We start from the raw sequence: 230,055 nt of genomic DNA on the forward strand, positions 1-230,055 counted from the left end.
CTAAACATGAGAGACATATTTTTTGTGCATTTGGCAAAAATCAGAGACTATACACAGATATGCAGCCAGGTAATGTCAGATACTCTCATCAAACAGTCTCATTTGAAGGCAAAATTTTACACAACTTTGGCAATAGCTATTGCTATTCAATAGCTATTGCTACACACAGTTATAGAATCATTCCTATTCTGCATACCAGTTAGGGATACAAAATGCCATAGGTGAATTTGCATTCACTGGACTGATTGTGTTTAGGCTATGAAGAGCCCAAAGGAAAAAGAGACTTGTTTAGCTGAATCCTCAAAGACACACGCAAGCATCCGCCAGTCAGAAACTCCGATCTCAGGCTGATGTTGGCTACGTAAACACTTTAAAGTTTTAAAGACTACTGCAAAGCTGAGCCAGGTGAAATCCACAAATGGCTAGAAAGCAAATCCAAACTCTGATTCTACAACCTTGTCCAAGCAGAACCCCATAGAAAACCTCGTACCAAGTCCTGTTGCCATGTCCATAATTTCCTAAGAGGTATGGAGCAGTCACTTTTATCAAGCAATGCTCCAGATGGGGTTTTCCACACAGAAGCAGTGCAAGGGAAGCAGGAGTAGATTAAGATGATGCCAAAGCCAAGCAGCATAGATGGCAAACATTACAGCAAGGACCTTCCAGGAGAAGCCCTACTAAGCAACGGTCTTGTCTCTCCTTGCAGGCACACCACCACTCCTAGACAAGAGGCAAGAAAAATGACACATTTTGGCAAAATTTGCTGGCAATTTTGGGTATTATGCACTTAACTGTAACTCTTCAGTTTCCTGTACAGGGTAATTCATGTCTGTGTAGAGAGTCCCACGACAGATGGCATTTCACACTCTATAGCACACACCCTGCACCAAAAAACCTATGCATTTCCAGTGTCTCCCTTCACTTAAGTGAGCTATCAACAACCACCACTAGTTTAACATGGTGCCAGCTGAAGCTGTCCCTCCTTTTCACTTCTGAAATTGGTACGTGTGATTCCTCAAGGTTTGTAGAGTCCTGTTTTTCTTTGGACAAATGTTGCTGTGAAAGGACAACATGAACTTTGGTGACATACTAGCAAAGTCAATATCCTTACAGCATTTCTGCTGCTTTACTTTCCCTTTGATAGACTTGGCTCTTAAATCTTGCAGTGGAAATGACCTGGGTTACACCGATTTTTTTTTTTGCAGTTGCTTTTCTCCCAGTTGACCCAGTTTATCTTTTACTGCATGTGCTGATGCCTGCTGTATGCTAAAAGACCACAGTGAGGCAGGTATGCTCAGCGAGTTCTTGCCAAGCCTTTGGGATTAACAGTTTATTTAGTATTCCTCCTACACCCTGTCATGCTGGCCTATGTGAGTTTTCAAGCAGAAAGCAGTGATTACCCAGAATGCTGCTCCTGTTACTTTTGAATTTGCTTGGCTGACTTGAGAGGGACTGAACTAAGTCTGCACATGCTCAAGGACTTCCAATCCTCTCAAGAAAATTATTTTAAGGTACTAAATATTGTTTCTGTTCAGAACTAATCACACAGGATACACAGCTGAGTTTTCTGAAGGACATAATTAAAACACGCAAGACTTAATGTAAGCACTTGATTGCAAAACCAAACCAAACAACTCAGTATTTTGACAGCTGTAATATCAGCAACTCAAGAAACTAAAGGAGTGATTTTGTGGACTTACAGTACATCTCACGCTTCTCTGAGATTCCCCAGCATACAAACACAAATCATCCCAGGACATAAACTTGGGTAAAGGGAAAAATCAGGTCCGTCATCCTCCATCCTCCATCCCTGCTTCAATTCAGATGGAGAAAATGGGCAGAAAGCTGTGAAATGAAAGAAGTAAAATGATGAGGCTCTGAATTTTCTTCCATTTATTTAAGAAACATCAAGCTATGATTGATTTGAAGCACACATGAAAAAGACAGAGGGGACAAAAAGAGCCAATTTGTGGCTTTGGATATGTTACCAAAGTGCTTGTTCCAACAAGCTGTGTCCCTTCCCTGGCGAAGTGCCCTCTTCGTCCCTTCTCTTTTGTGTATCCACATAATTTCCTGATTATGCAAATGCACAGCAAAACCAGTTCATCTGAAAATGAAAATCAAAATAAAACACAGGACTAAACTGGTGCATAAGGTTTTTGTGTCATCTGTCTGTCATTCCACAAGGAAGAGTTTGCTAGTCTTGAGTTGAGGAGGTCAATGTTTGAGCATGAGGGTGAGCAAAAGCTTGGACAGTGGAAGCAGGTGAAGTTCCAGCTTTCTCCTGCACCCTTTTCCAGCCCAACACACTCTTGCTGTACAGCTAACATTTCTGTGGGATTCCCCATGGCTTTCCCACGTTATACCAGGTTTTGTTATTGTAAAATTCTGGATTAAGCTATAAACCATATCAGATTTTTTATAAAGAGTTAGGCTACCCATGAATTATTGGGAAAGATGGCAACTAACTGGCTAAGGGCAAGCTTCCAGATGGCAGCACCACTTTCAGAGAGACGCTCCTCCTTCCCAATATGTTTTTGAATGACTTCCTTGTCTCTTCCTTCACACAGAGCTGCACTGAGCCAAGGTGCTCAATCAGAGACTTTGTGATTCATTTGGAATGAACAAAATAAGTCTTCCTACTCTTGTGCCAATCCATGAGGCACGTCTGTCTTGCACATGTATAGTTTTTGTCCTCCCATCCCAAAATAGACATACCAGAACTAGAGGGAAAATGAAAGCCAAGAGGGAGAAAGTAATTTCCATGCAATGGGAAACTACATAAACTAATACTTGGATGAATCCCCAGCTAAGAGATGTGATATGACAGAGGCCCATAAAATCAGAAATGGCACAGAGAAGATAGACAGGCAACAATTATTCACAGTTTTTCATCACACAAGAGTAGGGACATAGAGTAAAACTATCAGGTTTGAAAACAAATTTCCAGAAATATTTATTGATCTAACTAAATTGCAATTTTAAAATGAGAATGCGTTCCTATAACGAAACACTGCCGCAGTTGAAAATATAGATGGCGTCCAAAAGAAATGAAATATATTATCATCAAAACCACCGACGTCAGAGGCTTATTTAGCCATTTTTTTGATGTCAAGAGCAAACCAGTCATTTCAATTCTTTTCAATTTCTTCAGAGGACTCCTCTGCTCTTTACCTTGAACAAGGAAAATAACAGCAATAACAAATGGTGCTAGCCCTGGTCACTCTCTCCCAGGCAGGAGAACTGCCCGAACCTACGGGCACCACACCATACCCACCCATGACAAGGTTAGAGAAGCCCTTCAAGGTACAGGTCTAGCCCCCCCTGGCACAACTGTCCCCCCTGGCCAGAGGACGTGGGGCATTTGGAAGTTAGGAAGCTGACAACTGGGGGTAGATGCTGGTAGTGCCCTGAGCTTGAAGCCTGCGTGCTCCCTGGCGGGGATGCTGTAAGAAGAAGGCATGGCCGGGGACACCCGCAGCTCCGCACCCTGGTGTGGCAGGGGGAATTTCCAGGCTTGGGTAGGACAGTCTCCACAAGTCTGCCCAAAGGCTTCTATTTCAGCAGCTAGCAGCACACGAGAAAGAGAGCAGCTTATGCAAGAAGGAAACAGACACACGAGCTGCTAACTGGGAAACAGGCTCTATTTTGGACTCTCAGCATTCAACACTGCTTCTAAAATGCACAGATCTGATTTTTTTATACTTATGAAAAACCAGAAATTCCAAAATAATTACATGCCTAGTGGCTGCCTGCTCACTTTTGGACTCAAGGGCTGTAAGCACAAATCTCCGCTTTGCCCTGTTTTCAAGAAAGTATCCAAGAGTCTAACAAGCCCCACTATAGATAAATATTTGACTAAAAATCAGTGAGTGATTTTGGCACAGTGGTGAGGGCACAGATAGCAGATCTGCACCCCAGTCTCCGGTCTGAGAAATACCCATACTGCATGCAACACCTCCAAGAGGAGAAAGACCAACCTGAGAACAACCAGGTGCTGATGACAGCCACAGGAACGTGGAAGACCAAGGCCTTGGTCCCAGCACCACACCAAGAATGTGTCCACAAAGATGTGCTCCAGGCTGGCAGAACCAGGCCAGCCGCTGCAGCACTGCCAAGCAGGACACTTGAGGATGGCCGTAGTGCCTAAAGAGTAAAGCAGCCGTTAGCCTCTGCAGGCACCAAAGCACCCAAAGGGTTTGAGTCTCAGGGAGATGGTACCTCTCTTTGTGCATGACAGCACTCTTTCCCAGTTCGATATCTGTTTCTCTGAGCAGTCACTGCACTGTTTCTGCAATTATCCTCCGAAAGACTCAGATTCTTAAACTACAGCATACATGAATGGTGTCATTCAATTGATGCACTCAAGGAAGGTGTCCAAAGGTTTAAAACAGGATGAGAAGCAAAAGGCTACTTCACTTCAGATGTCATTAAAGGAACTCAGAAGTGCCCTGTCAATATTAAAGCAAACTGTTCAAGCACAGGAGGAGACAGACACTGAGAGCCTCTGCAGAGCTTGACTTCTCTGACCAGACCAGGAGACTTGTCTAGAAAGGCACTTTTCTCCTTCACTTTCGTAGCATCTAAATGAAGTGGTAGAAAATGAGCTGGCCAGAAAAAAATATCTCCTTGGAAAGAAAGTAGAGTAAATTTTAATCACTACCAGGATTATTAATTGCATGTTATTTATAGTGTTTATAGAGTTTTACAGACCACTAAGAAACAGCATTCCCATACATTGCTTGAAATAAAATCCTCTTCAGAATTTGTTTACACATTTGAAGGATCTGTCAAAATAACAGACACAGTATTTGCATTTGATGACAAGATTTACCTCTTCTGAAGAAAGGGTTAATGTGTCTATACACAATTCTTAGCCATCTTTTCAAATGCAGTCTCTTCATAGGAAACGCTGGGGACATCTGTGCTGGTTTTGGCTAGGATAGAGTTAATTTTTTCCATAGTAGCTGGTATGGGGCTGTGTTTTGTATTTGTGCTGAAAACAGTGTTGACAACACAGGGATGTTTTTGTTACTGCTGAGCAGTGCTTACCCAGAGCCAAGGGCTTTTCTGCTCCTCACCCCACCCCAGCAGCGAGCAGGCTGGGGGGGCACAAGGGGTTGGGAGGGGACACAGCCGGGACAGCTGACCCAAACTGACCCAAGGGATATCCCAGACCATGGGACGTCATGCTCTGTAATATAGAGCTGGGGGAAGAAGAAGGAAGGGGGGAGATGTTCGGAGTGATGGCGTTTGTCTTCCCAAGTCACCGTTACGTGTGATGGAGCCCTGCTGTCCTGGAGATGGCTGAACACCTGCCTGCCCGTGGGGAGCGGTGAACGAATTCCTTCTTTTGCTTTGCTTGCATGCACAGCTTTTGCTTTACCTATTAAACTGTCTTTATCTCAGCCCACGAGTTTTCTCACTTTTACCCTTCTGATTCTCTCCCCCATCCCACCGCAGGGAGTGAGTGAGTGGCTGTGTGGGGCTGAGTCGCCAGCTGGGGTTAAACCACAACAACATCTGATAGGAAACACATCTGGTGGCCGAGCTAACCAGTTTTCCCAGCTCCAGTGAAGATAATAACAAGTAACTGTAGAGGCAGTGAGTGTCAAAACAATTCAGTAATGCATTTTCTTGCTAAAACTGGGTAACACCATTCTTCCTTTCTGTAAGAAAGATAGTGACTCTAACTGTCTCCAAGTTCTTGAGCAAATCCCTGTAAATAACGTAAAGGGAAGTCTGTTTCTACCAAGTATCTAAAAAATCTGCAAGGAAACACTATGTAGGATAACTCAGATCTTCTTACTCTTCTTAATTACACTGTATGGAACTAGATCCCACTTCAGAAATCAAGCACATAATTACAACCTAAACTGTAGAAGGCCCATTTTTACTCCTAGCTACTTGATATAATGATATCAGTGCTACTTATATGGATGTTACTAGTACAGTAATAGGGCATAATTCCTCTGCTAGTAGAGAAATAGTTTGGATTTATAACAGTGTGACTGAGAATAAATCAGAAGCTCATATTTATTGAAGTTTTTCATATCTAGTGCAGTCATTGACACCAGGCTAGCCATAAACCCTGGTGCTGTTGTTAACTGAATGAGCAAGCTTTCACATGTATTTCTGTTGGTAGTATTACAGCTGTTTCAGCTTTCCTGTTTCAAGTAGATAAATATTTATTTAAGGATTATTGTAGCAGGATTATAGCATGTCTGAAGACTTTCTTGCAGATGTATGTTTAAATATCAGATGAAATCCTGAGATAATTCTGCCAGAATGTGATTTGTAGTTTGAATCTGGATTTAACCACTGACTCAGCAGAACCCTACTCTAGGGCTGCACTTCCAAAAGCACTTCAGTGTTTGGAGAAACAATGTTGCATCAACATTTAATGAAACCTGTATGTCCTCCAAAGCCTACACAGTTTTTTAGCCAGGGCTCGGGATCCTACATCACTGAGGAGCTGCCAAAAAGAGGCTTTTCCTGGATTCCCTCCCATGCATTGAGTGGGGTGGCTCCATGTCTCCAAAACACTCCAAATGTTCTTGGGGCTTGAAAGTTTTCACAGATTTTGGAAATATCCTTGTGTTGGGGACATTTCTTCACAGTGAAAATAGTACTTTGGTAAAACATAACAAGTCACAGTAACACCAACCATAGCTGGATGGACAAACCCATTGCCAGAAGGACGCTCATGGAGTTGACAAGCTCAGTGTCAGGATCTCAGGTGAGACATGCTCTTGTACCCTGAGAAATATGTCCCAACAGTGCTCTCCAGAGTATTCTTCCTCCCTGTGTTTTGAAATTTAAAAAAAAATAATATTAAAAATCAGATCAAATTAGGAATAAAGAGTCCTGCAAGGCAGATGATACTGTTTTAAGGCTGTTTAAACTGTTAAACTATGAGAAGCTTTGGCCAAAAGCTAGGGACCATAGTTTCAAAGTAAATCTTAACCAAGTGGTCATGTGCAGTGTGGAAGCATCGTTCAACTCACTCCTCTGGAAAGAGAGCAGAGGCAGCAGGGCACTGCTGGCACTTCCCTCAAGTAGGTACTCAGTTGTTAAAAACTTTGTGTCGGAATAATTTCTAGACTGCAACTCTCCTTAGCTGGCTTCCTGAAAGACAACATTTTCAGAAACGTGGTAGAATTCCAGTTGGTAATTTCCAAGTTATCCAGCTGTGACAAAATGATCCTATTTCTGTATTACATTTTTAGTTTCTTCTTCACTGCAAAAATTCAAACGCTATTATATAATTTTGTTTCCATACTTCCCCATCCCCAAATTCCTTTTGAATTTATGTATTCAGTAAAGATGCAACAGAAACGAAGTCCTGCCCTCCATGACAGACCTGCTGGGTCTTGAGTTTCTTGGATCAGCTTATTCCAAGGCCCCAGGGAAGTTCAGGGCCCCTGCTCAGGGGTGGATGTAAAGCACCGAGCGCCTTACTGCTACCGGGCAGCTCTAGAGCTAAGCAAGCATACGACTTTTACACAGCTCATACAAAAGCCACAGAGTTTACACAGTAAAACCAACGCTTTCTCTTGGATTAGCTTCAAAATATATTGGAATCTAGACCAAGAGCTTGATCCTGCAACCTGTCCCCTTCTGAGTGATCCCATTCAATGCCATGGTACTGTTTACCTGGCAACAGGCAGTAAAACAATGCCGCTGTGTATTGACACAAATGTCACTGAGCAAAGTGTCTCTAAGTTGCTGTAGAATGAGGGATGTACTTTAAAAACATGTTGTAAAAAAATCACCCCATGTCCAATCCTTACTGAAGGGAGAAGAAATAGAGAAGGGACAACTCTGGCACAAAACCACAAAGAAACCCAGTCTCTCTTACGTAAGTAGTTCCAACAGATTTTTGCAGAGGCTAAAAAAAGGCTGTGAGGAATATGCATCCTGCTTAGGAAGTCATAATAAAAGAGCACCTCGACTTGCATCAGTAAATGCAGCATTAATTGCCAATGAGAGCCCAAGCTTTCTCCCCAGTGACAGAGAGGACTCGGTTCCAACGGGTGCCAGAAACAAAAATACGAAAACAAAAATGTCAGGGGAGACCCAGGGCTGCCGGCACCCTGATTTCAGCAAGCAACTCTTTGAAAACAGTACAAAAAAAAGCAGAATTGTCTGTGTGGAAGTGACAATGAACTAACCAAACAAATGGGTTTGTAGTGCACGTGGTTCAGGGGCATGGAATATTTTTTTAAGAGTCTCTCTCCATAAATAGGTCTTGTGTTTTGCTTTTGCAAACAAGCAGAAGAAAGTTTTATTAATAAGGTGTTTTGAATGTTGATCTGCTTGGCACAATCAAATGGGCCATTGAATCCAAAATAGTCACAGCAAAATATATTTTGGAACATATTTTCCCTCTGATCCAACATCGGTGGTTGCCAACAAAACAGTGAAAAATGGCTGAGGCACAAATTTTGATATGAAAAACACATTTTTTTTCAGTTGTGGGGTATTTTCATAATGCCCTTCTTAGAAGTTTATTTATTTTGTAGATAATTCTCTTCAGAGAAGCATAGGATAACCACAGTGCACAAAATAATGCCTGATTTGCTGATACACTTGGAAGATTTTTTCTTTAAAAAGATAGCCAAAATAAGCTGCAAAAAACACTAGTATTGGAAAAAATAACAAAGCAAATGATCCGTCATATATCTCAAAAGCCAGACAAGTATTCCCTGTGCAGTCACTGGCATATTGAAGGACATTTTCAATACGTAAGGACTGCAAAGCTGAACCTAATTCTCCCTTCTATCTCCTGGTGGTACAGGAAAAAACTAGTAAAGACATTTAGCTTAAGCCTTGAGATCAGACATTACTCATTTGCAATTCTCAATGTCTTCATTTGGCTCCAATGAAAATAAGTCAAAGCAAAATAATCTGAGAACAACAAAAATCTTAATGGTTATAGCAGCAGTGACCTAGGAAAATGAACCTCTGTCCTCTGCTTTCTGGGAGAGGCAGGCAGCTGCTGCAGCTGCATTTGCCATGGGGTAGGAAATGTTTTGCTGCGCTTTCCAGCCTGGAGGACAGCCCCGTTGCCTGACATTTCCTCCTCTGCTGTCCCAGAAAGACGATTGCTTCTTATGCCGGACTGCTGTCCTCTTGCACTGGCTCCAAGCCACACTGCTTTTGTGTTATTACATATACTGGCATCTAAAACCATTAAATGAAAAAGGGACACTCTCTTTTTTTTGCAAAACTAAGAGTCAGAAAATTATAAGAAACTAGACTTACAGCAGCCTGTGCAACCTTAATCCTACTCCTTTATATGTTTGCCCTGGGAAATAATTGTACAGCAGAGTCACATAGTTAAATGCTGTATCATAATGCACGGTGTGTGCTTGCAAGGCTCGCCTTTTTAAAATTAAAAATAGATTTTTATTTGAATTTTAACACCCTCTTCCCTTTGTGTCATGTGTTACCCACAAGAGAAGGGTAGAGAAAAATTAGCTGAAATATTTCTTTCATTAGAATTTGCCAATTCAGTGATGTTGAAACATTTTGTGGAAAGTTGTGACTTTGACAAAGTTCCAGCAGAGCCCACACATGTCCTAAACAGTACCTCAGCACTATTCCCTGGTCGCCTGAAAGGAGTCATGCACCCAGCAACACAAGTTGCTATATTTTCAGTCCCACGATTTCCAGGATGTGAGACTTGCTGCTTTCCCCAGAACCAAGGCTGCGGTTCCTTTCATAGAAAATCCGCTATACTGGAGTTTTGTGGCTAGGTGGAACAAACCCAAAATATTAAAATACCCCGTGACGGTGTCAGAGGAGGCCCCCAGCACAACCTGCTTCCTCCCAACTCAGCAGTTGCTCTACCGGCTGCTGGGCACTCACAACCTGGTGTGAGGGACAGGCATTGCTTGGGCAGGGACGCAGGCTGTGATTACTGTGGCACATTGCAAATGCCCAGAACAGTAGAATGAAGAGAAGGAAACAGCAGTGATGTATGGACAGAGAGGCTCACCCTAAACAACATTTTCTTGAAACCCAGAGGTGTTTATCTTTGCTTTCTGATGGCCTTTTGGAAACAGGGGGGAGATGATGGTGCTTAAAGAGAAGTCATAATGTCCTCAGTAAGAAAAAGCAAAAACCACCTAAAGATGGGGTGACTCTTAGTCCCTTTTCCCTCTGATTGCCTTTTAACTGGCAATCAGAAGCAAAGTCAAGATTTAGTAGAGCCTGGTGGTGTCTATCTTAGAAGTCCACATGACCCATCTGCTGGGTAATGGTGTTCCTAGGAATTCCTCTTAGGAGTATTCAACACAACAGGTCCAAGTAGCTTGGGAAGAAGAGACACATCTCCTGTGCACCTTTACTGGCAACTGACAGAAATGTATCTGCAGACTGTTTCTATCCTGCTGTCTCGGCAGAGACCGCGTCCACACTAAAACCTGGATGCTGGCAGCTGCAGCAACATGAAGTTCGGCCCAAGCTTCAAAACGCATCCAGCAAGTAGGGGAAATGACCATGCAGTGAATAAAGCTGCGTGCCTACATTGTACTGCAACCTCCAGCACGCCTGCCACCTTGACACACTCTGCATACAAACCAAAGGCAAGGTTTTATCAGAAGGCCAAGTCATGCAGGTACCTTGGGGAAACAGGGCAAGAGCTGCTGTTACTGAAGGAGATCCCCCACCACTGCCATGAAATCCTTGTCTGTTCTCCTCTCAGTAAGTTTCCCAGCTGCTTTGACACATCTTCACTCCGCTTCCTCCCACCACCTCCCCTGCTCTTCTGCTCCATCTCCCCCAGACCCTGCAGGGGCTGGTGAGCACTGGCCAAAGATGGGCTAGGACTTGTCTGCAGCCCCCTGGAGAAGTTATCCCAGGGGGGTGTGGGTGGCCCATTGCCACCCATTGCTGGTGGTCAGCTCCATGGGCTCCACTGTCTCAGCTCAACAGAAGCGTGCCCGTGTCGCAGGTCCACCTCAGCGCCGCTGCCTATATACACCATTGCCTCTCACTGCCTTCGGCGGGTGGGACTGGGTAGCTGTGGGGGCCCTTGAGCAAAGAGATCCCATCCCCAGCACTGTTCCCTCCATCGCTGCCTCTAGCCATGCTCACCCATGCTGAGGGTGCGGGACCCCACACCTCTGCTGGGGCATTTCTGGAGAGTGCAAGCCAAGCCACGGCTGTGCTTTCTCCCACTCTTTAGGGAAGGACAGCAGCAAAGTTGTCGACTGTGGAGCACCTTCCCTGTCACCACGGATGACCCCACCTCCTCCCTGTCCTCCAGGCCACCGCAGCTTGTCACGTCCCCGTCTGATCTCAACAACCCATCGACACGTGTGAATTGGAACAGCAAATAGCGTCTTCCTATCTTCACACACCCCTGCTCTGGGTTCACCGATCACTTCGCAGCAAAGGGCATAGCAGAAACAGGATCTTTTCTGCACTTGACACCTGGCTGTGACAGCCTGGAAGCTGCCCAGCTGGCCGGAGCCCTTGGCGGCCCAGAGACCTGAGCCCAGCTCCTCTGGGAAAGGACTGGCTGCTTCCCGGGCTAGCGTGGCTCGTGGGCACAGCCTTCATTTCCCATTTCCAGGTGTCCAAACCACAACTGTTCCAGCCCATCGAAGCATCACCCAATATGTCACGCAGACTCTGGGCAAACAGTGCCAGGAGCGTCACCTTTTCCTGCACGCGAGACCAAAGGGCAGGTGCAACCACAGCAAGGGTGAGTTAGAAATACTCTGCCAGGCTTCAGCTCCCTAATGCAGCCGAGGAGGCTGCGGGAGGGGGGACCTGCAGGGTGAGGTGGTACAAAGCGGCCCTGCGAGCCACCTTCCCCTCCCTTGGAGCAGGGCTCTCTGCAGCATCTCTCACGGGTACCTGGCAAAAGCACAGCCAATTCTTTTATTTCCTTACCTTCTAAAATTTTCTGCCGTCATCCTTTCAGCCGCCAGTAGATGGTGATACTTTATCTCCATCCAAGGTGCATGTGTACACTTCAGAGCCACGGAGGCAGCACGACAGCCTGTTTGAGAAGAGATTGAAAAATAAAAAATATATATAAATCCGAAAGGCAGGCTCCAGACAACCTCCTGCTTGTGCAGGCGCTGATTTTGGAGGTCTAGCTAATATCCCCAACTTCACTCAGGGTTCCTGGCTGGATTTCCAGAGCTGCAAAAACTGCAACTTCATCACTTGCTTCCTGGTGTGATCCTTTGTGTGTATTTGAATGAGTGCATGAGAGGAGGCCTGAAGGCACAGCTCTTCATGGAAGCTGCACAGTCTGGGCACCAGAGAGACGGAGAAAATTTATTTATTGCTGAGAATGCAAATAACATCCTCGCCATTTCCAACGAAGCAAAATCCTGGAGGTGTGCTTGGTGACCACATTCTCTTGAAAAGCTCCCTTTATTTTACAGACTTCTCTTCCTGCAGCAAGTGAAAAACAGTGTAAATCACTAATCTGCACAGCAGTGTAAATTGCTCATCTACACAGTCCTCTGTGGAAAATGTACTCTCACACTTCCAGCTCTTATAAATTGCCTTCAGAGCTGCACTTGTGCAAGAACTAACCTGATCATAAGAAAAAAAATAGAGCAGATTTGGCTAAATCCTGCCTGAAATTGCAATGGCAACATTTTTGTCATTCCTGATTTATTGACTTATCATTTACTTTGGGGCAAGACTGGTGTGGCCATGAATGATGTGGTCCTGACCACAGGCAAAGGGTGGCAGGATAAGAAAGCCCTGCCTAATGCTAAGCCGCACGGCTGGCTGCCTTGTGGGCACGCTAGGAGGGACTGAAAAAACATGGACCACAGCAGATCTTTCCCCTGTTATTGCTCCAATTACAGGCCTGACCTTCCTCTCCCAGAAGCTCTGTGGGTTGCATGCATAATCATTTTGTCTGTCCTAAAACCATTGCTAACACACGCTCTCACCCATGCAGCTGAGAGCCATTTTTGGCAGGTGCATTTCTAGACGTTCCCATCTCCATTGCCTGGAGAAATTGCTTTACAGCCTCATTAACTCACCTTGTTTTGCCTGGGTCCACATCCACAGGTGCTCCAGTTTGTGGCTTTGGTGCCACCAGCCTGTACAGACATTTCACGGCTTGGGATTTGTCTAGCTCGTGGCCTACAAAGGGCAAGAGCAGATGCCAAACCTATGGACACCTCGTGGTAGTGAGGGCAAGGTACGACTCAAAACGCAAGAGGCTAGGCTCAATTCGGTAGTTTGCACGGGACATTAAGATACTACCAATATGAGTCTGTAACATAATTATGAAAACAGGGGTCTAAACTCAGTTCTCTGTCTTACACAAACAGTACACGTAGCCCAGCAAAACGGGCATCTGGGAGGAAAGCGGCCTCGGTTAAACCTCCCCAGCTAGAGAATGTAGCTATCAGTTGGGTTTCAGCCTTACCTACTGCACAGTTTGCAGCATGGTTTTTCCCTCAAAGTACAATTTCCAGACAACTAATTTGGACTCAAAATATCTCTCTCTCTTTTGGGTTTGAAGAAGACAGAAACCCAAATTAGAGAGGAACCGTGTGGATTTAGCAAGAGGCTGTAAACATTTCACCCAACAAAGAGAATAAGCATCAGCCGATAATTTTAGAATCCCATAAAAGAGGCAAAAGCCACCCAGGCAGATCTCAGAGAAAGACCTCCAACATACACATACAGAAATAGGAGATAAAACAATGAAGTGCAATCAGTTCTCAGAAACTCCTGCCCAGAACGGTAAGGCTGAGGTTATCCTGGCCAGAGATATCTCTAGGATTATCTCTAGGACAGAAAAAAAAGAGCAGCCGAGGCTCCGAGAGCACCCCGGTGAGGGAGCGGTGCCAGCCAGCAGCCCCAGCCTGTGCGTTTCTCACCTTCTGCAAAATGAAGTCCCGCTTTGAGCCTCTCCTGCATGTGTGGGGAATAGCTGACTGCGGCAGCTGGCAAATGGCTCTGGTGAGAACAGTAAAAGCCGTCATTAAAATTAAAAAAAAAAAAAAAAAGAAGAGTGAGAGCAACAGATACATTTGACAGAAAAATCACATCAGAAGCAGGTTACAGGGAAGTGCCTGCAGAGAAATTGCAGCTTCGGGCTAAAGAGGCACCTGCTGTGCCCACTGTTAATTAATTGCCACAGCGTCAGATGCCGCCAGAAATGCCTCACTGTGGCTATGCGACATACCGTAATGTTACGAGATGTGCCTTGCCTGTGAAAAACTTGCACTCGGTGCATCCCTCCAAGCAGCTTGCAGGGGAGTAAAACCCCTCAAGCCGTCTGGCAGGATAAACACTCCCAGTTAGCCTGGATCCCACAGTCCCGGGACGGGACTGGGGCAGATGGAGGTTCAACAGCCTGTGCCAGGGAGGCTTCAAACCTTCGTCATCTTAAATTAGTGGTCTCAACCCAGGCACAGGAGGATCTGCTCGTGGGAGACGTTCCCCATGCAAACTGCTCCACACGGTTTTGGTAATTTTTGCACCCCTTCTTTACAAGATGTATCACGCGATGCCGTGACGGATGGCAGAGCCGGGCCGGCCGGGAACTGCGGCAGCATCTCCTCCCAGCTCCGTGCAAGGCTGTGGAAGAGAAACGTGAGTCCCCAGACCTGGCGCTCGGACCCAGACCAGCAGCATCCGCCTCCCTGGCGGCACAGGGGGGTTCCCCCTGCCAGCTGACAGCTCCTGCCTTCCCTTCGTGCTGCCGTCAGCCGGGGCTCAGCCCACCCTTCTGCTGGGCGAAGCCTCAGAGCTATCCCCCCGGTCAGGCTCCATCCCCTCCGCCTTCCCCCTGTCCCACCGAGTCCCTCACCACCTGTGAGCTGCAGGGAGTCCATCACCCCCCGCCTCCATCCTTGCTCATCCCGCTCCCCAAACCGCAAGCCCCGCGTCCCCGCTGTCTCTGCCTGGAGGGGACCAGCTCTTTGCAAGGGAGGGGAAGCCTGGGCCAGCGCTGCCGAAGGATGCTCGGTCCCAGCACAACATCGGGAGCAGCATCAGGCCTGTAATACTTTCGTCCTCCCTTCTCTCAGCACCTAAGTTTTTTCATGACTTCCATACCACTCAGCTCTCTTACCAGCCACCCCCCTTATCCCTTAATTTTAGCTGTGAGTCTCCTATCCCCATTTGTAAAATACTCTCAGGGATGTATCTGTCACGAGAGCAGCTCCCACCCTGAGCCCCCGCCGCATGCCAGGGATGCAGACAGCCCTGACTCTCCGGCATTTCAGCATCAGATTTATTATTAATTATCAGTGTCATTATTACACAGCACCTATGAGCCCTGGCCGTCTAGCAAGCCCCGTGCAGAATATTAAAATGCTAATTTCCCTCCGAGATGAGAACTTGCTGGTGTCTCTCTGCTCATTTGTTTGCAAATGTCGTTTTCCTGTCAAGGCTGTATTCCCAGCAGGCACGGCAAGGAAACGCTTGCATAAACAGCCCCTGTTTAAGAAGCCATGTATCTCACACATTCGTGCCTTATAGCCCTAATCAGGATTACCGTGACGCTACAAGAAAACCGTTTCGTTTTGTCTGATGCATTTTTAAGATCTTATTGTGCCTTCAGAACACCTCGATGCAGCAACAGCTTTAGGATATATGGTGGAGGATGTAATTTTCTTCTGCAAAGCATGGCTTAGCTGGCTGTAATAAGTTATATTAAGGCGCAGCTCATTTTTGTGCCCCTGTGTAAGTCTCCAAATGGCGCGCTGGTGTGTGACTGCTGCAGCTGTCCCGGGTTTTGCCCTGGTATCGGGTTCTCTCTCGGAGAGCAGGCGGCAGCGCGGCTCTTGGCAGCGACGGCTGTCCTGGGCCGGGAGCCAGCACCCGCCGGAGTCGATGGGAGCCCTTGCACCACCGCCAAAGGGCTCAGGGGCTGTGCTCCCGGGCAGAGAAACCCTCTCTATTGGCACAGGACAGAAAACCCTCAATTTTTAATGACAGCCATTAATAGGGTATGGGTTTTAATGTTAATGATAGGTAGGTGGAGAGGTGGTTCAGGGAAAGCAGAGCAAAAGGCTGCAGCTCTGCAAGTGAAGCAAAGAAGTGCTGTTACTCCTTCCCCCCCCCCCCCGCCAAGTTTCTTTGGAGACTGCACATGAGGTGCCAACCCCCTGAGCATCACCTTCCCTTTTCACTGCCAAAGTATCTCCTGAAAACACCTGAATTCTCTTCTCCTCAGCTGCATGATTTCCAGCAGTTGATGAAGCACAGGAATTGTTTCAGGCTGCATTTTAAGGTAACTAAACCAGCATTCAGTTATATGGCAGAGGGAGCAACAGAATTTGGCACCAGCAAATGCAAATAAGGCAGTTCAGCTTAAAACAAACAAGCAAACGAAACCAGGATCTCTCCCTGCAGGTATTTTTTGTAAGAGCCTGCCATTATTATCGCCCTGCCATTGAGCAAGACTGGCAGCATTATCTCAAAAGTTGTGCAATACCCCTAATGTTTAGAACTATTTCAACAGCTCCGAATCGTGGGGGATACAGAAACACAGCCAGAAAGTAGCTTGGAGAGAAAGATGGACAGTTTTTACAGCTTTACAGCAAATGTCACACATGTACATAGTACAGGCCGTCTCATTAAACAGTGTCTTCCTTCTTTTTACAGTCTCAGTACCCATCCCACTTACAAATACCTGCCTTACATTAAGGCCACGTGTCTGCCTCCAGATGCTGTTAGGAAGCGATTGCAGTGGGGTTTGCTGCTACTAGACAGGAACTCTACGTGACTGGTAATAATCCCCTCCCCAGGTTAGGGATGCAAGGGTGTTTGCAAGTGTTTAAAAGTTTATTACAAAAGAGGCATAGCTAGCACACCTGAGCGAGACAAGAGAGTCAAACAGGCCGGGACAACTGGTGGATTAAAAAAAATCAAAGTTAAGATGTAGCAAAAAGCATCGCAAGTACTGGCTCCTGTAACTCTCAGGGCTAAAGAAGTCACTGTCGCAGCAGCCAGAGTTGATACCCAAGAATGCCTGTCCCCTGGTACCAGAACTATTCCTGGCTTCGTTTCTGAGCTGCCCACACATAGCTTTCATTCAGAGATGGTTCAAAATGTACAGAAGGGCCAAAGCAGACACACTGCCTGGTTTTGCATGGACGGATGTGCTGGAATGCCACAAACTTCCAGAAAAACTCACCAAAACCTCTGTCCCACACAATTGCCACTGCTCACAACCAGGGTCTGGCACTACTCCAGACTGCCCAGCCACAAAACTCAGCCTAATCCAGTCCTAGTGGGGAAAAAAAGGAAGGGAACAGAGAAATAAAAATCAGAACCATGGCCATGGTGAGCAGTGCTGAGCCATTTATTCCAGCCCAGCTTTTCACAGAGAGGGAAGAAATCCTGAGCAGAGACAAGCAAGACTGAGCCAACAGCATGACCAGCAGCGCTTTCTAGGGCAGGGGCTGGTTCTTGTCCAGCGTCCTTGCTGCCGGCAGGACGCTCAGACGAGGCTCCGCAGCAGAGGTGACCGTGGCAGCTGCAGGAGAGAAGTCCCAGCTGCTGGTGGGGAGCAAGGAGCATCCCAGCCCGGCTACACCAGAGCCCTGCGGCATGTGGGCACATCTGCTGTGCCTGCTGATGGTGCTAATGGTGCTCGACCCAGCAGGCTGGGCTCTTGGGGTGCCTTTGCTCTGTGCATTAACTTAGTCTCCAGTGTTATCTGACAACTCAGATGTTAAGAAGCCAAAATACGTGCCCGGTAATCTGGAAAACAGGTTCCCTGTGCAAGCAACGAGGCTCAGGAAAAACACGGCTTATCTCCACAGCAGAGATATGGGGGAGGGAGGCACTTGCTGTATATCACAGCGTTGTTCTTCCTGCACCAGGAACACGTACAGATCCTCTTTGCCTTGTTGCCCAGGCCCCAGACCACAAGAGCACTCTGATATATAAATGGATTCAGGCACCACTGCCCAGAAATGCAAAACTCCCAGCCGGCCAGACTGAACTCACTGACGTCTGCCCCATCGCATCGCCACAGTGCCCGACTGCCCAGCCAGACGGCGCTGCTCTGCCTGCCCCAGCTCCTTCCCAGCCTGCGGGAGATCAGCCTCGGCTCTGGGGTTGGTCCCAGCGTGGGCAGGTGAAGGGCTCATCCCAAGGGCTGCTTCTCTCCGTTGGCCCCGCAGCCAAGAGTCTGCTGTGGGATCATCCTCATCTCACCCTCCTCCAGCCCCAGAGGAAAGGCGCTGATGACGCCTGCTTTGGCGAGAAAGTGCCGTAGCCCTGAATCCAGCACAGCTCGGGGCTACGAAACTCTGCAGAGAACAGGCTGACCCTGGGGTGGTGGGCACCGCGGGCACCGCTGGAGGTGGGCAAATGTGGGACACAGAGGTGAGACATCGGCATCAGGATGTACGTGGATACCAGGCAATGGCGGACCGGGCATTTCAGGGCTTCATTTTGCCAGGGCCACATCCCTCTGCAGCCCAGCCAGAGCGACGGGGTTATGGAAACAGGTTGGACAGTAACGCAGCCTTCAGCCTCGCCAGCTGGAAGCATCACTCTGCTGGGCCCCCGGTCCTACCAGAAAACCATAGTGTTGTCTCTGGCCGGAGCGATACCACCAAACCACAAGAACTTTCCTTTTCCAGCTGCCTCCTGGGCTCCATCCCTCCCGTGGGATTTGCCAGCAGATGGCAGGCAACCCCTGGCAGAGCTCCTGGCCAGCCACCCTGGGCTCCTGAGCTCCTCCATCCCATCCTGGTCTCCTCCCAGCTCTCCTGCCCCTTCCCCAGTCATCCCCATACCTGCGCCTACACCAGTCCCAGCACTGAGCCAAACCACCCGGCCGGGAGGGTGCAGAACGCTCTGGGGGAGTTTGCAGCCCTCCAGATGGATGGAGAAGAGCTGGCGTTCAGCTAAGTGTGCATGGAGGTGTTCCGTTCCAATACCAGCAATACGGAGAAGGGAGATGCACTCAGCTACTGCGTGGCCATTCAGCCCAGAGAAACGCTTTTACGTTACAATTTAGAAGAAAGAAAGAGCAGGCCTCTGACCCTATGCAGGGTTATCTGTTCAGATCAACCTTTGATATTAAATTCTTTTTTTTGTGTTCAAGGAAAAAGAGACCCATTATCAAAGACACTGTGTCAACAGCAAGGAGCAAACATACTGCACTGCAGACTTCAGATTCAGGGCCCCTGTACCTACTCATCTTGGTCAGGCATTGCCCAGGACACAGGCAAACAAACCCCACATTTACAAATCCTGTCATAACACCACGGAGGCTGCTGGCAGAGAGACTTGCCAAGCAGAAAATGGCAATGGCTAGGGACAGACGTTTCATTTTCAAGCCTCAAGAAGCTGTTTGCAAAAGCAAAGTCGGACTGCAACAGCTTTGCTCTGAAGCCTCCCGGTGAAACCAGTGACAAGTCTGCTCCGAAAGGCTCTAGGATAGGAATTGGCTCAGACCTGCGCCCAAATTGTTTGCGGTTTACGCGACAGGGAGCCTTCAGCCAAACTCCCGTCAAGAAATATGAATTTAAACATTTGTACGTAGCTGTCTGTTAAGAGGGGAAAACCCACAAAACAAAACCCCTAACTGATAAACAGCACCAGCTTCCAAAAGAGCAACTCCTCTCTTGGCAGGGCTGCAAACCCCGGCTCTCCCCAGCTCACCGGCAGCCACGGCCGGTACCGGTGGGACGGCGCTGGCTCCGTGGCCATTTCAGCTCAGCTGAGCAGCCCCAGCTCTGCGGGCTGCTGGGCTTCACGGCTTTTCCTCCTCCTCCAGCTCGCACATACTCTCACCTGCTGCCTAAAGGGCGTCGTACGTAGCCTGTACGTTATTCATGCTCTGGCACCGGGGACGCGCAGGGCCCGGGCACTCGCAGCCCGAGGTGTTTCTCCTCTGCGGCTCTCCCCTTGCAGACGCGCGCGTAGCAGCCTAGAGGAGTTCAAACGTGTCTCCCAGCCTTCGGTTAACCAGCGCGACCGGTGGGTTTTCACCCTCCCGTTGGCGCTGCCAGGGGCCAGCTGGCCGACCGCAGCATCCAGCAGCCCGACCACCCCTGCCCGGTCCGCGCGCAGACGACACGCGGGCTGGCGTGCTCCCGGCGCGGCTGTAGGGCTGCTCGCCTCTCCGAGCGTGACGGCAGCTACGGCACAGCCCTCGAGGGACCAGGGCTCTGCCCGCGCAGGGTGCGCGCTACCCCACACCTCCCGTCTTCTATACACGATCCCCTGCGGGCTGCACCGGTTCCTCGGAGCCAGGACAGCCTCTCCCCTGCAGCAGCGCCCGCTGGGCACTCCTCCGAGCAGAGCTGGGGTTTGGGACAGCGACAGCTTTACTGTCCTGATGCCTGAACTTGCTGCAGCCCAGCCCTGGGCAGCCCTACCTGGTCTCCATGGGATGGCCCCATGTCTTCAGGCTAGCAGTGGCTCAGAGAGATTTCAGGCCCTTTGCTCCCAGGCTCAGGTTGCTTCTGGAGCTTTCAACAACCCTCCTGGAAGTGGGGGTTGCACGTCGTGACCAGCAGCTTCACAGAGCGGCTTCTGGTGAACACCGTCGCATTTGCTGCTGTGAGCCATACCGCGAACATCTCTCTCGGCCTGGGTGTGCTCCCAGCCGAGCGTGCTGCCTTGGAGTTGTGCTCCGCTAAACACAGCAGCGCGAGATGATAATCCCGTCTTCTGACTCCAAATCTTCCTCCCGAGATGCTGCTGCCTGACACAGCCCTGCTCACATGTAGCTAGATTTAGTTAGACTCTTCGTATTAAACAGGTCAGAAATGACTTATCCCTTTACACTTCATAATAAAACGGGCAAGAAAATTTTAGTCTATGTGTCTCTGGACAGTAGGCGGGAGCCACGGGTCTGTGATGACCCCACCACCGCTGAGGTCCAACAGCAGTGACTGCTGCAGCCTCACGCTGCCCAGCTGGGCAGCAAGGAGAATAAGCACGCTGGTGTTCCAAGAACCCAGTGGAGGCATCAAAAAGGGGCTCCCAACCCCTCACTGGACAACTTTGTGTAAAAAACAGAAGCCGGGAGCAACTCCTGCAGAATGGCACTTGCTCACGATTCTATCATAGAACCATAGACCCATTTAGAAAATGGAAAAGGTCTTGGAAAAGACCTTTAAGATCATCAAGTGCAATCATAAACCTAACGCTGCCAAGTCCACCAAGCTGAGACAAAGTCAGCCTAGCCTGTTCCCACCAGGCTCACCGGGTCTCGCACGCACACACACATATACACATGCACATGCGGCTGTTAAAGCATGTTCTGGTGACAGAAATGTGGGGTGATTCAAAAGAAAATAATGGAGCCGCTCCCACCTGCCCGTGTGAACGTGAATCATGTGGGCTCAAACCCCAGCCAGATACAAATCAACAGATCATAAATGAAATATAAAAGAGCATCCCCTGAGGCCTGGCAGCCTCCCCCACCTCTCTCTCCCCCCTCCCGGGACGTCAGTCCCTCTAATGGGCTCTGGCAGGGTTTGTTCACACCCTCCCTAAATAACCCCGCGCTCATTCCCTGCCACCACCTGCAAAGGGAAGCAAAAGTGTTCATTTTTCAAGGGCTTTTCCAGAAAGGTCCCCCTCTTGCCCTCTTCTTCCAGACTGGGAGAGTCATTTGAGTCAGCGTACGTCTTTTGCTGGTAGTCTTCTCGCAGAGCAGCCGGGATTTTGGGGCGGGCAGGTAGGGCTGCAAAAGGAGGAGGCCAAGAAGATGATGCCGGTGGGGTGCTAAGGGTCCCTTTCTGCAGAGCACGAGGGGCAGCCGGGCCCCTCTTTTGAGGCAGCAAGTCATCCCGCAGCCCTGCAACGCAACGCCGAAGACTCCCTTCTTGCTTTAGCCCCTCCGCTGCCTCCCCTCCCTCGGCGGGACGAGGCTGCCGGCCCGGCCGATGATTTACGGAGGCAGCAACTTTCTCTGCTGGCGGAGGGCTCGCACGAACCGTGTCTCGCCTAATCCGGAGGGGCCAGCGGGAGCCCCGCACGGGCACGGCATTTGCAGACTTTTTTTTGCCTGTCATGGCCAAGGAATCCGAATTTCTACCAGCCTTTTCTGTTTGACTTGCGGGTCAATGAGATCCATTTTCTCAGCAAGACTCGTGTTCTCCAAGCAGAAGATCCAGCTTCATGGCAGATGATGTCTCGCATACTGCTGAACCAGCTGGCTCTCTCCCACGTAGGATTTTTCTTTTCTTTCTAGCTTCCTCAGTAGTCTCCCACAAGGTGCACGATGCTTCCATCCATAACGGTATAATACGTAAGAAAATTTGAAGACGATAACCCCAAAAGGGCTCAGGCCATGCTCTGAAATATGTGCTGTAACATTAGATGTCCTGATGGACAAACACCAGAGCCGTCAGACAGCTCCCCAGGACAGCCAGGACCCAGGCAGCATTGGCAGGAGAATATCCTCCCTAGCAGTAAAAGCAAAGTGAAACAAACCACCCAAAGGTTCTCTGAATATACTTTTTTTTTTTTTTTTTTAATGCATCTACCATTAGCCATAAAATCATATTCTCAGGTGCAGGCTGCCAGGCATCTGGAGAAGAGAGGGTTTGTGTAAGACTGGGGCAAAGCTGAGCCACGGTATGAAGAGGGACATTTTAGCCAAAGCTTACAGCAGCCCCAGCAGGTGAGAACAGAGCAGAGAAGAAAAGACGGAGGGGATCAGACCTCCCCCAAATCCATCCAAATCAAGTGAACTGCCTGTTACTATACGGCCCTCCTGCAGGACAGACCTTAAACACAGCAAAATAAGGTCTGGATCTGGGGCACTGCACAGAAGCAGGAGGACACGCTTCAAAAAACTTCCAGAAGTCCTACCCTCACCCACACGTGGGACTCTTCAGACCTTCCGAGAAACGTCAGGACCTAAAAACGTGTTGGAAGACAGGTACCGCAGGCCCGCTCCACGGAGGCGCGCAACCGCGGAGCCGCGGCGGCTCGGTGCGTCGCCTTTTCAGAGTCAGGAGCGAGCTGGTCCTCACGTGGCACCTTCCACCTCCGCCTCTGGCGCGTCGGGAGGAGAGGCAGCTCCTGGCTTCGGTCTTTTTCACGCCTTCAGCCGCTTGCGCTCTAATTTGCAAGGGCGGGAATTGCGACCGGGCTCCAGGGTGGGCGTCCAGAGAGTTTTTCTGGAACGCCAGGGTGTTCGTAAAGCATCCGAGAAAGCAGACCCCCACCGCCGGATCCTCTCTGTCCCAGACAGGAGAGCGTCGCGGCAGCGGTGCTACCCTCTCCCGGCTCGCCCCAGGCGCTTCTGGCACCTTCCCAAGACGCCCACTGCCTGCAACGTGTGCCGACAGCTCGCCTAAGGTGGGCCCGCTGCTCCTGGGGGCTGGATAATCTCCTTTCCCATCTCACACGTGGGCTTCGCGGTCGGAGCCCGCCCCGTCGCGTTCACCACCCCTTGCGTTTCACCACCGCAGCTGCGACCCAAGAGGGGACCCTCTGCGCCGACCCCACCGCTTCCAGACCCCCTCAGAGGACCGACCCGCTCGAGAGTTTGCGAAGATCCACGGTAGCAAAACCTCCACACCGGACGGGTGCCGCGGTCCACGCAGAGGCTGACACGCCTGGCACGGCACAGGTCACCTCCTCTCGCCCGAGGGCCGGTTCTGGGTCAGGCGACCGCCGTCCCCGCCAGCAGCCGCGGGGCCGGGCGCAGGTCCCGCGCCCGGCTGAAGGAAGCGATTGTGTTACTTGGTGGGGACGTCTGGCCCCCAACATCCTAAGCTGCGGTACGTGGTGTAAACCTGAAACCTGCTCTGTGAATGCTCAACGCTGTTATATTTAGTATGCATAGCTATTCTGGCTACACAGGGTATCCTGTTTTCCCGCTGCATTTTTGGGAAACGAATTATTCCTTAGCTCCGCATTTGGATACGTGCGTGAGAGGGGCGAGACATAGGAAACTTGGTTAGTCTTTTTTTTTTTTTTTAAATTTAAGAGGTGACAGATGACTACCAGTGCCAACGTGGTTTTATTAGCCATGCTGGCCTAAACAAACTTAGGACATATCCTAATAATTTAAATCAGCATACTGCTGGAGTTCACCGTCTGGCAAGATCCTGAAATCCAAAAGCAAAAGCGTGTTTTGTTTTGACATCCACGTGTAGCATACCCAGACACCGTCCTTGATCCCACAGAAGTAGGGATCCTTCCCACTCTTCCCCTGTCCCCTTCAAGTATGCCATGTCACATGCACTGGAATCTCAGTCCACATGAGGGCAAGACTGAATACTGCTATGGTGCTCTTTTGATTTCATTTTCAAGGTAGTGTATAGACTACCCAGTCACAGACCAGTGAATTGCTGGTCTCCCCACAGTCATATGCAAAACATCACGAAGGAGCTAGGTAGAACACAAACGGATTACCTCAGCTCTGATACACGAGAAACTGCAGCGATAATGCGGTCTTGGAATAGTACAACCACCGTGTATTAATAAAAGCATGACGCACTACGACTGATATATGAGTTTGGCACGTTAGGTGGGAAAGAACATGCCTGCTTCTGATCTAGCTGGCAGGTCGTTTCTTACGTCCTCCAGCACACACGATCCACTGACAAGTATTTTATAAGATATACAATAACAAGCCACAGTTGAGCATTTCTCCACAGACAATATATGTAAATGTTATCATGTGAGATTGAGTTCTTGGAGATGAAAGCGTACAGCCACTGTGCAAATATGATACTAGTCACTATCTCAGATGACTCAAATACACTGTAACAGCTCTAATATCGCTCTGGGTGATAACAGAAGTTACTTCATTCCTGCTTCCCAGAACTGACTGTCTCAAAGTCACAGGGGACTTCCAGCTTTCACCCAGCAGCAGCACGATGTAGAAGCAACTCTTGATAATCCCCATTGGGACTTACCCACCAGGGCGTGTTAGTAGATGTCCCCATTGTTTCTTAAATGGGTAGGGATTTATTTCTATGCTTGTGGGATACTGCAAGCTACAAGAAACTTTTAAACAAAAGCTCCATTATTACCAGGGGGAGTATTTTGAAACAAACTATGCAGATTTTCATACATTTGTGGGTGGGTAAGACCAAAAAGTCTATAAACTTCTTGACACGATTGAGTCAGTCTGCTTGTGATGTGCAGGGAATTTTGTCAAGGTCACTCACTCCTGTCAACTTCGCTAGGTATAGCTTCTACAGCTGTGATGCTATACTTACAAGATAAACACTTCTCTTTCAAATTCTGTTTCCCAACAACTGCAGTTACTACACAATGTCATGATGCTATCTGCCTGCTTGAATCTCCTCTGCTGCAGCAAAAGGAGGACAGCAGCAAGGGAGAAGCCTCATCTCCTTTGGTTCCTCTTTGCTAGCAAGTTAACTTTCTGAGTTTTACTGCCAAAATCAAACTACTAGAAACTGTCCTTCTTTCTTCTGTACCAGTGCAAGAAAAATTAAAATAGGTTGAAAACAGAAAACCAATTATAATTTTGCAAACTACTCATTCTACATTATATTAGATAATGGCAAGACCAACAACAGATGTTTTTGAACTGTACAGCCTAGCAATAATAATACAAACTGACAATTGACAACCATCTCATAGCACTATCTATCAAATTGGAGGACTACAGGAGCCTTTTGCAGTAAGAATTTAAGCCTTTAATTTTTCAGTTCTCTGGCTCACCTTTCAGCTAAGGAAGTATGTTTTCTTTAAAAGCTGATTGCTTTTCCACAGACCTGTGTGACCTAAGCTTACAGGTTAAAGTTCAGTGTCCACTTGTGTAAATTGTCTGCAAGACTCCGAACTGACAATCGTGCCCCGACCAGGTCAAGCATGCAGAGTTAGAGGTCATCTTTCCAGAGCAGGGCTATGCCATGCTGCCCAGATAAGAGCAGAAAGTATTTTTAACAATGTAAATGTTAAAAATACACATTTAAATGTATTTAAAAGTTCATCATGTTCTGGAGAACTTCAGACACCTAAATCTGATAGCATTGAAACTTTGTTACAAAATCAAAAGGCTGCATGCTTCCATTGTTTCTTGTGTTTTTTTTTAAATCTAACATCCCAAGGAATTCCCATTTGTGGATGCAGGCAAGAATCCTACCAATGTAGTCTCAAATGCAGGCCGTGGAGAGGAAGTCTGAGCCATACATCATTCGGCAGAACCTGGTCCGTAATTAAAACTTTGTCTACTGATGACAGGTGTGAAGAATTCCTTTCTTCAGTGCTCCACATATTGGATTTTTTATTACTTAAGACACACGATTAGTCTTGTGGGATGGAGACTGCATAAAATGCATTATTGCTGGCTACCATGTCACATCCAAGACTCAGTAAAAAATACCTGATTTTTTTGTTCCTTATTTTAAAAAGTCGTATTTAAAAAATAATGCAGATTCTCCTTTACTAATTTATTTACAACATTTACTGCTAGTGTAAGCGAAGCAAAACTCCATTCTGACAATGGACTGGGGCAAAGGTATTCTTTCTGCGATGACTTCAAACACCAGTTGGAGGTTTCACATAATTTCTTACTAAACATCATCAAAAGACATTTTAGCTAAAAGAGGGTATTGCTGAATATTTCATTCAGCCATGTGCTCAATGTATGCAATGTACATGTAAAAGTTACATACTCTCAAGTTCTCTGTCCTCTTCAAGATACTTCGAAGAACACACTACAAAATAAATCACAGAAATGGCCTGTTACAGTCCATAGAATACACTTACCAGTACGCTGGTATACAAAGCTGGAAAAACTGATCCTGTAGCAGTATTTCAAGGCAAGCACATTATATAAAAATTATTAGGTAGGTTGGCATTACTTTCAGACTTCACATAATAATAATCATTATTTTTTTAAACACCTACTCTGGATTATCTTGGATATCTGTTACCTAACAACAGTGGTGTTCCCACAGCCATTTCAGCAGCTCAGCTATGACTGTACACACATCTTTCATAACCTCGTTGGTGGTTTTAATCTACCTCCAACAATTATTGTTCTAATAAATATTTCTTGCAAATGAAAAAAATCATTGTAGTAATCATGCAATAATATTTTTTTACATACTATAAAAACACCAAAATAAAGCTTCTGGCTTTTCTGCGATCTTAAACAAGGGCATGAAGTTGTCTTGGAAGAGCAATACCTACCTGTTAAAAAAACATTACAGGTAAACCATCATTAACCTTTACTGGCTATTGGAACAATGCTTGCTTAAGTTCCATGTTTAGCCAGATCAAATTGATACTTGGCACCAATATGATGTTTTTTGTGTTCAAACAGCACGTGGGCATTACTCCTTCCACTACTACTGCATCTTGTCCAGTAGTAAAAAAACATTATATGACAGTGATTATTATTTGTATTAGAGAGTGCATGCAAGTGCCGGTCATGAAGCTACTGTATGAGGACAAAACAAGCGTTCCTGTCTCAGGGAGCTCACAACGGGTGTACAGGAAGGTGACAGACGGATGCAGATAGACTGGAGGGTGTAATGAAACACTGGGACAGTTTTCATTAATGCAATAGGTACAACTCATAGCACACCAGTAGCTTAAAATACTGAACTTGTGTAGACATCAAAGCCAAAGGGTTTTAATGAGGGATGCAGAAGACACCTACGAGGGAATTTTTCAGAAATCTACGCAACAGGTCTTCGGGAGCAATGTGCAATTGGAAACAGAGCATAAAAATGCTTATTTGGAAATCTAAAAGGGGGTGGGTGGGGTGTGTAGGGGTTGACCTGGTGGGACAATCAGACAAGGAGATAACTTAGATAACTTCTTGATTTGAGTAAGAGGGATGGGGTAACAGCAGGCTTTGGCAGTGATGTGCAAGTGAAGAGAGCAGCTTTACACCTAATGCAACAGAGATGGCAGAGCCAGGGCAGTTAACACAAAGCAGGAAGCAACAAGTCAAAACAAGAAACTAACAAACAACCTACTCTGCAACTTTCTGAATGGCTGTGAAATGTAAGTTGTCTAGCTGTCAAGGACAGAAAAAGAGATGACACCATAATTCACATCAGTATGATGAGGCTGGATTAGACTGTAAATTGCATGACCAGGCAGGAAAAACAGTGAGAGATGCTGCAGAAGAACAAAGACTGGGACAGAGCCAACACAGGAGGTTTTAAGAAGGACATCCAAGTCAAAGCTGCTGACTAAGCACAATCTGACCAACAAACAGGACAGCAGAAGCAGAAAGGAAACTATGAGGGGTATAGAGCTGGGGATGCTCAGTCACGTTGAGGCTGAAGCAACAGCTCTTTATCCATGAGGTGTCAGAGATGCAGACTAAGCTTTTTGGCAAAAGGCTACTTCTATTCTCACCCTTGTGCAAAAGGCACATCAGAAACCAAAGCCTCTGAACGCAATTGGTAGCGCAAGTAAATCCCAACCATTCTTACCCATGCAACCGTTACGGAGAAGACAGGTGGGGTTTTTGGAAGAAGTGTCCATCTGTGAAACAATGGTTAGATGGAACAGAAACACACAGACTCGCAAAGCACACAAAACCCCACTTTGAAAACCCACCAATATGCTCTAGCTCGCGCTTTCCATGTTGTCACCTGAAATACTTGAAATCCTCCAAGGTCCAGCAGGAGGAAAAAGTAAGAGGGCATTTAGCTTCACAATGCAGTAAACCAGCTTTTGCTCAGACGACACGTCTATAGGATCGTCACACAAGAAATAATGAATCTCAACAAGTGGCATCAGCGTGGCATGCCAGAATACTTTAAGAAGAGGGCAAAACCTAAGAGAACCACTCCATCGATTCTGTTTTCCATAAGGCTTCATTCTATTTTGATAGACACATACCCATGAATATCCTTGTGGGCATTTTAAAAGCTGTAATTTCAACTCTGAGGTTTTGCAAGCTTTGTTTTGTGTGGTGTATGATATCATAAACATCCTGAATATAATTACAACTGCAATTTTGTGGGCTATATTTTTCCTCTTGGTAGCCCAAAGCCAATGTTTACAAAAACTTTTCAGCACGCTTATTTGATTTGAACTTTTTATTATTATTACAAATGTATATTATTTTATTAAAAAAATTCACACTGAAGCAAAGTCAATTCCATTTCATTACAACCAAGAATATAAAATAAATGCAATGAACTCATAGTTTAGTTTTAACAGTCATTTCAAGAGTGACATCAGGACAACTTAAAAGCAGTAAACTCTCAGCTCTAGAATGAGAAACAAGTATTTTGCTTTGTGGTTTTGCTAGCCCATTGGCATGGGCACTGCCAAATGTGGCCACCACAGATCTAGAGCGGCAAAGTTTTGTGGCAGCATGAGGCGCATACACAATAATTTCCAATGAAAAACTACAAAAATGAAAGATGCGTGCATGAAATTATTAGAAAAAAAATAACTGAATAGAGACAGGCACACTTCCACAAATAGTAAACATGGGAAAATACAACTAGAACAATTTGAAAAGTTACTACCTTACATATATAAAAAGTTCTTTAAATTGCTGTTAAAAAGGACATGTTCTGTCCAGATTTTGTGTAATACTTTTTAGTGTCTACACAAGACAAATTTTTAAAAAAATTAAATAGTATTAATTTACTACTAAATATTTAGGAGATAACAGTGCATTAAGGACTTTTTTTTTTTTTTTTTCATATAGTAATACACATCGCTCCTGTCTGGCGACATTTTTAGAAGATTACGTATGGCCTTATGTACAATACATTTATTTAATCCTAAAACAATTCTTTGCTTAATGGTGTTAAAGTACCATTCCTGAAGATTATGAAGGGGAACTAAGCTTATTATGTTTATATAAAATATTATACACATTTGAACACTTCTAGCTTCCCGCCACCCCTCCCGCTACAAATGCTCTTCCCTCCCCCTCCCCAGATACAGTGTCACAGATACAGTGCAGGACTCGCAGCTTTCCCTATATTTTTTCCTTCATTGTGCAGTTTGTGCTACATAAACTTCACCAATGCGGACCAGGCTGCTCATCCCATTCATTCCCCACGCGTTTGTTTCCTCTGAGCTACGGTGGGAAAAGCTGTCCTTAGCGGCCCGCTCTCCCACCGGGCGACCAGGACGGAGAAGACAGCTCTGCCGGCGTCACCCGCCTCTCTCGGTGCCGGCGTGGAACACTTTGGTGAGGGCGTAAAGGTTATGGGCAGACACAGAGCTATGAGTACTAACGAAACTGCACAGGTAAAAAAACAACATAAAAATGACGTGGTCCTGGCTTCCCAGGACACACCGCACGGTTCACTTCTGCAAGCGGAGCGTTTTCCCCTCACGGGATGACCCCTGCAAAGCAAGGCGTCTTCCACTATGACTGCCGCCCAACCCGGGCAACGCGCGTCAAGCTCCCAAGAAAAGGCAAATTATTTCACCACCAGGAAGGAACTAGAAGAGTGCGCACAGCCTACGTTTCACAGCAAATGCTTTTGCTTTTATTTGCTCTCCTCCCAGTTGTAAGTTTGAAGGCAACGGAGGAAGCCAGCTCGGCTTCGCGTGTGCACACGAAAGCTAGATACGAGCGGCATGCCGTCATCTATCAGACCTAACCAAGGCAGAAATGCCAGTTCAGCTTAGAGAGAGGTCGTGGCAGTCGCCCTAGAAGCTGGAAGCTCACTCAATTAAAGCACCTCACGTTGCTGTGAAGTTTCACACTCTACATACAGATTAATCTACACCATGATTTTTGCCTTATTGGCAAAAGAGCCCACCTTAATTAACCGTATGGCAATACATCTCCCTGCCACCTCCTGACATTATATGAATTTTGATGATCAGCTGCAGGTCACAGTAGGGAGAAGAAAAGTCAGATAACTGTAATGGAAAAGACAAAAGGATTTTGAGAGAACAGAAGGGTGAAAAGAACAGGAGGGGACAAAAATTACTCTGCCAAAGGTTAATTTCCAGAAACGTGACATTCAAGTCACAAAAATGTAAAATAAATGTTACTTTACGGCATTGGCCAAATTTCCGTTAGCTCAAAGGTACCTCATCCTAACATCAGTAAGAGGTGAGACATTCCACTTATGGAAAGAATGTAACCCCAGACTCATTGAAATAAAGTAGAGGAACAATTAAAATCTGTTCTTTCAAACAGGCTACTAGGGTATGTGTAATATGTAGCATTTCAAGGGTTACACATTGAAAGTATCCTTTGGGAGACTATTTTTCCCCAGAAATAATTTCTTCCTTCAAATTTGCTTCATTTCATTTTCACCACCTTCTTACCCATTTGATGACAAAAGCCGGTTTTAGTTGCTTTTTCAGAGAAGCTGGGTGTTGTCAAAAACCACATGATGGTAGGTACAGCCAAAGCAAGCCAACTGCTCACAAAAGGTATGAAAACAACACAGGTTTGAGGAGGAAGAGGGCACTAAAGGTGATCGGGAGATCAAATCCAGTAGGAACACGTATGTGTCTAGCTGTGATGAAAAGCATTCTCCTCAGAGCAAACAGATTACTCATCTTGCTAGGTCTGATCGCAACTTCGGTGTGAACGTGTACGGATGCAGGACAGAAGAGAACACACTGCAGTAAAAAAGCCTGTAACGTTAAGCATTTACATATCAACTCTTCTCACTTCACCTCTTCTCTGGACACCAGTTGTAGAAGCTTGCTGATGTTACATTGCTAGTAGCTTTCTAAATGCATTTCTCAAGGTTTTCTGCAACAAGAGCCAGCCTTATTTCTGAAGGCTGAAGGAAAAATGAAGCTGTCCCAAATTATATGTTGTGTCTCTCCAAATAACTGTGGTTGCAGAAGTTGGACAATAATCCTCTGATTATGCTTCTGAACTCTTGCTTATTTACTGGGGATTTTCTGCCAGCTACCCATCCACTTACAGTCCTTAGGCACAATCAAAACATGTTTGCTCTAGGGAAAAAGAAACATTTCAGTGCAATCAAGCGCATCTGGTGTAACTAATCTGGGTTAATCACAGCAATGTGAGGGACACAGAATATGCATTATAAACATGAAAAAGGAACAATTTTCAACATGCTTTTCAAACTGCACAATAATTTCTCTTAAGTATTAATTCTAACACAAAATGATTAAATGCATTTGTTTTTGCAAGTCTTAGTATTTCTGTCACCTTTATATTCAGAAAACTGACTCAGGAATGTGAAAGAAAGCTAAATTTATAGAACTCTCACATACATTAATCAGCTGCTTAACAGAAAAACAAGCCCGCCATCCACATTCCTACTGAGACTTGAGGGCAGTAAGTACATTTTCCTGACTATTTTGGTGTCCAGCCTGGGAAGACATTCCATTCTTCTGTTCCAACAGATCCTGAAAGCATCTCCTTTTTATGTGACTGTCCTGGTTTCATTTAAAATAACGCTTAATTTAAAACTAGTCAGAGCATGATCACTGTGATTTCAAGAATTCAATGTGAATGAGTTAAGAAATATCAGCAATCTTCTGTTTGGCGTTCAGTCCAGTAGCATGAAGCATACTCGTCGCTGCAGAGACTTGGGTGGTTTTTTTTCTTTTTTCCTTTTTCCTTTTTTAAATTTTATTTATTTTTTAAATTTTTTATTTTTAAGACCTCGCCTGAAAACTAGACTAATAAAAACAGAATAGTAAAATACTCTGGAACAGTAAAATTTTGCTGTTCTTGACATCCATGAGCAAAACAGTAATATCCTGTGAAAATAACATAGTGCTTTAAAAAGGTGCAATATACCTGTATAGCTAAACTGGCTTGCCTAGTATAAAACTAACTATATACAAGCTTGAAAGCCTGGGAGTTCAAGATTTTAAAACTTTAAAATCCCATCAAAGAGATTGAAAAGACAGATTTATGGCAATCACTACAGCATAAGGAAGGTGCACCAGGAATCCTTCAAAATTCCAAAGGTTAAAGAAGTTAAGTGCTGGGTTCAGATCAGAAGGGTTCATTAGAGTAACCACAATGGAGCACATGCAAGGGGAGAGAGGAAGGAAAACTTCACGAGAATCTCCTTTATGGCAATAAAGGGATGGGGGGCGGGAAGTCTTCAGTGAGTGAAGTTTTCCTTTTGTCATTGTGAATTTCAATTCTGCATCATAGTTTGTATTTTTGGTTCTTCTCATCGTTATGAACTTCATATTGCTGGAGTCTTCTGGCTTTTAGTCCGTTCCTTTCTGAGTACAGCCTGTTAGCCCTCTCAGTACCTGTGAGACTGATGAGATTGGTGATACTGGGAGCTCTGCTGAGACGACGTGGAATAGCCCATTGTACTCTGGGACTGAGAAGATCCCTGAATGTTGCTTTGGTAACTCAGGCGTGAGCTGGAGTGCTGCAGGAAAAGAGAGTGGGATCAGGGGAATGAAAACCAGCCTGTTAGGACTATGCAGCTCAGGAAACTTTTAACCTCTCCGAAGCTCATTAAAATGTGACTGTTGGAGAAGCTGACTAAACAGTGTTACTGTTTAAGGTCCCATAAAAGAAGTAATCAATCTGACCTGCAATCAGCCTTAACACAGCACACAAAATACACAAGGTCACTGGCAGACACCTACAAGTACAGCATGTACACACCCGTTTTTTGAAGGAAAAATACACAAGATCTGAGAGCAGACTCCATTTCAAAATTCAGCCGTTTCTTAAAATTACGTCTATCATTCTTGTGAGTGCTATTAATGCAAAAACAAACTGCTAAGGTCACAAACACCCTTTCTGAGATAGATATTACTAAATGTTACAGAGAAACAATTTATTCTGTTCCTGGGAAAAAGACAACCATGACCTAAGAGTTAATCAATTTTTCTAAATGAAAAAATGTCCAGTAGGATAAAATAATAAAATTTTAGGCGTCTTTCAACCTGCTGCCTTATCTACTGGAAGCAAGGACAACTGCTTAAAGATGGGCATGTGTATGTGCAATAAGCTAACATTCATTTTCCTGAATGTTTTTTTTTCCCCTCCACTGTTTGGGATGTTAGCTCAGTGGACCCCAATCTCAGCAAGCCAAATTCATGGATCATTTGTAACCTCCAGCCTGCTGAATTTGCCCTTTTATTACCATATCCATTCCCTGCCCAGAATTAATAATGAGCTGCAATAATGTAAAGCTGCAAAAAACTGCAAGCTGCAAAATCACTTTGCGTGAAATGTACTGCTCAATGCATAGGAGACTCTCTAGCAAGGTAAACCCCATCCCAATCCACAAGAAAGGAGAGCCTACAAAAACAAACTCCAAAACTATTTGCAGTCAGCAAACAGTTTGCTTCCAGCCAAGTTAAGTACAGGGTTAGGTAGCCATTCAATAGAGTTCTGTTCACTCCCTAGTTGATGGTTCTACTTGGTTATGCCCAAGGGTCATCAGCAAGACTGTGGCCAACAGCAATCACCTGGGAAAGTGTTAAGAACCTACATTCTGATTAAATATCAGGAGTTACAGAAAGCCTCTGGAGAAGTTTGAGTTCTGAATGGAAATCCCATGGAGACAGTGGGTCTGTGAGAACGCCACATCCTCCACAGACCAAGAATCGGCTCAGTGAAGGCAATAGCTCAGTCAGTGGTCTCATCTAACCACTGGATCCCAACCAGGAAAGCTGTGAAAGTCTCCTGACAACTTTTCAGCTGGATGATGGAGAGCGAGAACCTAAAGGCAGCATAAACCACTTCTGCCCTTCGTTTCTGTACGTAGCTTTATACCTTTAATTTTACATAAATTGTAAAACATACTAAACCCTAAATTTATCACATTACTTTTTCTGTGTTCTGTCTGATGTAAGAATATGAAGGCTGCTTTCAAGACGAAGCACAGTGAGGCTAAACAGAGAAACATAACAGTACAATCTTGCAGACCTCTGTATCTTAATATAATATCAATGTAACTAATAGTTGTACGGACTGACTTTACTTGTTTGTAAGGGTCAGTTTGGGAGATAACAGCTCAGCACACTGGCTTTGGAATGGACGTCTCCCAGCGGCACGTATGCTGTTAATAACCAGATTATGCTTGGCCTGCATGGTTAGATTGTTAAGAGAGCATCTGAAACCTGGAATTTGTCTCAAAATTCTGAAAGTTTTTGCAACTTCTAAACAGAAAAGAAAAAGAATTGTGATAAATGCTATGACTTTATAGGAACTCATTCTGGATGAAAAGCATCAGCTCACCAGGCTGAGCAAAACACCCAAGGCGACATAAGGAATGCTCAGTAAAATTCAACAAGGAATTTGCACTGTCATTTGTGGAAGTAACATATATGGAGGTTGGTGAACTACAAAAGAAAATTTCAACAGAGGCTTTAGATCACAAGCTCAATGAAACTCAAAAGCAAAGGGAATCTTCTTCCTACTTCTGAATAAGATATAATGGAGTAAAATTAATGCCATAAGACTACAAGAATGCATTAACTTGCTCATGCTTATTTTTGTTCCACAGAAGAGAATTTGTTTTTAACGAAGTCAGACTTGGACAAATTGCAGACATTCCTTTCCAGAACAGAAGAGAGTCAGCTAGAATTTAAGGGCAGATAGCCAAACGCAAGTGTAAAAACGGATAATCAGACCATACAATTTAGCGAGTGACGTAAAGGAAACATACAGATCATCATTTTGATGTCTGTGCTTTTAAAGTTTAGAAGGAAAGAGTCGTAGGAGGTAAAAAAAAATAAATCTAACTATCTGAAAAAAAAATTATATTTAGACTGCTAGCAACTTGTAAGGGGGAAGTTTGCCAACAATTCAGAGAGCTGTGTAAGGATTCTATAATGGATATCATCAAACGCAGCACACCAGTCCTCAAAATACAGACCAAAACAGGCCAGCCATAAATACTGTGTAGTCAGACAGCTATAGTGATCTGTCCAGACCTCAAGCCTGTCTGGAACTTTTCAAAAAAGAAACCTAGTTGTCTTTACCCTTAAATTGCCCTCAATGCCTTCATGATCATTTGTAATTAAAAGAGTAAAACAGAAATGGGAGAAAAATGTCTGGCACTGAGAAATCAATTGTCTGTGGAGAAGGTCTGGAGGGCTAAGTCAAGGCAACTTCAGTGCTGGGTTTTTTAAAAGCTACTTATTTTAAGTTTAAAGCAGCCTGAAAAGACCATTCTCCAAGGTGGTATCCTGTCGAAGGCTAGTAGCAGACAGAATCCCTAACATCTTTTAAAATCCACCTTTAATAGCTACCTTTTTCTTATTCTGCTTTCAACTCATTACTGTCCCAGCAAGTATAAACTCACAAGTATTGAAGATCCTGGTTAATTCAATGTTTTCTACATTCAGTGTAAGTCACTTTTTCAGTGGAAAATATAATTCTAGTAAGCAAAGACAAGTATGCAAATCCAAAAATAATTCAGTGATACTGCTTTTACTTATGAATGCTACTATACTGGAAAACATGAGATCTGTTCAACTTTGGTCACATTAGAAACAACGTGTGTCTTTGTGCCCTACTTCAGCGTGAATCATGCCGATGAACCAAAACATCATTCCTGTGCTAACATGCATTTTTTCTTTAACATTAGAAGTAGACTTAGCAAGATACTAGAATAAACTACAGAACCGCTCCACACACGCGATGATATGAGGCAAAATGAAGCAGGAATCAAATGAGACAACCTGGTTCTAACTTTGCTTCTGCTTCTCAGGACCTTCTCAGATCTGCTTCTCACACAGGATTTAGTATTGCCAAGAGCCGAGCATCCTGAACTCGATCCAACGCAGCATTTACGTGCATGAAATAGTTCCACTGGCTTCAGTAAGATTACTCTCAAGCATAAAGTTAAGCATATATTTAAGTGCTTTCCTGGAGTGGACTAGTCCTCAACACTTTACAGGGTGCAGCAGATATGACTCGTACTGGTATTCTATTGAAAATTACTAACCAGAGAACAAACCCTTTTTACTTTAAACCTTCAAACCCACATTTTTATCCAATATATCATAGCACGCCTGCTCAGGTTCCATGAGAAACTCATTAAAACACGACTTGTTCTTGCAGCGGGGAAGGGGGAAAACGACATTTTGGCCCTACAGGATCAGAAGCAGCAAAAATTCAAGTGGTACCTGATAATCCGAAGGCATGACAGGCCCGCCTGAGTTAGCGCCTGAAGGCCCTATGCGTGGTTTCTTGTTCGGAGGCACCTGGTTGAGGCTGGAGTCCTGGCTGTGCTGGAGCCCTGCGCCCGCGCCCCCTCCTCCCGCGCCAGCACCCCCGGCCGTCCCGTTGGTCTGGGTGCTGTTCTGCTGCTGCGGCTGCGGCTGCTGCGGCGCTGCCTGCGGCTGCTGCTGAGGTGCTGTTTGCTGCTGATGTTGATTCTGCTGCTGTTGATTCTAGGGGAAGAAGCGACACGAGACGGTCACTTGCTCTGAACCGGTTTGCGAGCTTTACGGAGTTGCCAGCCCCGGCGTCGGCGTGCCTGTGGAGGTGGCGGCAGGCCCGCCCGCTCGATGGGAAAACGCAGCCAGGCTGCGTGTTGGGAGAAACGCGTCCTCGGTACACTCTTGCACACTTTGTGGGGGTATCCCATTTGTGGTCATTTCGGTTTTTTAACAGAGCAAGCTAGACTAAAACTGGAAGGACAGTCTAGTGCCTCCTACAGCTAGCCAAGCGCTCAGAGGGGAAGATGGAAGGAACCATTTATACAGCAGTAATCGCCTAATGAACCGAATCAAAACTCCCAAAATTTCCCTGGTGCTCAGTGGCAGACGTGGTGAACCACAGTAAATTACTTTAAGTGCTTCAACAGCCTTGTTCACTCAGAATCAAAACCACTTTTCGAACTTTCACAAATGACACGTTACAATAACCCGAAGGAGGTTGGCAGCATTACTGCCAGAAAGGTAAGCAAATTGAGACCAGAGAGATGATATAATGTCTTCCAGGTTGCGACGAAATTCTGCAGCAGAACCAGAAACAGGTTTCATTACTGTTTTGCTCTCCTGTGCTTTTAAGTACCCTGTAAAGAGTAGTATACTGGGAATATAGTCCAGCACAGTGCGCTAGGTATAGGGTCAGAAAATCTTACTGAAACAGCAGAAAAGTGAAAATTGACCAGACACAAATAGTTGAAGACAAAAGAGGAGGAAACAGCTGAAGGAAGAATCTGGCAAGGGAAGGAGAAGACTAGCAAAGGAAGAGAAGCCAGACAATTAAGATGACTCTGGGACCTAGCAGGAAGAGAGACAAAGAGAAAAAGTGTCACGAAAGGGAGCAAAAAAGTTAAGAAGGGGAACACAAGCAAAAGACATTGTACTCTTCTGGCTTCAGAGGGCTACAGACTAAAAAGAGTATCAGGGAACTGGAGGGAAGGTTAGAAAACCAGCAGAGTGCAACTCTGCCCTCCACCGTTAGACAGTTACAAGGAAAGACCACCCATTTGTCTGCTTTCCAGCACTGGGGATGGCTCCTCCATCAGAGCACTAAAGCACCTCAGAGAATTACAAAGAAAAGCAATTTTGGTAGATACGTCACTTGTTCCTCATGAAAAAAACCTACAATTGTCATGGCTTGAATTAAAAAGCCTTACTACCCTCCCCCCCCAGTATGCTGTATGGAACATCTCAGGATAGTCCTTTTTTCCTAGAATATTTGCTTATATAATTATCAAAGCTTTAGTATGGCAGCCTTTTATAAAAACCTCACTTAAACAGTTTCTCAGAAATCATGACAACCAGTTGCCACTAGCATAAAGTTCCTGATGCCCCCAATCACCAAAAGGCATTTAGTTACCTCAGATAAGTGACATAAAAGATCTGTATCTATGCCATTCATCACAACGGTCTCCCAAGATACATTCAGATGAAATTTGCAATGATGTATTCATTTAAGATTGCAAAGAAGCCTTGTGTCTTCAAGGACTTAGAGGCGGCTTGCATTTCCATTTCACATTTAGCAAAACCAATAATGCATCCTCCTGCTTGTAGTCCTCAAATCCCATCTCAGTCAGATTCTGTTTCCCAGGAGATTAAAACTTCAATAACTTTAAAAGTTAATCAAGCTAGCTTGTAAAAAAAAAAAAAAAAAAAAAAAAAGAATTGTTAAGAAGCAATTTATCTTTTCAATAATGGTTTGTGCTTCACCTATACAAACAAACACCAATAATTAAGGTGGTATTTGTGCTAGAATTCCAAAATTTGTGTTTTCATAGGGGTGTTTGGATGCAAGTGAGGTGGTTGCTACTGTGAGAGCTGAAAAACTGCAATTTTGTTATATATAAACAAATATTGCAGGAACTCTCACAATTAAAGACAACAGTTTGTTGTAGGTCCCACGTTTCACACTTTGGATATTAGCACAAAATTCACCTGATTAGTCTGAGCTTGCTCTTCTGTGCAGCTACTACTGCTACTGCCTGGGTAGAGACTGAGGTCTACTCCATCAGACTCCGGCTGGGGTCTAGCTGCACCACCTTAGTGCACAAAACCAGCTTACACCAGCAAAAACATTGTCCTCGGGTCAGTCTAGTTCGTGGTGGTTCCTAAATGAATAAACTTATAAAAGGTCTACAGTTAGCAACATATTACTAAGTGTCACCTCTCGGGCACAAATTACCAAAACAAAATTCCAGTCCTACCCAGGAGTGAACCCAGCAGAAACTTGCCTAACAGAATTTGAATGAGAGAAGAAACTTCTCACTTTGTTTTACAAACACTCATTCTAGCTTTGCTGACTAACGATTAACCATTTTGAAGAATAGATGCTTATGTTAAAAGTTATTCAATTCAGATGCGAGTTCCAAATAAACAAAGAGAACTCCTCTAGGTTTCCAAAGGACTACACAGATATTTATGGTTTTAAAAACAAACCAGAAACTAACACAATGAAAAAAAAAAAATCCTTTCATTTGCAACAACATCATAAAGAAACAAAACATGGCACAGATCCAGCTTTCAGAATATCTTTTACCTTCACATATTCTACACTGTGGGAACACATTCAATGAGTAATGTGTGACCTAAATCGCCTGAAAAAAGTTTAATTTGAAGTGTGCATAAATACGTGACTGTCCCCAACAATCTCAAAGACCATTTATACAATGGTTCTTTTGAATATAAATATGCCATTGTCTCCCCCGCAACACTCCCAGGAAATAGACAGATATTTACTTTTAAATACACTGACGTAACAAAAGCCAGAGTAATTTTAATTCATAAGGTTTGTTCTTGGTTTTGAAGCTGTGAGAGTTGAAGCAAAGCTAGTAACCAAATTACACTCAAATCAGTATCATGACTTTCATTGTATTTTTGCTTAGGTGTCTGTTTCCTCTTTTTGAAAAAACTGTCTGGACACAAAAATCCAGGATGTTACTACTTGTTCTCGGTACAGAAGAATCTCCAATATCTGTTCTGAAAACAAAATTTGCTGTCTGAAATGTATTGATAGGCATACTTTTGAACTCTGCTAGTTTCTCATGCTACGCAGAAAATCTGAAAACAGGAGATGCCTGTAGTCAAATCGTTTCTCCAAAAGATTAACAGTCCTTCTCATGTAGTCCTCACATAATTACAGTTCAAGGCTGTTTTCTTCACATTTTTCTAGCTATACATTACTGTTGGTGTCTCACTGTACACTTTTAAGTGAAAATAACAAGATGTTTCATACACTATAGCACCATTGTCCAGCCTTCACAGCATGATGGGACAATCACTGCTGTCACGTAGCACAGCTGAGCTCTACACACAAAGCGGGTCAGATTATGTTGCAAACACACCAAAATTTACTATGCACGCAAACAAATTCTTGCCCGTGTCTATGGGGCTATAGGAAAGAGTACTCGGAGCAGATTGTCGCTACCAAAACAGTTCCCGCTCCTTATTACTCCTTTGCCTAAAGGCCCTTAAAACATGATCAGGAAACTGTGTGCAGATGGATTAAATGTTCTGATGTAGTGCCAGAAGCAGGCTGCCACTATTTATTTGAGACCCTAACAGCCATCTACTTTCAAACGGCTGGATGTATGCCAGTCATACAATGGAAATGCCATTCTTCTCATGTGATCACAATGTATTTTCATCATGCGATGCAGGAGGAGGTAGCAAGGTCCTCTTGGAACGATGGCAGCTGAAAGTAGGCTACTGCTGACAGAACAACCCATCCAGCTCATTCCCCACAGGTCAGGGCAAACCGTGCTGGTGATATCGCCTGAGACACCCCAAAGTCATCTGATACTTTTAATCTGTCTGGGAAGCAGTTTTAAGAGAGACTTGCCTGGAAAACACATTTTTGGTTAACTCTTCATGTTTCATTTTTCATTTGGTAGCACCATGACTCTTTCTTATTGCATACTTAAAAAAATAAAAAATTAAAAAAAAAATAGAGTTTATTATACCTTATCCCCTTTCTCTTCCGGTTCATCTTCATTGAGGAATTCTCTTTTAGGATATGGAATCTGACAGCCAGCAAATACACTGAAACACAGTAAACACTCCACAAATATGTACATACAACATACATTTACTTAATGCTATATTAAAAACAAGTGAATATAACGCAATTTAATTTCTTGTATTTCATGAGTCCTGTCTCCATAAGTGACTGGCACTGTGAGCACCCGAGGTGGTAGCAGCAGATACCAGCAGCTAGGTGTTGATCACAATGTCAGATCTCTCTGCTGTTGGCATGAGGCCATCATTTAGAAACCATGGCATGGTTGAGCACGCCTGAATACCAGAACGACCACTTGTTGATCCAGATGGCAAAATGAACAAACCCAGTGTCAGAGGTTCCACAACACCTAACTGGAACATGCATGGCTTACCAAATAAAGGGCCTGATCCAAAGAGTATTAATGTCTTATCAGCCCACCTTGGCTTACAGTGGGCTTAAATATATTTGCCAATCACAACTGCAGAGTTACTTTCAATTAGCTTCTCAGGTCTTGTCTAGAGGAAAAAAGATATCTTTTAAATTCAGCTGCTTAATGGGATTTGGAATATTCCTTAATGTTTATGGCAGATACTTTAGCATAATGTTATTCTGTAATCCATGGGGAGCTATAGCTCTGCATAGGATAGTATCAGATAAACACTAAATAGAAAATTACTGGTAGATCTTGACCAGTATCGATTTTAGATTGCTGTGCCAGCATTCAAAATACAATCAACATGACATGATTTTTTAAAGTGTGTAAGCAGTTCCTAATCTAGCTGCTATGTAGTGTCTGTCTTATCAAAACAGAAAAAGAAAAAAAACCCAACTAGTCTCAACTAGAGTCCTTTTGCACTCCAGTGGCTGTTCTCTCCTTTTAGTGGTGCCTGCTAGCTGAAGAAGCAGTGAAAGCAAAGGTAGAAGTCTCCCTGCATCCAGCTCCTACAGATCATAATGCTATGAACGACCGTGAAAAAAAATTAAAATTGGGAAGAGAAACTGGAAGAGGAAAGTCTGCCAGTAGGAATGGAATATACTATTTGAATTTTTCCTGACAATAAAATATATAGAGATATAAAATCTATACTCTCAAGCCTTCTGAACAAGGGACCTGGGGAATTTTAGGCAGTGATTGGTCTCTTCACTTTTTTCTCCTCATACTGTTACCCTGTGCAAGAGGGCATGGGAAGGGGCTATAGGTCAGAGAATTGTCCTAGTCCTAGGGAGAGGCACAATGAAACCAGGCAGTGGAGAACAGGGCTCTGTGGAGCTGTGTAAGGCAGAACAGAACAGGGCACAGATTAATTCTCTAAACAGTGCAATAGTATTGTCACACTAGCTTTGGTAGTATGTTCAGAATTACAACACTAGTCTGGTACTGGGATATTGTCCACGACCACTCAGTTTTGGCACCAGTAGATACAGACACTTCACTGCTGCACTAATAGTTTCTATTGAGCATGCCTGAGTTACTACTTCTTGTGGATATAGGTGGATATCTGTGAATTTTTCAGCTGTCGTCTCATTTCAGGGATTAGCATTTAGCAGAAAGAAGACACTCCTGAAGAGCACAGAAGAGGGAATACGTACTCTGATGTAGGCAGAGGATCCTCTTGAAAGTAGGGGTCCTGCAAAGCCTGCTCTGAGGTAATTCTCTTTGTAGGGTCCATAGTAAGAAGCTTCTGAAGCTGCAAAGCATAACATTAAAAATAGCAAAAAGCTTATCAAACTATCATTTTTCAAACTATGACTTGTATGTCTTGGATTGTGGATTGTTAAATTATGTGTGGCTTGTCCAGACAAGCCTAAGTTAGCATTCCTTGTTCAGTGAAGTTCCCAAGAACTAGAATGCGCATCTGTCAAAGCACTATGGCTGTGAAGTACTTCTCACGTAAGAAATACAGTTAAGTGTATCAGGCAATATTAATTGCTAAGGCTGAACCACTGTGCTAAAGCAACACTAAATTCAGCTATTACAGGTTCATAAAGCATCATTTCTAAATAATGGTGTTTTGTTGTGGCACATGTATAGCTTTTATACCGTTCTGTACTGCTGATACAACAGGAAAAAAGTGTCAGAAGAGACTGAACATGACCAGGACTCTCCATATCACTTTAGGGATGGAAACAATAAATCTTCATTTCTCATAATGGTGATATCCCAGAGTCAGAGCACTCTGCCACTCACACAGCTCCCAATCCCACTCTAATTGGTATTGAAATGAGAAAGAGGAGGAGCAGACCCTGCCTAGTAACCTTTCTTTCTTGCTAGGAGGAAAGCAATAATAAAATTATTAGCTAGAATGCTATTGACTGCAGCAGGCTATAAATGAGGATTACAATATACTAGTATTATAAACCAGGAATTATAGGGATAACATACCATTTTAAACAGTTACTTATTTATCACATTCTGATAAACTCACAGTAGGAAATTTGGGTGCTCAAATGACATCATACAGTATCCTGCTCTCACACAATACTCTCTTAATTCAAGTTAACAGTGAAAATAAAATTCCTTCTGCAAAGGGCATCTTAGCTCAAACTCTATCTTCCAGGCCACCAACAAAAATTCCCTGGATATTCAGCAAAAGAATGTGATTTTGGCATGGCTGTTTGGGGCTTTTTATTCCAATAAATAAAAAATGTGATATACAATTCTATATTCTCTATATATGGTACAGTAAACAGCCTCAGTAAAAGCACTCCTCCTCAACAAAGATGATTCTGTTATTTCCTTTCTCAATAGTTGTAGTTAACCCTACTTTGTAGATGAGGTCTTAAAAAATTCTCTGTACTTTTGCCACTTTCTTCCCACCTCTCCTTATTCCCGTACTTTATGGGCCATGGACCTCAACAGACTGACAGCACAACAAAGAGCCATTTGGGCTGTCTCTCCTCCTATCAATTCATTTGCAACCAGCTCCTGAACTGATTCCTGCTGCTCATCCAGAAATATACCTCAAGACAGTCCTGCATTTCTCACACCTGGAGAGTTTGCATGGCACACTTATTTACTGTGTTTTATGTTGTCAGATAACCCTTAACCCTATGTTTCTTGTGTATCTTAACAAATTCAACTTCTAATGTGCTGTTGGCTCTCTACACAGTGACCTCGCATGATACAATAAATATAGACAAGAGTTTTGGTATTCAGATCCTCCAGATGATTCCGATGTGTACCCAGTAAGTTGAGTTTAAGAAATTTTAATTATTTTTTCTTGAAGTCTCACACTTCCTATGTGAATGCTTCCCTTCCACCCACTTGGGACCAACCTATTCTGCTTCCACAGCTATTTGTGTCATCATCCAGCAGCTACTAACAAGTCAAAGAGCAATCTTTGCCCGGACCTAGAGAGGACTGCTATGCCGAATGTACAACTAGTGATGAAAACAGACCACTAGAACTCAAGCTGCACTAACAGCCTCATTAATGAGACTCCCTGTTCACAGCACTAGAAAAGTCACTTTGAACTTCATTCCTAAATTTACACAGCACTAAGTCATCACAGAGGCATCCAGAAATGATGCTGTATTAGACAGAGCAACCCTGTATTCACCTACAATGAATGACTCAACTAGGTAACCAGCAAATACATGTTTAGGGTTATTGTTTGGAATCACCCACAGAACACAGGTAGACTATTATCAGAGGGAAGAAAACGGAAAAAAAAAATACTACAAGAAATAATTAAATTTCTCCTTTCCCCTTCCCTTTCTTCACAAAACTCTTTAGCTCTTAGGAGCTCTTTGACTCTCTGAAACAACACAGAATCAAGGGATATATAACACTCACTATCATATTTGCACAGCAGACCTAAGGGTAAGGCTCGGTATACGAGTGTCTTGCAGACCATAATTAGATAAGACCTTCAGCAGTTTAAGCACACCCTCAGCATGAATGTATATGAATAAAACACATCTCAAAAATGGCCAGTTAGTGATAAATAGCTTTAACGTCGGTCTTCATTAGAATGAGACAGAAGAACAGACATGGATATTGCCATTACAAATGCATTTCACTCCTATCATCACAGTAATTTTCAAGTTGTACCTACCAAAAGAAAAACTTTGCTGTCAGGCTTGACTTTGTGTTTCTCCATGTATTTTATGAGGCTACTATTGGCATATCTGAAAAATACAGTTAAAGAAAGACATTTCTGAAATAATACAGCATTAAGAACATGGAACCATACCAAGTGATCACAAAAACATTTACCAGCCCTTAAAAGGTAAACTGTAAAAAGAACTGCTATAAGAAAACATGTCAGATATTTATCTAGCAGTGGCACACAAAGTGTGCTTTTCACTAACAGGAGTAGTATCAACTGTGTACAGATATTTCCACGGAACATGCAACTTTTACAGTGTATGGATAAGCTGTTGACATGGACATATGACAGAGAAACTCAACTTGAAGTTTATACTCTAGTTTTCTAAAGCAACTCTGCCACAGAAAGTATACAGCAGTTTATAACAGCACAACAGCTAAGCTATTAACTTGCTTCCAGTTGCAATTTGGCAGAGCAGTTAGTTTACCATTCTGTCTCCTTGACCCCAACCTGCAGCAAGCCATACAGTCCTTATAGCTCCCAAGCTCAAAAATGCCCCAAATATGGATGACCTGTGCCTTGCCTTTAATCTACAAATCCAGAGGTTATCTATAGCCATGTTCAAAAGAAAGAAGCTTCGTGCACAGATAAGCTTAGTATCTTGTCTAAAGCCAGCATAATGAATCCAGGCCAGAGCTGGAAACAGAATCCAAAACTCCTGAATCCATGTCCTCTGCCTTACAACAGAGTCTGTGTTGCTCCTCACACCCTCTGATCTATCAACACCACTTGACTAATTCAGCCAAAGGACCAGAAAACACTAGAAGTGAAAAATTCTCAGATCTTAGATAGGCTTTGCATCACAACCTATTGAACACATTACCTTCCATAGAAATTTCTGTCCACTACTTTACTGTCTCCGCGTATCTGCTGGTCAAAAGGACCAGGGAGGTGCTTCCCTATTCTTTCTCACACAAAATGAATGACGTTATCTTGAATAGCTAATACAAGTGGTTTAAGCAAGCTCATTTGTCTGTGCCTGCCACAGATTAAATGGCAGTTATGACGACGCCTTCCAGAGAAATGAGGAGACCACTTAGTTGATGCTTTTACCAGGCAGCTAAAGGAGAGAATACCATTCAAGCAAAACCACTAATTCAAACAGGACAGCTGTCATAGCATTAGAACCCAAACACGCCAAAATCCCCTCCCCAAAAAGTCAGAGGATAGGAGCCAATTTCTGCCTATCTGTTACATTCACTGAACTGTTGTTGCGTTACCATCACTTACGTTGTTCTCCTAAAATCTTTCTGAAGAGTTGGATATTCTGGCATCTTCCTTATGTCTTCCCAATCTTTATCTTTGGTGGGGGGGAAAAAGGAGAAGCATTTACAATTCTGAAAGTGTAGGTTAAGTAATACACAAGAAGAAATAACTAAAGCAGTTGTTTGACTTTCTGCTTGTTGGCCAGTGCTATTGTTCCATAATTGTCAGCATTTCCAAATCCATCAAACTGACAGCTTCTTTGTACCTATACAATCAACTAGTCATTTCCTTCAGGAAAAAAAATCAACTCAGTAGCAGTAGATCTGACGCTTTAATGAAAATAAATTACCTGCAGGGAATCCCATTACACTGAAAATGCGATCTAGCTGATCGTGATGAAAAGGGTTACTTGTTTTGATGTCCTCCTGGCGACAGTGAAATATAGGTTCCGAAGTCAATAGTTCAGCAAATATGCAACCAATTGCCCAAATATCTAGGAAAGAAAGAGAATAATTCATGCAAATTTACTGTACTTCATCACTCTGGTTTTTGTTTCTGCACGATTTCTCAACAAGCTGTATAACCACAGTAGGATAAAATGCTTCACAGTATAATTACATACAGTACTTTAAAAATAATGTGTTAATATAATACATAAAAAAGGGTAAAATCTGGAGATACAGGTTTTTTCAATCAGAATTAGAGTCTCCAAATTCTGTTTCAAGTTGTACACTGGCAGTCCAGCACTTAACGTATTCACAGTTATGGCAGAAACCTACACAATATTTGCTGATGACATAGCTTAAATGGCTTCAGCTGACCATCAAAACCAAACCATAAATCGCCCATAAAGATACATTGACAAAAAAATTCTATCACATATTTCAGAACAATTCCAAACAGATAATTGATAACCAAATAAATACTAAGAAGGAAAAGACTAATGACTCATAAGTTTAGCTAAATAGTGCAAGCTAGTTAAAATGGAGAAACTAGATCCTAATTTTAATCGAGAAGAAGAGTGATTACCAAACATTAATTAAAAAAAAAAAATCCTGCTTGACAACTGACTCCCACTGGAACAATACTGGAACTGTCTCATCTACATCTCATGTATGAAAACGACAGCATGATATACTGATGTTTTAATGAAAGAAAATAACAATCTCTATTTCATAAATTTCTCATTAATATGCTTTTCAAAATTAAATCTATTGTGGACAAGAACATTAGTTTCATTTACAGGAGAAGAAATTTCTAGATTACATGTATTCGTTCTAGTTACTACTATCATCACCCATCTTAGTGTTCTGTATGACCCAAATGCTTTATTATGCATCTTAAAATGAAAGTGTGAATTTGTCAGTGAGAAGAAGGTTACTAGCAGAAAAGAAATGGATTTGCTACCTTGAAAAATACGTGTCTGGGATATGACTCTGGAAAAAGATTTTGAGATCAGATGAATAATGAGCACAGATTGCTGAATACAAGAGTGTGGAGACTGGCTTAGTAGTTGAGGTTAAACTAGATGACCCTGGGAAGCCTTTTGGATTTTATCGAACTTAATAGCATAAATATAGAAAACAATTTACCCTTAATTTATAGGTGTAAGAGATAAAAAAATCACCTAACGGGAGTTTGGTTGATTAGATTCAGACTAAAGAGAACACCAAGAGAAGTCTCTTGTTTCTTGCAACTAATCTGACTCAAAACCCCACCTGCTGCCAATGATGGTGTTTGGCCCATGCTGCCCGGGACACACATGGTCTCCTGAAGAAAGTAAAAAAGCACTACTCTATGTAGGGAATGAAACAAGAGCCATCACACTCTTTTTGTCAAAACAGGTCAGTTCCATTTCCATCATGTTACAGGTGTGGAGCTTGGGGTGTCCCAATTTATAAGCCTTTTCCCCTACTTTCTTTACAGGAAATTCTGATAACATTTCATTCAGACTTTAGTTTCAACAGGGTATAACTTGCTCTGTGCATTACATCACTTTCTCAGGGTTTTATCTTCCTTTGATTTTCTCATTAGCCTCATCTGCATGAAAACAAGATCTTTAGCTCTTGAGATTTTATCTGCTCAAGCAGCTAATGCAGCATATTAATCACAATTCCTGCATGGGTAGTAGGCATAAATGACCTACTCCAGAATAGAAATTGCTTACTATTTGAAGAATAGCATCTTCATTTAGCAGCATCTATTCACTCCTTTTCATACTAGATAGCAAATCCTTTTGGAGACGGTTTATCTAGAGGCCAAAGGAGCTGCAGCCCTCTTGGTTTTCACAGCTTTCTGCAGTGCTCACTGTCCATCACATAGTGAGGAAGAGGCTGGGCCACTGCTCATTATTCTATTCTATACTGCTCTACCCATATTGACCTTTTCCTTTTAAAGAAAAAAGATCTAGTATTCTTACTGACAGCAAAGCTGAACCGGGAAATCTCCGTGATGTGACACAACAAACTTCAAAACTCTGTTCCTCCTTCATCAGCTGAAATGTATGAGAGCAGAACCACTGTGGCAACACATTCCCACTTCCTGACTCTGTGATTCATACAGAAAGCACATTTTAAACCCTTTCAGAATTCAGAAAGATAGTCATTGTACCAACTGGAAGTTACATCTGAATAAACACTGGTAAATCCCAAGCTGTTGTTGTATTTTCTATGGGATGGCATTACTGGACAAGTCAAGCATGAGAATACTTCTAGCTCTGATCAGTCATTATAGTCTCTAGTAGTTCACAGTGCTGGGGTTCAACCCTTTAGGTCTCTTGCCAGATAATATTAGTTCTTTGAAGCTGAAGAGTAAGTAACCCAAAATACTTAGTACACAAAACCTGAAGCTTTAACTTCTGTAAGTGAAGATTAAACAGCTGGAAGAGGTCTTATAGCCATGCAGCTCAAGCAGGTCAGGGTCTTCTCTTCGTGAATCTAACTTACATGTAACCTGATCTCGAGCACATCCTTGGCACATATTGAAACTATTCTCACAGTTAATGATTTTCTGCCAAGTTTGGCTAGTCCCCCCTGCCTTTTTTTTTTTTTTTTTTTTTTTTTTTAAGATAACATTCATAATTTACAGTAATTATTTACCATGTGTGGCATTTTTCTGGCAGGAATGGCTCATTAAATTCTGGCAAGTTTAAAAGCTTCATCAATACAAGCAGTCCTAATCAGTATTTATCTCCTACATTGTTCATAGTAGTCAACCAAATACTAACTTCAGCTCTAACTATGGAAAAATGTGTCAATAATTAGCAATTTCCCTATCCAGTGCCATTTCATATGTTTTCAGTTTGTGGTCCCTAAAAAAGATTAATGATTATTACATCTATTCCAAAACTATTCCAAATAAGAAGTACTATCCTTCAGAAACAGGCATTTACAGGGGCAAAGCTTAAAACACATAAGCAGTATTTTTCAACTACAGTGCATTATTAATCGAGTGCACATCTGCCTCTAGCACAAGAGGAACTTATAATACTGTATAACAATTACATAATAAATAAAATTTCTGTTTAAAAGCAACCCTCAAAAATAAGAGGCAAACTACAGACAATATCCTTTTTAACTTGTTATGTATCAGAACCACCAAAAACAGGGTCACACAGATCCTACAAGGTTGCATTGGATATTAAATGTTTTCCTGTCTGATGTGCCAGAAGGATCCTAATAAATATACCAGAGTAATACAAACATTCCTATAAGGATACTTCTGTTTCCTACACTTTCCTCTACTATCATTAGGTTTCAGAAATGATCCGTGGTAAAAGGTTTTTTACTGTTTGGGGTTTTTTTTGTTGTTGTTTGTTTTTTAGGGGTATTTATTTGGTTGGTTGGTTGGTTGGTTATTTTTTTTACTTTGCCCTCCAAGACTTCCAGACTCCCCACTTTCCCCAAGTTTACACCAAACCTGAGTGCAAGTCAATTTTGCTCCCTGGCTCTGGAAAGAGGGGTGGGAGTGAAGGCCTTCGTAGCATACTCCTTTCTCTAGACTCCTCACCTAACAGTTTGCTCAGGTCCTACTCAAACCTACTCACCAGTGAAGCATCCTTCCACTGTCACAGTATTTCACAAGTACTACATAATTTTATAGAAGGAAAAAAATAGCCTTTTAAAGCTGGTCACTTTTGGTTGGTAAACAGACTTTCCATATATATGCCTGGGTGCACAGATTATTAGAATATTTGTATGGCTGTCCGTGTCCCAGTTTTAAAACCTGTGACTCTTACAGCTTTATAGGTCAGCTACTAAAGCTGAGAAAATCCTGCATGTCCCACTCTACTTTAGCGCTGCAGCCAAGGAGCAAATACAAAAGGATGCTGACATAGCTGTTTTAATGATAGGGCTGATTAAGCAGACAAATGCTCATGTATTCTTTCCTTTCTATGCCACAGTAATCTCATTTCTGTATTTGTTCCAATATTTTGGAAACATTCTTTAAGAATATTACGACCGTTTCAGACAATAAGACAATTTATTGAGCAATAGCCTTGATTCTCGAAAAGAAACATCTTTTCCCATGCATATTAACTAAAATGTTTCACTGAACCCAGGACACAATTCAAGATTAAATACTTTGTAATTCTTAACTATATCCAAGAAAAGAAATACATAAACAAGCTCTCAGTCTCATATAATTCTTTAATAAAATTCTGTTAAAGAAAGTAAGTCAAGAAACGGAAAACATCTATTTAGCTGCAATCGATCTGAGGAATTCATCATTAGTGAGGTTTGGTTTAAGAGCATCAGTACTTTACCCAACCTGCTTTTTTGTTGTTGTTGTTTGTTTCAAACACAAAGTCTAGACTCTAAGACGCATCCGAATGCTGGTAAAGGAAGTGAAGAGCGGAGGGGCACCAGAACACAGCTCCTCTATGTCAACCAAGGGCTAGTGCAACAACCAGGGTAACCAAAAGTTAGTTAGCAAGGTCTTAGCCCAAACAAGGCAATCCAGGTCACCTATAAGAGCTACAATGTTTATGTAAGATTCACCAAAACTTTCAATTCAAGGCAAGAACAACAAATACACCAATGGACTGGAAAACCGAAAGGGGGCTGTGCAGGCCAACATGTCTAATTTTTTCAAATAATTATCAATTGGTCTAAAGAAAAGGTATAACTTCTTTATGAAAAATCTTGCATGTCTTATGCTGAGCACAGCAGCAGATTCTAAACTTACCTGGAATATTTACACACAGAGACCTAGGAGCATAGAGATACTATAGAAAAAGAGTTTATTAATTTTTACACTGGTTTTAAATACCTAGAAATTAGATTTAAGAGAATAATATATCCTTAAAGGGGAATTTCTCATTTCTTTGGTTCGATAAGGTGAACAGGAGATACCTGTTACATACTTGTTGCTATCACACACAGACACGAGGGAAAGATCTTCCCATTCGTACATTAAGGTCTCAATTTTTATATGCTTCATTTAAACTTTAGCCAGCAAAAGAGAAGGCTGAGGAAGAAGTGGTTACTAGCCTTTTAAATTTGACACGTTCTGTGGAGAACTGAGAATGGGGTCAAACATGTACATGCGACAGGCTTTTCAAGGGGAAGCAAAAAGTGGTGTCAGTAGGCTAAGGGTCAGAAATTTGCTATCACTCATTGATAAGTTAGGCAATGTTTACCTATCTTTAACAAACAGCATCTCAACAGAACTTGACTGAAGAAGAGAAATTTATACTGTAAAGCCACAAAGACGACTGTTCTGCAGACAGAAAAAATACCTCTCAGTAATCTGAAGGATGCTCACAGCCAGCCAAACGTGTATCTAAGAGCAATGTTTTATTTCGAGAGCGCGTAATCTCCTGTGCCATGACATAGAGTCAAGATAATTCAAAACTTTTAAAGACAAACCCATATTAATTCAAATCAGTCATGAAATCTATTATCCTCACACTTTTTACCTGTATGCCTCCATCCTAGCCTTTTAAACTAAGCTGCCCTTTTCTCACGTTTGTACTAAGAATTTAATTAATTTCAATTACTACACCTTAAAAACTTTGAAGCATTGACTGAAATTCTGAGTTCACCAAAATGAACGGTAATTTTCTACAGGGCTTTAGTGGGCCAAGATTTTTTCATTCTCTCTAAACAGAGTTATTTTAGGTTGTCAAAATATTTATTTTCCCACTTAAATTTCTATTCCTCAGTATATCAGCATTAAATGAAGATCTTGGATCATGTGATTTCAGACTTCTGCTATGCATTAGACACATTATCTAGCTTGCAACATTACACTTAAATTACTGTGGTAAGTTTGACAACACAGGTACAACAGATTTAATATGGGGAGTGGTAATAGGACCAGAGGCCCTAAGTAGTCCTCTCATGCAGCAAAAATATGATTGCAAACAAAGAAACCCTGTTAAAGAACTTAAATCCTTAGTTTACAGAACTTTACACCCCAAAATTTGGAAATTCTAGGTTTATGGTTCTATATGCAACCTTCTATTTTCCTTGTGCAGCCTATGTACTGAAGAATACAGGAATCCTCAAGGCAGGGAAAACGCAATCTTATCAACAATTGTACCACAGAGCACAAGAATTAAACTCTTACCAACATTAGTAGCTCGAGAATTAAAACTTTTACCAACATTATACCGCTTTTGTAAGGATTTTCAGTGCCTGTCTTCCCAAACGCTCCCCCTCGCCCCCCCCAATCTTATATACCACATTTTCACCAGCAATTCTTCAACTCTTCAGTTGTGTCTCCAAGACTGTATAAACTACAGATTAACTACGTTAGCTAGCAGTAGAGCAGGCTATCATCCTTGAGAGACAGAATAGAGTGATGGTTGCATGAATGCAGAATAGAGTGATGGTTCCATATTCTTTTTTCTCTCAGTTCTTCTTCCAGAAACTGGGGTGGGCTCCAGCCTCAGGTGATGTCGCTTCAGGACAGGGAATTAGGTCACTGGGACAAGCACTGAGTTCTGGCAAGGAAAGTGTGTTACAGCCTAATTTTTTCCCTAATCCTAAACCTTCAAGATTCATCAGAGATGGCAGAGGGCTATTATTTTTATGCCAACTCTAGCATCTCCAAGTGCTACTTTTGTTCCAGCAACAGCAGTGCTTACACCTCAGAGGGTCCAAGAGGTAGTCTGGCGGGCTGCCAAAGCTCTTCACAGAAACAAAATTAAAAAGAAAAACGTTCTTTCAGTGACAACTCATCAAAAGCACAAGGAATGTAATGGGTGACACAAAAGGCAGCTTTGCAGCCTCAGGGCTACTTCCCCCTACCAAATATCAAACAACTACAGCAAGTGAAGGAAGTATGAAAGCTTCTCATTGCAAAGGTCACAAGTCTTTCCTATATTGCAAAGCATTAGGCAGATCTAATACAGAAATTGTCACCATTTCCTCCCATAATGATGAAAGAATTAAGAACAGGCAAGATAATGCCACTGTTTGGTAAAACAGTATTTACAAAGCTTTTCAGGGAACACCCACAGCTTTGCATTTGCAATTTATCACATGAAAAAAATGATTGATGGTGTCATCTGATCATAGGACTGCAAAACCAGGAACTCCTAATTCTTAACTATGGTGCTTTAGCATTAATTTCCCCCCTCCTTCTCCATTTTTTTTTCCATTTTATTCCATCACTGCAGTTAAGTGTCCAATATCATATAAACTATATTGTACAAATAGCATAGCATATTAGCACATTGTTGCCATTTTCTGTGCTCTTCTGAACTGTAGCGAATGAGAAGAGAGCAGTACATATTCTTTGAAAGGGAAATACACTTTTTTTTCTAATTAAATGCAGAGTATTTTCACAAACCAGCTTTTCTGTACACAGTGGAGCTCTTTGGAGGTTAACTCCATGCTAAATGAAGAGGGACAGTGAGTTTATAATCTGTTGTGTGCTCTCACTTGGCTTGTGTCATTAACTATTACAACTTTTTACTAGGTCCAACGCATCAACAGCTTCAGAGCTAACATAAGGTGAGCAAAAGGTCTGCTATCTGGTAGACTGAGCTATAACAAGGAACATGTGTGAAGAGTACTTTCCTGGCCTCTTCCAATTCATAAGCCATGACAGTCTTTTCTGGGAGTTATTAAAGCTTTTGATGCCTACCTTATTTCAGTCAACAGAGAGGAATGCACATGAAGAAATCTTGCCTCTTAGGCACAGAGAAGCTTATTTGTACTTCTAAACAAAGTGCTTTACAATATCTTAACATTTCTGTTACTAAGGGGTGCAGCCTTACAGCTATTTCTAATAAGGCACTGACAATAACTCTGACATAATTATAAGCGATTCCATTGGATAAGCAATGAAATAAACTGCTGTGAAATGTAATTCTGCTGTCAGTCACAGCTATTGCCAAGACATCTACTTGTGAAGCAATCCCACCTGTACTGAGAACAAGTCATTCTACTCAATCAGTGCTGTTGTGTTGAAAGTTTCATTTATTTATTGCTGAAATAATTGCGCCTGAAGATCAAACTGATGGATTAGCTCTGCACCAGAAGTATGCATCTTGTTATGGTAGTAGGTAGTTGGTTTTCAGCCAAAATCAACTTTTGTAAGTGAACTTTTCAGATATGGTAGTAAACAGAGCACATTAAAAGTCTTCATTACTGCACTAGTTAGCTAAGGTAAAATGTTTACGGAACCAGGTTTTACAACAGACAACCTTCTGGATCTTTAAATGGCAACCTCATGTTTCATTTAAGAAAATGAAATCAGCCTTTAGTCCAGTGCTTTGTAAAGGAAGCCTTAAAAAATAAAACTGAATCAAACATCTCTGAGATGCAAGTTCAATTCTGCATCAAACCATTCACCTCATATATAAAAGGAACAACGTATTTGCAGTATATCCCAAAGAATCACAGTATATCCCAACTGACATGTACAGAACAGAACTGAGTATGAAGAGAAATGCTGAGTCTTGCTTTTTCCTGTCATCATTCATGTCCCATTTCCACATTAGAATCCATTATTTGCTCTGGGCTATGACAGACATTGCAAGAAGAACTCCTGCCTTACTTCCCTAAATCTTTTTTTTTTTTTTTTTTTTTAACTGAGCTCACAGCATAGGTTGCTTGAGAGGTTAGAGAATCAATCCTGCTGCTGCAAAGCTCATCTGCCTGGTAAAGGGCAAAGTCAGTGAGATACTAGGGAAGGAAAAGCTTGCTCACATAAGAGGCCCTAAAGTTGGGAAGAACATGAAACTGATACTCTGAGGGAAAAATAATTAGAAGAAAAAAAGACATGGAACTGAGACTATTAGTGGCAGGGAGGCTTTTTTGACCCACAAATCATTGATGATTTTTGATGTACATGGGGCTAAGCATAGATGGATTTTTTAATGCACCTCTTGTTCAAAGTGGTTTTTAAATCACAAAGCTATTACTATAGAGAATATTCTGCCTTCTGAGTATTTTTATGTTATTTTATTCTTCCTGCTCCAAAATAATCCATGTACAGTTAAGTCATAGCAATCACCACACAGCAGCAAATCTGCCAAAATATTGAATAAGAAGGCAAAAGCACCTGGTTCTTCCTTTCATATGTTTTGCAAGAGGAGAGAATCGTGAACATATGAAAAAGCATTGGGTGACCATGAGTGGAAGTTTACAGATTAATTTACAGGACAATCTAAATCAGGAGAATTAGCTGTGATTAAAGATTCAGTGGTTTTGTTTTCCTTTTCTTTTTTAATGTCCAGAATGTGTATATTTCTCAAGCTAACTGCAAATGCTAAGTGACATCCCAGGTCCTCAGACAAATTAATCCCTTCACTAACAAAAATAATTCATAACATACTTGTACTGAAGCTCCCTATTATCATTAACTGATTTTATCTTCAGGACAATACTACTAAGTAGCATCCCTACTTCACAGATAATGAAACAACACATAGGATGGATTAAATGACATGCTGTAAGCTACATACAACGCTTAGGACTGAATCAGTATTTAAATCCAAGTCTCCTGAAGACCCAGCTTACTTTCCTAAGAGATGAAACCTTACTGTCTGCCCCATGTTAGAACACCTCCATTGGTTTTATAACAGCAGAGGCAGGTCTGACCCACTGCACTGTTCTCATTCTCCTGACTATTAAGCTAGTACACACTCAAACCTCTCAGACTTTTCAGAGTTGACAATGGCCGCCAGCTTTACTAGCTAATTTCCAGACATCGACATATTTGAGAAGCAAGAGCAATACAGCAGTTAGAAGAAGGCAGGAACTAGTATGCTAGATCTTATAACAGTTCATGTGTTAGTGTGTAACAATCCTGTGGACGATATTCCTTGAGTTGCTGTCAGCATCTCAAGCTTCCCAATATATTTATTAATGTAGGTTTAAAATGTTCTATTTAAGTGACCTAATAATCCTTTATAAAACTTTACATTTCTTAGGTGATTGCAGTGATAAGATTGTGGAGTGTAGCAAATGCCTGTTGTTTTGTTTTTTTTTTTTAAAAAGAAACTTGTATGGTATTTTAGAGACCACTGTCAAGCAAGAGGAAAAAACAGCAGTAAATCATCCAGCACCTGCAATAACTAGATAAGAGAGCAACAATTAATCTTTGGTCTTAAAATATTTTGCCTCTCAGAAAAAGCATGAGAACTGTGATAACCAAAATGAAGAAAGTTTACCACATGCCAAAACAAGTTTACCACAAAATATCATCTGAATCCAATTACTTCCCATGTCATATAACATTGCCCAGGGCATGAACAAGGCTCCCTTCCTGGTGTAGCCTGAGTTTTTCTTTTCAGAATGCATAAATGAATATTTTCCAGACTTCTCTACTTTTCTAGTTTTTCCACAACCCCTTCCCCTCAAATCACAACATCTCACAAACAGGAATGTGGATCCCTATGCAGCAAACAGAAGCTGACTGACTATAGATTTGCTCTTCTTAATTATCTCTCATGGATGTTTAAAAGCAGTCCCCATACTCCCATGGCTCCACAGACCACAGGTGGGAACCTCCCCTGTATATTTTTCCTGAAGACTTTTCAGGCTTCTGGTTGGCCTCATTTGTGATTTCTGGTTTACCAGATTTTCCAAATAGGTCTTATTTTTTTCCTCCTTCCCCCCAACCCTCCCAGAACAAGAGACCAGAAGAGCTTTAGGCATCAGTCCAAGATTTCCAGAGGCCCCACAGCCCAGCCATCATGCCAACAATCTGTGCGTGCACAGTAAGGACATCTGATGCACTCAGAACGTGTGGGACTCGCTGCATAGGCAATATGGAACACATATGCACGTATTTCCATCCTAAATCCTACATAATACACCCCAGATATTTCCCTCTCTTTTTCCTGCATGGAGTCGAATGGAGTTGTTGAAACTCTGACGAATCCCAGCATTTTTTATAAATTCATTCCCTCTGATACACCTAATATTTTCCCATGACATTTGCTTTCAAAGGCATTTTGATACCTGCTTATACCTTTCACACGTTTCTAGCTTCCATAACCATATGTTAGTGTGGAAATAGAATGAGGTGACAGTGCACTGCCCAAGCTTTGAATTACAGTTTCTCTATACCTAAATCTTGTTTGGGCTAGTAAATGCAGTTGCCACATGGCCATTTCTGACATTCCTGCTGACTTATAATCTAGACAAGTGAGGAAAGGTAACTAAGCAATAGAGATTTCTCAGGTTCTCAGATTTATTTTTTCACAATAAATAATCCCATCCTTTTTCAGTGCAGAACAGTGTTTTAGCCTTGCTTAACGGGTGGTTGAATGATCACTCTAGAGAACTTTTTTGCCAACAAAATCCAAACCATCTAAAATACTATAAGCCATGTGATGCCATTTATCAAATATACTATTTCTTTAATTAAGGCAAGCGGTAAAGAGGTAAGATAACATGCTCTTGTTTGATAGCACTGCTAACTATACAAGCTGCAACTTGGTAAAAAACAAGTCTTAATTATGCTGTTTCCTTGATATTATGCTACAAGATGCCCCAGAATGAATCATAGTAGAGACTACCACATGCTTTTTGAAAAACCTATGATGAAAAAGAGTTCTTACTACTTACTTTACTTACTACAACATTCTTTCTATTTTGATGTTCCCAAAGTGAAAAAAAAAAAAAAAAATCTGATTAATGTCTCCTTTCAAGCTGAAAGCCAGCTTACCTTTTCCTTCATTTTGCCACAGTCATTTCCTTTACTTTCCTTAAAATTATACTACAGAAATCTTTGCCCATCAATGAAAGGAGCACTGTACCTTGCCACTTACTTCAACCTTGTTTCTTTAGTATTTTGAGTGTAAAGGCATTTTCTGTTGTGCTGGAGACTTTCTAAAAGTTCAGTAATTTTATTAACATTTCCATGATCGCAAGCATGTTACATTTTCGCAATTACTTGGTTTCACCTGAAGCTTGTTCAAGTTACTTTTATTTGTATATTTTACTTCTTTGCTAGAGTATTAGGATCTGATGAACACATGGGAACAGATTCTGCTTTTAAATTATGGTGCTGGAAATGCAGACCAACTTCCACAGCCTACAATAAATTCAGTACAGATTTATATTGTGGTAACAGAACAGAAAGTGACCTTTGGCTTCTACACCACCATTTTCCCAATTTGCATTCATCTGGTAAATTAGTTGCTTGTAACAATGGTAGCAGATTATGTAGTAAACTTTATTAACATGTAGGACTTACATTATAAAAGTTCACAGTTCAGAAAATTAAATATTATTGCCCATGAAACCCTAACATGGGCTTTTTACTATCCTTTTAACACGCAGAAAGCAAAAGCTGTTTCTGTTTTTCAGCAACAGTGTTTTCTTGACTCCTGTATCTCCTTAAAACATGATGTTATACACATGATGAACAACTACTTGTTCTGCAAGCAATAAAAAAAAAAATAGAATATTTCATTACTATGAAGGAACAAATTAAATAAAGGGGGAAACGTCACTGAAAAACTACCTCTAAAATAATGAAATATGCTTATATATTGTCTTGTGTAAAACATAGCTCTTTCTAAACAGACTGTATTTAGTTGCCTAACTTGTAAAAGCATACCTAAAGGCTTTATTACAAGAACAAAACCAAACTATCTACTATAGTAGACACTGTCCAGGATATTATGAATACACTGCTAATAATTAACATTGCATGTGAAACTAAGATAAGGAAGAGAGTATTAGATACAGAATACAGAAAATATATTTAAAGTAAAATAAAATCAAGACTAAGCCAGTAAAAACCTCAGCAAACATCTGAATTATGTAGCAACTGTTGGACAATGTTCAGCGTGTTGCAGCAGAGAACTGATGGCAATGCATTCCTAGTAATTTCAAACAAAAATATTTCTCACAATAGCAAAATTGGAAGAGAATAGACTAAAGCTGGCATGACATTGCTTTTAGCCTGATTTTACTGATATTTACTAATTATACAAAATTACATATTATATAAAATGCATAAGAAAATAGCTGTGGAAAATAAGCAGCTATACCAAATAGCCTGTCATTTCCTTTTTCATAAATGGCTATATCTAATCACCTTTCTTCTAAATTATTATTTCCAACTGAAGAACAGTTAAATGAGAATATTATATAATTTATGAATTATTACTAAAAGTGATACATTAGGGCTCCTGAGAATTATGTAATATTAAGAGATGTTAAAATTACATTTCTTGCAGAGATTTAAGAGAGCTTTAAGAGTTGTGTCCTTTGCCAAAAACATTAGCATTCAAGTTAAACTCTCGCTAGCATGCTTAGCTCATTAAGATTGCCTTTTTTTAAGTGCACATAATGCTAGAAGCAAAACACAAGTCTGGACTCATAAACTGCATGAACATCACTGCTGTCATTTTGTTACCCACTTCTTCCTTCTGCCTTAAAGCTGCACATAGGTCACCTCCAGGTACCTTTATTCTTTTCTCTTCTCTTCAGCCACATGCTCCTCTAATCCTTCAGTCAGCCTACAAATCTCACCTTGCAACCTTCCTTGTTTTTATTTCCCTATTTTTTACTTTGCTGCCCAAACCGTTTTGAGTGCCCTCAGCACTCACACTGCACACCAGGTACTATATGACCCATTCACACCCCTCCTGGGGATTCACTGCTGTGGGTCTGATACAAGAAATAAAAGCCTCAGAAATAATAAACTACTAGCAAAACCAGATCTCTAAAGCAGCAGCATCCTCTGAAGTTTCATAGGGACTCCTTGTCTGTGTTTTAATATAGACTACGTATCCCTCAGGGCAAGAGTCAAGTAATTTATGACATAATTAAAAAAAACAACGGCATTATACTAATTCATTCCTCAAAGAGATATCCTGAGATAACAGTATGTATCACTCACCTAAATCTGCAAACAATATGCTATCTATCAAAAATAGGTAACTGTCAGTTAAGGTAACTTCCCGGTACCACGCATGCAGGTCACTCTGTAATCTGGTCCACTCACAAAATCAACACAGTCAGGGCAGTTTAAGCATCAAATTTACAGGCTTTTAATGTAGTCCTGTTGGTATTTCCTTCACGCACTTCTAGTGACTGTTCTCACCCACTACAGGGTGCGGCAAACAGAGACTTTAGAAGTTAGCATCCCAGTTTGCATGGTGGCCGAAGCAAAGCAGGCCCTAAGAGTCTGACAACATGGGATTGTGCCACAGCCGTGGCGGGATGTACCACCAGGGTCCGTCCCCAGCACCCACTGGAGAAGATAACCCGGGAAATCAGAGGCGTCAAACACAACAGAGCTCCCGAGGGAGGGTGCTGCCACCGAGGACTCAGGCTGCAGGGTGACACCAGCCTCAGAGCGGGAGACACACTCTGGCTGGTGCACCGAGTCACCAGCAAAAGGAGCTGTGGGAAGAGGCGAGCGGACTCTGTAGCATCACGAAGAATAAACAGGACATGAACCAGGTCACCTCAGCGACCTTGCAAAGGTTTCTGGAGGATGTTGGGGTAAATTTCTTCATACAGACACTACACAGGTCACCTTTCAGATCTGCTACTCAGGAAGAAGGAAGAACTGGTTGGGGGATTTGATAATCAGTCACAGCCTTGGCTGTAACAACCATGAAACAGTGGAGTAGTGAAGACAAGTAGCAGAACACAGGCCCTGGCCTTCAGGAAAAACTGGCTGGATCATCAGCGTCTGGGGATGGTGGTTAATGGTTTATACTCTAACCTGGAGGCTGATTACAAGTGAAGTACCACAGAGGCGTACGAGACCTATCCAACTTGGTGTCTGTGGTGGGTTGACCCTGGCTGAACGCCAGGTACCCACCAAAGCTGTTCTGTCACTCCCCACCCTCAGCTGGACGGGGGAGAGAAAATATAACAAAGAGCTTGTGGGTCGAGATAAGGACAGGGAGAGATCACTCAATGAATTACTGTCACAGACAAAACAGACTCAGCTTGGGGAAAATTAACTCAATTTATTACCAATCAACCAGAGTAGGGTAATGAGAAATAAAACCAAATCTCAAAAAACCTTCCCTCCACCCTTGCCTTCCTCCCGGGCACAGCTTCACTCCCGGATTCTGTACCTCTACCCACCCCAGCGGTGCAGGGGGACGGGGAATGGGGTTTACGGTCAGTTCATCACACGTTATCTCTGCCGCTTCATCCTCTTCAGGGGCAGGACTCCTCACACTCTTCCCCTGCTCTGGCGTGGCGTCCTTCTCAAAGGGGTTCAGTTCTTCACAAACTGCTCCAGCGTGGGTCCCCTTCCACGGGCTGCAGTCTTTCAGGCACAGACTGCTCCAGCGTGGGTCCCCCACGGGGTCACAAGTCCTGCCAGAAAACCTGCTCCAGCATGGGCTCCACTCTCCACAGGTCCTGCCAGGAGCCTGTTCCAGCGTGGGCTTCCCACGGGGTCACAGCCTCCTTCGGGCACCCCCCTGCTCCGGCGTGGGGTCCTCCCCGGGCTGCAGGTGGAGATCTGCTCCACCGTGGACCTCCATGGGCTGCAGGGGGACAGCCTGCCTCACCATGGTCTTCCCCACAGGCTGCAGGAGAATCTCTGCTCCGGCGCCTGGAGCATCTCCTCCCCTCCTTCTGCACTGACCTGGGGGGCTGCAGGGCTGGTGCTCTTACATGTTCTCACTCCTCTCTCCGGTTGCCGTTTCTGTGTGCCCTGCAACTTGTCTTCCTTCTTAAATCTGTTCTCCCAGAGGCGCTACCACTATCGCTGATGGGCTCGGTCTTGGCCAGCAGCAGGTCCGTCTTGGAGCCGGCTGGTATGGGCTCTGTCGGACACAGGGGAAGCTTCCAGCAGCTTCTCACTGAAGCCACCCCTGTAATCACCCCCCGCTACCAAAACCTTGCCACACAAACCAAATACAGTGTCTTTACCAATGCCAAGGAGGTGGTGCTGGAACACCGCCCACCAAGTTGTGGATGAGGGAAAACTGGGGAAATGGTTGATATGCTTGAGGGCACAGCTGCCATTCAGAGGGAACTAGAGAGGCAGCAGGAATGAGCCACAGGAAACTCATGAAATTCAATGAGGACAAATACAAAGTCCAGCACCCATGATGGACTAACCCCCTGCAGACCTCCTAATTTCATTTACAGATCCTTAGGCCAAAAATCTGTGTCTGCAACTCAAAGGAAACAGAGCACAATGTTGCAGGTGTGACAGCAGCACAGCATCTGGCCCAGTATTTAGGAAAGAGCTGAACTTTGTTTCCTTATTCAAGAGAGAAAGAGGAGAAAGGCACCCAATAGCTATGGACCCTTAATGGCTGGGAGAAGCAGCTGAAAGGTTTTCTCAGTCCTCCTGCTCCCTGCTTCCACATATATAATTTCTATTGCAGATTTTCCAATAATCACTGTAAGTGCCTACAACATCACGTATCCACTACTCTGAACCAAAGCTGGTTTACCAGAAGAACTTATGTGGTCCATTATCTCCACCTGGTTAGGCAGACACCCTGTATCCATGTCAGGGAGAAACTGCACTGAACTGCTGTTAACAGTGTGATGGTTATGAAACCCTACTTCTAGTAGACCCATTTGCAGCCAGGGTTTACAGACTCACCTTGCTTTTGTTCTTAAGTCTCCACTTTGCCTCACTGATTTGGTAGTCAGTCTACAGGTGGACTAACCACCTGTTCAGGTGGGGGATTGACTGGCTGGAGAACACCCCTGCAGAAAAGGATGTGGGGTTTCCAGTGGATATCAGGCAAAACCTGAGCCAGCAGTGGTATCACTGGTAGTGATAAAGACCAACAGCATCAATAGGATATATTGGCTGTATCAACAGGAGCACAGTCAGTAGATTGAGAGAAGTGATTACTCCCCTTTACTTAGCACTTACTGGAGCACATTTGGGTCACTTGGGGGACCTGAATACAAGACAGAGTTTGATAACCTGGAGCAAGTTCAGTGGAGAGCAACCAGGATGGTCAGAGGCTGGAGAACCTGCTCTGGGAGAGGAGGCTGAGGGACACAGGCTTGTTCAGATTGAAGAGGAACTTATGAGCAGCCTCCCCCAGTACCTATGGAGAGGTGACCGAGATGATGGAGCCAGGCTCTTTACAGTGAGTATACGACAGGAGAATGAGAGATTACAGGCATAAACTGAAACAAAAAGTCCTGACTAGGTATTAGGAAAAAATTCTTCACTATGAGGATGATTTAGCACTGGAACAGGTCATTCAGAGAGGGTGTGGAATCTTTGTTCTAAGCAGTTTTCAAGACCTGGCTGGACAAATCCCTCAGCAGCCTGGTCTGAATTCAGAGTGGACCCTGCTTTGAACAGGGGGATGGATGAGAGACCTCCTAAGGTCCCTTTCAACCTGATTGAATCTATCTGCAATTAGTATTTTACTTTGGACCAGGAGTTTGCTTTTGAAATGGATCAGATTGCCCATACCTATGACACTTCTCAGCTTGAGCTGCAGAGTTATCTCAGAGTACATAAAACAAATTAATTTGGGATGAAATTAAACCAAAAGGTGTGCACCAGCTGCTAATGAGCAGTAGCCTGTTGGACCAGGCCAGAGAAAGCTCAAAGTACTCCTCTTTACCAAACCATGTATAATGTGGATGCTAGGTACTCAGTACCATTTTGCTTTACAGATGCACTTCTATTGTGCCACGCTACTTGCTAATGTAGACATTGTCATCTGAAGAGTTACATTTTTCCATTTCAGCAGATGAAAACGAGCACTAGCATATAAACCCCCTACTTTTTGGCTTTTTGATGCTGACAAACTTTGTCCAAGGATAGAAATGCATGCTACCTGCCTGCAAGACTGGATGTATATATTCTCACTAGAGCTATGCAGAAGTCTTTTTGCCCTTCTTAACACTTGCTGCACATTCTAGGCAAGATCAACAAAGCAAGCAGTGTTTTTCTCAATTCAGGTCCTCCTGCACTGGAGGATTGCAAATGGGAGAGAAGAGCAATAAAGAAATGTGAAGTGCAAGCCTACATCAAAGTCAGGTGACAGTTCATTCATTTTTTAAACTTTTTGCTGTATATGATATTTTGATAAATAGAGGAGTTATCTGGAAAAGCCAGACTGTGAGACTTAATTAAAAGTATTGGTCCACCCAACTGAACATTCAACAGAGATGCTAGTATAGCATGGTGGTTTGTAACTCTCTGAACAAAGGCCCACATAGCATCTCCGAAAACTTCTATAACAGGAAAATGCCAGCAACTCCCAAGAAAGCCACCTCTGTACACATAGGAACGATTTAACCCCATTACAGAGAAACACCATTTCCTCTGCAGTTCTCTTCAGTATATAACCTAATCATGCAGACAGGATACCTCCTGTGCACCTCAGTGTTTTTATTCTCTGAACAGCTAGGCACCGAGGCTGATTGTGCTTATGGAACTTACTAAAGGGGAAGGAGGACAAGAGCCTGGCCACCAGCATTTCCTGAACATGGAGCTTCATAAATTGTCAGGAGTGAATAATCTGCAGATTGCACACAGCACAGGAGACCGCCCTTCTCTTTATCAAGGCACACACTACATAGAACCATTTGGACATGAAGCACCCTAGAAGAACACCACTTTAACAGCCATAGCTCTTTCCCTTTTGAAGGTTTACAACATTACAAGATTTTGGAGCCCATATCAGAAAACCATATAAACCAATGCAAAGAATATTTTTATTTTAAAAACAAACAACACATTTGAAATGTTTAACATTAACCTTAACTCATATTGAAAAATAAAAGCACAGTTCTCAAAGTTTCAATCTGGATTAATCTTTTATGGATTGGATCATACCCCATCTGCTGCTGCTTCAGAAAAAAAACCTAGCTGATCAGCTGATCATCATAACTACTGTAAGGCTACCCTCCTTTACAAAACTTAAAGGTAAACCTCTTTCTTACACAGAACTTACCAATGGCCTTTGTGTAATGTCTGGCTCCAAGTAACAGCTCTGGAGCTCTGTACCAGAATGTCACCACAACTGGATCCAAGTCTGCCAATGGCTTCAAAGGTGAGTTGAACAATCTTGCAAAACCCATATCAGCTGGGGGGGGTGGGGAGAGAAAAGAACATTTAAAATTTTAATACAAATAAATCAGAATTTAACAGAAAAGCAATTGCCAAAAAGCAATTAAAACAAAAGCTCAAAAACATTAAAACTTACAAATCAAAGTTTCTAAGAAAGCAACAAGTTACTTGTAACAATACTGGGCCAAATTTATCTAAGGCTAAATTCCATTTACTTCATTTATAAAACTATGAAGGACAACGTTTGACTTTTAAGTGTTTTCATGATGGTATTGTAAAACTTTACATAACACAGATGCCTGTTTATTTAAATAGGACTGTAACAGAAACCTGGTTAACTAAAGTCAATAGTAGTAGGTCTCTAATGTACATTTTCTCTTTTATTTTTACATATGTTTACAAAACTGTGAGCCCTTGTGACTGTTATGTATTTACCCAAAGTGTAAAACCAAAACAACTGCAGTGTAGATTGTTTTGCACTATTTTTCAAAGTATGCCTCCTACTTGTTTTGGAGGAATGACTCCAGAATCAGGAAAAAGTTTTTAAATGGGAATTCATTAAATCAGCGAGTGTACACTGTTACAGAGGTGTATTCTAAATGCAAGTGTTCATTTTATATAACTAGAAAATTCTCTCTAGAAACAACCTTGTAAGGAGCATTAAGAAATGCTAGACAGGAAAGTACAAAATTCAGGTGTATATTCAAAACCACACATTTTAATCCAAGTCTGAAACTTATATTTTACACAACTTCACCTAAATCTTTCTGCTTCCAAAGTTATGAAATACCAAGTATAATTTTCTTGCAGTTACCCATACTAATACAAGCTGAACGTTTTCAAATACAACAAAAGTTGATGAATAGAAAAGAGGTTCCAATATATTCCTTCTTTCTTGATGATTGCCACATGCTTTATTAAAGAAGTTTATATCCACATGACTAAGGCTTAGGATCCGCACAGGTAATTAGATTTTGGATAAAAACCATCACAGTTACATGTGTTTCCCACCTTGATGCCGAATAGCCTTTTGCATAGCAAACCTTCGGACCTCTGCAAACATGTGCATTGATGTTATTTATATAAAAATAATTAAAACCAAATACAATTTATAACTAACAATGTTATGCTAACTAATCATAGTAAAGTCAAAAGAACCCTGGCCATAGCCATTGTTCTACGTGCTTATTACTTTCTTGTTTCTTACAGATGCTTTTCTCTCACCAGTTATCCTTGGCAAGCTTTATAAATGTCTAATAATATGTTTGGAATCTCTATAAGCTTGTAAACTCAGTGAATGAGATTTAAAATTGAACTAGATATTGTGCATACATACACTCAAAGAATAATGAAGATTTGTTTCTATCTTACACTGAAGATGCAATTTTTTAAGTTTTCCTTAGCTGTGCAATGAAATTTTCTTGAAATGTTTACCTATTTTGACTCTTCCTCTTTCGGGACCTTCACCCATTACCAGAATGTTTGCTGGTTTCTGGAAAACAAAAAGCAGAATATTTAATTGACCAGCCTTTGATGATTATCTTCAAGAATAATAAAAATATGTACATTTATAATGAAAACTTTTCTATAAATATCCTTACAAGTCTAAAATTACCATACCTTTATGTTTTGCTGACATTTAGTGTTTATCCCTAGTTACCAATTTCACAATTAGAAAAATAGTAAAGTACTTTGACATTTCACAGTAAGAAATGCAATCTTTAATTAAATTCGCATTTCCATTTTTACCAGAATGATCACATCCATTAGTGAGATTTTCTTCTACAGGAAAATTTTATACCAGGCTAACATTTATGCTACACATCAGTAATCTGGCAAGAACTACTTTTGCTAGTATAACTTACTGAAAATGATGCCAAATCTTGGTATGCAAATGCATAGATAAGAGTTCCTTTTGTTATCATCATATATAACTACATTTTTAGAGCTGTGCTTGTTTTCAGTGGATGAATGATAAAAATCACATTGGCAAAAGCATTTTTTCCCACAAAGTAAGTTGATTTCATACTATGAGAATTCACTTAAAACAGGACTATACAGACAGCTACATCCACAAGCTTTTGACAGTGTAGACAGCAGCTTTACGAGCAGAACAAAACCTTTATAGGCATTTTATGCAATCTGCAGTTGTTCGTAACCAGCCACTTGTGAACACCATATAAAATCTGCACATGACATCACGGCAATTGTTCTGCAATTAGGATCTAGGTTCCCTCAGACATCAACAGTCATTCCTTGGAAGCTTTTCCCCTATTGTGTTAACAGCTGTAAAGAAGTAAACAAGATTGAAAACATTGTGATTTGAATGAAAAGATGCATAACAAAGATTCAAAGCAGAATTTTTGGAACATCCAAATATTAATTATATTTGAAATCCCTAATGCCTGAAGAGGTCTGCTCAAGCAGGATTTGTTCAAGAATCTGAAAGAGATGTCCAGAAAGCCAACATCAGAATCTCACTTAATTTCTCAGTTCCTAACACTTGCCACTATCTACCCAAAATGAAACTCTCAAACTAGGGTTTCTAGTTTGGCTCAAAATTGCAAATCCTTAGCTTTTTTGCAAAAACAAACCAGGCAACCAACCAAACAAAAAAAGCACTACTTCACCTATTCTTTCTCCTTCCCCACAGGAAGCTGTTCTCCCTTCCCACCTCACCCGCAGTGCTAGACATTGCTTATTCCCTGGCTCCAGCCACAGCCTCTCCTTCCAACCCTGCTCCAGATGCCATTGCCTCTTTTACTCCTCCTTTTTTAATCTCAGGATAATTCTCAACACCATCCCTGACTTCTCATTCCCCAACACGTTTTTGGAACCCTTCAAGAGAGAATATGCACTCCTTCCTTGGAGAATGCAATAGTTATTTTAATTAATCTTGAGTAAACACTCACTAGCAAATCTAGGAAAGATAAAGATGATGCTTGGCTCTTCGCTAATATTAAATGACAATTAAATCAACACTTCAAGGCAACTGGTCAAACGCTGGTTTTACATTTATATATTACCCTGAACTGAATATTCTGGAGAACAGAACAATCCCATTCTGCATATTCAGAGACCAGGCAGCAAGGGAAGCATGCAAGTTTGCACTACACTTTATCTCTGTTAGAAACCACATAGCTAAAATTGTCCCAACCGAGACAGCAAAATTTCAGTTTCCTTGTGGGAATTCTTCCCTAAAATCCTACCTAGCAACCTTGATTGAGAGTTGAGTATGAATCAAAAACACTCCAACAGACCTTTACGTTCAGGATTGGATTTTAGGCATTATAAAACGCATTTATTTGTCACGTGAACAGAGCTGATAAAAATGTAGTTACTGCACTGATTTCTAGGTTAGCTTTTTTTCTATAGAAGAATTATTTTGTAAGGGATAAACTGTATAACACCAGGAGATGTACTAGGATAAAATTTAAAATCTAAGCAGATACAACAGAATTCTCAAAACAAAACATCTCATAAGATTTTACCTGTAACATGACAAGATTCTTCAAGCAGCAATTTCTTCATAGAAAAAAAAGTATTATTTTATCTGCTGACATAAACCACAATATTCACAGAATAGTTCAGGTTGGAGAGGACCTCGAGATCATCAAGTCCAATCCTCCTGCTCAAAGCATGATCAACTACAGCAGATTGCTCAGGCCTGAGTCCAGTTGGGTTTTAAGCATCTCCAGGGATGGAGACTCCACAGCCTCTCTGTAAAACCTTTTTGCAGTGTTTGACCATGCTCACAGTAAAAAAAAGGTTTCTTCATACATTTAATTTATGCCCATTGCCTCTTGTCCTGTCACTGGGTAGCACTGAGAAGAGTCTGGCTCGGTCTTCTTTACTCCTGCTTATCAGGTATGTATACACATTAGTAAGATCCCTCCCTGAGCCTTCTCTTCTTGAGGCTGAACAGTCCCAGCTCCCTCAGCCTCAGAAAGACAGCCCGAACCCCTAAACAACTTAATGGCCCTACACATACAGGGGATACACTAGGTTAGAATCTATGGAAGCAAAGAACTTGTCCATTTATGTATTTTTAAGCCAGAATGTTTTGAAGAGATGTTGTTCCATTTAGATTGTAAATCTGTACTAATATTTAATCCACTGAGGATCAGAACCCTGCTCGGGCAGCCAGCAGAGAAGAACGCTGATTTATAAACTTACCAGAATACATATATCCATTAGCTCTTGTAAATCTCTCTGAGAGAGCCGGGGGCGGGGGGAGAAAACAGAGAAGGAATAAAGTGTGAAACAACTGAAAACCTAGTCTTATTTCCAAAAGAGCAAGTGCTTCTCCTGAGGCACCACCACCAATGTGGAGATGACAGGCATTCCATGGATAGCATCCTGATGCCTGCAGGATCCCCACTGATCTGCAGACTTGTGTCTCACTAACGGCTTGGGTTGTGGCAGCCTCCTGCAAGGTGAGAAGTCTTCATTTAAATCTGTTCCTGAAGTCAGAAGGAGAACACACCTGAACTTGCTTCTTATTATAAGAACTTTCTGAGTTCCTCTTGCTAATCAGAGCTGTTCTGGTCGGGAACGCCCTTTCAGCTGTAGGTACGCTGAACCAGCCAGAGAGTAACACTAACCTCATCGGACCCGTCCTTCTGAGATGAGACAAATGATATCCAGCTCCTGTGCCCATGAGTTTTTATTTAATAAAAAGAAACAGCTTCAGAGGAGCTTAAAACATAGGCCACGTGTTTTGTGGTTGTTATAGAATAATGGCTTAAACACTGTGAAGTAAAACCCCTCACCTCTCCAGAGCCTTCACGATACACAAGCCGCAGTGAGAGCAACCCGGCCCTCACAGAGCAGGGCTGCTTCCTCAGAGCCTTGGCTAAACAAGAGGCACCAAGGCAGAACTTCAGGTACTCGGGTACAGAAGAAAGACTTTGGGTTATTTCAGAGGGATTAATCTGGCATCAGAGATCCTCAGGAAAGTAGGTAAGCAAGAGGACTGCTAAAGGGAATGCAAGTGACTTCTGCTTGCAGAAGGGAGAACGTGTCAGTCTAATCTCTGGATATGTACGATTTTAAGTATCAAAACATTTTACTCTGAGACAGTCACTTAACAGTCTACTATGGAATTACAGTCTGGTATAATACAGTTACTGGACAGCTGCAAAAAAGTGGGAATCAGAGAAATTAAAAAGCCCCATACCTCATGCACGTTCAAGCTACATGCAAGCGATAAGCACCAGTCTAGTTCCTGAAGCAAATCTTACTGCTGTCCGTGTGATGAAGAAAATGGGGTTTTAGGTAGAAGAAAACATGAAGGCCCAAGCAGCTAAGAGACCAAAACCTGACACACACGTACTTAGAGTAAATCATGTCTCTTTCCAAGAGAACAGAATTTAATTCAAGAAAGTCTGAGAAGCCCCGCTTAAAATTATTCACTAACTCCTTAGTAGAGGGTGAGGTAACAGAACAAGGACTACACTTCTGAGCCAGTTACATCCCAATTAATACCATCTCTATTTTCCTCAAACTCTCCCCTTGCTGAGAACACAAAACACCAGCTGGGAAGCAAAGCCATGCTGCTGCGTCTCCACCTATCTAGTTGCTATAGAAACAACAGAAACAGTAAGAGTTAGGAGTCTCACATTTAAGATCAGCTATAAAAATGAACAGAGAAATCCCTGCTGAGAAATGCAGTTGAGGTTTGACTGTCTAAAGAATATTTGCAAAAAGAGCAAGGTCAACAGCAACAAACTGGAGCAAAACCCTCAAATATCTGCAAAAAGGGATGTAGATGGCAATAATTTAATGGATTCTTTACAAGTAATAAGCTTAGATAATGTATTTACTTTTCTACATCAGTGGGAGAGTGGGAATAAAGCAATTAACAGATCTTGGTGGGAGAGAAATGAAAATGTTGGGCTAACAAGTATGTTTTCATAAATAGAAGTATCGTGAATGGGACTCATAGGGACATCCATGTTATCTTAATCAATACGCTTCCTATTTAAATATTTAGAAAGTAGATTAGAATAAAGGTTGAAGGAAAAGAAACCATCTGTGGTTTTGAAAGAGCATAACGGGTCAAAACAGGAACAACAGCCTCACAATAGATGGCAATATGTTAGTTTTAATGGTTATTGTTGTTATCTCCTCAAGTACAGCGGTGACACAATTCTTAAGAGATTTGGTGCAGAATTACATCCCTGTGAGAAAACGTCCATAGGGACATACCACTTTCCATACACCATTCTTTATTGTTTATATCCAAACAAATGTGTTTCCCTTTTGGAATGTATCACTGGACAAAGAATAATCTGAAATTAAAGAGGCTTCTATTGTAAAAGATATTGCAAGTCTTTTAGATAAAAGCTCTCCCCACAATTAAAGAAGCTGGCTTCTGATGAGGTCTTTTCAAGTCTCAATTATTTAAAAAAGCAATTGTAAACAGCATAGTGTTGATACATAGATGTGCTTTCAATTCACAAGCCAAAACCAAGAGTAGTGGTGATTTCATCTTAGCTTTTAGCACACTGCTCCACAAATGACAAAGGTCCTAAATGGGATGACAGCGTTCCACTCCACAGGCACTACTTGAAAGACCACTGAGCCTTTAAGTTCAAGATTAAGAGGGAGCTGCAGATTGTTCACAGAAATTTGCAGACAAAGCTTTTGCTCTTCTGATCCACAAGGAAATGTAGGCACTTTCCTGCCTTAAGCTAATGCTATTCAAACCCAGACATTGTTTTCAGATCAATATACTGGCATACTGGTACTAACGCTTTAGATAACAATTGATCTAATTAATGCAGGATTTAAAAAAGAAATGGTTCTAAAAAGATTTTATTATGCACTACAAACCTCCAAATCATTATCAATTCCATTCACATTTCTTCCATATATTGAAAACTGTATAGAAAATTTGTTATCATCACTCCCCTCTCCTTTTTTAGAAAACCATTTGGTCAACATTTTTCTGATACTGAAGCACTAAACAAAAGTATACCATATAGAGTAAAATATCTTCACATCTGCTTCTCTTTACAAGCCTTACATACTGTGAACTCATATTAGAGTCACTGCTCTGATTACACAGCATCACTTTCAACTTGTTCTTTTTCCGCTGTTATCCTTAACTTTACAAAAGAACCCTATTATATTTTTTGTCCAGATTTGTAAATTCATACAATTTTCTTGTACTGCTTCTCTACTGTTAAAATGATTGACCTTGCAAAGCAATATCATGAACGAATCTCATCAATATATTTATCATTTAATTCAAACCAATACTGTTTTACAGATATCCTCAAATTGACTAAAAATAAAGCTGATTACTACAGCACATGATTAAAAAGGCAGTAAAATCACAAGGAATGCAAAATGCTTTGAAATAGTACATCATTCAAATGAAATAACAACTTGTTTGAATCTAGAAAGGAATTAAAAAAAAAGCCCAAAGGCAGACACATTAAGTAAATATATGGCAACACAGGAAGCAAGGAGTACCACGGAAGGCTTTTATAGCTAAATTAAAAAAACCAAACAACAACCCCCCCACACACACACACAAACCCCCCAATAAACGGTCCAAAGTTTTTGCAATAAAAAAATGAAAACACAAACAAATGCGGACATGTAAAATTTTACAGCTAAGTGTCACCAGATTGTTGTCTTTAAATAAGAAAATATACTTAATTATCATCAGGGGAACATCAGTAACAAGAACGACATTTTCAAATGTTCATATTTATTAATATGATAATAATACATACATGGTAACAATTATTTTTATCTCCAGTCTTGCTTCTTATAGAAATAATTTTAAAATGAAACACATACAGAACTGATAAAGACATGGAAGTGTGTGCCACTGTTTGAGAGGAAAAGAGATCTTTTGCATAATTCTGAGAGATGGAAACTGGATATTCCATCGTAAACCATGGTGTCAGACTATGTTAGGGACTTATGTATTTCATAGCTGCTGAACTGATATGGTAAAAATAATCATTAATTCCAGATATCAGAAATTCTAATAGCAACCAGAAGTGTAGAATTTACCTCAAGCTCTGGAACTGATGTTAAGTAGTTAGAAGTAGGAACAAACTGTACAGAAGATATCTGAAATATTCCTTTGGAATGCCTTAGATAATGATTTTGGTTAAACACATTCCTTGCCTGTATCCGTTACGTGTCAGGAGGGGAAACATACTGTTTTCACATGGAAGCTAGCTATCAAAGAAATCTTTTCATGTTGATATATTCTTATAAAACTCCTCTATGCACAAAAAGCAAAAGAAAGCAGAAATACTAAAACTATGCCTACAGTGCAACCATAGGTCTGCACATATTAAAAAAAAAAAGCTCCCTTAAATAAACTTAAGATTATCTAGCCTACAACAACAGCAAAGATGTGACTGCGCAGGCTTCGTTACAGACTGATTTAAACCAGCCCATGACTCTGGATACTCTTTGGAGAATCAGTCAAAATCATACAATGCTTTGGGGCTGGACGGGACCTCTGGAGGTCATCTGGTGCTCAAAACATAGAGGTCACCCTGCTCAAAACAGTGGCAACTTCAAAGATAGAACCAACTTTGAAGCTGCATCAGGTTGCCGAGTGTCATAACCAAGGGAGCTACAATTCTGCAAGGACAGAGGTTCCTCAGCCTTTCTGGTGTGCAACCCCCTGCACTGCCTGACCACTCTCAGGACGAAAAATTGTTCCCTGTCACCTAATCAAAATGTCTCTCGGGGAAATGTGTGTCTGTGCCCCTTCCTCTGCATTCCTCTTTAAAATGGCTTCATCTTCTCTACAACCTCCCATTAGGCAATTAAAGTCCACACCGAGAATGCTGCATGCTGCTGAGTGCAGGGGCAGTAAAGCTGACGCATGCAAAGCTATCTCCATCACCCTGTTATACTCCTATTGCACCTTTGGCTGAACAGTTATACAGCTATACGTTTAACACTGGAAACACATACTTGAGATGACAGAGTCAGCCTACAAGTCCAGACTCTGGAACTTGCTCGCGACCAATATATTTTACCATGGGAAAGAAAGACCTTTTTTTTTTTCCTCTCCCTTCATTTTAACCGCATCACATATAATCACATATAGACAAACTACCTAGTACGTTCTATTGACATTGCTATGCCTTCAGTTACTCTCATATATAACCATCCTTACGATAATGAAATCAGTGGTCAGGTAAAGTATTAATTTCTCTGTTTTACTTCATTTTTCACAGGTTAGATGTTCTCTTGAGAGGTAATAAAGCATACAGCTCAACTGACATGAATTCTTTAAATTCACTCCTCTCAGCCCTGCCCAGGCACTCCCCCAAAATGGCCAATACATCCATGTTCCTTGTAAGAATGCTCTGATTCAAAACCAATTCGAAACAATGCTTTCCTAGACAATTGCTAGAAAAGACACTTCATTTATAAACTCAAGGTGTTTGATCATTGTTGAAACAGGAAAAGACTATTCACCGAACTCTATTCCCTGGTTAATCAATGGATAATATAGTTGCAGTTATGTCACTGGAAAATGGACTGCAAACACAAGGGGAATATGAAATAAAAGTAATCACAAGAGGAGAATATAATTCTGGGTTATGTAAAAGTTCAGAAATGAAACAATCTTCCTTTCACACACCATTTCTGTCAGGTTTCTTATGGCTGACAGAGCATTAAATTACTGCAAGACAAAAATGAAAACTCCAAACAACTTTGGATGCCGGGCATTGCTTCTATTATAACAATCTTCACAATGTACTAGTGTACCAGTGGTTTCACCCCAATCAATGACAATGCAGTTCAAGTGAAAAAGAAAAGAATGAAAAAAATCTTACATTAGGAGAATGCCAAAACATTTGACAGAAATTAAATTTTATGTTGCTATGCAACATTATCCAAAGCATTCTGCTGGTGCTAGTGCTGCAATAGCATATTTGAACTTAAAATGTTACATGCAACCTTGAGGAGGACAAAGAAGGGGGAAGATGGAAACAAAGAGAAAAATACGATCATAAATTATCAATGAAAAATAAAATGTCATAAAGCAAATGTTTAAATAATACACTGAATTCACATTGTCCCTGGGATTTTCAACACATTACAGTACAGACTCCAGCAAAATTCCCATGAAGCTACTCAGCAATAATCTATGGCCTTGTCTTTAGACCTTGTCTGAGCTCTTTGCGAGCACCAAGGAGAGCATGGGACAAGACAGATTGCTCAACCTCTCCTACCCCATTTCTGAGCAGTGCAGATGTGCAGGCCCATCGTGCATGGGAACAGAAGACAGACTGACCTCAAAGATAATTTAGAAGAATGTTCTGCTTTTTAATATATTACGAAGAGGAAATGGAAAAATAAATTTCACTCCATAAAAGCACAGTCAAACTCTTCCTCTGTTGGGGCTTCAAGAAACATCCTGAATGCCCCAAGATACTGCAGTCAAGCCAAGTCTGTGCATCTCTGCCATCAAGTCCTTATTAGATATTCTTCACACACGATCTTCACTGAGGATAGCTACCCAAAGGCAAATAAACTGAAAAGATATTTGCACATGTGAAACATTACTAACACCACCACTTTCTTCACCTCTTTAAAGGCAAAAGCTAAGAGACAGCAACTCTGACAGAACACATGAGAAAGCCTACAACTGTACTAACCTTGGGACTAGAATTTGAGAGGGGGAAATGAGATGATGAGATTCTCACCTGTTCCTGCTGTTGGAACTCTTTGCTTACTTGCATTCCTTCATTTCTGTTACAGCAGCACGAAAATTAGATACCATAAGTGCTATTATTTGGTAATTCTTTCAGTTCCAGCACTGAATTCCACCATTGCCAAATCCTGGTATTTGTTTTATATGATATTCTTACTACTCCTCCTGGTTTAGTAGGGTTACTAAGAAGGAGGATGAAGCTTCTATCCAATCAAAGGACAAATGACTGAAAGTGAGACTGCTGACAGTGTCATAAAACATTTTGTTAATTGCCTTTCACTAAATATCTTTAGCAGTAAAACTCCAATACCTCCATTCCCCTGAGAGTCTGGTAGAGTCAAAGAATTAACAAAGCTTTTCTGACTGCAATAAATAATACAGTACCAAATGAATAGAGATAAATGTAACCCATTTTCATTACAAACCAGCTTCTGCTTGGATACCTTAGATTGACTGAATTAGGCTGAAATACTTTAATGGAAATCTCAAAGGAAGAAAAGATCAAGAAAAAGGTAACATGGTTATCTAGAGAGGTTACTTCCATATTGACTGGGTCTTAAGAGTCCCTTTTTGTCTGCACACAGACATGGGAATATAGCTTAAGGGACTCAGAACTATGGAATACATTTCTTTTGTTGTCATTTTAGTGTATAAATTTTTTGTAAAATTTAGAAAAGCAATAAATACATTAAGTTTTACAGGATTTTAACAAAGGTTTATATAGTATTTCATATTGTTTAATTAGCTCTTGTCAGCTTATTACATACATTATTTTGCAGCATTAAGCTACGTTATTTATCTGCTTTTCATATGTGCTCTTTTCCTATGCTTATAATCTCAAGAGAAAAAAAGATGAGGACCCATGTCTCCTCCCTGCTTCTTTCATGTTGAGTCTAAAGACTAGAAAATCTAATCCTTACATGATCAATTTAAATGTCTGTCATACTAAAGCATCAACTTTTCTTTTGTGTGGAAATAATTTACAACTTAACCCAAATCTTTCTATAATCTTTCTCAGAGTATCTTCTTGAAGCAAGCTCTTGGCTTCCAATATTTGCAGGGATAAGTTACATGTCACTTTCTCACCATGGTTTGTCCAGCAGATCAGCGTTCAGGCTTCAGGAAGAAATTTTATCACCCTAATACAAGCCTGGACAACTACAGCAATACTAATTGGGATTTAACAGTCTGGTGGACCATAAGGTCTCAGATTCACCATCCAGTTACCACATTCTAGACAACTGGCTAATGTATCAGTCGAGGCACCACAACCTCACATGGCTTGCAGTGGAAAAAAGCAACTATGGACCACAAAGTGAGCAGATGCACAAAGTACCACTGCTCAGCCGACACATTCATTACAAAGTTAAGCAAAACATACCCTTTAAAATCCATCCTAACAGAAACTCTTTCCCTAGTTTATCACCATCACTCTGTTCGCCCCAGGCCCCAGATAAAATCTCTCTCCATCTCTCAGTCAGTTCACGCTGAAGCTGTCCCCTCACTCCTCAGTTTCCTGACTTTTGGGGGATTCTCAGGCCCATTCAGGCTCTGATTTTTAAGGAGCCGAGCACCAATGGCCAGGTTCTTCAGCAACAGTTACATTCCAAACCCAGTCTTGTATCATAAAGTTGGAGAAAACTGATTCTCCTAGTTCACCCTTGGAGGTTGTCCCAAGGTGTCTCCACCTGAACAAGCGGCTGTGGAGTTTTACAAGTAACCAGTAGATGCGGTCTGCCTGGGGCACGCTACAGCTGTAGCGACAAATGCTTGATTTCATTTCCACTGTTATTCAGACACGCAACTGTTTCACAACATTAACCAGAGTTTATAGGAGAGCAGAATCCCCACACCATCAGAAGAGCTGTCCTGCACCACGCAGCCCACGGCTCTACACCCATGCCCCTTAAAGCAGGGCTCCCGGATAGCTGGTGTGCTCTGCCCCTGTGCCAACAGCCTGCTCTCGTGCTCAAGGTGCTCCGTCGTGGCTGGGGCTGCAACAGTTCCTTTGGATTAAAAGGCACTAATGAGATTTTATGAAGCAGTGAACCTAACAGGAGACACCAGCAAAACATTTTTGGACAAGCTGCCATACCGGTATTCAATATTAGACTTCAGTATTACAATGTTAGTAAAAAACCCAACACAATATGATGATCCTCTTAAGGCTTTTTAGGCTATTTTCATGTAGAAGAAAAAGTTAGGCAGAGGTAACAAAGGATACATTTAGAGACAGAGATAATATTTCTACTTGTTTTCTGAAGCCTGAAAGAGATTTAACCATTACCTGCCCATTTTAGATACTCCCCCCCAAATGAGATTAAGAGATATTAAGTAGCACATCTGCATGTGTTTATGCTAATGACAACTTTATAATGTTTCTCAATATAAAGTATTTTTAACATGTGCACCCTTTGTAAAACTTAGAAGAATACTGCATTCCCTTTCTGCTCATTTTATCAGTAAATGCTATGGAAGGGAGCCTAATATTCAGGAGCTGGCATTCAGATTTTTATGGTATTCCTTCCACAGTATAAGCTCCAATCTTCCCTGCAACATAAGCCCAGTCTGACAATAAAGGCCCATACGGTCTAGATCTGACCGAAGAATTTAAGACCTAACGCTTAAATCAACACTAATCCAGAATTATCAGCATCTTAAAACAATTTGAAACCTCATCAAAACAATTCTTCAGATAAATTAAAGGTCATATGTGCTTAAGCAGATTTTCCACCAATATAAAATAGTTTTCTAACAGGCCAGGAAGGAACAAGCATAAATCATTTCAATCCAGAATGTACTTTTGTTAACAACCATAAACAACTGAAAGGTATAGATCTAGAACACCGCTATTCCAAACGTGAGTGAACACTGCCTACACAACAACCCAATTCAAGTATTTTGTTGTTTATTTATGCAACCCTTCATGTACACAAAGGGCACGATGGGTAAAGTACTGAACAAACGGCGCCTGCTTTGGAAAGCTCAAGTCCGAGAGATGCCAGTACAGCAACAGGGCACAGGGGTGAACACAGAGCGGTGCACGTTGTGTAGGGAAGAAACAGCAACTGCACAGATCGGGCTCGGGGGTTTGGTGTCAGGAAGGGGGAGAACTTGGCGAACAGTAACCAGAGAGGTTCTTTCAAGGAAAGACTGACCCATAAAACAACAGAGGTGGCAGGAGCAAGGTGCAGAGACCAAGAAAAGTGTCTGCAGCCACAGGCATAGCTGGTGGAGGCTGGGAAAGGTATATGAGCAACCGGGAAAAAATTAGGTCAGAATACAGAGACTGAAAACCCGAACTCGGTTCAAGAAAAGAAAAACTATTTAAAGTTAAGATTTAATACACCAATTAAAAAGTTATGGAGACCACAAATTATCTTTTAAGAGTCTCAAGCATTTATCCCAGTTACATACAAGCTGCTGTATGTATAGTCCAAGATAGTTAAGTTTTCTTGTCTTGGAAAAGAGAAGTATTTTTGTTTCTCAGATACCATTGTATTTACACCATTTGATAAATACTGATTTTCAATAATCAAAAACCAAACATAAACAAACATAAATTTTATGGGGGTTTTTTTGGTTTTTTTTTTTTTTTTTTTTTTTTTTTAACATAAACCAGTTTCACTTTGTAGAACAGCTTTTGTAATTTGTGTTTTAGTATCAACAGTCACAGCCTAAGACAAGCTGGAAGCAAAGGCTGTAACTGCTGTTACGTATTCTGCCCTCTTGGCCATGAGAAGTATTTTTCGTTACCCATAACTGCTTCTACAGTTTCCAGGTTTTCACTCAAAAAATTTCACTTCCTTATCCAGAAGAGTCTTTCTCTCTGCAGAATACTTTGCAGCCATTCATTTCAAACCAGCACCTCCAAAATTTCAAAATAAAGATTCTGCAGTTACTGAGGCAAAGTATGCTGGACGCAACTAAGGAAGATTCACAACTCCACAACACTATCACTTTAGAGCTGTGAAGACTGCTCCCTCCTTTCCATCTATGAATCTTTTACTAGCAAAGAGATAGCGTTTGAGCGTAAAAATTTCACAAGAGTTTAAGCAATCTGTTCTTGAACCTAAAAACCCTGGCCACTAAGAGCTCACATGGCACTTCAGTGCTAGTGGGAAATGCCTGGACCCCTAATACATTTGCTTGAATAATCAAATGCAGTAGGCTTAGTACTTCTCAACAGCACAAACCAAGTGTGAGATCCCACTTAAAAATTGTTTATATGTACATCCGTTAAACAGTCATGGTTACATTCTTAGTATTTTCTACAGGCATTTTCATGTGCAGAGTAACACATTTGGATTAGCCTTAGAAATTCGTGCAGATAGATGAACAAATTAATTAGGCTAAGTGAAAGTGTGAGTTGTCAGCACCTCCACTAACATGTGGTTAACTGCCATGGGCACACTCTTATCGCGTGGTATCTTGCAGTAAGCACTAAGCAACTTGCTCCTTTTCATGAAGGAATAAAGGTATCTCTTATTTAGTGCAGAATACTGCTGGTAAGTGTGCCCACAGGCAGGTAGAGCAGCGACAAGGTTTCAAGTTCATATTTGCACTTGTACCCACAATAAAGTTGTCTCGATCAAGAAAATGGGCTTATACTCTGACCTGCAAGTCACAGATGAAGAGGTTCCTCAATTTACAGACTATGCATGTGATAATCAAGTTGTAGCAGAGCAGTGGAGAAATCTCTTTAGAGTAATAACAAGTTTATCTGTCTGCCTCGATTTCCTACTGTGTTTGCAAAATCAACACAAGATTGAGGCAATGAAATTTTGTCACATTCATGATTATTCCATTAAGGCTTGCATAACATTTATGGCATCTTTCCAGTCCTCAAATTTAAAATAACCCAGGTAAGTTGAAGAAGAGTGTTTGCATTGAGCATATTTGATATAATGACTTGAAATGTTCATAGAAATTACTACAGTTTATTAAAAGCTGCACAGTAGATAGTAAAATGTTTATCTTCTGTCCTAAAAGTATCTTGATTTGTGCAGGTAAACAAAAGAAAAGATGTTGGAACAAGCAATAAAGGCAATGAGGCCAGAATAATTTACACAACAAGCAAGTAATTTCTTAATTTCCTTTGTTCAGAAGTGTACAAGAATTTCGGGGGGGGGGGGGGAGGTATGTTAAATATATTTATTTTACAATATTTAGTGTAACATACTGCTACAACATGGCATTTCAGATTCTAAAAGTTTGTTTCTTCAGTATATTGCTAGTGTCTTCATTTTTATTTTACTACCTAATAAAAATGCATCAAAAGACAATTATGTTAACAGATGCTTTCACGAACAAATACATTAGGTACTAGTATTATTTGTCCTCATTAATGCAAACCAAAAAGCAGTTCTTGGCAGGATATAAACAGTTGGTGCTTAAATATTTTAGGTAGCCAACTTAAGACAAGGTGTGGGAGTCTGATCGTTAACCGCTTTTGAAGATCAGGCTCTTTCCAAATGACATATGCAGCACAAAATCAAAAAATCATGAAGTCATTTCAGAAAAATTTAACCTAACATGTTATCAATTATTTATTTATTAACTTGTTCATGTCTCTGGAGTTATTTGCAACACTTTTATAATAGTTCAATAGTAAGCATCAAAACCTCTCTTACACATTGAATTGAAGTTGCTGTACTGTATCTAATACCATGTGGAGGAGCTAATTAGTTATTGACTTGGAATGCCTATAGCCAGTTTTCAGCACCAACTTTTAAAAGGTTTTTCAATCTATCACCAATCGAGGCCAATTCTGGACTGAAGTATGTGGTTGAAGATTTTTCAGACACATTTACAAACTTGCCATGCAAAATAACTGCAAGTTAATTAATCATTATATGGGATCAGCTTGACATCTCCAAAAAACCTGTAGTCAGTAATACATATACTTCCAATAATATAAACAACACAAACATTTCTGGAAAGTTAAATTTTTTTGTTTGGTTGGGGTTTTTTGTTTTTAAAGTGTAAGGACAACAAGTGATCTGCTGTTTAAAGAAAAAAAAAAAAGAAAAGAAAAAAAGAGGCCTGCCAAACCCAAAAAGGATAAAACCCCCTTTTTATTTCATAAAGGACTTTCCCAATAATCTCCAAATACTTTACAAGAATTAGATGTAAACTAAGACATGTGAGAACTACAGACTGCAGTAGCTTAAACATACGTGACCATTATCACACTATTCATTCTTAAAGCTACTAGTGGAAGTTGAAAGCTAGAAGGCATAGGGAAAGAAGATTCGGTACATAAAATTTTGAGTGGGGAAACACAGAAAAGCTGTTTTGAGATGCAAAAGCCTTAAGAAAGCCAGTCTCAAAATCTTTTCTGAGGCAGAACCACCACAGCAGGGACCATTACCAACTTCAGAATCTAGAGACCTTTAGGTTTTAATGAGTCCATGAAGTTTTTTAATTAGTGTGGTACTTTTAACAAGATCCTAAAATAATGGAGGGTCACTCCATCTGGAGCAAGTGAGTTTTTCCCCCCTGTGTGAGTCAAGGTATGAAACATAGCATTCTACCTGTACCAGCCACTGCAGAGCTCAAAGTTGCAAAGGCTAAAGGGAGGAGCAGTAATTAAGGTTGTGAAGATGAAGAAAAAGGAATTTTTTAGGAAAGTCAAAGCTGAGTCAAGGTTATATGAGTAATGTTAAAGAGGTGGCAAAAGGCAGATCAACAGATAAGGGAACGTGGGCAGAAGAGCAGGAAGTTGGAAGCAAATGAAAGATTTGCGTCAAGAAAGAAAACAGAGAAGAGTTGTGAAGAAGGCTCTACGTGCCGAAAACAAAATCTGAAATAGTTCAGAACTAATTATAATATTTTTCCATTCAACAATTATGCCCTTTTTAAAAATTAAAAACAACCTGCATAGACATGCAGTGGCTGTGAGATACCGCCAATTCCTGAGAAACGTTCTGTGATTCATGCCAAAAACACGAGCATGTTAAAGTGTGGCAGGTCAAGCTGTCCTAATTTTTTTTTTTTTTTTTAAAGTTAAACAACTCCAAATACATAGTACACTTTCAAAGAAAGACATGATTGTCCTTACTACAGCAAATTTGCCCCAGTTTATTAGGAAAAACATCTATGTTTTTAGTGCTCAAGGTTTATGGTTTACCTTACTGTTGACGTTGCCAGTAAGTCCTTGGACATTCTCACAAAACATCAAGTGCTTAAAATGCAAATAAACTCCTTGTGGGAATTTTTATTTTCTTTTTTCAAACTGCATAAATAGGCTAGGTGCTCAACTCCCATTCCCCAAAGCCAGATTATGACATTTGAAAAGCATACTGTGTAACGAAATGCCTTTGAGAAAAGCCCTAGCTTTCAGAACATACCATCAGAGCGCTTTCCACTCCCTGTTACTCTGTCCCATGTTGTGTATATGCTATGCCCATTAGTTGCAACATCCATTTTGAAAATAGTCACAGTGTCAGGGGTGAAAGTCAAGGGAAGCTTTATTAGAGGCAATAAGAGCTTTAATACAGATTTAATGGCTGTAATGTCCCTGCTATTAAAAATCCAAAAGCTATCAACTCATTTGACAACTTGAAATCTGATATTAATAAGATGAAAAGGGATACTCACACCCTCCACACAGACCCCAATTCTGAACACAGTTTTATGTAAGACTGAAGTGGTTCTTGCATAGTAAAGACTGAACTAGACATGCACTGTAGGAGGACTGTACCCAAAAGGTTGAATTGTTCTACAAGCTCAACATATGGGTACCAGTCAGGAAAAAAAAAAAAAAACCACCAAAAAAACAAAAAAACAAACACCCCCCCCCCCCCCATGCAAAACCATACAGTCATTATTATATCAACATTTCAGTTACCAGCATTTTAATGAAATCATCCTCAGAAATAATGTAAGGCACTTGGAAATTAACTCAGTAGCTGTCCAGTTTTAATGATGGTACATTAGGCAATTTTATCTCACTTTCATTATGGAGCGAGATATCAAAGGACTATGCATTTTCTGCAGGATAAAAACATGCAGGTGAGCAGTTACTACAGAGAAACTACTGCAGAGTAAATCCACACCCTAGACTGCCTTGCTGTAACTTGTTCATGTAGCCATACCCTCCACTTTAGTTTAAGTTTTTCAACTAAATTAAATTAAAACTACCTAAATACTGAAGAAGGGTTCCAAGTTGTGTGCACCAAGAAAAACAGCTGTACGGTTTCAAACGTTACTGCCTCTAGCAGTCCACGCTGTCTCTCCGCTGGAGATAATCGCCCAGACAGCAGACAGTTGCAGTGAACGGGCTGCTCTGCCGCAGCCCTCCAGCCCACTTTAGCACCTTAGCAGGAATAAATATACCTTTGTCAAGGGCAAAGGTTAGCACCGGGACCACGGGCTGGGACAGCCACAGCGGAGAAGAGCACTCACATCGCTGACTGCGTGGTACCCAGCATCGCCTCCAGCGCAGTGCAGGGATGGGCGGTCTCAGACAGCACCACCTCGCACTGGCACAGCTGAATTGAGCACAACTCAGTTTTCAGATCACTCAGCCACAAAGAAGTTTAACAGAATTTAGTCAATCTATTTCAACAGTTAATGCAGAATTTTCCAAGTGTTCCCATGTACACCACCCCAGAGAGAGAAACAGAGAGTAGCATCTAGTATTTCTCCAATGAAGCAAAAAGAAAAGTCATAAGTGAGCAGAACTGTGGGGATCAGCACTTCAGTAAACTACAGGTTATAAAGGGATATATATCCCTATAGACAGGTATAAAATAAGCACCAAAACTTCCACACTGTAGGAGGAGAAATAGCTTGAAAATGAGATAAACTAGAAAACAGCTCGATTTGTTAAAGGTTTTTTCAAACTTAACACACCACTTGAAATATACACTAAAGTATTTTTACACTGCATAGAAAAGATGACTTTTAGACCCCCTAAAAGGTTCACTGCTACTGCAAGCCCTTCCCATGCCACTACAGAAGATGGCACCGAAGAAGAACAGGAGCTCCCCACCAGACCAAGGAGACACGCACAGAAAAATAAGCTTCCAAGTAAATCCTGCACCCTACCAAACAGTGGCAGTCAGCCAGCCACAGCATATGTATTTGCTGACAGTAAAATTAGTAAGAAGCTACTGCAAAGTTAATATACTATCCAGATAACCAGAACTTCAAGCATGCACATTACCCAAAACCTAAATGGCTCTGCAGTTCTCTTGGTTTTAACTATCAAGAATTCAAATTAAAATTTACTTGATAAGCAGTTTTAGGGCTGAAACTGGAATTCACATCCTGAATTTCAAGAAGCAAAAAGAACTTTAACATCCCATTTAAGAGACTTAATTTCAGCTGAGCTGGCAAACAGCTAATCATACTTACAGTTAACAGCCACAAAAATAATTTTCATAGCGTTAGAAGTCAGTATCAGCTCATTAAAATGTAACCTACTGGAGTTTGCACTTAATTCATAATTCTATCAATCATCATCCACAACTGTTACATCAAAAGTAACTATATGAAAGGCAAATCAAAGTAAAAATGTACAAGCATGTTTCATGGATTAAAGAAAAATGTAGAACAGAAGACACATTTGTGAAAAAGCCATTCTTTGGCAACAGTTACAGCATAAGACAAAATGGTTTGAGTAGATGAAACCCCCCATTCCAAGAGGAATTTCAGGAATGCAAAATATTGTCTTTCAGAATTATTTTCTCAGACATAAGTTATATTTGAGAACACCAGCTACATAGAACATTATCATGCTAAGTTTGGGGATTCGGGCTCCATATTTAAGCTAGCAGAATAAGCAAGAGTACACTCTTTGTACCACCTTACTTTGTTTTTATTACTATTTTGATTTTTTTGTTTGGTTGGTTTTTTTGTTTTAGGTGAAACTCTTCAACAAAAAAACCCCAGAATTGGTTAAATAGAAATAAAGTAAACTAATACAAAACCAACCAAAATTTAAATTCAGAGTTTATTATACCAGTAGGAACCAAAGCATCACAGAGGGGGGCTAGCTTGGGGTGGGAGGGAAGGGTTGTTTGAGAACACAAAACCATAATCCCTGATATAATAACCATCTTTCAGATGCCATCAGCTTACTTAAACAGAGTAAAAGCATTTCCCCACTGTTCTTTATTACTTTACAAAGTAGCACAGCAACGTTACTAAAGTGCTGGGGAAGTCCTTCTACAAGCCACCGAAAGGAAACCAGAAGGTAATAGCGAGTTGTGCTCTAACACCACTGAGGTGCTGAACAAAGCGGAACAGGGGTCTGTCAAAATGCCTGTCATATATTCACATGGGCTTCTAGCTTCCAGAGGGCAGGAAAACAACAGAGAAGAGAAAGAACAGTTAAAAACCCTGTTAGTACAGAGGTTTGGTATACAGAGAACTGTATGCGTTTAAGACTGACTACTTACACTATGACAAGCCTTTCTCGTCTGGTAATCATCACTGTTTCACTGTTAATAGATGAAACAATATTATAAATACTTTTACCAGTGGTCCAGATGTGCTGAAGGTTTGTTCCTGTATTTATTAAAATGTCTTGAAAATTTAATTTCAAGCTGCTTTATGTGAAATTCAGAAAAAAACAAGTATAAGACTACCATAACCTTCCCTACAGATGAATTTGAAGACCTAGCGCCCAGTTTCTGAGAGGACCACTTCACATAGTTGGCCACTTCACAGACTGTATAAAGGATTTCCTTCGTTTTCTTTAACTGACGTAACTGCGGTACTTGGTCTTACAGCTACAGTAAGACCAATGATTTCTGAAACATTAGCCAGAAAGTGGAAAGGACGGAGGCTGGAGAAGACAAGAGGCCCCAAGATAAGCCATCAGCGAAAACCAGATCAGTCATTTTCTGCAGCAGAGCCCCTTTCTTTGACAAGGTTCATACATAACAAAACAGTAGGAATAAACTAACATCCCTTGCTAGTCACTGCAGCTTCCTGGATCACTGATCAAAGATGCTTAATTTAAATGCAAAACAATCTGCAACATTATTGCCATGTCTTAGTAGAGCAGTAATAACTAAAGTATCCTTTCAAATGAAGAGAAATGCACAAGATAAAGTGCAAGATGGCAAGCAACGTGAAGAAAAAAATGCAGTGTTTTCAGTTTCTCGATTATATCTCGATTATATGATTATATGTTTCTCGATTATATATATAAATATTATATAGTTGTCTTCATTGATTTTAACATACTTCTTTTAAGCCTTATTAATTTCTATTCCTGTAATACGAACATGTCAATAATATGGTGTCAACCTTCGTAGCCTTATTCAGAACAGGCAATGAGTCCAAAAAGAAATAATCTGATAGACACACTTGTAGCCAATCCCATTATCCCAAGGGTACTTTCTCCAACAGAAAAAAAAGTGGTAAGTCTTTTACAAAAGAAAAACTTTTAAAAGCTTCTTCTAAATTTTGCATTTTTCATTTAGAATGCAAAACCCGGTTTGCTCACTCCAAATGGTTAGCTGCAGCACTAAGCTAAATACATCATGTATTTACTAGAAACCTTCATACAGCAGATGGTATCTGAATTAGGGCTATTAGAAAAGATGACATTTTCCTTCTGTTTTTTCTGTATCAGGAAAAGACCAAAGAAATTGTAGAATTACTTTAATACTTTGGCTTCCTCTCACCCTTTTTCCACCTCAGGAAAAGAGATATGAAGCTCATAGAGGCCGTATGTCATCTGTTGACTTTAGCAGCAAAAACGCAGCCAAAAGAACATTAAATCAGTCCCTTTGTTTCTTCTGACTCATCTGAATTTATATCCAGTCGGGGGTTTATGGGCATAAGCTTGTTTCAGAACCTGAGGTAAAACATTTTTCTTCAACTGTAATTATTTTTATTAGTAAAAATTAATGTACAAACATCTTCTTAATACTCTTGCCACAAACCAAAAGGTATGCATTAGTCAGTCTCAGAAAAATTGCTGTTTCCATATACTCAATAGAGGTAATACTCTGTGCACGTCTTCATACACCTTTCTAAATCACGTGAAGATTAGTTTTTACAACCAAAGGAAAAAAGCAAAGTTCTGCGTAATGAGAAATACACTATTTTTTAGTAGGTGCCCCTCAATATATGCTTAATATTTAAACAGAAAAAGAAGGAGTAAAGCATATGCTGATAAAATTCAGTTTGCTACTCAGCATGTAAAATTACTGCTTATCTATCTAGAAGCATGTATCCATATAAATACATGTATAAGCACCCACATACTGTTGTTCCTCAGCAGTAAATAAAAAAAGTGTATCCTCTCTCTAACCACATATAAAAGAGGAAAAATGTGTTAACCTTTCAGCTAATAAATTCAAATCACTTTCTAAAGTTATCATGGAATCTAATCTCTCGAAATACATAGGTTTAGCTTGCATTTCCTTTCTTTTGGGAAATCTGCAAGCTGAGTATGATCATTCATAAGGTTCTTTGACACTGTATAAAGTCCCCTTCACCCCAAAGAGATCACGCAGATGGAATAATAAAAGATTAAGAGGCCCGAACCCATACAGAGCTAGGGAAGAAAGCGAATCGGGAGTGCGTGTCTGTACACATTCGTGCACCCGTCTCACGCGCGCGCACACACACACGATGACACAGAATGGTGGGGATTACAATTACAGTGTTTTTTAAAAGTTTAAAGAAACTGGCAGACAGGTTGACTCGTTATTTATTTATAGGAGGCGTGTGCGCACCCAAATGGGTGAACAGGGCCAAGAAGCTTCTCAAGCCAGTGCAAAATTACTGGGAGAAGGCAGGACCCAACAGTTCTGCATTCCTGTGCAGCAGCTGCTTGTCAAGAGAGGGATGCAGGAACCTACGTCTAAATTTACTTTTGATATCAGCACATAAAAATCCTTTTTTAGAATTGCTGGTGAAAGGGGAGTTTCCTGCACTTGTCATTTTACATTTTATCTTTCAAACCCACAGTTTGCTTGCCTAGCAAAATGCAAGTGGGACATTTAAAAACCACTTCAGTTCTGCTGCTTTTTAGGTAACTTTTCTATTTATTTATTGGCCTGGAAAATCTTCTTGGGAGGGTACAGGGAGGAAGAGAAGGGAGTAGTTAAATACTATAAGCACTGAGAGACTTTTCTCATTTCTAAAAGGCTTTGACATGAAAGCAGAAGTAAAAGATCAGTATTCACTTAAGAAAATTTTAAGAAGTTTTCTGGTGCCTTCATACAACTTATTTTAATTCTTAGTCTTTGTTAATACTTCCAGCTCATTAGAAGAAGAGTATCAAACAACAAAAAAAATCGTTAACTACATAAACCATACATATTATACTGCTTTTACTCAAAGATTGCATAACACATAAAGCAGTACACTACAAATTAGACCCATAAATAGCTAACAGATTGGGAAACAGAGGCAAAGACAGGTTAAGTGAGTCGTGGATCGTGGCAGCAAAGTTCCAGAGCAGAGTCCAGGTACCGGTCCATGGTAAGAGACTGCAGGTTTACATGCTGGCTAGAGGAGGATTACTATGAGAAAATGACTGCTTTTTTTAATTAATACCTAAACTCAAAGTCGATCAGTCAACTAGAAATCTGAAATCTGTTGGAGCTTTATTGAATTTAATATAACTGAATTTCTGAAAATTTACTAAAATGTTGGTATTCTATACAAACATCGTGACAGATCATTTAAAATACTCATTCTGAATAAATGAATAATAAATAGATTTTTTTTTTTTTTAAATAACAAATTATCAGAGTTAGAGGACGAACCACTAATTAGTTTAATCATTTCTGAATAGGCTGTGCCTTTGCTCCTTCAGTTTGGAGGTTCTTTACTTCTGCTTTACTTCTGACAGGAAAAAACCCACAGTCTCCAGACAGCTACAGTTTCCAGACAACCCTGAGAAAGAACAACTACTGCATTGTCCACTACACGCTGCTCCACACAAGAGATGTGGAGCTGGAGCACCAGAGAAGACAGCTTGACCTGAGTGCAACCATGGCCAGCTGGAGCCAGCACCGGTCAGCACACAGGCATCTCTTGGCTCTGCTAAAAATTTACCCTTAGAAAAATACTGGGTTTACTGTTACTGTGGTGGCTGGGTATTCAGGGGACCTGTTAAGAAGCATCAATCTGGCAGCTCACATGTCTGATCATCCTAAAGGCTGTCTATAGACATTCACTATATAAACAGACGTGCGGAGTGAAAATTGTATCAAACCTCAGCTGTCTGCTATGTCCTTCCACCAAAAATGCCCAGATTAGCACTCCATAAACTCTGCAGGTGGCAGAAGTGCATGGACACTCCATAATCCACTCCAGGAAGAAACACAAACTGATTAGCTTAAGCACGCAATGAAAATAGCTTCTGCTAATACAGATGACATAGTGAAGCAAACTACAGAACGCATACACGATCTTCTGGTTTAAGAGGCAAGCGGATGGTAACAAAAAAGCTGGAGATGGGAAACCTGTGGCAAAGTCTTCACCACAGTTGGATTCCTCCTCCCTCCCACCCCTTAGTGAAATTAGAGAAGACTGATTTGGAGAGAAAGGGTTACACTGAGAAAACCACACGTGGATATGGAAGCATCACCAGCTGAGCCCACTCGACAGCTGAAGCATCAAGGCAAGGCCACCTCAAGTAAGATTTGGGCCTGACTGGAATGATGAAGTGGGACATCACAAAAATCCTGAGAAAAGACAGTCTTGGGTACCAGTAAGGAAAAGCGATGCACGGTGTTGCAGGGCATGTACACAGAGATGACTGAAAAACAGAACTGCAGAAAGACTTTTGTTGGCTCTTCTTGCTCTCTCCATTAGCTGTGTCTTCTGAAAAAAAAAAATCCACCTTTGCTTCAGTTTCCCACTGAGATTCCTTTTACTTGTTTTCCTTCCCTATCTTCTACTTCTATCCAGTATGTCTTAGTAATATAAGCCACAAACTCAATTACTGTCTCCACTCTGTTACTGTACGTATCAGCTTCAAAACTCTAAAAGGTTTGCTGTCTAAGTGACAAAAATAATCCTTAAGTTACCACTACATCCACTTTTCTTCACTGAATACCATCATAAGAGCTGTCCTGCAGTATGTAAGGACCCCACATCCAGAATTTGCTTCAGGATTTAGTCACTTGGTTGCAGAAGTCTGCCACATTACCACCCATTCTCTTCCACAGCAGAAGTAGGAAAAGTACCCTTTCCTTGCAACCGCTGTTCACGTTTGCTTTAAACGCCAAAGAAGGTGTATTTATACTGACATCTTAGACTGTAAACTGGAGGACCTGAGAAACAGGCTCACTCTTCTTTCTGCCACTGGCAGAAATATTATTTCAAACAACTGTAACTAGATTCTTCAAAAAACACAACTCAAACCACCAAGTCTTATACTTCTTATGTTGAGAAATTGCAGGTGCTCATTTTATTCTTACTGGCCAAAAGCTAGGCACCAACAAATTTACAGGTACCAAAATGGTTAAGGAGGAGGAGGAGGATTACAGATCACATACTTAACACTGCCAGCAGAATAGGACAACGTCACTGAGAATAGAAGTCTACCCTTCCCTTATGTCCCATCCTTGTCCTCTTGGCTCCCACACGTACATCCATCTTGCCCATATATCCACCTTACATAAGCATTTGTGTAATTGCGTGCTGAACCAGATCAGGGAATGAACTTGCACACAGATCAACCTCTTCTTTGTGAGTCTAATTTTAACTCCTGTTGGTTTGCCAATCCCCGGCTTGGAGGAGGAGGAGGAGGAGGAGGAGGAGGAACAACACAGTGGAGCAGAGAGGAGTAGAGGCAGCATGACCTCCTTCTGCATCAACAGTAAGTTATACAACCAAACCTGTCCAGGGAACCACCTTGTCTAGCATCTACCCTCTGTCTCACACTTTAGACACCTAAATCTTTTTCTAAACAGAATAATACAAATCAATTATTAGAGTGAAAATTAATTTTTTTTAAATCTCTGCAATTTAAGACTCGTGGACACCTTTTGTTCTATCAGAACATGTTAACTCTGCCCTCTGTATGTAAATCAAAATTGTGAGTTCAAAGGTATGTCAAACATTGAGTAGTTTCACCTATATCACTGTTGTTCCATCTAAAAGACTTTTGCTGCAAGCTAATCTCTTTAATTTGTAAAACGACATACACAGTCAATTTAAACATTCTGAAGCTGTAGAGGGGCAATACAAGAGAAACTGAGAAATTCTGAGTCAACAAGTATTTAAAATTTTAATAAAAACACTTTAGGAACTTGGTACATTTTACAAAGTTAGTTTATATGACTATTGCAATGACCAAGTTTCCAATTTCAGAATGCTGAAAGCAACCATTTAACACAATCCTAGGGGGAAGGGGAAATCTGCATTTCTCTTCTGCACTTCTCTAGTGAGTTTGATTTCCAACATTCATTTTTCAACCAGTAGTTTTAATAACATTAAGCACTATTCTAAAGAAATGCTCAAGGACATAAGTGGAATCTTAAATGAATTCCTCAATATGGTTTCTGTGCACTTAAAACATCTCATAGATAATACCTCCCTCCAGCAAAATACATCCTATTACAAACAGAAATTGCTTTTATCAAGTTCTAAAGGAAACAGTTCAGCCTTTTCTAAAGCAGCAGTTCTGTTTGCTTTTGTTCTTAAGCAACTAACATCAACTACAGAAGGGTTATTAGCACAAGAAAAAGTGCCCAAATCCTTTCTGTTGCTAACATGAACGCACACTGGGAACAGTGTATGGAAGATGTCCATTTTTAGATGTCTCTGCAAAGTAAGGCCTTTGCTAAACATTCCTATAAAATCTAAATAATTTGCATTTGGGGGAAGAGGGGACAAAGATATTGTAATACCCTGAAATACTGTACTCCACATGCTGCATCTTCTAACTGGCTATCGACTCAAGGTAGGGAGCATAATTTTAGATCTCATTCAACTGGACAGCCCACAGTGTATACAGAGCACTTAAAAAACCAAAAGCTTTGTACCAAAAGTTCTTTCTCTAACATCTATCCGTATTAACCTCTTGTTCGTAATGAAATGCCCCAGCAGCTAGCAGAGCCAGCAAAACCTCCCTCCTCTCGTGCATGGCTTTCAGAAAGGCTGCTATGTTGAAAAGGCAAAGTTATCATTGCCCAACAACATGCAATCCAACAACAAAATCCCACTCCAAATGGCTTGACAGAACAAATGACCTAAGTCTATAAAAATCCATGCAACTCCAGAGTGTATAAACTGACACAATGCTATTCAAAGAAATCGAAACTAATGCTCCTGTCCCATATTCTGTACTGGTTTGAATCTTGCCATAAAGGAAGTTACTGCTGAATATTTTTTAACTGACAGAAATTAACAGATTAGCCAAAAAACTATACCCAAAATGTCACTTAGCACCTTTCAGCTACCTTCAGGATAAGAAAGCCAGAAACAAAACAACCCCAATATTACAAGAAATTAAAGATACACTACACTAAATTATTTGCATATTTCTAGAAGTATGAGCACAAGTCTATTTGGTGTTATAATTTGCCTCAGTTTGGGCACTTCCCTAAATTTGGACTTGTGTTGGGAGAGTTTAAGCTAACATAAGACTTACATCAGAAGAGATTCAAGGTAAACATAAGTCATACTGATTTAGAAGCACAATTGAATTTAATCTTTTAAAAACACTTGCACTTTCATCTAAGAATTTAAAAGGTGCATTTTAACAATAAAGTAATCTGATCTAGTAGCACATGACACTAGAATGACCTGTTGAGCTTTCTGTCACCACCTCCAGCCTCACGCTTCTTCTGCGCCAGCTCACACACAGGTAAACTCCCAGTGAGATCCCTCAGGGAGCTAATCCTGCAGAAAAGGAGCTCTGTAGGAGAAGAGTGAACACTTTCTGCAGGTTTAACTCCCTGAATGAGCTCACCATGAATCAGGTGAGTGTCACCTGCCAGGCCATTAAAATGGGTGGCAATACCTAGTGGTAGTGAAGAGGGGAATGAGGTTGTCTCCTTGTGGTAGAAACTATCCATTAGCTCAGCCCAAGGACAGGACATGTATTGCAAGTCTGCAAGTTCACATTGTTCACCAGTTTTATTACTTTGTCATGCTTTTGCTGGCTACCGTTGATCTTAAAAACAACTTAAGAGGAACAATTTTAAGGTAACTAAAAATAAGGATCCATTGAGAACCAGGGTTTTTAAAAAGTGCATTTTGTATTCTAGCTTCTTTAAAAACTCTTTGATTTAAAGACAGTACCAAATTAAAATTTAAACAATGTTTTTCAAATACCTCTAAGCAAGTACTCTCACAGGTATCTAACCTCCTATGTTTCTGTTTTTTCACTGCAAGGTTTGTTAAAGAAGTTCTAAAGGTCATTTCCATGGATTAGGAGAATTTGGCTAATATTATGATAAATATTCTTGGAAGCTAATTTAAAAAAAAAAAAGCAATGAAATAAGCATAAACATGACTTTTATGGATCTCACCATCTTTGGTCTACATCCAAATGCATGCTAAAAATAGTAAGAACAGAGTTATATTAAACCAGGAAAGTACAAGGTGTCTTGATGCAAAGTTTGGTTTACATAAAAGTATTTTTCCAGCAGATGTAAATTAAAACAGCTGAGAGAAAAACACCAGACAAACTGCTCCCCATCTTAAGATGACACTGAAGGGTTGGTATTTGCATATTATGCAAGAAACAGATCCCCGTGAAATTGTGCCTGAGGTACCGTTCTTAGAAGCAAAAAAATCACAGGTAAGAGCATATAAATAAAAATTAGAGATATATAAAATTTTTGGTTAACTTGAGAATTAAATCAGTTACTAAATGATTACATTAACTCTTAATTTCAAGAGCAGACAGGACGCATCCAGAATAGCACGAGTATTTTTCTTGTTCAAGATACAAAATAACTATTTTAAAAACCTGAATTCTTCAGAAATCCACAATAATTTTTAAAAAGGCAAAAGATTCTGAATACACTTTTAAATCACCAATGTACCAAAGCAATTTTTTAAATGGTTTCCTTTCTCTTACTTATGTATCCCAGAATCCATTAACTTAAATTTATTCCCATACCAAGAATACATTAAGACTTCACAAATTTCTGTTCTTCTCCCTTCTTAATTATGCCAACATTAGTAAAGCACTATCATTCCAGAGCCATGAAAAATAGTTGTCTTTTTTGTAACAGCAACCATCAGCTCCCAAAGTTCCAAGAGAAAAGACGGAGACATTGGGCACCAGCTTTGCTGCAACTCATCAACAACAGATAAGACCTGTAAAGTAGCAGCACTAGTCATGCAAAACACCTGGTGCTGCAGGCTGGAAATAACAACACCGGCAAGAAAATTCTCTAGAGTATTTGTTATTGTTATCTTAGATACCATCTTGTATTTCCTATCAAGATATCAAGTTCATGCATGGCATTTGAGTGTATATATATTTAATAGTTCCATGAACACATACACTTCCCTTAAACATAGCTGAATACAGACTTTTCAAGGTGTTCCTTCTCACACTGTATCTAATTGCATTTCAGCACTCTGCCAAAGCAACAGCTGTCTCCTTAGGAAAGTAATAATTGTAGCATGAAAATCAGGGTTGTACTTGCTTCCTGCTTTTGCTCATGGTTACTATTCCAAAGGTGAAAAAAAAAAAAACAACAACCCCAAACCACAAATATACTAACATCTGGAATTTAACAGAAGAATTGACAATAAATACCAAGGAACAAGGTAAAAAAAAAAGATCCATACCAAAACCTGAAACCCCACTTCTGGCCGTTGTCATTAGTTATTATGACAAAAATGAAATAAAACTTATTTCAGAAGATGTCTGTGACTTCTATTCCAGGCCTGCCTTAGTTCATTCATATCTTTTAAGAAAACATTTGCTCTACATCAAAAAATTAATCCAAGCCCCTATTTACTATTAAAGACTCAAGAACAATCTAGTCTCACAAAACTTAATTGGTGATGGTAAGTTTCTGGACACGCATCCTTATTTTGACATACCGGGGCAACCACAAAAAATAACCAAATAAAAGCAGTGGCTTTATACACCGATTACACTACATTTCCTACCATATCTACTACTGATGTTACAATAGCATAACTACTAGAACAGATTTGGCACATTAACCCTCATGTTGTTTGTCTCATGCCAAAAATTCTAGTTACAATGCAACTGGCAGCAAGCACTATACCCATATTAGTAGTATTCTTTTTGCAACCTTTAGTAGCACTTCACGTAAGTATGAGGAGTGGTGGGAAACTTTAAGGGGAAAAGGGTAACTAAGACAAGGCAACTGGCTGCCCTTGTAATCTGCAGTCAACTTAAAGAGCCACCTCAGGTCATGAGAAATTTCAAGATGACAATTCTTTCATAGTTCTCTTCCCACGGTCAGAAAAAAATACCACATGGAAAAGAAATACTCCATGAAAAAAACCCTACTCTTTCACTGGCTTTTATGGTAACTTGCACGTAAGCCAAACAATGTACAAGTGTATCAATCACTTTCCTACTTAAATGCCTTTTCAAAGTCATGCGCAAACTTATAAGAATGTTCAACCAACATATATCAGCTGGCTCAAGTACTGTTTTCAGATATTGGTATCTGCAATCCTTTTACCGGATCTAGCATCATTGTCTGAGCTCAGATGACTCAGATAAAAACAATGTGAAAACGTAGTTTGTTTTCATGTTTAAAATCTCCATTGGTCTCCTGCAACAATAACAGGAAGAGCTGTACGGATCGATATGCAAGATTACTAATAGGGACTTTTCTTCTCCTACCCAACAACATGCACGTGAAACTTTCTTAACCAGGTAATACATGCAACACTTACAAGATCTCTGTGAAGCACCCAGTTTGCATGGAGGTAATGGATTCCATCGAGGATCTGGTAGAGTAGGGATTTAACCATAGATCTTGGCAACTGCATGGGCTTTTTATTTGCTTTTGAGGCACGGTGAAACTTGATAATATGCTAGAAATAAAACAAGTAGAAACATGAAGCATGTTAGATAAGTAGAAAGGTTTTTTGTTGTGTTGGTTTTTTTAAACTATTAACACTAAATAATGGAATGAAATACAAAGTTTGTTGAACTTTGCAATTAAAAGTAATAGTGATATGCTCACAATTTTCTTCAATTGTTTGTATTCTCTGAGTTCTTTAAAAAACAGCTGTCAAGCTTTTGCTAGTATCTACAGACTGGCTACTTACCTCCAGTAAAGGGTTTTAGACATTCTGCTCCCTCCCTCCTCCCCATTTGGGATCCTCTTATCCTCAGCTGCTAGAGCAGAAGCTTCCAAACCAGCAGTATCTACCAGAAAGAGGATCGCACTCTATGCTTTTACACCTTCCCTCCTCCTGTCCAAAACCACCCAGGACAGAGTACTTGCAACTACTTTACTGTTCCCCATAAATCAGAATTGCAGTAAAGAGAGATTAAATAAATATTTAAATAAAGATTAAAGGGGGGGGGGGGGTACATGGGGGGGACACGGGACACAACGACGACTCCAAAAACCTCACACCACAACATTAGGGTGAGATCATGTTCAAACATCTAAAAATGGTTATATTCTTGCTTCTGAGTTTTGGCTGCATACTTCATTGATGATAAGGTAGCGGCTCTTGGATTACAAAAGTCAGTCAGCCCACAAGAGGACAAATACCACTTGAAAACATGGAATGCAGAAAGGGACCCCAGCATTAGTCAGTTGAAGGAATGAAAAAGAGATCATGAAAAGATTGCTAAGAGATCATGAAATATTCATAAACTAATTAATATTTATTTTAAGATCAATGTGGAGATGATGGGTTAGGTTTGGTTTTGCTACCCCGTACAAGAAATAAAGTGGGGTGAAGCCCTTCTACCTTTTAATCCTCAGACAAGGTGGGGCTATGCAAGGCAGAAAGACAATCTTAACATACTGCCATTCAGCAAACAACTAAATCCATGCATTCAGATTAAAAAAAAAACCTCCTTTTTGAAGGAGATTCAAAGAAGCATTTCAAATAAAATAGTTTTCAATTATGTGCTTTTTGAAAGACAGAAATAATAAATGCAGTTAGCATTTTTACTGAAAGCGATTCAAAATGCTAATCTGTCGAGTGACAAGACTACTAATTACCCAATTCTTTAAATAGGATTTGTCTAGTTCAAGATCATCCCCCTCCCCAGGTTAAAGAGGGGTGGCCAATGGCTGTGCTTTCATTGGACCTCTGCTCCCTCCAGCCTCCCCCCTCGCCAAGTTTGTCACTACTATTCCCAATGAAAAGGCCAACGGGTTAATGTTTCCTCATGATAAATGCTACCTCTGGCTGTCACCAGTACTTTAGCCACCGTCAAACTGTGCTTAGCAAAGATATAGATAATAGTGTTTAAAGAGAAATAAAAAAAAGCAAAAAACCCCAAATAAATCAGAACAGCAGCCTGCTTATTCCCTATCAACAGCAATGTTCCCACTGAGCCTTCCACTACCACACGTACAACCGTGAAGGCTGTATATTGAAAACAGTATAAAAGAAATCTACAGGATTATCAGTTTTTAATATACAAATGAGGATCACTAAACAAAACAAGCTGTCAGTACCTGATCCTTTAATTGTGCAATCACTCTGAAAACTATAATGGAAAGCCTTAAGTGGTAATTTCTGTAGAGAAGTTTTTTCTTGTCATTTGAGACAGAAGATTCTGTGTCAAAACTGCAACTGGGAGTTCCTACCTTCCAGTGCCACACAATGATCACCGGATAATGACCTTCATGTGTAATTACAATATGATTTTTAAAGCAGTAATGAAAACATAAACTCCCAAATATGTATCTTTATTAATACATGCTATGAAAAAATACAGGAGCACTAACAGGCAAAGGTCATAACAGAGACCCATAAACCCAGCCCAGCCCTTTTTCAAGGTGCATGTAATCACTAAAAGGGATTTCTATACCCATTTAAAAACTGACCAGCATCCACACAAAATGTTATTCCTTATAATAAAGGCATACAGAAAACGAAACCGAAAAAGGGTCTCCTGGGACGAAACAAGACACGACTAACCACGGCTGCATTGAGGAGGAACGCTCTGTCCCTGGCCCCACCACAGCCCCCCCGGTACCTCTGGAGGAAGGGAATGCGAGAGCACCGGGCTGCTGCCCGCTCATTTCTGTCCCTGCCCTCCTGTGTGACTCCTGGGTTCCTTCCAACGGACTGGGAACCCTGCCCGAAGGCTTTGTCCCATGACAAACTAAGGGACTGAGCAGACCTTTGAAGCAATGCGAGAATCCGTTCAGGAACAAGACACTATCAATCAAGCAGCTACTAGTACGCCAGGGCCATCCACCAGATCAGCAGAGCAAAGCTTACACAAGGGTAGAAGAGGGGAAGGTTTCTTCCTGCAGCAACTCAAAGCAGCAGCATCCCTCTTTCTTCCTCTCGTTCCACAGGAACGCCTAGGTGAACTTTTGAGGCAGATAATCTGCCCTTTGAGCTTTAGGTATGCAAGTTACCTCTAAACCAGAGCTAGCATAACTAAATCCATGCAATGCTAAGCTAAGGTACCCAGCCAGACTTGCCAGCGGAGGCTCACCACCTCACCCACCAAAGCTGGCACACGCTCCAGAAGGCAGCAGAGCTTGCTCTTATCTGCCCCTGAAATACCACTTAGGCACATTCTAAACCATCTTGCTCTGATGCTTGCTTGTCCCAATCAGAAAGGCTAAGAAAGCAAGCTCCTTTGAAAGTTATTGAACTGCAGAAGTGAATTAAAACTGATAGTTTTGCTTTAAGCAAGCAATATCACCATTGCTACAAAAGCAAATAAAAATTACCATTGCCAATTTACTCTACAGAAGTTTATATTTCACCAAATTGCAAATTTTACCCCATCACAGTTTAGATTAGAGAACACAACAAAAAGTAAACTAAAAACATACTCCAGGGCGAAATACTACAGGGAACTGAAAAGCTGAATTTGCCCCATGCCATTGGAATGAATCCACAGTACTTGTGACCAAGTCCTACTCTCAAGTGTTTTGTAAAAAAAAGTAGTTCATCCAATTTCTTGTAGGTAACTAGCCATATGAAGACAGACCAACACACGTAACCAACACTAAACAGCAATTTTAATGGCAGTGTCCATCTAAGAAACAGAAGAGCAAATAGGTGCCATTGCTGAACAGCATCTCTTTTACCAGAGGCAGCAAGTCCAAGCTTTTTTCTTATTTCTTTATATTTTCAGAAATATATCTATATGGCCCTACCACTGTTGTGGGAAAATATTCCTCAAATTAAAATAAATAAATAAATAAATAAAAGCATCAAACCAGAAAAATGAATGGTCATAACAAGTTGACAAAAGTTTTGGAGATCAGGCAGATCAGGCGTCTAAGAAGCTCCAAAGCAAAGGATGTCATACTAGTACAACTATGCTAAAGGAATTTTTTAACTTGAGCAATTCTGCTAACTTCAACTGTGGCATGGAGATGTGCTCTTTCCGTGTCAGAACATTTAAGATTTAATAGTTTAAATCCAAGACCTCAGGTGTAAAAATGGGTGCAGGTACCAGCACAAACTAGGATGTTCTTTATACATAACTGCACTGTGCAAGTGGATGAGACATTCTCTGCTAGCTTCGCTTCCTAAATAGTCCCAAAGTGCAGCCTCAAGTACGGCATATAACAGCTATAATCTTAGACCTGGTATGGAATAATTTACATGAATTATAGGAAGTATAACCTGCATTTCCCATTCCCCAGACAACTGCCCTAACAGCTAGGCTTCAAAACCACGCTCCTCCCTTCTCTCATTCAATAAATCTTTTTTGCAGAATAGCACAGCATCAAGACTGTCCCCTGAGTTGGGACTATAGATGTGAATCTTAACAGGTACAAAGGACATTCTGCATCTCTCTCCAGAAACCAGGAGCTGTGCTTGGACATTGCAGCTTCTAACCCTTAGGTATGCTCAGGTTTTTTGCTGAATCTTACCCCTAATGAATAACCACTAAGAAAAAACATGAAGACTTCCACAATCCAGTCAAGTCAGACAGCCATGTTTGTAGCAAGAAGACAAGCAGGCAGAAGGTCAAACAGCTTCAGCACTCTCCGTGTCTTTTTTCACTGTCACTCCCTAAAGATAACTTAATTCCCATATTCTGACAGACCACCTGGAACAAAAGCTGGAATATACCCAGATGCATTCTGCAAAAGTTTAAGGAAGCCTTAATTGTCAGCGCGCACTATACAAGTCACACGCTACAGAACAGAAACCCATCCACAATGTTATCCAGCCATAATTTCATTTTAGGTAGCTCCTTAGAACACTGCAGATGCAAGCTCTCCCTTTTGAACTATCTAAAATGCTTCAAAATTAAAGAAGAATGCATGTCATACAATGTAAATGAAACTCCAAGCAATATTCAAATCTATTCAGCAGAAATAGCGAAGTTGCTTTCCCTTTCTGTGCATCTGTATTTTCAGACTCATAAATCTTAAAAACATGCTGCCACCAATTGGACTCCAAAAACGTTGTGAGCCAATTAGGTATCCACTTTTGAAAATAAACATAAAGTAAAAGTATTTTAATCGCTTTTACATATTTTGTTTTAAATTTAAACGAGGCATCGACTTTGTGGCAATGGCTTTAAGTCTATATTCTAAATTAAATTAATATTTCACTGACCAACATTAAAGTATACATTTATTAACATTCTAGAAAAGTAACGAAGCTTCCAGAGGCTTGCTATAATTTGCTGTCTGCAATCTCTGGGACTATTGGTTTTGTTTACTAACTGCTTATTCCCAATTTTCAACTTCAAAAAACCTAATAAAATTGAGAGGAAAAACGGATGAACCGGCTTATTTCAGTATGACCATTTTAGCTTCTGCAAAGGCAAAACCATATAAATGATAATAAAGTGAAACAGAGCTAAGCATTTTGAAAGAGAATAGTGGTGACTCATGAAACAATATTCAATCTAGTAGTTCGTCTGCCTTCTATGTTACCTAGTGTGTTGAAATTGGTTTGGAAATTGGCTGACGAGGAACTAAGTACATTTTCTAAATACTCCACCACAAAGTAAACATAATGCATGACAATACAGAGCAAACTCATTTAGTTTGTTTCATGAAAAACCCTAGTATTTCCCCAGCAGTTAAATGAGCATTCAAAAAGATCCTAATTTTAGCCTGCTTCCAAGGACGTCCAGCTGATGCAAACATACTCTGCATTTGTGTCATCTCATTCCCGACTCTGAGAATTGCTGTTCAGTACGACAGAGGTTAAAACAAACAAACAAGTCAGACCTGGAAAGTTTTCATGGAAGTAAGAAGCCAGCTAAAGGAGAGATTTTATGCATGTCTGACTAAATGAAGTTACAGCGTGAGCTCCCACCTCAACAGACATGAGATGATCCATAGACCTCAAGACACAACCCCCTAGAAAACCTGACGACTTGAGTTCTACTGCTTAAGGCAATGCTTGTTTCAAAATTACATGCATCTCCATCAAACTGAAATGCAATCATGTCAACACAGGACGTCTCTCCCTGCTGAAGTAAATTGTCTGTTTGCTCCCATACTTTAGCAAAAACCCTTCGTTCTATCCAATCCCTAACCCAACCTTTGAGAATAAAACAGAATTATGTCAATGCACCAGTAAAAAGTAAAATTACATTTTAATATTAAATAGATGGAATCTTGGATACACATTAAATCTGTGCCAAGGTCAAGAGGAAGAATCAGATTATATGCCTTCAAGTCTCATTTTAAACATAAAATTATTTCCATCTTCTCTCTTCAGCAATCAATACCCAAACAAAGGTAACTAATATTGTTGAGCATTAAATGTAAAGCACTTAAAAGGCTATGGAAGAATAAATCAAAATCTAAAGGTGGTATAAAAACAAATCATGCATTGTTTGTACAATTTGCAAAAAGAGGAAGCAAAGATAGACCCAACTAACCTGAGTAACATTTGTTTGCTGTTCCAAAAATAAATGACAGCTACATATGCCTACACTTAGGACTCATTTCAGACACCAAAAAGTGTTATCAAGGATATATCACAAGTAAAATAAAATAAAAAAAGTGGGTAAAAGTATTTCTACAGCCATCATTTAAGTTTCCAATTTTGGAAGCATTACAGCAATCAACACATAACAGTCCCTCAAAGGGGGGGGGGGGGGGGGGGGCGGGCGGAATATGCCTCAACACACTCCCTCTTAAAGATGCCAGTAAATGGCCATCATCAAATACCTTCTTTAGAATGTCATTAACAAAACTACCTAATGCAAAATCCATTTCCAAGTGACAAGAGGTCAACATTTTAAGTAACAGTGAAAGGAGCTTTAAGACACTAACTTTTGGTAATGCCAACTTGCTTTAAATACCTAAGCTTTGAAGCACAGAGCAGACAAACAGAATCAGTATAATTTTCCTAGGTTTTGCTGGGGTCTTCCTAGGTCTTCTACATCTTTCAGACCTAAACATGCCAAAGTAACTCTATATGACGGTAATAAAAACCATCAGAATTCAGCTACCCTTTCAGTATATATCTGAAACATTCAGTATTCGTGCCACTCTGTTCATATTAATTCTTCACACACTTTATGCTTTTACACCCTTGTCTCTGTCTTTGAGGTCTGTTCCTACCTGTTGTTTCCTCCCACTCTCATGCTTTGTGGTATAGAAAATGAACCCTCATAAACTACCCCGAATTCCCTACAATTTTGGCAGAAAAAGCAAGTTTTGAGAGTGACAACTGCATTCTCAGAACAAACAGCTATCGACAAGGAATGGCGTTGCTCTCTGCAAGAAATCCAGCCACCACTTTAGTTATATTTGGAAGGGATACATCATGCCATAAAGACTTTCCGTAACAATGGCCGGTGATAAAAATTGTAACTCTAAAGCAATCAAAACCTATGCCAGTCCATTCCCTTCTGCCCCAACAAATCTTACATTCTTCTGCCAGCTAGCAGAATCCTATATTGGTAAATACACACAAGACAGAGAAGACTGCACAAAGAATCACCTAGCGGAGCAGGGCTGAATTAAAACAAAACCAGACACATGACTACAGAAAATTAAAAAAGAAGAAATAAAACTGCTACACTGAGAAAAGTATTTTCATGTATAGAGAAATATTTGTGACCAACTAGTATCTGAATTATCTTCATGATTAAGAACTAAACTGAAGCCTAGTGGAAGAAAGAATTATAACTGATTATACCATATTTGAAGAATACTCTAAAACTCAGATTTATTAGAAAACATTCATGTGATTAAACAAACGTGCAGGTTTATTGCACAAATCAGTATGCAACACCCTCACAATTTCATTTGGGATATAAGAACATTATTCAAAGTGTTATTAGCTTCAGCTACTGTTAAAAAATTCACATGTAGGAAGAATATTTTCTCCTTTCCATTATGTGATGATTATTTTTAGGTACACATGACTATGCTTATAATCTCTATCCTACATTTTTAAAAAGCAGAATATATACATAACAAACATTTCATATAATACAAAGCCACTCTGTCCATATATTTTTATTATTACCAACAATAATTTCAAGATTAATTTTACTCCATGTTTCTCAGTGGTATTTGCTGCTAAGCATTTAGTTGTTAGAGATCACCAGAATCTAATAATAAGAGCAAAACATTCAACCAAACCTAAAAAATACCCAGATCATGGTTTAACTGGCCTTGGATAGTGACTGTATCATCACATTCATTATTATCAAATCATAGTTAATGATTTATTTAATCACTTATTAAGAACCAACAATGGTTTTTATGTCTATAAAATATATTTGACACATTTTACTGTGATAAAAATGTTACTGTTTTTCAGAATGAGCTAAAAAAAAAATTTCAGAAGCTTCTGATTTGAGTTACAACATAGATTTCCAAAAAAGGGGATCTTAAAGCTTTGAAGTTACACACACATATTAAATGAGTCTGAGAATTAACTCTGTATCATAGCTAGAAAAGTAGATACACTATCAATTCAGAATATAAAAAACAGTTACAAAAATGTTGCTTAGAATCAAAAATCCTATTTAAAAATATAGAGACTATGGAACTGAAGACATTGAATGTGTGCTTATCTGCAGTACTAAAAACAAAAATGTGTGCTTTAGAAAGTATTTCTAATACTAAAAATCTGATGCTGTAAAAGCATAGGAGAGTAGCTGGGAACAAAAGAAAAGCTCTAAGTATTATAACCTCTCCCATGCCTAAAATTAACTACGCTGACAACAAATAGAATCCACCTCCAGAGCAGATATCATTTGTATCAAACTTTTCTTAAAGTCCAGTTAAGTAATCATCATGCATTTAATGTATTTAATATAAACTTGCATTATGTCTTAAAATGCATGAGCTTTACAGAGGAAGTTCTGGATAGCAGTATATGACTTAAGACTAAGGTAAAATAAGAACATACATAAAAGTTGAATAGGAAAATAAGTTATTTGTTAGTGATAAAACAGCAAACACTCATGCATCTAAAACAACCTTTTTTTTTTAAAGGTCAAAAATGAACATAGCAGAAAAATAGATGCATCAGTTGAAGGTATTACACTTTTTCTTGGAAAGATTTCATCCATGCACAGCTTTGTAAGACTATGAAGTTCTAACTGTGTACTGGAAAAGGTAACTTAAAAATAGTATCAATTCCACTCGTGGACTTAAGATCAACTCGGCTATGTGTTAACTGAATTACATTTTTTTAATCTCAACATAAATTAATCAAGCCTGGATACAATTTGGATTAAAAGCACCCAAGACCTTAAAGGTAGATATTGAAAAAGGAATGTCCCTCACAAGAGAAGGAACAGGAGATGCTTGGTTCTGTGGCTATGAATATCTGAAGCTGAAAGTTTCAGACAATTGGAATATAAAGGTGTGAAACTGAAGCAAGTTACAAGGAATTAAGAAAGGATGTGGCCTATAATGTACGAGAGATTCAATGGCATCTGTGAACACACACATTTTTAACCTTGCATCAGATGCTCCTTTTACACTGAGGTACAAGCTAAGGAATCTTGAATTTACTTCACAGCATGAGCATATATAAGCAGTGATGACACTGTAGACAATACACTATAAATTAACATATGTGGCACATCCAACAGCCTAAGAACTTTATCAGTTGATAGAGATTAGTAGCCAAGAAAAATCCTAAGGAAATCATTTGTGGATTACACTAAGAATTTTAGCAATTAACGCAAACAGGAGTTATAAATCAATTGGTCAAAAGAATTCCTATATTAGATATTCTTTATTGTAATCTCATGAACGGCTTTGCATTGTTTTGTACAATGTAACTTGAGAGGAGATGAAGGAAAAATCTTTCACAGGCTTAGTTATTAAATGGTGAATCTGTTTGTAGCCAAGGACAACCTAGTAAGTCTAGTTCAAATTAGCATAGCTTTTTTCATCCCTCAGTAATGGTATCAACAGAAGTTATAGCAAATTATAAAGTATGCTGCTACCTATACTCAGCTTTCAGATTTGAGTCGTCTAATCCTTGGAAATTAAATGCAAAGTAAAAAAAAAAAAAAAAAAAAAAATGTTCTTGCTCACCATAAAAGAACTTTTTAATAAGCTTAATTGGCACCATCACTTTTCCTCATTAGAATGGGACAATTTTTTTCCAGTATTACAAAATGAACAGAATATGATAGCATCTAATATAGTTTATTCATCTCTTGCCAAATGTTTCCAGTACAGAAGCTGAAAAATGTAATGATTTTAATTAATCTGATGTTTTTAAGTGATGAGCATTGACTCTTCTCATTGAAGCCAATAGAAGTTACAAAGCTGGACAGCTTTGAACAAAAGGACGATTCCCATACTTACAGTCAAATTTTGGTAAGTAACTCTAAGCTTCCTACATTTGAAACCAATGGTCTTTGGGAATAAGCATCTCTCTAGTGACAGCACATCTACAATTCCAAAACTTAAATCCTTCTAAACTGATTCCCACAATGAATAGACTTTACTTTGGTTTTATATAGTGCTGGGGGAGCACATGGTGCTAAGCAATAACAAAATGTGCCCATCCCCTACTACAATTTCTACCCCAAAGAGCTGAAAGGGCACAAGCTGTAAAGCACAGGAAATGCAAAACACAACACAACACAGACAGAATGACAAGTGGTTGTTATTACTGAAATGCGTTACAAAATAAGTGGATTTTTAGGAGCTTTTTGAAGGAGGATAGTGAAGGATCTTTACGTACGTTAATTGGGAGGCTGTTCCATGTGTAGGAGGCAGCGTGGAAAAAGACACAAAGTTGGGAGTGAGCAAAAGAGACAAAAGGGGAATTAAGAGCGATGCTTGGGAGGTGCTGACAGTAAAAGAAATGAGGACCAAGGTTAAGCCAGAACCAAGAGTGACTTGAACATGGCTAACTTTATGCAAGGGAGGAAAAAGAATTCCTGGCAAAGGCTTAAGAAGCAAGGAAACATGGGCAATTATACAGGAAAGGAGAAATGATTTGTGTAGCATGTCCCATAGAAAAAAAAAAGGAAGAGAGTTAGGAAGTGGGAGACCAGTTCACATCAAATAACTAGTGTAACAAACATTTCAGTCTCAAATAATAGAAAAGAATTAACTTCACTGAGATTATGACCAATACCCAGCCAGATGTGAGGAGTGGTAAGAACATTAGACTGCAGTGATTCTTTATCTAAAGCTGTTAATTCATGTGAAAAATCACTACACAGTGTAAAAACCACATGCCCCAAACAAATTCAAATGGAAAAGGTTAGAAAAAAAGGTGTTTTAAACATGACATTCAATGTAGCTGTAAAATGTGTTTGTTGCAGTTGTTCTATAAAATGAGTAAACTCACTTGAAGCCCAAATAAATTCTGTCCATACAGGGTTTTAGCTGCTGCATTCCTATTCACCATCACTGTCACCAGTTGTGAGAAATACACAAACTCTCAGTGTACACTGAACTTTGATGAAGAAAACTTTTAAAATACAAAACTGCTACCCCATAAAAGAAATCAAATTAAGTATTTTTTAAGCATATGAAGAGGAATAAAAAACCATGACTTCACTTGCTCTGAGCCAGAAGTATCTTTTTGCATGGTCTAAGTTTACTTTCCTTCCAGACTACAATTTTGTGTAATTTACAAGTACATTTTCATTAGCTCTTGGGAGCTAAGTACAAAAAATTGAGCAATTTGTCACTAACATTAGTAATAACAACTTCTGTATTACTGAAGCCTTAAAAAATAATATTGGAATTAATATTACCACTTCCTCTCCTTGCCAGTATTTTCAAAGGAACTATAAACATATTGATTACTCTTAGTAAGTGTTTGATATCTTTTGGGTTTTAACACAAATCCAGGTCCAAGCAACTCACATCTTATCAATAGGTGTGGAGCCTGAATATTTGTATCTAAATTCAACTCGTTATGTCATTGATGTCCACCTCTACAACAGATTAAGTCAAATCATATTGTATTTTGCTGGAAACTTAAAAACAGACATCTAAGTCTCTACTCCTCTTCCACGTAGTGATAATCCATCAGTAGGCCCAATTAGCAGTGCTCACTTTTTCTTCTTATTTTCTTTCCACTCATACAGTCACAAATTCACTGTTTAGAAATAGATGATTGAATGTTGGTCACTTCTACTATATCTCAGTGAGAGGACTCAGTAGAACAGTCCCTCTCCTCTTTTTTTTTTTTTTTTTTGACTGTGTGTGTGTGTGTGAGAGTATGTGTGTAAAACTGCAGGAAAAAGAAAATACTAAATACATTTCCAAACTCTATATTAGAAGGTCTCAATTTAGTAATACTTTCTTTAACTCCAATTAAAGCTTGTAGGAAAATTCTTTTAGCTTCAAAATGAAATCTGACTTAAAAAAATTCTACATAGCCTTTTGCAGGTTTTGAAGTGTACAAAGAACAGGATGTCAGTTAGACCCTTAATTACAGAGCAAGAAATTTATGCATCTCTGCACTATATGAAGGTATGCCACACACACATCAGTTTGAACCAGCTCATATTACACTACCTCAAACACTCAGGGAAATCTGTACTTACCCACAAATCATGTTCAGCATAATCAAACAGCAGCCAAACCTTTCTGTCACTGTGAGAAAGGAAAACCTTCTGCAATGCAATCACGTTAGGGTGCTTCAACTCTCGTAAAAGCTGCAGAGAAACAGAGAAGCTCTTGTTACTTCTGTGCTTGTTAAGAAAAGCAAACACAACAACAAACAAACCAACCAGGTCTTAGCACAAATAGCAAACAAGTAATCCTAAAACAGGCCTTAGAAGAAAAGACACCACTGATTCAGCACCTTATCTTCAAAATGTCAAAATCAGGATATACACAGCCTCCGTGGCATGGGTCCCTGTTCTGTCAGCACAGCTGACCATCACTAGCTACCTTTCTCTGCCCATCCCACTCGCCCTCAGCTTCTACCTTAAAAGATGTTACTACACACAAACATAACTGTTCTGTTATCAAAGCTGAACATCAGGATCTCAGGATGCCAGAATGAAGCTTGTGCAGTTGGTCCAGTTCCTTCTGTGGAGAACACAGTTCTTGATCACCACATAATTATTTTATTACCAATACTTTCCTTTTGCATTGGATCCCTGCCTCACTTGCCTCGAAGTCCACAGAGTTGTTGTTCTCAGAACATAAGGGTGTTTTGAAAGAAGAGTTTACCAAAACCATTTTTCTAATGGTTGTTTCAATTACTATCCTGTAATCCAGAAATAAATCCAAGCTTATTTACTACTTGCCAGAAAGAAAACTAGGTCTTATGACTAATTAGACAGCACATTAAAGCAGGCACCACTGCTAAAGTCATCCTTCTGCCAGATTAGATCAGTCTCAGGAGGAGTTGGGAAGTGGTACTCCCAAAAATATCATTTCCATGGAATCACTTTTTTTTTTCCCTCCATACTGCAGTCACAAGAATGATTGATCTTCTGTTTTATCTGAAAATTGCTTGTATCTGCACCACTAGTATATAAATTGCCAAGAATCAATTTATAATGGAGAAATAGTAAATGGTGTAGGTTCCAAGGCACACTTGAGAGAAATTAATCTTCCCTTTTTTCACCTTACAGAAAAAGACTCAAGATATTTTTTTGTCCCCCTAAAATAAACAAGGAACAGGATTAATTCTTCATTATATTATCCTTTGGCTATACAGCTACCTGTCAAGACAAGAAATCTTCTAAAGAATATTAGAACTGCTTATATCTACTCCAGTCTTCCAGCAAATGAAATCATTTAAATGCTTTTTCTATCATGCAGGAAGTGTTTTCTTCTTTTTGTTTCTTCCTCTTCCTAACATTCCTAAGCATTTCTAGCTGTAAAGAAAGAAACTCCTCCCTAATGAACTGATCAATAGTAATGCCCAGGTATCACTTACGAGATAAAGAAAAAATTATTTTGTCATTTAGCAAATAGTAACAAGTTGCAGAATTATAAACAAAACCCTAGAGATTAAAATCATCTCTTCAACATGCATCAAGAGATGTTGCCGTATACCTTGTCTTCAGTAATACTAAAAACTATTTTCCAGTAGGGATTTGATGTGATGCCTCTGCCTTTTTTCTTTTTTTTTTTTTTTTTTTTCTTTTTTTTTAATAAAGAGTTCTTTTTATTTTAGGATAATTTTTAAACTTGAGGGAGAAAAAATAATATACCTACTATAATGGGTTTTTTTAATTGCTATTGGATTTTTCTTAAAGATACTGTTGGCAGCAATATCAAATAATTCCAAATTGTTTAAAAAAAAAAATTAAATACAGCATTCTCTCAAACTAAGTAAAAATTTGGAGTAAGAAACAGCCAAAGAGAATATAGTTCCGTATCAAATGCTAGCATATAATAAATAAGTTAAAAGAAATATTATGTAGAGCGTAAGAATACAAAGAATGCCTAAAGTGTTGTGCATTAACAGAAAGGTGCTACATGAAAACGAGACAGGAATGGGTATATTCTGCAGCTCTCAAACACCTCTGCTCACACCAGTCCACACAGAGAAATTGTACATAGCAGTGGCCACCGTCTATCAGAACACTCCGATTAATAAATGAAACCTGAAACCTCTCCTCTTCACACAAGTCATGAAAAAGGATACTTCCATATTAAAAAAAGTGGTAAATTTCTTATCCAAAACAACAATAACAAACACTCATTTACAATGAGTAAATTATTTCTAAGGCATCGTTCTCCTCTTTTGATTCAACTTAGATGACACAACAAGCAGCCTTATGCAAATCCAGCATTTTTCACATGACAGAATCAAACTGTTAGTGGCATGATCTTGAACACTGATTTTTGTAAAAAACACGAGACCATGAGGAAGAAATCATTAAGTTAGTATTATACTACATGTGTTGAGTTTCTAACAGAGAATGTCTGTATCTGCCCTGAAGCTGAAGAATAGAGTAGCGTAAGGCCAACAAACAGTCTCTGCAAAAAAGTTCTGACACTGTATTTTTCAGCTACTGGATGACTGGTTATAGTTGCAGCCATAGATGGCAAGAGCTCCCACCAAACTAACAAAGTCTTTTTACGCAGGTTACAGATGTACTCTCTACCCACCTGCTTCTCAAGTCTGCTCTGTTCAGAAAAACTAGAAATATTTCTAAACTATATTGTAAATGAACATATTAAAAGCAATAAGGTTATTTTTAAAGTTGCAGTCTAGAAGATGCTAAGATGTTCCCAATACCTTAATCATAGTGGCTACAGCAGCCTTATAAATAACAATATATTTTTTTCTCTCAAGAGGAACAGTTACAAAACAAAACATTTGAGAGACATGAATGCTTACCAAAACACATCTTCTCTAATAGTTATATTTAAGAGGATATTCATAATTTATACGTAGCATTTATGGACTTGATCCCCTGACCTAAACTCATTCTGTAGTTATTTAGACACCGACCAATATTAAAAACTAGGCTGAAAACTTGTCAAATCATCTTATTCCATCTAATGGTGTGTTGCAGAAAATACTGATAAGTTATTATTCAGAATACTCAAATAAGCTTTTATGTTATGGATTCTGTACTCCAACAGATGAACAAATTTGTTAATTAAGGAGAAAGACAACTCAAATTTTATGTTACTCTCATCTGCCTATCTTCAGTGAATGCTTTAGCACCTACCACGGATAGTAATTTTGGAAGTGCTTTTGTAGTTTTAGCAAACAACGGACCTTTAATACCTTCCTCTTCTTCTACTGAGTCACAACCCTAACATAACAGGAGGCCATAAGAAATTTCATGTAAAACAGAAAGCTGCCAAGTGGAAAGAAGGAGTGCACATCCAAACCAGAACAGTTTTAAAGGCTTTGTTACGTTCTGGCCACGGAGAATACGGATGCCACAGCAGCCGGTGCTTCAGCAGCAGGAGCCAGACCAAGGAAACGTCGGCTCCGGAGTCCAGTGCACTGGGTCAAGAACGGGAGCTCTGCTCTACCCACGCTGGGCTTGCAACAGTGCTAGGTACCAACTCGATGAGGTCAGAAACTATAGCTTAGGGCACAGGTGGTTAGCTTGAGTCACGAACAGAAATGTTCGTCAGATCTATGTCTAAAAATAATCTCCTCTAGAGACAAACTACACCAGAAGAGAGGGTGACCGCAGGGACCGAACTGATGTTACTCACAGGTACGTGAAGAGTCGAGATGAGGGGAGTCATTCAAAAAGCACTGGAAAGATGTGATCAGAAAGGAATATAGAGCAGAACCAAATACACAGCTATCGAAATCAAGAGACAGCAAATTTGAGACAAGTGTTTCAAAGACAAGTATTGATCTAAGGTTTAGCTAAACCGAAATCAGAGACTTTGGAAATAATATTTTCTTTAAAGCAGACAGATGGAAGCCAATAATGTGAAAACATGGGGACATATTTAAAGCTACTAGCATCACGGTTGTACCAACTACCTACCCTAACGACTTTTATGTTTGACTAGAATTTTGTCAATACTTAACTTCTACACCAACCACCTAACTGTACTGTCATAAATTTTTGCCTAAATAGCTTCAAAATTATGTATTGCTATAAAGGATGACAGGGTAGCACCCAGTTCTTCAGCTAACCCTAATCTTGAAAACAAAGACCTAACTCATCTCATGTTAGATTTGCCACCGGTGCTTTTCTGCCAGCTTCTGCTATGAAGGGCTTTGGGTTCCTATTGCCTTTGTGCAGGCTGAGAATGAACCTGACTTCAAATTCTCTGAGTAACAGAGCAGAAGAACTGATTTTTAAATATATTGTCCAAACAGGAGATGTAGGGCAGAAGGAAAAAAAAAAAAAAAAAAAAAAAAAAAACACCAAACACAAAAAAAGAGAGTGTTGTAAGACTACACTTAGGTAAGACTTTAGCTTAGTATAATGGCTCACCTTCCAGTTTTGCTGTTCCATTACTCCCTTTATTAGCTGTCACATGCCACATATATCTAACAGTTAAGTCATGCACCTTTTTCTGAAATGGTTGTATGTCTGTTCATCACCATAAACACATTTCACAGATATGCATTTTAGCCATACCTAGAATCCCAAGGACAACTTCAGAGACATGGTATATCATTGTCTGCAGCTTTTCTGCACCACAGATTGCCATATAAACTTTAAACATACAAAATGGATAAATGAAACATAACACAATACTGTTCTTCTTAGGTCTTGTGCAGAAGTAAATCAGTTTGGAGACTTGGTTAATTCAAGTCTAAAGTTAGAAAGAAGAAATCAATATACTGTCCTAGTAATTGAAAGATTCCAATGTACCTGACAACATTTTATTGTAAGATAACAACCTGAACGTAAAAAGGATCTGCAACTACTAGAATTTATTACTAAGTGAACACAGCATCATATTTTAATAGTACTTTAGCTTATTGTTGCTCTAAAATTTAAGTTCCATCATACCCAACTTGCAGTAAAATGCTAATAAAAACCTGTCTCTCAGGTAAGTTACAGTACATTTCTTTCTTGGTAACAGCATACAGAGCAGTTTAGGCAGAAAGTCATTGAGAAGGACATAATTCTGAATTGTCAACATCTGTGCAACTTTGACCATCCTATACAATGGCTTTCTTGTAAACATATTAGTTTTGATTTTGTTTTTTTTTTTTAATTATTCTTCTGATCAAGAGAATTATACAAGCATTTTTGCTCATCAGTTCTTAGTTGATGCCACAGTCTCAAGTTCTAAAATGCTGCATTTGGGTAGCCCAAATAGCATGCAACAGCTTGTAGGATTCCAGGCAGCTATGCACTATATGCAGAATTGCTAGTAATTTCTTCTGCTGTCTGACGAGTAAGTTTTCTCACGAGGGACACTAAGCATTTCCCCCACAAGTGAATGTCTCTTATAGCAGGGGAGGGGTGGAGAAAAAGTTATGTTGGCAACAGAATTGGTATAGAAGCTTGAAGCGGTTTTCTTTACCTACGCTCAAACACCTCCCCCTGCACACACACACACACACAGAGATGAACTCACCCTGAAAGAGGCAAAGGGTGACCAAAGGAGCAAACAATCTATCTCTCAACAGGGAAGAAAAAGCTTGCTCAATTACTGTAACTGATCAAATATTGAAAGGAAATAAGATTGATATCCACTAAAATACAAAGGCATGAGCACCGAAGATGAAAGACATAATTATGCTAAATGACAATCATGGTTCAAGAACAAACAGATACAACTGATAAGAGATAAATTTACCCTGCAAGATGGCATCTCGTGAACAGGAAGGTGCAGGAATAGCTTCTCAATAGCAGGGAAAACAGTATATCTCATTTGCAGCCTGATCGTCATTGCAAAAAAAAAAAACCAAAAACAAAACAAAACAAAAAAAAAAAACCCCAACCAAAAAACCACCAAAAGAACCCCAAACCAAAAAACCACAACAAAAAAACAACCATTACTTGATGAATTTGATGTAACAGCCACTAGATTCAGTGATGCAATGTCTATGTAGCATGTGCTTTTATAAAAGCCTTCACGAAAGATGGATTTGGTGAGGTTTTCTTGATCATCTCCAGCAGATGAAAAAGATCACGTACTGATTGACAGCCAGCTCCTACAGTAATTTGGTTTAAATTCTTTGAACTTAGTCTACAAATTGCCTATCACCATATAACGCAAGTAACTTTTACATGAAGTCAAGTAGCAACTAGGAAGTTTCTTGCTCTTTTGAGGCTTAGAAAGTTCTGCCTTTTTTCCCCCCCTCAAAGAAAAAGACAACTTCTGTGAGACAGAAGAAAAGTTACACAGTTACTAATGTAAACAACATGATCAATTATGAAGGCATTTAGCACATTTAAAAATAGTCAGACAGTACATTCCTCAAAGAAATAACTCTCGCACAGAAATAGTTTTTCACTGTAGGATGAATAATGCTTTCTAGCTACCACCTACAAAAGCAGGGTGAGGACAGACACTTTCACCTCACAGTGAAGGAAACATAAGAAAAATCAGAGAAAACAGGAAGACAAACACTACTCTCACTACTTATACTAGTAAATCTTGCAGTAGACATGTATTTGTGTCACCGATGACAAAACCCATAATCATCTTCAGAAATTTATTCTGAGGCCAATCTCATCTAAGAGGTGTTCCTATCTTTCATGTAGGTTACTCCAGTCTTTTGATCTACGCAGTTAAACTGATCTGGAACAACCTTGGTAGCTTCTTTGATGGAAATGCACTCTGTAATGCATTTAATCATTTTCAAGGTTAGAACCAAAACCTTTAACAGGCAGAGATGTGGATCACAAGAAGTCATAGGAAAGACCAAAGCACAAGCCTGATTGCTCATAAAAGCAATTGTACAGTGTAGAATTTTAAAGCTGCCTCTTGTGTGATGAATACATTCAAAGCCTCTAGGGTCACTGAAGTTGGTTTTAAGTTGAAGTTGGGTTTTGCAAAGGAAGCTAAAGATCATCATTTTACTCCTTCAGAAGCTCTTTAAAAATTCCAACTTATTCAGATGTTATTAATCAAGACTAGATCCTCTCCTCTGTGTTATTAATATTACCCTTTCCACATAGACCCTCTGATGCCTATTATCATACTGAGCTCATGCTGCAGCTTTTCCCTCAGGCAGGTATATACGGGCGTCTCAAAATAAAAGCTACAACCAGACAGCTATTAATTCTATTAAACTTGTAAGAACAATCCTTTGCTAACTGTGCTACAGGTCTCAAAGTTATCAGGAAGAAAAGAGAGGGGAACTGAAACAGCGTACTACATTAAAAAACTACCCAAAATTCAGCTTTCTTTAGTGATCCAACTGATTCTCGAGTTTGGGATTTTCCAATTTGGATTCCCTTTTCTACTTAGAGAAATTCTACTTACAGAGTTATGCATAACTGAAGTTAAAAAAAAAACAACCCAAAAAACAACAAACCACAAAAACCAAAAAAACCCTGAGCAGGTATAGAGGGTTCGTTTATCAGCCCTTCCGGCTGTTAAGCTGTCTGTGGCTGGCACACGTATAAGAGGTCTCAAAAAGATGTAGGCAACAAAAATGGACATGGATACACATACACACACACACACAAAAAAACCAAACAAAAAAACCAAACCAAACCAAAACTGTCCAAAGAACCTAAGAAGAAAGGTAAAAGTTTAAGTGGCAGCTTAAGCTCTGCTTCAGAGAGGACATGTTGTTTGTATACTGGTCTGGTCAAGCCCTGTCCTTCGACAGCCTTTGGCACACAAAACCAAGTAGGGGAGGCAGGCTGAAATGCCAAAATTTAACAACTGCCATTCTTATATGAACTGCTAGGACTGCTACCTCAGTTTACAAGGCACACTCCAAATTAAAATCAACAAGCAAAAATATTTTAAAGCATGAGTCTAAGCAGACTCTCTTCTTCCCTCTAATTTTCCTATACAAGCACACAATTTTCATCGGTTTCATCCCAAGCAGTCCTTCATATTGAAACACCCCTCCAAGTCTGCTCTACATGTCCTTCAACCTTCTCCTTTCTTCACACTTCCATCTCTCTAAAGCACACAGCTCCCAAACTGTGATGGCTCCAAACTTCCACGAGAGAAAGATAAAGCATGTTTTAAAAAACACATAAGTAAAAAGACACTGAACAGAATCTAGATGGTAAGTTGCCAAATGTCAGGACAGGAAGAAGACAAAAACGTGCCCCACCCTCCTCCTGTGACAAGGATTAAGAAAGTATTTATTCTATAAATATTTTCATTTCGGGAGCTGAAAATGGTCTGGCATTGCTAAATAACATTATTATTCTGAAACAAAAGCTTGGCAAAAGACTTTTCATAAGTATTACATTTTAACTAAAATAAAGGAATAGAAACTAGGGTAACCGCATTTTTAATTCGTGAGGTTCCCAGCAAAAGAAAATTAAGTAACTTTAGCCTTTTTCTTGAAGAACACAGGCAGAAATACAAGTATAATGATTCTTTCCATTTCTTAGTTACCAATATGGTATACCATGGCATAGACTTTTAAAAAGAAAAAATGAACTATTGTAAAATTACTTCCAAAACAAGAAAATTGTTAATTTTTAATACAACTATATAAGGAAATGCCAATGTTAAGATCACACAATATCAACTTAGCTCCAGTGCACATATTAAATATATCATTTATTTTCATATCTTTTCTATAAAATACATCTGAATTATTATTGAATTTCTGCATCTCCTTAAAGGAAACAAGATTTGCTTTAGGACAATCGAATTCTATGCTCTCTCTTCTGTTAACAGCAGCTTTGTAGTCAAATTTGGTCAGTCTGACAGAGATTTAACAATAACCATTTTCCTCCCAATTGAAAGGTATAGAAAAGTTTAAGCTCTGTCTCTGTCAATAGAGATTTCTCTCCTTATTTGGCCTACAATAATATAAAAGAGCATTCATCCACTCAGATAACACCAACAACTAAATTGAAAACATCTATAGAAAGTAACCTGCTAAAAAGGAATACGGAATGTTTGTCATTTCTGAAGATTTTAAGATACCCTCAATTCGCTTTTCAGTTCACTAGAAAAGAAATTTCTTCTGTTACTGAGAAGATAAATTTCCCATCAAACTAACAAAGACTCTTAAACCTAAAGCTGTATTAGAACAGTCTTTACAATGAGTCGGGGGGGGGGGAACAACACATCACTTTGCTAATATATCTTTAAAATTCAGAAGTAGCATCACATAATTCCACAAACCTACACATTCAGTCTGGGTTTTTAAACTGCAACTTAGTTTTCTCTCACAGTGCTTATTCTAACACTTCTGCACTTTTCTGATTTCCTGGCAACCAGTTACCACCTTGCTCTTGCACTGTATCTCACAGAGAATACAGTGACGGCAACTGAGGCTTTCCAAAACCCCTGTAGAAGGGCAACTACCAAGACTAGACATCAATTCTGATCAATCATCCATTTTTCAAAGTAGATTTTCCTCTCAAAAAGATTTCAGAAAGATAAATGTTATATGAACCAGAGTAAGAGGAATAGTGTTCTAGCAAAAGAATAGCCAAAAAGTATGTCTTTCCAACCTCAACATAATTAATTATGGCACTGTAGTGATGCCTCTCTCAAGAGGTAATAAATTTCTAACCTATGCAAAGGACTGGGCAGTGATTACAATGCTATCCTGAACAGAATTCCCATATAAAATATTTTTACAACCTATTTTCCCCCTTTATTCCTAAAGTTTACTTACTATCTCCTCTACTTAACTGACTTTTTGATTAACGTTTTTATTATTAAATCAAATATTCATTTTTGTGATACTCTTCCATTTTCCACAGTTTATACATTACAAACTACACAACACAAATTATAATGCAAGTTATTTGACAGTTACCATGAAAATAAAATCTAGATCTTGAAAAAACTTCCACCCAACAACTTCTTGTATCCTACTAGCGATACTGACCAGACTTCGAACTTGGTAAATACATCTATTGGACTCACAGAAAAGTGCAACTCTGTGCCTCTGCTTTTGATGCTGAAGTTCGCTATCATATGATCTGAAAATTTCCTGGGTTTGCTTCTATGGAGACCCAGAGCACATCAAGCATGACAATGCTGAGCTGCTCAACACCCCTCTCACACCTATACCCAAGCTCCAAAATCTCTGCCAAAACCACCTGTAAAATTCAGTCAGCGAGGGCTTCTCTCAGCTGATATATAACAGATTCAGCTCTAACAAATTGGCTAGGGGACTGCCAGCATCTCCTCTTAATCTGACAGCTCAATGACCAAAGCACTCCCAGCAAGCGGCAAACCTGGCTTCAGTCTTCTCCAGTGCCCTGCTCCGACCTGTTGAATGGAATGGGCACAGTGCCCGAAAGGACACAGCTCAAGCATGTAAGACTTCAGGACAACATTCCGAGTAAATAGAGGTGACTCCCTGCAGCCTGAAGGAAGGTATCACAGCCCTGGAAAGAGCCAAGAATTGTTGCATACATCATGTAACTTAAATCCTCCACAGCTTCTCAAGCGTGCATGCTGAACATTACGAATCCAACTCCAGAATTCAACTACTCCTGCTTTGTAAAGGACTTGGCGTATTATTCAAGGTCAAAGAATACGCTGCTGCTAAGTACTGCTACATCCAAGTCCTCAACTTGCATACAATTATTTCTCCGATACAAAAATACACAGGAATATAAATCAAATGTTAATATTAGGCAAGAGTCTAACAATAATTTAGAATTTCCAAGAGCATATTAAGAAGGCACTCCTCTCATAATATGAAGTATTAATCCAACGCTCTCCTGTGATTCAAAACTGTCTGAAAACAATGACGGCTTAACTTTGTATCCACTGGTTGTACACTAGATCAGGTATCAGCTACCCTGCAGTCAGCCTGAAGCCAGCACAAAGAGAGCCAGAGCCATGCTCTGAGAAACTCAAAAGAAATGAAATCAAGTGCCTATGCCCTAATGTGGACCAAACACTGATGGCTAATCCCGCAACACAACAGCAACCTCCAGTCAGTACACAATTCTGTTAGGTCCTGTTTCCATGATGCTGAATCACAGGAATAGTAGATTTTTCAGGGAGGAATAATATAATCCTGTAGATTGCCCTAAGTTTTCAGTGACAGTACTATGTGATATAAATTGTATGTATTTTAGCATTTCAAGATTTAAAACAAAACAAAACAAAAACCTTCATACAGTTAAAGAGAGAGAGAAAAAGGAGGGGAAAAAAAGAAAAACTAATAATTATTCTTCGTATGTACTTATTCTATTTACTCCAGACTGGGAGGCAGGAGTCTAGATATATAGTTTATAGTTCAAGTCTTCTTTAAATGGAAAATTAAATCAAATCAGAGGTATGAATTCAAAACATATTAAGCACATTAAACCTCTATTCCTTATGGGAATCAAGTTAAAGCTGCTTTAGTTCTGAATGACAGCATCCATTAAAGTTTGATGTACTTAACTGATCTGTTGTAATGTCTTACCTCTAGTTTAACAAGCTAATAGACAATCCTATAGTTGCAAGTATAAATTGAGTCTAATACCACGCTCCAAGTAGGAAACATGCCTGCAGATTGGAAGAGAGAATGCGAGTATTTTTTGGTTCTTAACTTCCTTTCATTAACTTGGATCTGTTTAAAATAGTAAAAGTTTTGCACGTAGTTTTACAATCAGGTTTCTTGTATACTGTTTCGGGATAAGATTCATTTAAGAATATTACTCTCTCAGAGCTTTTACTCAAGAATTATAGAAGCAATTAGTCTGTTGACAGTTATTTACAACAAATTCAGCATTTCACTCTGGAAGCACAAGGCTAGAACATTCTTAGTGTTTATTAACACAATTACCCATTAAATTTGTTCTGCTTTTGCTTATAGGTTTTCACTTTTTACCCAAATTTTCTGCAATCTTTTTAGCCACACGTTAGACAAATCTAATGTGTGAAGCAAGCTAAAACAAGATGTTCATTGGCGGTCTCCCAAGTCATTAAACGCCTACCACAAGATTCCTCTCATACTCTCAGGATCAGACTGCAACTGGACAAAAAAGTCAGTTTGTAATCTAAAGCCTGCTATTTCCTCATTCTTCTATTAAATATGAAAAATTCTTCAGTGAGGCAATGAATGCAGCAAAACCAGTATTTTCCCCAATAAGGACCGACACAGTTCAGGAAGGCTCAAAAGGTGGCTTAATGTAATTCACAAAATTTGGTGAGCAAAGAGATAAAAATATAAACAAGGTATGGTAAATATACTCTTATGGCAACCCATAAGGGCTCAGAACAACATCAGTTTTGTAAGAGATGTTTTGAAATGACAGTAGGCAACACGATGAAGAAACTAATAACTAGTAGAAACTAGCAACTGGCAAATACTTACCAACATGAGAGGTTAGGCATGTGGCATTCTGCATTTAATCTTTCACTGAACATAACCTTTCTGTAAAGTAACTTTTACTGCAAGCAAATGGATACTGAACTGACTTTTTGCCCAAGGCAGCAAAAGCTATGTGGTCCTGAAAACAACATACCATGAACACACACTTTCTTCCTGAGAACTGAGTGCAGATACTGTCCCAGATATTATGCAGAAATGAGTAACTGGAAGTCACTCTCAGGACCTGCAACAGAACTCTTCCAGATCCAGTGTATCTCATCAAGCATGCAATTAGCAGTAGCAAATAACATTTTTTATAATCCCAGCCAAAATGACAGAGGTCATTTATGTGCATCTTCCTTCTGAAATAACAACTTCGGACTGCGTAGAGGAAAAAAAAATATGTCTTTCAGAAGTTCGGAAAATTTCTTACACAATTATGCAATCACCCACTACTACAAATCCCCAAGACTACAGCAAGCCTCCTGCATCTTTATTGCTCCTAACTTTGCCAAACTAATGGTTTGGGCTGAGATTTTCCAGTCTGGGTACTAGTGAACTAGTTCACATAACCACTTAGCTATTTACAGTAACACCACTGAGGACAAAACGTGCAATATATGTACGTTCCTACTCAAAGAAGTATGAGCTGCTGGACTCGATTCAGACTCAAGTCTCATTTCAAGTCTGCTTACTAACCTGCCCCTGATGTAGCTGAGGCAAACACCAAGGAAAAGAACACGCTGTTGAGCAGCATACAGCAAAGTACAAGCCTTTTGTTGTATGAGCAGTCAGCTTCCAGCAAGAAAGCAGATCAGGGAGTTGAGAACCAGTTTAAACCAAGGCCCTTCACTGGTTTTGCGCAGTTGCTCGATTAGCCCCCAACCACAATCCTCCTCCCCAAGTTAGTCCTATCCCTGGTGAGGAGCTGTGTTTCAAAATCAAGTTGTATTGGAAAGAGATTGCTATCTTCCTTCAGTTGCCCTAGTTCTTCTGCTCTGATAAACCCTGAATAACAATTCCCTAATTAACTTTTCCATACGAGTCTGATTATAGACCTCCCGCATCTTCCTTCAGCTTCCCCACCTTCCAACCCACAGATTTCCAGTCTATTTTGTCTCTGTTCATACAGTATTAGTGTTGTATCACCTACTTTCTTGACTCTCCTTCTCTTTACCTTTTCTAGTGCTACTGTATTCTTTGAGGAGGAAAGGGATCAGGATGGCACATAGACACTCAACATCTGAACATACCAGGGATCCATGAGGTTGACTGAGTCTGGCTTGCTCTCAGGTCTTGACTTCAGTAATTCACTTTAAAGTCATTCTAGTGACTTACAATTTGCCTTTTTGCCTACTCCTAAACTTGGAGCTGTTTCCAGGAGAATAGTGATGAAGATTCAAAGATTCTCCCCCTACCCTCAACCTGCACCAGAGTAAAGATCGTTCAAGAAGACATCGCTGTCTGTAAATAGCTAGGGTTGTTTCTCTCCCATTTCCACTACATCAAAATTCAATGCTGATAGATGCAAACATAATTTTATTGCACAAGCTGCTCAGTATTATGAAATATTTTGCACTTCTGCACAGGTTAGCAATGGAACAGAACCAGGCTGAGCAATTTTGTATCATCAAACTGTCATCTGATGCTTCACTTTCCCTTGGGGAAAAAAAAAAGTTACTTGCGCATGCTCTGTAGAAATGGACTTATGAGACCTTTATGGCTGTTAAAGACACACATCAGAGACAGCTCTAGCAATAAAACAAAGGACAAAGTCTCCCCCATTTTTCTCCTGCTTAATTCAGTCCCTGAGGAGAAGGCTGCCCGCTTCTGGGGCAAGGGATGTGAAACTCACTCCAGAAAGAGGAGAGGTAGGAAGAAGGTGAAGGAAGAGTCGGTCAGGAGAACCACCCCAGGAAGAAGGAAAGCAGCATGGCAGCCGGGAGGAGAGGGACCCAGCCTGCAGCTTACCGGCTGCTCTGCTCAGCAGCACTGGGAGCAGGAGGAACGGCAGAGCTGGAATCAGCCGTGAGGAGACACACGAGACCTTGGAGAAAGATACTGGGGAAAAAAAGACTAGACCAAGGGAGAAGGATGCATGGACTACAATACCGTATCAGTGGTGAGGAACGCAGCTGGCTGTGGAAACAGAAGCTAAGAGGGGTGAAAAAAAGCAGGAGACACTAGCAAAGCTGAAGAGGGAAGAAAAGGTGTTGGCGAGGCAAGGAATGGGAAATGGGACAAAGAGTATAAAAAAGAATGAACTAGGTAGGAAAAGTAAGACTGAGGCAAGAAGACTACTCGAGGGGAAAGCAAAGGGCAAATACAGAAAATGTCAAGGGGGGAAAGACGCATAGAAAAGCATCCAACACAAACAACCCTCCCCTAACCTTGGCACAAAGTCCAGAGGCCCACCAACCCTCTGGCAAAAGTGCCCTCCTCTTCTACTCTTTTAAGCGTTAGTTCCCATGAAAGTGAGGTTACTTAAGATGGCAGGCTAATGTCTGTGTTGGGACCAGAAGGTCGGAAAGAAGAAGAGAAAATGAGGCATAAGGGAGGAATGGAATCATTGCAAAGAAAAGAAGGGGCATAAGGAAGAAGCTTCTGTTTCCAAGGATAGAAAATGAAAAATATAGAGTACCTGTCAAACTCTTTTATCCTTTCAGCATGACCTTCAGGAATAAAACGTCAGATTTGTATGAAAAGAGAAGGCAGAAAAAGAGGAGGGCTCAAAGGGTATGTCAAGGGTGGTGAAAAGAACCTGGGACTGGCAATATGTGATACAATTAAACTGTAAAAACGGAGAAAACTCTCATGAAAGCAGGTGAAAAATCTGCAGAAGCTGATTGTAAGATTTTATTATAAGCACTCTAGCGTACAAAAGAAGCAGCAAAAGTAGTAAATATTGCTGCTGACAGACCCCATGATAGAATAGGAAAACGCGAGGGGAATCAAAAAAAAAAAAATATCAACAGAAGAAAAGCAAGCAGGAAGAAGAGGATATGAGAAGTCACAAATACCTACACATCAGATATCATAAGGAAGTCTAAGCAACACAGTATGAAGGATACTATACAAAGAAGAAACTATATGACAAAGAAAAGGTTTAGAATAGGAATTAGAGACAACAGCGTTTGAAAAAAGACAACAAAAGAGCAGCTCTGCTAGTGAACACGAACATTTAAGTAGTATTGCCCCTGACTGAAGAGGCAAACACAATCTAATACATACAGCTAAGCGACCAGATGCATCATCTGCATTAAATTACAGAGGATGAACCAGAAGAGTTCACAGAAAGGGAGCCAGAGTCAGAGGAAGGATGACAAGCAAAAGATTAGAACTTACATGCAAGTAGCCTGGTAAAAAGGATTAAAAAAACCCTACAAATAATATTTTTTTCCTACTCAGACCGCAAATGTTTTACAATGGTTACTGAAATAACTGAATGTAATAAGACATTTTGTCCCAATCAACATGTCACTACTATACAATAGGATAACTCAGCCAAATAATCCAAGAAGTGCAACATGCACTTTGTTTCCACTCATTATGACATTTTCCACAGTTAGATAAAAATCAAAACAGCACGTCCTTTAGCAGAGCCGATAAAAAGAGAGTAGGCCAAGGATTCTTCCTTTATCCTATTAACTGCCAAGACAGAAAACATGTTTTTGTAGTGCCCTACCTAAAAAACATAGAATAGACCTTTTATATTTGGCAAGAAGCATGGAATAGTTTAGGCAAGGGGCCAGATAGTTTGTTAAAATGCATAATGGTATGGCTTAGCTTTGCTGAGGACCCACAAACAGTGCCCTGAGAATCTGGTCCCAACGCCCTCTCTTCTTACTTAATATCCAACATCAGATTTTATCCCAAAAGGTATAAAAACGTATTTACATACACAGCTCCCCCCAAAATCTCTTATAAAAGACAAGAGCATATCCTATGCTGTAAAGACCACAACAATCTCCCATGAAGACAAAGCTACATTCAAAAGCAAAATAAATTCTTTAATTCATACATGAAATTACTTTAGCACAGCCTTTCATAAAAAAAAGGCACGCCGCTGATCAGTGCTGCAGTGAGAGCTCTCGGGCACTCCTTGCTCCATGCCATCCCCTTCAGCTCTCCTCTCTCTCTTGCCACTGTCACCACCTGCTTATCCCATCACACACAAGCTATGTCCCCACCTAAGCAGCACATAGCAGGGTTTCATATATATACATGTCTATATGGCTTCCCTTTTGCGCCAGCTTTTTATGGCACAGTCGCTATCTGAGTAGCTGCACCTGGATTTTGCCACCAAAAAATAAAAAATAAAAAAAAATCTCAGAACAGATTTACATGACTTAGAAAAGCCCCTCAGTCTCTTATTCCACTGTGAGGATCCTTTTACCCCATTACCTTCAGATTTTTAGGTATTTTAAATGAACAAAATAAATTAATGTGATATGACACAGATTTGATGGAGCAATGGGACTCGATCTTGAAAGAGACATTACAGATACCAAATAAAAAGACTGAATGACATTGAAGAAAATACAATGATAAATGGAAGTGTGAAAAGACACACTGATGAGTCCTATTTTATAAACCACAAATATTTTTTAAAAACCTCATTCAGGAAAAGCCATGCAAGGAAGATTCCTTGCTTTAAATTTTCTTTACTATTCATAGCATATGAATTGGACTGTATGCAACAACAGAGCAATTACTTTAAATACTGCCAATATTCTCATTGGTGATAATTGGTTGCTTCTTGCAAGAACATCTGTTCCATCTTTCTTAAGAAATGAAGTACAGACCCTGTTACCTAGACAACAGAATCCTTCTGAGCATCACACACTATAAAAGGGCAATATCAACCTAAGTCACACTTCATATTCATTCTCCCCACCGCTCCCTTATCGGCGTTAATGCAACCAAATGCCATGACTTTTTAATATTAAGCCCATATTTATCAGATCACATAAACTCAGGCCCACTTTCACATGCATTAAAAGTAACAGCTGTGTTACTGCCCTTTGGCCAAGCAACAGCCACTTTGAGGCTTTGCATCCGGCCAGTTTCTACCACCGTGACCGCCAAGCTGTCAAGCTGAAAATGCTGCCGCTTATGAGTGCTCTGAGAGCAAGTCCTATCAAATCTAGAAATCTCAGCTCAGTCCTCTTGAACGTGGTGGAGAAACAGTCACCTTTACCACCATGCCCCTGGATTACTGGATATATTCAAGTGCTATGGGGACTCATCCCATACCGGCACTCACTAATGCCCTCCAGCCAAATTAAGGAGAGTAACAGCAGATTAACCTTTGAAAGATGCCTTTTGTTGCCTTGGCAAACTCAGCACAATTTTGTAAATATTGATGAATTATTAACAACAATGAAGTGCACCAGATGACAAATTCCTCTCTGTGCTTTAGTTAGATAGATGGATATTTTTTTTTCCTGTGTGCATGTGATGGAGGACCAATGAACACGGAAGCTCAAGAGACGTGTGAAACCTAAAGATTAAGCACTCAGAAAGAAAAAGAGAGCTTGCTGGGGCAAAACAAGCTGCAAAACAATCACCACCACTCAACTATCACCCTAAATTCATCTCATTTCATCTTTCTTCTGACAACACCCTCAACTAACTTTCCCTCCTCCTTCACCTTCTTCTTGGCTGGGAGGAGTACCACTGTCTATCCTCAAATGCACATGCTGCAGCTGTCCCTGTTGGGGGGGAAACTTCTGCACCCCTATAGCTTTTATGCATTTGGTTTTGCACATGCAATAGCGATAATGCCCTGGGTGTGTACTTAAAGCTTCAAGTTAGTCAGTACAAGTCAATAGCACCAGAAAACACCAAGCAAGAAAAGGAGAAAAGGCTGTTAAACCAAAATATAAGCAATCAGTTCACTACAGATCACACAAGAGAACTGAATGCTTTAGGACTTTACTAATGCAAACATGACTGGTACTTTTATGGGAATGGTCTGATAAGTTATATTTCCACTAGTATGCAGAACAACACAGAAATAATTACATGAACATCTGACAAGCAAGTAGATGGCATTTTGAGCATTAACTAGAGTAACCAGGAGTATTAAGTTTAACCACAGAAGAGAAACATGGGGTTTTATTTGTTTTGCAGATTCTGCATTTTTAGAGGGGACTTCAAGGCCACTTAATTTGATAAGACAAATTGAATGGTTTAAAGGAAGGCTTCTCTAGCAGCACCTTATACAGCAGTGTTTCGTAGGAGAAAGATATCATTTAAAATAGACCCAGTGGGATAAGAATATAGATCTGTTTTTCAGGCCCATCTGTGTTAAAAACAAACAAACAAACAAAAAACCCCATATGAGTTCTGGAAATACTGAAGAAGGAAAATAAGAGCCTGAAAATGGTCTGGATTTGAGATGCCCAGAAGAAAGAAAAATTAAATAATCCATCTGGCCTCAGACTAAAAATGTGAACAATGGAGATAGCTGAAAACGATTAAAACTTAAAATCACAGTAGAATTCCTTATTTAGACTACAAGGCTTTGAGCAAGTTCAGTGAATTTCAGATGTAGAACAGTATAAAAGACAATTCAGTAGCAGTAAAATATTTTTTAGGCCACAAGTATAATAAATACTTAAGAGACAGTATGTAAAGCTCAAGGGTCACCCATCCTCAGAAAAATACAACAGACTAGATAAAACTTAGAAGAACAAAATCACTAATACATAACAAAAATAACATGTCAAAAAAGAAGGAACAATTATTAGTCTGAAATGCAAAGATATTAAGGTAAATGAGGATACTGAACAAACTTTGGAGTTTGGTCAGGCAGAGATCATTAATCACAGTAATAAGAAAATTTTTTAGAGTAGAAGCTTAGAGAAGTCAAACCAAGACAGAGCTAGTGGACAGGAAACCACTGTATTGCTTGTAAATATTAAAGGCATCTGGAGATAAAGGGAGAAGAAAGCAAGAAAAATAGTACAAAAGGCAACTGAGGTAAAAAAGAAACTAGAGTAATCTAATAAGCAAGTGAAAATATGGAAAGACAATGAGAGTTGAGAAACAAAACTCTGCAGGGACCATGGGATGGGATAAGTTCATTAGCACAGGAAGAAAAGACAGAGGCTTCCTCAAGTGTCTTCAAGAACTGGCAACAGATCTCATATTTTGTAACTGTCTATAATCAAAATTATTCTACTGATAGCTTCTTTCAATATGCTGTTCATGTATGCAAAAAACTGATGACTTTTTCCAGTAGTATAGCCTGTCAGGTCTATCCTAACTTCAGTATCCTCATGTGGCTGCATATGAAAAAGCTCAAGGTCAAGCACACCGAACATATACATATACCCACTATTTAGTACATACGCTACATACAGGCAACAGGCAGGTTTAAGGAAGGATCCTGACACTGCTAATGAGATAAGAAGGACAAGCATGATGCTCTTTCTACAAGGCAGAAGCATTTTGCCAGTCAGAAGGCCAAATGGGGCAGAGAACAAAACCATGATGCTCATACCTTTCTTATCAAAACGCAGACTAAGAAAACTCTACACAGTAATAACGTCACACTATAAGCCTGTGGACAAGATGCATCACAGAATTAAAGACATCCAGGCTATCCATTTAGTGACTCAAGTACTATTAACTACAGTTTGGAAACAGGAAAGCTTCCCTGTGTCTCAAAATCCACATACAATAATACATCGAGTCATCATAAAGACAAGAAAAATCTCAGTAAGATACAGTGGAAGCTGTATTTAAACAGAGCTATTTTTCAGCTTATCACAGAAATAGACACAGTTCACAAGAAAACAAACACCACCCAAACTTTTAACATAATGAAATTCAATTAAGTGAATAAAGTTTTACTAGAAGGTTACATGACATTTTCCCTTCAATAACAAAGCTGACTACAACTAACATACAAAAACCTGCAGAGTAAAACACAACTGTAGACTAAACCCACTATCCGCTTAGCCATATACAGTGCCGAAACCAATGCCAAATGATATATTGAAAAAAACCCAACTTTTTTATTAACGTTTGATCAAGGCCTAAAGATTTTTCCACTGACATTCCATTTTCAATCCAGCCATCTCTGTTCTGTATTAATTTATCCAGTTTAGGCACTACTAATAACATTTTATTTCTGCCTCAGACACTCAATGGGCGCAGAGAAGCCTCACAAAGCTTGTGGGTCAGGATCAGCAGAGAGACCAGTAAGGATGACATTGTGTTGAGAGCACATTACAGAACCGCCTGATAAGGATGGGGAATTGGATGAAGTCTTCTCTACAACTCAAAGAAGTCTCTGAACCACAAACCCTGGTTCTTACGAAGAGACCTTAACCTCCCTGACATCCACTGGAAGGGCAACACAGCAGGGCACAAGCAACCCAGGTAATTCTTGGAGGGTATCAGGGACAACTTCTTGATATACAAACTGGATGGGCCAACAATGGTGGCACGCAGCTGTTCTCAAACAGTGAAGAACTGGTTGGCGGCAGCTGTGGCTGTAGCAACCATCAACTAGTACAGTTCAAGATCCCGAGTGGAGTGAGGAAGGCAAGTAGCACAGCATAGACCTAGAGCTTCAGAAGAACAGACTTCAGCTTACTGAAGAAACTGGTAGGTGGCCATGGGAAGCAGCTCTGAAGAGCAAAGGAGCTCAGGAAAGCTGGCAGGTCTACTCAGAAATACAAATATCAGGAGACCAGCTAGGCTAAGCAGATTGTGAGAGCTCCAATGCAAGAAGGGCAGTATACAGAGGGGTGCAAACAGGGACAGGCTACATAAGAGAAGTTTAGAAACATTGCCCAGGCATGTAGGGATGATGTTGGGAAAGCCAAAGCTCACCTTGAATTGACACTTGCAAGGAATGTTGAGGGCAAAAAGAAGAGCTTCTACTACTACATTAGTTGTGAAAGGCTAAACAAGAAAATGTAAGCCTGTTGCTGAACGAAGTGGGCAATTTAGTAACAGTATCTGAAGACAGAAGTCCCAACTTAAAAAGAATCCATCATCTGAAAACCCACACCATCACCTCTCAGTCTGAAGCATCAAAACCAGTCACATGTATTGTTAAATTAGAGAAAGGCATGCTCTAGAGTTATGTAAAGTCAATATAACAATTTTACAACTCCACACAGAATAAACTGAAAACACGTATAAACTAATTTTACTGGACTACAGGGAAAGTACAAATGGAGAAACATAACATGTAATGAGAAAGAGAGAATGAGAAACAGAAGAGAAAAAGAAAGGTTTATGACAAATTCATAAAAGAACCCAAAATTTACAAAACATTCCAACAGAAGCTTTAAAACTTGTACATTCATGTGTGCACACACACACACTCAGTCTTGCAGGGAGCATAGAAGTTTGGCAAGTAAGTATTTAAAAAGATCTTTCCTGCATTATCTACAACTCTGTTCTTCATCTGAGTGATAAAGTAGCTATTTGCTTTCAGTGCATTGCTGCCTACAGCTTAACCTGATGAAGCTTAGCTTTGCTTTTTTGTTCATTTCTGTTGAAGGCACTGTCAGGTGGTTTTGCATTTGGGAGAATATTCTGGAATATTCCGGATCTGAAGTGAACAGCAAATTCGAAGTGAAAACAACTGAGCCTGAACACCACTGAACACCCATGTTCTCTAGTCAGCTGCACTGTGAATTTGGATTATATCCTAACTGATGTCAAGTACCAAATTCAAAGAGAAGTTTTGTCAGCTCACACTGTGTTAGAATGGGGTAAAAGCTTTCTTTTGCTTCCTCTTTTTCATGTACTTGCCATAGATTTGTTGATATTGCTCTCCTGCTTTGAACAGAGACACAACTTCAAGAAAAGGAAAGTAACCTCTGTATGAAAAAAAAAATTCCAAATTTTATATTTAGAAAGCAATGGTGTGCTAAAAGCAGCATTTCCCTTTTCCTTTCTCCTCTGCATGCTCTTTTTTGTTGCTGTTAAATTGGTGAAGGAGGTGGCTGTAGTTAGACAATGGAGCTGACTAGCTGCTTCAGATGATGCTCTACTTTCATTACAATTACTTGACAAAAGAATTATACTTCAAGCTGTGAAACTTACTTCCATAAACATTACAGTGCATTTATGGGCCGATAAGAAAAAAGTCAACTTAACTGATTAAAACAAAAATCTCTTTTTATTCCACAGATTTACTACCTGTGTACTTTTCTATTTAATGAAGTTAATGTTTCAGATACAATAAAATAAAAAAAGACAAAAATTGTCCACAGAACCCTTTTGAAGAATAACCAAAGCAGGAATTTAAGTACTCACTTACACAAAAAGCATTTAAATTACACAGATTACACAAGATTAGGCCATGTAACATAGAGAGCTCTTATTCTTCCTATGGCATGCAAAACATGAGTTGTCACGTAGCCGAACCAAAAACCTCCTTCCAGCTGATTCATACTTATAAAAAAAATCACAATGCACAGACACTTCTAGCCAACACATGCCTTAACTCTTTAATAAAAATCCCTTCAAAAAAATTTTTTTAAACTTATACTTATTTCACTACCTCCAGCTATTGAAAGAGGGAGTGGAGTTTCAAAGTTTCCACAATCAAATCTGAATCTTTTCTAATTAGGTAGAAGAGAATTTATGGGGAGATTTTACAATGCCAAATATTCAACACATTTATATTATCTTGGCAAGGGAAAAGAAGTTCTGACATTCAAAAGGAATCTCCTACAGCAAATTTACTCAGGGACACAGATTTTTTTTTTTTTTTTTAAAGCCTTGTTTTACCTAACCTCGCCTTAAACAAAGCCAGGGACCAAGGTTAGAAACCTATTTTCCTACATAACAGTAAATACTGCAAGCTGCTGTGATAGTCAAGGTCAAAGAAAACGTCAATATAGCCAAAGCAGAGGACTTGTACCTATCATGAACTCCTATGTAACTGTACTTGAAGACAGCCAATGGCATTACAAATCTTCAAAGTGTTTTATTAATAGTTAAAAGTTATCATTATTCCCGCACAGCTGATCTTTTCTGCATTCCTAAGAGATGCAGAGATAGGTCAAACAGGTTATAAGGCCAGCCTGGTCCAGAGTCTCAAGTAAAGTAGCTTCACGCCTCGTTCATTTGACTAAGCGGTTTCCAACCAGGGAGGTGAGAGCTGCTTGTAAGTGACATGCAGCACCCGAGAGAGGTAAAAGCAGATGAGTTTTACTAGCTCTACCAGGAAGGCACGACACGTCCCCTTGAGCGTCCCTGCACCATGCTGCCAGCAGCACTGCTGAGAAGCACACGGCAAAGGCACAAAGTGCTTCAAAACGGAGACGGTAAGTCTAGCTGGACCTCCCCGGCTCAGCTTCGGCACCACAGACCCCCAAAGCCAAGAGGAGAGAGATGCTGCCCCAGAAGAGCTGCCTATGCACAAAGGCAGGCCATGGACGGCAGGGAGGCAGAAAAGAACGTAAATTCACTGACACAGAGGCTAGCTCTAGAGAGCTGACAAACACAAAAAGGTTAGAAAAACCTATTGTTTAACCTGTAAGGCTTTGAAAGCCTTGCCCACCCTCCAAAACTGAGGATGCCAAAATATTTGTAGCCTCTAGCACTTTGTAACATACATTGCATCAATACACAAAAGGCCTGAGAATAATTTGTGCATGCTAAATTGTTCAAATGAGCTTTCAGTAACTCATTTAACATTACAGTCTGAATTATTTTAGCCTGTACCCATAAACGCAAGTATGAACACAAAGGCCAACTAATGCTCCCGCTAGTGTCCCACAGTGTCCTGGCAACATTTCAAGGTCTCCCAGAAGGAGCAGCCTCTAGCAGCTTCACTAACAACCAGCACACACAGTTACAGGATGTGGCAACTAAAACGGTTACGCGTCCCAAACCCAACATTCATGCAGGGCAAAACTGCAGCAATTCAGGGCACTCTTAAGCAAGGCTAGGAGAGAAATGCTGCTGGTTTGTGGCTCTACTTCTTCCATTTAAATCACCTGTAACAGCCTAGTCTAATTATTTTTTCCCCACAGAAAAAAAAAGGCTACTGGGCTGTAAAAAAAACCCCTGCTATAGAAAAATCCAATGAAGTTTAAAATTAAGATCACTATTTACAGAGAAGATGGCTACAGTTGGTAATTTATCCTTGGAAGAGGGGAAGTTCTCAGTCTTTGGGGTGGGGAGAAAAGCTGGAAATGACCAGGAGCTGACAGACAAGCCTCCTAGGACCTAATTCAAGTCACTGTTTCATATGAAACCTTTAGTAGTAGTCATCTTTGTCTGCAGGCTGTGCTTTAGGGGAAAAAAATTACCTTATAGAAAGACATTCTTAAACCATCCTCTTCTGGGTCAAGAGTAATTTCAGAGCAAGACTGTATTTACTGCAGTACAAGTGACTATTACAAATACTTCACTGGTTTCCAGGTCATTTTTACTACTGTATTGAATATACTTACATGGAACTGTCTCAGTAAGAGAATGGCCAGAATACACTAAAAACACTGATTGTTTTGCAGAGGAAAACCGAACTTATTTTTCATTTGTCACTGAATGTTTTGAAATTATGTGCAAGTCATACCAGGGAACTGTTATAAGTGCTAGATTAAATGCGTGTTTTGGTGACAAACAGACCCAAAAAAAAGAATTTGGGAATAAAGTTCAGACCCTTCAAAAATTTTCCAAGAACTTTGCATAAGATACCTAATCTCAGTGACCTGTCAGGAACCTCAGAAAAGCAACTCAGGATACAAGAGGGACTTGCAGCTGTTATTGAAACTTAGCAAACCGATGTTTCTTCATTGTATTTCACTGCCAAGTAGTATATAATACTGTTTTATTAGCATAAAATGTTTATCTGCTTACTAGAAATACGCCCGAAAGGCATGGCTCTATTTCTACCAAATGGACAAAAATGCTAGAAGACTGTTTTACAGAATCACAGAACCTTTCAGGTTGGAAGGGACCTCTTGAGATCCACCGCAGCCTCCCTGCTCAAGCATGGTCAGGTAGAGCAAGCTGCCCACAACTGTGTCCAGTCAAGCTCTAAGCATCTCCACAGACAGAGACTTCACAGGCCTCTCTGGGTAACCTGTTCCAGTGCTCGGTTACCCTCACAGTAAAGAAGTGCCTTTTCATATTCAGATGAAATTTCATGTATTTCGATGCATGCCCATTGCCTCTTGTACTGTCACTGGGCACTACCAAAAACAGTCTGGTTCTCACTTCTTCATTCCCTCCCATCAGGTATTTACATAGGGCAAGATCCCCTAAGCCTTCTCTTCTCCAGGCTAAACGGTTCATGCTCTCTCAGCCTCTCCTCATATGTTATATGCTCCAGTCCCTCCATGACCTTTATGGCCCTGCAGTGGGCTCAATCAGTTGTTCCATGTGTCCCTCGTACTGGTGAGCCCAGGACTGGACCCAGCACTCCAGGTATGGCCTCAACAGTACCGAACTAGACGGGAAGGATCACCTCCCTTGACTTGCTGGCAATGCTCTGCCTAATGCAGCCCAGTTCTTCCACACTCAGGGACAGGCGACATATCCAGATATTTTGAAAGTAGCCAGTGAATGGCACTGATTAAGAAAAGGCTTATAATTTTCTTTTCTCTGAATTCGTTTTTCCCCAAATCCACAATTAGAAGTTTATAGTCCCTTCACTGTGGAAAGCAAAGTACTTGAAGTAACCAGCATAATCCTCTCACAGGAAGGAAAGCCTTTAGGATAAGAAATCTCATATAAAGCTGTACTACCCTAGTGCTTTTTTGATAATCAAATACAAAATTCCATTACCGTTAGCTGTTTGCAGACTTTTAAAGTTATAGCTATTGGTTCTTAACAGATGATGGCCAAGATACTCCACAGGCAAAAACAACCCTAACAAATAATACTCCTCTGGTCTGTTTCTTCTGTCTCCTCTTGCCATTCTAAGAAATCTATTTATATAAGGTAAGGAGCAAAAAGTAAAACACAAAGGCAGCAGTATTGAACAAAGTCTTCCTTTCCCTCCAAACGTAGTTAAGTTACCTTTTCTGCATAATGAAGAAAAACTTTTTGCAAAACATGCATTGGATTATTTATAAAACCAGTTTATTATCCTTGTCTATCTCCACACTTGATTATGTTTGACTCTTTAGTCTCCTTCTTCCAGATCAAAAGATACAGGAAAGCTTTTCCTGCATCAAGAAATCCAGCTCCTCACCCCAATACCCAGCAGCATAATCGCATGCTCTTTCATTGCGCAGGCTTCCAATGTACCTTTAAACTACCTTGCAGTGAATGTAGTCCGACATCCCACCTCTGAATGGAAAGGAACAGAGTTTTCTTAAGGTCTTAATGTCTAAAAATGTATTTTATTTCTCTTCCATGTTCTACAACACAAACTATTTTAACAAATTCCTAGAGCTGTCTATTAATAGCTTTAGGAATTCAGGACTACTTTTTTTTTGCCCGCATTACAAAAGGAATTAGAAATCCCACCCTGATGCTCAAGCAATAAGGAAAACATTTCATCCGTCACTGGTTCCAAAATAAGCTAACACAAGTCTTGAGCTGAAAGAAGTGTCACATTTGTTAACTAAATAATCATGTAAAAGTGAGAACTCTATCATAGCTCTCATTCATATTTTACAGCTCTACTCTTCAAAAATGCTGTTGCTTAAGCTAAGCAATAATCTGCCTCATAACAAGAGCATAGAAATAGTTGGCATTTCAGTTATCTTCAGAATAGACTTGAGTCACAGGGAAGAAATTAGCTCACCACCACCACCAAATCTTTAAGAATCCCCTCTAGTACTTTCATATTCAATACAACAGAATTGGCTGAAATATGGATTCCTTCAGCAGGTATCACCCTACAGTTGAAAGAAAGTAATCATCACTTGCCCCAGGAACCACCGCCTATATGGTGCTTTCACTGACATAAGCCTTTTTCTAGGAAAAGCTCATATTAATAGTGGTAAAAAAGGCTTTATGTTTTTCAAAGTCCTAAGCAAAGACAGACCAACTTAATCTGTAACGTCAGAAGAGAGGAGTAATCTGCTTTTTCTCTTAGGGAAAGTTAGCCAGTAGATCTTATTCTGAGTGTCTAGGCAATACTACACACAAAATGGTCTTGGACTGCAAAACTGAATGCCTTTTAGTTCAGCAATATATTTCTTGAGCACATTGTCAAGTGTCTTCAGGTTATAGAATTATTAAAATATTCTGAACACACACAGAACCACATACACTGGTGCTTCTTTCATCTTCTCAGCTTCCACAGAATACAGGCAGGGTTTGGGGTTTGGGTTTTGTTTGTTTTTTTGGTTTTTGTTTTTTTTGTTGGTTTTTTTGGGGGGGGTTTTTTGTGGGTTTTTTTTGGGGGGGGGGGGGGGTAGGCAGGGCTTAAATGTAAAAAAAAAAAACTACTCAAGGCATTTTAACGTGGCCTCTTTCCAGGCTGATAATCTTTATTTAATCAGTAAACATTACCCTCTTTGTTACCTATCTAAGCCTTTAAATACAAAATTAACTATCAATGCATTAATTATAAGTCTGCTTCTCTTTATGGAAAATGCACTTGATTCTGCTTGTTTCTGTATGACAAAAAGTTCATATTTATTTTTCAACTATTTCACCTTTACCTTTTTCACATTTCTAATATTTGACCAACCTGAAATTTCACTGAGGCAAACAGTGATTTGCTACATTATCTCAGGTTATAGGGTTTTCCAATAAAGCCTGAAGAAGAGTAAAATATCATTTGAGGAAGAATTACAGGAAGAACCATTGAGAGGATTCAAGCAACTTGCACAGTAAGTTGTGAAATTTCCCAGGCTGTACTGAGCTTTGTACAAAGCTTCATCAACAAAAAAAAAGTTTAAAAAAAAAAAAAGGCACAAGACTGAAATGATGATGTATCATCAGAAGAAAAAAATAATTTGACACTCTCTACTTCCTCACGATGTTGTGTCCATGTATGACAGAACCAGCTCCATACCACAGTGCTATCATAACAGGAGAGTCTCCTTCGGACTATTCCACACATCATCTCCACACTAGTAGAACTTAAAACAGACAAAGGACAAGAATCAAAGAAACAAAACACCCGCTCAATGCTGTCAAAACCCACTTTATAGTAACAAGAATATAATGTAGTACTGATGTTAAAAGAGGATTTCTTATTTCCTCCAAAGGCAGAAATATTAGCAAAAAGGTCACTGGGTAGGTTCTATGTAAAGTGACTGACAACAATGCAGCCACCTCTCAAATCCACAAGTGACCTTGACCTTACAGCGACAAGCACTTTAAAATGATAGTAGTAGTTTTATCTACTAAGTCTCTTCATACAGAATTAACCATGGGCACTACACTAAACACAATACAGTGGTTTGTTCAGTTCATGAACATCCTGAGTTTCTAATGCCTTACATTGCATTGCACACCTAAATGCTGTATTTCAGTGCAACACTACTAGATTATAAAAAGCTTTAGGCACAATGCTAACATACATTTCAACTGTCCTCAGCATAGTGACAGCATTAAAACAAGGTAAATATTTAATCAAGTAAGTGCACTTCTTTTGCAATGCAAGAAATTCTTGCATTACAAAATTTTACTCGCTATCCAGCACTTTGACAGTAATGCATATTTTCAGTCATAAAATAAACATTTAAAGATCAAATTCTACCTTCATATACAAACACCTAATTTTTACCAACTTTGAAGGAATGATGGGCGCTACTGTGCTCAAAAGCGTGCAATTTCTGAATCCATTTTTTCTCCTAAGACGCATGTAGTAAAAATACAATTAAAGCTGTTTTTTATTTTGCCACGAAATTTCTCTGTACTTAGCAAAATAAATAAGGAATGCGGAGAACAAACTGTTCTCAGGTACTAAAGAAGAGTAAGCTACCATTAGTTTGAAATAAAATACATTATTAGCAAGCGAGACTTGTAATGACAGTTGTAATCCTTCAGAACCTTTTTCCTTCAAGTCATTTTAAAAACATCCCTTTAAAAAATAAATTTTCATTAAAAGGTTCACATGTATTTCCCTCTCAACACATAAAACGGATAAGCATTTTAAGAAAAGCTCATGTTTGAATAACTTCCATGCTTGCGCACTTTAAAGAAAACATTTAGATAATCTTTATGTTACATAATTCAGAGAAAATAAAATAATAAAATAAAATAATGTTCAATAATAAAGTCAGTAAAAATACTTTCATTTATGTACACTTACTGCAATCTCTCTACAGGCCGACATGGATATCCCTGTACCTTCAATTTGCTTCAGTGCATACTCCTTTTCATCTTTTCTGTACACACACAAAAAAAAAAAAAAAAAAAAACAAACAGAGAGAGGAATATTTTTAGCTCTGACTTATATTACACCAATCAATACAAGTATAATGATTTATTTTAATTTGGTCTGGATCAAGAAGCTGAAAAGCTGATTTTTTAATGCATAAATTACACTTCGATATTAAAGACAAGTTTCCTTTTAATACAGACTTCAAAAATTCCAAACAAAAACTCTCACATAAAGAAACTTTGTTAACCTATATCCATTTCTCTCTGAAACCATACAGATAACTGCAAATATGTCTACAGAGAATTTTGGAGGACACTTTTCCCAAAATTCCAGGATTACTACCATGAAAAAGCTGCACAGTTGTATCCCATGCCTGGAAAACTCTCCTAGAAAGGTTTTTACCTGAGTTTATCACCTATTGTCAATCCACTTTTACTTCTGAAAAGCTATTATTTTAAACTAATTATACTTATCACATAAGCGCTGGCTACTGACAGACCCCTACTCAGGATATGAAACTGTGTGCTCTGAAGTACAAAGCCAGAGAATGTGAAAATGTTCAGCCCATACACATTCTTTTAAATAATCACAGTTTGAAGTGATTTAGAGGGAAGACCAACAGAACAAGAAAATGAAGTAGTATCTCGAAGCCCTTGCAGTACAACATAACCAGCTTACTGCCCACGGTAAGGTTTTGCAGGACTCGGCTATCACTGATAAATGTTGATAAGCACCACTACCCACAGTGCTGATGCACTTCTGCAGACTCACCAGTTGCAATTCAACAACCCACAAGCCCCCATCCCAATTCCCTATGGCATTTCTGGTAGACTTCAGTTTCCCCTTCTTCCAGTCCCAAACCATTTCGTTTCACTACGCTGAAAAATTAACTTGAATTCATTTCAGCCTCTCTGGCTTTTGACTCCTGGCCTGTCTCCTGCCCAACTCCAGCCTCTTCCCCATCCTCCTCCAGACCCCCGATCTCTGAAATTCATGGGATGAGAGGTGGATGAGTGGAGGAATGTGGGGAAAGTATGAGATTGACCAGAAATTATAACTGCCTACACTTATTAGTAACTACAGGTGATCATTATTCTCAGTAATTATCAGTAGCAGCTGAACCCACAATGCATATCTATAGTTAACATAATGCTTGGCTTCCATTTTGCACTATGGTTTTTGAAGAAAAAAAATGAAAGAAAAATTCCAGATGTATTCTGACTACATACGAAAACTCTGTGCGCTGCAAGTTTTGCAAAAAGTGAATCCACCTTTGAAGTAGGAGTCACTCGGCAGCTATTCCAACCAGGAAACCTGAGTTCTGGTGCTGCACCTTAATTCAGAAATAGTTGTTATTCCTCTCTCAAACAAGCACTTGCATGAAATCTTTGGAAATCTTTGAAAAGATATTGCCTCTAAATCAAAAAACAGAGAAATTCAGTTTAATGGAATTACAATCTGCTTTATTTCATGCAGGGTGTTTCAGTGTGTTTGGGATTTGGTGCGACATTGATCCCTAAGGAAGCAAGACCAAGCCTATTATGCTACAGGCTTGAAGGACCTCTTTCTCCAGATAGGTTTGGAGTAACAGAAGATACTTCTGCAGCTGAAACTAAAGGAATGGGTTACTTTGAGGTGACCTAAATGATTTTGGAACTGCCAAAGAGAGAAACACATTCTCATTCTGCACAGAATTTCCATGGAGAAACAGGAAGGACGGCAACTTACAACATGCCTTGAAACTAACCCCAAAATATTCACCCATTCAGATACTTAGATGCAAATCTTAACAACAAACACACATGACAAACAAACATAACAAGATTGGACCCCCTCTTCTAAAACAAACTTTTATTCCTCTATGCTAATTAAAATGAAATAGCCTCATATCACAGTATTTTAAACATATAACTTTTGAATCTGTACTTGGTGGGGGAGGGGAAACACCCCAAACTTTTCAAGGGCAAAAGAAAGCCCAAGAAGTTAACATTACTAAAATTAGGCCAAATACTGCATTAACAGCTCATAAGAGCTGTTTACCAAGTACACTTTCAGGAGTAACTTCAGAAGTGGACACGTCTGCTTCCTAAGCAGAAGGATTCATCAGGATCTACTGACATGGTAATTCAAACTCCTTCCTTGCTCCCCACTGAGCAGCCCTTTATTTTCCTGAATTAGTCATTTACAATAACTTGGCTCAAAATGCAGATGCAGAACCAAGAAATGTGTACCTTTACAGGTTATAAGGTCCTACCTTATCTCACAGAAATTGCTTTTGATTTCATTAATTAGTCCAAATTTTAAACAGTAAATAATAAATGCCCATCCCCTCTGACACACAGTTCTGATATCTATGCAGAAGATTTACATAAACTGCCAAGTATTAACTCCGTAACTCAGACCGCGTACTAAGACCGTGAAGACAAAATTATATTGTCTGCAGGACCAAAACCAACTCCGGACATTTAAAATTGGTCATGGCTTTTAAACTATGGTCGTGTTTAAACTACGCAGTACAGAACAATCCCATGCACACATATCAGCTTGAATCCCAAACCAATGTAGTCACTACAGCACTGCCGTATACCCTTCTTTTGGCACGTCTACTTAACTGGGCACACCACCCCACTAGTACGGCTACCCTTGAACTAGTTCTACACATGCAAGCATTGCATTCAGTTACTCAGACCTTCACAGATTGAAGGTCACTGCAGAAACTGGCCACGCTGTTTGGCACACGTTGCCTTCAACAGCATTGCTTAACACCACTGCCACCGCGAGTCTGTCATCACTTCGCAGTCAGCCACTCTACGTAGGATTTTAAGATACAAACGAGAAATTATGAGAGATGTTTAAAAAAAATAAACAACCCAATAACTTAAGGTATTATAGCATGTGGGAGAAGAAGGCAATCTTACTGAGCTGCAAACACGATACTTCTAGGATGCTGGGTTTTGTGAACATTGAGCAAAAATGGGGCTAATTAAATACTTACCTAAAATAAATGGGTATCAAGGATAAAGAACTCCAAAGATACCGTACCCTAGATCTCACAAAACGTTTTTTTACCAACAGCTTCAGAACCACAAACATAGCCTCCTTTAAACACATCAATACCATTTACTTGCTTTGGCAGAAATGCAAGTCTATATGAATACTTTTCCAAAATTAACTGTTCTTATTACGCAAACATAATAGCTGTTTAAAGCACCTTCCAAAAGATCTCCACCAAGTGGTATTTTAACTAATAATATTACCCATTCAACAGTGATCTTGAGATAATTTTAGAAAGAAAGAAATATATTAAAAACTTCAATATTGAGTCAGCCAATGCAATCTGATGAAATACATAATTCTGGTTACTCAATAAAATGGTATTAAATGGCCAAAGGAAAAAAGAAATAGGTACTTTATTAGCTATTTCCCCACTTCTAAGAATTCAATAAATAATGTCAAATGGCATGTGTGATAGGTAAGTATACTGTTCAACTCCCTAAAGACCTATGCTCTTACAAAACACTTGAGGCAGGGAGAAGTATTTCTACTTCGTGTTGAATATACAGAAAAACTCTAGTGAACTCTGAACACATTTCAAGAACTTGTACAGAATTATACAGCAGGGAATTTTTCATAAATCCTTTTCTGACAGATCCTATATCAGTACATTTGTCACTAGAGAGTGGAGCAAGCGTGATTAAGTTTAAAAACCAAACCTGAACAACAACAAACTACACAGCTCTGGTACGAGGCAGAAGGCACCCACGCTAGGGATAGCCAAGCAGAAGCAAGGTCTTTGTAATCATTATAATCTGCTCCACAGAAATATTGGCCTGGGAGCAGGCCAACCGACTTGAAGGTCCTGCTGTAGGGGGGGTTGTCTGAGGGCAGGGAGCAAGTGGCGAAGACCCAGGTTCCATCAAACAGCTTCTATTAAACAGCCACCCCAGGCTAACGGCGGCAATGTGCTCACTGAATCTGAGCGAAAAACATAGCAAAACAGTACTGAAAGGGGAAGTCTATTCCTTAGAGGCTGTGACTTAACGATTTTCATTAAAGCTTTTCAAAATTGATGCAGAAGAATTTGCCTGATAAAACAAGTACCACACCACACCACCACCAGGCTTCTCCACGCTTCAAGTTCCCTTATCCAAAACTAGAGGCAAAGATTAAAATCAACATTGTTTCTAGTTCTAGAATCATTACAATTCATGCTATTTTAAGAGGGATTAACTTTTTACAAAAATGAAACTGCTAATATGAGATATCCCCATCCTGAAAACTTCCTGACTATATTTCAGATTGCCATAGGCAGCATCCAAATGCAAGGGTCCTCACGCCTACCAGCAATAATCGAGAACATCCCTCTGTTATTAAAATCCGTACCAGTGTAAGGCTGTTACTTGGTCTTTCAGATTAAGCTTTTCTCCCTCACCAATAGCTAACTCATTCTGCAATCCTTAACGTTAAAGTTAACATTTTAATTTGTACACTGCAAAGCAAAATTCTGTCCTCTTGCCCCCAAAAATTTTACTCAGCTGGCTTATGTTCAACTGCAGTATTCAATGCAGAAAATGAAAATAGATTACTACTACTTCTGGGCAACACTTTCAGTTTCCATTTTCCAAATGCTCTGAAAAGAATAAAGTACCAAATTTCCTTTAGAAGGGTGCAGTTCAGAAGACTTAGAATAATTAAAACATTTCAAAGGAGTTAAACTGTCTTAACTATTGCAATTTTTCTTCAGAGTGCTCCCATCATATGAGAAACTACTTTACAAACAAGCCAATGGAAAACTAGAAACAACTTGCCCAAGACCATAAGAAAAATAGCAGGATTTTAAAATAGCACATGGTTCAAACTATTGTTTTATCCCTATTATTCAAATTTTTAAACTTTTAATGATGGTCCCTCTTGAATTCACAGATAATTCAACATACATCTGAACTTCAGAATTAATTATACACATCAAGGAACTGGCTTGAAAGACTGCAATCACACTGAAGCTACAACTGTGACTATCACATCAGTTAATACAGATATTAACATTACAGTATATACTAATAATAACTTTCTTAAATTAAGTGCACAATATCATAAATAAAAAATAAATAATAATTAAAGTGTACATTTTCTTAAACAAGTGAAGTGCATCATAAAAACATTCCAAGACCTACCTAGAAAAACCTAATAGAAAACAACAATTCACCCTTGTAATCAACACTAATGGAATTAAAACATTTGTGACTTTGTAGGACAAAGCCTAGGAACACTATGGAGTTCAGTGTCCTTCAAACACAGTACTGCCCAGAACGCGACATTCATGCAGATATCTTGTTACGCTCTAATCACTTAATTGCTGCCATACAGCATAAAGTTCATCACTCAGCAGGAGATCACCAACAAGTTACAAACTCTGCCCCCCCCCGCCAAGATAAAGCAAAACCATGACACTGAAGTGCACCCAGAAGTTAACTGAAAAACCCTCCATGGTATCTGGAACATGGCAGCAAAGCCACTAAATCAATCACATCCAGCACTGGTTACCTTATGCAAGCTGCTCACTGATGTAACTCTATACATAGCACATGGCCATGGCCCTTTACAAAGGTAATAGCACCAGGAGAAGTGTCTACGATTGACCGGAAAAAGGGACCTAATCCTTCCCAAAAAGTGACGGGTCCTTTTGCTTTACTGTTTTTTATGCATATAGAAATAGGCACCAAGCCAAAAGAATTAGAAGATCAAAAAATCCACACATGGTGTCACTAGGGTACATGCTCTTCAACAGACTAGGAAAGTAATTTTCTTTTATCATTATCCTCAAACTGTATCAAGCCTTATCCAGTCAGCAGCTCAGCCAGCAGCTCAGCCAGCTCCTTTTCATCCATGCCAACAACCAGCCACAAATGACAGAAGCTGAGCATCTACAGGTTGATCTTAATTTATTTCTAGAGAACAGTACACATGCTGAATTTCAATGCATATATATTAGTTCATTTTTAAACCTACGTAAGAAACTCAAAACATGAAACAGTAAGGATAGTAAGCAGAAATTTAAAAGAACTCTGTGACCACATCAGTCCTTTAAAAGGTTTGTCTTTCTTCACCTTCAAGGGCAGCTGCCTGCTGCTCTGCTAAAAATGTTCACAGCAGCTACAGGTTGTTCCTACAGCCCAGTCCCAGACAAGTTCAATATGACAGGGATACTCGAGTTATATTTCGCTGGTTCTGGCCATGAAAAGAATGGACGAAGCCAGCAGACTTTTACCTCATTCCACTACGGTGAGAAGTTCACCATTTCGGTAATGTCTGTGGACTGGGTAGCTGGCCTGCCTGCTGACGCATCCCTCGGAAGTTTGGTGGGAACCGTCTCGGTGTTGCAAACAGAAGAGCACACGTGTGTAGGGCACGGGAAAGGACTTCTCATACAGAAAGAGCAGACACCTATGTCACCTCATCTGCTCGAATCTGGGCCTGGACTTTCCTCTTAGCGGCAGGGTGGGAAGCCAACCTCCCCAGCAGACAATGACTATACGATCTTTAAAAGTTCAGCTTCCATCTTGTCTGGAACAACATCTAAAAGTAAACTCGGGGAGTGAGAGCAAGGCAACAAACCTACACCAAACAGGACAGTCTTTACTATGCAATCTAAAAAGACCTAGAGTGAAAAGAGAATCTCCAAGGCTGATGCAGATACGCACAAGGAAAACACTTTTGGGAATGGAAACAATATGCTACATTTCGTACTGCATTTCTGAATCTTTTGCCTCACAAAGTCCTTATAATCTCAATTTTCAAAAAGCACCCTCAATGCTGCACAGCTCATTGGTATCACTGCTTGACAATACGCACTAAACTCTGCTGGGTCTCCCTCCAAATGTCCCAGACAACGCCAGCTACCTCAGCATAAACATACAATAACACCAGAAGGCAGCACTTCTCTTTATCTTCTGCTACCTCCAAGACTTGTAAGTCCACATAGGAAGCACATTCTAAAATTAAGTCTACTATAAATGTTTATAAATTGGCAGAGACATTCAAATACAGAGCAACTGATGACAACAATTAGCCTTTTTTTAAAAGTATCTGACTTTCATTACATATATTTGAGAAACACACAGCAGAACAGTTACACCAAGGTTAGCCTGCTGGAAAATCTGGCACATTCCAGCCATATAAAAGAGATCATATTAAAAGCACCACTGGCATCAGATTATGAAGAGACACTCAGTGTTATCACAGTACCCTATTAGAAATTGACCTATACCCAGATTTTGTTCTATTATCTATAGAATATCCCCAGACCTACCTCTAAAAACTGCTGTTGATATGGCTGCCCTTCTGTTTGTATATTCCTCTGTAAACCAGTCTATGAACTCAGGAGGAAATGTGCATGTTCAAGAACAAGGCAAGTTCTTAAAGTGATGTGAAGCTACTTGCCATTAAACACAACACCCCTATATTGTGTGATTCCAGAGTCTCACAAAAGATGCTAAATACCTATAAAGAAAACCCCAATCTTCACCTACCATAGGTGATGTGTTCTTTATGTATGAGATGACAGCGGATTAAAAAGACAAAACAGTGAATCTGAGCACTGATAAGATTTTCTGTTATAAAAAAATAAAAAATTCCTTTACTCAGCTATAATTTCACTAGACTGGGAGTGGGGAGTAGGGGTCTCACTATCAACATGAGGAGACGGGAACTGTTCCAGCACCATTACACATAACCTAACTATATCCTCTTCCCTTTTTTCCAGTAGTTTCTAATTCAGAAAATTAAAAGCAAATATTTGTAGCACAGATACCCTCTAACTGTTACCAACAGTTTCGGACTATTTCACAGTCACAACCACAAACAGATTTTTAAGATCTCTGTAATAACAGACCATTGGAAATCTTGCTAACCTTAATCTTATTAAAATTTAGCCTTTACACTATAACAATTAAACTTTGTATTTGTAAGGAAAGAGAGCACATCTTCAGTCACTGCCACCCTCACTCCAAATCTATTGATGAAGATTCACAGAGACCTCAACCAGCTACACAGTTGTTGCCATTGCTAAAATTAGACTGACTCCAAAATACCCTGAGTGACTGAGAACTGTGAATTTCATACGAGTAAGTTTATTTTATAACAGATTGGCATAAGCAGACTTGACAGCCTGTTTACAAAGGTAAAAACTGAAGTGTTCACATTAAACCTTGAAAGCTGTAAAATTATTCTGCTGCTCCAGGTAATTTCTTCCAGCAATTGCTATATTAAAGCAGGGGATAGAGCTGTACCTGACTTAGTTTCTTTATAGACAGGCTTGATTACAGATAATGAATAGATTTAGGAAATACCTCCCTTCCAGAAAGGATACTGCATGTGAGGATTTGTTACCTTAAAATAAGGAACAGCAGCAGCAAGGAGAAAAATACCTCTAAAATAAGGAGGAAACAAACTTTTCTTTATCAGTGAATTACGTACCAAGGCCACAGACACAGCATCCTTTAGACTAAGCCAAAACAGAATCTGCTGTTTGTTTCGTAAAATCACTTACAAGAATGTTTGCGACTAACTGTAAATGTCAAGAATATTAACTGTCTGTTTTCAGTAATTTTATAAGTATAGGTCTTAAAGCCATAGTGTAAAAAGATACCATTGCTACATAGTCCAGCTTCACGTGCATCATGTCTCTTTCTCTGTAGTGCTAAACCTGGCTAAATACAGCTTTCATAGGTGAGGAAATTACTACTAAATCACCAAATATTAGGAAGCCTGTATTTCTTTGGGGTCTTTTTGGCGAGAACCTGTTTGAAACACTGAATGCGGATTTTTTTCTAAATCATTATAATGCATTAGGTTCACCTATTGCAGAAGAAAAAAATACTGACTCTATGTAAGACTTATCAGAAGGACAATGGCCTAAAAGCCACAGTTACTCAGTTCTCCTTTTCCAGCTCATGACACAATCAAATGCGTCCTCTAAAGCACATAGAAAGCCCAGATTTATCAGAGACCTGTCACACAATTTCTGTTCTTGTTTTCCTTCAGACTTCCCAACTCAAATGATCTAGTGTGAAATCTTCACTTCTCTTAGCTAGACCTACACGAAAGCTTACTAGCATAGTGTGGATGTAATTCTTAGTTAGTGAACTATCCTTTAGGTACAAAAGCTGCCACCCAAATCATGAGAAAGAAGCAAGACCCAACATTCTGTATGGGCAGAGTGAGACAGAGCACATTTGTTACAGCTGGAAAGTTGCCCCAAGTTAAAAAAAAAACACCCTCACGAGAAGGTTTAAGGACCAGAATGAAATTCTACAAAGTCACCATGAGGTCTAATTTAATTCAGTCTGAAAGGGGAAAAAAAAAAAATCATCTTTGGTAATGGAGCATCTCCATGTTTTTTCCTCACTTCAACATCAGACGATTAGGATTTCACAAAGTTACAGATGTCTTTATTCCAGCCACTAAGAGAGTCTCGCTACTTCCCAACAACAAACAAGGTCTTTAGTCAGCGATCATCGTATCTGTTCCTGGAGAACATGAGCCATGTTCTGCTTCCTTTGAACTTTAAAACTGCCTGTCCCATAGTCAGAATAGGCTTCTCTTGTGCTCTTTCTGTAGCTTAAGAGCAGCACTTGGATAAAGTTTCACACTGACATTTTTTTCCCACCATTGAAATCATGCTAAAGGTAGAATAAATGGCATTTGACTTGTAACGGTCTTTTGGTTGTTCTGAACTGAAGGTCAAATTAATTCTGGTAATTTGTCTACCTCTGTTTCTCATTTGGAGCACGACAGAATTGGACAAAGGAATAACTGGTTATCCCGTACAATGACTGATTTTAATCAAAAGGTATGAACATAAAGCTAACTTTGAAGCCTACAATGCCCTTGAGAACTTGGCAGCAACTCATACAGGAACTCTGTTTCAGGAATAGACATATTTAAAGACACAGGCTGAAACCCACTGCCAGCTACACTAACAATAACACACCAAAGCAATAAACATGGCATATTTGAATGAGCAAGGTGTTAAATCTTAGTATGAATCTGTGATAATCCATGGAAGTATTAATACGGGCAAGAATTTTCTCTAAACACCTTTGCATTTGCAGAATACATAAGCCATAAAATAAGAAGCGTCTCTCTCAAAACAGTCTACTTAAGAGTCAAACAGTTAACCTCATGCCACTAGAATTTTATGCATGAGTGGCCTTTGTATCATCAGATCTCTTCAGGCTCTGGGACCCCTCAACACACCAAAGTGGTGGGAGGGTCAAGGACAATCACAGTCAGAGCAGAGTCCCAGCACTACCTGCGTGAATGCTTCCAAGTGCTCTAATAAAGATAGGCAAAGAAAGGAGGGACAGAAGAAGCAGAAAACCTGGCCACATAGAAAGGATTGACTCTTCCTGCAATTAATGCCCGAGCAAACCACATACGTTGCTTCAAAACAGCAAAACATACCTCTGGATGTAGCTTCCATTCCAGCAGATCTAGCTTCTGCCTCCAAGTCAATTGCCTATAACATTTATTTTCACTTGACTCTAAAAAGAAATCAATAGCATCTTCCACTTAAGTCAGCAGGGAATGAACAAAAAAATAATCATACCGCATGTGAGGCCCAGTTCACATGTTTAAACACATGTTTAAAGCCATACTGTTGGAGACTGTCCCCAGTTTGTATCTGTACTCTTATTTAGCCCAGAACCTTTATCCTTAAGCAAGCAAACCGACACTCCCAGCGCACACAGGAAGCTATACCTGTTGCTTTGTCTATTGGAAAGCCTGACCTCAGTGTCATTTCACCTACCAGATGAATGACCCTAGAATATTTCAAGATCATGAACTCTGTAGAAAATAGATGACAACTGAGAGAGAAACAAGCAGTTATGCATTAGCCTCATCTGAAAATATTTATTTAAAAACTGCTGATCCCAGGAGAGACAGAAGCAAACATGAATAATGCTCTACAGAGATCCACTATTCCAATAATCCCAGCTCCTCCAATCTTTCTCACAACCAGAAAAGTCAGTGCTGCTTTCCAATAAAGTTTAAAACAAGCAAATAAAACACACACACACAAAAACCCAAACCAACCACACACCAACCAAAAAACCCAACCCACACTTACAGACACCAATTTTGCAACAGTCAGTTAACACTATCTCTACAACATTCCTTCCCTTTCAGACAGTCTGACTAGATACACTAATATTTCATAAATTCCCAAAAAAATCCCACTGCTAAATGAAAGAATTGTGCTCCCACAGAAAAGTCTAAGAAAATATTAATAAGAAATTCAGATACGGAAGTGTAAGTTGATTTGAAGACTTTCACAGGATTTTGTTAGCAACAAAGTGTGATTAAAAAGGTTTCTGTGCTTTTTTTCCTTCTTGTATCTGTTGAAATAGCTGAAGTTCACAAGAGGTATAATAATTTCTAATATCATCACAACTAGCATTTTTATCTGTCAGTCATCTAACTTATAGTCAAGTGATCTATGTAAACCAAGTCCCCAGAGCTGGGAGGGCTTTTATAAACCTAAACTATTTTGATACATGACGCTCATAAGTCAAGTCAAAACAGTAAAGTTTTTGTATTTGCTACACAAGTAGAAACTGTTCTTCATTTCCTAAAGTCACATGCCGAGTTAGCCAAGTTATTCTAAAAGCAGTTGTCCTGGACCAGTTTCAGCATTCCTTCAGGCAAACACACTGTTACTGAAACAAATAAATCTTTTTTAAGTTCTAATACTTTGTTTCAGTAAAAAAGAATAAAAAATTGCAGCCTGTGTCAGTTCTCAAATGCCAGCAAAGAAGCTCAAGAAGCAACATATCAAAGGACAAGAAGCAGAATGTGAGAGCTGCCAATCACTTCTGCTAACGATCCCTTCCTCGATCATGTATGTAGACCATATATCATCTCCTGAACTGTACGTTACACAGCAGCGAGCCCATGCAAACAGAATCTTATTTCACAATGTAGAACTCAGCAGTTAAAAATAGAGGAGAAAGACCTGGGTCAGAAGGCATCTATGCAAATTATGAGCTTGATTAAGGCCACAGAAGAGGCAAACGCACCCTTTCAGTACACATTTTCAAAAGATATGGGAATATTGAACGTTACTAACAAACCTCTAGTGAAGTTTGCTTAGAACATTCCACAGAAATTCTGGTTACTTGTGCAAACACATCTGTGGCATTCTGAATCATGGCAATTTCCGGGACTTGGGTTTTTTTGTTGTTTTTTTGTTTTCTTTTTAAATCATGCATGATGTGAAAATACTCATCTTGAAAGTAAACTTATGAAAGAAACTTTACAACACTTCTAGCTACAATACAACAGATAAGATCGGATGACCCAGAAATACACCGACATATTCAATTTCTACATCAAGTAGTTCACATGAGAAGAATTTAGCTTCTGAGCTAGCCCCTGTTCTACCTTGCTTTCCACCCTCTTACCAGGTAGGGGGCAGAAAGAAATCTCTTCCCCCTTCAAACTCTTACTTCCTTTTCCTGCAGCACTATTGGAAAACTCTTAACCCCCTCACTCTGTAACAGGAAACTTCTTATCCTCTTCATCTCTAAAAAAAACACGACTAAATCTTGAGAGGTTTTCCTTCACAGCTTATTTTGAGCTAATTTATGCATGAGTCTTCCTCTGCAAGCTTGGTAAAAATCTTTATCCGTTCCTCTCTCAAACACAACCTCTTCTACATCTCATCACCCACACTCACCTCCTTTCTTCCTCAAGCTCCTACCACCACCACTACAATACCTTTGTATTTGCCATAGTAGCAAACGAAATACCGGCTGAATGCTATTTGCTTTCTGAAAGGCTAAGGGCTGTACAGCTCATTTCTGCACTTGGTTTCAGGGAGAGTAACAGAAGAAAGGAGAAAATAGCCATAGAAGAGACCATATGCAAGAGCCTGTAGGAAGCACTAAAAATTACTCATCACCACTTGCACTATCCTCTTGGGCAGGAAGCAAAGCCACGGTGTAGGTGCACTAGCAGCTCTCAGTAAGGCACAGTTATGAAATACTAACGATCTCTTCCTAGATTGGGTTTTTTTATTAGAATGCATTGCAGGCAACTAGTTAGACAGGTCTGGGTTAGTTCTGCTGCTCCCTCTCACACGTATTAAGAGCACTTAGTGGTAACAAGTATTTTCAGGATTTGCAGGTAGATCTAGTATATAGGTTTACTTAGCTATTGAGAGATGATAGCGAGGCATGAACACCTTCAGCCATTCTGCCTTCCTAAAGATAGTGAGTTTCATCAAGAAAAAAAAAATTATGAAAGTGAGAAGCAAAACACAGCTTTTCAGATACCATCATTGGTAGAGATTTTGCTGCAGAGAAAGGTAATTGTTCAGGATCAAATACATTGCTTTCTGACTTGGGTCAGTATTTCCGTGATTTAGCCTGTCACAGGATTACATTAGTAAACAGCAACTACAGCTGAAAACTCAAATTTCTTACATTCAAGACAATGTCAAAGAGAGGAAATAATAAGATGTAAATACATAAATTATTATAGACTCTTCAAATATCTTACAAGTATGAACTTGCATTGGTACATAACACTCCAGTTTCACATTCAAGACAGTATAATCCTTGCCACATCAATGAGTTGCCTCTCTCTTAACAGTAAACGTAACTGCAGTACACACCTGCCCATTCCCCTGTGATTTTACTGCCAACATTGATCATTTGTAGCATTTAGTCAACTTGAACGCAAGTTTCACTTCCCAACACACTTGTGCTATATGACTTCAGTAATTTAAGCTCTGCAGAATAACAATATGGGGAGAACAGTACGCAAATTATTGCTACACGAATACTGGTTTAAGAGAATAAGCAAATTACCTTTGCCTCTTCTACACTTGAAGTTTTCTACCACCACAGTGATCTCAGTCATAAGTACGACCAGAGGCAAACTCTGAACAACATAACGATATTAGCAGAAACCCCAACCACAGCAAGTCGCCCCAGGAGAAAGCCTGTTTTTCCAATAGAGCCATGCCTCACAGCATGCTATTTTTTCTCTCTTAATCAATATTCTTCCACTTCTGCTTCAAACAAATAAGATTCATCAAATAAAAAAAACTAAAACAAACAAAAGGTTACATGGTCAGGACCACAGCCAGCATTCCTCTGATTATACACTTGCCTTGGCTATGTACTTCATCTACCTTTCTCTTCCCATGCCCTAATTTTCACCTGACTCTTGTGTGGACTTGGATGCTGTAAGCACTTCAGATCCCTGTTAAGAACTTTACATTAATACTTCTGCACACCAGTATCAGTCCAAAGAGGAAAACAGACTCTCCTCTTTAGTCACAAGCTTACAGTATTCAAAAATGTAGGGGACGGTGAAAAGATTTCATTTGTCTCTCCCCTCCTATGCCCATATTTTATAGTGATGTTTTTGGACTTGCATCACTGTTGCCCAATTTCCAGAAAGGAATTCCATATTTGGCAGCTAAGGTGAAGCTCGTTTTGTACCAATTCTCTTGTTTGAGAGCTACAGATATATTAACAACAAAGTAATCTGAGAAGTTACAAATAGTGACTGACTTTTTTTTTTTTTTTTAAAAGTGTATTACTACATTAGCATATAAATCTACACACTTCATTCAGCTGATACACTGTACAGTACAGGGCAGCGCCAAACCTTTTATACTTGCCAAAGGATAAGGAGGGTCTGCCAGAGCAGCACCAGCTACTGAGCAGGTGGTGAGCCTGGCAGCTGCCCAGGGGACAACTCCTGGCTCTTCTGCTGCCATCATCTTGGAAGCTGATCACTCTATTTCCGTCATTCCCTCCGTAACAAGATGAAAAAGCACATACCTGCTTTTTAAGAGGTGTTTTGAAACACCTCTGTTTAAATACAGTTTAAAAATATTACCTACATAGTTACTTGGAAAGAAAAAAAAAAAAGTATGTTTGTAATTTTATTTTAATAATCTCTGTTGCCCAAACCCAGGTAGCGAGTCAAAGAAAAATAACATAGCCATAGCGTGACAGAAAGCAGCCAGCTCAATTGTTTGTTTAAAAGTAAGCAGAAGCAAGCAGCAATAACTAGAAAGGTTTTATTCACAGGAAGATTTCAGCTTTTGCAAGTGTTACATCGGCTGTGGCTGCTACAGAAGAACAGAGTGGCCTATTTTCTACTTTACTCATGCATCCCATTATTCCTTGCACGCTCCTGACTAACCAAGAGCAGTATCTTTTCAGCTTGCTGACTTGCCCAAACATCCTCTTGCAGGTGAGCTGACATCCTGGTGAAGGAACAGAAATACTTTGTAGGGGCCTGGACTGACCGGCTGATCTTTCCTGAAGAGTAAAGGGAAGTAATTCAGGGATATGCAACAAACAGAATTTCCAACCCTCACTTCTTCCTAAAAATTGCCTCCCATATGATAAGGAGATACAGGAAGTGAAACAACTAAGCACAACATCGTGGCTTAAACTGTGATCAAAGAAGCGGCAAGGAACATAACGAGGAGAGGTAAGGCAGGAAACAAAAATCACACTTCCCTAACCGTGACTGGAAAAATCGCATTCTTGGTTTTACTGGATAAATGTGAACAAGTGTCCAAAAAACCACGAGCGAAAGCCAACATGATGTTTTGAGGTAGTACACACGAAAAAATTGTAACAGGTTCTCCAGCTACATAAAGAGCTAAAAACATAACATTGACAACTGAATTGCAATTGTGAGACTTATATCACTAATTCCCCCCCCCCCCCCCCAAAGCCACTGGTCCAGTTTTTGTGTACACTGAAATAAACCATTAGACAGCTTATATAAGAGACCCTTATTTTCTAGCCCTTCTGGACTGCAAAAATGTTAATGAAAGTTTTGTAAACCCAGGTGCCTAATTTAGCTAAATACATAATGCAGGTAATACCGCTAGACCTCATCAGAGCACACAAACACTCCTAAAGTGAATGGAAGCTGCAGGTGCTCAACATCTTTAAAAATATGCTCATGCAGTACATGCAAATGTCACACCAACATCGTTCAAACCTGACTGCCTATTTAAAAAAAAAAAAAAAAATCTTTTAACTTTCATAGAAATCAATCAGCTCACTAGAAACATGCCAAATGATACTCCACTCTAGGCTGAAAAAGCCAAACTAAGCTGTTACTTCGTTGAAAAACTGCTTTTATGCCCAAGCCATTCACAGAGATCTAAGCAATGCAACCACTTTTTTTACAAGCATTTTATCGAACAGCTTGCCAAGCTCCATATAAACACATTTTACTATTTCATAAAGTTTATATGCCAAGTTTTTGAAACATGAAGTGACAGGATCTCAGTGGAATTTCTGTAGAGCTACAAGGTTCTTATTGCCCTCAGCCTCCCGAGACTGTAAATTGACTACAAGAAGAAAGTAGCCAGATTCTTTCTCTTTTATACAGGAACGCCTTGCAAATTTGAAATACTGAAACAGTCCCTATGATCAACGAAAGAAGAATTCCTTTACATGAGGCTCAAAATCCCCCAGTGATCAGCACACTATAAATATGCATCACTGCTAGGTTTCTGTTGCCAGCACTGGAAAAAGTTTCTCTCTGTCATTAAAGACCCCTTAACTTTAAGAACTAAGGCTAAATATCCTCCACGCCTCAGAGATATTTTAGCTAGATATTTTCACAAGGAAATCAGCTTATCTTAATGATTTAGGATGGGTTTTGATTTTTTTTTCTAACTCATTCACATCTTACTTTCACCGAAGATCCTAAAGTTACACAAAAGCAACTGAGAGTGACCTCACTGGTGCCATAAAAAAGAAAACCAAAAAAAAAGGGAGAATAATCCAGTTTCCAAGCTTCATGAAGTAAAACCTCCGAGTATATAGTACAGTTGCATTTGGGCCATATTATATTGCATTTCAATCTATCTGGCTGCCTACTGAAACTTTGCACTTCCGTTTACCAGTTAGTTTTCTTACGGATCAAGGTCTCCCTTTGATTATTGCCAGCTCTGACACATTAGCTATCTTTTTATCATGTTTACTTTTGCTTTACTAGCCATTTGCATTTGTAATACTATTATTATTGTAGGGATTTTGAAGACATGTCCTTTATGGTGCTTTGTAGCATCAATGTAATTCTTGCAACATCTTTCCATTGCCAATGACTGAAATGAAACAGATAAGCTAGACATCAAATTTCTTTTTTTTTCATGAAACAGTAAAACCCTCTGCCTCTTCTATGCTGTTCTTACAAGCAGTAATTTTAGGGTTACTATAGCAAAGAACAGCAAAAAACATTTAACCAGCATTTTGGGCATTTTTATTACCACTTCCTCTCATATATCTCAAATATATAATACAAATAAATTGAAAGTTAAAAAAAAAAAAGAAAACACGACTACTAAACCCACAAATATTAGAAGAGCTCAGTGGCAGCTGTAATACCCAGAAAGGCTTTAACATTGCCTTTTCAAGTTAACTATGCTCTAGGTTTCTTAAGGTTGCAGAGCCAGCTAGTCAGAATCAGAGCTCGTTTCCCAGCATTTAATCCTCCACCTGAATTAGTGTGCTACTTTTCAGTTATTAATCACTTTGATACTATACCCTCTTAACTCAGAGTTTAAATTTTCCAAGACACACATGAATGCAATTTACTCCTACAGAAAAATCCCTGGACTTCTCTATTAATCTAAAGCAGCAGCATTCCATTAACCACTTCCAGAACTTTATTTTTAAAATTGCCATTTTTCCTTATACGGTCTTCTCTTTTTCAAAGTTTCAGTTGCCTATGATGAAAGGCTATTATTCTTTGGCTTTCTGTTAGAAAGGTATCACCTCAGATTTGCAAGTATATTTTAATCGAACTTTACAGTACGCTTAGAACGCTTCTATAAATGCAGTCCATGTTTGTGCACTATTCACATGCCACAGTGAAAAAGCGCTTAATGGCTCTTCTTGGGGGAAAAAGAAAAAAAAAAAAAGGGTTCTATTTGGAAGCTGCACCTGCACGAGAGCCTTACTCAGGCCTCAGGACTCCTCCTCCCCAACAACTGCACCCCAGCCCAGCAATCCCAAATTGCAGTCCGAGCTCCCCATCGCTCTCTTTACCAGGATACAGTGAATATGGCACCCACGGGACACCTACCCTACGGTGCCCGCTGTCTTTTCCCCAGGGAAAAGAAGAAAGCCTCGCTTAGCCAACATCGGCGGGCTAAACGACCTCTCCGGATCCAGCCAGCAGCCGGGTATTTGAGGACGGGCGCAGGCACCGCGCTCTGTCTCGCGTGGGGAAGGGGGCCGATGGAGACCCGCACGCCCGGCTGTGGGCACCGGCCGCCGGCTCTGCCCGCGAGGAGCCTCCCGGACCCGCCGCCGAGCCAAGCCCGCCCCGGCTCCGGGTTCGGCGGGGGACCGGGGGCCGAGGCCAAACCACGGCCCCACGCCGCGCTCCACGGTGAAGGGGCATCGGCCCGAAGGGGAGACCGCGGGGAGGGGCGGTCGGTAGCCGGGTGCCCCTCACATCAAACTCCGTCGCTTTCCGACACCCCCCCCCCCCCCGCCCCAACCCGCGAGTTCTCGGAGGGGAACGTCAAAAGCACGAACGCGGTCGCACAAAAGATGAAAGCGATGGCCTGACACCCGGTGCGTGAGGACCGAAGGCGATCCCAGCCGCACAGCCTGACACACACAGCACCCCCCCGCCCGCTGCCGGGGCCGGGCAAAGCGGGACGCGCCACCGCGGGCCTCGGCCACGGCCGGCGGCGGAGGGCTGCCGCGTCCCACGGCCGCCGAGAGGGAGGGCACCCGCCGGGGACGGCGACAGCAGGGCGGCGGGCTCGTCTTCCCCTCACACGACCGCCAGCGCTCGGCGGGCAGCCGGGCACCGACCCGCCGTCTCACACGCGTAGGGCCGGGGCACCCCCGGGGCCCGCTGCCGGAGCGGGGCGGGGGTTGCCTGGGCGGGCTCCGCGCTTCCCCCCCCCAATCACACACACACTCCGCAACGCTGCCAGAAACTTTCCGGGGAGGGGAGAGGAGGGCGCCGGCGCGGGGAAGAAGGGGGAAGGGGGAAGCGGGGCGGGGGGGGGGGGGGGGGGCCCGCCGGCCGTTGGCGGCGCGGCCCGGCGGCGCGGCCCGGCCCTTACCCGTCCTTGCGGCGGGCCTTGTAGACGTGCCCGTAGGTGCCTCTGCCCACTTTGCAGCCCTCGTACTCGAACAGGTCCTCCACCCGCTCGCGCTCGGCCGCCAGCTTCGACTTGAACTCGTAGTCCATGTCTCGCCCATGGGCGGGGAGGGACGGGTAAGGGACGCGGCGGCCGGATCAGCACCCCCGGCTGGCGGAGCCCCCTCCCGGCGCCGCCATTTCCGGGGCTCGGCGGGGGCGGCGGGCGGGCGGGGAGGTGGAGGGGAAGGCGCGGGAGGGGTGTGTGTGTGGGGGGCGGTTTGTTTTTGTTTTGGTTTGGGGCTTTTTTGGCGGGGGGGGGGGGTGCGCTCCGCCGCCACCCGCTTCAACTGGGCTCCTGGCGGCGCGGCGCGGGGGATGCCGGGAGTCGTAGTGCGGCTGCGGGCGCCGGCCCCGGCGCCGCCAGCGAGACGCCGCGGCGGCAGAACTACAACTCCCGGCGTGCCCCGGGCCGCCCCGGCCAGGCGGCGTCGGCGCACTCGGCTCCCCGGAGACACCGAGCGTTTCAGCGGCCGCTGGGAACTTGCTGACTCTTCACATTGCGGGCAGAGGCGGGAGCGGCGAGCGCGGCCGGCCTCGGCGCCTCTCGCTGGGATGGGGGGACGGTTGGAGGGCGGGCGGGCGCACGCCCCGCCGCCGCCGCCTCTTCACAGCGCGCACCGGCCTGCGGGGCGCCGAATAGTGCGGCAAGTTGTTTATCTCGCGAGCTGCCACTCAATGCGCTGCCCCGCCCCCCCGCTCGATACCGCCCTCTGATTGGCCGGTCTCGCCCCGCCCCCCCCGCAGTGGCTCGGGCGGGGGTGGGACTCGACAGCCGCCCCGCCCGACGCCGGCGGGGACGCGGGCTGAGGTGAGGCGAGCGGGGCCCGGCCCGGCCCGGCCCGGCCCGGCCCGGCGGCTGTTCGGAGGCAGCGGCCGGAGCCCGGTGGGGTTTGCGGCGTTGAGGAAGAGCCGCTGCTCCTCGGGAGCCCGCCCAAAGCAAACAGCTTGTCAGAGGAGCGGAGGCCTCGACCCCGTTCCCGCTGCCGGGTGGCGGCGGGCCCGCGGTGGAGGCCCGCGGCCGTTTGGGGCCGAAGGGGAGGAGCGGAGGGCCGGAGCAGGTGGAGGGGTGGAAACACGAGTTCTGGGAAAGCGGCTGGAAGTAGCCGGATAGACTGTTTGTGTTCGTAGTAAGAATCGCAGGGGCAGGTGCCGGTGCTCGCGTTCAAATCCCAGCCCAGGCTTATCGCCGAGGCTTTGTGATTCCGCACCGCAGCGAAGCCCTGTCCCTTCGGCCCCCAGCACAAGAGATTTTTAGACAAACGCGACGCTACTCTCTCATGAAGAAGCATTTTGAGATCACAGAAATACTTAGGCCTTTTGAAATTATGTCTCAGGTTCTCTCATTCAGGGATTTCTTTGCGAAAAACATCACTCTCTGCAAGCATATTTGCATTATGCAAGCACCGTGCAGAGCTAACCAAATACCAAGGTTATATCCTGTCATACAAGTACATAATAATCCCTGCCTTGTGTTCTCAACCTTCATTTATAACAGTCAGCAGCAAGTGAATGAACAGAATGAAATTAGAGAAGGGGAGAGTTACAACAGAGGCTGTCTGTATACAGAAACCATCTTGGTTCATCACCTGCCCAGGCAGCGTTAGTTACCTAAAGGGAAAGTTTTTCCACTGCCTTGCACACACTGGATGGGAGGGGTGGACGAGCTGACAAGAAGCTGTCATTGCTGACAAAGCAAAGGGAGGGGTCAACTGCACTATAAGGTAAGGTACTATGTATGACTACTAGTGCATAGCTAAGTCATGAGGTCCTAACCCGAAGTTTGTTTCTCAAGCAGTGGCAGGAGTGTAACCATGTCGAAGTGATTATTTCTTCCAGAAGGCAATAGATGATTCAGAATTTCCCTTGTGTCGGGTAGCTAACAACCAACCAAAATTTCTCAGAAAACTTCATCGCTCCTTTACCAAAGTAGTATTTTCCAAAGAACTACGAGTGCTTTTCTCTGCAGTTGCAGATACAGATCTTTCTGAAGAAGGCCTGCTCGTGAGCTGGCAAATTTCCTAAACACAAGAGAGAGAACACCATTGATCTTTCAGTGCCAACATTAAAGACGTTTGCTAAAATTAGAGCTAACCGTTTAAATTTTGCAAAGCATTCGTGTCTTTGGTCACCTCGTAATCAAAGCCAACACCAAGAAGAAAGGGACACAGACTTAAAAGGGCAAGCATGTAGCCATAGAAGGTTATGCTACCCAGATGTATTCATCCAGTCTTAAAGTCACTAGGAATAAGGACCGCTTGCTGTTGGAAATAATAAACTCTACAAGTAGCTCCCATTGCCCTCTTTGACCAAAAAAATAGCTGTTATTCCCCATTTTCATCGTTAAGGCTTTTGTTCTCTACTCTTTCAATTCCACCCTGTAATGAAAAGACTGTCTTTTACTACAATTCATTGTATGTCCACAGCACCGGTCAGAGAGGGCTAACGGCACACCCCCTCCAGTTATGGAAGCCCAGCTAGGCTGGCATTTGTAAGCCAAGGCAGCTTAATTCCCCTCTACCCTGTACTGTACCCAGCTCCCTAGTGTTGCAAGCAGCCATTTTATTCTTCCATAAACTGATCGTGCTTTGCCAGTAAACATTTTGGCCCTAGCTGCTGCTACTGGGAGCAGCTGTCCAAGAGAAACCTAACAGCTGGAAGCCTTTTTAAAATTTCAGACCTACATTTCCCTGTGACCAGTCCACATCCATCTTTTCTTCCTGCGCAAATGCTGTCCTGAAGTAGCCTTTCCCACTCTCCTGTGTGTATCCCCTGCCAAAAGTATTTATAGACAGCAATCTCATCCCATACAGCCTTTATTTTGCTGGACTAAACAAGCTATGCTCTTCTCATTCCCCTCATGAGCCCCCCCAGTGAAAGCTGGACTGGTACAAAGCTGGTTATGGAAAACGCAGAACGTGATCTGTGCCCCGGTTCCTTCTCTTGTGACACAGCCCTGCTTCTAGTTTCTGAATCCTTACGTTGGCCACATAAAAGCCATTAAAAGCATAGAATCAACTGAACAGCTCCAAGTGTAGACCAGCTCAGAAGCCAGTAAGAATGAGGCTACCTTCTCATTTGATGAAAAAGTTTTATCGATGCATGGTTAGAAGATGGAAATGGGCACATCTGTTTCTTCTTGAGGTTGGAGCACATGGCAGGATTCCACTTCAAGTTCACAAAGGTGGAGAAAACTGGCCACACGCTGTCAGGCCTGCTGGAGAACAGCTGCCTGGCATCTCCTCTCCAGGTGGTTCCCAGAGGAGGAGCAGCAACGGGCAGCCATTTACAGACCAGAAATGAATCTTTGAGTGGTGCCAAATGGCCTGAGAGAAAGAGGCAGAACAGCAGTGTGACATTTCCATTGCTCTTCCATGTTGTAGAATGGTTGTGATACCGGTAATACGTATTTAATAGCATTCACGTTTTTTAAAAGTGTTTTATTAATTGTATTATTCACTTCTAGTCAGAAGAGAAATGACTGTAACATTTTTCATATGTAATGCCCTATCATTTGTTAATTGTGCTGATGTAGAAAGTCTGAGTAGCCCCACCAAAGAGAATAGAAAATGAGAGGCTTGCAGATTGCAAGCATGATTTTTTTCAGCCTGCCAGCCTAACTGAAGATGCCGGGTTGTTGCTCGTTAGAATCACCATTTCTTCCAAATCTCAAGTAACTGCGCTAAAATAGTGCCCAGACTCTTGGAGAGGAAGGGTGTTTCAAGCAAGACTGAAAGTTGAGGAATTGAATATTCTCACCAGTTCTCTAAGCAATTCTCCAAGACAGATAAGACATGAATTTCTAATGTAAAAAGGAAGAATTTGGTCTTTAACATTTCAACGTCAAGAAACTGACACACGCAGACCATTTTTCTTCTTTGCAGATTGCCTTGCGTGTAAAATACACTGGTTTTTTTTCTTTCCAGCTTGTCTTAACTTCATTCCTTGGCTTGTCGTAGGCAATCTCTCACAGTTCTCTCTTTGTGTATTAGTGAGACCAAAAAATGTGTGGGTTTTTTTAATTTTTCTAGGCCACATCTGGAAGTAGTTGCACCTTTTCTTAACTTACTCTCTTTGTAAGCTTTTACTTGTTAATCCAGTGGGAAGTTTTGGATTCTTAGAGATCAAGACACCATTTTTCAGTAGATCTTGAGTGGGGCATTAATAAACATATACAAACAGTGTTTACTTATGTCAGTCACATTTAAGCTGATGTTGCTTCACTTAAGAGTTGAAAGATGCATCCCAGAAGTCTGAGGAATAAGAGTAGAGAAAATTCAGAATGAATAGAGGTCTCACATGAACTTTATTATCATCTCTACAGAAGCAGAGAAAAACTAACAGTTCTGTTCCAAAAAATGTAGAAATATACTTGGGATTTTTAAACATATTAGTGTGAGAGTGTGAAGAGCCTAATGAAAGTAGGACACCATGTCAGAGCATTTCTTATAGGGATAGATTAGAAAGTCTTCAGCTGGCTGTAAGTTCGTATGTTGTCATTCCCAGTAAAACTCTGAATTTTGGAATCTTTTATGTCAATTAACTTCTAAACACCTATAATAAAAGTACTAGCCTTATTTTATAGGTTTAGAAAATAAAGCACATAACTAAGGGGTTCTATCAAGATTTTACAGTAAATCTAGAGAGCATGCTAGGAACGGAAGATGGGAGTCCTGACTTCTGCTCTCATGATATAATTATTTGGCTAGCTCTGGGTTTTTTTAATTCATTTTTATAGTACCATAATCCAAATAGTACTAAAATAGAAACCTTGTTCTGCTTTTCTTGAGTATATTCCAAGAACCTGGTCTCAAAATAGGCTGTACTGCTTTTCACCACGGTTTTTTTCCTGAGAAAAAGAAAACCCTCACAAAATCACAAAAGCTATTCCTCACCTTCTCTTTACAGAATGGCAAGACTGAACAGTTACCTGACAAAAACAAGGGAATTCAGCATTCAGCAACTAAAAAACAGTGAGAGACGGCAAAGTAAAAGTGAAATAATTCTGCAGTGCATGGTGTGCCACAGTTCATCATTGCATAACTATGACTTAACCTCATTGCTGATCAACTAGTGTAACCACCTGTATATCTTTCTTAGCATATCCACTTGCTCCCTGTGAATTGTGAGGCAAGATGCATGAGCTTTTTTCATTTGGGGTACAGCATGCAGTATTGTAAGCTTGCTTCAGTTTGTCAGAAAAAAAAACAGAAGCCAGAGGATACTATTAACTAATGTCATTGTATTCACATTTGAGAATCAGCGTGACAGCTAGTTTGGAGGGCCAGCCAATGCTTCCAAAGCAGATATTTAGAGAAAGCTGTGAATTCTAAAAACATAGAAGTTGCCCATAATTATGGAGAAAGCATAAACTCTAATTCTGAATATAGGAGCCCAAAATTTCATACTTTGGAGCTGCACAGTAGGTATAACTGAGTTTCCTTGGCTTGGTTGGTATACGTGGTTTCAGTCTACCTGCATTGTTGGCATCCTCACTTCAGCACCACCATATTCCTCCTACTCTATTTCCTTGCTGGTCATTAAAGTTTTCAGAAGCTAAAATTATTCTAAACTTCCCTGTAGAATCCACTGATCTTTTCCCATGAACTAGGAAAGACAGTAGCATGTAATGAAAAAGGAAAGATGTTTCTTTAATTATCCCTGAAGTATATAAAGGAGAATACAGCAAAACTGCACCGTCTGATAGCTTTCTGAAGTTAAATCCATTCCCACAGAAGAAACAGAACTGTGCTAAACAGATAAGCTGAACCATAACAAGTTCTACTGTTATGTTTTCCACTGGATATAGCAAGTTTTATACCACTGTACTGGCAGAATCCATCCTAAAGGCAAGCTATGGCTATAGAACAGTATTTCATGACAAGTCTATAGAACATATATAATTTATATATATAGAATTATTATACTTTAGTGTTACTCCTAGCCAAATAGATTGTGATGCCCTATTACAAGTGCAAATGTTCAAAAGGGCTTTAATAAATCATCTTTGGATAGGAGACATAGGACAAGAATTAACAAACTTCAGTTGTACCAAGTGAGATTTATATATAGGAAAACCTTTGAGCGATAAAGACACTTATATAATGAAATTGTCTGGAGATACTGTGTAAGCATCAGACTAAAGTTAAAATAATTAGATATTTTTAAGAAAAGGTTAGATAAACCTCTGTCAGAAATTTTGTAGGTAAGGTAGCATTAGCGTGATAAGGAGAGTAGCTAGAAATTAGATTTCTTGTTTTAATTTCCAGCCCTATTTTTCTATGGCTCTGTTATTCCATATGACATAAGAAGGAGCCTGATTTCACGGACTGACCAGTTAAAAGTCAAAAACCAAAAAAGACAGAAGTAAACCATGAGTTTTCATGACAGAAGGGTTATCCCACAAGGCATTGTACTTAAAGCTGAGCTGTTCACAGTTCATAAGTGAGCTGGGAAAAGGAACGAGTGATGATGTGACAACATTTGAAGAACATATCTATCTAATAATTCAGATCTAAAGCTGATTGAAAAGTACTGCAGGAGGCTCCCAGAACACTGCATGAGTGGTAGTTGGAAAGCAGTGTTCCAAAGTGCAGTGTAATGCACATGAGGGTAAAAACATACAGACATGATGATGATGAACTCTAAAAGCTAGTATCAGTCAGGAAAATGCCTTGAAGTCACTGTGAGTAGTTCTCTGAACAAAAGTTCAGTGCTCAGAAGTAGTTAATAGGACAAGGAAGGTAAACTCTTTCAGGCAAAGAATAAGAAAACAAAGCATGAAACACACTTGTATAGTACTGCATATAACTATGGGGCACTACTTGCATATTGCTTTCAGTTCTAGTTACCCCATCTCAGAATCCATATAGTAGGATTACAGTAACTTTCAGGATTGAATAACCAAAACTCAGAAATATGAAATGGCAAAATGATGGGATACAAATACGTTAGCAGCTATTAAACACAAAATACTGCCTCTGTCTTAGTAAGTCTGCAGGACTCAGATTACTGGAAGCTGGGAAGGCATACAGAAGGGATTATTGCTATCTGCTTGCCCTTTTCATATACTCTTTCACTGTGTGCTGGATGGGCCTCTGGTCTCACCGACTACAGCCATTCTTAAGATCCTATGAGGAGAGGCTAAATACGTTTGGATTTGTTAGCTGGGAAAATAAATGATTGGGGGGGGTGATAAATGATAAAAAATAAATTGATACAAAAGACATACTTAATTAATACTGTGTCATTTTTGGCTATTATGTACCATGGTCCAGAGGAAACTTCCAGCTCAGGAATTCACTACAACACAGTTTGTTAGAAGCTGAGAAGATGTACTAACAAAAGAAATGAGCGATCCAAGAACTGAATCCCTCCTGCCTGAATGATTTTGAGCTTTGTGAAACGATGGTGGAATTAGATTTAGGCAAACTTAAGAAGAACTTGTATGATGAGAGTCTCGATATGTTACTGAAGTTCTGATTTTCTTATTTCCACTCTAATTTTATTATTTCCTAACTCCATCCATGCTTCAGTGGCAAAATCCTAAATTATCTAGATTCCAGAACTGTATTTACAGCCAAATAGGAAATGACAGCATCGGCTGCTGGCTCACTACGCTGAAGAAGTTGAGCAACTCTGAATTTTAAAAGAAAGCCAGATGGTCTAATGAAAGCAGGAACCAGGAGATCCATTGTCCTGCATGGTTTTATTTCTTTTGGGACCAGGTTTTCTATCTGTAATGCAAGGCAGAATATTTCCCCATATTTAGGAAAACTTTTGGATTAAAATATTACTAAACCTATCAGTTAGCTTTACCAGCTATGTCCATCAACCAGTAAAGAATTTGCAGTCAGCCAAATTTCAGTCAGCTGGAAAAAAGAACTGACCAAAATCTTTTTATACTTCAGGCTATGATCTTGTCACTACAACTCAAAAAAACACTATGCTGAGACAAACACCTATTGTTAATGCCATATACAGAAAAGACTAAACACTGACTGTTGAAGCAAAAATACTTTTTAAACCCTTGCCACCAGACCTCAAAAATTTTACTGTCAAACCCCTACAGTACTTCTGGCTGGATAAAGTATCAAGGAGAAGTGACTGTGACTTTGGCCGCACAGAAGATGCAGAAACAAAAGTTGATACAATGGAAGTATGGAGATGATGCATCCATAGACAATCACCAGCTGCTCTTACTACAGAACGTGAATGCCCTTGCTGCTGAGTAAGACTTCTTATCTTGTCACTATCTTCTGTGTTATCCTCCTTCCAATTTTACACAGACATTCAGCAAAATAAAGGCGATCAAAAGTATTAAATTAGTGTACCTAAGCTGAAGTACTTTCAACTGCCATATTAATGTTTCTTTGAAAGATAAAGTGCCCTTGGTTCCCTGTAGCCTCTGATAGTATATTGTGTCTGGTTGGGATGGGGTTAATTTTCTTCACAGCAGCCCAGATGGTGGTGTGTTTTAGATCTGTGACCAAAGCAGTGTTGATAACACACCAGTGTTTTAGCTATTGCTGAGCAGTGCTTGCACAGCATCAAGGCCTTCTCTGTTTCTCACTCTGCCCCCGCAGCGAGTAGGCTGACACGAGCTGACCAAAGAGATATTGCACACCATATAACATCATGTGCAGCAATAAAACTGGGGGGGGGAGTTTTTACAAAGTTGCCATTGCTTGCAGACTGGCTGGGCATCAATCTGCTGGTGGGAGGTGGTGAGTGAGCGCCTTTCCATCACTTGTTTCTTTTTCTTTCTTATGTTTCTTTCCTTGACTTACAAAACTGTCTTTATTTTGACCCATGCGTTTTTCTCGCTTTTGCCCTTTAAATTCTCTCCCCCATCCCACTTTGGAGGGAGTAAGCAAGCAGCTGGGTGGGTGTTCAGCTGCTGGCCAGGGTCAACCCACCACCCATAGGAAAGCTCTAAGGAAAGAATGAGAAGGAAGTGGGATGCATCTTACTAGGCTAATTGCTTTGCCATGGCTCTCATCTTCTACTCTGTATGTGGAAACTACCAAATCCCTATTGTTAGGGCTGGGTGGAAGAAGTCACAGTTCATTTTCTCTTTCCCATCTACTGGTGTCAGGAAGAAGGCAGTATGGATCTCGGAAGGATTAACAAACTGGTAACAGTTCATGTTGTGTGAACCAACCAAACAAAATGTGCTGCTTCTTCCAACCTCTAATGCAAGCATAGGCAACCTATAGATCTTAAACCACATGAAGCTTGTGTGTGGCTTCTGCAAGAGCTACACCATATGACAGATAGCAGGCAGTGCAAGTACAGAAGTTCCTGCATGTTCTGTCTGTCCAGCTGTCAGAAGAAGCAAACTGAAGCTGCTGAAGCCAAAATCAGCCTTTCACCTTGGACCCAGCTCTACTCTCCAGCAGAATGCTTACCAACAGCCTACAATGTCATTTTACAGAGTTTGCCCCCTCCTTAGCGTGATGGGATGTCACATGGACTTGAGCTTTCATCTGTAATCTTCCTCAATCTGAAACTGTGGTGTTTGACTCTGCAGAGGCACAGTCCAATACCATGACAGCCAAACCAAAATCTTCCTGACTGAAGTTTTCTTACCATTGGGTAAACCTGTGGCAAAACAGGCTCCTCCACGAACCCTGTGACTTCTGAGGAACTGTCGGAATTTGGATTCTACAGGTGCGTGAGCTTCTCAGGACTGTCTGAAAGCAAAAAACATGGAAAGGGGTTTTTTTTGTTCTTTATCTCACAGTAAGGAGACTTAAATTTTAGGGAGTAAAATTCATACACTTTTTAAATCAAATGGAGCTTCAATAGTAACTTAATGGAGCCATGTTTACCCCAGAGTCTGTTCCAAACTTCATTGTTACCACTGGAAAAACTACATCGTATGTGTTTCAGTTCTTGTGTCTATGAAGTAGGAACAATAATATTTAGACGTCCTTAATAGGACTATCTCAAATCTAATTGGTAACTTTGGGTACTCTGAGTATTAACTATTATTTTATTATTACTTTATTATTGCAAAATGATAGTTGCTAGTGCAAACAAAACTTTCTTCATATAACCTATTGAGTCCATCACTTGCAATGGATTCTTTGGTGTAAGACAAAACACAAGGAGCTGTAACTTTAGCATGCTTGTTATAGAAGCAAGCATGCTTGAAATAGAAATAATTGGGATATCAATGGTAACAGAAACAATAGCAGTAGACTAGCATCAGATTACCAAATTGTTTTCAGTAGTGAAATCCTGAACACTGTATGTAGTGAACTGGATGCTTACAGAACAGAGGATAAGCCAATATAAAAAAAATTTGTTTAAATGGTGACCGTTGTGCTGATTACACTAAAAATCCATTTTGGGTGCCGAGCTCGCTTCAGTCTGCTTAATTTTGATGTGTTGCTTTTGACTCAAGTCATTCCCAGGTAGAGATCAAGTTGTGCTGTTAAGGAGTGGCAGAAATGAAACCCTGGCTTCTTTAGATCTGCGTCCCATTCTTCATCCTTTCCCGGTGTCCACAGCTCTGGCTCCCTGCCCGTCATCAATCTTCCCTTCCCCCAGCGCCCACAGCTCCCTCCTCCTGCCTCCCAGCTACCAGCTGGGTGAGAACCAAGGGGATGTGGCTGCTTTTGAGCTAGGCATGTGCTGGCTGCCAGCAAACTAAACATAATAAATAACCTTTGAGCTCGGGCAACAGCCTTTTAGTCACGGTAATAATTTGAAGGAACTAGTCTTTCCTTTACTGAGCTGTTACGTTTCATGAAACTTGGAGGAATTTCATAGCCTGAAGTTTTCTATTTCTGCATCAAATGTAACTGAAATGAACTCATAGGTTCAAAAGTTATTAGAGAGGGTCTGACAAGATGAGTAGGCAAACAGCGTACCACCTAAGCCCTGCTTCCTGAGGCTTACAATCACAGAGAAATACCCTTTGACGATATAATAGATACAATTCCCAGTAGTTTGTAAATAAAGTTTGAGGATGGAAAGTCTGGGCAATATGCAAAATATTGGTCTCCGGAGTTTCCATACCATTTACAACATTCAAGGGAAATCTCCAAAGCATCACGGCAGGAAAATCTGCCGTTGTTTTGATTTATTGGGATTAATACAGAAACTAGTAGAGACCGGGTTCTCATTTCAGGAGCCAGAACATGAGTCTTTGTTAAATGTCTCTGCTGCAGCAGCTAGGCATCATTTCCCAAACATATAAAATTGTAGTTCGTTATCAGAACCTGTGGGAGGTTATTTGTAAATTAACAATTCATATGTCATACTATACAACCCTACTGAATGAAAGATTTTCACTGCCTTTAAGACTTCCTGCATATGAAAGATCTACTTGAACACCCACAGGTGAGAATCATATGCTGTGTATGTATGAGTGTATTTTCTGCCTTTATTAAGTGCATTCTTTTTTTCACATTTCCAACATCCTAGACACTATCCGACTTAAATTCAGATACAAAAAGAACTGGTTTTGGCACAGTGCAAGTAACTTGATACCTGTTGTAAAGTCTGATAAAATTGCATACTTTCTTTTGTGTGTAATCTCTTTTCCTTGATATCACTTAAATATTGATACCACATGTCATCCTTATCCCTCACAGAAAACATTGAAAGGGGGAGGTGTGGAAAGCCAAACATCAAATTCACCTTGATAAGACTTTGATGGAAAGAAGACAAAGACATAAGCTGAACTCAGTGGCATTACAAATTGATTTATTTCTGTGTATCAATAATTCAGATTTCATTGAAGGTATGTCAGGTCACTGAAATGGTAAAAAAAAACATCTAGTGTCAAAAAGATGTTTAAGAAGAACTTAACACCTGAAAGCAATCTGGTGGTCATACCAATTCTGGATGAACTGAAAATGGAGGAATAAATTTGGCAAATTACTGATGAGCAAACAATGTGCAGTGATTATAGCTCGTATTGGTCAGGCAGCAGGGCACGTAATACACTTTCACAGAGAAAGGAGGTAATAGAGAAGTTCTGCACATCTCTATGAGAAACAACATTGAAAATAAAAGATGGAGGAAAGCCCCAGAATATGAGGAATTTGATTTCCCAGCTCAATCTGGTCACGCATAAAAAGCAGACTGAAGTGCTGTGCCATGACCACTGCGGAGCTTTCAGCAGGCCAAATGCTGTAAAATGCCCCTCAGGAGCTCTTTCCTACATACAGAAGCTATATGGACTTAATTCAAGCGATATTAACTAAACAAGTTCAATTTTTGTGTGTGGTTTCTCTTATATTGACTTAAAACTATTTTTATCTGTTTGGTTTATGACTATACATTTAGACCGCAAGCACGAATTAAGTTTGCAAACAGTTGCTCCAGAGTTGTTACTACTCCCCAGCCCTTCATCGCTCACCTTTTGCAAAAGGCCATTTCCACCCACAGCTCTGCCAGCCTGCTCCAGAACGGGTCCCTCGGTGCCAACGAGGCTGGTGAACAACCGCCAGTGAAGCGTCCAGGGGGACGAGCCAAGGAGCACCTACACAACAGATGTGGGTGCAGTAACCTGCTGCTGGATGGTGGCAAGCAACGGGACGTCGTATCTTCATCTGTTCCAGCTATGTTGGGAAGGAAATGGCAGTCTCCTGCCCTGCTGACGGCTAAACCAGTACAGACAGATCTAAACCATGCTAAAACCTTCCCTGCGCACAGCCTTTTGTGCTGTACTTGCTATATTGATTTGGAAATCGATACCGCTAACCTGGTAACCCCCTTGCGCAAACATATTTACAGCATTCTAAAGGGTTTTTTTTTTCCCCTGATGTGATATTCCTATTGATTTGTCTCTAATACAATAAATTATTTTATCATAATCTACAGCAGGAAGTTGTGTTGCATCCTGAGCCAATATATAAGCACAAAAGAAGATAAGTATCTTATCTACGTCTTTTCTTTATCATCTCACAAGACCATTTTAATTTAATCTTATCTAATTATACTGTAATGTAAAATAGTGCAATTTTTAAGTAGTTCTAGAAGGCTTTTATTAGCCTAATGCAGCAAAAGGAACACCAAATAACTACTGAGCAGGGCCAAATGAAGCTGCAACATAGCTGGGAGGGACGGGCTGTAAGTTATCGTGTTGTTCCCATGCTAGGTGGCATGGAGTGTGCCACACTGAGGGGTACGAATAGCCCCCGACTGTAGCCAGGTCTCCTGAATGCCCTTTTGTGGCATTTGAAAGGATACAACTTGAAACCAAGTAAACAGCAGAATAAATGGATAACTTCTGATATTAAAATCCTTCAGTCCCAACATTGTATTTATTACACAATATATTTCTAGTTGATGCTCCTTATTTAAAAAAAAATCTTCCTTGAGAAACCTACCCAGAATTCATTACTATAATTCATTACTATATGCAAATATATATTGAATGCATAAATATATAACACAAAATTATCTTCTTCTAACCATAAGATTCCATTAACGGGGTAAGGTCGCTTCCTGCTTTGATTCTTCTATCTGTACATTTGCTTTGTGGGCGTGCTTTATAGCAGTATTACATGTTACCAGTTTTACAACTGGTGAGTTATTGCCCGAAGTGTAACCTGCAGGTGCAGTTTAGCACCATGCCTTCTGTGTGTTTATGTACCGTCATAAGGCTCTGCTCTTCCCTTTCAGTTTGCCTGAAACACGAAGTCCTCAGAACTTGCTGTCCTGTGGAGTGGAGTGAGCTGTAAAGCTATATACACGCACAACAGACCTGCAGAACCAATACTTGCAGGCAAGTAATGCATATTCAAGTACTTGCCAGTGCCTATGGGCACATGGTGGGCAAGTAATCCCATACTGTGGCTGTCAGCCACCCAAGTCCCTAATAGGGTAAGAACTGAACAACAGCCTTCCCAAAGGCAGCATCAGAGTTAGAGACTTCAGAAGTGGCTTAATACTTGGTAGAAGCTCCACCTAAGCACTCTACTCATCTTAGGAACGCAAATATTTTGCAGCACTCTGATTCTGGTAGGAGCTTCCTTCTTTGTAATCTTATAACAAATCCAAATCCAATCATTTTATCCTGTGGGACAATTTCTGCATGAAAGCAGCAAACTCAGATATCTTTCTTAGAGGATTTGAGGCTTAAATCATTCTGAAAGCTCCACTGTAATTAATATAAAAAAAGAAAGAGCCTGCTAATATAAAAAATAGCAAGCCCAGGATATGCAGGCAAGAAGCTTAATTTCTTGATTTAAATAATTTAGATATAGCATTAAAAAAAATTTAGACAAGACATAAGAAAGATCGTACATTAAGACATGAATCTATCTACTTTCTCGAGCCAAGGTTCAGTTTACTGGAATAAAAACATTTTGACAGACAGTTACCAAAAAGAGGTGGCAGGAGCTGATATCCTTTTAATGATGGTATATTGCATAAGGGTATCCCAGAGTAGAGGCAAATTCTGGGACTGCACTCTGACAGCCATAATAATTATTTAATCCTGCTGGAGTTAATGGGTTTACTGCTACCCTTCCCTGTTTTTCCTGTAGAATAACCTTGCGTAACAGAGTTTAATGGAAAACATACATGTCTTCCCAGCTCAGGAATCAGAAACTCATGAGAAGGACCCTGAAGACAAACTAGCCCTGAAACAAAAAACAGTGCTTCCTGCTAGAAGTCAGGACACAAAGAAAACTTGACCTACACCCTGTCACGGAAAAGGTTTGACAAGACATGACTCCATACCATTCAGCAGCTCAAAACAACTGGACCATTTGGTACTCTGGGTGGACAGGCTGCAGTAAATCCCACTGTTGCTGCGCTCCCTTGCATAGTAGAGGCCACCTTGCACCGTCATCCTTGTTGATAGAAAATAAGGGAGTGGTATATCCCTTTTTTTCAAAACAGATGATCTCAACTCCTGGCATAGAGCATTTGATGTGCATTTCTCACTACCCTGAGTTCAAGTGGATTAACGTGTGGCTGTGCTGTACCAGCGATCACAAACTGTGAGCCTTCACATTATCTCAGCAAGATGCCTATCTGCTACCGCTACTGCATTTATGCAGAAAATGAGGGAATGCTCAGCAGCTGGTCCAAGGTGTGTCCCTGACAGACATAAATACCTTGTAGCCACACATACTGTGCTAAATCGGTACAGGGAGTGACATGCCCCAGAAGAGCTAAACAAGCCCAATGCTCAGAGTATCAAATTTGAGCACAAGCTTTGCCATTCCTTGAAAGAAGTCCCATTGGAGGTAGGGTTTGACAGGAAGATAATCTGTCTTTTAACTAACAGACTTAAGGTGTTGTATGAGAGCCAGTTGTGACTTCCAGAAATTTAGCATGAAATCCAGAGAATAAGGAATTTGTTGTCTCTATTGATTTTTGAACCAATGTAGCACCTAAGCTGTGTGTAGACATATTTTTAGAATGGTTTCAACCTTTGCATAGTCCCCCTATTATCAGTTGCAATTACATGGCAAAATTAACCACTTTAGTCTCATACTAAGAATGCTACTTTTGTTATGTTTATTACATTATCCTATATACTGATAATAATCATACCTACTCTTGCTTTTTTTGTACTGGTGTTTTCCCTTAAATGTACTTGTGTCATTTAAAAAAAATCAATAGCTGTATTATCTTCAGATTGCCTAACCTATTGTGGCACTGTAAGAAACTAGGTGTTGGAAATAAAATGTTAAGCCACCCAAAGCCACTGCAGTTAATCAAATTTAACACCTGACTAAACTGGGCTCACTCAGATCTTTTGGTAGGATTGGGAATAAACAATCCTGCTCAAGTAATTCTGTTGTATTACATGAGAGCCCATTAATAGCTGCAGTTTCTATTAAAGCTGGATGTAATTCTAGAAGCCAAAGGCCCTGTTCAAGTTTAGGAATAGTTTGTACCTCTCATTTCTCTGGTACAGCAGGTCTTGGAAGGGCCTACCATTTACTTTTCTGTGACCTACAGACAGACTGTTGATCATAAATCTATTTGCTTTTAATTAATATATCATCGTGAGAAGCATATGAGAGGAGATTGCAGAGAGTATGCTCTGCTGGTCGACCTCCATAGTGATGCCATAGCACTGAGTTGCTTTTTATTTATTCTCTTGAACCTGTAATGAGAATGTACATACTCTACCACAAGTAAAGTGTTAACTTTTGTTGTAGTTATCCATATTTCCACCACCAAACTGATGTGAAAACTCAGCTTTTGTGTTGCCTGAATAACATAATCCCCCCAAACAACTGACACTTGAAATGGAACAAAACCCCTCACCTCTGAAGAGCAAGCAGAGAGCAGAGTGTTAAGGCAGGGCAGGCATCAGTGTGGAGAGCCAGGTGTTCTTTGAAACAGAGTGGGATTAGAGACAGATTCCCAGAGTCAAGACGAGTACAGCAAGGAAAGGGGACAGGAGCTCAAGGATGTCCTACTGCATTTTACTTTAAGAGGTATGCTTTTTTCTTTGTGGCAATGCTTGAACTTGACGTTTCTCTCTTAAAAGGAACAGCCTTTTCTTGTCTTCTGTGGCTTAGCATAACAAAGGAACAGGCTTTTAATGGTAGCTTGCTTTTCTTTGGCTTTCAGACAAGGGAAAAATTCTGATTTCCTAAGAATATATATTTTACCCATAGAAAAATGGTCTTTTTATCTTCCTGGATCCTTTTTGATCCCTCCACATAATTTTCTTAAGTTCCCATGCTTTTCTTACCTTCACTCTGTGAAGATATGCCCTTGGATCTTCCCAGCACATATGCAACTGTGTGTACCTGAGCCTTTGTCACTGCTGGGGACATTATGGTGGTCACAACCACTGCTTCCTGTACGAAGTTTTACACTGACTACACTGTTCCAGTGCTCATACTTTTAAGATCCCCTCTATCAGTTCCCCCTTTCATAGGACTCATGGGTAATCCCCAGCAATTTAGCGTCCCTGCAGCAATGCCTTTACCCAGAGCAAGCTGTCTGGAACAAGACAGACCTTCCTGCAGGGAAAGTGTCAGGAATTTCGAAATTCCTTCTCCTTCCTGTTACTGAGCAAATCTAACAACCTCTCCTTTGACAGAGGGTCCTAAAAAAACACAGCTTCCGTAATTGCTGAAGGACAGATGCAGATTACTGGGGGAAACGGGTTAAACAAGGGATAATACACTTCCAGAGCCTCTTTATTCCACAGAGAATGCTGACCAGGAGCATACACAGTAGATGGACAACATCCTGGGGAGATCACAGGAAAAATCCTGTTGCTGAGAAACAATATGCTTCAAGAAAAACAGAAAGGCAGATAGGTGCATCTGTTATCAATCAGCTCCTTAGACAACAAGTTTAGGAGTCGTGGAGCAAAAGCAACAAGCCTTCCCTGAGGCTCAAATTCCTCCTTGGAATTTCTCAAACATCCATGGCTGCAGAGCTGTAATTCCTGGTCCGCTCTGCCAACAGCAGCTATTGCCAACCTCTTTACGAGCCGGGAAACCAGCAAAACTGTGACTACCTGTACAGAAACCATACTGGCTTAGCAGTACATGAACAGGTTTAGCCCATTAATCAATCTAACAAAACAACAAAGTGTTGATCGATTCCCGATCACGTACGTACTCAGGCATTGACTTTTGTTTGTTTGCTTTCAATAAGCATATTTAAATTACAAAATTAACTTCCTGCAAAGTTGTCTATAGTACCAATTCAGCTTTTCTCCCTAAGAATGTAAAACTGCAGAGTACATTACCACTACACTGACTGCTTATATACTAATGTTAAAAGCAATCAAACCCCAGCAGTTTCCTTATCATAAGAATGGGTTTGTTTTGCAATGATAATGCTGACTGAATAGCAAAAGTTTCTGTAAAAACATTTGTATTTAAAGCTTGAGCACATGTCCTTGTCCAACACCCTAGTCCTTAGGGCCCTCAGTTCTGGCTCCCCGCTCCCTCCTCATTCCTAGCTGCCCCAGGTATCCATGCACCTCATCCCTAACTCCAGGCAGCCCAATCTGCCTTGCCCTTTACTTGTCCTTCTGGACTTACTGCAGGCAACGTGGTTCTCACCGCTCTAGCCCCCTGCTCCCCTGGCAGTTCTTGCAAGGAGAGCGGGGCCTGAAGTGATGAACTCCTGGGAGGGGGGAGAGAAGGGGAGGGAACCTCAGGGAGAATGTTCTGGCCATATAGAGAGTGCATCCACATCAGTATTTTGGTTTGGAAGATCTTTTGTTCTGCAGATCCATTCCAGAGGTGTGCATTGTGATCATGTGTGTGGCAGCAAGAGGAGGACCCTCCAGAGGTACCCTGCATCCGTGCTGGATGTTCGCTTTGCTTCCAAAGGGTGTTCTTGTGCTCCTGGATATTTTGAAACCCTCCCTCAGCCTCTGGGCTCTGACCTCAAACCGAGGAGAATTCAGTAATCAATGTAGTTAATTTGAAACTGATTATTGTTTCTAAGGTCCATAATGGGAAAACTGACTATCAGCGAACAGCCCTCCTGAGAACAAAACTCTACAGGGATCTAATGGTTCCCTTAACCACACAATGCCGTAGTAACTGACAGGATGTTTGCCTCCTCAACCTGCCAATCTACTGCCGTGCTTTCCCTATTGCTTAAAGCACACCTCACAAAACCTGAACTAAAAGTATGCAACAGTTACACCAGCATGCATATGTCACTCAGACTAGGCTTAATAGGATGTGTCACTTGTCAATTTTAAGTAACTCATCCAAATTTACCTTGCATTTGCTAAGACAAGTATTGAATCTCTTCTTTTTGGTTTCTGCATTTGGGAAGCAAAGGCTAAGTTTCACTATCCATGCTTCAATAAAAAACAGTCAAAGAAAAATGTTTCTTTTAAGTACTGCATATCTTCCTTGATCAGCCAAGGTTTACATCATGGACAAATATGCCTATTTGTATTCAGAGGATGCAGACTCAGGATGCGTCCAACCTATTTCCCTACCACAACCTCGTCATCCCCCGCTTCAGATCCCTCTGTTCCCCAGGCACCACCCTGATTCATAATCTCAAGAAAGTAGGAGATGCTTGATGATCTTGCAGACCTGCATGACAACTGTTTTCACTGTGGATTTTCCAACCCAATTGATTGCCCACTATCTGGTAAGCAGGCTAGCGTTGCTAACTTCTACAGCGTGACTGTCGTTTGCTTATCTGTCATCAGAGTGGCTCTCGCTCTGGTGTCTCTTTGATGAAGGCCAGGGCCAGTACCTCTTCAGCATATGTGGCTTTCTTCACTCTGAATTTCTTCATCCACTGCTAGTCACCCAAAACCTGCAACGCACAATTTCACATTCTTGTGTGGTTTTTTAGGCCCAGAAACATTGGTCCATAGTGCAAAGTTATTTTTTCCTCCTCCCCAAAATTTCATCATTTTTGTCCCATCACTAATCACCATTTTAGAAGGACTTCCTTCAGTTCCACATATATGAAAGATATGCAAACCAGAACTGTAAGGTACATAACCTTTTACAGATCTCATGCTGATGGCAGAGAGAAAAGAGCAAAGTATGGATTTTTGTTTAAAATAAAAGAAAACCTGTATTTTAGAAAACACTGTGCAATGGAGAATTGTGGGAAACTGATTCTAATACCGTGACACTGGAAAAATCCTGCACTGAGGAGTGCAGTGCAAGTTAGCACACGGAGACCTCCTCACATTTTGGTGTGGCTCCACCCAATACAGCCACACTGGGTGAAACTGGGTTGTGTCAGGCTGTATGACTGTACTCCGATGTTGCCGTGTCAGCTGTTGTAGGCTGACAGCATACTTTCTCGTGTAGTCATATCTTTAACCCTTGGGATTGTCAGTTAACTCTGCGTTGACTTGCAGTCTAGAGAACTAGCTCAGATGCAGACATCAGTACTGCAGACATCTAAAGTTAAATAATACAAATTCCAGTGGTAATGCTGTAAAGATGGAAGACAAATGCTCTCAGGTCAATGTTCAGCAGGGGTCTTTGTTGCCATTCTTTAAAAATTTTCTAAGAAACTTACTAATACTTTCTCTCCAGTAAAAACGCATCAATCTTTCAATCCCTGAAAAAGAAAGGCATGCTTTTATGCAGCCGTTTCATGCAGCATTCATGCAAAATTCTTAGCAGTTTAAAGAAATTATATTAATAAAATAAACTATTCCATAGATTATGATTTATTGTAACATAGTTTGTAGTGTTCCTGAAAATGTGTAATAAAACTGTTAATGTTGCTGCACAGGCAATTCAGTTCTCGGCTCGCTCTTCCCCAGACTGGCCATACAGTTTTACTGTCACCCTTATGCTACTCTCCCAGTAGAACAAGTAGACCCTTTGGTGTGCCTAGAAAATTTAATGAATCCTTGTCTAAAATAGGTCGGGTGATTCATGCCCTAAACCTACCTGTTCTTCCACGTTGACCATCAAGGGAAGCCCTGGGTGACACATCTTACTTATCAACATCTGCATTGCACATGGAAAAGTTAAATGAGATTAATTTCTGTGGTGGTGTCTGTAATCACTTCAGACATTTCATAGCAAAAATGAAACACATGACACCTTCCAAAGAGCTGAAATACATGGTTTTTGAAAGCTGAGAAAGGACTTGAAAGTTCTTTGACCAAAGGAAAATATCGATCAGCCTTTTCACGAATCTTTTTGCCATGGAGCCATTAACGTCTTAGAACTATCCACAAAGTAAATGCACACAAACACAGTTGAGAAGAACACACCATCAGGGAAAGGTGCAGGGATCTGGAGCAGATAATCTGAGGCAGAGGAAAAAGATAGAACCTGGACAGAACTTACTGAGGGTCTCTATAAAGAATATTTTCTAGTTTCTGCATAAAATTCAACATGGAAAGTTTCGCAAACTGAAACATATCCCATTCTAGGCTAGAAAATGAAACTGAGAAAACAGTAAAACTTTATCACTCTAGCAGTCATGACAAATGACATAGTGTTAGCATGCTGAATTACATTATTTTCCTGACATATACAGACCTGGATACAAAGAAAGATAAATAAATTCTTAGATTACCTGTCTAAATCTTGCCATTTCCCTTATAAAACTAGAGATTGAAGAGATTGTCTGAGTTAACTTCTTGCTCTAAATCACAGAAAAGAAATCTGAAATAATGTTTGTACATGATGCTTTACAATTTGAAGAACTAATTTGAAGTTATTAACCTCTTGTACCCCAACTATGTCGGGTGACTATGAGTCAAGAAAATCAGTACCATCTCCTACCATTGTTTATATATGTCACCCTTACTACAAGGAACAAGTTTCCTTGTTGGGGGCAAGTTTGGATATAGAGTATCCTGATCAGAAGAGTTCTTCAGGTGAAAAGCCGTGAACACCTTGCTGAAATATGAATTAGAGACACCAGAGAGATGGTAGGTAGGAGAAGAAAAGAGATTTTTTTTTTAATGTACAATCAAGTTATGTTATATGTTGCAAGTACTAAGTTAAAAAAAAAATCAAATTATTATGATTAAACTGATTGTATTGCTTAAGATGTGCTTTTTTTCGTACCCAGGCAGCATATATTCTATAATTGCACACAGAATGAATCACTAGTAAGAGATACTCTGTTGATCAAATGACAAAAAGACTCCTGCACTTGCAATTAGCAATGAGTGTATAAAAGTTCAATGTGTCTTCTACCACAGTTGGCTTAGCCAGTGCACAAATTCAAAGCTGCAATCAAAGGCAGTTGTGCAATTTAGACCTTAGCTAGTATTTTGAAAACGTAAGAGGGAGGGGTAGTATTAAACTACTAAAGAAATATTTATGAAAAGTAAGGGCACAAAGTACACTCTGGTTTAATCAAGGACTACTGATCCATAGCAAAACCAGAAAGGAGTGCAGTCACGAAAAACTGGCACTTTTTGCCAGCACCTTGTTGGAAGTTATGATCATCTCCACTTATGTACCACTCTGTGTAAAAGCTTTGCCTTCCAGTCTCCGAAACAGCTAGATTAGTTTTTCATATCATCCAAAAATATGCCCTCTGTCACGATTTATCCTAGAGCAACTTTCAGAAATGAGTCACGACCTTTCTTTAAAGGTTTTATTTTTGAAATGCTGACACCAGCTCAGCTGTAGCATTGTCAACAGGGAATGCTAGTACAGAGGGACTTAAATGACGCTGTCATGTAGAGTAGAATAAATTATTTCAATTGTAAACGAGCTAATTATACATTAAATCTGGTATCTACTCCTCTTTGTTATAAGAAAGCTTTTTTCTGCTATGGATGAAATATAGCAGTGTGCATAAAGCCATATAAAGAGCTACTTTGTTTTTATCATATCAATATCGCTCAGTGTCTCATTTTAAGATTTGTGTCTATTCATGTGATAGCCTCCTGTTTTCTTTTGGCTTCAGTTTCAGAGTTTTAAAATTTTGAATGTACACACTGACAAATACCCCAGAGGTCAAATCCCAATTTATTAATGACTGAAATCTCATTTTTTTTGAACAAATCTCATTAGTTTAAGACCTAACGGGTGATTTTTTTATGCTTAGGCTTATTAAAATTGATAATAATACAATCAATGTAAATCCCGTCTATATATAAATGAGCAATTAGAAACAATGTAAGCAATTACAAGCTATATAAATATTTTTTTCATTACTTTTGTGATAAATACGATGGAATTTTCCCTGCGGAAGCTTGATTATAAATCAATCACAATCAGATGTCCCTGCAGAAGTGACCAGTATACAGAGGAGACAGCCTGGCTTTCTTCAATCAAGTCAATAAGGAATGAACGTGCTTTACCTCCAAGACAGACTAAATGAAAGCAAGAGAAATAATGTTTTAAACTGAATTTTGGATACACCTATGCACTCTTGGGACAAACATGGCTTTCAGTGTTTCAGTGTTGTCTCCCCGAGAATCCTTTTAGCTTTGACCACAGGCCTTGTATATGGGCTTATAAAAAAAGGGGTGCACCTTTGTTTACTCTGTGTAAATAAAACTCCCCCGTGTGGTTTACACCCCATCCTTCCCAGGTTGGTTCCTTCAGATAAAGTTTTCTATACAGTCCAGTTTGGGTATTTGAAAAGATGAAGCATTGTCTTTTCCTTAAAGTACAAAAAAAATTTGCATTTTTTTTCTGAAACAAATAATCTGTTTTCCCTTTGCCTACTGCACCTTTCTTGGTTTAGCTGCTTATCAGAAGATAATGGAGAGGTCTCAGATATGAATTCTTAACAATCTACATCAAGGAAATGAGACAGAAACTTTAATAAAAAACTCCTATGTGTTCATTCAGTATTTAACTACAGTACATGTCAATGCAATGAAATAATTTAACTAAAATATCTACTTTTTTGTAATGTTTCTCTTGTTCTCTCACCGTGGGCAGATGGAGGGGAGAGGGGTAGAACAGATACAACCTGAATTCCTATTGTAAAAATAAGCAGAATAAAATTTTCTTTTGACAAAAAAATTATAAATAAGAACAAAGGGCACAGTTCATTTTCCTCCCTCGAACCCCTCTCTGAAGGTCGGTTCTGATTCTCCTGTATCCCAGTGACAGATGACAATAGATAATACTTTAAATTACCTTTTCTTCCTCTCAAAGGAGCTAAGAGGAATCTGCCTTTCTCATTCCGTCATGCATGCTAGAACTTCTGTAGATGAGTATCTTCATAGATTTGTGTACTTCTACCAACTTCAAATTTAGTTTAAAAGTTAAATGCATAAATGTTTGCAGGAGCAAGGCCTTTTTTTGCATATTGACTTCCTTTAGACTGGACTAAAATGACCGATATGACCAGGGGTGTTTGGAGATTGTGAAAGGGGAGAAAGTATGAGTTTTGCTTATATATGTGTAAGATTTCTATTGACTGACAGCTCTGTTTTCAAGTGCCACAAGAAGACTGGGGTCATAAGGAAAGCTGTTGGTTTGCCTCATTTAGTAAGGCAATCTTGGATGTTTTTAGGATCAGAAAAGGTAATTTTCTTGCTTTGTATTAGTGACTGCAAATCAACGTTGCTTCAAAGATACAACTGATGCCATAGGGCAGAATACGGGATGTTTTAAGTGAGTATTTTCATTTTCAGGAACACAAGTGCAAAACATCTCAAGCAGCAGTTTCCATGTACTTTTTAATTATCCAAATGTAGGGATTGACACAAGTTTTTAGAACACTGAAAAAATAACATCAGTAAAGAAAAAAGCAGGATTACCCAATTCTCCTTCTTCAGTCCCTCTTTGAAGATCACCTGTAACTAGTTTAGTATATGGTTGAATAATACCATATATTTAGTAAATTAGGTACAAATAGAAAGTGAAGTAGAAGGTTAACTACAACTAAGCTAAAAGCATTTATAAGTAATCTTCATAGATAAAGACAAAACATTCACATTGTAATCCTTACATTGTGAATTACATTTGTTATTGCATTCAGTGCATTTTATTAATTAATCAAATGCATATGAAAAAGTGTATAGGCATGATTGTCATTGCCTAACAAAAAGGAGTTGACACTAATGACAGAAGAGGGCTACAACAGATATAAAACAATTTGGTTAGGTCAAAATTGATTTGGGGAAAGATGGTAAGAGCTTCTACTCCAAAAGTAAACAATATTCTCAATTTCAAAAGGACAAGCTTTGATAAACAGGGGAACTTGTGAAGTCAGGGACTGAGGAATTCAAATATTGAGGATAATATAATTATTTTAAGTGAAAAGGATAAAAGTATGTGGACTTTGTGTCTCAAGAAAGCAGAGAAAGTTCTACTGAGGAGAGCTAGTTGAATAAATAACCACAAGCAAAAACCAAAACATTTACAAAATGGCAAAGAGGATTAAGAACAAAGGAAATGTTATCTGAGGGATCAAGAAAAGGAAGGACAAAGTGAGAACTGCCAAAAGTCAAGCTGAGATAGACTTCCAAAAAGATATGAAAAGCAAACAACGAAAAAGATTTTTCATCCCCATAAACAAAGGACAATAAAGAAAGGACTGTAGTGCTATGGACTATGAAATGGAGAGAGATGGAAGATAATCTTGGCAAAAGATAAATTGCACTTCACTATTGATCTGAAACGAATACTTTGCTTCGGTTTTTAATGAGTACAATGACTGATCATGGGAGCAAAGACAGTTTAGATAATGGCAGGAGTGTGTGGAAAAGCATCGTTCAGAACAAAGGTAGAGCAGGAGTCAAGAAAATGAATGCAGCCTGTTCAAGAGACCGCATCTTCTCCACCCTATTCCTGAAAGGAACCAGCATGTGAGCTCATGGGTCTCTGCCAGGTGAATGGAGAGGCGCAAATTTCACATCTATCACCGAAAAGGTGGTTAATTCCAGCGATGGTGTTTTTATAGCCCATCACTGTGACACCCAGGCCTGCAGAACACACATAAACTAGTAGCAATTACAATTTAGGCCAAAATTCAAATTCCTGGCCTTTTAATTCACCTTTTCCAAACGTAATTGAGTGATTATTCTATTTGCCAAATATTTGCCGCTGGGTATGTAAGCTAAACTTTGAGAAGCTTCAGTAATTTCACATTTTTAATAAGACATAATATACACTGTCCAAGTATTAAATGTATGCTACTTCTACTATTATGCTTTAAAGCACACAGAATTTTACAAGACTTAATTAATAGTCCAAATTTCCTTTTTTTTGGTCAGCAATTGTCATTTGCCAGGAGATAAACTGCATGGCAGTACTACACTTAGAACTATCAGTCAGATCTGAACTAACTGCAGAGGAAACCATAATGGCATCCTGAAAAGGATTTCACAGAAGGACAATTCTTTGTATTACTTTCCTCATTTAATTTAGAAGGGTATTTGCTGGTTATAGACAATAAATTCATTTATTCAGTAGGAAATAACCATATGAAGTGCTTGCAATCACTATTTTGAGCTAAAGATAGCTCAAGTTACTGAAAGATCATTGCTGCTTGTTACTATAATGACACAATTTAGAATTTCTATCGTGTAGAAGAACAGCCCAGATTTGCTGAGAAATTCTGTTCCATGACTTTTGAGTCTCTGAACTGTGAAGTTGGCTGCAGTTGCTGTCCTTTCCATAAGCAGAAATCTAAGAAGCGGGGCAAGTAAATCAGAATGGGAATGGAGGAGCAGGGCCAGGTTGGCAAGATTAGAGATGAGTGCTTTTGTTTTTAAAAGCAGGGGAAAAAATGCCTTTAAAGTCATCCATTCTCTGTGCCTACACTGGCTCTGCAGCAACTTGCTTTTCTGTTCTTTTTGTAGCAACCATCGGAACAATTGAGGAAGACAGCACAAGTGCTCCTCCTCACAGCACACTACAGTTTTTGCTTCTCACAGTCACATACCAGGGTTGCATAGAATTAGCGTAACATAACCTTTACATAAATATTAACAATGAATGTTCTCCTTCACAAAGAGCGAGCACGATTCTTTGCTGCCTGTTGGGTGGGGAGGGCTGGTAAAGGCGGCTTTATTCCATATTTGAATCTTCATTTTTCTTGGCAATGCCTCTCATGTAAGTTGGCGGCTCTAAATTACTTTGCTGCCACAGCCCCCTATGGATCATTGCAGCAGCTCAAAATAGCTGTTCAAAGTGAGGAAACCTCTACACAAGGAGTATTCCCAAGGGAGAAATTTCAAGAACTCTACAGCCCCTTTGTGCTACTGGGAAAGTATAAAGAGACTGGATAAGAATACAGAATTCATCATTGTCCTTTCCGTACAATAAAACATTTATACTTTCTCATCTTTCTTTCTGGACTTGATTATTTGTTGACACCAAGCTTGCCCTATTCAAGTATATGGGTAAGAGCAAAGATTGCTTCACGCAATCTCTGTCAGCTCTGTGTTCTGCAGCTGGTTTAGCAATGAAAATGGGGAGCAGCTTCAGCACCATAGAGGCTTGCATCCCGTTTCTGACTGCCCCAAAGCTCTAGTTTGGCACACAGGAACTCTGACCTGCTGCGACTGTTGGGCTTGGTTGCACACCTAACATAAAAAAATGCAAAAAGGATTTGATATAGTTAGAACAGTTTTTTACTACATAGAATTTCCTCCTGCACACAGGGTAATGTACCTGGCCAATTACGGCCTGTTGTGCCAGCAGATTACTACAAAGGAACGAGATCATAAACAATTTTTGGCCCTGTGTCTCGCAATCATATGATGATATCTGAGCCCTCCCGTCTTCCTGAGCCTTCCTTCCTCCAGATTCAAATGTCTGATTAATGTTATTAAATCAATTTAAAAACTGCTCTAGTTAAATTAGCACAGCCCCTTTGAATGGACATTTTCAAACCTGCTAGTCCTCTAGTCCTTCGGCTCCTGTTCTGCCCTTTATCTCTGCGTAATCTCAGTTGTAAACATGAATTCAGTGACCATCTTTCCAACGATGACTCACAGAACCACCCTCTAATCCACAACAATCTCCTTCTGTCCTTCCTGAAACCTCAGCCTCTCTCTCAGACAATACTTTGTTCATGTCTAGTTGTCAGTCAAGTTCAAAAAGAGATTTCAGTGTTTCCCTCCTCTACCTGTTTTGTGTGTATCTGTCAGCAATCCAGCCTCTCATGAAGGAAGGCCTGCAGCCTCCAGCATTAATATAAATCTCTTTTTAGGCGTTCATACCCATACTCTCTGGCTTCAAATATATTACACCACCCTGCTACTTTTCTATCACATCAGACAAAGTACTTGTCTTTGTTTTCAAATTCTTTCACTGTTTCATTTTACTCGGCGCTGAGATCATTTCCCTCCTCATGTCAGCTGGTGATACTGGGCTGTATTGTCCCTTGTCATACTGTCAAACAAGTACTTCACACCGTTTTGTAGGTTATCCTTCCCACCGAGAAGTTTCCCAGAAATAAAAAAGAATTTACTTCATTTTTTTGAATCTTGCCCTCCTCTGAAGTGTCTTAGAAACATTCTTATGGGCCATCGATGTGCCTTAAACCCAAGAGACTACAGCTAGTGGGTTAGGCCCACTCAGCCCGGTGCCTGGCAGCAGGTGAGCAGACACTGAAGTTCTGAACAGGAGAAGTCAGAGAAGGCACTAGCTGAAGAGGGCAGACAAGAGCACAGACTTCAGGAACTGCTGGAGCTTGTGTGCACGTGGTCCAAGACATGCGGTGAGACCACACTACAGTCAAAGACCAGGAAGTCGGGGACTCCATACAAGACAGGATCCAGGACAAGAAAAAGACACATCTGGCTGGAGCAATGTCACACAGATCACTTGCAAGCAGAAAGCAGGCTCGAATACCTGACTGAAAACCAGAGACTAACATTAAACCGACAGAACACAGGACTAGGAACAGTATTACGGATCCTGAGACAAGGATGGGGGGACTGGTATTAAAAATAAATGGAGAACGTGGCTGGACAGAGTCCACAAACTCTCAGCTGCAGTTTCATAAGCACTTTAAGCCGATAGAACCCATTGTGGCTACTGAAACAAGTGGTCCTGCACTCCCCATCCATAATTTCTTGTGCGTGCCCAAGCACAACCTCTCATTTATACAAACATAAGCATTTATGTAGCTGGGACGTGAACTGCCCTGGGAAACTGCTGCAAGTTAAAGCTGATCACAATTAAAAACCATTAACCGTGATTAAAACTAAGTAGTTAGCCTTAAACCCGATGCAGTCCACTGCACAGCCATGCAAGTGCTTGCACTGGCACAAAGAAGGAGGCAGCATGCAGGCAGAAATAAACGGCTGAGAAAGGAAGACCTTCTTTTTATGGTAGTAACAACTTACACAAAGTTACACAAAAACCAGTGAAACCACAGCACTGGAGAAGATGTTTCTCTGCCAGCTCTAAGGCTGCGTTAAGGGTGCATACAGTGGCGACTAGCCACCTAGGGAATGATTCACATCCAGCTGCCTTGGGAATGACTCACTGACTCGATGAGTCACTCCTCCGCTGGTGGACAGAGCCCACTGCCTATTATGTTGTCCGATACTATCTCCCTGTCTCCTAGTAGGGACTCATTCATCTGTCCTCAGCCATCTGCTGCTGCTCGTCCCATGCTTTCTATTGTAAGCTCATTGGGGCAGAGGGTATTTTCTGTTCTTCATTTGGTTTCCTTGAAGCATTGCGATACTGGACTATAAGGCTCGGTAACACTGATGAAAAAATGTTTTAAACGACTGTTTAGTTTGCAACAATTTCTTCTAAATGTAAAAAAGGATATTGCAGGTAGTCAGATATTTACACGTGCCCGTACACCCCCTCCTCCCGGCAGACGCTTTCTCTCCTGTGTGGCACATACGGCTGCACACGCTCTCCCCAGTCACTCGCTCCTTCTGCCACACACACACACACACACACGTATAAATAACTTCTTACTTCTCGGTCACACATGCACAGCTCCTTGAGGGGAAGAGGGGAGCGAGAATGACGTTTCACCAGCTAGTAACAGACGGTAGAGAACGCGCAGCGGGCAGGAGGCGTTAGGTGCAGAGGAACGACTGCAGCTCCGGCCCGGGAAGAGGCTTTACTCTCGGCCTTGCTCCCTGCTACCCGCCTCCTTGTTTCGGGGTTTGCTCCCCCGTGGTCCCTCGGCCATGTTCAGCCCTGCTCCCCCCCCCCCCCGCCCCGCACACACACCCCCCCCCCCCCCCCCGGGATCGCCCACTGACGACCACAGGCCGCGCTTCCCTCTCACCCCCGAGGGCGGCGCGGCGCGACCCGGGCACGGCCGCCACACCGCGGCCCCGGCCCCGGCCCGCCGCCGCCCGCGCTCCCCTCTCCCGCTGCCGGCGGGCGGGCTGCAGTGGGTGGGACCAGAGGAACCGGCATATACCTCGACAGGCGTCAGCGCCCTCCTATGGGAAGCGGGGAAGGGCGGGCCCGAGCGACGGCAGCCCAATGGCAGGCGCATGCGTGATGCCGTTACCTGCGAGCTATAAAAGGGCTGCGTGCGCACTAGTCCCTCGCTTACACAGTATGGCCGGCGACATTAGCTAGCGCTCGCTCAACGCTCTTCTCTGTAACAGGGGAACACACGGACTACAAGGAACCGAACCGAACCGCATCGCCTGCCCGCCCGCACCCCCGCTCGGACTGTAACCCTCTCACACACACGCTCACGCCGCATCCGCCGCCGCGCACTCCGGGTGGTTTTCGCTGGTTTAAAAAAAAAAATTCTTCTCTTCTTCTTCTTCTTTTTTTTTTTTTTTTAAATTAATATTAAACAAATCCCCTAGAAGGTGAAACCCGCCCGGGACGGACTGGGACCCCGGCGGCGGCAGCAGCGCGGCCCGTGCAGCAGCAAACGGTAGCGGCCGGAGGGCGGTAGTTTGGTTGTCGTTAAATTTCTGTGGTTGTTGGTTGCCGAGTTGTCTCACCATGAAGGAGAACGGTGCACACTTCTTCGAAGGGACCGAGAAGCTGTTGGAGGTGTGGTTCGCCCGGCAGCAGCCCGCGCAGCAGGAGCCGCACCAGAGCAAGGGGTCCGGCGATCTTCGCACCATACCCAGGTCCGTTAACGGCCGGGGTTGGGGGGGGGGGGGGGGGGGCGGTTGGGAGCGCTGCCCTCAACGGCCGGGAGGGCGGGAGGGGCCGGCGAATGGCCGGCGCACGCCGGGCCCGGGTGTGGCGGCGGCGGTGTGTGTGTGTGAGAGGAGCGGGGGGGGGGTGGTGAGGTGGTGATGGCCGTGCGCGGGCTGGCGGCAGCGCTGAGGGGAGGCCGGGTTCCGGGAGAGCCGTTGGTGGCAACGGCCGCGCGCGCGCGCGACGGCGGCGGGCTCGGCCCCTGCGCGGCCGCCGAGCTGTCGGCCTCCTTCCCCCCCCCCCCCCTCCGGTGACAGCCCCGGCTTCTTCCCCCGTCTGCCGGCGCAACGCGGCAGCCGCGGGAGGGCAGGGGGGTGACCTTCCGCTGCCCTCCGGAGACCCCCCGTTCAAGGCCGCGGCGCCGGCCCGCCGAGGACAGGGAGCCTCCCCTCGTCCCGGCGGCGGGAGGTGGCAGGTCCCCGGGGACGGCGCGGAAGCCCGTTCCCTTGCCGCCACCTCGTGCAGCCCCGTGCGGTCCCTGCTGGCAACATGTGGCGGCTGGGAGAGGAGAAGCCGGGCGTGGGGAGTTGCCGGGGAGGCTGGATGGCGGAGTGTCGCAGTGCTGCTGGCGACCGGGGGGGCACGGCAGCGGCGCCCACCCCTCTGCAGCTAAGCCCCCGCGCACACGCTGCGGCGGCTCCCGGCAGCCGCCTGCTAGCGGCCGGCCCCCCTCGGAGGGAGAGCCGTCCGTGGGAGTCTTTTCACGGCGGGGCTTCGGGGTGGGAAGGCTCGGAAAATCCCCTGCCCGTTGGGACCGTAGCGCGGAAAGATGGGGGGGGGGGGGGGTAGGAATCTCGTTCCCCGCTCAGGGAAGCTGGGAAGGGAAAAGGGGAGATCGGTCTTGCTGTCGCGACGAGGATGGATGGTTCCCCCACATGGCGATCTCCGGCGCCGGGTAGCCGGGTGGGTTCAGAGAGCGGCTCTCGGGGAGGGAAGCAGGCGGTACGCGGGAACCCTCCCCGTGTCTCCCCGCGGCGTGGTGGGCACCGGAGTGAGGCGGGCGGGGGGGGGAATGCCCCCCCCCCCCCCGCCCCGAAGTGTGGCTGGAGCCACGATTTACACGTGAGTCCCTTGGCTCCGCTCCCGGATCGCGCTGCCTCTTTTTTTTTTCTTCTTTTTTTTTTTTTTTCTCCCCCATTGACAAGTTGAGGCCAATGAGAGCTGGGCGCCGCGAAGGGGTGGGCCCGCGCCTGTCACCCAATGGGCATGTGAAGAATGTGCTGGCGCTTCTTTCACTGCCACCCAGGGAGGGAGGAAGAAAGGCCCGAGGCCCGCACAGCTTCTCGCCTACACGTGTTTCGGACTCGGCCCTCTCGGGGAGCCCCGGGGGGGGGGGGGGGGGGGGTGCGGCTCTCTCCGCCCGCGGCTGAGGTATGTACGTGCCTGCTCGGCCTTTGTGAGCGCAGGGGCTGACGGCCACCTGCCCGCGGTCAGGGCGTCTTTGAAACCACGCGGGGCAGGACAGGCACGAGAGGTGTCTTTACTGTAGATCCCCAGTACAGTATTCTATAGGGGGGGCCGGCTGGAAGGACTTGCAACCATAAGGGGTCCAGCTGTAGATCTGCAGATCATGTTCTGGCACAAGCGTCCTGGAAGGGTCAGAAAATGGTAGCTGTGAGCTTGACGTACAAAGCAAAATCTGCTTATGGACCCAGAACTGTGTACCGGTTTGCAGGGACACGACAGGGTTGGTATGTAGATGTAATCAGCTGACATAATTGAAAAAAGCATGCTTGTCTTTAACCTTCAGATTTGCCCCGTATGCTTTACTTATGTCAGTAGTTTAGTATCAGTATGGTAAACAGTTCAACTTTCCAGGTTCAGATGGTAGCTGGAGGATCTGGTGTTTTCAGCATATCCGGATCTGCTTGTGTATATCACTGCTACCCAGTGGTCTTTGGTCAGGGAGCTTGGAGGAGAGCTTGTCATGATGTATTGAATGTGTGGAATATGTTAGTGACAGTAGAGTCTCCAAAGGTGTACTTAGCATATGCTTGTTGTCTTTTCCTTTGTTTTGGTATTTCTCATCAAATTTCCTGTGTGTATATGTTAGTAGAGTTAGCTATCCAAAGGTCCGAATTGCCAATGGGCAGATAACTCCTTTTCCTGAAAGAGTGAACAGCCTGTGTGTGCCTGTGTATATATATACACCACTAGCTCATGGGTAGTGGAAGCTTCATTTCTGCTGTGCCAGAAGCACAGCAGAATACATGGTTAGCTCCAAACGGTTGGGGTAATGGGGTAGCTTGCTCGTGTAACTTTCTGACTTGTGAAGCTATTTAGACCTTTTTGAGTAATGTGCTTAACGTGGAAATCATCAGATGTGGTTATACAGTTCTTTGAGGTTTAGTGGTGTAGCAGATACCACAAGGTAATGACTTGTGTAGTTAATGTCCAGGCAATCCTGGAAGACTATTGCAGATCCTAGCTGAAATACATGCAGATGATCTGAGTTACGTAGGCACTTAAGGTTTCCTGTCATGTTTGACTTTAAATATGAAAGATTCCAGAAGTGCTCATTTGACTTTGCCTTAATATGCTGGTGTTGGAATATACAGATCTAGTTTAGAGATGGCATTCCGCAAATGCTTTCCTCACTGGCACAGTCATGCTCTCTGCTGTTCTGTTTGTCAGCTCAGGCTCATGTTTACAAAACTGCAAGCTTAATTTTTAAAACTGCTCAAAAGCATTTAATGTAATTGTGAGGCAGGTACTGTGACAGTTCCTTTGTATGGTTTAGATATGGCTGTAAAGTTTTAATAGAGTAGATACAAACTGTTAACTGTTGAACATGTGGTCTTTAACACAGTTTCAGAGCTGTGAGCAAGCTTTGAAGGCCTCTGTGTTAATTGGCTCTTAATACAGGATGTTAATTGAAGCTGTGTACTTTTTTGGTAGAAAGGTGTGACATGTCTGAAAATTGCTGTTAACCTCTATCCAGGAGTAATTATCAGTGATACTGTGTTGCTAGCATGAAATGATGTTCTACAACCATTCTCTTTTAGAAAATTGTCGGAATTAAATTATTTATTACAGTTGATGTATTCAGAATTTTTTAATTTGCATCTAATATATCCCACTATGGTAATTCTGTAAAGGCAATTGAATAAACTAGTTTATTGAACAGAACTTGAAATCAAAGCTGTAACTGTAGAACAATAACGAAATTAGAATCAAGTTGCAAACCAGTTGAGCTTGCCTTTTGTATTGTAATACCTGCTTAGTAGTGAAATGCAAGCCATTCATCTACTGAATGACTAAGCTGGTGTTCAAAGCTAAAAATTTCCACGTTGTGTGTGCTTGCTAGGGATTAGATATTTTAAAGTCTTTGATGGGTATCACCACTGAAAAAAGGAAAAAAGTTGAACTATGCAATTAAGAATTTTTTCACTTTTTTTTTCCTCCTATGTGCAAGCCTGCTTTCTAGAGAAGAGTTTGGATAGGTGTAAAGAATTTCAGGAAAGATCTATACTTATTGTTTTAATACATCCGGTAGAGGTCCCAGCTAAAAACTTACACGTATTGAACATGGGCTTTACTTTGCTGTTAAGATTTGGGAGGGGAGGTGGGTGTTGTTCATTTGCTAATCAGTTCTGCGAAAAGGTCTTGTGGTGGAAATAGTGGCAAGCGTCTGAAGATGCCTATCCTACTCGTATTCAAAAGTGGAATGAAGTTAACATTTTTGTGGTCTTGAAATAATTTGCTTTAACTTTAGTGCTTGTTCTCACTATGGTTTGTGAAGCATGCTTTTTAAAAATAGCCTTAAACTATGTATTAAAAGAGGAGGGTTTGCTGAAAACATGCTGTGAGCCCTGGAATTCTGTGGTGACTGGGTAGCGCATTCACTATCCCTGCAGTAAAATAAGCTGTTTATTCCTTCAGATGATGTGCAACTAATGCATTTCCCATCTCAAGGCTTATCATGATCTTGAATGTAGGGAAGTTTAAAACCTTGGGTTAATGATGCAAGCGTTAAGAGTCCATATCTCAAGCATTCAACCCTGAAGAATACTCTGAAATTAAGCTTGTTTATGGACCTTTAATGTGCTTCCTATTTGTCTGTAGTATGTGGACACACAAGAAACTGGAGAAAAAACAGTGCAGTAATGAGCAATATGGAGTGACACCGATATGATGAGATTCTCACCCTGTGCTATGTGAACACTTCCTAGCACCAATACAGTCAAGCATCCAATTTGAGTCCTGTAAATACTTGCTTGGTACTGCACCCTATAGCCTGAGTCCACTCACTGCTGCAGCGCCACTGCACTTTTACTCCTTCCCCCAGTCCTTAGTACCACAGCAGTGTTATCTGCCTGTTTTCTCAAAGAGTGAAGGTACAAGGAGGCTGGGCCTTGAGCCCTCTTCTACTCTTAATCCTGCAGTGCTTCGGAACAGTGTAGACCTATGCTGTGTGGAGACTGGGAAGAAGGCAGGGGTAGGCAGGATTGTGCCAGGACTTCTGTCACCGTGTACTCGCTGAGCTTTCTTTGCATGGGGATGAAAGGTAATCTAGAGAACTTCATGTAAGAATTCAGTCTTCCCCTCATCAAAATTGATAGTCATAAACTAGATTTTAGTACACAAGTTCAAGATTACAGGTAAAATATGTTTGCTTGTAACTCTCAATCATAATTAAAGAATGGTTTCACACAAAGGAAACAAGCCCTTTTACACTCTGCTACTACTACTGATTGTGGTACTGCTTGTGGGAAGTTAAGAATGATGTTGAAGGCTTTTTGATTTTTTTCCTACCTTACCACTGAAACTACTAAATAATTTGGTTAGTCACTTTCTGTCAAAGATCTGGTCACTTAGTGAGACTCCACAGAACATCCTATTAAAATATGTACCTACTGGTATATTCTTAAAAGGCCCTTCCTAATGGCTGTTTACTCAGCCAGGAGAACAAGAAGATTTGAGGCTTATGGTAGATACTGGCTGCCTTACAGCATGTTCCTTCTGGAGAAGGTTACACTCAAACTTGCCCTGAATGTTGCCTATAAGTCTTGTTGAAGCCCTGATGTGCCTGTTGGGGCTCATGCTTCCTTAAACATCTTGGGTGTCAGGTATGTCTTGTCCTTTGATATGACAGACTTAGGAACACCCATCGAATATCTTTGGATGTAAGGGATGGAGTCACCATTCCATGTATACTGCTGTAACTGCAATAATGATAAAAGGCCTGCAACAGGTGAAACATGCACCCTTTAAAGGACTGTCTGTGGCCATCTTTGTGCCATTGCTGAAATATCTTGATGTCATTTGGGAATGATTCTCTTCAGTAGTTGGCTCAGGACCTTCTAGGTACGAAGTATTTTGTGAGGAGTACTGCTTGGAATCACTTTTGATGTGGATGCAGTTTTGCCATTCAGGTGCCTGTCTTTAATTCAAGAAACTCTCCAGGGACATGCACTTAATCTTAAGTTTAAGATAAGGGAGATGCAGACAGTCTTTCTGTATATCTATGTTCAGAGCATATAGAGGGTGTGTGGGTTTTGTGCACTCCACAGATACTGCTGAAGTAAAATTATCAAGTTGCTAGTGCCTTGTGTCAAAACTCAGGGTATGAACGTAGTTCTGTGTTAAACAGCAATTTATAAACTAAGTTATAGTTCTAATAGGAAATAATTCACATGCAGCTGTCTGCAGAGAAAGCTACACCAGCTGCTAGGAGGTGCTTTAAAAAGCTTGTGATTTTTGTGTAGTTGGTCTGTATGGTATCTGCCTGTTTCAGGATGCTTGAAACTAATGTTGCAACTCTGCTGAGACTGACACTTAGCCAGCTTCCGTGTGCCTTGGCTACATCTCCTCTGCACAGGCAGTTTAGACAAGGCATTAAGTTTGACTGTTCTGGATCATGGTATTGGTAGGAATGTGCCTACTTAACTGTAGGCAGCTAATGAGGTAACTGATATATCGATTGGCTCCTAAAAATACTTAGTAGGTAACAGGTGAGGGAATAAAAAGTTGTTCTGCAGTTGAATGCTTGATTTTAAAACAAGGTCTTACAGTAAAGTACAAGATTAAAATGCTTATTACTTTGATTGCTACGGATTTGTTAGCTGTTCCATGTTAAAAGCTATGCAAGAGTATGTATAGAGCTTAAGCTGTCTTTAGGAGTTTCGTAGCATTTCTTTCCTAAGAATTCCTGCCCTACTGCAAAACAACTTTTCTTCCCAGTGCTGTCTGGGCTGCATTAGCAAGGTAGTGTTACTGGGGTGGTGGGATGGTATGGTGTGGAGGCTGTTAATTGCTGATAGGAACAAGTTCTTGATGTAGTTCTTTCTCTTCAAATTGCTGTTATCCCCTTCTCAGTTGGCCTGAAATAGCAGTATGGTGCTACTGCCTGATATACTTGACTCCTGTTTTAAGAACCTGTTTTACCCCTGAAGGTAAAGGCTAGGAATAGGCCAATAACTTGCATTCAAAACTATGGCTTTATCTGGCAAGGAAAACTTGATTCATAGCTTATTCTTTATTTCTCAGAAACATGAAATAACAAACATGATGGAACTTGGTTGGGAGGGACTGTTGACTATTCATTTCATTACACACTTTTAAGCATACTTCCTAAAAATAAAGAATACTTCTCAGTTCTGATAGGTTTTCTGTACTGACATACCTGGGTGGCAGTTTGAATGGAAGTTATTTGCACTCTGGTAACAAGTCTGTGCTGATAAGGCACTAAACATTGCAACACAGGTGTAGGAGTAGATTGCTAAACTTTTTTTCTTTTGGCATGTTCTGCTAGTCAAGTATAGAACAAGTAGCTTTCTACCATTCAAGCATGGACAGTTTTTCACACTTGAGTAGATGTATTCCATTTTCATTTGGTATTCTCTGAGCATGTGCAGCCATTTAAGATGCATGGTGCTTGCCCATTGGAGAAACTAATTTGACTTTCAGTAGGTGGCAGTTATTTGAAATTTCAGAAACAGGATCTTACAGCTTTGGAATGAAGTGGGTAGTAAGCCTACATAACAGTGAGGAGTTGGTCCCAAATGCATTTTCAGTTTGGAGTTCCAATGGATGCAGGTCTGCTGCAGAACTTAGCTACCAATGATTCCCCTGCATCATATTCTAGTATGCTTGGCTTGAGTATAGGAAAGCAGTTTCCAAAGTGTTTAGGATTGTCCTGGTGTCTGGCTACGGGAAATAATTTAGGAAATAGTAATGCAATCCACATACTTCCCATTGAAAGGGGAATTTTGAAGAGCAGAAATATGTGATAGCATTTTATTGAGAATTAGTCTCTTTAGATGCCCCTTTTTCAGTTGGAGGCTTTGTTTCCCAGTTAAAACTCCACTTAAGTTATGAAATAAGAAGTAATGTTCTAAAGTATATCACAGCTACTAACTTTGAGGTTTTTTACTTGACAAAATAAAATGGGATTAGCTGCAATACATGTACTGATAACCATTGAAATACTCTTTTTGAGGTGGACTTTTTGTTTCTATGTTAAGTGGGGGTAGACATCGCTTGTCTCTAGTAACAAATAATTAGAGATTAAAGAAAAGGAAGAAATGCAAGAGTTAGACTTCTAGTGCACTCGGTCTACTTGGTACAAAGTAGTCCCAGATGTTCTTCCTTAGCTCTGCTTTAAACAATGGAAAATGTCAAACACTAAGGTCATCTTGTTTAAATAGATTATATTGAGTTCAAATCCAGCATGTTAGTGGCCTTTCTGTACTTTTCTAGCTTAACTTTAAAATGTATATAGGTACAGGCCAGTATCTCTGCAAAACTTCTCCTTAATGTGGCCAAGTCTCATCATGGGTGCTGCAGCCCTTTTAGTCTATTTTATGTATGCTTCTGGATCAAGCCCAACATCTTGTATGTTTCTCAACTTGTAGGCTTTTTTCCTTAATGCTACTCTAATCAGATTAATTGATGAACTTACTCTTCCTGTAAAGGCTGAATGCATGAACATTTAGCATATGCTTAGCTATGGTTTCTGTAGTGGAATAGTGAAGAATTGAGCAATGTTTTAACATGGAAAGGTCTTGCACAACTGCAGATTTCAGCTGTAGTACCTAAATACCAACTATAGTACTAACAAGTGTAACTAGGGACTTTCTTTGCATGGTAGGCTTTGGACTTAACATGCAGTATTGTAATGTTGGTAGTATGCTGTACTGATTCTTCATTGTTGGACTGCTTGAACACCAAAATTGTTATATCTTCCTCTGCTGATACCTGATTGAAACTTAAATGAGCCATTTTCCTGAAATGTGTGTGCAGAACTGCACTACAGTGATACTTAAAGAAAATTCTCGCTTGTCTACATTAACTGTCTGACCAGGTAAGAAGCTTGTGAAGGCTGAGATGTGTGCTCTTGCAAAGCCTAAAGTAGTTACATACCCGTTAATACTTAGACAAGTACAAAATCAGATTTGTAGTAATGTACAAATGGAGTTACTACAGCTCAACATCAGGTGGTGTATTGGAACTCTGCCTCAGCTTTCATAAATGCTATGTTGAACACTAGGTGTTTCTTTAATGGCAGATAAAATATCATCAGTAGTGGTGCTGGAATGATTTGAACAAATTAACACATTACCTAGTTCAATTTACAGGAAGAGTATAACAGGATGTTAGAGGGAAGATACTAAGGCTGGCAAATCTATGCAGGTGTGCTGTAGCTTCCAGAAAAAAGTAAATGCTTCAGTCCTCAGCAAAATAGCATGATTGTGTAGGAGCATTTAAAAATAGGTATAATATAAACTATTTCACTCTTTGCATTTACCAAGTTTTTCAAAGATGAGCAGGCACTTGCATTTTTATTTAATCCTGAGTATCAGGAACAGAGCTAAACCTAGTCAATGATACAAGTGTAGAGCTGAATAAATGTGTGGGATTTTGAGCATTAAACACAAGCTGGTTTTTTTTAATTTGACATGCAGATTTGGGTGGTCTGTGCTGTCATGTCTATAGTTGCAGGAGAGTATTTCATCAAGGCTCACTGACTGGGGTGGTAGGGAAAACCTCACTTTGATTTTAAGTGTCCAGTTATATAACTGAGTTCATAAACTTGTTCAGATGTGCACTTAATTATGAGGAATTCTAAGATGCATAGGATTCTCTTAAACTCATTTTTGATAGCTTCAGTCTCACCTAAAAGGAGACTATAGTGTGAGTCTAAGTTAGGTATGTTCTGGTTGACTCCTGTATAAATATACTGGTTTAGTGTAATATACACTTTAAAAGGGAAAATCCTCAAGGATTAGTAGTAAAGGTACAGAATTCAGTTTCAGGGGGTGTTTTCAAGTGAGGGAGAAATTAAAGCATTAATTTGCTGGGGTGTTTAGAGAAGCAAAGAACATCTGGATATTTTAGTTACATGTACAGCAGAATCTAAAGCTTCAACTTTGCAAACTGACCAGTTTTCTAAGGGGAAAGATCTGTGGCTGCTGGAGGAGCCCTGCTAGTAGAATTAACAGCGCGTGCTCTGTCCTGAAGTACAACTACAGAGCTTTTGCAGTGTCAGTAAAGGGAGAGAGGTCTGACTCCTGAGGAAGGATTAGGCTGACAGTTACATGAGCATCTGAGCCAGTCTAACAGCTTGCTTGGTGATGAAAAAATTGCAATTCTTTTGTGCTCCCAGCTGTGTAGTGTCCTGTAGTTGTTCCAGCTCTACTTTAGGAAGCTGTATCTGTTCTTGTCTGCTTTATAGCAAACTTGACTATATTGGATTCTACTAATCTGGTGTACATGCAAGACTGAAGGGACAACCAAAGTGTTTTGCAAGTCTGTTGCTTCTCATGAGTAGTTGGAAGTCTTTGGGCTTAATTTGAGCCCTTTGATTTTTCAATTTCTTAATAAAATTCCCTGTAGAACGAGTAATGATAGTAAAGAATTGAAATATTAAACTTCTACCACTATACTGAAATCTAGCACTGTAGCTTCAACTTGCACTATATGAAAATAGTTCAGTTTATTTTCTTGATAGTGTAATATTCCAGATGATTTGCTATAAGTTCTCTATATCTTCTAGAGGTAGAAGGAATTCTGTGATCCTGATTGATCAGATTTGATCAAGATACAGAATTGAGAAATTCAGGTCATTGAGATGTATTTAGTTTTTAGGGCTGGTTTTCAATAAAATTATGAATTTGACTCTAAGCTGGACAAACAAAACATGTTAATGTACCTTGCTGGTTTATTACTCTAGTAGTTGCCAATGACTACTGTGATTGAAGTACATGAAGATTCAACCTAAAGCATACCTTCAGTTATAACAATGAATTTTATCTTAGTACGTGTGGGATGCATATGCAGGAGTTGGGGTTATCCTGACTTGCCTAGTGAGAAGCTTGGGGTTGCTGTTTGACAATTATCCTTGTGCAGCAGATTACACTAACAGATCTTGAGGAATACTTAGCCATTGGGAGCTAAGGATTAGATATTACTCTATTGTGATAGACAGTTCCTATATAAAAAGTCTTTGCCTTTCTTGCTGTCAGATCCAGCAACTCAAGACAAGAGCTATAGTCTTGTTTGGGCTATACTTTTTACCCAGGGTTCCAGAAAGCTTCAGTTTAACCTGTTGTTTGTGCTCTTATAATTTCTTCACAGGATTGAGTGGGACAAACTTCTGGAGAATGTGCATTGTTTGATCATAAGTGTGACAAAAACTGACAAGCAGGAAGCTTATGTACTCAGGTAAGCTTACTCTTTTAGTCTCGAAGAGGTAGAAAAGTTAAAGCTGTCATATGGGATCCACTTGGCTGAGAATCCAGTCTTGGGTTAAGATCCTGCTGTTCATGACTACAGCTTGCAGGTGTCTGTTAATCATAGTACTGTCATGCTTCTGTTCTGTGGCGGAAATGTCTTCATAGTTGTCACTGTTTGTCTTTTTTCTTTAACTAAAAGGATTAAGGACAGAGCTTTGGTGTTTCTGCACCTGATCACTGAATTTTGTCCAGGGGTAAATAAGTATCCCTAATTAAGAGGTTTAGGATGACTTCAGCAGAATAGTGCACGCAGGTGTCACTTTTAGATCAGCAAAAACTGTATCAATAGATTGGCTTTAACTCCAGATAATGCAATCAAGGGAGCAACTCTTGCAGCCGAGCTAAGGGCATCTGTAAAAATGTAGCTTTCCTGAAATCTTGGAATTTTTGTGTTGTGCACCAGTTAGTTGTAAGGACACTACTTCTGCCATGTGTTTTTCATCTTGCAAAATACTTTCATGCTTTTTCTACATGAACTTTACAGACACATCAACATTCTCTGTTTTACTTCAGATTACAAAAACTGGAGCTTTTATACTCTGAAAGACTGCCTTGAGGGCAAGGCTGGGCTAAGAGCAAGCTAGTCAAACTGTGCTGAAGTCTTGTTTCTGCAAGCTTCATATATTTAAAACAAAATCCTGAAAAGAATGTAACTGGTTACAACTGTATCCTGGATGAGACGTAACCTTGACTTTGAATTCTTAAACAGCATTCCAAACTGAGTTAGTTATTTAAGCTAGACTTTTATTCCAATTGTTCAGTTACTGGGTGAGAAGATACTTGTTATATGTGTTTGTGTTCTGGATGTAGTATCAATGCTTATATCCAGTTCAGTGGGACTGTAGTTAAGTATCTGATTTACAGAAATTAACTATACATAAACTGTATCTTATGTATAAGACATATCATATAGCTGTGCCTCTACTCTCATTATGAGACTTCCTGTTCCTGTGGACAGGTGCTGATTTACCACTTCCCAGTAGTCAGCTTTCTTAGAACATGCAGCCAGACAATTTATGAAATTCTGTTAAGGCTTTTTTTTTTTTTTGAGTTCACTTACTCATAGGCTTTATTTCAGCTGAAAAAGTCCGATCTCAAGTTTGACCCTGTTCTGTGTTTGGGTTAAGAAATTAAATTGCATTTCTATGTTGTGTACCCGTTTCACAGCATGTTAGTATTTCTCGAATAGGTTGAGGATATGTAATGCATGTAGTACCTCTTTTCCTGTAGAGTGGTAGCTGCGTATTATCACACTTGCAGCAGGTATTTGTTTTGGGAAATTGTAACAGCTCTCAAATGTTAGCTGAAATGTATTGGTCTGATCCATTTGCCAAGCATGTTTATGTACCATATGCTGAATGTTCACTTACAGTAATGCATTTGGTTGGGATAAGAACCAAGATCTAACCATTCTCTCCTGGCTTGTTTTATGTAGAGCACTTAATATATTTTTGACACATCTTTTTTTACAGTGAGAGTAGCATGTTTGTCTCCAAGAGACGTTTCATTTTGAAGACGTGTGGTACCACCCTCTTACTGCAAGCACTGGTTCCCCTGTTGGAGCTTGCTAGGGAGTACAGTGGGTTTGACTCAATTCAGGTAAGGTGCCAAAAATGCTGCATCTTCCTTAGAATGTACAAAAAGCTTTTTACAAAAAAGCTTTTATTTCAAACTCCCTGATTTTATTAAATATTCTGAAACTTCCTCTGCCATTTATGTATGCTTCCCATAATGGGAAGATTGTAATATAAGATTGCTTGCTCTGATGTAGGATTTAGCCTTCTATTTGTCTCAAAGGATATTAACTTACAAATGCTATTGTGCTGAGTTAAGGTTACTTAAGGGTGAAAGAATTCCATGTCCATGTTGTCAGTGCTGAAGTCACTGATGTTTTCTTGTGGAAAACAAATTTGGAAGTAAGCTGTCTCCTGTAGCTTACAAATTAAGCTAAATTATGTCCTGTGAAAGCTTATAATAAATGCTTGCATTTTTCTAGACTTTTAGATTCAAGGTGGATGGATATGTTCAATATCTAAGATGCACCTTTATTTTTTTCAGAGCTTCTTTTATTCACGTAAGAATTTCATGAAGCCTTCCCACCAGGAGTACCCACATAGGAATTTCCAGGAAGAAGTAGAGTTTCTTAACGAAATTTTCCCAAGTAAGTTTGTGAAACTCCAGTGAAGTTGCACAGCATGTGTGAAGTGTTGATGTGACAAGCGGTACAATACGTACAGGCTGCAGGGCCATTCATTCAGCAGTTGTTGCTCATGTTGCCAGCATGAGCTTCGGCTGCATGAAAATCAAAAGCTATAAGTACTTATTTTCTGAATTTCTGACAGTAATTTGCCAAGATCAAAATTTAAATCATACTAAGCTTGACACTTGGCACCTTGTCTTAACTGAGGTCATCTTCAGACTTCCAAATGGAGTGTAGTCAGTCAGTCTGCAGAATCCAGCTCTCACCCTAAAAGCCACCTCATTAAAAAGGTAAGATAGTAATTTAGGGTAACTAATAAACTGAAGGAAAACACAGGCTTTTCTCAGGAAAGTCACTGCACTAAAGCTGGAATATAAACATTTAATAAAAATCTAAAACCTACAAGAATAACCCTGAATTTTAACTACTGGCAGAAAAGTTTTTTGAAGGAATGTGCAAGCTGTAGTACTTACCCAAGTTATTTGAAAAAAAAAAAAAAGCTAATCGTAAGTTCATTAAAGAGATGCTTAAGAGTACTGTGGTTTCTGTCTGTGCATAGCTAAAGCTGTAATCTGAATTCCCTGGTAGTAGGCTCTGAACTGGGGTGTCCAGACCACCTTCTGAGGGAGCCCCTTTTTTCTGATTATTGGCTTACATTCCTGAAGTTAAATGCCTGGTTATTTGATACAGATGCTGACTGTATCAGTGAACCTCTTGGTGTTCTGTGAAAGACTTCTACTGTCTTTAACTATGAAATGAAGCTGATCTTTTACATAAAGGAGCAGCTGTGCTACACTAACTGGAGACTTTTTGTCTTGTCTAGATGGAGCAGCTTATTGCATGGGGCGTATGAATTCTGATTGTTGGTATGTATGTGAAGACTTGGAAATCTTTGGGGCATACAGTAGAACTTGGTGCTGCTAATATTTATTACACATGTGATTTGTACTTTATATAGGTACCTGTACACCCTGGATTTCCCAGAGAGTCGGATATCCAATCAGCCTGATCAGACACTGGAAATTCTGATGAGTGAGCTTGACCCAGTAGTTATGGACCAGTTCTACATGAAAGATGGTGTTACTGCAAATGATGTCACTCGTGTATGTTTGCTTGAAAACTAAGAGGGTTTGGGAATGGTGGAAATTGGGCAACAAAATGCTTCACTTACCATTTAATACAAGGTTTATTTTGTGGTAGGAAAGATCTGGTAGAAAATGTCAAGTTAATGTTTTGGGGGTAAAATGGATTTAACTCTAAAATGGTTTGGGGACTATAACTTCACATTTTCAATGCCCCTGCTTTAATCTATTGAAAGGAGGAATTTGCAGTGCTTTGGGTGATTGGAAGCTTGTCCTCTGAAAAACGGAGGAATGGGAGTGAAAACACAACTGAGTAACTTCTACTGAAGGATGGAGATTACAGGGAGTAAGACTTAAGCTGAAGATAATGAATGCCAAGGGAATATAGGTATCAAAGTTAAGATTAAATCATGGAGCCATTTGGATAGTTTGGAAGGGGTGGATTTAAGGTCTAAGCATAGCTTGATGGTTTTGCTTCCTTTTCTCCTTTTTCCAAATGGGAAAGTCCTGTGACATGAACAAGTTTCTCTGACAAGTACATTGACTTCAGCTGGTTTTCCACCTTAGGCTTTGATTCTTGTGCTGTATTTGCTATTGAGATTTGGCTGTAGCTAAAGTACTGTGTGGGAAATCAAAGTGTCTGGGATTGCACTTCATTCTAGAGTATAAAGAATTATATTCTTACTCTGGAGTAAATGTAAACAGCCTTCACTTTGTGGATACTGGTTGAACAGGAGCTCCATTTTCTGTTTTAGTTGCAGAAGCAATTACGTTTTAGAATTCTAAGCTGTTCCCTTGTCTTGGAGATATGCAGCTTGGTTCTGTAAGAGGCAACTTAACTGGTAACTTGCATGCAACTTGGCACTCAGTCACTTACTTGGAAAGTGACAGGATGCAAAGCAAATTCATCTACAGTGGTACAGATTATCAGACTGACTTGTTACTGGGAAAATTCTGGTGTCCTGTCCCCTAAACTGCTGTTCATTCTGCCTCTGAGTTAAATCTAAACAAGTGTAAGGATGCATGATAAACTGAGTGGTGTAATTTTAACTTCTGTTTCAGATGAGTGGAATTCGTGACCTGATACCAGGTTCTGTTATTGATGCTACAATGTTCAATCCTTGTGGGTATTCAATGAATGGGATGAAATCGGATGTAAGTTTTACACTTATTGATAATTAATGTTAAAATAAATAGTAACTATTTGGCAGTAATAATATATTTAAATTTTTTCAGGGAACTTACTGGACTATTCACATCACTCCAGAACCAGAGTTTTCTTACGTTAGTTTTGAAACAAACATAAGTCAGACCTCTTATGATGACCTGATTAGAAAAGTTGTAGAGGTTTTCAAGCCAGGAAAATTTGTGACAACCCTCTTTGTTAATCAGGTGAGTTTTCTTGCATTAGCTTGTCAGCTCCTGAAATGTGTACAGACACAAAGCAAGGCTAGAGATTTTTTACTGGAGTGCTAGTATTTTCCAGTTTGCCTCTATATTTAGATGGTAGTTTCTTTGCAAAGGAAAAATACTCTCTAGTATTGCTTTGGCATGTACTAAATCTGATCTCCAGAAAACTTAAGAAATACTAAGATAAGGCAGCCCAGTCTCAGTATTCTAATGACTTCCTATGCAGTTCTGTATAGGCATAACTTCTTGCTGTGGCATTTTTCTGGATTTGGCTGCAGCTGTCAGTTGTAGAAGTGCTGCTGTTAATGGTGATGCTGCCAACTAATCATAGAATCATAGAATGGTTTGTGTTGGAAGGGACCTTAGAGATCATCTAGTTCCAACCCCCCTGCCATGGGCAGGGACACCTTCCACTAGACCAGGTTGCTCAAAGCCCCATCCAACCTGGCCTTGAACACTGCCAGGGATGGGGCATCCACAGCCTCTCTGGGCAACCTGTCCCAATGCCTCACCGCCCTCACAGTGAAGAACTTCTTCCTTACATCTGACCTAAATCTACCCTCTTTCAGTTTAAAGCCATTACCTTTTGTCCTATCACTACATGCCCTTGTAAAAAGTCCCTCTCTATCTTTCCTGTAGGCCCCCTTTAACTACTGGAAGGCTGCTCTAAGGTCTCCCCAGAGCCTTCACTTCTCCAGGCTGAACAACCCCAACTCTCTCAGCCTGTCTTCACAGGAGGGGTACTCCATCCCTCATAATTGTTCATAGAAAAGCAGGACCATATATAGGGAGCAGAATTGCTGCTTGGGATTGAAACTTCCTGCAGCACTGCCAGGCAGAGGTTTGAAGCATGTTGGTAACAGTTTCACAAGAACCACACAAAATACCTACTGTGCTAGTCCATCTCTAAATCCTAAGTTTAAAACAGTAACTTTCACTTTTTTGTTTTCTAGAGCTCTAAATGTCGTACAGTGTTTTCTTCTGCCCAGAAGATTGAAGGGTTTAAACGTCTTGATCACCAGATTGCCCAATTCAGTGATTATAATTTTGTTTTTACCAGTTTTACAAAAAATCGCCAGCAACAGCACAGTTGATTAAGAATGAAGAAAAAGCGCAAAAAGAAATCCCATATAGAAGGTGGTGGTTGCTTTCTAGTTAATGATTCAGGGGGCCATGCTTTCCACTCCCACCACCTTGTAGTTGTGGAAAGCCCTAGGTGTAATCATAGTATAACCATTTTGAATTGTATGCATTATTATATCAAGGAGTTAGATATCTTGCATGAATGCTCTCTTCTGTGTTTAGGTACTCTATGCCACTCTTGCTGTGAAATTGAAGTGCATGTAGAAAAATCTTACTGTATGAAACTTTACAACACTTGTAAAAATGATTCAGGTAGAATTACACACAGTATAGTTTTTCTCCAGGTATCACCAAAAATTCCCCACAGACAAGGCTTTCGTCCTCATTAGACTTTAGCCTCAACCTACTCACTGGGGACAGTTCTCTGTTAAAGTGTCGCTCTTTTTTTTTTATCTATGTTGTGATTTCAGTCTAAAACAGTTTTTGACAAACTTTTATGATTTCTAAAGAAACTGATTCCTAATTAACACTTTCATGTTTGGAGAAGGTTCTTAAAACAGTTACACAAATTGTTTTGCTACTACAGGTGGTGGTTGATTTATTTCTAAATCAGACTGACTTTTCATGCTCTAATAAAGCTTATAGGAATTTGCTCAGCTATACTGTAGCACTGGGCTAATGCATTGGTCTTTCACCTTTAGAAACTTAGGTATTGGTACTAATGCAGGTTAAATTTCATCTTACCCTAATGCTCATTTATCTGTACACATCCCCAAGCTGTCACACTGCTACACAGTGGCAGAATTTGAAGAAGGTCCAAGGCTTGATAGGGGAAGAGCTGAGTCAGGATGCAAGTGCTTTGGCATAGTTGTGTGACAGCTTTGCAAAGTGCAAGTTCATATTGGCACCAGACATTTTCTTTCCTAATCACCAATTATGTCAGACTAAGAAGCTGGTGCTCTTGAGCACTGGCAGATAGATCTAGTGAAGGAGTGGAATTTGCCAGTCTGGGTGTGTTGATTGGTTTGGATTATTCTCAGTAAAACCTGTGACCTACCACTTCCAACTGTAAAGAGTGCTTCTAAACTGGTCCAGTGTCACTTCATTTTGTTGTTCCAAGCAAAGCTAATGCCTCTATCTTGTGACAGTCCTGTGACATTGTTGTGCATGTGGCTTATGTTGTATTTGAGTGTTGTGACTTCATCTGTTTTTTCCTCCTGAGGTGGTTCCTCTTACTGTGACTTGAGGGCATTAAGTGAAGGCATAGAACAAGAACTGTCTGGGACACCTGGACAGAAGTGAAGTAGAATGCTATTCATAGAGCATGAATAAGTGTGTAATTCAAAGTCACTTTAATGGGTATTGACTAAAATGCAGGCTTTAAAGAGCTGGCACACTTTCAGCTATGTTTGCAAATACTGAGATTTTAGCAGCTGTGAGACCAGCATGTTATCTATGAAATTGAGATTATTTCTCCCCCCCCCTTGTCCTTGCAATGTTTTGACTCTTTCTGGTTTGACGCAATGGTTTTTTGTTCCTTCTGTATTTATAAATGAAGCACTTTTTCAGTGCTTCTAAACTAAAGTCTGCTTGGTTAGAAATCAAGTGGTTGGAACACTTTGATTTTTTTATTTTAAGCATATTGTTGATGTTCTTTACCAATGTTATCAATTACATGCTGTAAATGGCACTAATGCTTTTTGGTGTTAATATTGAGGACCAATATTTCAGTGGGTTTTTTTGTCCTTAAACGTTGTCCCAACTGACCTGACATTTGTTGGCTTGAGGTCCTTTAAGTAGACTGAAGATCCCTTTTCAAATAATACCGAAATACACATTTTACAAATAGAAGCATAAGCCTCAGCTATAAAAATGAAAGCTGTTGAATGGGTTACTGAACTATCTAGGGTGATCAGGATGGGGGGAGTATGGTGTTTATAATTTCTGTGGTGTTAGACTTTGATCATTTAAAAATATCTGTACCACAACTTAATGCTTCAATAAAAGTTCGCTTAAATTGTTTGTAGTGATGATCCAGCAATTCTATCCTTCGCACTCTTCGTGCTTTTTGGTACCAAATGGTTGAATTCTGAAATAGATTGGTGTTTCTTGTCCTAAATTACTTTAAATTTACTTTGCTCTTGTAGGGGATGCATCTCAACTGTTACCATGTTGGTAGTTTAAAATGAGACAGCATGTCAGAGGAAGCCAAATGAAAATGTTACACTGTTCTTGAGGCTAAAATTGTTTGTCTAAATGAACACACAAAAATTTGATATTTCCTGTCTTCATCTAACCTGTATCTTTTCTTCAGCATTAAATATTTAAAATAGTCCTCTGAATTAAGACAACTTGTGCTTCTGCTGGTCTTAAGTAACAAACCTCTGGTATACATTTATGGTACTTCAGCTTAGACTGACTTTGAGAGTTCAAGGTGAAGTTTGTCTGTTAAGATAAAGTAAGCATGTACCTAATCTGGATAGTAAAGTAGACCAGAAGCTAGTGGCTAGGAATGTCAGTGCTAAGCAGAGGCAACCAGCATAACTGAAACTTTATTGATTCCATGTGATCTGTCCTACAGGAATAGCAGCTGCAGTTCAACCATACCTGCAAAGCTCTAACAATGCTGATATTCCCCCAAAGTCACCTAAGGGAAAACTTGTGTCATGTCCTGAAGGCCTAATACCTTTAAATCGTTCATCTCTGAATACAGGTTTCATTAGTCATCCAGAACCTATTCTGTGATGCTAGACTTCTCTAATTGTGCTTTGGATATTTAGTAACTTGTAGTTATTTCAAGTATTTAACACTGTTGAAAATGCCCAACTAAGTCTTCTGTGAAAAGAAGAATTTCCAGCTTACAGCATCAAGACATCCTGTCTAACAGTCTCAGCTATGACAAGTTAGCATAACCTACCTCTGAAGAACTGTTTACTAGACTGACCTCTACAAAACTGAAGATTCATCTTAATGTTTTTCTGTTTTTAACTCACTTTGCCTGAAGCTTGCAGGTCTCCTGTAAAATTACTTGTCATGTTCACATTTTTCACTTCAGGAGTGTTCTTCAATAATACTTCTTTACACTAGCCCTTCTCTCTTGTAAATGGTGCTGGTAACTGACATGAGAATATGGTATCTACATAATTCTGTCCATTATAGCAACACAAATGCAAAGCTTGCTGTAGTCGTTAGCTGTGTTAGATGTTTGTATTTCTCCTAGATCAGTGGAGGAAATGGAACTGGCTGCAAGTCCACATGTCCACTTAATTTCTGTGAATAAATCAATGGAGTAGCTACTGTAAAGGGGTAGGAAGGGCTTTCTGTGGATCTGCTGTCAGATGAATCCCATCCAGTCTTGTGGGTTTGTGAGATCCAGCTTTAATAGTCTCTAACTTAATGTCAGCTCTAGTATAGAGAGCACATCTCATTCCACAAACTTTACTACTATGAACAAAGGCCTGTGTGATTTGAGAGAAGACTTGCCTCAGTGAAGACAGGTTCGGGAGAAGGCACTGGGTGTATTGGGTTTTTTTTCTGGTGCTAGGTCTGTTGCTTGATTCAGCAGTTTTAAAATTGAACTTGGATGTTTTAGTTTGATCTCTGTGTGCCTAGGAAATGCTTTATATTTCCCCTTGGCAGCCTGTCCTTCTTTCCATTTCTTGTGGACTTTCTGCATTTGAGCTCAGTCTGGAGTGATGAGTACTGGGATCAGTGTCCCAAGAAAAAGAAATGAGCCTCAAAGCTAATAGAAGCAACTGAAAGTCTGAGGAATTAAGACAATACTGGTTGTTGCAAAGCTGGAGGGTCTCATCTTAGCCTGTGTGGGGATGGAGGGGGATGGGCAGACTGTAGAGAGCATGGTAAGTCCAGGCAAGAGGACAAGGCAGTTCTGTGTGTCTGAGCACTGCAATTTAATTTCAACACAGGGTGGAAATGGAGCTGTGGGCACCCACGCTGGCTGGTATCAAGCCATTTGAACAGGCATTAAAAGCCACCAGTTTTCGGTCCTCAGCCTTTACTGTAATATGTTGATGCCAAAGAGATGAATCTGCTCTGGTACTCCGAGCTGAGTTCAGGATCACTCTAGGAACAGATACTGGCTTTCAGGCTGGCTGCTGCTGTGGTGGTGCAGGATTATGTGTTGGCAGAGAAATGTTGAAGCTTCCCAGCTGGGGTGGTGTAAACTTAGGTTTCCCTAAGTGATAGTCTTAAAAGCAATGCCGCCAATAGCTAAAGGCACAAGGCTTGCAAATGATGCTGAAGATGTACTCCTAAATTGTGAAGTACTCCCAAGCTGTACAGCCAAAACTACATTAGAGGTGGAAAAAATTGCTTCTAAACACATGATGTATAATCTGAAGCTTATTGAAGTGTCAAAGCAGAGCCTGTGGCCAAAGCCTAGAAAGAACAGGATAGTTCAGTGCTGACCTGTTAAGCTCCCATGCGACCACAGTAATGACAATTCAGTAGAAAAGTTAATGAACAACTGAGGAACTGCTCTGACTCAGCTACATGGAGCTAAGCAAACAGGATTTACATGTAAAGGAATGCAAAGAATCACCTGCATGTTCTTAAATACACTCAAGTAAAGAAGATCCCAATTTCAAATGCTTGCACAGCCACACTGTGAATGTACCTACAGACAAGCACTTGGAAGAGAACGTTGTCATTAGAAAGCTACTGAGACAGGCATTCCCTGACAATTTGTTCCATTTGACTTCCACTTACATGTTTAACTTCAGGTTAAGCTACGCTTGCACTTTTTCATCCTGCTTCATTTCATACTGTGGAATTACTGATGGTGTAGTCCATGGGGTATTCTGCATATTGCTTACAGTATAGGCAGACCTCTGCTCTTTGGGGGGAGACTGGATTAAGGTGAAAATTGCTTATAGTATTTGCTGTTAGTATACCTCATGCCCACAAGGAAGCACTGCTGGAAATGAGGTTTAGCCAAATTTCAAGTTAACTGTTCAATTTTCTTCTATTTCTTGTTATATACTGTACTTGCAATACCAGAATTGCTCTTACACTTAATAAAAAATAAAAAATTAAGCAGGCCCTAGAGAGTTGCTTCTGCAGCTGCCCAAGAGCCATATCTTGGTACAAATTTTACATTATCTGTAACATGCTTATTTCTGCCTTTGGCAACTGCTGTTCATTTTAAATATGTATACAAGTGCAATATGTAAAGTCACATTTAGGAGCAAATACAAACACTGAGCATTTTTCTTTCTTGGATTAGCCAGAACATGGAACCACATTTTTGCTATTATGTAGTTCCTAATGTGCATGCATTACCTAACTTTAAATTATGTAACTTGTAACATTCCTGTTATTTTCCCCACATACCTTTTTCTAGATTATATCCTCTCAGTCCATCACTCTAAATTTGTCTTAAAATATTAAGGTTTCAAAATAGCACAGAAGGCATCTCCCCATCTGGACATGCACTGGAACTGCTTTTTAAGTCTGGAATGAGTTAAGTGTGCCAGTGCAAGGCTCCTGGTGCTCAATGCAAACCCAGGAAAAACCCAGTTAGCCCTGAGAGAAGTTAAACTAAATCCTTAGTGACCTTTCCAGACATGGTCAGCAGAGAGCAACATGTTCTGTGACTGATACCCATTCATTTAGCAACTCATAGGCTTCTACAGTCTTAAATGCAACCCAAGGTAAAAAAAGAGCAACTTTTTCTTCCCTCCTTCCCTGCTATCCACTGAATTGTATTTTGCTTGCTTTTTCAGGAGTTGTGGAAACCTAATGTAATTGCAATAAACAGGAGTCCAGGTACAACTATCAGATCATCTGCAATATGTAACCCAATAGTGGCTGACTCGCAATGATGTTTAATTTTTCAGTTCTTTAGCAACACTTGAAGATTTATATTCTTAGAAAATAAAAACCATTTATTTATGATATGCAAAGCATTTGACCTCAGAAAGCCTCAACTGGAAATCCATCTGATTTTCAAAATATGCCTGCACTATATTGCTTGATTAACTGTCACATACAATGTGAGGGACTCAAGTATCACCTGTTAAAATGTATTTTGCGTAAATATGTAGTTGCTGGCACATCAATTACTGTAAACTCATAAGCAGCAGCACAAGTTAGTTAAGATAATCTTCTTACTAGGGTAGTGAGAAGATTACTCTGATGCAAAACCATAAGGCATATGTGTGACACAAAAACCACACCCACAGACATATGCACATATCTACACTTTCTGATTTTCTGCATCCATTTGAGCAGAAGCAACTTACCGAACAGGCGGCTCAAGATGAGCTCCATAGTGCTGGACCTTCTTTTGAAGGCCTCACTGGCCAAAAATGGGTCCATTCTTGAAGGTGAGTTACAAAAGCAGTGACCTGTTTGTAGCTTCTTAAGTGGTTGCTCCAAAGTAAAGCTTTCATTATGAATTCAGTGCTCGATCTCAGTGATCCAGTTTACAATATTCGATTTAGACAGCGCCAGTTAAAAACTGCAAGTTACCCCAGCTGCTGGTAGCCTGTTTGTAAAACATGCCTACTTATAAAAAGAAGACACAGCAGACTCTGAAATAAATTTGAATTCCAGAAGCTGTGTAGAAAAAGCATCCAAACATTAGGAAAATACTGCTTCTGTCAATTCGCTATTCAGTTTCCTACACTCTTGAGAGCAAGCATGTGGAGGGAGAAAACAATGTGATACTTATTCTTTCCAAACCACTTTTGTAATAGGTAATTAAATACTAGTTCATTCCATGATCAGAACTTGTAGAAACCTATGTGTAAGCTTCATGAAACCAAACCCTGTTCTCTCTTTTAAACAAATACACTCCTGAATATTAAAACTGGAAAAAAAAAAAGTATTTTGTAAAACCTTTTTTAAACAGTTGAATTTAGAGTCTTGAGTAGCTCAGAGTACTCTCTATGAAATCATGCACTCATTTAACTCATGGCTTATGCTGTTATTGATTAAAGTGGAAGGGATGGGGCACTGAGCGGTGAACTGTAATGAATATTTACTCTTGTAAATTCAATCCCAGGAAACTCAATGGAATGACTTATATGGGAGCATGTTCCATTCTGGAATTGTAACTCAGTGCTACAGCCCTTAAGAACATCTTTCAGATTTCACATTGGTGTCATAAGTAATGGTGCATTTTGAGTAAGATGATCCTTAGCAACCATACATCAGAAATGCAAGGGGATGTTAAAACAACTTCCCTAAAAAATAAACATAGCTTTTTGACTTTGAGAGTGAATAAACTGATAGCATCACTGTTAAATCTATTTGGCCACTTAAATGTCTATTAAATCATAGAATAGGGTATCTCAAGTTGCAAGGGACCCATAAGGATCATCAACTCCCAACTATTGAGCCACTAACACAACTAAGTTACAGTTACGCAGACTGCTTTGCTGTTATGCAATTGGGTATTATGTCTCATCTTTCTGAGAACATCTCTTTTGTATTTGGTTATAATGTAATTGTGTTCTTATTTCACAATTAAAAGGAAATTATTATACAAATGGATCACTATAGGATCACTGCTTTATAACAGCAGATATTTTGATATGTGCCTCTGCGTTAGAAAGGTGCAAAGTTCTGGTCTGAGTTTGTAAAGTAGCCGTAGAAATGGAAGTTCTGACTCCACTGGTCTAATCCCCATCTGTTAAATTTCATTGTCTTACTTTATGGGCAAAAGTAAGGATTTGGTACTTGTTTTACACTGTTAAAAATGCTGCACCAACAAAGCTATGAAAAGACAAGAGAAAACCAGCATAAGATTGAAGAGAGTTGTTTGTTGCGGTTACAGGATTAAATTCCAGCCTTTTTTCTGTGTGCAATCCTACTGTGGACAGGAGTTACACAGATCTAACGGAACAAGACAAAATGTTCCAAGTCCATTTTTCTTGCTCATAAACTGAGAGCAATATGGTGCCTATTCATCTTCTGCTGCTTCCAGAAGAGGCACTGGCCTCTGTGCCTGCCAGAGGTTATTCTTTAAAACACAGCATATGACAGCTCCATCAACACACCAGCCACTGTAGCTTTACAGCCATCTCCAGTCCCTAAATTTGGACTTGTTTCTTTCAAAGAGGAACTTAATGTGTATCTGTCAGCTTCACTAGACTCAGCTTTAACAGCACACGATCTTAAGGGTTAGAAAATGTTTAGCCAAATACAAGTTCAGTTTTCCAATTACAAAGTTAGAATCCAGGCTATAAAAAGGTAGATAAAACTAGACTATACTTAACTACAAGATTCCTTCTTAGCTGCTCTGGTATCTTGCAGCCAGAATCCCTAACAGCCTAGACAGCGGTAACATACATTTTCCACACTATTTTAGGATGAAACTTTAACCAGAGGGCCTAAGCCCTTGAGGACTATTCTCTAATGGTAACTCCCTCCAAACTCACTGTCTTCTCTTTGTTAGAGGTGTCTCTCTCCTGTTTTTATTCCATGATGCCTTTCTAAAGCAAAGATAGTGCTGCTGCATTATCTGAAAGGAGAGGGAAGAATGTGTTTTTATTCAGTTATTAAGCATTCCCAATACTGTTAAAATATCCTGCAAGGCACATGTCATAAGGAGTACTCGTACGTTCATTTGGTTAGACTTCAAGATTTGTGTTCTTTATATGCTGCGTATTGCCTAAAACCACATTATTAGCTAGGTTATAGATAGGATTCTCTGTCCAAACCATATCTCTGTCATAGCCCAAATTTGCCAGTTTTAAGGGTTCTTACAGACACGTATTTTACAGATACATTCAGGTAGTGCAAAAGTTAGGGATTTTTTCTTACTTGAAGATCTAACATTTTATAGTTTCTAATTCTCCAGTTTTATTTAGAGTGAAAACCTGACACAAAACAAAAAGTGTTGATAGAGTTGCTGATTTAAATAAAGACCTAATTTATTTATTCCCCCAAACTGTTGTGAAATATAATACTGGGGGGAAACAACAGAAAAATAAGGTAAAGAAAATAACTCATTGGCATTACAGAAGGTATATTTTACCTAGTGTGCTGTAGTGAAAGCTGGCATATGTAAGAGCAAGACAAACATAAGAACAAGACAAAGCTACAAAGGCTTCACGGTGTAATTGCTGAAGCTACAGTACCTACAACTGAAGGATACTGAGCATGAAGCTGACAGAACTAGTGAAAACAGTGAAGCAAACAAACAGCCATCTTTGTAGTTGTCTGCACTCTTCTATGATTAATATTGGGTTTAATGTTAGTATTTAATTTGTTCAGCTGTGCTTTCACTGTTTTTAGGCAGATAATCAACTGTAAAGTCAGAGTTCTTAATATTCTGGTTTTAAGCTTGGCAAAAGGTTTATTTGTAGCTGTACTCTGTTGTTAAGTGCCATGACATGGACAAGCTGAACAATTTATATTTGTGCCTTTCAACTCCTCCATTTAGTGAGCTGCTACGTAACAGGAAGATGTGTTTTCCGATTACCTGCTCTCTTACCATTGTAATCTCTTAAATACTTCATTCCTGAAATATTTAAACTATGCAGACCACCCAGAAGGGCTCAGCAGACAAGAAGTTACAAACCAGTGATTTTCTCTTCAACTCCTCATGTTACTGTGTCAAGCAGTAGGTAAAAGAAGAATCAGCTACTGGAAAAAGCTACCTATTTTTATTTTTCATAAAGAAAATACTACAGAGAAACATAGAAATCATGTTTAAACCAGCTTTCATAAAACTTCTTTTTAAAGAATTGTAATCCTAGTTATTCTTATTAAATTTGGACAACTGCCATCTCATTGAGCCACTTCTCAGTTTCTTACAGTAATAAAGCTTGACTATAGGATTTTAGTGTAAAAGCTGACCTATAGATTACATTTGTTCTCTGATCTTATAGATCTCAGTCAAGCAAAGGCAGGAGAGCACTTAATCTTATATAACATGAATATACTTCTTTATATGCTAGAGAAACATGCTAGTATTATTTTTAAGCAAAGCACATTATTATACATTTGGTTAAAATTTGTTGAAACCTATGTATAGTTAGAACCACTGCTTGTCCAGGTCAAGAGTTCTCAAAATATGTCGTTGTCTAAAATAAACATGTATATGAATCTGTTCAGAAATCAAAAGGGTGTAAGTAAGTGGAGGGTACTGCTTGGTATGATTCTGTGTGTATTTATGTGCGCATCTGTTTGTTTGTTAGAGAGAAGAACTAACACAGGAATATATACAGAAGGAACAGACAGCCAGTCCTAGTCACAGAAGCGCTAAGAATAGGACTCTTAAAAGAAAAGCATATTGATAGAACTATTAGGTTGAGTGCTAATTGAAAAAGAATGGAAGGTCTGAGCAAGGTAAGTCTCCGCTTGATTCCTTCTGTGTTCAGAGAAGCAGGACTCTGTATACTGGTTTTTGCAGTATTGTATACAAATCCCTGGGGAATTCAAAAGATTTGAGAAAAAGGAGAATTAAATCACAAAAAGGAGATGGTTACAGAAACAGACGGTCAGTCCAGACTGAATCTCTCAAAATACTATTTTTTTTTCAGTTTATATGATGGTGATTCAAGAAATTAATACAATCTCTGTATTCCACATGTAATACATATTTTAGATACAAAATAAATATACACCTGTATGTATTTATGTATAAGTATGCAAACTATAAACAAACACACAAAATATAAACAATTCTAGGATACCATTTTTTTAACAGTTCCTCAAGGTTTTTTTTTATTTTGGAATCCTTAATTTTCAAGATTGTTCAAGACTCTGAAGGCACTTAAAATTATTTTGCTCACTCTACCTGCAAATCTAACCAAATTGCGCTCTACCAATAGAGCCTGAGCTCTGAGACAGTGTGATGTGAAGTTTCTGTGATTCCAGGAATCATACGTCCCGTACAATTTCTTAATGGACCTCCATCCATCTGCAGAAAGATACACTTTTATGCATCCTGGGATGGAATGGGAAGATTTGAATGTATCCTAAATTAGGTCAAGACATCTGAACTACCCACCCTCTTCTGAGTAACCAAAATGACATTGATTAAAGTCACTAGCCTAAAGATGTAGAGGTTGAATCTTTTTTGAAGTTTTTTGCTGTCTCCAGCAGTGAAAATATTCATCATAGTATCTCTTGTTTCAGTGCTGTACTAGGATTAGTTTTATAGTTTCTAAAATTCTTGAGAACAGTTCCTGCAAGAAAGGATGCAGTTGGGGAATTCCAGAGAAGCAGCAAAGCCAACTAAATGAATCATTTACTGCTGGTCATTGTGTGTATCTGCTAACATGGGAGGAAGAGTTGATTGGAGTAGCATAGAAGGCAACAAGAAAGAAAATTATTTGTTGATTCTAGTCACCAATTCAGGGCTGTTGCCTGCTAATTCTGAGCTGATTAGAGAAACTGAAGTAAAAGAGAGATGTTGGCAGTGACCACTGTTCTTGCTAGCAATGCCAGATCAGGCCATTCTGTAGTTCTTGCCAAACACAAAATCCCTTGCCCAGACCAGTCCAAAGCTGGACTGGTATCAGCAGAATCTTTCCATCTGGATTGCTCCCAAAATAAAGATGACAGAAGGGTATGTGTAATGCTTGTAATGCTTTGCCTTGCCTTTTCTGGTTTCCAGAACAGTGATGGCTGAATAAGCTTAAAGAAACTGAGATGGTGCCAGTTACACATCATTATGTGTTTTAACACACTGAACGTAAGGGAGAGCAAGTCTAAGGTGCTACTCTGTAGCTTCTACAATGGGAAAACCTTTTCTGCTTCCAAGTGACTGGGCATGCTTTCATGCACAGTAAAAGTATACTATATTATATAACTGTTACTTAAAGACAGAATGTCTTGGGGTTTACCATAATATCTTTTAAAAAACTGTCCTCTTAAAAAATAAAGTATTTTGGTATCTTAAAATTGGTACCCGGTGTCTTTTTCATACGAACATATGTATCTAAATGCCAACATAAAATTCTGTTTGTTAAAACAGAAATCTCTTACTTCTTTGCAGGGGAATCCTGAGCCTATGATAGATAATAATGATGGACCTTGCAGCTAAGATGTTTAAACCTGACATTTGGAATGTCATGTTCAATCCTTTAAGGAAGGTAAAGAAAGATCAGATCAAAATACAGATATGACAGTATAAACTTATGGGCATCTTCTCTTCTCTTCTGTAATTCTGTTGCTCAATTACAGTGTGAAGGCCCTGGCAGATAAAGCAGTACTTAATAGCAATCTTTTTTTTTTTAAAACTCATGTAATACATGTTCAGATTAATGTACTTTAGCATCAGTCACCATTCAATAAATAATATTTTATTCAGTATAAACTACTTGGAATGCAAGAACTGCAATAAAAAGTTATGAAATTAGTTACAAAAGAAGGTATTAGAAGCTTACCCGCTGTGGACCTAGTACAAATACAACACATGCCTGTAAGAACAGAAATAGGAAAAGAAAAGTCCTGAATTAATTATGTGTGGAGGGTATAATATATGTGTGTTGCTGCTGACTGTAAAAGATGATCCTAAGTGTAAACAACATGCCTTCAGAATCTCCAAGAGAGCACATAAAAAGAGCTAAAAAGGCCAAGGCGAAGAGAATTCAATATTCTCCATTTTCATTATAGACTTGTATAGAGTGGCTCAAGTCCATCCACCATTCAGTAATCCACAAGAGAAGGTATAAATTCTTCTCAGCGCAGATCTCTAAAGCAAAAAAAAAAAAAAAAAAAACCAGCAGTAAGTACCACTGAGGCATTTTCAGACAGCTAATAACTCCCTCCAGAGCCACCTAGGTCCAATTTGGAATATGAGCTGACAATTGTATCTCCCTCTGTCAGTTGCTTGCTGGGAAAAAAACCCAGCTATGCTTCCCTACAAATTTAAGTAATAAAGGGTGGTAAGGTCTTTAAGCGTTAAGGCTAATAGATCTTTGTTTTTTTAACAGATTGTTCATCTGCTTTTCTAGGGGGAAAAATAAGTTTAAATTATTCTTTTTTAAAAAAGAATCTGCTCTGGTATAGTTTAGAAATCAAAAGTGTACATTCCTAAATATTGAAAATATTATGAGCTTACTGTAAACTGAGGCAACTGTCAGCATTGACTTTTTTTTTTTTTAATAAAGGCAAAGTTCTCTCAAACTTCATCTCCTGACCTGCATTTCTGACTAGCTTACAAACAGACACAGTCATGTCCTTGCTCTATTCACTCTTTGAGCCAGCTGGACATAAGTCCAGCTTCTTTCCAGAAATCCTGTGGACACATTAGCACAGTTCTGAGCCCAAGCTAATACATCCTGCCTCGCAGCCACTCTTATTAACTCAGGCTCAGTAACACACCAATCACAGCTACACAGCTGCTGCACTGGAGCTGGCTCCCACCTGGCCGGTTCAGGGCATAGGCAGAGTGAGTGTGTCACTGTCCACACCCATCCATGTAGATAGACCCTCAACTGACCCTAAGCATTGTGTGCTGTGCTGTAACAAAAGCTAGTTTTAAGAATTGGTTCTCCAAATAATTGCACTTTAATTACATAATACAAAGCAACAAAATCTTACAGGATATGGTAGTGAGTTTGTGTCAACATAGCCACAATAGTGTGGCACCTAAGCATGTCTATGAACCAACTTAAGAAAACTGAACAAATCCATTAACTTGCTGTATTTAAAATTTTTTCATTATTATTGAAAATACATACAAGAATTTACATCTTGTCCTGTAGCAGGAAATTGATACTCTATAGAATACTCCTACATTGCCATCTAATATCTATGACCATGTCATTTCCGTTGTCACATCTAAAGTATTACTCTCCTCTTAAAACAGCAATACATGTAAAACATTTTAAAAGATCCAACTGTCATGGGAAAGATTATCTTGTTGCATTGGTTGCCTTGCTTTCCAAACACATTATCTATCAAACAACGAGGCAAATCAGGAAGGTAAGAACTACTGAAAGAATGTGGTCAACCATGACGATTTCCTTCTTTCCGCTTTTTGCCTGACATTTCTGAACAGTATTCCTCAAGGAGTGCAAATGGTTAAGTGTGCTTTGCTATAGATTCAGGTCCTTCCCCATTCGTTAGCCCTCTTCCTCTTGAAAACAGAGGCAAGACATGCTGTCAGTGGGTCAGTGCACTGGCTTTGCATAAGACCAAGCCAACACAACTCCTCAAAATTACTTTTCCAATAGCTTTAAAGGCTTAAAAGTAATTCACAACAGTACTTTTCACAGTCTTCCTACACGGAACTCCTGAAGAGCTCAGTAACAGCCTTTTTCAGGTACTGATGCCTTCATGAGTAAAAGCAGTAATTGTAAGCATACCAAATGTCATGGTATGTTAACTGACAATGGGATCTTTGGAGGGATTTCTACCTCTCATTCTGTCATCTGCTGTGATTTATCTGCTGTGTTATATTCCTCTGCTTCTGTACATGAGACAGCTAGGTTAAATAGCTGGAATGAAAAATGAAGCTACTAAACGGAATTTAGCGTTCATACAAGGGTTCTTCTTTTGGGTCTAGCTAGCTCAGCATGCTGTCCACAGCAGTGGCCACCTAGTGAAGAACACAAGTATATACAGTGTACTCCCAACTGTTGTCAGCTCAGTTGATGTCCTCAGCCTGATATGATTTGCCCATTTTATTATCCCCAGTGGATCCCTCCTTCAAGTACTTGTCCAGTCTCCCATTGAGTTCATGTAAATTTTTGCCTTTACAAACTTTGGAAAGGAATCTAACAGGTTTACTACCTGTTTGGTTTGTCTTTCTGAACCAAATTTAAGAGGCCAGCATAGCCACAGATTGTGCTAGATCAAAGATCCACCTAGCCAGTACCCTTGTCACCTAAATCAGCCCATAGTGAATACCTGGAAAAGAGCAGAAGAACAGGCAGGGCTGGCATGCAAAGGTATTTCAGCTTGGAAATCTCCTCAGACTTCAGCAATTTTGGCTCAGGAGTTCCTTAGCCAGAGAATGGTTGCAATTCACCCTCCATTCTACCATCCAATCATTCATGTGCTAATCTTCACAGCAGGCTTTCATCTTTACAGCCTTGAAAACAGTATTATCATCCAACTTCAGTACCTCACTTTCCACTGCTTTTTTTTTTTTTTTAAATAAATAATTTAGGAATATGTTTAACACTACACATTCCCATGAAAATCCACTAGTGATCTCCCTTCATTTGGAAACCGGACCATTTTCTCCTACCCTTTATTTCCCATCTTTTAACCTTTAATCAATCCATAAGAACAACTGTTTATTCCTTGGCAGCTTAGTTTCTTTTAAGAGCCTCAGTCCACAGCACTCTGTAATGCAAACAGATCTTTATTTTGGTGCAAGAGCACTGACTGCAAGTACATTAAGATCACTATTTCAGAATGGCTTTTCCATAAAAACAGTTTGAAGCGGATCATGCACAATGGTGATCAAGAATCAAGTCCACAATTAGTTTCTATCCTGTAGGTTCCTGCACTAGTCACTCCAAGAAGCCTAAAATTTATGGCACCAAGAATTTTAGTCTCATGACTCCAATCAATATGATATTTATGGAGAATACTCAAGACTATTGGACAATCTTTTTTGTTTTCTGCTTTTACAGTGTCTGATTTTCCTTATCAGGAAGTGATTGCCACCATCTAGATACTACAGTCCTAACAAGATACATTTCCTATTTAGAATTCACCTAAGTTGTTTATTACTTGTTTTTAAAGGTATATTTTAACTGTGATTTGACTCAACATCCTTCAGCAGTACAAAAGGCTGTTTTCACCTTCCCTATATAACTTACACCTAGTGTTACAGTGTTTATCCTCCTTCCCTTAGATGTCTAACATCCACATTATCGCACTATCCCAATTTAAACTAGCTATTCTTATTCTCCTATTCTAGATTTGGGGTTTTTGGTGTTTATGGAGCAATAGATTTTAGTACTTACAGAGATGCACACACAGATAACTGAGTCAATACATCCTTCTGTTAGTTGTACAACTGGACTTATTTTTTCAAGTGCTCTTCACTATTTACTACCTCACTTTTGTCGGTTCTGTCCTGTTCTTTGAAGATATAGAATGCATTTATGATTTCGCCCACATAGTATGAACTACATTGAAAAAGCAACATTCTAACACCTTGTAGTAATATCACACTAAGAAAAACAAATTCACATAGCATTTACCCTTACGCTTCAGCAATATGATTTTTACTTTTAATACTGAGTGAGAAACACTTTCTGTGGGTCAGTGAGCATACCTACAAAAGCACTAAACTAACAGGAATTCCAAATTGCTGCCAAGTTACACCTCAATAAAAGCCTACTGAATTAAGACTCTGATGTTTCTGATGCAGATTGACTAATAAGTGTTTCTTATTTCCTGTACTGCAAACCACTTTGGCAGTTCTTGAGGTGTGTAAAAAATGCTTTTAACAGTACTTCACTAACAAGCAAAGCGGTGTTCATGTACAAGGAAAACAAAACACAATTCAATAAAAATATTTCACTTTAATAAAAAGTAAGCCCTGGGAGCATTGATCAAAATCAGTAAATAAATATGAAACCGAAATAACCTTCTGCTTTTACATAATTGTATGCAAAAAAAAAAAATCCAAGTGCCTTTTATATCAGTTTGTTTTAAACATATTTTAAACAAATACAGATAGGCGAGATGAGATTAAATAAAACCTTGGCCCTGAAAAACAATGAGTATTCCCAGCGACCTTTGAAGTCAAGGGCATTCAACTGCTTTCAGCCCAACAGGAGTAAGAATTTACATCTCAGTATCTCAAATAACTGATGCCAAATGATCTGAGGTCATGTAAAAGATTCCAACATTAACATTTCATAAATTAGCAAGTCAATTCTATAGACAGACATCCCCTTCTGATCCAGCTGGATAACAAGTAACATAATTTACTCCCTATTTGTTACCACCTGCTTCAGAAGACTGTCACCTGCCAGGTTTTACTGGGAGGCATCCTAGTTTTAGGACTCCATGCACGACACTGCAGCAGTTCTCAGCCCTGCTATGTCACTCTCCTCCTGCCTCATCACTCATAGACACGAAGATACATTCCTCTCACATGTGGATACAGCACCAGTTTCCCTCAGGATGTTCCCACTGCTTTCCCCCTTATATGCTCCAGGACACGATACTGGCAGGAGACAACCCCTCACTGGAAAGAAGGAGGAGTTGAAGCTCTGAGCCTGCTGTGTGCAGAAGGCAGCATTCATTACTTTTAACAGCTAAGCTCTTTTCCCCTGAGGAAAAGACAAGATGACAAAATGAGCCTCTTCAAGGACTCTTGGTGGAGTCCCATGGGATAAGGCCCTGGAGGTAAGAGGGGGCCCAGGAAAACCTGGTTAATATTCAAGGATTACATCCTCCAAGCTCAAAAGCTGTCCGTCCCGACAAGTAGGAAGTCAGGCAAAAATTCCAGGAGGCCTGTGTGGATGAACAAGTTGCTCCTAGCCAAACTCAAACACAAAAAGGAAGCATAGAGAAGGTGGAATCAAGGACAGGTAGCCTGTGAGGAATACAGAGACATTGTCTGAGCATGAAGGGATAAGGTCAGGAAAGCCAAAGTCCAGCTGGAACTGAAGCTGGTGAGGGATGTCAAAGACAGCAAGATGTGCTTCTGTAAGTACATAAATGACAAAAGAAAGGCTAGGAAAAAGGGGACCCTTTCCGATTCTGAGCACACCAGCTTTAGCTCAAAGCCACGTAGTCCAATAAAACAAAGAACAGCTCAGTGAAATCAACTATCATCTCAGCTGCTGAAGGGGTATATAGCATGGATCTTCAAAAAGGTTTTTAAGGGGCTACATAGGGAACAAGCTCATATCTGTCCAGAAGCAGAACTTGGGAGGCTAAGATATGCATGGTTTCTCAGTTATTTTTTAAAAAGAATAGTAAAACAATTTCTCCTAAGTTTCTCCTGCTCTTAACTCCTCTCATCTACTACCTCAGCCCAGGAAGCAGGAAAAAAGAACACTTCCCCGTGCTTCTTCTCCCATACAGGACAGCATGCTCTGGGGGAATGGCACAAGTGGTGCTGTTTATGCTGTATGTGCATATAAGGCAGGCATAAGAAGACTCTCAGTAAGAAGCACCCACCCCTGCCTGCCTCTTCCTTACCTCTGATTCCCCAGCTCAATTCCCCTTTCACAGCTGAGATGTAATGGGTGGTGGGATGCTCTCCATGCTGCTTCTCAACTTTCCCTGCTCCTACCATGACAGACCTTGCTCTGAGTGTCTGTAGAGATGAAATGGAAGATACTGGGGAAGCAGAGGCCCAGTAACAAGCACCTGGGCAGACTAACTGCCTTCTATAACAACTGGGTCTATGACACTTAGACTGGCATGAAGTGTCCGGACTCCTGAGCACAGAACTCGGGGAACATCTAATCCCTGCTTTAATCTCCTACTATGCTGGCATCTGATTCCAGCTGCTAAAAGTAAAGCAGAAGCCCAGCAAAATTCTGTAGGATCACCTGTGCCTGAGTCTCCCTCCCAGCCCCTCTTCTCCCTCCTCTTACAGTGCTCTTACTATGCTCATTCCAAGACAAATGGAGTGAGGCCATCTAGATTAAGAACTGGTGGAATAGAAAGGTCTCCTTCCCTCCTTCCTTCCTTCCTTCCTTCCTACTGTACTGCATCTCACTCCATAGTCTTAAACTAGAGAAAGTAAACAGAATAAGCACTGTGGAAATAAAGCACCCCTTACTTTACCCTATTCTTCTCTGACTGTGCTTTGTCTATTAGGGTTGCTAGCATTTCCTTACATGACCTTTAAGGAGCTTTTTGAAAAGACAAAGGCACAGATGCAAAGGAATCCAGCAGGTCATTTGGGGTTTTTTTTTTGTGACACCTATGAGCTGGTTTGGCTTGCTAATTCCTAACTGAAGAGGCTCAGTAAGGTAGCTGCAGGGAAATGGAAATCATCCTCTGTAATACTATCAGCAAATTACTTTTGTCCTGGGGCTGATTTACCTTTTGTAACCCTGGCTAGAGCCAGAAATACACACTGGTTTCTTACAAGCTTTCTTCTGCATCTCTGCACCTTACAACACTGTATTATTACATTTAGCCATTTCACATGGTAACATTTTACTGAGGAGTCTCTTCTGATATTCACAGGCAATCACCTTGTGTCACATCATGAGTTTTAGTAACACTTCCAATTTAAAATAAGCCTAGAAACACCACCACCCTTCTCCTGAGGCAGTCAATTCAGCAAATAGTACAGATACATAGACTATATATGTAGTGTGTGTGTATACACACACACATATGATCTGTTATCACTCTTTAAATACTAAATTCTGTGTTTTTTCACTACGTAATACAAAAGGTTTTCAACCAGAGGCACTCACAGTCTAAACAGACAGACAAAACTCAAGAACTTAAACAAAGACTCTATCTTCCTCTGTGTTTTTACAAAACATTTAACCTTTTACTTAGATAGACTAGTGCCAGGGCCTCACAAAGAAAGTAAGTGTTCAGGAGGGAATGGAGAAAGGGCGATTGCCTTCTGCAAAAGGATTGGGAAGGAATTCCAAGCATGAAGATAAAAATCAAAAGAAAATGGAAAAATGAGACAAAGTAGGAAGCCAGAATTTATTCATTATGTGTTTCAGTGAACTTTCTGATTTCCTGTAATGTACCTTAACTGCAATAATGTTTATTTGCTAGAATAGACAGTCCAAGTCTCTAATCTATGAACTTCCACAACTAAAATTTGCAAACTACAGGGCCTAAAATAAAATATGCATTAACATGCTTAAATGCAAGTGAACCCACTGAAACTAGTGCATACATATTACGTATGTAGATCTCAAACATGATCATTTTAAATTTACTATTTGGTCGTCACTGACTCAAACTGACCTAAGTGCCACCTAGGTACTTGCCTCTGGCAGTATGCACACATAAATCTGTTCAAGCACTGACAGGATTGTTAGCTGGGGCCTCAGAAATACCGACACCTGGATCCTCAAAACATGTATTTCCATATTTATCTCATCAAGCAGTTCAATCTCCCTGGCAGACTCTGAGGAGAGTCTGTTTTAAGAGATAAGTTGTTGACACACTCTTGCCAGGATATGAAAAAACAAGGCAAACCACTAATGCCCATGGCAAGTTCAGCCTGACAATGAGGTAGTCTCTTTTAAAACACATTTGGTGCTAATGCACCAAAAATTTCCCATAATCCAACTGCACACCCTGACCCCATGATAACTAGGAGACTGAGATGACCCAGATACTATATGACACTTAGGCTGGTATAAAAGCAAACAAATGTACTGGCTCCTTCATCAGCAGTTCATGCCAGTCTGTGATTTACACAGGCTGATCTGGCACACATTTATGTTCTTGTAAGGGCTTTCTGTAGTTTTAGCTAAGTCACTTAACCTCTTCCCATCTATAAAAAGAGAATGATGGTATTAATTTAATGTTACAGAAGCAGTGTCAGTTATGACAGTTTTGAAATATATATTCAGAATAGAGTTTATTCTGCTTTACTCAGGTAGAACTTTTTTAAAAGAACAAAAATTTCATCTAAAGGCAGGAAGACCTGGTGCAAAAATGTAATTGCCAAATACAATAATTTAATAAATAGAAACCAGTAGCTAAGAACTATTAAAAGACTGGGTTTACTACACATGTACTCATATTACACAGCGTAAGATCAACTAGCTAAAGTTAGCAACATTTACATACAGCTTTAAAAGTTAATAGCTCATTAAAAGCCTCTATCAGAAATGTTGAACAAGCTCTCTAAGCATAATTTTATTTATCTATCTCCTTCTAGTGGCAGAACATGAAATCAAATACTCAAAAACTTGGTTTTGTTATCTTCTAAACCCCTTAAATACAGCAGCCCACACTAGCAAATTATATAAACTATTATTTTAAAATACCTGATAATTAACACTTGTAGTATTCCAAACATCTGTTCCACAGCTATTATCCTCTGTAGTCAAAATTCAAGCCTTTGCAACTTGCCTGATTAAAAGGTAACACGCCCCAGCATCTTTTTCTATATTTAGAACTAATCCAAATTTATAGGCTGTTCTTACCACAGCAGTATGCAATATCATAGAATCGTAGAATGGTTTGGGTTGGAAGGGACCTTAGAGATCATCTAGTTCCAACCCCCCTGCCATGGGCAGGGACACCTTCCACTAGACCAGGTTGCTCAAAGCCCCATCCAACCTGGCCTTGAACACTGCCAGGGATGGGGCATCCACAACCTCTCTGGGCAACCTGGTCCAGTGCCTCACCGCCCTCACAGTGAAGAACTTCTTCCTTACATCTGACCTAAATCTACCCTCTTTCAGTTTAAAGCCATTACCTTTTGTCCTATCACTACATGCCCTTGTAAAAAGTCCCTCTCTATCTTTCCTGTAGGCCCCCTTTAACTACTGGAAGGCTGCTCTAAGGTGTCTCCAGAGCCTTCACTTCTCCAGGCTGAACAACCCCAACTCTCTCAGCCTATCCTCACAGGGGAGGGGCTCCAGCCCTCTGATCCTCTTTGTGGCCCCACTCTGGACTTACTCCAACAGGCCCATGTCCTTCTTATGTTTGGGGCCCCAGAGCTGAATGCAGTACTGCAGGTGGGGTCTCACCAGAGTGGAGCAGAGGGGGAGAATCCCCTCCCTCAACCTGCTGGTCACGCTGCTTTTGATGCAGCCTGGGATACAGCTGGCCTTCTGGGCTGTGAGTGCACATTGCTGGCTCATACTCAGTTTTTCATCCACTACTACCCCCAAGTCCTTTCCCACAGGGCTGCTCTCAATCCACTCATTGCCCAGCCTGTATTTGTGCTTGGGATTGCCCTGCTTGCGCTTGGCCTTGTTGAACTTCATGAAGTTCGCATGGGCCCACCTCTCAAGCCTGTCAAGTTCCCTCTGGATGGCATCCCTTCCCTCCAGCATGTCGACCGCACCACACAGCTTGGTGTCATCAGCAAACTTGCTGAGGGTGCACTCAATCCCACTGTCCATGTCACCAACAAAGATGTTAAACAGTGCCAGTCCCAATACCGACCCCTGAGGAACGCCACCCATCACTGATCTCCACTGGGACATTGAGCCATTTACCGCAACTCTTTCAGTGCGACCATCCAGCCAATTCCTTGTCCAACAAGTGGTCCATCTGTCAAATCCATGTCTCTCCAATTTAGAGACAAGGATGTCATGCGGGACAGTGTCAAACGCTTTGCACAAGTCCAGGTACCTGACGTCAGTTGCTCTTCCCTTATCCACCAATGCTGTAACCCCATCATAGAAGGCCACCAAATGTGTCAGGCACGATCTGCCCTTAGTGAAGCCATGTTGGCTGTCACCAGTTACCTCCTTATTTTCCATGTGCCCTAGCAGAGTTTCCAGGAGGATCTGTTCCATGATCTTGCCAGGCATAGAGGTAAGACTGACTGGCCTGTAGTTCCCCAGTTCTTCCTTTTTTCCCCTTTTTAAAAATGGGGGTGATGTTTCCCCTTTTCCAGTCAGTGGAAACTTTCCTGGACTGCCATGACTTCTCAAATATGATGGATAGTAGCTTAGCCACTTCATCCACCAGTTCCTTGAGGACCTGTGGATGCATCAGGTCTCATCAGGTCCTATGGACTTGTGTACCTTCAAGTTCCTTAGATGGCCTTGAACCTGATCTTCTCCTACAGTGGGCGGTTCTTCATTCTCCCAGTCCCTGCCTTTGCCTTCTGTGACATGGGCAGTGTGGCTGGAGCACTTGCCGGTGAAGACTGAGGCAAAAAAGTCATCGAGTACCTCAGCCTTCTCCATGTCCTGGGTAACAAATCTCCTGTTTCCTTCCAGAGAGAGCCCACATTTTCCCTAGTCTTCCTTTTATCACCAACATACCTGTAGAAGCGTTTCTTGTTGCCCTTGACGTCCCTGTCTATCAGGGCTTTAGCTTTCCTAACCTGATCCCTGGCTGCTCAGACAATTTCTCTGTATTCCTCCCAGGCTACCTGTCCTTGCTTCCACCCTCTGTAGGCTTCCTTTTTCTGTTTGAGTTTCTCCAGGAGCTCCTTGTTCATCCCCGCAGGCCTCCTGGTGTTTTTGCCTGACTTCCTCTTTGTTGGGATGCATCACCCCTGAGCTTGGAGGAGGTGATCCTTGAATATTAACCAGCTTCTCGGGCCCTTCTTCCCTCCAGGGCTTTATCCCATGGTACTGTACAAAGCAGATCCCTCAAGAGGCCAACATCTGCTCTCCTGCAGTACGGGGCAGAGAGCTTGCTGTGCACCCTCCTCGCTGCCCTAAGGATCTTGAACTCCACCATTTCATGGTCACTACAGCCAAGGCTTCACATTCCCTACCAGCCACTCCTTGTTGGTGAGAACAAGGTCCAGCATAGCACCTCTCCTTGTTAGCTCCTCCATCATTTGGAGAAGGAAGTTATCATCAACACATTCCAGGAACCTCCTGGATTGCTTATGCCCTGCTGTGTTGTTGCTCCAACAGGTGTCAGGGTGTCCTCCCCATGAGGACCAGAGCTTGCAAATGTGTGGCTGCTCCTATCTGTCTATAGATGGCCTTATTCGTTCAGTCTGCCTGGTCAGGTGGCCTGTAGCAGACCCCCCCCTATAATATTCTAAAACAAGCTCTAATAAAAGAATAATTAAAAACATGAGGCTTAACAGAAAATGAGATGAAGCCTAATGCTGGCTTCCCAAAGAAAAATCCTGCTAAACTTACTTAATATGTTTCAGATCAGTGATTTTTCTAGGAAAAGGAGAAACGCATTAGATCACACATATCTGGATGTTGTTAAACACTTGATGTGGTGCTATGCTGACATTTATGTTTATCTTATGAAGGTTAAGTAGACAGTGGAAGAAAATCTACAGTGAACTCCCTTGGGATCAGTTTTTATTTAACATTTTTGACACAACGAGTAGGAAGACACTTTTGGTACAAAGTAAGAAACGTAGCATACAGAAGGAAAACAAGGGAGAACTACATTACAAAAAACAGTATGAAACTGAGGATTATGGAGTGCAACATCCTGCCCTTATAAAGAAATAAATTAACACGTTATCTCAGAAATCCTTGTCAGAGGGAAATCGGACAGGACTGTATTCGAACCTGACAAGATAACCAGAAAGCATCTGGCAAAGGACGTGAATATAGCAAATACAATTTAACCATGCACAAAGCAAAACATTTCCCTTTCTTCCACTGAAGAAGGGTCTGGCAAGATTTAATCTGCGATGGTGCATATAAGGCTAGCCCACAAGAAGGGAGATGAGCGGCACAGGTGCAGAGACAGGGCTACTAGGACGAAGAGGGAAACCAGGACTCTGCCGAGGAGGGACGATGCGCCTCGTTCAACTTGGGAAACGAGGGCTGAGCAACGGGGTTGTGACTCCACTCCGGCAAAGTGCTGGGTCTGTGGAAAACCTCATAGTTGGCGGAAAGCTCGGGTCCAGCCGACACGGCGCCGGCAGGAGGGCAG

General features: G+C 40.6%; 2 protein-coding genes and 2 long non-coding RNA genes across 10 annotated transcripts; 2 read left to right on the top strand and 2 right to left on the bottom strand.

The window, feature by feature from the left end:
- Positions 1–6,567: 6,567 nt before the first annotated feature.
- Positions 6,568–16,257, bottom strand: LOC121232659. The gene is made up of 4 exons (XR_005931522.1): positions 16,161–16,257; positions 13,875–13,953; positions 11,908–12,016; positions 6,568–6,804 (listed from the first exon to the last, which is right to left on the bottom strand). It is a non-coding gene; the product is annotated as an uncharacterized LOC121232659 (long non-coding RNA).
- A 15,205-nt stretch (positions 16,258–31,462) lies between these two features.
- Positions 31,463–158,761, bottom strand: CDK19 (cyclin dependent kinase 19). 7 transcript variants are annotated; one of them, XR_003926419.2, is made up of 14 exons: positions 158,533–158,761; positions 139,323–139,398; positions 109,830–109,940; positions 97,589–97,729; positions 67,480–67,537; positions 65,930–66,061; positions 46,940–47,083; positions 46,615–46,684; positions 45,331–45,403; positions 42,863–42,960; positions 41,235–41,313; positions 39,211–39,383; positions 38,636–38,903; positions 37,189–37,236 (listed from the first exon to the last, which is right to left on the bottom strand). XR_003926419.2 is itself a non-coding variant. In XM_030035983.2 (13 exons), exons 1-13 carry the CDS (start codon positions 158,658–158,660, stop codon positions 33,117–33,119), a joined length of 1,509 nt encoding a protein of 502 aa, XP_029891843.1. In that variant the 5' UTR covers positions 158,661–158,761; the 3' UTR covers positions 31,463–33,116. The 7 variants fall into 7 exon arrangements, 5 of the variants coding, with proteins under 5 accessions (XP_029891843.1, XP_029891881.1, XP_029891858.1 ...); XR_003926420.2 differs by having other exon boundaries at positions 38,636–38,907; XM_030035983.2 differs by lacking the exons at positions 38,636–38,903; positions 39,211–39,383 and adding an exon at positions 31,463–33,248 and having other exon boundaries at positions 36,970–37,236.
- Positions 158,762–179,747: 20,986 nt separating this feature from the next.
- LOC121233662 lies at positions 179,748–182,415 on the top strand. Its single transcript, XR_005933592.1, has 3 exons — positions 179,748–179,952; positions 180,627–180,714; positions 181,233–182,415. It is a non-coding gene; the product is annotated as an uncharacterized LOC121233662 (long non-coding RNA).
- A 6,051-nt stretch (positions 182,416–188,466) lies between these two features.
- AMD1 (adenosylmethionine decarboxylase 1) lies at positions 188,467–207,630 on the top strand. Its single transcript, XM_030031876.2, has 9 exons — positions 188,467–189,024; positions 199,676–199,762; positions 201,306–201,432; positions 201,892–201,994; positions 202,857–202,899; positions 202,992–203,136; positions 204,178–204,270; positions 204,352–204,507; positions 205,479–207,630. The coding sequence occupies exons 1-9, from the start codon at positions 188,894–188,896 to the stop codon at positions 205,617–205,619; spliced, it is 1,026 nt and encodes a 341-aa protein (XP_029887736.1). The 5' UTR covers positions 188,467–188,893; the 3' UTR covers positions 205,620–207,630.
- The last annotated feature ends 22,425 nt before the right edge of the window (positions 207,631–230,055 follow it).

Source organism: Aquila chrysaetos, chromosome 2, assembly GCF_900496995.4.
Source record: "Aquila chrysaetos chrysaetos chromosome 2, bAquChr1.4, whole genome shotgun sequence".
Taxonomy (NCBI): Eukaryota; Metazoa; Chordata; class Aves; order Accipitriformes; family Accipitridae; genus Aquila; species Aquila chrysaetos.

Excerpts from the sequence above, each read along its gene's own strand:
- AMD1 (XM_030031876.2), top strand. The coding sequence starts at position 188,894 with ATGAAGGAGAACGGTGCACACTTCTTCGAAGGGACCGAGAAGCTGTTG. Across the intron at positions 199,763-201,305 it reads CAGGAAGCTTATGTACTCAG|TGAGAGTAGCATGTTTGTCT; the intron begins GTAAGCTTACTC and ends CTTTTTTTACAG. Across the intron at positions 204,508-205,478 it reads CAACCCTCTTTGTTAATCAG|AGCTCTAAATGTCGTACAGT; the intron begins GTGAGTTTTCTT and ends TTTGTTTTCTAG.
- CDK19 (XM_030035983.2), bottom strand. The coding sequence starts at position 158,660 with ATGGACTACGAGTTCAAGTCGAAGCTGGCGGCCGAGCGCGAGCGGGTG. Across the intron at positions 47,084-65,929 it reads ACATTACACAAAGGCCATTG|ATATTTGGGCAATTGGTTGC; the intron begins GTAAGTTCTGTG and ends TTTCTTTCCTAG. Across the intron at positions 46,685-46,939 it reads TGTAATGGGATTCCCTGCAG|ATAAAGATTGGGAAGACATA; the intron begins GTAATTTATTTT and ends CCCCCACCAAAG.